This window comes from Taudactylus pleione, unplaced genomic scaffold (genome assembly GCF_031769625.1).
Source record: "Taudactylus pleione unplaced genomic scaffold, aTauple2 ptg000221l, whole genome shotgun sequence".
Taxonomy (NCBI): Eukaryota; Metazoa; Chordata; class Amphibia; order Anura; family Myobatrachidae; genus Taudactylus; species Taudactylus pleione.
In genome coordinates this window covers 369,349-657,706 of record NW_028284623.1, presented here as the reverse complement: position 1 = coordinate 657,706, position 288,358 = coordinate 369,349, and the positions used below count along the sequence as shown (strand labels likewise).

The window sequence follows — 288,358 nt, the reverse complement described above, 5'->3', positions numbered from 1 at the left end:
TTTTTCAGCTGTTTTCCTAAAACTGTTTCCTCAAACTCTTATTTTACTGTCTTCTCTCCGCTACTTTAGCCCATTCTCACATTCCAGTTCTACGCCCACTAGTTGTCTGACGTATTGCTACTGTAAGGTGATTCTCTTGCTTGCCAAAATTTCTAATACTCCCAAATATATATATATATATATATACTGTGTATGTTTTTTTTGTCTCACGCTAACGCGTTTTGCATCCCTAACTGTGTTGTGTGTTGTCATGGAGCAATTTGTGTTTGTTTGGTATAATCCCCACCAATAACAAGCTGCGAGTTCCCCCTCTGTCATCTATAATCCACGCGCCTCTGCCTTGTTGCTACTAATAATGTTGCTTTATAATGTGTTGAGTAACCTCAGATATGTGCGGGTCCTCGCCCGGCCTCAGGTCTGTAGTCTTAGTGTAAGCAATACTTAGTATTGGAAACATGAGATTGTCCAGTCTGGGAAGCCCTGTCACACAATGTCACACAGCGCGGTTTACATGGATGGAGAGACTAGACTTTAGCCGCACGGAGGCTTCACTGTAGAAGATTTATTATTCTGTCTCGGACAGAAATGAGAGAATTATCGCTGACCGTTCCTAGTTTGGCAGATTTGTAATAGACGGTACAAGGAGTAATGGGGACTGTGTGGGACTCATTTCTTCCCAGCAGGTAGTAACTGTGATGAGTGACTTGACTATCGGAGCGTTTCAGGGGGTGAGTGGGTCCTGATCCTATTCTATTGTAGCTCATCCCACCCCATCACCAGGGAAAGAACAGTTACCAATAGGGCAGGGGGTATTCACCACGCGGCCCTCCAGCATCCCAGCATTCCCTGCCACAGTTTTGATGTTAGGACATGCTAAAATTGTAGCAAGGCTGGGATGTGTAGTTCCACAGCAGCTGGAGGGTCACATGTTGAATATCCCTGCCATATGCCGGGTACACACGATGTCTAGTGAGTATGGCAGCGGCAAGACCCGGCGGGGGTGTCGGCACAGGCAATTGCAAACACACTTGCCCATGGCGGCAGCAACGGAGCGAAAGCGGAGTCCATGCTGCATTCGGCAACATGGCCCACGCCAATGATATCGGCTGTCAGGCCTGCATGCAGGTCCGTCAGAGGATGTCGTTGATGATGCCCAGGAGCGCCCATCGTCAACGACATAGTGGGTACACACTGGCCTAGTGTTCACTCTAGCTCCGGCGCGAGGCAGGGCGCCGGAGCTAGAGAGGGCGCGTCCGAGAAGGGGGCGTGGTCATCGAAAAGGGGGCGTGTCTATAAGACGCGTCCCCTCTTCGTCACTCTTGGGGTTGTGCCCGGCACTTACGGACACGCCGGGCAGCCCCCAAGCCCTGCAGACAGGGAGAATAGATGCCGACTGGGTCACCGCACATTTCTTTACCCGCGGGACACTGCGACCCACGGGTGAAGACAGTTCCCGCAGGCTGTTAGGGCAGGGCGCTTTTTGCCCTCCTTCTGGAGGGCAGGGCGCTTTTTACCTTCCAGAAAGAGGGCAGGGCGCCGCGCCCCGCTAAAACAGCCTAGCGGGAACGCTACTGGCCGATGTGAGGATATATCGGCCCGATCCGCTGGACATATCGCCTAGTGTGTACCCAGCTTCAGGGTCTTACTCTCCTAGATCAGATTCATTACAGCAGGGGGGGGAACCTTTTTTCTGATATATATAACATTATTTGCGGGCCTGGTGCAAGCCACGCCCCCTCCGTGTGATGTCACACAGGGGCGGGGCCACAATCGCCAGTGAATACAGCAATGCCTGGAGCTGTAACTGCAGTGGTGTGACCGTCTGATGCATCCTAAGGACACCCCAGGTGGCACTGCTGCATAGATTCTGGCTGCAGGGGGCTATTCAGGGCACTGTGATAGCCAGATGAGGCTAGCAGAGAACAGGCTCCGAGGGCCAGACCAAATGATTCCGGGGGCCTTATACGGCCCCCAGGCCTGGGGTTCCCCATCCCTGCATTAGAGGAATAAAGCAAAGACACACGGAGCTTCCTGGGAACCCCAGTCCTATCTTTTTCACCATCAGGGATTGGTTGCAATAAGCAGCATTTCCTGGGGCCTGTAAGGGGTCGTCCTGCTGTAATTCAGCTTCTGTATCATTTCAGTGTATATACTTAGTGCCAGGGACACCAGCTCTGTTCTACATCATTTTTCTAAAATCACCAAATCAGGAGGACTTAGACAGGTTTCATTATATATAATCGGGAAGACAATACCGTAGGTCAGACGCGCTCCTATCCACCAGGGCCTGCACAGACGTGATCCAGCTCTGAAACGGGACATACCATACCAATATCTTTCACCAAATACCAATTTCATTTGATTGACAGGTCGCGTAAAAAGGCGATCAGGTAATTGTCCAGGAATAATTTTTTATTTCAGTTGCCCTTAGATATGACTCTGATAAGCTTGAATCTGTGCTTTGCATACAATGTACGTACACAATTGCTCTGTTGTCATATCCAAGGGCAACAAAATGAACAAATCTGCCCGGATAATAATAACCTCTCTGAAGGTGAAGCTCTCGTCTGTGGCATTTGGTATTATTTATTTTCCCTTTACAATATAGGAGTGTGCTGAGGTTTTACAAGCATTTTGGGGGGTATTCAATTGTGGCTAATTGCCACGCAGGATTTAGTCAATTAGCAGGGATTACCCCGCGGGCGAGTCCTCGCAGTCGGACTAAACCACGCAGCTCATGGAGCTGTGATGAAAAAAGCCGCAAAATCGGGTTCGCGCAAGAAAAAAAACCAATTGATTTCACCGTTTGTGTGGAATTGGTGGGGTTCCGCGCCTGAATATTTAATTAAATAGCCTTTCCCCGAGCCGCGGGGATTTTTGTTGGCAAATAGTCGCGGGGTAAACCCCATGGCCAATTGAATATCCCTCTTTGTTTTCAGAAATGGAGAAATAATGTTTCACCTAGAATATTCCATTGTCAGTATATAGTTCTTGGAAGCTTGGACATTTTGTCATAATTCAAGAAAGAAATAATGAATCTTCCCACCTAGTTGGGTATAGTTTGTTATTAATCCGTGCGCCCCACGTCCTAGCACTGTACTCCCAGCCGAAGTTTCTCCACCGCGCAGTAAAAATAACCAGAGGATGGAAATATATCCGTCTGCCAAAAAGAGACCCAGGGAATTAAAGAATAGGATTATTTCATTGTGTAATTAAAAAGACAGATGTGACAAACTGGTTTTATCTGAAATTCCCAACTTGTCCCAGATCCCAGGACTGGATCACAGAAAGACGCTGATATGTCGGGACTTCACCACACTAGTGCCAGAAACACGCGCCTGCTCACAGGAGGCTGGTGCACCATTATCGGTGAACCCCTCAAATGTTATTATATGCCCGCCCCTGCTGGGACCCCAACTGATTCGGCAACTCCACCCAAATCACAACTTGATCTTCATGTTAAGGGCACTATACTGTATCTCCCTTCTGGGCTAATACATTGTTATAGACGAATCGAAACTGACTTTATGCAACAAGGCTGGAAGTATATTTCCATGTGTATATATTCTGTATAGTGCTCACATGTACAGCAAACACATTGTCTGTTCAGGGTCTATTCTTCCAAACTATCTACTTATGCTGCCCATCCACTAGGCAATTTTGACAGGCAATTATCGTACAATCGCTTGCAAATCGTCCGCAAATCACGAACTTTAAAGTCGGAAACGACCAGCGATGCGTGTGCACGCTGGTCGTTTCCGACATCAATCATCGGGCAAACATGCTGGTCAACCTGACGATAACGTCAGGATCAGCATGTTGCCAGATGATTGATGATGTCTGTGATAAGCCTGCACTGAATGAGAAGTCGTTCAGTGCAGGCTTATCACAGACATAGAAACGACAGCACGTTCACAATGTCGTAATCGTGCTGTTGTCTCTGAGATTTTCCCAAAGTATACGGAATAGTTGTATTGGAGATGCTAGAATCATATTATAATCCTTGCACTATTACAAGAAGCGTTTGTGAGGAGATTAGTATGAGGGAAAGATGACGTTAGGCCATTGTGTCGTTTGTCTGGCTCTGCGTTGAATGCACGTTGATTTCATGCTCTGATTTGTCTCCTAAATCTGCATGTTGAATAACTTGTGTCTCTCTCCTCTCATACAAACCAGCTCTGCTCCACGTCTCTCTCCTCTCATACAAACCAGCTCTGCTCCACGTCTCTCTCCTCTCCTCCAAACCAGCTCTGCTCCACGTCTCTCTCCTCTCCTGCAAACCAGCTCTGCTCCACATCTCTCTCCTCTCCTACAAACCAGCTCTGCTCCACGTCTCTCTCCTCTCCTACAAACCAGCTCTGCTCCACGTCTCTCTCCTCTCCTACAAACCAGCTCTGCTCCACGTCTCTCTCCTCTCCTCCAAACCAGCTCTGCTCCACGTCTCTCTCCACTCCTACAAACCAGCTCTGCTCCACGTCTCTCTCCACTCCTACAAACCAGCTCTGCTCCACGTCTCTCTCCTCTCCTACAAACCAGCTCTGCTCCACGTCTCTCTCCTCTCCTACAAACCAGCTCTGCTCCATGTCTCTCTCCTCTCCTACAAACCAGCTCTGCTCCACGTCTCTCTCCTCTCATACAAACCAGCTCTGCTCCACGTCTCTCTCCACTCCTACAAACCAGCTCTGCTCCACGTCTCTCTCCACTCCTACAAACCAGCTCTGCTCCACGTCTCTCTCCCCTCCTACAAACCAGCTCTGCTCCACGTCTCTCTCCCCTCCTACAAACCAGCTCTGCTCCACGTCTCTCTCCCCTCCTACAAACCAGCTCTGCTCCACGTCTCTCTCCTCTCCTACAAACCAGCTCTGCTCCATGTCTCTCTCCTCTCCTACAAACCAGCTCTGCTCCACGTCTCTCTCCTCTCCTACAAACCAGCTCTGCTCCACGTCTCTCTCCACTCCTACAAACCAGCTCTGCTCCATGTCTCTCTCCTCTCATACAAACCAGCTCTGCTCCACGTCTCTCTCCTCTCCTACAAACCAGCTCTGCTCCACGTCTCTCTCCTCTCCTACAAAACAGCTCTGCTCCACGTCTCTCTCCTCTCCTACAAAACAGCTCTGCTCCACGTCTCTCTCCTCTCCTACAAACCAGCTCTGCTCCACGTCTCTCTCATCTCCTGCAAACCAGCTCTGCTCCACGTCTCTCTCCTCTCCTGCAAACCAGCTCTGCTCCACGTCTCTCTCCTCTCCTGCAAACCAGCTCTGCTCCACGTCTCTCTCCTCTCCTGCAAACCAGCTCTGCTCCATGTCTCTCTCCTCTCCTACAAACCAGCTCTGCTCCACGTCACTCTCCTCTCCTACAAACCAGCTCTGCTCCACGTCTCTCTCCTGTCCTACAAACCAGCTCTGCTCCACGTCTCTCTCCTCTCCTCCAAACCAGCTCTGCTCCACGTCTCTCTCCACTCCTACAAACCAGCTCTGCTCCACGTCTCTCTCCACTCCTACAAACCAGCTCTGCTCCACGTCTCTCTCCTCTCCTACAAACCAGCTCTGCTCCACGTCTCTCTCCTCTCCTACAAACCAGCTCTGCTCCATGTCTCTCTCCTCTCCTACAAACCAGCTCTGCTCCACGTCTCTCTCCTCTCATACAAACCAGCTCTGCTCCACGTCTCTCTCCACTCCTACAAACCAGCTCTGCTCCACGTCTCTCTCCACTCCTACAAACCAGCTCTGCTCCACGTCTCTCTCCCCTCCTATAAACCAGCTCTGCTCCACGTCTCTCTCCCCTCCTACAAACCAGCTCTGCTCCACGTCTCTCTCCCCTCCTACAAACCAGCTCTGCTCCACGTCTCTCTCCTCTCCTACAAACCAGCTCTGCTCCATGTCTCTCTCCTCTCCTACAAACCAGCTCTGCTCCACGTCTCTCTCCTCTCCTACAAACCAGCTCTGCTCCACGTCTCTCTCCACTCCTACAAACCAGCTCTGCTCCATGTCTCTCTCCTCTCATACAAACCAGCTCTGCTCCACGTCTCTCTCCTCTCCTACAAACCAGCTCTGCTCCACGTCTCTCTCCTCTCCTACAAAACAGCTCTGCTCCACGTCTCTCTCCTCTCCTACAAAACAGCTCTGCTCCACGTCTCTCTCCTCTCCTACAAAACAGCTCTGCTCCACGTCTCTCTCATCTCCTGCAAACCAGCTCTGCTCCACGTCTCTCTCCTCTCCTGCAAACCAGCTCTGCTCCACGTCTCTCTCCTCTCCTGCAAACCAGCTCTGCTCCACGTCTCTCTCCTCTCCTGCAAACCAGCTCTGCTCCATGTCTCTCTCCTCTCCTACAAACCAGCTCTGCTCCACGTCACTCTCCTCTCCTACAAACCAGCTCTGCTCCACGTCTCTCTCCTGTCCTACAAACCAGCTCTGCTCCACGTCTCTCTCCTCTCATACAAACCAGCTCTGCTCCACGTCTCTCTGCTCTCATACAAACCAGCTCTGCTCCATGTCTCTCTCCTCCTACAAACCAGCTCTGCTCCACGTCTCTCTCCTCTCCTGCAAACCAGCTCTGCTCCACGTCTCTCTCCTCTCCTCCAAACCAGCTCTACTCCACGTCTCTCTCCTCTCCTACAAACCAGCTCTGCTCCACGTCTCTCTCCTCTCCTACAAACCAGCTCTGCTCCACGTCTCTCTCCTCTCCTACAAACCAGCTCTGCTCCATGTCTCTCTCCTCTCCTACAAACCAGCTCTGCTGCACGTCTCTCTCCTCTCCTACAAACCAGCTCTGCTCCACGTCTCTCTCCTCTCCTGCAAACCAGCTCTGCTCCATGTCTCTCTCCTCTCCTGCAAACCAGCTCTGCTCCACGTCTCTCTCCTCTCCTACAAACCAGCTCTGCTCCACGTCTCTCTCCTCTCCTACAAACCAGCTCTGCTCCACGTCTCTCTCCTCTCCTACAAACCAGCTCTGCTCCACGTCTCTCTCCTCTCCTACAAACCAGCTCTGCTCCACGTCTCTCTCCTCTCATACAAACCAGCTCTTCTCCACGTCTCTCTCCTCTCCTACAAACCAGCTCTGCTCCACGTCTCTCTCCTCTCCTACAAACCAGCTCTGCTCCACGTCTCTCTCGTTTCTTCTGTTTCAGACACCTCTCAGACGGATCCTTTTCCGCTCGTCTTCCTCTTGCTTTTGGAGCAGGCCATTGCTTAGGATGTTAAATCACGTACTTTACCAAATAAAGTGAATATTTTTCTATCCTGTGTTTCATTCTGACATGTATGTGTGATGCATACAGGAAAATGTGTTGATGGCATATGATCTGTAAAGGAGAATAAATGTATCCATTCATTAACTCCGCTGGTTTCATTTCTTTCATTTCTCTTTTTTTATTTTTGAGTCCCCAGACTCCTAATATTTTCCTAGCAAACAAAACAGAATAACACATTGTTTGTTTCTTTATGAGCGCCACCTATTCTGTTTGGGAAAAAAAATGTCCGAATATATTAGAGGATCAACAGAAGTGCTGATGGCGTCTAACGATCCCGTCAGCCAGTGTTCACACCACCTGTCCATCCTTTCCTACCAGAATGGGCCCCACACTGCACTGCGGCCTTTGGGCCTCATTCATTACGGAACAGAACTGCAAATGCAATAGCGATTACACACGCAGTCTCATCACCATCACAGCCTCACACACACTTACACAGGCTCTGACCTTACTCAGGAATTACTAACCTCATCACACACAGTGATTACACAAGACTGAGATACCATCAGTAACATGGAGTACCATCACAGCCTCACACACACTTACACAGGCTCTGACCTTACTCAGGAATTACTAACCTCATCACACGCAGTGATTACACAAGACTGAGAGACCATCAGTAACATGGAGTACCATCACATCCTCACACACACTTACACAGGCTCTGACCTTACTCAGGAATTACTAACCTCATCACACGCAGTGATTACACAAGACTGAGATGCCATCAGTAACATGGAGTACCATCACATCCTCACACACACTTACACAGGCTCTGAGCTTACTCAGGAATTACTAACCTCATCACACACAGTGATTACACAAGACTGAGATACCATCAGTAACATGGAGTACCATCACAGCCTCACACACACTTACACAGGCTCTGACCTTACTCAGGAATTATTAACCTCATCACACACAGTGATTACACAAGACTGAGAGACCATCAGTAACATGGAGTACCATCACAGCCTCACACACACTTACACAGGCTCTGACCTTACTCAGGAATTACTAACCTCATCACACGCAGTGATTACACAAGACTGAGAAACCATCAGTAACATGGAGTACCATGGCATTCTCACACACACTTACACTGGCTCTGACCTTACTCAGGAATTACTAACCTCATCACACACAGTGATTACACAAGACTGAGACACCATCAGTAACATGGAGTACCATCACATCCTCACACACACTTACACAGGCTCTGACCTTACTCAGGAATTACTAACCTCATCACACACAGTGACTACACAAGACTGAGAAACCATCAGTAACATGGAGTACCATCACAGCCTCACACACACTTACACAGGCTCTGACCTTACTCAGGAATTACTAACCTCATCACACAGTGATTACACAAGACTGAGACACCATCAGTAACATGGAGTACCATCACATCCTCACACACACTTACACAGGCTCTGACCTTACTCAGGAATTACTAACCTCATCACACACACTGATTACACAAGACTGAGACACCATCAGTAACATGGAGTACCATCACATCCTCACACACACTTACACAGCTCTGACCTTACTCAGCAATTACTAACCTCATCACACACAGTGATTACACAAGACTGAGATACCATCAGTAACATGGAGTACCATCACATCCTCACACACACTTACACAGGCTCTGACCTTACTCAGGAATTACTAACCTCATCACACACAGTGATTACACAAGACTGAGATACCATCAGTAACATGGAGTACCATCACAGCCTCACACACACACAGGCTCTGACCTTACTCAGGAATTACTAACCTCATCACACGCAGTGATTACACAAGACTGAGATACCATCAGTAACATGGAGTACCATCACAGCCTTACACACACTCGCACAGGCTCTGACCTTACTCAGGAATTACTAACCTCATCACACACACTGATTACACAAGACTGAGACACCATCAGTAACATGGAGTACCATCACAGCCTCACACACACTTACACAGGCTCTGACCTTACTCAGGAATTACTAACCTCATCACACACAGTGACTACACAAGACTGAGAGACCATCAGTAACATGGATTACCATCACATCCTCACACACACTTATACAGGCTATGACCTTACTCAGGAATTACTAACCTCATCACACACAGTGATTACACAAGACTGAGATACCATCAGTAACATGGAGTACCATCACAGCCTCACACACACTTACACAGGCTCTGACCTTACTCAGGAATTACTAACCTCATCACACACAATGATTACACAAGACTGAGAAACCATCAGTTACATGGAGTACCATCACAGCCTCACACACACTTACACAGGCTCTGACCTTACTCAGGAATTACTAACCTCATCACACGCAGTGATTACACAAGACTGAGATACCATCAGTAACATGGAGTACCATCACAGCCTCACACACACTTACACAGGCTCTGACCTTACTCAGGAATTACTAACCTCATCACACACAGTGATTACACAAGACTGAGATACCTTCAGTAACATGGAGTACCATCACATCCTCACACACACTTACACAGGCTCTGACCTTACTCAGGAATTACTAACCTCATCACACGCAGTGATTACACAAGACTGAGACACCATCAGTAACATGGAGTACCATCACAGCCTCACACACACTTACACAGGCTCTGACCTTACTCAGGAATTACTAACCTCATCACACACAGTGACTACACAAGACTGAGAGACCATCAATAACATGGAGTACCATCACATCCTCACACACACTTATACAGGCTATGACCTTACTCAGGAATTACTAACCTCATCACACACAGTGATTACACAAGACTGAGAGACCATCAGTAACATGGAGTACCATCACATCCTCACACACACTTACACAGGCTCTGACCTTACTCAGGAATTACTAACCTCATCACACACAGTGATTACACAAGACTGAGACACCATCAGTAACATGGAGTACCATCACAGCCTCACACACACTTACACAGGCTCTGACCTTACTCAGGAATTACTAACCTCATCTCACACAGTGATTACACAAGACTGAGATACCATCAGTAACATGGAGTACCATCACAGCCTCACACACACTTACACAGGCTCTGACCTTACTCAGGAATTACTAACCTCATCTCACACAGTGATTACACAAGACTGAGATACCATCAGTAACATGGAGTACCTTCACAGCCTCACACACACTTACACAGGCTCTGACCTTACTCAGGAATTACTAACCTCATCACACACAGTGACTACACAAGACTGAGAGACCATCAGTAACATGGAGTACCATCACATCCTCACACACACTTACACAGGCTCTGACCTTACTCAGGAATTACTAACCTCATCACACACAGTGATTACACAAGACTGAGAGACCATCAGTAACATGGAGTACCATCACAGCCTCACACACACTTACACAGGCTCTGACCTTACTCAGGTATTACTAACCTCATCACATGCAGTGATTACACAAGACTGAGATACCATCAGTAACATGGAGTACCATCACAGCCTCACACACACTTACACAGGCTCTGACCTTACTCAGTAATTACTAACCTCATCACACACAGTGACTACACAAGACTGAGAGACCATCAGTAACATGGAGTACCATCACATCCTCACACACACTTACACAGGCTCTGACCTTACTCAGGAATTACTAACCTCATCACACACAGTGATTACACAAGACTGAGACACCATCAGTAACATGGAGTACCATCACATCCTCACACACACTTACACAGGCTCTGACCTTACTCAGGAATTACTAACCTCATCACACACAGTGACTACACAAGACTGAGAAACCATCAGTAACATGGAGTACCATCACAGCCTCACACACACTTACACAGGCTCTGACCTTACTCAGGAATTACTAACCTCATCACACAGTGATTACACAAGACTGAGACACCATCAGTAACATGGAGTACCATCACATCCTCACACACACTTACACAGGCTCTGACCTTACTCAGGAATTACTAACCTCATCACACACACTGATTACACAAGACTGAGACACCATCAGTAACATGGAGTACCATCACATCCTCACACACACTTACACAGCTCTGACCTTACTCAGCAATTACTAACCTCATCACACACAGTGATTACACAAGACTGAGATACCATCAGTAACATGGAGTACCATCACATCCTCACACACACTTACACAGGCTCTGACCTTACTCAGGAATTACTAACCTCATCACACACAGTGATTACACAAGACTGAGATACCATCAGTAACATGGAGTACCATCACAGCCTCACACACACACAGGCTCTGACCTTACTCAGGAATTACTAACCTCATCACACGCAGTGATTACACAAGACTGAGATACCATCAGTAACATGGAGTACCATCACAGCCTTACACACACTCGCACAGGCTCTGACCTTACTCAGGAATTACTAACCTCATCACACACACTGATTACACAAGACTGAGACACCATCAGTAACATGGAGTACCATCACAGCCTCACACACACTTACACAGGCTCTGACCTTACTCAGGAATTACTAACCTCATCACACACAGTGACTACACAAGACTGAGAGACCATCAGTAACATGGATTACCATCACATCCTCACACACACTTATACAGGCTATGACCTTACTCAGGAATTACTAACCTCATCACACACAGTGATTACACAAGACTGAGATACCATCAGTAACATGGAGTACCATCACAGCCTCACACACACTTACACAGGCTCTGACCTTACTCAGGAATTACTAACCTCATCACACACAATGATTACACAAGACTGAGAAACCATCAGTTACATGGAGTACCATCACAGCCTCACACACACTTACACAGGCTCTGACCTTACTCAGGAATTACTAACCTCATCACACGCAGTGATTACACAAGACTGAGATACCATCAGTAACATGGAGTACCATCACAGCCTCACACACACTTACACAGGCTCTGACCTTACTCAGGAATTACTAACCTCATCACACACAGTGATTACACAAGACTGAGATACCTTCAGTAACATGGAGTACCATCACATCCTCACACACACTTACACAGGCTCTGACCTTACTCAGGAATTACTAACCTCATCACACGCAGTGATTACACAAGACTGAGACACCATCAGTAACATGGAGTACCATCACAGCCTCACACACACTTACACAGGCTCTGACCTTACTCAGGAATTACTAACCTCATCACACACAGTGACTACACAAGACTGAGAGACCATCAGTAACATGGAGTACCATCACATCCTCACACACACTTATACAGGCTATGACCTTACTCAGGAATTACTAACCTCATCACACCGTGATTACACAAGACTGAGAGACCATCAGTAACATGGAGTACCATCACATCCTCACACACACTTACACAGGCTCTGACCTTACTCAGGAATTACTAACCTCATCACACACAGTGATTACACAAGACTGAGATACCATCAGTAACATGGAGTACCATCACAGCCTCACACACACTTACACAGGCTCTGACCTTACTCAGGAATTACTAACCTCATCTCACACAGTGATTACACAAGACTGAGATACCATCAGTAACATGGAGTACCATCACAGCCTCACACACACTTACACAGGCTCTGACCTTACTCAGGAATTACTAACCTCATCTCACACAGTGATTACACAAGACTGAGATACCATCAGTAACATGGAGTACCATCACATCCTCACACACACTTACACAGGCTCTGACCTTACTCAGGAATTACTAACCTCATCACACACAGTGATTACACAAGACTGAGAGACCATCAGTAACATGGAGTACCATCACAGCCTCACACACACTTACACAGGCTCTGACCTTACTCAGGTATTACTAATCTCATCACATGCAGTGATTACACAAGACTGAGATACCATCAGTAACATGGAGTACCATCACAGCCTCACACACACTTACACAGGCTCTGACCTTACTCAGTAATTACTAACCTCATCACACACAGTGACTACACAAGACTGAGAGACCATCAGTAACATGGAGTACCATCACATCCTCACACACACTTACACAGGCTCTGACCTTACTCAGTAATTACTAACCTCATCACACACAGTGACTACACAAGACTGAGAGACCATCAGTAACATGGAGTACCATCACAGCCTCACACACACTTACACAGGCTCTGACCTTACTCAGGAATTACTAACCTCATCACACACAGTGACTACACAAGACTGAGAGACCATCAGTAACATGGAGTACCATCACATCCTCACACACACTTACACAGCTCTGACCTTACTCAGTAATTACTAACCTCATCACACACAGTGACTACACAAGACTGAGAGACCATCAGTAACATGGAGTACCATCACATCCTCACACACACTTACACAGCTCTGACCTTACTCAGTAATTACTAACCTCATCACACGCAGTGATTACACAAGACTGAGATGCCATCAGTAACATGGAGTACCATCACATCCTCACACACACTTACACAGGCTCTGATCTTACTCAGGAATTACTAACCTCATCACACACAGTGATTACACAAGACTGAGATACCATCAGTAACATGGAGTACCATCACAGCCTCACACACACTTACACAGGCTCTGACCTTACTCAGGAATTATTAACCTCATCACACACAGTGATTACACAAGACTGAGAAACCATCAGTAACATGGAGTACCATGGCATTCTCACACACGCTTACACAGGCTCTGACCTTACTCAGGAATTACTAACCTCATCACACACAGTGATTACACAAGACTGAGAAACCATCAGTAACATGGAGTACCATGGCATTCTCACACACGCTTACACAGGCTCTGACCTTACTCAGGAATTACTAACCTCATCACACACAGTGACTACACAAGACTGAGACACCATCAGTAACATGGAGTACCATCACATCCTCACACGCTTACACAGGCTCTGACCTTACTCAGGAATTACTAACCTCATCACACACAGTGACTACACAAGACTGAGACACCATCAGTAACATGGAGTACCATCACATCCTCACACGCTTACACAGGCTCTGACCTTACTCAGGAATTACTAACCTCATCACACGCAGTGATTACACAAGACTGAGATGCCATCAGTAACATGGAGTACCATCACATCCTCACACACACTTACACACGCTCTGATCTTACTCAGGAATTACTAACCTCATCACACACAGTGATTACACAAGACTGAGATACCATCAGTAACATGGAGTACCATCACAGCCTCACACACACTTACACAGGCTCTGACCTTACTCAGGAATTATTAACCTCATCACACACAGTGATTACACAAGACTGAGAAACCATCAGTAACATGGAGTACCATGGCATTCTCACACACGCTTACACAGGCTCTGACCTTACTCAGGAATTACTAACCTCATCACACACAGTGATTACACAAGACTGAGAAACCATCAGTAACATGGAGTACCATGGCATTCTCACACACGCTTACACAGGCTCTGACCTTACTCAGGAATTACTAACCTCATCACACACAGTGACTACACAAGACTGAGACACCATCAGTAACATGGAGTACCATCACATCCTCACACGCTTACACAGGCTCTGACCTTACTCAGGAATTACTAACCTCATCACACACACTGATTACACAAGACTGAGACACCATCAGTAATATGGAGTACCATCACAGCCTCACACACACTTACACAGGCTCTGACCTTACTCAGGAATTACTAACCTCATCACACACAGTGATTACACAAGACTGAGAAACCATCAGTAACATGGAGTACCATCACAGCCTCACACACACTTACACAGGCTCTGACCTTACTCAGGAATTACTAACCTCATCACACAGTGATTACACAAGACTGAGACACCATCAGTAACATGGAGTACCATCACATCCTCACACACACTTACACAGCTCTGACCTTACTCAGCAATTACTAACCTCATCACACACAGTGATTACACAAGACTGAGAAACCATCAGTAACATGGAGTACCATCACAGCCTCACACACACTTACACAGGCTCTGACCTTACTCAGGAATTACTAACCTCATCACACAGTGATTACACAAGACTGAGACACCATCAGTAACATGGAGTACCATCACATCCTCACACACACTTACACAGCTCTGACCTTACTCAGCAATTACTAACCTCATCACACACAGTGATTACACAAGACTGAGACACCATCAGTAACATGGAGTACCATCACATCCTCACACACACTTACACAGGCTCTGACCTTACTCAGGAATTGCTAACTTCCACACACGCTAGCAGGCCTCAGGCTGCGTAGGGCATCGCAGTGGATAATTTATGCACGCCCCTACAACACTGTTCAATACGCCTGTGTTCAGTCAAACCCACAAATACTCAATGATACAATGTACACATAACATTTCTTACATACAAAGTAATGGGCAGTTGAGTCTGTGTGATGTTTCCAGGTAGCGTTCAGAGTAGGACACCCATGTGAATAAAGGGATAACATGTTATAAGCCGCAGGGTTTCTCTGTCACCGTTGTACTTGTTTTCAGACCGTTCAGTTTTCTTATCCTCTAACATTAAAACGTTATATTGTTGGAGCAATGACAATATCTTTGGTTGCACATGGTGTAGCTCTATGGGGCAAAGGGTCGTGTGGCTGTGGACATAATGGGAAACGATGAGCTGAACTCAAGAAGTCATTGTGATTACGAAAGATGGAAACCGGAAGGAAACTGGTTTTATAATGAAGTGTAATAAGCTGCTAAACAGTCACAAAACACTGAGATGGAGTCTGTGAGCATCACATGAGATCAGGGTCTCATTATTGTCTTTAGTTACTTTTTTATTCTGCCTCCCTTTTCTCTTTTATTTGTTCTGACTACTTATGCTCATTTTGTCCATGTTTTTCTAGACATCGTGGCTTCTTCTAACCTGTCCACACTTGTCTTTGTTTCTGTGCTTCCATAACTTCTTCTCTTCAGACCTTTCTTGACCATAATGTGACCCTCTTTGCTTTTAGTTTTAGACCTTAATTTAGTTCTCTTCCTGGACTCTTCCAACCTCTGTTGAACAACAGACCCCGTGTAACTCTTGTTTCTACACCGCTGTCCTTACTTCTGCGTCATTCCAGATCCTCTACTCCCGGCCTCCTTCCCCAGTCATTGTCCTGCTCCTCACGACTCCTGCGTTCTCTCTCTCTCTCTCTCTCTCTCTCTGGGAGCCTCCTGCTCTTTTCTTTAGAATGGATTTGACTAAATACACCAAACGTTGTGCATCTGCCGTTCTATAATCCATTTAAAGCCGGAACATAACAATGACAGTACGTTATGACCATGATGGAAGAAGTAGCAGCATTGGGGGAAGGTAGTACACACCTGTATCTCCTCACATAATTATTGCTGTTCTTCTTTCATCTGTCTGTCCAGCCGTTCAGTTGTATGTCCGAGCCACAGCCAAGTCCGCAAAGTACCGCTCTCTTCGCGGTTTGTAGGTAGCCACTGAAACGTATTAGCAGAAGATAGAAATAGTACTGGGATTATGAGAAGGACCATATTCTGCAGCTCATTTACACTGTGATTTTTATTTGTCGTCTTTATGTGTATCTCTAAAATTAGTATTTTTTCATTTTATTAACCATATTTTCATCCCCGTCCCCCAATAATAAGCAGCCAGCAGGCCCTAGAGCCAATATTTAGTTGTAGGATCATTTTCTGTACGGGAAATAGGACTTCTTACTATTAATCTGCCTCTCACTTAAGACATGATATTTCCAGATGGAGGAGTTACACAATAACCTCTCTGAGATGTAAATGTATGATCACAGCAAACACTGCGTGTGATAATTCATCCCATTCTCCATCCCAGGCAGGAGGGAGAAATAACACTGTAAAAATCTTTCAACTCTTCAAATATTTATTGAGTTTCCTCAAAAGCGCAACAGGACCCAACCACCGCTGATCCACAGCTGGTACGTAGCATTCAGCCGCTGTGCTCTCCCTCAGTGGTATCCTCAGACCTTGTGTCCTCATCCCCTCAGGAGCAAAGTGTCAGTGGGTGTAAGAGGGCACTGCAGGATAAGCAGGAGATTAATAAATATTACAGCCTCATAGGGAGATTAATAGATCAAACGGGCAATGAGGAGCCTGCTGGGCCTGAGTGTAATACAGGCATTATCATATGACATGTAGAGAATTCTCAGCCAGAAGCTCCAGGACTGTATATTGTGGATTGTGCAGGGGCTCCATGCATTTTCTTAGGCTGACTAGTGGTTAATGCACTGAGCATCACACACCTTCCCCAGCCAATCACACGGGGGAATCTGCTGTTCAGTACAACCCAACACAATGGCTACATCTTCCTGTGTCCCTGTGCGCCGGCTACATGTTCCCGTGTCACTATGCGTCGGCTACATGTCCCCGTGTCCCTGTGCACCGGCTACATGTTCCCGTTTTACTGTGCGCTGGCTACATATTCTCGTGTCACTGTGCGCCGGCTAAATGTTCCAGTCTCACTGTGCGTCGGCTACATGTTCCCGTGTCACTGTGCGCCGGCTACATGTTCCCGTGTCACTGTGCGCCGGCTACATGTTCCCGTGTCACTGTGCGTCGGCTACATGATCCCGTGTCACTGTGCGCCGGCTACATGTTCCCGTGTCACTGTGCGTCGGCTACATGTTCCCGTGTCACTGTGCGCCGGCTACATGTTCCCGTGTCACTGTGCGCCGGCTACATGTTCCCGTGTCACTGTGCGTCGGCTACATGATCCCGTGTCACTGTGCGCCGGCTACATGTTCCCGTGTCACTGTGCGTCGGCTACATGTTCCCGTGTCACTGTGCGTCGGCTAAATGTTCCAGTGTCACTGTGCGTCGGCTACATGTTCCCGTGTCACTGTGTGCCGGCTACATGTTCCCGTGTCACTGTGCGTCGGCTACATGTTCCCGTGTCACTGTGCGTCGGCTACATGTTCCCATGTCACTGTGCGCCGGCTACATGTTCCCGTGTCACTAGGCGCCGGCTACATGTTCCCGTGTCACTGTGCGCCGGCTACATGTTCCCGTGTCACTATGCGCCGGCTACATGTTCCCGTGTCACTGCGCCGGCTACATGTTCCTGTGTCACTGTGCATCGGCTACATGTTCCCGTGTCACTATGCGTCAGCTACATGTTCCTGTGTAACTATGCTTCGGCTACATGTTCCCGTGTCACTGCGCCGGCTACATGTTCCTGTGTCACTGTGCATCGGCTACATGTTCCCGTGTCACTGTGCGTCGGCTACATGTTCCCGTGTCACTATGCGTCAGCTACATGTTCCCGTGTCACTGTACGCCGGCTACAAGTTCCCGTGTCACTATGTGTCGGCTACATGTTCCTGTGTCACTCTGTGCTGCAGTTTGTCCGCTGCTGCTGAAGAACACAAATTGCTCCATGATACATTTGTGACTGTTGTGACTATTTGCTGTGTTCAGTTTATCTGATACAGTATTTCTGCTCTCTGCTTCCAATGTTTCTGCTTTTCTGTCTGCCAGTAAATTCATGAAGCTCTTACTGACTTGCGTCCTAGCGGTAGATGGGCCGTTTCCTCCATCCCATGGTAGGTAATATGCTGTGTAATGAGATTTATAATAACAGACCGTTAAATATCTGTAAGTTCAGAAATGCGGGTGGCGGTCCCTCAGACAGGTGACCGCGGATGTTGTACGTACTTCAGCAAAGCGTAAGAGTAACTCATAGGGGGAAGGTACATTGGGAATATACCGGTCGCTGCTGAGACCCTACTATTCTTATTTTCACCGATTGTAAGTGACTGTATTGGACCACTTTGGTGTATGATATAAAGCAGGCTCTGATAGAGCCAAAAGCACTCCAGGGCTTGTGGCAGCGAGACCCTACCGCAGGGTCTCGTCGCAAGCGCGATGGTCGCGATGGTCTTGACCATCGCGACCATCATTTTGGCCGCTAGCTATAGCTGTGTGTGGTCACCCACAGCTATGCGAGCGTCCAAGAGGCCGCTCCAAAAAGGAGAAGGGACGGCCCTGATTCAGAGCGAGCGCTCTGTCAGAGCGTCCGGCTCTGAATCAGGGCCTATATTCTAAATTATATATTCATTATTGTAAAACAAATATTTTCCCTATAGAGCTATTTATATAGAATAAAGCAAACTCTCTATGATAGATGTTTTATTCACAACATAGGGCCTGATTCAGGGATGAACACATTGCTGATAATTGCACAGATTGAGCGATTGTTACCCTCTGTGTGTCTGGTGACCAGCTGTGTGTGTGGCAGCAGGAGAGCCCTCTGTGTGTCTGGTGACCGGCTGTGTGTGTGGCAGCAGGAGAGTCCTCTGTGTGTCTGGTGACCGGCTGTGTCTGTGGCAGCAGGAGAGTCCTCTGTGTGTCTGGTGACCGGCTGTGTCTGTGGCAGCAGGAGAGGCCTCTGTGTGTCTGGGGACCGGCTGTGTGTGTGGAAGCAGGAGAGCCCTCTGTGTGGCTGGTGACCGGCTGTGTGTGTGGCAGCAGGAGAGTCCTCTGTGTGTCTGGGGACCGGCTGTGTGTGCGGCAGCAGGAGAGCCCTCTGTGTGTCTGGTGACCGGCTGTGTGTGTGGCAGCAGGAGAGTCCTCTGTGTGTCTGGTGACCGGCTGTGTCTGTGGCAGCAGGAGAGTCCTCTGTGTGTCTGGTGACCGGCTGTGTCTGTGGCAGCAGGAGAGGCCTCTGTGTGTCTGGGGACCGGCTGTGTGTGTGGAAGCAGGAGAGCCCTCTGTGTGGCTGGTGACCGGCTGTGTGTGTGGCAGCAGGAGAGTCCTCTGTGTGTCTGGGGACCGGCTGTGTGTGCGGCAGCAGGAGAGTCCTCTGTGTGTCTGGGGACTGGCTGTGTGTGAGGCAGCAGGAGAGTCCTCTGTGTGTCTAGTGACCGCCTGTGTGTGCGGCAGCAGGAGAGGCCTCTGTGTGTCTGGTGACCGGCTGTGTGTGTGGTAGCAGGAGAGCCCTCTATGTGTCTAGTGACCGGCTGTGTCTGTGGCAGCAGGAGAGCCCTCTGTGTGTCTGGTGACCGGCTGTGTGTGTGGCAGCAGGAGAGCCATCTGTGTGTCTGGTGACCGGCTGTGTGTGTGGCATCAGGAGAGCCCTCTGTGTGTCTGGTGACCGGCTGTGTGTGTGGCAGTAGGAGTGGCCTCTGTGTGTCTGGTGACCGCTGTGTGTGTGGCAGCAGGAGAGCCCTCTGTGTGTCTGGTGACCGGCTGTGTGTGTGGCAGCCGGAGAGCGCTCTGTGTGTCTGGGGACCGGCTGTGTGTGTGGCAGCAGGAGAGCCCTCTTTGTGTCTGGTGACCGGCTGTGTGTGTGGCAGCAGGAGAGGCCTCTGTGTGTCTGGTGACCGGCTGTGTGTGTGGCAGCAGGAGAGCCCTCTGTGTGTCTGGTGACCGGCTGTGTGTGTGGCAGCAGGAGAACCCTCTTTGTGTCTGGGGACCGGCTGAGTGTGTGTCTGGTGACCGGCTGTGTGTGTGGCAGCAGGAGATCCCTCTTTGTGTCTGGGGACCGGCTGAGTGTGTGGCAGCAGGAGAGCCCTCTGTGTGTCTGGTGACTGCTGTGTGTGTGGCAGCAGGAGAGCCCTCTGTGTGTCTAGTGACCGGCTGTGTGTGTGGCAGCAGGAGAGCCCTCTGTGTGTCTGGTGACCGGCTGTGTGTGTGGCAGCAGGAGAGCCCTCTGTGTGTCTGGGTACCCGCTGTGTGTGTGTGTCTGGTGACCGGCTGTGTGTGTGGCAGCAAGAGAGCCCTCTGTGTGTCTGGGGACCGGCTGAGTGTGTGGCAGCAGGAGAGCCCTCTGTGTGTCTGGTGACCGGCTGTGTGTGTGGCAGCAGGAGAGCCCTCTGTGTGTCTAGTGACCAGCTGTGTGTGGCAGCAGGAGAGCCCTCTGTGTGTCTGAGGACCGGCTGTGACTGTGTCAGCAGGAGAGGCCTCTGTGTGTCTGGTGACCGGCTGTGTGTGTGGCAGCAGGAGAGCCCTCTGTGTGTCTGGTGACCGGCTGTGTGTGTGGCAGCAGGAGAGTCCTCTGTGTGTCTGGTGACCGGTTGTGTGTGTGGCAGCAGGAGAGCCCTCTGTGTGTCTGGTGACCGGCTGGGTATGTGGCAGCAGGAGAGCCCTCTGTGTGTCTGGTGACCGGCTGTGTGTGTGGCAGCAGGAGAGCGCTCTGCGTGTCTGATGACCGGCTGTGTGTGTGGCAGCAGAAGAGTCCTCTGTGTGTCTGGTGACCGGCTGTGTGTGTGGCAGCAGGAGAGCCCTCTGTGTGTCTGAGGACCGGCTGTGTGTGTGGCAGCAGGAGAGCCCTCTGTGTGTCTGAGGACCGGCTGTGTGTGTGGCAGCAGGAGAGGCCTCTGTGTGTCTGGTGACCGGCTGTGTGTGTGGCAGCAGGAGAGTCCTCTGTGTGTCTGGTGACCGGCTGTGTGTGTGGCAGCAGGAGAGTCCTCTGTGTGTCTGGTGACCGGCTGTGTGTGTGCGGCAGCAGGAGAGCCCTCTGTGTGTCTGGTGACCGGCTGTGTGTTTGGCATCAGGAGAGCCCTCTGTGTGTCTGGTGACTGGCTGTGTGTGAGGCAGCAGGAGATCCCTCTGTGTGTCTGGTGACCGGCTGTGTGTGTGGCAGCAGGAGAGGCCTCTGTGTGTCTGGTGACCGCTGTGTGTGAGGCAGTAGGAGAGCCCTCTGTGTGTCTGGGGACCGGCTGTGTGTGTGGCAGCAGGAGAGGCCTCTGTGTGTCTGGTGACCGGCTGTGTGTGTAGCAGCAGGAGAGCCCTCTGTGTGTCTAGCAGCAGGAGAGCCCTCTGTGTGTCTGGTGACCGGCTGTGTGTGTGGCAGCAGGAGAGCCCTCTGTGTGTCTGCTGACCGGCTGTGTGTGTGGCAGCAGGAGAGCGCTCAGCGTGTCTGATGACCGGCTGTGTGTGTGGCAGCAGAAGAGTCCTCTGTGTGTCTGGTGACCGGCTGTGTGTGTGGCAGCAGGAGAGCCCTCTGTGTGTCTGAGGACCGGCTGTGTGTGTGGCAGCAGGAGAGGCCTCTGTGTGTCTGAGGACCGGCTGTGTGTGTGGCAGCAGGAGAGGCCTCTGTGTGTCTGGGGACCGGCTGTGTGTGTGGCAGCAGGAGAGTCCTCTGTGTGTCTGGTGACCGGCTGTGTGTGTGCGGCAGCAGGAGAGCCCTCTGTGTGTCTGGTGACCGGCTGTGTGTGAGGCAGTAGGAGAGCCCTCTGTGTGTCTGGGGACCGGCTGTGTGTGTGGCAGCAGGAGAGGCCTCTGTGTGTCTGGTGGCCGGCTGTGTGTGTGGCAGCAGGAGAGCCCTCTGTGTGTCTGGCAGCAGGAGAGCCCTCTGTGTGTCTGGGGACCGGCTGTGTGTGTGGCAGCAAGAGAGCCCTCTGTGTGTCTGGGGACCGGCTGTGTGTGTGGCAGCAGGAGAGGCCTCTGTGTGTCTGGGGACCGGCTGTGACTGTGGCAGCAGGAGAGGCCTCTGTGTGTCTGGGGACCAGCTGTGTGTGTGGCAGCAGGAGAGTCCTCTGTGTGTCTGGTGACTGGCTGGGTATGTGGCAGCAGGAGAGCCCTCTGTGTGTCTGGTGACCGGCTGTGTGTGTGGCAGCAGGAGAGGCCTCTGTGTGTCTGGTGACCGGCTGTGTGTGTGGCAGCAGGAGAGCCCTCTGTGTGTTTGGGGACCGGTTGTGTGTGTGGCAGCAAGAGAGCCCTCTGTGTGTCTGGTGACCGGCTGTGTGTGTGGCAGCAGGAGAGGCCTCTGTGTGTCTGGGGACCGGCTGTGACTGTGGCAGCAGGAGAGGCCTCTGTGTGTCTGGGGACCGGCTGTGTGTGTGGCAGCAGGAGAGTCCTCTGTGTGTCTGGTGACCGGCTGTGTGTGTGGCAGTAGGAGAGGCCTCTGTGTGTCTGGTGACCGGCTGTGTGTGTGGCAGCAGGAGAGGCCTCTGTTTGTCTGGGGACCGGCTGTGTGTGTGGCAGCAGGAGACCCCTATGTGTGTCTGGTGACCGCTGTGTGTGTGGCAGCAGGAGAACCCTCTGTGTGTCTGGGGACCAGCTGTGCGTGTGGCAGCAGGAGACCCCTCTGTGTGTCTGGGGACCGGCTGTGTGTGTGGCAGCAGGAGAGTCCTCTGTGTGTCTGGGGACCGGCTGTGTGTGCGGCAGCAGGAGAGCCTTCTGTGTGTCTGGAGACCGGCTGTGTGTGTGGCAGCAGGAGACCCCTCTGTGTGTCTGGTGACCGCTGTGTGTGCAGCAGCAGGAGAACCCTCTGTGTGTCTGGGGACCAGCTGTGTGTGCGGCAGCAGGAGAGCCCTCTGTGTGTCTGGTGACCGGCTGTGTGTGTGGCAGCAGGAGAGTCCTCTGTGTGTCTGGGGACCGGCTGTGTGTGTGGCAGCAGGAGAGGCCTCTGTGTGTCTGGTGACCGGCTGTGTGTGTGGCAGCAGGAAAGCCCTCTGTGTGTCTGGGGACCGGCTGTGACTGTGTCAGCAGGAGAGGCCTCTGTGTGTCTGGTGACCGGCTGTGTGTGTGGCAGCAGGAGAGCCCTCTGTGTGTCTGGTGACCGGCTGTGTGTGTGGCAGCAGGAGAGTCCTCTGTGTGTCTGGTGACCGGCTGTGTGTGTGGCAGCAGGAGAGCCCTCTGTGTGTCTGGTGACCGGCTGGGTATGTGGCAGCAGGAGAGCCCTCTGTGTGTCTGGTGACCGGCTGTGTGTGTGGCAGCAGGAGAGTCCTCTGTGTGTCTTATGACCGGCTGTGTGTGTGGCAGCAGGAGAGTCCTCTGTGTGTCTTATGACCGGCTGTGTGTGTGGCAGCAGGAGAGTCCTCTGTGTGTCTGGTGACCGGCTGTGTGTGTGGCAGCAGGAGAGCCCTCTGTGTGTCTGGTGACCGGCTGTGTGTGTGGCAGCAGGAGAGTCCTCTGTGTGTCTGGTGACCGGCTGTGTGTGTGCGGCAGCAGGAGAGCCCTCTGTGTGTCTGGTGACCGGCTGTGTGTGAGGCAGTAGGAGAGCCCTCTGTGTGTCTGGGGACCGGCTGTGTGTGTGGCAGCAGGAGAGGCCTCTGTGTGTCTGGTGACCGGCTGTGTGTGTGGCAGCAGGAGAGCCCTCTGTGTGTCTGGCAGCAGGAGAGTCCTCTGTGTGTCTGGTGACCGGCTGTGTGTGTGGCAGTAGGAGAGGCCTCTGTGTGTCTGGTGACCGGCTGTGTGTGTGGCAGCAGGAGAGGCCTCTGTTTGTCTGGGGACCGGCTGTGTGTGTGGCAGCAGGAGACCCCTCTGTGTGTCTGGTGACCGCTGTGTGTGTGGCAGCAGGAGAACCCTCTGTGTGTCTGGGGACCAGCTGTGCGTGTGGCAGCAGGAGACCCCTCTGTGTGTCTGGGGACCGGCTGTGTGTGTGGCAGCAGGAGAGTCCTCTGTGTGTCTGGGGACCGGCTGTGTGTGCGGCAGCAGGAGAGCCTTCTGTGTGTCTGGAGACCGGCTGTGTGTGTGGCAGCAGGAGACCCCTCTGTGTGTCTGGTGACCGCTGTGTGTGCAGCAGCAGGAGAACCCTCTGTGTGTCTGGGGACCAGCTGTGTGTGCGGCAGCAGGAGAGCCCTCTGTGTGTCTGGTGACCGGCTGTGTGTGTGGCAGCAGGAGAGTCCTCTGTGTGTCTGGGGACCGGCTGTGTGTGTGGCAGCAGGAGAGGCCTCTGTGTGTCTGGTGACCGGCTGTGTGTGTGGCAGCAGGAAAGCCCTCTGTGTGTCTGGGGACCGGCTGTGACTGTGTCAGCAGGAGAGGCCTCTGTGTGTCTGGTGACCGGCTGTGTGTGTGGCAGCAGGAGAGCCCTCTGTGTGTCTGGTGACCGGCTGTGTGTGTGGCAGCAGGAGAGTCCTCTGTGTGTCTGGTGACCGGCTGTGTGTGTGGCAGCAGGAGAGCCCTCTGTGTGTCTGGTGACCGGCTGGGTATGTGGCAGCAGGAGAGCCCTCTGTGTGTCTGGTGACCGGCTGTGTGTGTGGCAGCAGGAGAGTCCTCTGTGTGTCTTATGACCGGCTGTGTGTGTGGCAGCAGGAGAGTCCTCTGTGTGTCTTATGACCGGCTGTGTGTGTGGCAGCAGGAGAGTCCTCTGTGTGTCTGGTGACCGGCTGTGTGTGTGGCAGCAGGAGAGCCCTCTGTGTGTCTGGTGACCGGCTGGGTATGTGGCAGCAGGAGAGCCCTCTGTGTGTCTGGTGACCGGCTGTGTGTGTGGCAGCAGGAGAGCCCTCTGTGTGTCTGGTGACCGGCTGTGTGTGTGGCAGCAGGAGACTCCTCTGTGTGTCTGGTGACCGGCTGTGTGTGTGGCAGCAGGAGAACCCTCTGTGTGTCTGAGGACCGGCTGTGTGTGTGGCAGCAGGAGACCCCTCTGTGTGTCTGAGGACCGCTGTGTGTGCGGCAGCAGGAGAGCCCTCTGTGTGTCTGGGGACTGGCTGTGTGTGTGCTAGCAGGAGAGTCCTCTGTGTGTCTGGGGACCGGCTGTGTGTCCAGCAGCAGGAGAGCCCTCTGTGTGTCTGGTGACCGGCTGTGTGTGTCTGAGGACCGGCTGTGTGTGTGGCAGCAGGAGAGCCCTCTGTGTGTCTGGTGACCGGCTGTGTGTGGGCAGCAGGAGAGGCCGCTGTGTGTCTGGTGACCGGCTGTGTGTGTGTCAGCAGGAGAGGCCTCTGTGTGTCTGGTGACTGCTGTGTGTGTGGCAGCAGGAGAGGCCTCTGTGTGTCTGAGGACCGGCTGTGTGTGTGGCAGCAGGAGAGCCCTCTGTGTGTCTGGGGACCGGCTGTGTGTGTGGCAGCAGGAGAGTCCTCTGTGTGTCTGGGGACCGGCTGTGTATGTGGCAGCAGGAGAGGCCTCTGTGTGTCTAGTAACCGGCTGTGTGTGTGTGTGGCAGCAGGAGAGGCCTCTGTGTGTCTGGGGACCGGCTGTGTGTGTGTGTGGCAGCAGGAGAGTCCTCTGTGTGTCTGGGGACCGGCTGTGTGTGTGGCAGCAGGAGAGCCCTCTGTGTGTCTGGTGACCGGCTGTGTGTGTGGCAGCAGGAGATTCGATTCCTCTGTGTGTATGGGGACCGGCTGTGTGTGTGGCAGCAGGAGAGCCCTCTGTGTGTCTGGTGACCGGCTGTGTGTGTGTGGCAGCAGGAGAGGCCTCTGTGTGTCTGGGGACCGGCTGTGTGTGTGGCAGCAGGAGAGCGCTATGTGTGTCTGGTGACCAGCTGTGTGTGTGTGGCAGCAGGAGAGGCCTCTGTGTGTCTGGGGACCGGCTGTGTGTGTGGCAGCAGGAGAGCCATCTGTGTCTTGTCTCCCTCTAAAAATCTAAACCTCTCAATCCTCATCTTTATCGGACAATGTTATATGTGTGCAGTGACCACATTTAGGGTCTGGCGGGGAAGAGAAGGTGAGAAACCCAATCTCCAGCCTCTGACGTGTTCTGCCGGCTGCCGTGTTCCCTCAGAGGGTCTGAAATAAGTACACGACCTTTCTGTTTTATAGCGCTGCTTATATAAGATCTGCCCTATAAAACAGATCTGATATACGGATCCCTGATGACAGCACAAGATGGACATAAACCCCTCCAGCATTAGATAGATCAGTGTATTTAACTGACTGTATCATGTGTAGAACATTGGGAGTAATTACTAAACCCGCTGTGAGTGGTAAATTCAGTATATGAGCTACTGGATCATTCTATAGATAATTACCTACAGAATAAGAACTGGTCAGATATGCACACTCGGGCCAGCTTGTCATCTCTGCATACCTCCCCTTATATTATTACCCCCGTCCCACAAATTTATAGAGCCAGCATGACCAATCCCTCTTACGCTAAATGTGACAATTATCTCTAAACAGGAAAAATTGGTCTCAAATATATAATCAGTTTAGAGGCTTATATGTGAGATAAGGGATTGTCTACCGGGGGGGATTAAGCCTTTTTTGTTTGGCGAGCAGTGGACTTCCTGTGAGTTATCCTTCTGAATGACCCATCAGGTAGAATTGCTAAAGGATAATAATAGTTTGCTACATTACATACCGTTCCAAAAACCACTTCTCTAGCCATGGTATGCAAACTTTACCAGTACATATACAGCCATGGTTTGCGGCTTCAGTGTTGTTAGACCTTTTTGTCAGAGGTTACTATGGTATACTGAGGTAACATTACATCATTACATAAGTGTCAGATGTTACTATGGTATACTGAGGTAACATTACATCATTACATAAGTGTCAGATGTTACTATGGTATACTGAGGTAACATTACAGCATTACATAAGTGTCAGATGTTACTATGGTATACTGAGGTAACATTATAGCATTACATAAGTGTCAGATGTTACTATGGTATACTGAGGTAACATTACAGCATTACATAAGTGTCAGATGTTACTATGGTATACTGAGGTAACATTACAGCATTACAAAAGTGTCAGATGTTACTATGGTATACTGAGGTAACATTACAGCATTACATAAGTGTCAGATGTTACTATGGTATACTGAGGTAACATTACAGCATTACATAAGTGTCAGATGTTACTATGGTATACTGAGGTAACTATACAGCATTACATAAGTGTCAGATGTTACTATGGTATACTGAGGTAACATTACAGCATTACAAAAGTGTCAGATGTTACTATGGTATACTGAGGTAACATTACAGCATTACATAAGTGTCAGATGTTACTATGGTATACTGAGGTAACATTACAGCATTACATAAGTGTCAGATGTTACTATGGTATACTGAGGTAACATTACAGCATTACATAAGTGTCAGATGTTACTATGGTATACTGAGGTAACATTACAGCATTACATAAGTGTCAGATGTTACTATGGTATACTGAGGTAACATTACAGCATTACATAAGTGTCAGATGTTACTATGGTATACTGAGGTAACATTACAGCATTACATAAGTGTCAGATGTTACTATGGTATACTGAGGTAACATTACAGCATTACATAAGTGTCAGATGTTACTATGGTATACTGAGGTAACATTACAACATTACATAAGTGTCAGATGTTACTATGGTATACTGAGGTAACATTACAGCATTACATAAGTGTCAGATGTTACTATGGTATACTGATGTAACATTACAGCATTACATAAGTGTCAGATGTTACTATGGTATACTGAAGTAACATAACAGGCATTTCATAAGTATCAAAGGCTTTTATTGACAATTACATTAAGTTTATGCAAAGAGTCAGTATTTGCAGTTTTGACCATTTTTTTTTCAAGACCTCTGCAATTCGCCCTGGTATGCTGTCAATCAACTTCTGGGCCACATAGTGGCTGATGGCCACCCATTCTTGCCTAATCAGTGCTTGGAGTTTATCAGTATTTGTGGGTTTTTGTTTGTCCACCCACCTCTTGAGGACTGACCACAAGTTCTCAATAGGATTAAGGTCTGGGGAGTTTCCTGGCCATGGACCCAAAATTTTGATGTTTTGTTCCCTGAGCCACTTAGTTATCACTTTTGCTTTATGGCAAGGTGCTCCATCATGCTGGAAAAGGCATTGTTCCTCACCAAACTGTTCTTGGATGGTTGGGAGAAGTTGCTCTTGGAGGATTTTCTGGTACCATTCAATTTCTTAGGCCAAATTGTGAGTTGTCCCACTCCCTTGGCTGAGAAGCCACCCCACACATGAATGGTCTCAGGATGCTTTACTGTTGGCATGACACAGGACTGATGGTAGCGCTCACCTTTTCTTCTTCGGACAAACGTTTTTCCAGATGCCCCAAACAATCTGAAAAGGGATTCATCAGACAAAATATCTTCACCCCAATCCTCAGCAGTCCCCTCTACCTTTTGCAGAATATCAGTCTGTCCCTGATTTTTTTCCTGGAGAGAATTGGCTTCTTTGCTGCCCTCCTTGACACCAGGCCACCTGCCTGCTGCTATTCCTGAGCAAGGTCTGCACTGGTGGTGCTCCGATCCCCCAGCTGAATCAACTTTAGGAGATGGTCCTGGTGCTTGCTAGACGTTCTTCGGTGCTCTGAAGCCTTCTTTACAACTATTTTACCTCTCTCCTTGAAGTTCTTGATGAATGGTTGATTTAGGTGCAATCTTACTAGCAGTAATATCCTTGCCTGTGAAGCCCCCTTTGTGCTAAGCAATGATGACTGCACGTGTTTCCTTGCAGGTAACCATGGTTAGCAGAGGAAGAACAATGATTTCAAGCTCCACCCTCCTTTTAAAGCTTCCAGTCTGTTATTCTAACTCAATCAGCATGACAGAGTGATCTCCAGCCTTGTCCTCGTCAACACTCTCACATGTGTTAACGAGAAAATCACTGACATGGTGTCAGCTGGTCCTTTTGTGGAAGGGCTGAAATGCAGTGGAAATGTTGTTTTTGTTATTATGGGCCTGATTCAGACCCACTCGCAAGCGGCTGTCCGCTCGCAAGTGGGTTGATGTTGTGCACTGCGCATGCGCACGACGGCGGGAGCTCCGTCGTGCGCATGTGCCAGACGCGACGAGCGAAGGATTTTCCTTCGCTCGCTGTGTCTGATCAAAGGGGGCGTGCTGTCGATGTTGATTCTCAGCACGCCCCCTTTGGTGGGCGTGCCGGGGGAGTGCCTCCCTGACGGAGGGCGGCCCTCATTCAGAGCGTGCGCTCTGCTCAGAGCGTACGTCTCTGAATGAGGGCCTATGTTCATTGTTATGGCAAAGAGGGACTTTGCAATTCATCTGATTACTCTTCATGACATCCGGGAGTATATGCAAATTGCCATCATAAACACTGAAGCAGCAGACTTTGGGAAAACCAATACTTGTGTTATTCTCAAAACTTTTGGCCATGGCTATACATATTACAAGATCTTGGTGTTTTATCAGCAGTGTGTATGTCAAGTAAATACTCATTGGAGGGAACTATTTTGTGGGCAAAGCCAGTATTTAGGAGAGCGAGGCTGGAGGCACACTGAAGTGATCTTTATGGTCAAAATATCATAAAACCTGGCAGAATTATTGATCCATACCAAGCAATAAATTTTCCGTAAAGTGTCTCTGAGATATACTGTAGGCGTAACCATGTTACACATTGTCTAATTTACATTTGCAGCAACTCTTGAACTGTTGGAACAAAATGTCTCTTACAGTTATACCCACATATATCTTTGCAATAACTGTTGATCAATACACGTCTGATATATTTTGCTCAAAACTAATTGCAAAAGTGAACATGGTAACCAAGTTTAAATTTAAAAGAACATAAGCTATAAAACATGTTATTCAAAACCAAAACAGAAAGGAATTTAACTTTTAGGAGGAGGTTCCTTTAGGAAAGTGATATAATAGAGTATCATTGGGATAAACAAGAATGGAGACATAAAGGCAGTAGGAAAATGATACTGGTAGAACTACAAGTCCCATTGTCCTTTGACACTAGAGAGTCCCAATATATTACAATTTACCTTTAACATTTTCAATATATTATAACTTAAATTGTGATGATCCCTGAAACTTATATTAGAATAGGTGTAGCCACCTGTGTTTCCTACTGGATCCCAGTCTAGGCAAATTTTCAAGGTATGCTGAGTCAGGGCTGGATTAAGGTTTGTTTAGGGCCCCTACTAGTTAAATTGACTAAATGATTAACTACCATCACCATAGATGTGTTGAACACACTGTAATGCCCCAGTTCACATTATGCCACAAACAGCCCCCAGTTCACATTATGCCACACAGAGCCCCCAGTTCACATTATGCACGCATACAGCTCCCAGTCCACATTATGCCACACACAGCCCACAGTTCATATTATGCCACACAGAGCCCCCAGTTCACATTATCCACACATACAGCTCCCAATCCACATTAAGCCACACACAGCCCACAGATCATATTATGCCACACAGCCCCCAGTTCACATTATGCCACACATAGCCCCCAGATCTTTTTATGCCACACAGAGTCCCCAGTTCACATTATGCCACACAGAGCCCCCAGTTCACATTCTAACTATTGTGGCATAATTTGTTGCAGTCTACATCCTGTCTCCCTCTTCCCATACGGGTCAGTCCATGCTGGTGATATATACGAGGGCTCCCCAGTGTGTTGGGCCCCTGGACGACCACCCCAGCTGCCCTATTGTTAATACCACTGCTAGGAGTTTAACTGAGCTAGAGCTGTGTGCATAGGGCCAGATTCAGAGATTTACACTAATGCAATCGCAGCTGCATTCTCTCATGGATCGCAGTTGCTAAAATATGAAAATTCTCCCAAAGTACAGGCCAGCATAGGGAGGCCCACTGCTGTCTCCTCATATCCGTACAGTGTAAGTACAGCCCAGCATAGGGACAGCCACTGCTGCCTCCTCATATCTGTACAGTGTAAGCACAGCCCAGCATAGGGAGGCCCACTGCTGTCTCCTCATATCCGTACAGTGGGGGTCATTCAGACCCGCTCGTGAGCGGCAGTACGCTCGCAAGAGGGTCGATGTTCCCCCACTGCGCATGCGCACGACGGAGGAAGCTCCGTCGTGCGCATGCGCGAGACCCGCCGAGCTACAGGCTCTCCCTCACTCCGGGTTTCGCACCAAAGGGGGCGTGCTGTCGATGTTGATTGACAGCGCGCCCCCTTTGGTGGGCGTGCCGGGGGCGTGCCTGCCAGACGGAGGCGTTCTCATCTCACTAGTGATGTCAGTGGGAGTGATTTTGGCTCTGATAGAGCCAAAATCACTCCAGGGCTTGCAGTAGCGAGACCCTACCGCATGGTCTACGTCGCAAACCTGATGGTCGCGATGTTCAAGACCATCTCGACCATCATCATGGACGCTCGCTATAGCTGTGGGTGGATGCTCCAAAAAAAGGTAGGAGGGCCCTGATTCAGAGCGAGCGCTCTGGTCAGAGCGTTCAGCTCTGAATCAGGCCCTGTGTAAGTACAGCCCAGCATAGGGACAGCCACTGCTGCCTTCTCATATCTGTACAGTGTAAGCACAGCCCAGTATAGGGAAGCCCACTGCTGCCTCATATCTGTACAGTGTAAGCACAGCCCAGCATAGGGACACCCACTACTGGCTTCTCATATCCGTACATTGTAAGCACAGCCCAGCATAGGGACGCCTTCTGCTGCCATCCCATATCCGTACAGTTTAAGCACAGGCCAGCATAGGGTTGCCCACTGCTGCCTTCTCATATCCGTACAGTGTAAGCCCAGCCCAGCATAGGTATGCCCACTGCTGCCTCCTCCGATCCGTATAGTGTAAGCACAACCCAGCATAGGGACGCCCACTGCTGCCTTCTCATATCCGTACAGTGTAAGCACAGCCCAGCATAGGGACGCCCACTGCTGCCTCATATCCGTACAGCGTAACCACAGCACAGCATAGGGACGCCCACTGCTGCCTTCTCATATCTGTACAGTGAAAGCACAGCCCAGCATAGGGACACCCACTGCTGCCTCCTCATATCCGTACAGCGTAAGCACAGCCCAGCATAGGAACACCCAATACTGGCTTCTCATATCCGTACAGTGTAAGCACAGCCCAGCATAGGGACACCCCCTGCTGCCTTCTCATATCCATACAGAGTAAGCACAGCCCAGCATAGGGACGCCCACTGCTGCCTCCTCATATCCATCCAGCGTAAGCACAGCCGAGCATAGGGACCCTTTCTGCTGCCACCCATATCCGTACAGTGTAAGCACAGCCCAGCATAGGGACGCCCACTGCTGCCTTCTCATATCTGTACATTGTAAGCACAGCCCAGCATAGGGACACCCACTGCTGCCTCCTCAAATCTGTACAGTGTAAGCACAGCCCAGCATAGGGACACCCACTGCTGCCTCCTCATATCCGTGTAAGCACAGCCCACCATAGGGACGCCCACTGCTGCCTTCTCATATCCGTACAGTGTAATCACAGCCAAGCATAAGGATGCCCACTGCTGCCTCCTCATATCCATACAATGTAAGCACAGCCCAGCATAGGGACACCCACTGCTGCCTTCGCATATCCGTACAGTGTAAGCACAGCCCAGCATAGGGACACCCACTGCTGCCTTCTCATATACATACAGTGTAATCACAGCCCAGCATAGGGACACCCACTGCTGCCTTCTCATATCCGTACAGTGTAATCACAGCCCAGCATAGGGACGCCCACTGCTGCCTTCTCATATCCGTACAGTGTAAGCACAGCCCAGCATAGGGACTCCCACTGCTGCCTCCTCATATCCGTATAGTGTCAGCACAGCCCAGCATAGGGAAGCCCCCTGCTGCCTCCTCATATCCGTGTAAGCACAGCCCACCATAGGGACGCCCACTGCTGCCTTCTCATATCCGTACAGTGTAAGCTCAGCCCAGCATAGGGACGCCCACTGCTGCCTTCCCATATCTGTACAGTGTAAGCATAACCCAGCATAGGGATGCCCACTGCTGCCTCCTCATATCTGTACAGTGTAAGCACAGCCCAGCAAAGGGACGCCCACTGCTGCCTTCTCATATCCGTACAGTGTAAGCACAGCCCAGCATAGGGACACCCACTGCTGCCTTCTCATATCTGTACAGTGTAATCACAGCCCAGCATAGGGACACCCACTGCTACATCCTCATATCTGTACAGTGTAAGCACAGCCCACTGTAGGGACGCCCACTGCTGCCTCCTCATAACCATACAGCGTAAGCACAGCCCAGCATAGGAATCCTTTCTGCCGCCACCCATATCCGTACAGTGTAAGCACAGCCCAGCATAGGGACGCCCCCTGCTGCTTCCTCATATCTGTACAGTGTAAGCACAGCCCAGCATAGGGACGCCCGCTGCTGCCTTCCCATATCTGTACAGTGTAAGCACAGCCCAGCATAGGGACACCCACTGCTGCCTCCTCATATCCGTACAGTGTAAGCACAGCCCAGCATAGGGACACCCACTGGTGCCTCCTCATAACCATACAGCGTAAGCACAGCCCAGCATAGGAATCCTTTCTGCCGCCACCCATATCCGTACAGTGTAATCACAGCCCAGCATAGGGACGCCCACTGCTGCCTCCTCATATCCGTACAGTGTAAGCACAGCCCAGCATAGGGACACCCACTGCTGCCTCCTCATAACCATACAGCGTAAGCACAGCCCAGAATAGGAATCCTTTCTGCCGCCACCCATATCCGTACAGTGTAAGCACAGCCCAGCATAGGGACGCCCTCTGCTGCCTCCTCATATCCATACAGCGTAAGCACAGCCCAGCATAGGAATCCTTTCTGCCGCCACCCATATCCGTACAGTGTAAGCACAGCCCTGTATAGGGACGCCCACTGCTGCCTTCTCATATCCATACAGTGTAATCACAGCCCAGCATAGGGACGCACACTGCTGCCTTCTCATATCTGTACAGTGTAAGCACAGCCCAGCATAGGGACGCCCACTGCTGTCTTCTCATATCCTTACAGTGTAAGCACAGCCCAGCATAGGGATGCCCACTGCTGCCGTCTCATATCCATACAGTGTAAGCACAGCCCAGCATAGGGATGCCCACTGCTGCCTTCTCATATCTGTACAGTGTAAGCACAGCCCAGCATAGGGACGCCCACTGCTGCCTCCTCATATCCATACAGTATAAGTACAGCCCAGCATAGGGACACCCACTGCTGCCTCCTCATATCCGTATAGTGTTAGCACAGCCCAGCATAGGGACACCCACTGCTGCCTCCTCATAACCATACAGCGTAAGCACAGCCCAGAATAGGAATCCTTTCTGCCGCCACCCATATCCGTACAGTGTAAGCACAGCCCAGCATAGGGACGCCCTCTGCTGCCTCCTCATATCCATACAGCGTAAGCACAGCCCAGCATAGGAATCCTTTCTGCCGCCACCCATATCCGTACAGTGTAAGCACAGCCCTGTATAGGGACGCCCACTGCTGCCTTCTCATATCCATACAGTGTAATCACAGCCCAGCATAGGGACGCACACTGCTGCCTTCTCATATCTGTACAGTGTAAGCACAGCCCAGCATAGGGACGCCCACTGCTGTCTTCTCATATCCTTACAGTGTAAGCACAGCCCAGCATAGGGATGCCCACTGCTGCCGTCTCATATCCATACAGTGTAAGCACAGCCCAGCATAGGGATGCCCACTGCTGCCTTCTCATATCTGTACAGTGTAAGCACAGCCCAGTATAGGGACACCCACTGCTGCCTCCTCATATCTGTACAGTGTAAGCACAGCCCAGCATAGGGACACCCACTGCTGCCTCCTCTTATCTGTACAGTGTAAGCACAGCCCACTATTGGGACGCCCAATGCTGCCTCCTCATATCCGTACAGTGTAAGCACAGCCCAGCATAGGGACGCCCACTGCTGCCTTCTCATATCTGTACAATGTGTTATGTTCTGGGTTGTTTGTGGACCCGGGGTGGTAGCAGGAGCAATCACAGAAGCGGGTTTAAAAATTAAACTTTGTTTTTTAATAAGTGCTTGAGAAGGCATAAAGTATGGCAGTAAATAAAAGTCCAGGTATATATAAACGTGCACTAAAGTTCTGTGGTGGGAGTAATGGGTTAATGTCCAAGTAGAAACAATTAGAACTGTCCAGGTGTGTAGGTAGTGAGACTGGAAAAATCCACCAGGTTTGCAGGTAGTGATGCAGGAAATAATAAGCCAGGTTTGCAGGTAGTGAACTAAAGGCAATGAGCAGGATGTCAGCAGGCTCAGGCACTCAGGTATGGGTAAGGGTGGTGGAGGAAGTGGGGTAGTCCAGCGGGAGCTAGGAGCTGACAGGCAGACTGGCAGACAGCGAATTCACAGGAACAGGATAAGCACAGAGAACTCCCTCTCAGCTAGGCTGAGATACACGTTGCACTGGCAAAGAAGGAAGGCACTGACCCTTCCTAAATACCCCATGCCGTGCTGTTACTGGCCGGAGGGAACATGTGACTCACCAGGATTGGCCAGCCGCATCACAAGACCAGAAGGCAAGATGGCGGCGCCCATGCCAAACGGAAAGGAGACGCCGCCAGGCCTTACCAGCGCAGAGTGACAACAGGCCCGCATAACAACGCGCGCAGCCAAAGCCCCCCGCCAGACACCAGCTCCGCCACCAGACAGCCCGCGCCACAATGACCTCACAGGTAACACCCGCCTAGCACCATGCTGAAATACCCTGGCCGTGACACAATGTAAGCTCACCCAGCATAGGGACGCCCACTGCTGCCTTCTCATATCCGTACAGTGTAAGCCCAGCCCAGCATAGATATGCCCACTGCTGCCTCCTCCTATCCGTACAGTGTAAGCACAGCCCAGCATAGGGACACCCACTGCTGCCTCCTCATATCCGTACAGTGTAAGCACAGCCCAGCTTTGGGACGCCCACTGCTGCCTTCTCATATCTGTACAGTGTAAGCACAGCCCAGTATAGGGAAGCCCACTGCTGCCTCCTCATATCTGTACAGTGTAAGCACAGCCCAGCATAGGGACACCCACTGCTGCCTTCTCATGTCCATACAGCGAAAGCACATCCCAGCATAGAGACGCCTTCTGCTGCCATCCCATATCCGTACAGTGTAAGCACAGCCCAGCATAGTGACGCCCACTGCTGTCTTCTCATATCCATACAGTGTAAGCACAGCCCAGCATAGGGATGCCCACTGCTGCCTCCTCATATCTGTACAGTGTAAGCACAGCCCAGCATAGGGACGCCCACTGCTGCCTCCTCATATCCATACAGTATAAGTACAGCCCAGCATAGGGACACCCACTGCTGCCTCCTCATATCCGTATAGTGTTAGCACATCCCAGCATAGGGACGCCCCCTGCTGCCTTCTCATTTCCATACATTGTAATCACAGCCCAGCATAGGGATGCCCACTGCTGCCGTCTCATATCCGTACAGTGTAAGCACAGCCCAGCATATGGACGCCCACTGCTCCCTCCTCCTGTCCGTACAGTGTAACCACAGCCCAGCATAGGGACACCCACTGCTGCCTCCTCATATCCGTGCAGTGTAAGCACAGCCCAGCATAGGAACGCCCCCTGCTGCCTTCTCATTTACATACATTGTAATCACAGCCCAGCATAGGGATGCCCACTGCTGCCTTCTCATATCCGTACAGTGTAAGCACAGCCCAGCATAGGGACGCCCACTGCTGCCTTCTCATATCCGTACAGTGTAATCACAGCCCAGCATAGGGACGCCCACTGCTGCCTTCTCATATCCGTACATTGTAAGCACAGCCCAGCATAGGGACGCCCATTGTTGCCTTCTCATATCCGTACAGTGTAAGCACAGCCCAGCATAGGGACGCCCAATGCTCCCTCCTCATATCCGTACAGCGTAACCACAGCACAGCATAGGGACTCCCACTGCTGCCTCCTCATATCCGTACAGCGTAACTACAGCACAGCATAGAGACTCCTACTGCTGCCTTCTCATATACGTACAGTGTAAGCACAGCCCAGCATAGGGACGCCCACTGCTGCCTCCTCATATCCGTACAGTGTAAGCACAGCCCAGCATAGGGACACCCACTGCTGCCTTCTCATATCTGTACAGTGTAAGCACAGCCCAGCATAGGGACGACCACTGCTGCTGCCTCATATCCGTACACTGGAAGCACAGCCCAGCATAGGGACACCCACTGCTGCCTTCTCATACCTGTAGAGTGTATGCACAGCCCAGCATAGGGACGACCACTGCTGCCTCCTCATATCCGTACAGTGTAATCACAGCCCAGCATAGGGACACCCACTGCTGCCTTCTCATATCCGTACAGTGTAAGCACAGCCCAGCATAGGGAGGCCCACTGCTGCCTTCTCATATCTGTACAGCGTAAGCACAGCCCAGCATAGGGACACCCACTGCTACCTCCTCATATCCGTACAGTGTAAGCACAGCCCAGCATAGGGACACCCACTGCTGCCTTCTCATATCTGTACAGTGTAAGCACAGCCCAGCATAGGGGCGCCCACTGCTGCCTTCTCATATCTGTACAGTGTAATCACAGCCCAGCATAGCGACGCCCACTGCTGCCTTCTCATATCCGTACAGTGTAAGCACAGCCCAGCATAGGGACGCCCACTGCTGCCTTCTCATATCCATATAGTGTAAGCACAGCCCAGCATAGGGACACCCACTGCTGCCTCCTCATATCTGTACAGTGTAAGCACAGCCCAGCATAGGGACACCCACTGCTGCCTCCTCATATCTGTACAGTGTAAGCACAGCCCAGCATAGGGACGTCCACTGCTACCTTCTCATATCCGTACAGTGTAACCACAGCCCAGCATAGGTATGTCCACTGCTGCCTCCTCCTATCCGTACAGTGTAAGCACAGCCCAGCATAGGGACACCCACTGCTGCCTTCTCATATCTGTACAACGTAAGCACAGCCCAGCATAGGGACACCCACTACTGGCTTCTCATATCCGTACAGTGTAAGCACAGCCCAGCATAGGGACACCCACTGCTGCCTACTCATATCCATACAGCGTAAGCACAGCCCAGCATAGGGACCACTTCTGCTGCCACCCATATCCGTACAGTGTCAGCAAAGCCCAGCATAGAGACGCCCACTGCTGTCTTCTCATATCCATACAGTGTAAGCACAGCCCAGCATAGGGACGCCAGCTGCTGCCTCCTCATATCTGTGCAGTGTAAGCACAGGCCAGCATAGGGTTGCCCACTGCTGCCTTCTCATATCTGTACAGTGTAAGCCCAGCCCAGCATAGATATGCCCACTGCTGCCTCCTCCTATCCGTATAGTGTAATCACAGCCCAGCATAGGGACACCCACTGCTGCCTCCTAATATACGTATAGTGTAAGCACAGCCCAGCATAAGGAAGCCCCCTGCTGCCTTCTCATTTCCATACATTGTAATCACAGCCCAGCATAGGGACGCCCACTGCTGCCTTCTCATATCCTTACAGTGTAAGCACAGCCCAGCATAGGGACGCCCACTGCTGCCTTCTCATATCCGTACAGTGTAATCACAGCCCAGCATAGGGACGCCCACTGCTACCTTCTCATATCCGTACAGTGTAAGCACAGCCCAGCATAGGGACTCCCACTGTTGCCTTCTCATATCCGTACAGTGTAAGCACAGCCCAACATAGGGAAGCCCAATACTGCCTCCTCATATCCGTACAGTGTAAGCACAGCCCAGCATAGGGACGCCCACTGTTGCCTTCTCATATCCGTACAGTGTAAGCACAGCCCAACATAGGGAAGCCCAATACTGCCTCCTCATATCCGTACAGCGTAACCACAGCACAGCATAGGAACTCCCACTGCTGCCTCCTCATTTCCTTACAGCGTAACCACAGCACAACATAGGGACTCCTACTGCTACCTTCTCATTTCCATACATTGTAATCACAGCCCAGCATAGGGATGCCCACTGCTGCCTTCTCATATCCGTACAGTATAAGCACAGCCCAGCATAGGGACGCCCACTGCTGCCTTCTCATATCCGTACAGTGTAATCACAGCCCAGCATAGGGACACCAACTGCTGCCTTCTCATATCCATACAGCGTAAGCACAGCCCAGCATAGGGACCACTTCTGCTGCCACCCATATCCGTACAGTGTCAGCACAGCCCAGCATAGGGACGCCCTCTGCTGTCTTCTCATATCCATACAGTGTAAGCACAGCCCAGCATAGGGACGCCAGCTGCTACCTCCTCATATCTGTACAGTGTAATCACAGCCCAGCATAGCGACGCCCACTGCTGCCTTCTCATATCCGTACAGTGTAAGCACAGCCCAGCATAGGGACGCCCACTGCTGCCTTCTCATATCCATATAGTGTAAGCACAGCCCAGCATAGGGACACCCACTGCTGCCTCCTCATATCTGTACAGTGTAAGCACAGCCCAGCATAGGGACACCCACTGCTGCCTCCTCATATCTGTACAGTGTAAGCACAGCCCAGCATAGGGACGCCCACTGCTACCTTCTCATATCCGTACAGTGTAACCACAGCCCAGCATAGGTATGTCCACTGATGCCTCCTCCTATCCGTACAGTGTAAGCACAGCCCAGCATAGGGACACCCACTGCTGCCTTCTCATATCTGTACAACGTAAGCACAGCCCAGCATAGGGACACCCACTACTGGCTTCTCATATCCGTACAGTGTAAGCACAGCTCAGCATAGGGACACCCACTGCTGCCTACTCATATCCATACAGCGTAAGCACAGCCCAGCATAGGGACCACTTCTGCTGCCACCCATATCCGTACAGTGTCAGCAAAGCCCAGCATAGGGACGCCCACTGCTGTCTTCTCATATCCATACAGTGTAAGCACAGCCCAGCATAGGGACGCCAGCTGCTGCCTCCTCATATCTGTACAGTGTAAGCACAGGCCAGCATAGGGTTGCCCACTGCTGCCTTCTCATATCTGTACAGTGTAAGCCCAGCCCAGCATAGATATGCCCACTGCTGCCTCCTCCTATCCGTATAGTGTAATCACAGCCCAGCATAGGGACACCCACTGCTGCCTCCTCATATCCGTATAGTGTAAGCACAGCCCAGCATAAGGAAGCCCCCTGCTGCCTTCTCATTTCCATACATTGTAATCACAGCCCAGCATAGGGACGCCCACTGCTGCCTTCTCATATCCTTACAGTGTAAGCACAGCCCAGCATAGGGACGCCCACTGCTGCCTTCTCATATCCGTACAGTGTAATCACAGCCCAGCATAGGGACGCCCACTGCTACCTTCTCATATCCGTACAGTGTAAGCACAGCCCAGCATAGGGACGCCTACTGTTGCCTTCTCATATCCGTACAGTGTAAGCACAGCCCAACATAGGGACGCCCAATACTGCCTCCTCATATCTGTACAGTGTAAGCACAGCCCAGCATAGGGACGCCCACTGTTGCCTTCTCATATCCGTACAGTGTAAACAGCCCAGCATAGGGAAGCCCACTACTGCCTCCTCATATCCGTACAGCGTAACCACAGCACAGCATAGGGACGCCCACTGCCGCCTCCTCATTTCCTTACAGCGTAACCACAGCACAACATAGGGACTCCTACTGCTACCTTCTCATTTCCATACATTGTAATCACAGCCCAGCATAGGGATGCCCACTGCTGCCTTCTCATATCCGTACAGTATAAGCACAGCCCAGCATAGGGACGCCCACTGCTGCCTTCTCATATCCGTACAGTGTAATCACAGCCCAGCATAGGGACGCCCACTGCTGCCTTCTCATATCCGTACATTGTAAGCACAGCCCAGCATAGGGACGCCCACTGTTGCCTTCTCATATCCGTACAGTGTAAGCACAGCCCAGCATAGGGACGCCCAATGCTCCCTCCTCATATCCGTACAGCGTACCCACAGCACAGCATAGGGACTCCCACTGCTGCCTCCTCATCCGTACAGCGTAACTACAGCACAGCATAGGGACTCCTACTGCTGCCTTCTCATATACGTACAGTGTAAGCACAGCCCAGCATAGGGACGCCCACTGCTGCCTCCTCATATCCGTACAGTGTAAGCACAGGCCAGCATAGGGACACCCACTGCTGCCTTCCCATATCTGCACAGTGTAAGCACAGCCCAGCATAGGGACGACCACTGCTGCCGCCTCATATCCGTACACTGTAAGCACAGCCCAGCATAGGGACACCCACTGCTGCCTTCTCATATCTGTAGAGTGTATGCACAGCCCAGCATAGGGACGACCACTGCTGCCTCCTCATATCCGTACAGTGTAATCACAGCCCAGCATAGGGACACCCACTGCTGCCTTCTCATATCCGTACAGTGTAAGCACAGCCCAGCATAGGGACGCCCACTGCTGCCTTCTCATATCCGTACAGTGTAAGCACAGCCCAGCATAGGGAGGCCCTCTGGTGCCTTCTCATATCTGTACAGCGTAAGCACAGCCCAGCATAGGGACACCCACTGCTACCTCCTCATATCCGTACAGTGTAAGCACAGCCCATCATAGCGACGCCCACTGCTGCCTTCTCATATCCGTACAGTGTAAGCACAGCGCAGCATAGGGACGCCCACTGCTGCCTTCTCCTATCCATATAGTGTAAGCACATCCAAGCATAGGGACACCCACTGCTGCCTCCTCATATCTGTACAGTGTAAGCACAGCCCAGCATAGGGACACCCACTGCTGCCTCCTCATATCTGCACAGTGTAAGCACAGCCCAGCATAGGTAAGTCCACTGCTGCCTCCTCCTATCCGTACAGTGTAAGCACAGCCCAGCATAGGGACACCCACTGCTGCCTTCTCATATCTGTACAACGTAAGCACTGCCCAGCATAGGGACACCCACTACTGGCTTCTCATATCCGTACAGTGTAAGCAAAGCCCAGCATAGGGACACCAACTGCTGCCTTCTCATATCCATACAGCGTAAGCACAGCCCAGCATAGGGACCACTTCTGCTGCCACCCATATCCGTACAGTGTCAGCACAGCCCAGCATAGGGACACCCTCTGCTGTCTTCTCATATCCATACAGTGTAAGCACAGCCCAGCATAGGGACGCCAGCTGCTACCTCATATCTGTACAGTGTAAGCCCAGCCCAGCATAGATATGCCCACTGCTGCCTCCTCCTATCCGTATAGTGTAATCACAGCCCAGCATAGGGACACCCACTGCTGCCTCCTAATATACGTATAGTGTAAGCACAGCCCAGCATAAGGAAGCCCCCTGCTGCCTTCTCATTTCCATACATTGTAATCACAGCCCAGCATAGGGACTCCCACTGCTGCCTTCTCATATCCTTACAGTGTAAGCACAGCCCAGCATAGGGACGCCCACTGCTGCCTTCTCATATCCGTACAGTGTAATCACAGCCCAGCATAGGGACGCCCACTGCTACCTTCTCATATCCGTACAGTGTAAGCACAGCCCAGCATAGGGACTCCCACTGTTGCCTTCTCATATCCGTACAGTGTAAGCACAGCCCAACATAGGGAAGCCCAATACTGCCTCCTCATATCCGTACAGTGTAAGCACAGCCCAGCATAGGGACGCCCACTGTTGCCTTCTCATATCCGTACAATGTAAACAGCCCAGCATAGGGAAGCCCACTACTGCCTCCTCATATCCGTACAGCGTAACCACAGCACAGCATAGGAACTCCCACTGCTGCCTCCTCAATTCCTTACAGCGTAACCACAGCACAACATAGGGACTCCTACTGCTACCTTCTCATTTCCATACATTGTAATCACAGCCCAGCATAGGGATGCCCACTGCTGCCTTCTCATATCCGTACAGTATAAGCACAGCCCAGCATAGGGACGCCCACTGCTGCCTTCTCATATCCGTACAGTGTAATCACAGCCCAGCATAGGGACACCCACTACTGGCTTCTCATATCCGTACAGTGTAAGCACAGCCCAGCATAGGGACACCAACTGCTGCCTTCTCATATCCATACAGCGTAAGCACAGCCCAGCATAGGGACCACTTCTGCTGCCACCCATATCCGTACAGTGTCAGCACAGCCCAGCATAGGGACGCCCTCTGCTGTCTTCTCATATCCATACAGTGTAAGCACAGCCCAGCATAGGGACTCCAGCTGCTACCTCCTCATATCTGTACAGTGTAATCACAGCCCAGCATAGCGACGCCCACTGCTGCCTTCTCATATCCGTACAGTGTAAGCACAGCCCAGCATAGGGACGCCCACTGCTGCCTTCTCATATCCATATAGTGTAAGCACAGCCCAGCATAGGGACACCCACTGCTGCCTCCTCATATCTGTACAGTGTAAGCACAGCCCAGCATAGGGACACCCACTGCTGCCTCCTCATATCTGTACAGTGTAAGCACAGCCCAGCATAGGGACGCCCACTGCTACCTTCTCATATCCGTACAGTGTAACCACAGCCCAGCATAGGTATGTCCACTGCTGCCTCCTCCTATCCGTACAGTGTAAGCACAGCCCAGCATAGGGACACCCACTGCTGCCTTCTCATATCTGTACAACGTAAGCACAGCCCAGCATAGGGACACCCACTACTGGCTTCTCATATCCGTACAGTGTAAGCACAGCTCAGCATAGGGACACCCACTGCTGCCTACTCATATCCATACAGCGTAAGCACAGCCCAGCATAGGGACCACTTCTGCTGCCACCCATATCCGTACAGTGTCAGCAAAGCCCAGCATAGGGACGCCCACTGCTGTCTTCTCATATCCATACAGTGTAAGCACAGCCCAGCATAGGGACGCCAGCTGCTGCCTCCTCATATCTGTACAGTGTAAGCACAGGCCAGCATAGGGTTGCCCACTGCTGCCTTCTCATATCTGTACAGTGTAAGCCCAGCCCAGCATAGATATGCCCACTGCTGCCTCCTCCTATCCGTATAGTGTAATCACAGCCCAGCATAGGGACACCCACTGCTGCCTCCTCATATCCGTATAGTGTAAGCACAGCCCAGCATAAGGAAGCCCCCTGCTGCCTTCTCATTTCCATACATTGTAATCACAGCCCAGCATAGGGACGCCCACTGCTGCCTTCTCATATCCTTACAGTGTAAGCACAGCCCAGCATAGGGACGCCCACTGCTGCCTTCTCATATCCGTACAGTGTAATCACAGCCCAGCATAGGGACGCCCACTGCTACCTTCTCATATCCGTACAGTGTAAGCACAGCCCAGCATAGGGACGCCTACTGTTGCCTTCTCATATCCGTACAGTGTAAGCACAGCCCAACATAGGGACGCCCAATACTGCCTCCTCATATCTGTACAGTGTAAGCACAGCCCAGCATAGGGACGCCCACTGTTGCCTTCTCATATCCGTACAGTGTAAACAGCCCAGCATAGGGAAGCCCACTACTGCCTCCTCATATCCGTACAGCGTAACCACAGCACAGCATAGGGACGCCCACTGCTGCCTCCTCATTTCCTTACAGCGTAACCACAGCACAACATAGGGACTCCTACTGCTACCTTCTCATTTCCATACATTGTAATCACAGCCCAGCATAGGGATGCCCACTGCTGCCTTCTCATATCCGTACAGTATAAGCACAGCCCAGCATAGGGACGCCCACTGCTGCCTTCTCATATCCGTACAGTGTAATCACAGCCCAGCATAGGGACGCCCACTGCTGCCTTCTCATATCCGTACATTGTAAGCACAGCCCAGCATAGGGACGCCCACTGTTGCCTTCTCATATCCGTACAGTGTAAGCACAGCCCAGCATAGGGACGCCCAATGCTCCCTCCTCATATCCGTACAGCGTACCCACAGCACAGCATAGGGACTCCCACTGCTGCCTCCTCATCCGTACAGCGTAACTACAGCACAGCATAGGGACTCCTACTGCTGCCTTCTCATATACGTACAGTGTAAGCACAGCCCAGCATAGGGACGCCCACTGCTGCCTCCTCATATCCGTACAGTGTAAGCACAGGCCAGCATAGGGACACCCACTGCTGCCTTCCCATATCTGCACAGTGTAAGCACAGCCCAGCATAGGGACGACCACTGCTGCCGCCTCATATCCGTACACTGTAAGCACAGCCCAGCATAGGGACACCCACTGCTGCCTTCTCATATCTGTAGAGTGTATGCACAGCCCAGCATAGGGACGACCACTGCTGCCTCCTCATATCCGTACAGTGTAATCACAGCCCAGCATAGGGACACCCACTGCTGCCTTCTCATATCCGTACAGTGTAAGCACAGCCCAGCATAGGGACGCCCACTGCTGCCTTCTCATATCCGTACAGTGTAAGCACAGCCCAGCATAGGGAGGCCCTCTGGTGCCTTCTCATATCTGTACAGCGTAAGCACAGCCCAGCATAGGGACACCCACTGCTACCTCCTCATATCCGTACAGTGTAAGCACAGCCCATCATAGCGACGCCCACTGCTGCCTTCTCATATCCGTACAGTGTAAGCACAGCGCAGCATAGGGACGCCCACTGCTGCCTTCTCCTATCCATATAGTGTAAGCACATCCAAGCATAGGGACACCCACTGCTGCCTCCTCATATCTGTACAGTGTAAGCACAGCCCAGCATAGGGACACCCACTGCTGCCTCCTCATATCTGCACAGTGTAAGCACAGCCCAGCATAGGTAAGTCCACTGCTGCCTCCTCCTATCCGTACAGTGTAAGCACAGCCCAGCATAGGGACACCCACTGCTGCCTTCTCATATCTGTACAACGTAAGCACTGCCCAGCATAGGGACACCCACTACTGGCTTCTCATATCCGTACAGTGTAAGCAAAGCCCAGCATAGGGACACCAACTGCTGCCTTCTCATATCCATACAGCGTAAGCACAGCCCAGCATAGGGACCACTTCTGCTGCCACCCATATCCGTACAGTGTCAGCACAGCCCAGCATAGGGACACCCTCTGCTGTCTTCTCATATCCATACAGTGTAAGCACAGCCCAGCATAGGGACGCCAGCTGCTACCTCATATCTGTACAGTGTAAGCCCAGCCCAGCATAGATATGCCCACTGCTGCCTCCTCCTATCCGTATAGTGTAATCACAGCCCAGCATAGGGACACCCACTGCTGCCTCCTAATATACGTATAGTGTAAGCACAGCCCAGCATAAGGAAGCCCCCTGCTGCCTTCTCATTTCCATACATTGTAATCACAGCCCAGCATAGGGACTCCCACTGCTGCCTTCTCATATCCTTACAGTGTAAGCACAGCCCAGCATAGGGACGCCCACTGCTGCCTTCTCATATCCGTACAGTGTAATCACAGCCCAGCATAGGGACGCCCACTGCTACCTTCTCATATCCGTACAGTGTAAGCACAGCCCAGCATAGGGACTCCCACTGTTGCCTTCTCATATCCGTACAGTGTAAGCACAGCCCAACATAGGGAAGCCCAATACTGCCTCCTCATATCCGTACAGTGTAAGCACAGCCCAGCATAGGGACGCCCACTGTTGCCTTCTCATATCCGTACAATGTAAACAGCCCAGCATAGGGAAGCCCACTACTGCCTCCTCATATCCGTACAGCGTAACCACAGCACAGCATAGGAACTCCCACTGCTGCCTCCTCAATTCCTTACAGCGTAACCACAGCACAACATAGGGACTCCTACTGCTACCTTCTCATTTCCATACATTGTAATCACAGCCCAGCATAGGGATGCCCACTGCTGCCTTCTCATATCCGTACAGTATAAGCACAGCCCAGCATAGGGACGCCCACTGCTGCCTTCTCATATCCGTACAGTGTAATCACAGCCCAGCATAGGGACACCCACTACTGGCTTCTCATATCCGTACAGTGTAAGCACAGCCCAGCATAGGGACACCAACTGCTGCCTTCTCATATCCATACAGCGTAAGCACAGCCCAGCATAGGGACCACTTCTGCTGCCACCCATATCCGTACAGTGTCAGCACAGCCCAGCATAGGGACGCCCTCTGCTGTCTTCTCATATCCATACAGTGTAAGCACAGCCCAGCATAGGGACGCCAGCTGCTACCTCCTCATATCTGTACAGTGTAATCACAGCCCAGCATAGCGACGCCCACTGCTGCCTTCTCATATCCGTACAGTGTAAGCACAGCCCAGCATAGGGACGCCCACTGCTGCCTTCTCATATCCATATAGTGTAAGCACAGCCCAGCATAGGGACACCCACTGCTGCCTCCTCATATCTGTACAGTGTAAGCACAGCCCAGCATAGGGACACCCACTGCTGCCTCCTCATATCTGTACAGTGTAAGCACAGCCCAGCATAGGGACGCCCACTGCTACCTTCTCATATCCGTACAGTGTAACCACAGCCCAGCATAGGTATGTCCACTGCTGCCTCCTCCTATCCGTACAGTGTAAGCACAGCCCAGCATAGGGACACCCACTGCTGCCTTCTCATATCTGTACAACGTAAGCACAGCCCAGCATAGGGACACCCACTACTGGCTTCTCATATCCGTACAGTGTAAGCACAGCTCAGCATAGGGACACCCACTGCTGCCTACTCATATCCATACAGCGTAAGCACAGCCCAGCATAGGGACCACTTCTGCTGCCACCCATATCCGTACAGTGTCAGCAAAGCCCAGCATAGGGACGCCCACTGCTGTCTTCTCATATCCATACAGTGTAAGCACAGCCCAGCATAGGGACGCCAGCTGCTGCCTCCTCATATCTGTACAGTGTAAGCACAGGCCAGCATAGGGTTGCCCACTGCTGCCTTCTCATATCTGTACAGTGTAAGCCCAGCCCAGCATAGATATGCCCACTGCTGCCTCCTCCTATCCGTATAGTGTAATCACAGCCCAGCATAGGGACACCCACTGCTGCCTCCTCATATCCGTATAGTGTAAGCACAGCCCAGCATAAGGAAGCCCCCTGCTGCCTTCTCATTTCCATACATTGTAATCACAGCCCAGCATAGGGACGCCCACTGCTGCCTTCTCATATCCTTACAGTGTAAGCACAGCCCAGCATAGGGACGCCCACTGCTGCCTTCTCATATCCGTACAGTGTAATCACAGCCCAGCATAGGGACGCCCACTGCTACCTTCTCATATCCGTACAGTGTAAGCACAGCCCAGCATAGGGACGCCTACTGTTGCCTTCTCATATCCGTACAGTGTAAGCACAGCCCAACATAGGGACGCCCAATACTGCCTCCTCATATCTGTACAGTGTAAGCACAGCCCAGCATAGGGACGCCCACTGTTGCCTTCTCATATCCGTACAGTGTAAACAGCCCAGCATAGGGAAGCCCACTACTGCCTCCTCATATCCGTACAGCGTAACCACAGCACAGCATAGGGACGCCCACTGCTGCCTCCTCATTTCCTTACAGCGTAACCACAGCACAACATAGGGACTCCTACTGCTACCTTCTCATTTCCATACATTGTAATCACAGCCCAGCATAGGGATGCCCACTGCTGCCTTCTCATATCCGTACAGTATAAGCACAGCCCAGCATAGGGACGCCCACTGCTGCCTTCTCATATCCGTACAGTGTAATCACAGCCCAGCATAGGGACGCCCACTGCTGCCTTCTCATATCCGTACATTGTAAGCACAGCCCAGCATAGGGACGCCCACTGTTGCCTTCTCATATCCGTACAGTGTAAGCACAGCCCAGCATAGGGACGCCCAATGCTCCCTCCTCATATCCGTACAGCGTACCCACAGCACAGCATAGGGACTCCCACTGCTGCCTCCTCATCCGTACAGCGTAACTACAGCACAGCATAGGGACTCCTACTGCTGCCTTCTCATATACGTACAGTGTAAGCACAGCCCAGCATAGGGACGCCCACTGCTGCCTCCTCATATCCGTACAGTGTAAGCACAGGCCAGCATAGGGACACCCACTGCTGCCTTCCCATATCTGCACAGTGTAAGCACAGCCCAGCATAGGGACGACCACTGCTGCCGCCTCATATCCGTACACTGTAAGCACAGCCCAGCATAGGGACACCCACTGCTGCCTTCTCATATCTGTAGAGTGTATGCACAGCCCAGCATAGGGACGACCACTGCTGCCTCCTCATATCCGTACAGTGTAATCACAGCCCAGCATAGGGACACCCACTGCTGCCTTCTCATATCCGTACAGTGTAAGCACAGCCCAGCATAGGGACGCCCACTGCTGCCTTCTCATATCCGTACAGTGTAAGCACAGCCCAGCATAGGGAGGCCCTCTGGTGCCTTCTCATATCTGTACAGCGTAAGCACAGCCCAGCATAGGGACACCCACTGCTACCTCCTCATATCCGTACAGTGTAAGCACAGCCCATCATAGCGACGCCCACTGCTGCCTTCTCATATCCGTACAGTGTAAGCACAGCGCAGCATAGGGACGCCCACTGCTGCCTTCTCCTATCCATATAGTGTAAGCACATCCAAGCATAGGGACACCCACTGCTGCCTCCTCATATCTGTACAGTGTAAGCACAGCCCAGCATAGGGACACCCACTGCTGCCTCCTCATATCTGCACAGTGTAAGCACAGCCCAGCATAGGTAAGTCCACTGCTGCCTCCTCCTATCCGTACAGTGTAAGCACAGCCCAGCATAGGGACACCCACTGCTGCCTTCTCATATCTGTACAACGTAAGCACTGCCCAGCATAGGGACACCCACTACTGGCTTCTCATATCCGTACAGTGTAAGCAAAGCCCAGCATAGGGACACCAACTGCTGCCTTCTCATATCCATACAGCGTAAGCACAGCCCAGCATAGGGACCACTTCTGCTGCCACCCATATCCGTACAGTGTCAGCACAGCCCAGCATAGGGACACCCTCTGCTGTCTTCTCATATCCATACAGTGTAAGCACAGCCCAGCATAGGGACGCCAGCTGCTACCTCCTCATATCTGTACAGTGTAAGCACAGGCCAGCATAGGGTTGCCCACTGCTGCCTTCTCATATCTGTACAGTGTAAGCCCAGCCCAGCATAGATATGCCCACTGCTGCCTCCTCCTATCCGTACAGTGTAAGCACAGCCCAGCATAGGGATGCCCACTGCTGCCGTCTCATATCCATACAGTGTAAGCACAGCCCAGCATAGGGACACCCACTGCTGCCTCATATCTGTACAGTGTAAGCACAGCCCAGCATAGGGACACCCACTGCTGCCTCCTCATCTGTACAGTGTAAGCACAGCCCAGCATAGGGACGCCCACTGCTACCTTCTCATATCCGTACAGTGTAACCACAGCCCAGCATAGGTATGTCCACTGCTGCCTCCTCCTATCCGTACAGTGTAAGCACAGACCAGCATAGGGACACCCACTGCTGCCTTCTCATATCTGTACAACGTAAGCACAGCCCAGCATAGGGACACCCACTACTGGCTTCTCATATCCGTACAGTGTAAGCACAGCCCAGCATAGGGACACCAACTGCTGCCTTCTCATATCCATACAGCGTAAGCACAGCCCAGCATAGGGACCACTTCTGCTGCCACCCATATCCGTACAGTGTCAGCACAGCCCAGCATAGGGACGCCCACTGCTGTCTTCTCATATCCATACAGTGTAAGCACAGCCCAGCATAGGGACGCCAGCTGCTACCTCCTCATATCTGTACAGTGTAAGCACAGGCCAACATAGGGTTGCCCACTGCTGCCTTCTCATATCTGTACAGTGTAAGCCCAGCCCAGCATAGATATGCCCACTGCTGCCTCCTCCTATCCGTACAGTGTAAGCACAGCCCAGCATAGGGACACCCACTGCTGCCTCCTCATATCCGTACAGTGTAAGCACAGCCCAGCATAAGGAAGCCCCCTGCTGCCTTCTCATTTCCATACATTGTAATCACAGCCCAGCATAGGGACGCCCACTGCTGCCTTCTCATATCCTTACAGTGTAAGCAGAGCACAGAATAGGGACGCCCACTGCTGCCTTCTCAAATCCGTACAGTGTAATCACAGCCCAGCATAGGGACGCCCACTGCTGCCTTCTCATATCCGTACAGTGTAAGCACAGCCCAGCATAGGGACGCCCACTGTTGCCTTCTCATATCCGTACAGTGTAACCACAGCACAGCATAGGGACGCCCACTGCTGCCTCATTTCCTTACAGCGTAACCACAGCACAACATAGGGACTCCTACTGCTGCCTTCTCATATATGTACAGTGTAAGCACAGCCCAGCATAGGGACGCCCACTGCTGCCTCCTCATATCCGTACAGTGTAAGCACAGCCCAGCATAGGGACGCCCACTTCTGCCTTCTCATATCAGTATAGGGTAAGTACAGCCCAGCATAGGGACGCCCACTGCTCCCTTCTCATATCCGTACAGAGTAAGCACAGCCCAGCTTTGCTACGCCCACTGCTGCCTTCTCATATCTGTACAGTGTAAGCACAGCCCAGTATAGGGAAGCCCACTGCTGCCTCCTCATATCTGTACAGTGTAAGCACAGCCCAGCATAGGGACACCCACTGCTGCCTTCTTATGTCCGTACAGCGTAAGCACATCCCAGCATAGAGACGCCTTCTGCTGCCATCCCATATCCGTACAGTGTAAGCACAGCCCAGCATAGTGACGCCCACTGCTGTCTTCTCATATCCATACAGTGTAAGCACAGCCCAGCATAGGGATGCCCACTGCTGCCTCCTCATATCTGTACAGTGTAAGCACAGCCCAGCATAGGGACGCCCACTGCTGCCTCCTCATATCCATACAGTATAAGTAGAGCCCAGCATAGGGACACCCACTGCTGCCTCCTCATATCCGTATAGTCTTAGCACATCCCAGCATAGGGACGCCCCCTGCTGCCTTCCCATATCCGTACAGTGTAAGCATAACCCAGAATAGGGACGCCCACTGCTGCCTCCTCATATCTGTACAGTGTAAGCACAGGCCAGCATAGGGACGCCCACTGCTGCCTCCTCATATCTGTACAGTGTAAGCACAGGCCAGCATAGGGACACCCACTGCTGCCTTCTTATATCCGAACAGCGTAAGCACAGACCCGCATAGGGATGCACACTGCTGCCCCCTCATATCTACAGTGTAAGCACAGCCCAGCATAGGGACGCCCACTACTGCCTCCTCATATCCGTACAGCGTAACCACAGCCCAGCATAGGGACGCCCACAACTGCCTCCTCATATCCGTACAGCGTAACCACAGCACAGCATAGTGACTCCTACTGCTGCCTTCTCATATACGTGCAGTGTAAGCACAGCCCAGCATAGGGACGCCCACTGCTGCCTCCTCTTATCCGTACACTGTAAGCACAGCCCAGCATAGGGACTTCCACTGCTTCCTTCTCATATCTGTACAGTGTAAGCACAGCCCAGTAAAGGGAAGCCACTACTACCTCCTCATATCTGTACAGTGTAAGCACAGCTCAGCATAGGGACGCCCACTGCTGCCTTCTCATATCCGTACAGTGTAAGCACAGCCTAGCATAGGGACGCCCACTGCTCCCTCCTCATATCCGTACAGTGCAAGCACTGCCCAGCATAGGGACGCCCCCTGCTGCCTTCTCATATCCGTACATTGTAATCACAGCCCAGCATAGGGACGCCCACTGCTCCCTTTTCATTTCTGTACAGTGTAAGCACAGCACAGCATAGGGACGCCCACTGCTGCCTTCTCATATCTGTACAGTGTAAGCACAGCCCAGCATAGGGACGCCCACTGCTCCCTTCTCATATCTGTACAGTGTAAGCACAGCCCAGCATAGGTATGCCCACTGCTGCCTCCTCCTATCCGTACAGTGTAAGCACAGCCCAGCATAGGGACACCCACTGCTGCCTTCTTATACCTGAACAGCGTAAGCACAGCCCCGCATAGGGATGTCCACTGCAGCCTCCTCATATCCGAACAGTTTAAGCACAGCCCAGCATAGGGACGCCCCCTGCTGCCTTCTCATATCCATACATTGTAATCACAGCCCAGCATAGGAACGCCCACTGCTGCCTTCTCATAGCCATACAGTGTAAGCACAGCCCAGCATAGGGATGCCCTCTGCTGCCTTCTCATATCCGTACAGTGTAATCACAGCCCAGCATAGAGACGCCCACTGCTGCCTTCTCATCCGTACAGTGTAAGCACAGCCCAGCATAGTGACACCCACTGCTGCCTTCTCATATCCATACAGTGTAAGCACAGCCCAGCATAGGCACCACTTCTGCTGCCACCCATATCCGTTCAGTGTAAGCACAGCCCAGCATAGGGACGCCCACTGCTGTCTTCTCATATCCATACAGTGTAAGCCAAGCCCAGCATAGGGACACCCACTGCTGCCTTCTCATATCCGTACAGTGTATGCCCAGCCCAGCATAGGTATGCCCACTGCTGCCTTCTCATATCCGTACAGTGTAAGCACAGCCCAGCATAGGGACACCCACTGCTGCCTCCTCATATCCGTACAGCGTAACCACAGCACAGCATAGGGACTCCTACTGCTGCCTTCTCATATACGTACAGTGTAAGCACAGCCCGGCATAGGGACGCCCACTGCTGCCTCCTCATATCCGTACACTGTAAGCACAGCCCAGCATAGGGACTTCCATTGCTGCCTTCTCATATCTGTACAGTGTAAGCACAGCCCAGCATAGGGACGCCCATCATATCAGTACATGGTAAGTACAGCCCAGCATAGGGACGCCCACTGCTGCCTTCTCATATCCGTACAGTGTAAGCACAGCCCAGCATAGTGACGCCCACTGCTGTCTTCTCATATCCATACAGTGTAAGCACAGCCCAGCATAGGGATGCCCACTGCTGCCTCGTCATATCTGTACAGTGTAAGCACAGCCCAGCATAGGGACGCCCACTGCTGCCTCCTCATATCCATACAGTATAAGTACAGCCCAGCATAGGGACACTCACTGCTGCCTTCTCATATCCGTACAGTGTAAGCATAACCCAGCATAGGGACGCCCACTGCTGCCTCCTCATATCTGTACAGTGTAAGCACAGCCCAGCATAGGGACACCCACTGCTACCTCCTCCTATCCGTACAGCGTATGCACAGACCCGCATAGGGATGCCCACTGCTGCCTCCTCATATCCGTACAGTGTAAGCACAGCCCAGCATAGGGACGTCCCCTGCTGCCTTCTCATATCCATACATTGTAATCACAGCCCAGCATAGGGACGCCCACTGCTCCCTTCTCACATCTGTACAGTGTAAGCACAGCCCAGCATAGGTATGCCCACTGCTGCCTCCTCATATCCATACAGTGTAGGCACAGCCCAGCATAGGGACACCCACTGCTGCCTTCTTATATCCGTACAGCGTAAGCACTGCCCAGCATAGGGATGCCCACTGCAGCCTCCTCATATCCGTACAGTGTAAGCACAGCCCAGCATAGTGACGCCCCCTGCTGCCTTCTCATATCCATACATTGTAATCACAGCCCAGCATAGGGACGCCCACTGCTGCCTTCTCATAGCCGTACAGTGTAAGCACAGCCCGGCATAGGGACGCCCACTGCTGCCTTTTCATATCCGTACAGTGTAAGCACAGACCAGCATAGGGACACCCACTGCTGCCTTCTCATCCGTACAGTGTAAGCACAGCCCTGTATAGGGACACCCACTGCTGCCTTCTCATATCCGTACAGAGTAAGCACAGCCCAGCTTAGGGACGCTCACTGCTGCCTTCTCATCCGTACAGTGTAAGCACAGCCCAGCATAGGGACGCCCACTGCTGCCTTCTCATATCTGTACAGTGTAAGCACAGCCCAGCATAGGGACACCCACTGCTGCCTTCTCATATCTGTACAGTGTAAGTACAGCCCAGCATAGGGACGCCCACTGCTGCCTCCTCGTATCCGTATAGTGTAATCATAGCCCAGCATAGGGACACCCACTGCTGCCTTCTCATATCCGTACAGAGTAAGCACAGCCCAGCATAGGGACGCTCACTGCTGCCTTCTCATCCGTACAGTGTAAGCACAGCCCAGCATAGGGACGCCCACTGCTGCCTTCTCATATCCGTACAGTGTAACCACAGCCCAGCATAGGTATGTCCACTGCTGCCTCCTCCTATCCGTACAGTGTAAGCACAGCCCAGCATAGGGACACCCACTACTGCCTTCTCATATCTGTAGAACGTAAGCACAGCCCAGCATAGGGACACCCACTACTGGCTTCTCATATCCGTACAGTGTAAGCACAGCCCAGCATAGGGACACCAACTGCTGCCTTCTCATATCCATACAGCGTAAGCACAGCCCAGCATAGGGACCACTTCTGCTTCCACCCATATCCGTACAGTGTCAGCACAGCCCAGCATAGGGACGCCCACTGCTGTCTTCTCATATCCATACAGTGTAAGCACAGCCCAGCATAGGGACGCCAGCTGCTACCTCCTCATATCTGTACAGTGTAAGCAGAGGCCAGCATAGGGTTGCCCACTGCTGCCTTCTCATATCTGTACAGTGTAAGCCCAGCCCAGCATAGATATGCCCACTGCTGCCTCCTCCTATCCGTACAGTGTAAGCACAGCCCAGCATAGGGACACCCACTGCTGCCTCCTCATATCCGTACAGTGTAAGCACAGCCCAGCATAAGGAAGCCCCCTGCTGCCTTCTCATTTCCATACATTGTAATCACAGCCCAGCATAGGGACGCCCACTGCTGCCTTCTCATATCCTTACAGTGTAAGCAGAGCACAGCATAGGGACGCCCACTGCTGCCTTCTCATATCCGTACAGTGTAATCACAGCTTAGCATAGGGACGCCCACTGCTGCCTTCTCATATCTGTACAGTGTAAGCACAGCCCAGCATAGGGACGCCCACTGCTGCCTTCTCATCCATATAGTGTAAGCACAGCCCAGCATAGGGACACCCACTACTGCCTCCTCATTTCCGTACAGCGTAACCACAGCACAGCATAGGGACGCCCACTGCTGCCTCCTCATTTCCTTACAGCGTAACCACAGCACAACATAGGGACTCCTACTGCTGCCTTCTCATATATGTACAGTGTAAGCACAGCCCAGCATAGGGACGCCCACTGCTGCCTCCTCATATCCGTACAGTGTAAGCACAGCCCAGCATAGGGACGCCCACTTCTGCCTTCTCATATCAGTATAGGGTAAGTACAGCCCAGCATAGGGACGCCCACTGCTGCCTTCTCATATCCGTACAGTGTAAGCACAGCCCAGCATAGGGACGCCCACTTCTGCCTTCTCATATCAGTATAGGGTAAGTACAGCCCAGCATAGGGACGCCCACTGCTGCCTTCTCATATCCGTACAGTGTAAGCACAGCCCAGCTTTGGGACGCCCACTGCTGCCTTCTCATATCTGTACAGTGTAAGCACAGCCCAGTATTGGGAAGCCCACTGCTGCCTCCTCATATCTGTACAGTGTAAGCACAGCCCAGCATAGGGACACCCACTGCTGCCTTCTCATGTCCGTACAGCGTAAGCACATCCCAGCATAGAGACGCCTTCTGCTGCCATCCCATATCCATACAGTGTAAGCACAACCCAGCATAGTGACGCCCACTGCTGTCTTCTCATATCCATACAGTGTAAGCACAGCCCAGCATAGGGACCACTTCTGCTGCCACCCATATCCGTACAGTGTCAGCACAGCCCAGCATAGGGACGCCCACTGCTGTCTTCTCATATCCATACAGTGTAAGCACAGCCCAGCATAGGGACGCCCACTGCTGTCTTCTCATATCCATACAGTGTAAGCACAGCCCAGCATAGGGACGCCAGCTGCTACCTCCTCATATCTGTACAGTGTAAGCACAAGCCAGCATAGGGTTGCCCACTGCTGCCTTCTCATATCTGTACAGTGTAAGCCCAGCCCAGCATAGATATGCCCACTGCTGCCTCCTCCTATCCGTACAGTGTAAGCACAGCCCAGCATAGGGACACCCACTGCTGCCTCCTCATATCCGTACAGTGTAAGCACAGCCCAGCATAAGGAAGCCCCCTGCTGCCTTCTCATTTACATACATTGTAATCACAGCCCAGCATAGGGACGCCCACTGCTGCCTTCTCATATCCTTACAGTGTAAGCAGAGCACAGAATAGGGACGCCCACTGCTGCCTTCTCAAATCCGTACAGTGTAATCACAGCCCAGCATAGGGACGCCCACTGCTGCCTTCTCATATCCGTACAGTGTAAGCACAGCCCAGCATAGGGACGCCCACTGTTGCCTTCTCATATCCGTACAGTGTAACCACAGCACAGCATAGGGACGCCCACTGCTGCCTCATTTCCTTACAGCGTAACCACAGCACAACATAGGGACTCCTACTGCTGCCTTCTCATATATGTACAGTGTAAGCACAGCCCAGCATAGGGACGCCCACTGCTGCCTCCTCATATCCGTACAGTGTAAGCACAGCCCAGCATAGGGACGCCCACTTCTGCCTTCTCATATCAGTATAGGGTAAGTACAGCCCAGCATAGGGACGCCCACTGCTCCCTTCTCATATCCGTACAGAGTAAGCACAGCCCAGCTTTGCTACGCCCACTGCTGCCTTCTCATATCTGTACAGTGTAAGCACAGCCCAGTATAGGGAAGCCCACTGCTGCCTCCTCATATCTGTACAGTGTAAGCACAGCCCAGCATAGGGACACCCACTGCTGCCTTCTCATGTCCGTACAGCGTAAGCACATCCCAGCATAGAGACGCCTTCTGCTGCCATCCCATATCCGTACAGTGTAAGCACAGCCCAGCATAGTGACGCCCACTGCTGTCTTCTCATATCCATACAGTGTAAGCACAGCCCAGCATAGGGATGCCCACTGCTGCCTCCTCATATCTGTACAGTGTAAGCACAGCCCAGCATAGGGACGCCCACTGCTGCCTCCTCATATCCATACAGTATAAGTAGAGCCCAGCATAGGGACACCCACTGCTGCCTCCTCATATCCGTATAGTCTTAGCACATCCCAGCATAGGGACGCCCCCTGCTGCCTTCCCATATCCGTACAGTGTAAGCATAACCCAGCATAGGGACGCCCACTGCTGCCTCCTCATATCTGTACAGTGTAAGCACAGGCCAGCATAGGGACGCCCACTGCTGCCTCCTCATATCTGTACAGTGTAAGCACAGGCCAGCATAGGGACACCCACTGCTGCCTTCTTATATCCGAACAGCGTAAGCACAGACCCGCATAGGGATGCACACTGCTGCCCCCTCATATCTACAGTGTAAGCACAGCCCAGCATAGGGACGCCCACTACTGCCTCCTCATATCCGTACAGCGTAACCACAGCCCAGCATAGGGACGCCCACTACTGCCTCCTCATATCCGTACAGCGTAACCACAGCACAGCATAGTGACTCCTACTGCTGCCTTCTCATATACGTGCAGTGTAAGCACAGCCCAGCATAGGGACGCCCACTGCTGCCTCCTCTTATCCGTACACTGTAAGCACAGCCCAGCATAGGGACTTCCACTGCTTCCTTCTCATATCTGTACAGTGTAAGCACAGCCCAGTAAAGGGAAGCCACTACTACCTCCTCATATCTGTACAGTGTAAGCACAGCTCAGCATAGGGACGCCCACTGCTGCCTTCTCATATCCGTACAGTGTAAGCACAGCCTAGCATAGGGACGCCCCCTGCTGCCTTCTCATATCCGTACATTGTAATCACAGCCCAGCATAGGGACGCCCACTGCTCCCTTTTCATTTCTGTACAGTGTAAGCACAGCACAGCATAGGGACGCCCACTGCTGCCTTCTCATATCTGTACAGTGTAAGCACAGCCCAGCATAGGGACGCCCACTGCTCCCTTCTCATATCTGTACAGTGTAAGCACAGCCCAGCATAGGTATGCCCACTGCTGCCTCCTCCTATCCGTACAGTGTAAGCACAGCCCAGCATAGGGACACCCACTGCTGCCTTCTTATACCTGAACAGCGTAAGCACAGCCCCGCATAGGGATGTCCACTGCAGCCTCCTCATATCCGAACAGTTTAAGCACAGCCCAGCATAGGGACGCCCCCTGCTGCCTTCTCATATCCATACATTGTAATCACAGCCCAGCATAGGAACGCCCACTGCTGCCTTCTCATAGCCATACAGTGTAAGCACAGCCCAGCATAGGGATGCCCTCTGCTGCCTTCTCATATCCGTACAGTGTAATCACAGCCCAGCATAGAGACGCCCACTACTGCCTTCTCATCCGTACAGTGTAAGCACAGCCCAGCATAGTGACACCCACTGCTGCCTTCTCATATCCATACAGTGTAAGCACAGCCCAGCATAGGCACCACTTCTGCTGCCACCCATATCCGTTCAGTGTAAGCCCAGCCCAGCATAGGTATGCCCACTGCTGCCTTCTCATATCCGTACAGTGTAAGCACAGCCCAGCATAGGGACACCCACTGCTGCCTTCTCATATCCGTACAGTGTAAGCCCAGCCCAGCATAGGTATGCCCACTTCTGTCTCCTCCTATCCGTACAGTGTAAGCAGAGCCCAGCATAGGGACACCCACTGCTGCCTCCTCATATCCGTACAGCGTAACCACAGCACAGCATAGGGACTCCTACTGCTGCCTTCTCATATACGTACAGTGTAAGCACAGCCCGGCATAGGGACGCCCACTGCTGCCTCCTCATATCCGTACACTGTAAGCACAGCCCAGCATAGGGACTTCCATTGCTGCCTTCTCATATCTGTACAGTGTAAGCACAGCCCAGCATAGGGACGCCCATCATATCAGTACATGGTAAGTACAGCCCAGCATAGGGACGCCCACTGCTGCCTTCTCATATCCGTACAGTGTAAGCACAGCCCAGCATAGTGACGCCCACTGCTGTCTTCTCATATCCATACAGTGTAAGCACAGCCCAGCATAGGGATGCCCACTGCTGCCTCGTCATATCTGTACAGTGTAAGCACAGCCCAGCATAGGGACGCCCACTGCTGCCTCCTCATATCCATACAGTATAAGTACAGCCCAGCATAGGGACACTCACTGCTGCCTTCTCATATCCGTACAGTGTAAGCATAACCCAGCATAGGGACGCCCACTGCTGCCTCCTCATATCTGTACAGTGTAAGCACAGCCCAGCATAGGGACACCCACTGCTACCTCCTCCTATCCGTACAGCGTATGCACAGACCCGCATAGGGATGCCCACTGTTGCCTCCTCATATCCGTACAGTGTAAGCACAGCCCAGCATAGGGACGTCCCCTGCTGCCTTCTCATATCCATACATTGTAATCACAGCCCAGCATAGGGACGCCCACTGCTCCCTTCTCACATCTGTACAGTGTAAGCACAGCCCAGCATAGGTATGCCCACTGCTGCCTCCTCATATCCATACAGTGTAGGCACAGCCCAGCATAGGGACACCCACTGCTGCCTTCTTATATCCGTACAGCGTAAGCACTGCCCAGCATAGGGATGCCCACTGCAGCCTCCTCATATCCGTACAGTGTAAGCACAGCCCAGCATAGTGACGCCCCCTGCTGCCTTCTCATATCCATACATTGTAATCACAGCCCAGCATAGGGACGCCCACTGCTGCCTTTTCATATCCGTACAGTGTAAGCACAGACCAGCATAGGGACACCCACTGCTGCCTTCTCATCCGTACAGTGTAAGCACAGCCCTGTATAGGGACACCCACTGCTGCCTTCTCATATCCGTACAGAGTAAGCACAGCCCAGCATAGGGACGCTCACTGCTGCCTTCTCATCCGTACAGTGTAAGCACAGCCCAGCATAGGGACGCCCACTGCTGCCTTCTCATATCTGTACTGTGTAAGCACAGCCCAGCATAGGGACACCCACTGCTGCCTTCTCATATCTGTACAGTGTAAGTACAGCCCAGCATAGGGACGCCCACTGCTGCCTCCTCGTATCCGTATAGTGTAATCATAGCCCAGCATAGGGACACCCACTGCTGCCTTCTCATATCTGTACAGTGTAAGCACAGCCCAGCATAGGGACGCCCACTGCTACCTTCTCATATCCGTACAGTGTAACCACAGCCCAGCATAGGTATGTCCACTGCTGCCTCCTCCTATCCGTACAGTGTAAGCACAGCCCAGCATAGGGACACCCACTACTGCCTTCTCATATCTGTAGAACGTAAGCACAGCCCAGCATAGGGACACCCACTACTGGCTTCTCATATCCGTACAGTGTAAGCACAGCCCAGCATAGGGACACCAACTGCTGCCTTCTCATATCCATACAGCGTAAGCACAGCCCAGCATAGGGACCACTTCTGCTTCCACCCATATCCGTACAGTGTCAGCACAGCCCAGCATAGGGACGCCCACTGCTGTCTTCTCATATCCATACAGTGTAAGCACAGCCCAGCATAGGGACGCCAGCTGCTACCTCCTCATATCTGTACAGTGTAAGCAGAGGCCAGCATAGGGTTGCCCACTGCTGCCTTCTCATATCTGTACAGTGTAAGCCCAGCCCAGCATAGATATGCCCACTGCTGCCTCCTCCTATCCGTACAGTGTAAGCACAGCCCAGCATACACACCCACTGCTGCCTCCTCATATCCGTACAGTGTAAGCACAGCCCAGCATAAGGAAGCCCCCTGCTGCCTTCTCATTTCCATACATTGTAATCACAGCCCAGCATAGGGACGCCCACTGCTGCCTTCTCATATCCTTACAGTGTAAGCAGAGCACAGCATAGGGACGCCCACTGCTGCCTTCTCATATCCGTACAGTGTAATCACAGCTTAGCATAGGGACGCCCACTGCTGCCTTCTCATATCTGTACAGTGTAAGCACAGCCCAGCATAGGGACGCCCACTGCTGCCTTCTCATATCCATATAGTGTAAGCACAGCCCAGCATAGGGACACCCACTACTGCCTCCTCATTTCCGTACAGCGTAACCACAGCACAGTATAGGGACGCCCACTGCTGCCTCCTCATTTCCTTACAGCGTAACCACAGCACAACATAGGGACTCCTACTGCTGCCTTCTCATATATGTACAGTGTAAGCACAGCCCAGCATAGGGACGCCCACTGCTGCCTCCTCATATCCGTACAGTGTAAGCACAGCCCAGCATAGGGACGCCCACTTCTGCCTTCTCATATCAGTATAGGGTAAGTACAGCCCAGCATAGGGACGCCCACTGCTGCCTTCTCATATCCGTACAGTGTAAGCACAGCCCAGCATAGGGACGCCCACTTCTGCCTTCTCATATCAGTATAGGGTAAGTACAGCCCAGCATAGGGACGCCCACTGCTGCCTTCTCATATCCGTACAGTGTAAGCACAGCCCAGCTTTGGGACGCCCACTGCTGCCTTCTCATATCTGTACAGTGTAAGCACAGCCCAGTATTGGGAAGCCCACTGCTGCCTCCTCATATCTGTACAGTGTAAGCACAGCCCAGCATAGGGACACCCACTGCTGCCTTCTCATGTCCGTACAGCGTAAGCACATCCCAGCATAGAGACGCCTTCTGCTGCCATCCCATATCCATACAGTGTAAGCACAACCCAGCATAGTGACGCCCACTGCTGTCTTCTCATATCCATACAGTGTAAGCACAGCCCAGCATAGGGATGCCCACTGCTGCCTCCTCATATCTGTACAGTGTAAGCACAGCCCAGCATAGGGACGCCCACTGCTGCCTCCTCATATCCATACAGTATAAGTACAGCCCAGCATAGGGACACCCACTGCTGCCTCCTCATATCCGTATAGTGTTAGCACATCCCAGCATAGGGACGCCCCCTGCTGCCTTCCCATATCCGTACAGTGTAAGCATAACCCAGCATAGGGACGCCCACTGCTGCCTCCTCATATCTGTACAGTGTAAGCACAGGCCAGCATAGGGATGCCCACTGCTGCCTCCTCATATCTGTACAGTGTAAGCACAGGCCAGCATAAGGACACCCACTGCTGCCTTCTTATATCCGAACAGCGTAAGCACATACACGCATAGGGATGCCCACTGCTGCCCCCTCATATCTGTACAGTGTAAGCACAGCCTAGCATAGGGACGCCCACTACTGCCTCCTCATATCCGTACAGCGTAACCACAGCCCAGCATAGGGACGCCCACTACTGCCTCCTCATATCCGTACAGCGTAACCACAGCACAGCATAGTGACTCCTACTGCTGCCTTCTCATATACGTGCAGTGTAAGCACAGCCCAGCATAGGGACGCCCACTGCTGCCTCCTCTTATCCGTACACTGTAAGCACAGCCCAGCATAGGGACTTCCACTGCTTCCTTCTCATATCTGTACAGTGTAAGCACAGCCCAGCTTAGGGACGCCCACTTCTGCCTTCTCATATCAGTACAGGGTAAGTACAGCCCAGCATAGGGACGCCCACTGCTGCCTTCTCTTATCCGTACAGTGTAAGCACAGCCCAGCATAGAGACACTAACTCCTGCCTTCTCATATCTGTACAGTGTAAGCACAGCCCAGTATAGGGAAGCCACTACTACCTCCTCATATCTGTACAGTGTAAGCACAGCCCAGCATAGGGACGCCCACTACTGCCTTCTCATATCCGTACAGTGTAAGCACAGCCTAGCATAGGGACGCCCACTGCTGCCTACTCATATCCGTATAGTGTAAGCACATCCCAGCATAGGGACGCCCCCTGCTGCCTCCTCATATCCATACATTGTAATCACAGCCCAGCATAGGGACGCCCACTGCTCCCTTCTCATATCCGTACAGTGTAAGCACAGCCCAGCATAGGGACGCCCCCTGCTGCCTTCTCATATCCATTCATTGTAATCACAGCCCAGCATAGTGACGCCCACTGGTGCCTCCTCATATCTGTACAGTGTAAGCACAACCCAGCATAGGGAGGCCAACTGGTGCCTCCTCATATCTATACAGTGTAAGCACAGCCCAGCATTGGTTTGCCCACTGCTGCCTTCTCATATCCGTACAGTGTAAGCACAGCCCAGCATAGGGACACCCACTGCTGCCTTCTCATATCCGTACAGTGTAAGCCCAGCCCAGCATAGGTATGCCCACTGCTGCCTCCTCATATCCGTACAGTGTAAGCACAGCCCAGCATAGGGAAGCCCCCTGCTGCCTTCTCATTTCCATACATTGTAATCACAGCCCAGCATAGGGACGCCCACTGCTGCCTTCTCATATCCTTACAGTGTAAACACAGCCCAGCATAGGTACGCCCACTGCTGCCTTCTCATATCCGTACAGTGTAATCACAGCCCAGTATAGGGACGCCCACTGCTGCCTTCTCATATCCATACATTGTAATCACAGCCCAGCATAGGGACGCCCACTGCTGCCTTCTCATAGCCATACAGTGTAACCACAGCACAGCATAGGGACTCCTACTGCTGCCTTCTCATATACGTACAGTGTAAGCACAGCCCGGCATAGGGACGCCCACTGCTTCCTCCTCATATCCGTACACTGTAAGCACAGCCCAGAATAGGGACTTCCATTGCTGCCTTCTCATATCTATACAGTGTAAGCACAGCCCAGCATAGGGACGCCCACTTCTGCCTTCTCATATCAGTACAGGGTAAGTACAGCCCAGCATAGGGACGCCCACTGCTGCCTTCTCATATCCGTACAGTGTAAGCACAGCCCAGCATAGGGACGCCCACTGCTGCCTTCTCATATCTGTACAGTGTAAGCACAGCCCAGTATAGGGAAGCCCACTGCTGCCTCCTCATATCTGTACAGTGTAAGCACAGCCCAGCATAGGCACACCCACTGCTGCCTTCTCATATCAGTACAGGGTAAGTACAGCCCAGCATAGGGACGCCCACTGCTGCCTCCTCATATCCCTACAGCGTAACCACAGCACAGCATAGGGACTCCTACTGCTGCCTTCTCATATACGTACAGTGTAAGCACAGCCCGGCATAGGGACGCCCACTGCTGCCTCCTCATATCCGTACACTGTAAGCACAGCCCAGCATAGGGACTTCCATTGCTGCCTTCTCATATCTGTACAGTGTAAGCACAGCCCAGCATAGGGACGCCCATTTCTGCCTTCTCATATCAGTACAGGGTAAGTACAGCCCAGCATAGGGACGCCCACTGCTGCCTTCTCATATCCGTACAGTGTAAGCACAGCCCAGCATAGGGATGCCCACTGCTGCCTTCTCATATCTGTACAGTGTAAGCACAGCCCAGTATAGGGAAGCCCACTGCTGCCTCCTCATATCTGTACAGTGTAAGCACAGCCCAGCATAGGCACACCCACTGCTGCCTTCTCATGTCCGTACAGCGTAAGCACATCCCAGCATAGAGACGCCTTCTGCTGCCATCCCATATCCATACAGTGTAAGCACAGCCCAGCATAGTGACGCCCACTGCTGTCTTCTCATATCCATACAGTGTAAGCACAGCCCAGCATAGGGATGCCCACTGCTGCCTCCTCATATCTGTACAGTGTAAGCACAGCCCAGCATAGGGACGCCCACTGCTGCCTCCTCATATCCATACAGTATAAGTACAGCCCAGCATAGGGACACTCACTGCTGCCTTCTCATATCCGTACAGTGTAAGCATAACCCAGCATAGGGACGCCCACTGCTGCCTCTTCATATCTGTACAGTGTAAGCATAGGCTAGCATAGGGTTGCCCAATGCTGCCATCTCATATCCGTACAGTGTAAGCACAAGCCAGCATAGGTATTCCCACTGCTACCTCCTCCTATCGGTACAGTGTAAGCACAGCCCAGCATAGGGACACCCACTGCTACCTCCTCCTATCCGTACAGCGTATGCACAGACCCGCATAGGGACGCCCACTGCTGCCTCCTCATATCCGTACATTGTAAGCACAGCCCAGCATAGGGACGTCCCCTGCTGCCTTCTCATATCCATACATTGTAATCACAGCCCAGCATAGGGACGCCCACTGCTCCCTTCTCACATCTGTACAGTGTAAGCACAGCCCAGCATAGGTATGCCCACTGCTGCCTCCTCCTATCCATACAGTGTAAGCACAGCCCAGTATAGGGACACCCACTGCTGCCTTCTTATATCCGTACAGCGTAAGCACTGCCCAGCATAGGGATGCCCACTGCAGCCTCCTCATATCCGTACAGTGTAAGCACAGCCCAGCATAGTGACGCCCCCTGCTGCCTTCTCATATCCATACATTGTAATCACAGCCCAGCATAGGGACGCCCACTGCTGCCTTCTCATAGCCGTACAGTGTAAGCACAGCCCATCATAGGGATGCCCACTGCTGCCTTCTCATATCCGTACAGTGTAAGCACAGCCCAGCATAGGGACGCCCTCTGCTGCCTTCTCATATCCGTACAGTGTAAGCACAGACCAGCATAGGGACACCCACTGCTGCCTTCTCATATCTGTACAGTGTAAGCACAGCCCAGTATAGGGACACCCACTGCTGCCTTCTCATATCCGTACAGAGTAAGCACAGCCCAGCATAGGGACGCTCACTGCTGCCTTCTCATATCCGTACAGTGTAAGCACAGCCCAGCATAGGGACACCCACTGCTGCCTTCTCATATCTGTACAGTGTAAGTACAGCCCAGCATAGGGACGCCCACTGCTGCCTCCTCATATCCGTATAGTGTAATCATAGCCCAGCATAGGGACACCTACTGCTGCCTTCTCATATCTGTACAGTGTAAGCACAGCCCAGCATAGGGACGCCCACTGCTACCTTCTCATATCCGTACAGTGTAACCACAGCCCAGCATAGGTATGTTCACTGCTGCCTCCTCCTATCCGTACAGTGTAAGCACAGCCCAGCATAGGGACACCCACTACTGCCTTCTCATATCTGTACAACGTAAGCACAGCCCAGCATAGGGACACCCACTACTGGCTTCTCATATCCGTACAGTGTAAGCACAGCCCAGCATAGGGACACCAACTGCTGCCTTCTCATATCCATACAGCGTAAGCACAGCCCAGCATAGGAACGCCCACTGCTGCCTTCTCATATCCTTACAGTGTAAGCAGAGCACAGCATAGGGACGCCCACTGCTACCTCCTCATATCTGTACAGTGTAAGCACAGGCCAGCATAGGGTTGCCCACTGCTGCCTTCTCAAATCTGTACAGTGTAAGCCCAGCCCAGCATAGATATGCCCACTGCTGCCTCCTCCTATCCGTACAGTGTAAGCACAGCCCAGCATAGGGATACCCACTGCTGCCTCCTCATATCCGTACAGTGTAAGCACAGCCCAGCATAAGGAAGCCCCCTGCTGCCTTCTCATTTCCATACATTGTAATCACAGCCCAGCATAGGAACGCCCACTGCTGCCTTCTCATATCCTTACAGTGTAAGCAGAGCACAGCATAGGGACGCCCACTGCTTCCTTCTCATATCCGTACAGTGTAATCACAGCCCAGCATAGGGACGCCCACTGCTGCCTTCTCATATCCGTACAGTGTAAGCACAGCCCAGCATAGGGACGCCCACTGTTGCCTTCTCATATCCGTACAGTGTAAGCACAGCCCAGCATAGGGACACCCACTACTGCCTCCTCATATCCGTACAGCGTAACCACAGCACAGCATAGGGACGCCCACTGCTGCCTCCTCATTTCCTTACAGCGTAACCACAGCACAACATAGGGACTCCTACTGCTGCCTTCTCATATATGTACAGTGTAAGCACAGCCCAGCATAGGGACGCCCACTGCTGCCTCCTCATATCCGTACAGAGTAAGCACAGCCCAGCATAGGAACGCCCACTTCTGCCTTCTCATATCAGTATAGGGTAAGTACAGCCCAGCATAGGGACGCCCACTGATGCCTTCCCATATCCGTACAGTGTAAGCACAGCCCAGCTTTGGGACGCCCACTGCTGCCTTCTCATATCTGTACAGTGTAAGCACAGCCCAGTATAGGGAAGCCCACTGCTGCCTCCTCATATCTGTACAGTGTAAGCACAGCCCAGCATAGGGACACCCACTGCTGCCTTCTCATGTCCGTACAGCGTAAGCACAGCCCAGCATAGGGATGCCCACTGCTGCCTCCTCATATCTGTACAGTGTAAGCACAGCCCAGCATAGGGACGCCCACTGCTGCCTCCTCATATCCATACAGTATAAGTACAGCCCAGCATAGGGACACCCACTGCTGCCTCCTCATATCCGTATAGTGTTAGCACATCCCAGCATAGGGACGCCCCCTGCTTCCTTCTCATATCCATACAGTGTAAGCACAGCCCAGCATAGGGATGCCCACTGCTGCCTCCTCATATCTGTACAGTGTAAGCACAGCCCAGCATAGGGACGCCCACTGCTGCCTCCTCATATCCATACAGTATAAGTACAGCCCAGCATAGGGACACCCACTGCTGCCTCCTCATATCCGTATAGTGTAAGCACATCCCAGCATAGGGACGCCCCCTGCTGCCTTCCCATATCCGTACAGTGTAAGCATAACCCAGCATAGGGACGCCCACTGCTGCCTCCTCATATCTGTACAGTGTAAGCACAGGCCAGCATAGGGACGCCCACTGCTGCCTCCTCATATCTGTACAGTGTAAGCACAGGCCAGCATAGGGACACCCACTGCTGCCTTCTTATATCCGAACAGCGTAAGCACATACCCGCATAGGGATGCCCACTGCTGCCCCCTCATATCTGTACAGTGTAAGCACAGCCCAGCATAGGGACGCCCACTACTGCCTCCTCATATCCGTACAGCGTAACCACAGCCCAGCATAGGGATGCCCACTACTGCCTCCTCATATCCGTACAGCGTAACCACAGCCCAGCATAGGGACTTCCACTGCTTCCTTCTCATATCTGTACAGTGTAAGCACAGCCCAGCTTAGGGACGCCCACTTCTGCCTTCTCATATCAGTACAGGGTAAGTACAGCCCAGCATAGGGACGCCCACTGCTGCCTTCTCATATCCGTACAGTGTAAGCACAGCCCAGCATAGAGACACTAACTCCTGCCTTCTCATATCTGTACAGTGTAAGCACAGCCCAGTATAGGGAAGCCACTACTACCTCCTCATATCTGTACAGTGTAAGCACAGCCCAGCATAGGGACGCCCACTGCTTCCTCCTCATATCCGTACAGTGTAAGCACAGCCCAGCATAAGGAAGCCCCCTGCTGCCTTCTCATTTCCATACATTGTAATCACAGCCCAGCATAGGAACGCCCACTGCTGCCTTCTCATATCCTTACAGTGTAAGCAGAGCACAGCATAGGGACGCCCACTGCTTCCTTCTCATATCCGTACAGTGTAATCACAGCCCAGCATAGGGACGCCCACTGCTGCCTTCTCATATCCGTACAGTGTAAGCACAGCCCAGCATAGGGACGCCCACTGTTGCCTTCTCATATCCGTACAGTGTAAGCACAGCCCAGCATAGGGACACCCACTACTGCCTCCTCATATCCGTACAGCGTAACCACAGCACAGCATAGGGACGCCCACTGCTGCCTCCTCATTTCCTTACAGCGTAACCACAGCACAACATAGGGACTCCTACTGCTGCCTTCTCATATATGTACAGTGTAAGCACAGCCCAGCATAGGGACGCCCACTGCTGCCTCCTCATATCCGTACAGAGTAAGCACAGCCCAGCATAGGAACGCCCACTTCTGCCTTCTCATATCAGTATAGGGTAAGTACAGCCCAGCATAGGGACGCCCACTGATGCCTTCCCATATCCGTACAGTGTAAGCACAGCCCAGCTTTGGGACGCCCACTGCTGCCTTCTCATATCTGTACAGTGTAAGCACAGCCCAGTATAGGGAAGCCCACTGCTGCCTCCTCATATCTGTACAGTGTAAGCACAGCCCAGCATAGGGACACCCACTGCTGCCTTCTCATGTCCGTACAGCGTAAGCACAGCCCAGCATAGGGATGCCCACTGCTGCCTCCTCATATCTGTACAGTGTAAGCACAGCCCAGCATAGGGACGCCCACTGCTGCCTCCTCATATCCATACAGTATAAGTACAGCCCAGCATAGGGACACCCACTGCTGCCTCCTCATATCCGTATAGTGTTAGCACATCCCAGCATAGGGACGCCCCCTGCTTCCTTCTCATATCCATACAGTGTAAGCACAGCCCAGCATAGGGATGCCCACTGCTGCCTCCTCATATCTGTACAGTGTAAGCACAGCCCAGCATAGGGACGCCCACTGCTGCCTCCTCATATCCATACAGTATAAGTACAGCCCAGCATAGGGACACCCACTGCTGCCTCCTCATATCCGTATAGTGTAAGCACATCCCAGCATAGGGACGCCCCCTGCTGCCTTCCCATATCCGTACAGTGTAAGCATAACCCAGCATAGGGACGCCCACTGCTGCCTCCTCATATCTGTACAGTGTAAGCACAGGCCAGCATAGGGACGCCCACTGCTGCCTCCTCATATCTGTACAGTGTAAGCACAGGCCAGCATAGGGACACCCACTGCTGCCTTCTTATATCCGAACAGCGTAAGCACATACCCGCATAGGGATGCCCACTGCTGCCCCCTCATATCTGTACAGTGTAAGCACAGCCCAGCATAGGGACGCCCACTACTGCCTCCTCATATCCGTACAGCGTAACCACAGCCCAGCATAGGGATGCCCACTACTGCCTCCTCATATCCGTACAGCGTAACCACAGCCCAGCATAGGGACTTCCACTGCTTCCTTCTCATATCTGTACAGTGTAAGCACAGCCCAGCTTAGGGACGCCCACTTCTGCCTTCTCATATCAGTACAGGGTAAGTACAGCCCAGCATAGGGACGCCCACTGCTGCCTTCTCATATCCGTACAGTGTAAGCACAGCCCAGCATAGAGACACTAACTCCTGCCTTCTCATATCTGTACAGTGTAAGCACAGCCCAGTATAGGGAAGCCACTACTACCTCCTCATATCTGTACAGTGTAAGCACAGCCCAGCATAGGGACGCCCACTACTGCCTTCTCATATCCGTACAGTGTAAGCACAGCCTAGCATAGGGACGCCCACTGCTGCCTACTCATATCCGTATAGTGTAAGCACATCCCAGCATAGGGACGCCCCCTGCTGCCTCCTCATATCCATACATTGTAATCACAGCCCAGCATAGGGACGCCCACTGCTCCCTCCTCATATCCGTACAGTGTAAGCACAGCCCAGCATAGGGACGCCCCCTGCTGCCTTCTCATATCCATTCATTGTAATCACAGCCCAGCATAGTGACGCCCACTGGTGCCTCCTCATATCTGTACAGTGTAAGCACAGCCCAGCATAGGGAGGCCAACTGGTGCCTCCTCATATCTGTACAGTGTAAGCACAGCCCAGCATTGGTTTGCCCACTGCTGCCTTCTCATATCCGTACAGTGTAAGCACAGCCCAGCATAGGGACACCCACTGCTGCCTTCTCATATCCGTACAGTGTAAGCCCAGCCCAGCATAGGTATGCCCACTGCTGCCTCCTCATATCCGTACAGTGTAAGCACAGCCCAGCATAGGGAAGCCCCCTGCTGCCTTCTCATTTCCATACATTGTAATCACAGCCCAGCATAGGGACGCCCACTGCTGCCTTCTCATATCCTTACAGTGTAAACACAGCCCAGCATAGGTACGCCCACTGCTGCCTTCTCATATCCGTACAGTGTAATCACAGCCCAGTATAGGGACGCCCACTGCTGCCTTCTCATATCCATACATTGTAATCACAGCCCAGCATAGGGACGCCCACTGCTGCCTTCTCATAGCCATACAGTGTAACCACAGCACAGCATAGGGACTCCTACTGCTGCCTTCTCATATACGTACAGTGTAAGCACAGCCCGGCATAGGGACGCCCACTGCTTCCTCCTCATATCCGTACACTGTAAGCACAGCCCAGAATAGGGACTTCCATTGCTGCCTTCTCATATCTGTACAGTGTAAGCACAGCCCAGCATAGGGACGCCCACTTCTGCCTTCTCATATCAGTACAGGGTAAGTACAGCCCAGCATAGGGACGCCCACTGCTGCCTTCTCATATCCGTACAGTGTAAGCACAGCCCAGCATAGGGACGCCCACTGCTGCCTTCTCATATCTGTACAGTGTAAGCACAGCCCAGTATAGGGAAGCCCACTGCTGCCTCCTCATATCTGTACAGTGTAAGCACAGCCCAGCATAGGCACACCCACTGCTGCCTTCTCATATCAGTACAGGGTAAGTACAGCCCAGCATAGGGACGCCCACTGCTGCCTCCTCATATCCCTACAGCGTAACCACAGCACAGCATAGGGACTCCTACTGCTGCCTTCTCATATACGTACAGTGTAAGCACAGCCCGGCATAGGGACGCCCACTGCTGCCTCCTCATATCCGTACACTGTAAGCACAGCCCAGCATAGGGACTTCCATTGCTGCCTTCTCATATCTGTACAGTGTAAGCACAGCCCAGCATAGGGACGCCCATTTCTGCCTTCTCATATCAGTACAGGGTAAGTACAGCCCAGCATAGGGACGCCCACTGCTGCCTTCTCATATCCGTACAGTGTAAGCACAGCCCAGCATAGGGATGCCCACTGCTGCCTTCTCATATCTGTACAGTGTAAGCACAGCCCAGTATAGGGAAGCCCACTGCTGCCTCCTCATATCTGTACAGTGTAAGCACAGCCCAGCATAGGCACACCCACTGCTGCCTTCTCATGTCCGTACAGCGTAAGCACATCCCAGCATAGAGACGCCTTCTGCTGCCATCCCATATCCATACAGTGTAAGCACAGCCCAGCATAGTGACGCCCACTGCTGTCTTCTCATATCCATACAGTGTAAGCACAGCCCAGCATAGGGATGCCCACTGCTGCCTCCTCATATCTGTACAGTGTAAGCACAGCCCAGCATAGGGACGCCCACTGCTGCCTCCTCATATCCATACAGTATAAGTACAGCCCAGCATAGGGACACTCACTGCTGCCTTCTCATATCCGTACAGTGTAAGCATAACCCAGCATAGGGACGCCCACTGCTGCCTCTTCATATCTGTACAGTGTAAGCATAGGCTAGCATAGGGTTGCCCAATGCTGCCATCTCATATCCGTACAGTGTAAGCACAAGCCAGCATAGGTATTCCCACTGCTACCTCCTCCTATCGGTACAGTGTAAGCACAGCCCAGCATAGGGACACCCACTGCTACCTCCTCCTATCCGTACAGCGTATGCACAGACCCGCATAGGGACGCCCACTGCTGCCTCCTCATATCCGTACATTGTAAGCACAGCCCAGCATAGGGACGTCCCCTGCTGCCTTCTCATATCCATACATTGTAATCACAGCCCAGCATAGGGACGCCCACTGCTCCCTTCTCACATCTGTACAGTGTAAGCACAGCCCAGCATAGGTATGCCCACTGCTGCCTCCTCCTATCCATACAGTGTAAGCACAGCCCAGTATAGGGACACCCACTGCTGCCTTCTTATATCCGTACAGCGTAAGCACTGCCCAGCATAGGGATGCCCACTGCAGCCTCCTCATATCCGTACAGTGTAAGCACAGCCCAGCATAGTGACGCCCCCTGCTGCCTTCTCATATCCATACATTGTAATCACAGCCCAGCATAGGGACGCCCACTGCTGCCTTCTCATAGCCGTACAGTGTAAGCACAGCCCATCATAGGGATGCCCACTGCTGCCTTCTCATATCCGTACAGTGTAAGCACAGCCCAGCATAGGGACGCCCTCTGCTGCCTTCTCATATCCGTACAGTGTAAGCACAGACCAGCATAGGGACACCCACTGCTGCCTTCTCATATCTGTACAGTGTAAGCACAGCCCAGTATAGGGACACCCACTGCTGCCTTCTCATATCCGTACAGAGTAAGCACAGCCCAGCATAGGGACGCTCACTGCTGCCTTCTCATATCCGTACAGTGTAAGCACAGCCCAGCATAGGGACACCCACTGCTGCCTTCTCATATCTGTACAGTGTAAGTACAGCCCAGCATAGGGACGCCCACTGCTGCCTCCTCATATCCGTATAGTGTAATCATAGCCCAGCATAGGGACACCTACTGCTTCCTTCTCATATCTGTACAGTGTAAGCACAGCCCAGCATAGGGACGCCCACTGCTACCTTCTCATATCCGTACAGTGTAACCACAGCCCAGCATAGGTATGTTCACTGCTGCCTCCTCCTATCCGTACAGTGTAAGCACAGCCCAGCATAGGGACACCCACTACTGCCTTCTCATATCTGTACAACGTAAGCACAGCCCAGCATAGGGACACCCACTACTGGCTTCTCATATCCGTACAGGGTAAGCACAGCCCAGCATAGGGACACCCACTACTGCCTTCTCATATCTGTACAACGTAAGCACAGCCCAGCATAGGGACACCCACTACTGGCTTCTCATATCCGTACAGGGTAAGCACAGCCCAGCATAGGGACACCAACTGCTGCCTTCTCATATCCATACAGCGTAAGCACAGCCCAGCATAGGGACCACTTCTGCTGCCACCCATATCCGTACAGTGTCAGCACAGCCCAGCATAGGGACGCCCATTGCTGTCTTCTCATATCCATACAGTGTAAGCACAGCCCAGCATAGGGACGCCAGCTGCTACCTCCTCATATCTGTACAGTGTAAGCACAGGCCAGCATAGGGTTGCCCACTGCTGCCTTCTCAAATCTGTACAGTGTAAGCCCAGCCCAGCATAGATAGGCCCACTGCTGCCTCCTCCTATCCGTACAGTGTAAGCACAGCCCAGCATAGGGATACCCACTGCTGCCTCCTCATATCCGTACAGTGTAAGCACAGCCCAGCATAAGGAAGCCCCCTGCTGCCTTCTCATTTCCATACATTGTAATCACAGCCCAGCATAGGAACGCCCACTGCTGCCTTCTCATATCCTTACAGTGTAAGCAGAGCACAGCATAGGGACGCCCACTGCTTCCTTCTCATATCCGTACAGTGTAATCACAGCCCAGCATAGGGACGCCCACTGCTGCCTTCTCATATCCGTACAGTGTAAGCACAGCCCAGCATAGGGACACCCACTGTTGCCTTCTCATATCCGTACAGTGTAAGCACAGCCCAGCATAGGGACACCCACTACTGCCTCCTCATATCCGTACAGCGTAACCACAGCACAGCATAGGGACGCCCACTGTTGCCTCCTCATTTCCTTACAGCGTAACCACAGCACAACATAGGGACTCCTACTGCTGCCTTCTCATATATGTACAGTGTAAGCACAGCCCAGCATAGGGACGCCCACTGCTGCCTCCTCATATCCGTACAGAGTAAGCACAGCCCAGCATAGGAACGCCCACTTCTGCCTTCTCATATCAGTATAGGGTAAGTACAGCCCAGCATAGGGACGCCCACTGATGCCTTCCCATATCCGTACAGTGTAAGCACAGCCCAGCTTTGGGACGCCCACTGCTGCCTTCTCATATCTGTACAGTGTAAGCACAGCCCAGTATAGGGAAGCCCACTGCTGCCTCCTCATATCTGTACAGTGTAAGCACAGCCCAGCATAGGGACACCCACTGCTGCCTTCTCATGTCCGTACAGCGTAAGCACAGCCCAGCATAGGGACGCCCACTGCTGCCTCCTCATATCCATACAGTATAAGTACAGCCCAGCATAGGGACACCCACTGCTGCCTCCTCATATCCGTATAGTGTTAGCACATCCCAGCATAGGGACGCCCCCTGCTTCCTTCTCATATCCATACAGTGTAAGCACAGCCCTGCATAGGGATGCCCACTGCTGCCTCCTCATATCTGTACAGTGTAAGCACAGCCCAGCATAGGGACGCCCACTGCTGCCTCCTCATATCCATACAGTATAAGTACAGCCCAGCATAGGGACACCCACTGCTGCCTCCTCATATCCGTATAGTGTAAGCACATCCCAGCATAGGGACGCCCCCTGCTGCCTTCCCATATCCGTACAGTGTAAGCATAACCCAGCATAGGGACGCCCACTGCTGCCTCCTCATATCTGTACAGTGTAAGCACAGGCCAGCATAGGGACGCCCACTGCTGCCTCCTCATATCTGTACAGTGTAAGCACAGGCCAGCATAGGGACACCCACTGCTGCCTTCTTATATCCGAACAGCGTAAGCACATACCCGCATAGGGATGCCCACTGCTGCCCCCTCATATCTGTACAGTGTAAGCACAGCCCAGCATAGGGACGCCCACTACTGCCTCCTCATATCCGTACAGCGTAACCACAGCCCAGCATAGGGATGTCCACTACTGCCTCCTCATATCCGTACAGCGTAACCACAGCCCAGCATAGGGACTTCCACTGCTTCCTTCTCATATCAGTACAGGGTAAGTACAGCCCAGCATAGGGACGCCCACTGCTGCCTTCTCATATCCGTACAGTGTAAGCACAGCCCAGCATAGAGACACTAACTCCTGCCTTCTCATATCTGTACAGTGTAAGCACAGCCCAGTATAGGGAAGCCACTACTACCTCCTCATATCTGTACAGTGTAAGCACAGCCCAGCATAGGGACACCCACTACTGCCTTCTCATATCCGTACAGTGTAAGCACAGCCTAGCATAGGGACGCCCACTGCTGCCTCCTCATATCCGTATAGTGTAAGCACATCCCAGCATAGGGACGGCCCCTGCTGCCTTCTCATATCCATACATTGTAATCACAGCCCAGCATAGGGACGCCCACTGCTCCCTCCTCATATCCGTACAGTGTAAGCACAGCCCAGCATAGGGACGCCCCCTGCTGCCTTCTCATATCCATACATTGTAATCACAGCCCAGCATAGGGACGCCCATTGCTCCCTTTTCATTTCTGTACAGTGTAAGCACAGCCCAGCATAGGGACGCCCACTGCTGACTTCTCATATCTGTACAGTGTAAGCACAGCCCAGCATAGGTTTGCCCACTGCTCCCTTCTCATATCTGTACAGTGTAAGCACAGCCCAGCATAGGGACTCCCACTGCTCCCTTCTCATATCTGTACAGTGTAAGCACAGCCCAGCATAGGTATGCCCACTGCTGCCTCCTCCTATCCGTACAGTGTAAGCACAGCCCAGCATAGGGACACCCACTGCTGTCTTCTTATATCCGAACAGCGTAAGCACAGCCCCGCATAGGGATGTCCACTGCAGCCTCCTCATATCCGAACAGTTTAAGCACAGCCCAGCATAGGGACGCCCCCTGCTGCCTTCTCATATCCATACATTGTAATCACAGCCCAGCATAGGGACGCCCACTGCTGCCTTCTCATAGCCATACAGTGTAAGCACAGCACACCATAGGGATGCCCTCTGCTGCCTTCTCATATCCGTACAGTGTATTCACAGCCCAGCATAGAGACGCCCACTGCTGCCTTCTCATCCGTACAGTGTAAGCACAGCCCAGCATAGTGACACCCACTGCTGCCTTCTCCTATCCATACAGCTTAAGCACAGCCCAGCATAGGGACCACTTCTGCTGCCACCCATATCCGTTCAGTGTAAGCACAGCCCAGCATAGGGACGCCCACTGCTGTCTTCTCATATCCATACAGTGTAAGCCAAGCCCAGCATAGGGACGCCAACTGGTGCCTCCTCATATCTGTACAGTGTAAGTACAGCCCAGCATAGGTTTGGCCACTGCTGCCTTCTCATATCCGTACAGTGTAAGCACAGCCCAGCATAGGGACACCCACTGCTGCCTTCTCATATCTGTACAGTGTAAGCCCAGCCCAGCATAGGTATGCCCACTGCTGCCTCCTCCTATCCGTACAGTGTAAGCACAGCCCAGCATAGGGACACCCACTGCTGCCTCCTCATATCCGTACAGTGTAAGCACAGCCCAGCATAGGGACGCCCACTGTTGCCTTCTCATATCCGTACAGTGTAAGCACAGCCCAGCATAGGGACGCCCACTACTGCCTCCTCATCCGTACAGCGTAACCACAGCACAGCATAGGGACGCCCACTGCTGCCTCCTCATTTCCTTACAGCGTAACCACAGCACAGCATAGGGACTCCTACTGCTACCTTTTCATTTCCATACATTGTAATCACAGCCCAGCATATGGATGCCCACTGCTGCCTTCTCATATCCGTACAGTGTAAGCACAGCCCAGCCTAGGGACGCCCACTGCTGCCTTCTCATATACGTACAGTGTAATCACAGCCCAGCATAGGGACGCCCACTGCTGCCTTCTCCTATCCGTACATTGTAAGCACAGCCCAGCATAGGGACACCCACTGCTGCCTTCTCATATCTGTAGAGTGTATGCACAGCCCAGCATAGGGACGACCACTGCTGCCTCCTCATATCCGTACAGTGTAATCACAGCCCAGCATAGGGACACCCACTGCTGCCTTCTCATATCCGTACAGTGTAAGCACAGCCCAGCATAGGGACTTCCACTGCTTCCTTCTCATATCTGTACAGTGTAAGCACAGCCCAGCTTAGGGACGCCCACTTCTGCCTTCTCATATCAGTACAGGGTAAGTACAGCCCAGCATAGTGACGCCCACTGCTGCCTTCTCATATCCGTACAGTGTAAGCACAGCCCAGCATAGGGACACTAACTCCTGCCTTCTCATATCTGTACAGTGTAAGCACAGCCCAGTATAGGGAAGCCACTACTACCTCCTCATATCTGTACAGTGTAAGCACAGCCCAGCATAGGGACACCAACTGCTGCCTTCTCATATCCATACAGCGTAAGCACAGCCCAGCATAGGGACACCCACTACTGCCTCCTCATATCCGTACAGCGTAACCACAGCACAGCATAGGGACGCCCACTGCTGCCTCCTCATTTCCTTACAGCGTAACCACAGCACAACATAGGGACTCCTACTGCTGCCTTCTCATATACGTACAGTGTAAGCACAGCCCGGCATAGGGACGCCCACTGCTGCCTCCTCATATCCGTACACTGTAAGCACAGCCCAGCATAGGGACTTCCATTGCTGCCTTCTCATATCTGTACAGTGTAAGCACAGCCCAGCATAGGGACGCCCATTTCTGCCTTCTCATATCAGTACAGGGTAAGTACAGCCCAGCATAGGGACGCCCACTGCTGCCTTCTCATATCCGTACAGTGTAAGCACAGCCCAGCATAGGGATGCCCACTGCTGCCTTCTCATATCTGTACAGTGTAAGCACAGCCCAGTATAGGGAAGCCCACTGCTGCCTCCTCATATCTGTACAGTGTAAGCACAGCCCAGCATAGGCACACCCACTGCTGCCTTCTCATGTCCGTACAGCGTAAGCACATCCCAGCATAGAGACGCCTTCTGCTGCCATCCCATATCCATACAGTGTAAGCACAGCCCAGCATAGTGACGCCCACTGCTGTCTTCTCATATCCATACAGTGTAAGCACAGCCCAGCATAGGGATGCCCACTGCTGCCTCCTCATATCTTTACAGTGTAAGCACAGCCCAGCATAGGGACGCCCACTGCTGCCTCCTCATATCCATACAGTATAAGTACAGCCCAGCATAGGGACACTCACTGCTGCCTTCTCATATCCGTACAGTGTAAGCATAACCCAGCATAGGGACGCCCACTGCTGCCTCTTCATATCTGTACAGTGTAAGCATAGGCTAGCATAGGGTTGCCCAATGCTGCCATCTCATATCCGTACAGTGTAAGCACAAGCCAGCATAGGTATTCCCACTGCTACCTCCTCCTATCGGTACAGTGTAAGCACAGCCCAGCATAGGGACACCCACTGCTACCTCCTCCTATCCGTACAGCGTATGCACAGACCCGCATAGGGACGCCCACTGCTGCCTCCTCATATCCGTACATTGTAAGCACAGCCCAGCATAGGGACGTCCCCTGCTGCCTTCTCATATCCATACATTGTAATCACAGCCCAGCATAGGGACGCCCACTGCTCCCTTCTCACATCTGTACAGTGTAAGCACAGCCCAGCATAGGTATGCCCACTGCTGCCTCCTCCTATCCATACAGTGTAAGCACAGCCCAGTATAGGGACACCCACTGCTGCCTTCTTATATCCGTACAGCGTAAGCACTGCCCAGCATAGGGATGCCCACTGCAGCCTCCTCATATCCGTACAGTGTAAGCACAGCCCAGCATAGTGACGCCCCCTGCTGCCTTCTCATATCCATACATTGTAATCACAGCCCAGCATAGGGACGCCCACTGCTGCCTTCTCATAGCCGTACAGTGTAAGCACAGCCCATCATAGGGATGCCCACTGCTGCCTTCTCATATCCGTACAGTGTAAGCACAGCCCAGCATAGGGACGCCCTCTGCTGCCTTCTCATATCCGTACAGTGTAAGCACAGACCAGCATAGGGACACCCACTGCTGCCTTCTCATATCTGTACAGTGTAAGCACAGCCCAGTATAGGGACACCCACTGCTGCCTTCTCATATCCGTACAGAGTAAGCACAGCCCAGCATAGGGACGCTCACTGCTGCCTTCTCATATCCGTACAGTGTAAGCACAGCCCAGCATAGGGACACCCACTGCTGCCTTCTCATATCTGTACAGTGTAAGTACAGCCCAGCATAGGGACGCCCACTGCTGCCTCCTCATATCCGTATAGTGTAATCATAGCCCAGCATAGGGACACCTACTGCTGCCTTCTCATATCCGTACAGTGTAACCACAGCCCAGCATAGGTATGTTCACTGCTGCCTCCTCCTATCCGTGCAGTGTAAGCACAGCCCAGCATAGGGACACCCACTACTGCCTTCTCATATCTGTACAACGTAAGCACAGCCCAGCATAGGGACACCCACTACTGGCTTCTCATATCCGTACAGTGTAAGCACAGCCCAGCATAGGGACACCAACTGCTGCCTTCTCATATCCATACAGCGTAAGCACAGCCCAGCATAGGGACCACTTCTGCTGCCACCCATATCCGTACAGTGTCAGCACAGCCCAGCATAGGGACGCCCATTGCTGTCTTCTCATATCCATACAGTGTAAGCACAGCCCAGCATAGGGACGCCAGCTGCTACCTCCTCATATCTGTACAGTGTAAGCACAGGCCAGCATAGGGTTGCCCACTGCTGCCTTCTCAAATCTGTACAGTGTAAGCCCAGCCCAGCATAGATATGCCCACTGCTGCCTCCTCCTATCCGTACAGTGTAAGCACAGCCCAGCATAGGGATACCCACTGCTGCCTCCTCATATCCGTACAGTGTAAGCACAGCCCAGCATAAGGAAGCCCCCTGCTGCCTTCTCATTTCCATACATTGTAATCACAGCCCAGCATAGGAACGCCCACTGCTGCCTTCTCATATCCTTACAGTGTAAGCAGAGCACAGCATAGGGACGCCCACTGCTTCCTTCTCATATCCGTACAGTGTAATCACAGCCCAGCATAGGGACGCCCACTGCTGCCTTCTCATATCCGTACAGTGTAAGCACAGCCCAGCATAGGGACGCCCACTGTTGCCTTCTCATATCCGTACAGTGTAAGCACAGCCCAGCATAGGGACACCCACTACTGCCTCCTCATATCCGTACAGTGTAAGCACAGCCCAGCATAGGGACGCCCACTGCTGCCTCCTCATATCCGTACAGAGTAAGCACAGCCCAGCATAGGAACGCCCACTTCTGCCTTCTCATATCAGTATAGGGTAAGTACAGCCCAGCATAGGGACGCCCACTGATGCCTTCCCATATCCGTACAGTGTAAGCACAGCCCAGCTTTGGGACGCCCACTGCTGCCTTCTCATATCTGTACAGTGTAAGCACAGCCCAGTATAGGGAAGCCCACTGCTGCCTCCTCATATCTGTACAGTGTAAGCACAGCCCAGCATAGGGACACCCACTGCTGCCTTCTCATGTCCGTACAGCGTAAGCACAGCCCAGCATAGGGATTCCCACTGCTGCCTCCTCATATCTGTACAGTGTAAGCACAGCCCAGCATAGGGACGCCCACTGCTGCCTCCTCATATCCATACAGTATAAGTACAGCCCAGCATAGGGACACCCACTGCTGCCTCCTCATATCCGTATAGTGTTAGCACATCCCAGCATAGGGACGCCCCCTGCTTCCTTCTCATATCCATAAAGTGTAAGCACAGCCCAGCATAGGGATGCCCACTGCTGCCTCCTCATATCTGTACAGTGTAAGCACAGCCCAGCATAGGGACGCCCACTGCTGCCTCCTCATATCCATACAGTATAAGTACAGCCCAGCATAGGGACACCCACTGCTGCCTCCTCATATCCGTATAGTGTAAGCACATCCCAGCATAGGGACGCCCCCTGCTGCCTTCCCATATCCGTACAGTGTAAGCATAACCCAGCATAGGGACGCCCACTGCTGCCTCCTCATATCTGTACAGTGTAAGCACAGGCCAGCATAGGGACGCCCACTGCTGCCTCCTCATATCTGTACAGTGTAAGCACAGGCCAGCATAGGGACACCCACTGCTGCCTTCTTATATCCGAACAGCGTAAGCACATACCCGCATAGGGATGCCCACTGCTGCCCCCTCATATCTGTACAGTGTAAGCACAGCCCAGCATAGGGACGCCCACTACTGCCTCCTCATATCCGTACAGCGTAACCACAGCCCAGCATAGGGATGCCCACTACTGCCTCCTCATATCCGTACAGCGTAACCACAGCCCAGCATAGGGACTTCCACTGCTTCCTTCTCATATCTGTACAGTGTAAGCACAGCCCAGCTTAGGGACGCCCACTTCTGCCTTCTCATATCAGTACAGGGTAAGTACAGCCCAGCATAGGGACGCCCACTGCTGCCTTCTCATATCCGTACAGTGTAAGCACAGCCCAGCATAGAGACACTAACTCCTGCCTACTCATATCTGTACAGTGTAAGCACAGCCCAGTATAGGGAAGCCACTACTACCTCCTCATATCTGTACAGTGTAAGCACAGCCCAGCATAGGGACACCCACTACTGCCTTCTCATATCCGTACAGTGTAAGCACAGCCTAGCATAGGGACGCCCACTGCTGCCTCCTCATATCCGTATAGTGTAAGCACATCCCAGCATAGGGACGGCCCCTGCTGCCTTCTCATATCCATACATTGTAATCACAGCCCAGCATAGGGACGCCCACTGCTCCCTCCTCATATCCGTACAGTGTAAGCACAGCCCAGCATAGGGACGCCCCCTGCTGCCTTCTCATATCCATACATTGTAATCACAGCCCAGCATAGGGACGCCCATTGCTCCCTTTTTATTTCTGTACAGTGTAAGCACAGCCCAGCATAGGGACGCCCACTGCTGACTTCTCATATCTGTACAGTGTAAGCACAGCCCAGCATAGGTTTGCCCACTGCTCCCTTCTCATATCTGTACAGTGTAAGCACAGCCCAGCATAGGGACTCCCACTGCTCCCTTCTCATATCTGTACAGTGTAAGCACAGCCCAGCATAGGTATGCCCACTGCTGCCTCCTCCTATCCGTACAGTGTAAGCACAGCCCAGCATAGGGACACCCACTGCTGTCTTCTTATATCCGAACAGCGTAAGCACAGCCCCGCATAGGGATGTCCACTGCAGCCTCCTCATATCCGAACAGTTTAAGCACAGCCCAGCATAGGGACGCCCCCTGCTGCCTTCTCATATCCATACATTGTAATCACAGCCCAGCATAGGGACGCCCACTGCTGCCTTCTCATAGCCATACAGTGTAAGCACAGCACACCATAGGGATGCCCTCTGCTGCCTTCTCATATCCGTACAGTGTATTCACAGCCCAGCATAGAGACGCCCACTGCTGCCTTCTCATCCGTACAGTGTAAGCACAGCCCAGCATAGTGACACCCACTGCTGCCTTCTCCTATCCATACAGCTTAAGCACAGCCCAGCATAGGGACCACTTCTGCTGCCACCCATATCCGTTCAGTGTAAGCACAGCCCAGCATAGGGACGCCCACTGCTGTCTTCTCATATCCATACAGTGTAAGCCAAGCCCAGCATAGGGACGCCAACTGGTGCCTCCTCATATCTGTACAGTGTAAGTACAGCCCAGCATAGGTTTGGCCACTGCTGCCTTCTCATATCCGTACAGTGTAAGCACAGCCCAGCATAGGGACACCCACTGCTGCCTTCTCATATCTGTACAGTGTAAGCCCAGCCCAGCATAGGTATGCCCACTGCTGCCTCCTCCTATCCGTACAGTGTAAGCACAGCCCAGCATAGGGACACCCACTGCTGCCTCCTCATATCCGTACAGTGTAAGCACAGCCCAGCATAGGGACGCCCACTGTTGCCTTCTCATATCCGTACAGTGTAAGCACAGCCCAGCATAGGGACGCCCACTACTGCCTCCTCATATCCGTACAGCGTAACCACAGCACAGCATAGGGAAGCCCACTGCTGCCTCCTCATTTCCTTACAGCGTAACCACAGCACAGCATAGGGACTCCTACTGCTACCTTTTCATTTCCATACATTGTAATCACAGCCCAGCATATGGATGCCCACTGCTGCCTTCTCATATCCGTACAGTGTAAGCACAGCCCAGCCTAGGGACGCCCACTGCTGCCTTCTCATATACGTACAGTGTAATCACAGCCCAGCATAGGGACGCCCACTGCTGCCTTCTCCTATCCGTACATTGTAAGCACAGCCCAGCATAGGGACACCCACTGCTGCCTTCTCATATCTGTAGAGTGTATGCACAGCCCAGCATAGGGACGACCACTGCTGCCTCCTCATATCCGTACAGTGTAATCACAGCCCAGCATAGGGACACCCACTGCTGCCTTCTCATATCCGTACAGTGTAAGCACAGCCCAGCATAGGGACTTCCACTGCTTCCTTCTCATATCTGTACAGTGTAAGCACAGCCCAGCTTAGGGACGCCCACTTCTGCCTTCTCATATCAGTACAGGGTAAGTACAGCCCAGCATAGTGACGCCCACTGCTGCCTTCTCATATCCGTACAGTGTAAGCACAGCCCAGCATAGGGACACTAACTCCTGCCTTCTCATATCTGTACAGTGTAAGCACAGCCCAGTATAGGGAAGCCACTACTACCTCCTCATATCTGTACAGTGTAAGCACAGCCCAGCATAGGGACACCAACTGCTGCCTTCTCATATCCATACAGCGTAAGCACAGCCCAGCATAGGGACACCCACTACTGCCTCCTCATATCCGTACAGCGTAACCACAGCACAGCATAGGGACGCCCACTGCTGCCGCCTCATTTCCTTACAGCGTAACCACAGCACAACATAGGGACTCCTACTGCTGCCTTCTCATATACGTACAGTGTAAGCACAGCCCAGCATTGGGACGCCCACTGCTGCCTCCTCATATCCGTACAGTGTAAACACAGCCCAGCATAGGGACGCCCACTTCTGCCTTCTCATATCAGTATAGCGTAAGTACAGCCCAGCATAGGGACGCCCACTGCTGCCTTCTCATATCTGTACAGTGTAAGCACAGCCCAGTATATGGAAGCCCACTGCTGCCTCCTCATATCTGTACAGTGTAAGCACAGCCCAGCATAGGGACACCCACTGCTGCCTTCTCATGTCCGTACAGCGTAAGCACATCCCAGCATAGAGACGCCTTCTGCTGCCATCCAATATCCGTACAGTGTAAGCACAGCCCAGCATAGTGACGCCCACTGCTGTCTTCTCATATCCATACAGTGTAAGCACAGCCCAGCATAGGGATGCCCACTGCTGCCTCCTCATATCTGTACAGTGTAAGCACAGCCCAGCATAGGGACGTCCACTGCTGCCTCCTCATATCCGTATAGTGTTAGCACATCCCAGCATAGGGACGCCCCCTGCTGCCTTCCCATATCCGTACAGTGTAAGCATAACCCAGCATTTGGACGCCCACTGCTGCCTCCTCATATCTGTACAGTGTAAGCACAGGCCAGCATAGGGACGCCCACTGCTGCCTCCTCATATCCGTACACTGTAAGTACAGCCCAGCTTAGTGACGCCCACTTCTGCCTTCTCATATCAGTACAGGGTAAGTACAGCCCAGCATAGGGACGCCCAGTGCTGCCTTCTCATATCCGTACAGTGTAAGCACAGCCCAGCATAGGGACGCCCACTTCTGCCTTCTCATATCAGTATAGGGTAAGTACAGCCCAGCATAGGGACGCCCACTGCTGCCTTCTCATATCCGTACAGTGTAAGCACAGCCCAGCTTTGGGATGCCCACTGCTGCCTTCTCATATCTGTACAGTGTAAGCACAGCCCAGTATAGGGAAGCCCACTGCTGCCTCCTCATATCTGTACAGTGTAAGCACAGCCCAGCATAGGGACACCCACTGCTGCCTTCTCATGTCCGTACAGCGTAAGCACATCCCAGCATAGAGACGCCTTCTGCTGCCATCCAATATCCGTACAGTGTAAGCACAGCCCAGCATAGTGACGCCCACTGCTGTCTTCTCATATCCATACAGTGTAAGCACAGCCCAGCATAGGGATGCCCACTGCTGCCTCCTCATATCTGTACAGTGTAAGCACAGCCCAGCATAGGGACGCCCACTGCTGCCTCCTCATATCAATACAGTATAAGTACAGCCCAGCATAGGGACACCCACTGCTGCCTCCTCATATCCGTATAGTGTTAGCACATCCCAGCATAGGGACGCCCCCTGCTGCCTTCCCATATCCGTACAGTGTAAGCATAACCCAGCATAGGGACGCACACTGCTGCCTCCTCATATCTGTACAGTGTAAGCACAGGCCAGCATAGGGACGCCCACTGCTGCCTCCTCATATCCGTACACTGTAAGCACAGCCCAGCATAGGGACTTCCACTGCTTCCTTCTCATATCTGTACAGTGTAAGCACAGCCCAGCTTAGTGACGCCCACTTCTGCCTTCTCATATCAGTACAGGGTAAGTACAGCCCAGCATAGGGACGCCCACTGCTGCCTTCTCATATCCGTACAGTGTAAGCACAGCCCAGCATAGGGACACTATCTCCTGCCTTCTCATATCTGTACAGTGTAAGCACAGCCCAGTATAGGGAAGCCACTACTACCTCCTCATATCTGTACAGTGTAAGCACAGCCCAGCATAGGGACGCCCACTACTGCCTTCTCATATCCGTACAGTGTAAGCACAGCCTAGCATAGGGACGCCCACTGCTGCCTCCTCATATCCGTATAGTGTAAGCACATCCCAGCATAGGGACGCCCCCTGCTGCCTTCTCATATCCATACATTGTAATCACAGCCCAGCATAGGGACGCCCACTGCTCCCTCCTCATATCCGTACAGTGTAAGCACAGCCCAGCATAGGGACGCCCCCTGCTGCCTTCTCATATTCATACATTGTAATCACAGCCCAGCATAGGGACGCCCACTGCTCCCTTTTCATTTCTGTACAGTGTAAGCACAGCCCAACATAGGGACGCCCACTGCTCCCTTCTCATATCTGTACAGTGTAAGCACAGCCCAGCATCGGTATGCCCACTGCTGCCTCCTCCTATCCGTACAGTGTAAGCACAGCCCAGCATAGGGACACCCACGGCTGCCTTCTTATATCCGAACAGCGTAAGCACAGCCCCGCATAGGGATGTCCACTGCAGCCTCCTCATATCCGAACAGTTTAAGCACAGCCCAGCATAGGGACGCCCCCTGCTGCCTTCTCATATCCTTACTTTGTAATCACAGCCCAGCATAGGGACGCCCACTGCTGCCTTCTCATAGCCATACAGCGTAAGCACAGCCCAGCATAGGGATGCCCACTGCTGCCTTCTCATATCAGTACAGTGTAAGCACAGCCCAGCATAGGGACGCACACTGCTGCCTTCTCATATCAGTACAGTGTAAGCACAGACCAGCATAGGGACACCCACTGCTGCCTTCTCATATCCGTACAGTGTAAGCACAGCCCAGTATAGGGACACCCACTGCTGCCTTCTCATATCCGTACAGAGTAAGCACAGCCCAGCATAGGGACGCTCACTGCTGCCTTCTCATATCCGTACAGTGTAAGCACAGCCCAGCGTAGGGATTCCCACTGCTGCCTTCTCATATCTGTACAGTGTAGCACAGCCCAGCATAGGGACACCCACTGCTGCCTTCTCATATCTGTACAGTGTAAGTACAGCCCAGCATAGGGACGCCCACTGCTGCCTCCTCATATCCGTATAGTGTAATCATAGCCCAGCATAGGGACACCCACTGCTGCCTTCTCATATCTGTACAGTGTAAGCACAGCCCAGCATAGGGACGCCCACTGCTACCTTCTCATATCCGTACAGTGTAACCACAGCCCAGCATAGGTATGTTCACTGCTGCCTCCTCCTATCCGTACAGTGTAAGCACAGCCCAGCATAGGGACACCCACTACTGCCTTCTCATATCTGTACAACGTAAGCACAGCCCAGCATAGGCTACCCACTACTGGCTTCTCATATCCGTACAGTGTAAGCACAGCCCAGCATAGGGACACCAACTGCTGTTTTCTCATATCCGTACAGTGTAAGCACAGCCCAGCATAGGGACGCCCACTGCTGTCTTCTCATATCCATACAGTGTAAGCACAGCCCAGCATAGGGACGCCAGCTGCTACCTCCTCATATCTGTACAGTGTAAGCACAGGCCAGCATAGGGTTGCCCACTGCTGCCTTTTCATATCTGTACAGTGTAAGCCCAGCCCAGCATAGATATGCCCACTGCTGCCTCCTCCTATCCGTACAGTGTAAGCACAGCCCAGCATAGGGACACCCACTGCTGCCTCCTCATATCCGTACAGTGTAAGCACAGCCCAGCATAAGGAAGCCCCCTGCTGCCTTCTCATTTCCATACATTGTAATCACAGCCCAGCATAGGAACGCCCACTGCTGCCTTCTCATATCCTTACAGTGTAAGCAGAGCACAGCATAGGGACGCCCACTGCTGCCTTCTCATATCCGTACAGTGTACTCACAGCCCAGCATAGGGACGCCCACTGCTGCCTTCTCATATCCGTACAGTGTAAGCACAGCCCAGCGTAGGGACTCCTACTGCTGCCTTCTCATATATGTACAGTGTAAGCACAGCCCAGCATAGGGACGCCCACTGCTGCCTCCTCATATCCGTACAGTGTAAGCACAGCCCAGCATAGGGACGCCCACTTCTGCCTTCTCATATCAGTATAGGGTATGTACAGCCCAGCATAGGGACGCCCACTGCTGCCTTCTCATATCCGTACAGTGTAAGCACAGCCCAGCTTTGGGACGCCCACTGCTGCCTTCTCATATCTGTACAGTGTAAGCACAGCCCAGCATAGGGACGCCCACTGCTGCCTCCTCATATCCATACAGTATAAGTACAGCCCAGTATAGGGAAGCCCACTGCTGCCTCCTCATATCTGTACAGTGTAAGCACAGCCCAGCATAGGGACACCCACTGCTGCCTTCTCATGTCCATACAGCGAAAGCACATCCCAGCATAGAGACGCCTTCTGCTGCCATCCCATATCCGTACAGTGTAAGCACAGCCCAGCATAGTGACGCCCACTGCTGTCTTCTCATATCCATACAGTGTAAGCACAGCCCAGCATAGGGATGCCCACTGCTGCCTCCTCATATCTGTACAGTGTAAGCACAGCCCAGCATAGGGACACCCACTGCTGCCTTCTCATGTCCATACAGCGAAAGCACATCCCAGCATAGAGACGCCTTCTGCTGCCATCCCATATCCGTACAGTGTAAGCACAGCCCAGCATAGTGACGCCCACTGCTGTCTTCTCATATCCATACAGTGTAAGCACAGCCCAGCATAGGGATGCCCACTGCTGCCTCCTCATATCTGTACAGTGTAAGCACAGCCCAGCATAGGGACGCCCACTGCTGCCTCCTCATATCCATACAGTATAAGTACAGCCCAGCATAGGGACACCCACTGCTGCCTCCTCATATCCGTATAGTGTTAGCACATCCCAGCATAGGGACGCCCCCTGCTGCCTTCTCATATCCATACAGTGTAAGCACAGCCCAGCATAGGGATGCCCACTGCTGCCTCCTCATATCTGTACAGTGTAAGCACAGCCCAGCATAGGGACGCCCACTGCTGCCTCCTCATATCCATACAGTATAAGTACAGCCCAGCATAGGGACACCCACTGCTGCCTCCTCATATCCGTATAGTGTTAGCACATCCCAGCATAGGGACGCCCCCTGCTGCCTTCCCATATCCGTACAGTGTAAGCATAACCCAGCATAGGGACGCCCACTGCTGCCTCCTCATATCTGTACAGTGTAAGCACAGGCCAGCATAGGGACGCCCACTGCTGCCTCCTCATATCTGTACAGTGTAAGCACAGGCCAGCATAGGGACACCCACTGCTGCCTTCTTATATCCGAACAGCATAAGCACATACCCGCATAGGGATGCCCACTGCTGCCCCCTCATATCTGTACAGTGTAAGCACAGCCCAGCATAGGGACGCCCACTACTGCCTCCTCATATCCGTACAGCGTAACCACAGCCCAGCATAGGGACGCCCACTACTGCCTCCTCATATCCGTACAGCGTAACCACAGCACAGCATAGTGACTCCTACTGCTGCCTTCTCATATACGTGCAGTGTAAGCACAGCCCAGCATAGGGACGCCCACTGCTGCCTCCTCTTATCCGTACACTGTAAGCACAGCCCAGCATAGGGACTTCCACTGCTTCCTTCTCATATCTGTACAGTGTAAGCACAGCCCAGCTTAGGGACGCCCACTTCTGCCTTCTCATATCAGTACAGGGTAAGTACAGCCCAGCATAGGGACGCCCACTGCTGCCTTCTCATATCCGTACAGTGTAAGCACAGCCCAGCATAGAGACACTAACTCCTGCCTTCTCATATCTTTACAGTGTAAGCACAGCCCAGTATAGGGAAGCCACTACTACCTCCTCATATCTGTACAGTGTAAGCACAGCCCAGCATAGGGACGCCCCCTGCTGCCTTCTCATATCCATACATTGTAATCACAGCCCAGCATAGGGACGCCCACTGCTCCCTCCTCATATTCGTACAGTGTAAGCACAGCCCAGCATAGGGACGCCCCCTGCTGCCTCCTCATATCCGTACAGTGTAAGCACAGCCCAGCATAGGGACGCCCACTTCTGCCTTCTCATATCAGTATAGGGTAAGTACAGCCCAGCATAGGGACGCCCACTGCTGCCTTCTCATATCCGTACAGTGTAAGCACAGCCCAGCTTTGGGACCCCCACTGCTGCCTTCTCATATCTGTACAGTGTAAGCACAGCCCAGTATAGGGAAGCCCACTGCTGCCTCCTCATATCTGTACAGTGTAAGCACAGCCCAGCATAGGGACACCCACTGCTGCCTTCTCATGTCCGTACAGCGTAAGCACATCCCAGCATAGAGACGCCTTCTGCTGCCATCCCATATCCGTACAGTGTAAGCACAGCCCAGCATAGTGACGCCCACTGCTGTCTTCTCATATCCATACAGTGTAAGCACAGCCCAGCATAGGGATGCCCACTGCTGCCTCCTCATATCTGTACAGTGTAAGCACAGCCCAGCATAGGGACGCCCACTGCTGCCTCCTCATATCCATACAGTATAAGTACAGCCCAGCATAGGGACACCCACTGCTGCCTCCTCATATCCGTATAGTGTTAGCACATCCCAGCATAGGGACGCCCCCTGCTGCCTTCTCATATCCATACAGTGTAAGCACAGCCCAGCATAGGGATGCCCACTGCTGCCTCCTCATATCTGTACAGTGTAAGCACAGCCCAGCATAGGGACGCCCACTGCTGCCTCCTCATATCCATACAGTATAAGTACAGCCCAGCATAGGGACACCCACTGCTGCCTCCTCATATCCGTATAGTGTTAGCACATCCCAGCATAGGGACGCCCCCTGCTGCCTTCCCATATCCGTACAGTGTAAGCATAACCCAGCATAGGGACGCCCACTGCTGCCTCCTCATATCTGTACAGTGTAAGCACAGGCCAGCATAGGGACGCCCACTGCTGCCTCCTCATATCTGTACAGTGTAAGCACAGGCCAGCATAGGGACACCCACTGCTGCGTTCTTATATCCGAACAGCATAAGCACATACCCGCATAGGGATGCCCACTGCTGCCCCCTCATATCTGTACAGTGTAAGCACAGCCCAGCATAGGGACGCCCACTACTGCCTCCTCATATCCGTACAGCGTAACCACAGCCCAGCATAGGGATGCCCACTACTGCCTCCTCATATCCGTACAGCGTAACCACAGCACAGCATAGTGACTCCTACTGCTGCCTTCTCATATACGTGCAGTGTAAGCACAGCCCAGCATAGGGACGCCCACTGCTGCCTCCTCTTATCCGTACACTGTAAGCACAGCCCAGCATAGGGACTTCCACTGCTTCCTTCTCATATCTGTACAGTGTAAGCACAGCCCAGCTTAGGGACGCCCACTTCTGCCTTCTCATATCAGTACAGGGTAAGTACAGCCCAGCATAGGGACGCCCACTGCTGCCTTCTCATATCCGTACAGTGTAAGCACAGCCCAGCATAGAGACACTAACTCCTGCCTTCTCATATCTGTACAGTGTAAGCACAGCCCAGTATAGGGAAGCCACTACTACCTCCTCATATCTGTACAGTGTAAGCACAGCCCAGCATAGGGACGCCCACTACTGCCTTCTCATATCCGTACAGTGTAAGCACAGCCTAGCATAGGCACGCCCACTGCTGCCTCCTCATATCCGTATAGTGTAAGCACATCCCAGCATAGGGACGCCCCCTGCTGCCTTCTCATATCCATACATTGTAATCACAGCCCAGCATAGGGACGCCCACTGCTCCCTCCTCATATCCGTACAGTGTAAGCACAGCCCAGCATAGGGACGCCCCCTGCTGCCTTCTCATATCCATACATTGTAATCACAGCCCAGCATAGGGACGCCCACTGCTCCCTTTTCATTTCTGTACAGTGTAAGCACAGCCCAGCATAGGGACGCCCACTGCTGCCTTCTCATATCTGTACAGTGTAAGCACAGCCCAGCATAGGGACGCCCACTGCTCCCTTCTCATATCTGTACAGTGTAAGCACAGCCCAGCATAGGGACTCCCACTGCTCCCTTCTCATATCTGTACAGTGTAAGCACAGCCCAGCATAGGTATGCCCACTGCTGCCTCCTCCTATCCGTACAGTGTAAGCACAGCCCAGCATAGGGACACCCACTGCTGTCTTCTTATATCCGAACAGCGTAAGCACAGCCCCGCATAGGGATGTCCACTGCAGCCTCCTCATATCCGAACAGTTTAAGCACAGCCCAGCATAGGGACGCCCCCTGCTGCCTTCTCATATCCATACATTGTAATCACAGCCCAGCATAGGGACGCCCACTGCTGCCTTCTCATAGCCATACAGTGTAAGCACAGCCCAGCATAGGGATGCCCTCTGCTGCCTTCTCATATCCGTACAGTGTAATCACAGCCCAGCATAGAGACGCCCACTGCTGCCTTCTCATCCGTACAGTGTAAGCACAGCCCAGCATAGTGACACCCACTGCTGCCTTCTCATATCCATACAGCGTAAGCACAGCCCAGCATAGGGACCACTTCTGCTGCCACCCATATCCGTTCAGTGTAAGCACAGCCCAGCATAGGGACGCCCACTGCTGTCTTCTCATATCCATACAGTGTAAGCCAAGCCCAGCATAGGGACGCCAACTGGTGCCTCCTCATATCTGTACAGTGTAAGTACAGCCCAGCATAGGTTTGCCCACTGCTGCCTTCTCATATCCGTGCAGTGTAAGCACAGCCCAGCATAGGGACACCCACTGCTGCCTTCTCATATCCGTACAGTGTAAGCCCAGCCCAGCATAGGTATGCCCACTGCTGCCTCCTCCTATCCGTACAGTGTAAGCACAGCCCAGCATAGGGACACCCACTGCTGCCTCCTCATATCCGTACAGTGTAAGCACAGCCCAGCATAGGGACGCCCACTGTTGCCTTCTCATATCCGTACAGTGTAAGCACAGCCCAGCATAGGGATGCCCACTGCTGCCTTCTCATATCCGTACAGTGTAAGCACAGCCCAGCCTAGGGACGCCCACTGCTGCCTTCTCATATCCGTACAGGGTAATCACAGCCCAGCATAGGGACGCCCACTGCTGCCTTCTCATATCCGTACATTGTAAGCACAGCCCAGCATAGGGACACCCACTGCTGCCTTCTCATATCTGTAGAGTGTATGCACAGCCCAGCATAGGGACGACCACTGCTGCCTCCTCATATCCGTACAGTGTAATCACAGCCCAGCATAGGGACACCCACTGCTGCCTTCTCATATCCGTACAGTGTAAGCACAACCCAGCATAGGGACTTCCACTGCTTCCTTCTCATATCTGTACAGTGTAAGCACAGCCCAGCTTAGGGACGCCCACTTCTGCCTTCTCATATCAGTACAGGGTAAGTACAGCCCAGCATAGTGACGCCCACTGCTGCCTTCTCATATCCGTACAGTGTAAGCACAGCCCAGCATAGGGACACTAACTCCTGCCTTCTCATATCTGTACAGTGTAAGCACAGCCCAGTATAGGGAAGCCACTACTACCTCCTCATATCTGTACAGTGTAAGCACAGCCCAGCATAGGGACACCAACTGCTGCCTTCTCATATCCATACAGCGTAAGCACAGCCCAGCATAGGGACACCCACTACTGCCTCCTCATATCCGTACAGCGTAACCACAGCACAGCATAGGGACGCCCACTGCTGCCTCCTCATTTCCTTACAGCGTAACCACAGCACAACATAGGGACTCCTACTGCTGCCTTCTCATATATGTACAGTGTAAGCACAGCCCAGCATAGGGACGCCCACTGCTGCCTCCTCATATCCGTACAGTGTAAACACAGCCCAGCATAGGGACGCCCACTTCTGCCTTCTCATATCAGTATAGGGTAAGTACAGCCCAGCATAGGGACGCCCACTGCTGCCTTCTCATATCCGTACAGTGTAAGCACAGCCCAGCTTTGGGACGCCCACTGCTGCCTTCTCATATCTGTACAGTGTAAGCACAGCCCAGTATAGGGAAGCCCACTGCTGCCTCCTCATATCTGTACAGTGTAAGCACAGCCCAGCATAGGGACACCCACTGCTGCCTTCTCATGTCCGTACAGCATAAGCACATCCCAGCATAGAGACGCCTTCTGCTGCCATCCCATATCCGTACAGTGTAAGCACAGCCCAGCATAGTGACGCCCACTGCTGTCTTCTCATATCCATACAGTGTAAGCACAGCCCAGCATAGGGATGCCCACTGCTGCCTCCTCATATCTGTACAGTGTAAGCACAGCCCAGCATAGGGACGCCCACTGCTGCCTCCTCATATCAATACAGTATAAGTACAGCCCAGCATAGGGACACCCACTGCTGCCTCCTCATATCCGTATAGTGTTAGCACATCCCAGCATAGGGACGCCCCCTGCTGCCTTCCCATATCCGTACAGTGTAAGCATAACCCAGCATAGGGACGCCCACTGCTGCCTCCTCATATCTGTACAGTGTAAGCACAGGCCAGCATAGGGACGCCCACTGCTGCCTCCTCATATCCGTACACTGTAAGCACAGCCCAGCATAGGGACTTCCACTGCTTCCTTCTCATATCTGTACAGTGTAAGCACAGCCCAGCTTAGGGACGCCCACTTCTGCCTTCTCATATCAGTACAGGGTAAGTACAGCCCAGCATAGGGACGCCCACTGCTGCCTTCTCATATCCGTACAGTGTAAGCACAGCCCAGCATAGGGACACTAACTCCTGCCTTCTCATATCTGTACAGTGTAAGCACAGCCCAGTATAGGGAAGCCACTACTACCTCCTCATATCTGTACACTGTAAGCAGAGCCCAGCATAGGGACACCCACTACTGCCTTCTCATATCCGTACAGTGTAAGCACAGCCTAGCATAGGGACGCCCACTGCTGCCTCCTCATATCCGTATAGTGTAAGCACATCCCAGCATAGGGACGCCCCCTGCTGCCTTCTCATATCCATACATTGTAATCACAGCCCAGCATAGGGACGCCCACTGCTCCCTCCTCATATCCGTACAGTGTAAGCACAGCCCAGCATAGGGACGCCCCCTGCTGCCTTCTCATATCCATACATTGTAATCACAGCCCAGCATAGGGACGCCCACTGCTCCCTTTTCATTTCTGTACAGTGTAAGCACAGCCCAGCATAGGGACGCCCACTGCTGCCTTCTCATATCTGTACAGTGTAAGCACAGCCCAGCATAGGGACGCCCACTGCTCCCTTCTCATATCTGTACAGTGTAAGCACAGCCCAGCATCGGTATGCCCACTGCTGCCTCCTCCTATCCGTACAGTGTAAGCACAGCCCAGCATAGGGACGCCCACTGCTGCCTCCTCCTATCCGTACAGTGTAAGCACAGCCCAGCATAGGGACACCCACTGCTGCCTTCTTATATCCGAACAGCGTAAGCACAGCCCCGCATAGGGATGTCCACTGCAGCCTCCTCATATCCGAACAGTTTAAGCACAGCCCAGCATAGGGACGCCCCCTGCTGCCTTCTCATATCCATACTTTGTAATCACAGCCCAGCATAGGGACGCCCACTGCTGCCTTCTCATAGCCATACAGTATAAGCACAGCCCAGCATAGGGATGCCCTCTGCTGTCTTCTCATATCCGTACAGTGTAATCACAGCCCAGCATAGAGACGCCCACTGCTGCCTTCTCATCCGTACAGTGTAAGCACAGCCCAGCATAGTGACACCCACTGCTACCTTCTCATATCCATACAGCGTAAGCACAGCCCAGGATAGGGACCACTTCTGCTGCCACCCATATCCGTTCAGTGTCAGCACAGCCCAGCATAGGGACGCCCACTGCTGTCTTCTCATATCCATACAGTGTAAGCCAAGCCCAGCATAGGGACGCCAACTGGTGCCTCCTCATATCTGTACAGTGTAAGCACAGCTCAGCATAGGTTTGCCCACTGCTGCCTTCTCATATCAGTACAGTGTAAGCACAGCCCAGCATAGGGACGCCCACTGCTGCCTTCTCATATCCGTACAGTGTAAGCCCAGCCCAGCATAGGTATGCCCACTGCTGCCTCCTCCTATCCGTACAGTGTAAGCACAGCCCAGCATAGGGACACCCTCTGCTGCCTCCTCATATCCGTACAGTGTAAGCACAGCCCAGCATAGGGAAGCCCCCTGCTGCCTTCTCATTTCCATACATTGTAATCACAGCCCAGCATAGGGACGCCCACTGCTGCCTTCTCATATCCTTACAGTGTAAACACAGCCCAGCATAGGGACGCCCACTGCTGCCTTCTCATATCCGTACAGTGTAATCACAGCCCAGTATAGGGACGCCCACTGCTGCCTTCTCATATCCATACATTGTAATCACAGCCCAGCATAGGGACGCCCACTGCTGCCTTCTCATAGCCACACAGTGTAACCACAGCACAGCATAGGGACTCCTACTGCTGCCTTCTCATATACGTACAGTGTAAGCACAGCCCGGCATAGGGACGCCCACTGCTGCCTTCTCATATCTGTACAGTGTAAGCACAGCCCAGCATAGGGACGCCCACTGGTGCCTTCTCATATCCGTACAGTGTAATCACAGCTCAGCATAGGGACACCCACTGCTGCCTTCTCATATCTGTACAGTGTAAGCACAGCCCAGCATAGGGACGCCCACTTCTGCCTTCTCATATCAGTACAGGGTAAGTACAGCCCAGCATAGGGACGCCCACTGCTGCCTTCTAATATCCGTACAGTGTAAGCACAGCCCAGCATAGGGACGCCCACTGCTGCCTTCTCATAGCTGTACAGTGTAAGCACAGCCCAGTATAGGGAAGCCCACTGCTGCCTCCTCATATCTGTACAGTGTAAGCACAGCCCAGCATAGGCACACCCACTGCTGCCTTCTCATGTCCGTACAGCGTAAGCACATCCCAGCATAGAGACGCCTTCTGCTGCCATCCCATATCCATACAGTTTAAGCACAGCCCTGCATAGTGACGCTCACTGCTGCCTTCTCATATCCGTACAGTGTAAGCCCAGCCCAGCATAGGTATGCCCACTGCTGCCTCCTCCTATCCGTACAGTGTAAGCACAGCCCAGCATAGGGACACCCTCTGCTGCCTCCTCATATCCGTACAGTGTAAGCACAGCCCAGCATAGGGAAGCCCCCTGCTGCCTTTTCATTTCTGTACAGTGTAATCACAGCCCAGCATAGGGACGCCCACTGCTCCCTTTTCATTTCTGTACAGTGTAAGCACAGCCCAACATAGGGACGCCCACTGCTCCCTTCTCATATCTGTACAGTGTAAGCACAGCCCAGCATCGGTATGCCCACTGCTGCCTCCTCCTATCCGTACAGTGTAAGCACAGCCCAGCATAGGGACACCCACTGCTGCCTTCTTATATCCGAACAGCGTAAGCACAGCCCCGCATAGGGATGTCCACTGCAGCCTCCTCATATCCGAACAGTTTAAGCACAGCCCAGCATAGGGACGCCCCCTGCTGCCTTCTCATATCCTTACTTTGTAATCACAGCCCAGCATAGGGACGCCCACTGCTGCCTTCTCATAGCCATACAGCGTAAGCACAGCCCAGCATAGGGATGCCCACTGCTGCCTTCTCATATCAGTACAGTGTAAGCACAGCCCAGCATAGGGACGCACACTGCTGCCTTCTCATATCAGTACAGTGTAAGCACAGCCCAGCATAGGGACACTAACTCCTGCCTTCTCATATCTGTACAGTGTAAGCACAGCCCAGTATAGGGAAGCCACTACTACCTCCTCATATCTGTACAGTGTAAGCACAGCCCAGCATAGGGACACCAACTGCTGCCTTCTCATATCCATACAGCGTAAGCACAGCCCAGCATAGGGACACCCACTACTGCCTCCTCATATCCGTACAGCGTAACCACAGCACAGCATAGGGACGCCCACTGCTGCCGCCTCATTTCCTTACAGCGTAACCACAGCACAACATAGGGACTCCTACTGCTGCCTTCTCATATACGTACAGTGTAAGCACAGCCCAGCATTGGGACGCCCACTGCTGCCTCCTCATATCCGTACAGTGTAAACACAGCCCAGCATAGGGACGCCCACTTCTGCCTTCTCATATCAGTATAGCGTAAGTACAGCCCAGCATAGGGACGCCCACTGCTGCCTTCTCATATCTGTACAGTGTAAGCACAGCCCAGTATATGGAAGCCCACTGCTGCCTCCTCATATCTGTACAGTGTAAGCACAGCCCAGCATAGGGACACCCACTGCTGCCTTCTCATGTCCGTACAGCGTAAGCACATCCCAGCATAGAGACGCCTTCTGCTGCCATCCAATATCCGTACAGTATAAGCACAGCCCAGCATAGTGACGCCCACTGCTGTCTTCTCATATCCATACAGTGTAAGCACAGCCCAGCATAGGGATGCCCACTGCTGCCTCCTCATATCCGTATAGTGTTAGCACATCCCAGCATAGGGACGCCCCCTGCTGCCTTCCCATATCCGTACAGTGTAAGCATAACCCAGCATAGGGACGCCCACTGCTGCCTCCTCATATCTGTACAGTGTAACCACAGCACAGCATAGGGACGCCCACTGCTGCCGCCTCATTTCCTTACAGCGTAACCACAGCACAACATAGGGACTCCTACTGCTGCCTTCTCATATACGTACAGTGTAAGCACAGCCCAGCATTGGGACGCCCACTGCTGCCTCCTCATATCCGTACAGTGTAAACACAGCCCAGCATAGGGACGCCCACTTCTGCCTTCTCATATCAGTATAGCGTAAGTACAGCCCAGCATAGGGACGCCCACTGCTGCCTTCTCATATCTGTACAGTGTAAGCACAGCCCAGTATATGGAAGCCCACTGCTGCCTCCTCATATCTGTACAGTGTAAGCACAGCCCAGCATAGGGACACCCACTGCTGCCTTCTCATGTCCGTACAGCGTAAGCACATCCCAGCATAGAGACGCCTTCTGCTGCCATCCAATATCCGTACAGTGTAAGCACAGCCCAGCATAGTGACGCCCACTGCTGTCTTCTCATATCCATACAGTGTAAGCACAGCCCAGCATAGGGATGCCCACTGCTGCCTCCTCATATCCGTATAGTGTTAGCACATCCCAGCATAGGGACGCCCCCTGCTGCCTTCCCATATCCGTACAGTGTAAGCATAACCCAGCATAGGGACGCCCACTGCTGCCTCCTCATATCTGTACAGTGTAAGCACAGGCCAGCATAGGGACGCCCACTGCTGCCTCCTCATATCCGTACACTGTAAGCACAGCCCAGCATAGGGACTTCCACTGCTTCCTTCTCATATCTGTACAGTGTAAGCACAGCCCAGCTTAGTGACGCCCACTTCTGCCTTCTCATATCAGTACAGGGTAAGTACAGCCCAGCATAGGGACGCCCAGTGCTGCCTTCTCATATCCGTACAGTGTAAGCACAGCCCAGCATAGGGACGCCCACTTCTGCCTTCTCATATCAGTATAGGGTAAGTACAGCCCAGCATAGGGACGCCCACTGCTGCCTTCTCATATCCGTACAGTGTAAGCACAGCCCAGCTTTGGGATGCCCACTGCTCCCTTCTCATATCTGTACAGTGTAAGCACAGCCCAGTATAGGGAAGCCCACTGCTGCCTCCTCATATCTGTACAGTGTAAGCACAGCCCAGCATAGGGACACCCACTGCTGCCTTCTCATGTCCGTACAGCGTAAGCACATCCCAGCATAGAGACGCCTTCTGCTGCCATCCAATATCCGTACAGTGTAAGCACAGCCCAGCATAGTGACGCCCACTGCTGTCTTCTCATATCCATACAGTGTAAGCACAGCCCAGCATAGGGATGCCCACTGCTGCCTCCTCATATCTGTACAGTGTAAGCACAGCCCAGCATTGGGACGCCCACTGCTGCCTCCTCATATCAATACAGTATAAGTACAGCCCAGCATAGGGACACCCACTGCTGCCTCCTCATATCCGTATAGTGTTAGCACATCCCAGCATAGGGACGCCCCCTGCTGCCTTCCCATATCCGTACAGTGTAAGCATAACCCAGCATAGGGACGCACACTGCTGCCTCCTCATATCTGTACAGAGTAAGCACAGGCCAGCATAGGGACGCCCACTGCTGCCTCCTCATATCCGTACACTGTAAGCACAGCCCAGCATAGGGACTTCCACTGCTTCCTTCTCATATCTGTACAGTGTAAGCACAGCCCAGCTTAGTGACGCCCACTTCTGCCTTCTCATATCAGTACAGGGTAAGTACAGCCCAGCATAGGGACGCCCACTGCTGCCTTCTCATATCCGTACAGTGTAAGCACAGCCCAGCATAGGGACACTATCTCCTGCCTTCTCATATCTGTACAGTGTAAGCACAGCCCAGTATAGGGAAGCCACTACTACCTCCTCATATCTGTACAGTGTAAGCACAGCCCAGCATAGGGACGCCCACTACTGCCTTCTCATATCCGTACAGTGTAAGCACAGCCTAGCATAGGGACGCCCACTGCTGCCTCCTCATATCCGTATAGTGTAAGCACATCCCAGCATAGGGACGCCCCCTGCTGCCTTCTCATATCCATACATTGTAATCACAGCCCAGCATAGGGACGCCCACTGCTCCCTCCTCATATCCGTACAGTGTAAGCACAGCCCAGCATAGGGACGCCCCCTGCTGCCTTCTCATATTCATACATTGTAATCACAGCCCAGCATAGGGACGCCCACTGCTCCCTTTTCATTTCTGTACAGTGTAAGCACAGCCCAACATAGGGACGCCCACTGCTCCCTTCTCATATCTGTACAGTGTAAGCACAGCCCAGCATCGGTATGCCCACTGCTGCCTCCTCCTATCCGTACAGTGTAAGCACAGCCCAGCATAGGGACACCCACTGCTGCCTTCTTATATCCGAACAGCGTAAGCACAGCCCCGCATAGGGATGTCCACTGCAGCCTCCTCATATCCGAACAGTTTAAGCACAGCCCAGCATAGGGACGCCCCCTGCTGCCTTCTCATATCCTTACTTTGTAATCACAGCCCAGCATAGGGACGCCCACTGCTGCCTTCTCATAGCCATACAGCGTAAGCACAGCCCAGCATAGGGATGCCCACTGCTGCCTTCTCATATCAGTACAGTGTAAGCACAGCCCAGCATAGGGACGCACACTGCTGCCTTCTCATATCAGTACAGTGTAAGCACAGACCAGCATAGGGACACCCACTGCTGCCTTCTCATATCCGTACAGTGTAAGCACAGCCCAGTATAGGGACACCCACTGCTGCCTTCTCATATCCGTACAGAGTAAGCACAGCCCAGCATAGGGACGCTCACTGCTGCCTTCTCATATCCGTACAGTGTAAGCACAGCCCAGCGTAGGGATTCCCACTGCTGCCTTCTCATATCTGTACAGTGTAGCACAGCCCAGCATAGGGACACCCACTGCTGCCTTCTCATATCTGTACAGTGTAAGTACAGCCCAGCATAGGGACGCCCACTGCTGCCTCCTCATATCCGTATAGTGTAATCATAGCCCAGCATAGGGACACCCACTGCTGCCTTCTCATATCTGTACAGTGTAAGCACAGCCCAGCATAGGGACGCCCACTGCTACCTTCTCATATCCGTACAGTGTAACCACAGCCCAGCATAGGTATGTTCACTGCTGCCTCCTCCTATCCGTACAGTGTAAGCACAGCCCAGCATAGGGACACCCACTACTGCCTTCTCATATCTGTACAACGTAAGCACAGCCCAGCATAGGCTACCCACTACTGGCTTCTCATATCCGTACAGTGTAAGCACAGCCCAGCATAGGGACACCAACTGCTGTTTTCTCATATCCGTACAGTGTAAGCACAGCCCAGCATAGGGACGCCCACTGCTGTCTTCTCATATCCATACAGTGTAAGCACAGCCCAGCATAGGGACGCCAGCTGCTACCTCCTCATATCTGTACAGTGTAAGCACAGGCCAGCATAGGGTTGCCCACTGCTGCCTTCTCAAATCTGTACAGTGTAAGCCCAGCCCAGCATAGATATGCCCACTGCTGCCTCCTCCTATCCGTACAGTGTAAGCACAGCCCAGCATAGGGACACCCACTGCTGCCTCCTCATATCCGTACAGTGTAAGCACAGCCCAGCATAAGGAAGCCCCCTGCTGCCTTCTCATTTCCATACATTGTAATCACAGCCCAGCATAGGAACGCCCACTGCTGCCTTCTCATATCCTTACAGTGTAAGCAGAGCACAGCATAGGGACGCCCACTGCTGCCTTCTCATATCCGTACAGTGTACTCACAGCCCAGCATAGGGACGCCCACTGCTGCCTTCTCATATCCGTACAGTGTAAGCACAGCCCAGCGTAGGGACTCCTACTGCTGCCTTCTCATATATGTACAGTGTAAGCACAGCCCAGCATAGGGACGCCCACTGCTGCCTCCTCATATCCGTACAGTGTAAGCACAGCCCAGCATAGGGACGCCCACTTCTGCCTTCTCATATCAGTATAGGGTATGTACAGCCCAGCATAGGGACGCCCACTGCTGCCTTCTCATATCCGTACAGTGTAAGCACAGCCCAGCTTTGGGACGCCCACTGCTGCCTTCTCATATCTGTACAGTGTAAGCACAGCCCAGTATAGGGAAGCCCACTGCTGCCTCCTCATATCTGTACAGTGTAAGCACAGCCCAGCATAGGGACACCCACTGCTGCCTTCTCATGTCCATACAGCGAAAGCACATCCCAGCATAGAGACGCCTTCTGCTGCCATCCCATATCCGTACAGTGTAAGCACAGCCCAGCATAGTGACGCCCACTGCTGTCTTCTCATATCCATACAGTGTAAGCACAGCCCAGCATAGGGATGCCCACTGCTGCCTCCTCATATCTGTACAGTGTAAGCACAGCCCAGCATAGGGACGCCCACTGCTGCCTCCTCATATCCATACAGTATAAGTACAGCCCAGCATAGGGACACCCACTGCTGCCTCCTCATATCCGTATAGTGTTAGCACATCCCAGCATAGGGACGCCCCCTGCTGCCTTCTCATATCCATACAGTGTAAGCACAGCCCAGCATAGGGATGCCCACTGCTGCCTCCTCATATCCGTATAGTGTTAGCACATCCCAGCATAGGGACGCCCCCTGCTGCCTTCCCATATCCGTACAGTGTAAGCATAACCCAGCATAGGGACGCCCACTGCTGCCTCCTCATATCTGTACAGTGTAAGCACAGGCCAGCATAGGGACGCCCACTGCTGCCTCCTCATATCTGTACAGTGTAAGCACAGGCCAGCATAGGGACACCCACTGCTGCCTTCTTATATCCGAACAGCATAAGCACATACCCGCATAGGGATGCCCACTGCTGCCCCCTCATATCTGTACAGTGTAAGCACAGCCCAGCATAGGGACGCCCACTACTGCCTCCTCATATCCGTACAGCGTAACCACAGCCCAGCATAGGGACGCCCACTACTGCCTCCTCATATCCGTACAGCGTAACCACAGCACAGCATAGTGACTCCTACTGCTGCCTTCTCATATACGTGCAGTGTAAGCACAGCCCAGCATAGGGACGCCCACTGCTGCCTCCTCTTATCCGTACACTGTAAGCACAGCCCAGCATAGGGACTTCCACTGCTTCCTTCTCATATCTGTACAGTGTAAGCACAGCCCAGCTTAGGGACGCCCACTTCTGCCTTCTCATATCAGTACAGGGTAAGTACAGCCCAGCATAGGGACGCCCACTGCTGCCTTCTCATATCCGTACAGTGTAAGCACAGCCCAGCATAGAGACACTAACTCCTGCCTTCTCATATCTGTACAGTGTAAGCACAGCCCAGTATAGGGAAGCCACTACTACCTCCTCATATCTGTACAGTGTAAGCACAGCCCAGCATAGGGACGCCCACTACTGCCTTCTCATATCCGTACAGTGTAAGCACAGCCTAGCATAGGCACGCCCACTGCTGCCTCCTCATATCCGTATAGTGTAAGCACATCCCAGCATAGGGACGCCCCCTGCTGCCTTCTCATATCCATACATTGTAATCACAGCCCAGCATAGGGACGCCCACTGCTCCCTCCTCATATTCGTACAGTGTAAGCACAGCCCAGCATAGGGACGCCCCCTGCTGGCTCCTCATATCCGTACAGTGTAAGCACAGCCCAGCATAGGGACGCCCACTTCTGCCTTCTCATATCAGTATAGGGTAAGTACAGCCCAGCATAGGGACGCCCACTGCTGCCTTCTCATATCCGTACAGTGTAAGCACAGCCCAGCTTTGGGACGCCCACTGCTGCCTTCTCATATTTGTACAGTGTAAGCACAGCCCAGTATAGGGAAGCCCACTGCTGCCTCCTCATATCTGTACAGTGTAAGCACAGCCCAGCATAGGGACACCCACTGCTGCCTTCTCATGTCCGTACAGCGTAAGCACATCCCAGCATAGAGACGCCTTCTGCTGCCATCCCATATCCGTACAGTGTAAGCACAGCCCAGCATAGTGACGCCCACTGCTGTCTTCTCATATCCATACAGTGTAAGCACAGCCCAGCATAGGGATGCCCACTGCTGCCTCCTCATATCTGTACAGTGTAAGCACAGCCCAGCATAGGGACGCCCACTGCTGCCTCCTCATATCCATACAGTATAAGTACAGCCCAGCATAGGGACACCCACTGCTGCCTCCTCATATCCGTATAGTGTTAGCACATCCCAGCATAGGGACGCCCCCTGCTGCCTTCTCATATCCATACAGTGTAAGCACAGCCCAGCATAGGGATGCCCACTGCTGCCTCCTCATATCTGTACAGTGTAAGCACAGCCCAGCATAGGGACGCCCACTGCTGCCTCCTCATATCCATACAGTATAAGTACAGCCCAGCATAGGGACACCCACTGCTGCCTCCTCATATCCGTATAGTGTTAGCACATCCCAGCATAGGGACGCCCCCTGCTGCCTTCCCATATCCGTACAGTGTAAGCATAACCCAGCATAGGGACGCCCACTGCTGCCTCCTCATATCTGTACAGTGTAAGCACAGGCCAGCATAGGGACGCCCACTGCTGCCTCCTCATATCTGTACAGTGTAAGCACAGGCCAGCATAGGGACACCCACTGCTGCCTTCTTATATCCGAACAGCATAAGCACATACCCGCATAGGGATGCCCACTGCTGCCCCCTCATATCTGTACAGTGTAAGCACAGCCCAGCATAGGGACGCCCACTACTGCCTCCTCATATCCGTACAGCGTAACCACAGCCCAGCATAGGGATGCCCACTACTGCCTCCTCATATCCGTACAGCGTAACCACAGCACAGCATAGTGACTCCTACTGCTGCCTTCTCATATACGTGCAGTGTAAGCACAGCCCAGCATAGGGACGCCCACTGCTGCCTCCTCTTATCCGTACAATGTAAGCACAGCCCAGCATAGGGACTTCCACTGCTTCCTTCTCATATCTGTACAGTGTAAGCACAGCCCAGCTTAGGGACGCCCACTTCTGCCTTCTCATATCAGTACAGGGTAAGTACAGCCCAGCATAGGGACGCCCACTGCTGCCTTCTCATATCCGTACAGTGTAAGCACAGCCCAGCATAGAGACACTAACTCCTGCCTTCTCATATCTGTACAGTGTAAGCACAGCCCAGTATAGGGAAGCCACTACTACCTCCTCATATCTGTACAGTGTAAGCACAGCCCAGCATAGGGACGCCCACTACTGCCTTCTCATATCCGTACAGTGTAAGCACAGCCTAGCATAGGCACACCCACTGCTGCCTCCTCATATCCGTATAGTGTAAGCACATCCCAGCATAGGGACGCCCCCTGCTGCCTTCTCATATCCATACATTGTAATCACAGCCCAGCATAGGGACGCCCACTGCTCCCTCCTCATATCCGTACAGTGTAAGCACAGCCCAGCATAGGGACGCCCCCTGCTGCCTTCTCATATCCATACATTGTAATCACAGCCCAGCATAGGGACGCCCACTGCTCCCTTTTCATTTCTGTACAGTGTAAGCACAGCCCAGCATAGGGACGCCCACTGCTGCCTTCTCATATCTGTACAGTGTAAGCACAGCCCAGCATAGGGACGCCCACTGCTCCCTTCTCATATCTGTACAGTGTAAGCACAGCCCAGCATAGGGACTCCCACTGCTCCCTTCTCATATCTGTACAGTGTAAGCACAGCCCAACATAGGTATGCCCACTGCTGCCTCCTCCTATCCGTACAGTGTAAGCACAGCCCAGCATAGGGACACCCACTGCTGTCTTCTTATATCCGAACAGCGTAAGCACAGCCCCGCATAGGGATGTCCACTGCAGCCTCCTCATATCCGAACAGTTTAAGCACAGCCCAGCATAGGGACGCCCCCTGCTGCCTTCTCATATCCATACATTGTAATCACAGCCCAGCATAGGGACGCCCACTGCTGCCTTCTCATAGCCATACAGTGTAAGCACAGCCCAGCATAGGGATGCCCTCTGCTGCCTTCTCATATCCGTACAGTGTAATCACAGCCCAGCATAGAGACGCCCACTGCTGCCTTCTCATCCGTACAGTGTAAGCACAGCCCAGCATAGTGACACCCACTGCTGCCTTCTCATATCCATACAGCGTAAGCACAGCCCAGCATAGGGACCACTTCTGCTGCCACCCATATCCGTTCAGTGTAAGCACAGCCCAGCATAGGGACGCCCACTGCTGTCTTCTCATATCCATACAGTGTAAGCCAAGCCCAGCATAGGGACGCCAACTGGTGCCTCCTCATATCTGTACAGTGTAAGTACAGCCCAGCATAGGTTTGCCCACTGCTGCCTTCTCATATCCGTGCAGTGTAAGCACAGCCCAGCATAGGGACACCCACTGCTGCCTTCTCATATCCGTACAGTGTAAGCCCAGCCCAGCATAGGTATGCCCACTGCTGCCTCCTCCTATCCGTACAGTGTAAGCACAGCCCAGCATAGGGACACCCACTGCTGCCTCCTCATATCCGTACAGTGTAAGCACAGCCCAGCATAGGGACGCCCACTGTTGCCTTCTCATATCCGTACAGTGTAAGCACAGCCCAGCATAGGGACGCCCACTACTGCCTCCTCATATCCGTACAGCGTAACCACAGCACAGCATAGGGACGCCCACTGCTGCCTCCTCATTTCCTTACAGCGTAACCACAGCACAACATAGGGACTCCTACTGCTACATTCTCATTTCCATACATTGTAATCACAGCTCAGCATAGGGATGCCCACTGCTGCCTTCTCATATCCGTACAGTGTAAGCACAGCCCAGCCTAGGGACACCCACTGCTGCCTTCTCATATCCGTACAGTGTAATCACAGCCCAGCATAGGGACGCCCACTGCTGCCTTCTCATATCCGTACATTGTAAGCACAGCCCAGCATAGGGACACCCACTGCTGCCTTCTCATATCTGTAGAGTGTATGCACAGCCCAGCATAGGGACGACCACTGCTGCCTCCTCATATCCGTACAGTGTAATCACAGCCCAGCATAGGGACACCCACTGCTGCCTTCTCATATCCGTACAGTGTAAGCACAGCCCAGCATAGGGACTTCCACTGCTTCCTTCTCATATCTGTACAGTGTAAGCACAGCCCAGCTTAGGGACGCCCACTTCTGCCTTCTCATATCAGTACAGGGTAAGTACAGCCCAGCATAGTGACGCCCACTGCTGCCTTCTCATATCCGTACAGTGTAAGCACAGCCCAGCATAGGGACACTAACTCCTGCCTTCTCATATCTGTACAGTGTAAGCACAGCCCAGTATAGGGAAGCCACTACTACCTCCTCATATCTGTACAGTGTAAGCACAGCCCAGCATAGGGACACCAACTGCTGCCTTCTCATATCCATACAGCGTAAGCACAGCCCAGCATAGGGACACCCACTACTGCCTCCTCATATCCGTACAGCGTAACCACAGCACAGCATAGGGACGCCCACTGCTGCCTCCTCATTTCCTTACAGCGTAACCACAGCACAACATAGGGACTCCTACTGCTGCCTTCTCATATATGTACAGTGTAAGCACAGCCCAGCATAGGGACGCCCACTGCTGCCTCCTCATATCCGTACAGTGTAAACACAGCCCAGCATAGGGACGCCCACTTCTGCCTTCTCATATCAGTATAGGGTAAGTACAGCCCAGCATAGGGACGCCCACTGCTGCCTTCTCATATCCGTACAGTGTAAGCACAGCCCAGCTTTGGGACGCCCACTGCTGCCTTCTCATATCTGTACAGTGTAAGCACAGCCCAGTATAGGGAAGCCCACTGCTGCCTCCTCATATCTGTACAGTGTAAGCACAGCCCAGCATAGGGACACCCACTGCTGCCTTCTCATGTCCGTACAGCATAAGCACATCCCAGCATAGAGACGCCTTCTGCTGCCATCCCATATCCGTACAGTGTAAGCACAGCCCAGCATAGTGACTCCCACTGCTGTCTTCTCATATCCATACAGTGTAAGCACAGCCCAGCATAGGGATGCCCACTGCTGCCTCCTCATATCTGTACAGTGTAAGCACAGCCCAGCATAGGGACGCCCACTGCTGCCTCCTCATATCAATACAGTATAAGTACAGCCCAGCATAGGGACACCCACTGCTGCCTCCTCATATCCGTATAGTGTTAGCACATCCCAGCATAGGGACGCCCCCTGCTGCCTTCCCATATCCGTACAGTGTAAGCATAACCCAGCATAGGGACGCCCACTGCTGCCTCCTCATATCTGTACAGTGTAAGCACAGGCCAGCATAGGGACGCCCACTGCTGCCTCCTCATATCCGTACACTGTAAGCACAGCCCAGCATAGGGACTTCCACTGCTTCCTTCTCATATCTGTACAGTGTAAGCACAGCCCAGCTTAGGGACGCCCACTTCTGCCTTCTCATATCAGTACAGGGTAAGTACAGCCCAGCATAGGGACGCCCACTGCTGCCTTCTCATATCCGTACAGTGTAAGCACAGCCCAGCATAGGGACACTAACTCCTGCCTTCTCATATCTGTACAGTGTAAGCACAGCCCAGTATAGGGAAGCCACTACTACCTCCTCATATCTGTACACTGTAAGCACAGCCCAGCATAGGGACACCCACTACTGCCTTCTCATATCCGTACAGTGTAAGCACAGCCTAGCATAGGGACGCCCACTGCTGCCTCCTCATATCCGTATAGTGTAAGCACATCCCAGCATAGGGACGCCCCCTGCTGCCTTCTCATATCCATACATTGTAATCACAGCCCAGCATAGGGACGCCCACTGCTCCCTCCTCATATCCGTACAGTGTAAGCACAGCCCAGCATAGGGACGCCCCCTGCTGCCTTCTCATATCCATACATTGTAATCACAGCCCAGCATAGGGACGCCCACTGCTCCCTTTTCATTTCTGTACAGTGTAAGCACAGCCCAGCATAGGGACGCCCACTGCTGCCTTCTCATATCTGTACAGTGTAAGCACAGCCCAGCATAGGGACGCCCACTGCTCCCTTCTCATATCTGTACAGTGTAAGCACAGCCCAGCATCGGTATGCCCACTGCTGCCTCCTCCTATCCGTACAGTGTAAGCACAGCCCAGCATAGGGACACCCACTGCTGCCTTCTTATATCCGAACAGCGTAAGCACAGCCCCGCATAGGGATGTCCACTGCAGCCTCCTCATATCCGAACAGTTTAAGCACAGCCCAGCATAGGGACGCCCCCTGCTGCCTTCTCATATCCATACTTTGTAATCACAGCCCAGCATAGGGACGCCCACTGCTGCCTTCTCATAGCCATACAGTATAAGCACAGCCCAGCATAGGGATGCCCTCTGCTGTCTTCTCATATCCGTACAGTGTAATCACAGCCCAGCATAGAGACGCCCACTGCTGCCTTCTCATCCGTACAGTGTAAGCACAGCCCAGCATAGTGACACCCACTGCTACCTTCTCATATCCATACAGCGTAAGCACAGCCCAGGATAGGGACCACTTCTGCTGCCACCCATATCCGTTCAGTGTCAGCACAGCCCAGCATAGGGACGCCCACTGCTGTCTTCTCATATCCATACAGTGTAAGCCAAGCCCAGCATAGGGACGCCAACTGGTGCCTCCTCATATCTGTACAGTGTAAGCACAGCTCAGCATAGGTTTGCCCACTGCTGCCTTCTCATATCAGTACAGTGTAAGCACAGCCCAGCATAGGGACGCCCACTGCTGCCTTCTCATATCCGTACAGTGTAAGCCCAGCCCAGCATAGGTATGCCCACTGCTGCCTCCTCCTATCCGTACAGTGTAAGCACAGCCCAGCATAGGGACACCCTCTGCTGCCTCCTCATATCCGTACAGTGTAAGCACAGCCCAGCATAGGGAAGCCCCCTGCTGCCTTCTCATTTCCATACATTGTAATCACAGCCCAGCATAGGGACGCCCACTGCTGCCTTCTCATATCCTTACAGTGTAAACACAGCCCAGCATAGGGACGCCCACTGCTGCCTTCTCATATCCGTACAGTGTAATCACAGCCCAGTATAGGGACGCCCACTGCTGCCTTCTCATATCCATACATTGTAATCACAGCCCAGCATAGGGACGCCCACTGCTGCCTTCTCATAGCCACACAGTGTAACCACAGCACAGCATAGGGACTCCTACTGCTGCCTTCTCATATACGTACAGTGTAAGCACAGCCCGGCATAGGGACGCCCACTGCTGCCTTCTCATATCTGTACAGTGTAAGCACAGCCCAGCATAGGGACGCCCACTGGTGCCTTCTCATATCCGTACAGTGTAATCACAGCTCAGCATAGGGACACCCACTGCTGCCTTCTCATATCTGTACAGTGTAAGCACAGCCCAGCATAGGGACGCCCACTTCTGCCTTCTCATATCAGTACAGGGTAAGTACAGCCCAGCATAGGGACGCCCACTGCTGCCTTCTAATATCTGTACAGTGTAAGCACAGCCCAGCATAGGGACGCCCACTGCTGCCTTCTCATAGCTGTACAGTGTAAGCACAGCCCAGTATAGGGAAGCCCACTGCTGCCTCCTCATATCTGTACAGTGTAAGCACAGCCCAGCATAGGCACACCCACTGCTGCCTTCTCATGCCCGTACAGCGTAAGCACATCCCAGCATAGAGACGCCTTCTGCTGCCATCCCATATCCATACAGTGTAAGCACAGCCCAGCATAGTGACGCTCACTGCTGCCTCCTCCTATCCGTACAGTGTAAGCACAGCCCAGCATAGGGACACCCTCTGCTGCCTCCTCATATCCGTACAGTGTAAGCACAGCCCAGCATAGGGAAGCCCCCTGCTGCCTTTTCATTTCTGTACAGTGTAATCACAGCCCAGCATAGGGACGCCCACTGCTCCCTTTTCATTTCTGTACAGTGTAAGCACAGCCCAACATAGGGACGCCCACTGCTCCCTTCTCATATCTGTACAGTGTAAGCACAGCCCATCATCGGTATGCCCACTGCTGCCTCCTCCTATCCGTACAGTGTAAGCACAGCCCAGCATAGGGACACCCACTGCTGCCTTCTTATATCCGAACAGCGTAAGCACAGCCCCGCATAGGGATGTCCACTGCAGCCTCCTCATATCCGAACAGTTTAAGCACAGCCCAGCATAGGGATGCCCCCTGCTGCCTTCTCATATCCTTACTTTGTAATCACAGCCCAGCATAGGGACGCCCACTGCTGCCTTCTCATAGCCATACAGCGTAAGCACAGCCCAGCATAGGGATGCCCACTGCTGCCTTCTCATATCAGTACAGTGTAAGCACAGCCCAGCATAGGGACGCACACTGCTGCCTTCTCATATCAGTACAGTGTAAGCACAGACCAGCATAGGGACACCCACTGCTGCCTTCTCATATCCGTACAGTGTAAGCACAGCCCAGTATAGGGACACCCACTGCTGCCTTCTCATATCCGTACAGAGTAAGCACAGCCCAGCATAGGGACGCTCACTGCTGCCTTCTCATATCCGTACAGTGTAAGCACAGCCCAGCGTAGGGATTCCCACTGCTGCCTTCTCATATCTGTACAGTGTAGCACAGCCCAGCATAGGGACACCCACTGCTGCCTTCTCATATCTGTACAGTGTAAGTACAGCCCAGCATAGGGACGCCCACTGCTGCCTCCTCATATCCGTATAGTGTAATCATAGCCCAGCATAGGGACACCCACTGCTTCCTTCTCATATCTGTACAGTGTAAGCACAGCCCAGCATAGGGACGCCCACTGCTACCTTCTCATATCCGTACAGTGTAACCACAGCCCAGCATAGGTATGTTCACTGCTGCCTCCTCCTATCCGTACAGTGTAAGCACAGCCCAGCATAGGGACACCCACTACTGCCTTCTCATATCTGTACAACGTAAGCACAGCCCAGCATAGGCTACCCACTACTGGCTTCTCATATCCGTACAGTGTAAGCACAGCCCAGCATAGGGACACCAACTGCTGTTTTCTCATATCTGTACAGTGTAAGCACAGCCCAGCATAGGGACGCCCACTGCTGTCTTCTCATATCCATACAGTGTAAGCACAGCCCAGCATAGGGACGCCAGCTGCTACCTCCTCATATCTGTACAGTGTAAGCACAGGCCAGCATACGGTTGCCCACTGCTGCCTTCTCAAATCTGTACAGTGTAAGCCCAGCCCAGCATAGATATGCCCACTGCTGCCTCCTCCTATCCGTACAGTGTAAGCACAGCCCAGCATAGGGACACCCACTGCTGCCTCCTCATATCCGTACAGTGTAAGCACAGCCCAGCATAAGGAAGCCCCCTGCTGCCTTCTCATTTCCATACATTGTAATCACAGCCCAGCATAGGAACGCCCACTGCTGCCTTCTCATATCCTTACAGTGTAAGCAGAGCACAGCATAGGGACGCCCACTGCTGCCTTCTCATATCCGTACAGTGTACTCACAGCCCAGCATAGGGACGCCCACTGCTGCCTTCTCATATCCGTACAGTGTAAGCACAGCCCAGCGTAGGGACTCCTACTGCTGCCTTCTCATATATGTACAGTGTAAGCACAGCCCAGCATAGGGACGCCCACTGCTGCCTCCTCATATCCGTACAGTGTAAGCACAGCCCAGCATAGGGACGCCCACTTCTGCCTTCTCATATCAGTATAGGGTATGTACAGCCCAGCATAGGGACGCCCACTGCTGCCTTCTCATATCCGTACAGTGTAAGCACAGCCCAGCTTTGGGACGCCCACTGCTGCCTTCTCATATCTGTACAGTGTAAGCACAGCCCAGTATAGGGAAGCCCACTGCTGCCTCCTCATATCTGTACAGTGTAAGCACAGCCCAGCATAGGGACACCCACTGCTGCCTTCTCATGTCCATACAGCGAAAGCACATCCCAGCATAGAGACGCCTTCTGCTGCCATCCCATATCCGTACAGTGTAAGCACAGCCCAGCATAGTGACGCCCACTGCTGTCTTCTCATATCCATACAGTGTAAGCACAGCCCAGCATAGGGATGCCCACTGCTGCCTCCTCATATCTGTACAGTGTAAGCACAGCCCAGCATAGGGACGCCCACTGCTGCCTCCTCATATCCATACAGTATAAGTACAGCCCAGCATAGGGACACCCACTGCTGCCTCCTCATATCCGTATAGTGTTAGCACATCCCAGCATAGGGACGCCCCCTGCTGCCTTCTCATATCCATACAGTGTAAGCACAGCCCAGCATAGGGATGCCCACTGCTGCCTCCTCATATCTGTACAGTGTAAGCACAGCCCAGCATAGGGACGCCCACTGCTGCCTCCTCATATCCATACAGTATAAGTACAGCCCAGCATAGGGACACCCACTGCTGCCTCCTCATATCCGTATAGTGTTAGTACATCCCAGCATAGGGACGCCCCCTGCTGCCTTCCCATATCCGTACAGTGTAAGCATAACCCAGCATAGGGACGCCCACTGCTGCCTCCTCATATCTGTACAGTGTAAGCACAGGCCAGCATAGGGACGCCCACTGCTGCCTCCTCATATCTGTACAGTGTAAGCACAGGCCAGCATAGGGACACCCACTGCTGCCTTCTTATATCCGAACAGCATAAGCACATACCCGCATAGGGATGCCCACTGCTGCCCCCTCATATCTGTACAGTGTAAGCACAGCCCAGCATAGGGACGCCCACTACTGCCTCCTCATATCCGTACAGCGTAACCACAGCCCAGCATAGGGACGCCCACTACTGCCTCCTCATATCCGTACAGCGTAACCACAGCACAGCATAGTGACTCCTACTGCTGCCTTCTCATATACGTACAGTGTAAGCACAGCCCAGCATAGGGACGCCCACTGCTGCCTCCTCTTATCCGTACACTGTAAGCACAGCCCAGCATAGGGACTTCCACTGCATCCTTCTCATATCTGTACAGTGTAAGCACAGCCCAGCTTAGGGACGCCCACTTCTGCCTTCTCATATCAGTACAGGGTAAGTACAGCCCAGCATAGGGACGCCCACTGCTGCCTTCTCATATCCGTACAGTGTAAGCACAGCCCAGCATAGAGACACTAACTCCTGCCTTCTCATATCTGTACAGTGTAAGCACAGCCCAGTATAGGGAAGCCACTACTACCTCCTCATATCTGTACAGTGTAAGCACAGCCCAGCATAGGGACGCCCACTACTGCCTTCTCATATCCGTACAGTGTATGCACAGCCTAGCATAGGCACGCCCACTGCTGCCTCCTCATATCCGTATAGTGTAAGCACATCCCAGCATAGGGACGCCCCCTGCTGCCTTCTCATATCCATACATTGTAATCACAGCCCAGCATAGGGACGCCCACTGCTCCCTCCTCATATTCGTACAGTGTAAGCACAGCCCAGCATAGGGACGCCCCCTGCTGCCTCCTCATATCCGTACAGTGTAAGCACAGCCCAGCATAGGGACGCCCACTTCTGCCTTCTCATATCAGTATAGGGTAAGTACAGCCCAGCATAGGGACGCCCACTGCTGCCTTCTCATATCCGTACAGTGTAAGCACAGCCCAGCTTTGGGACGCCCACTGCTGCCTTCTCATATCTGTACAGTGTAAGCACAGCCCAGTATAGGGAAGCCCACTGCTGCCTCCTCATATCTGTACAGTGTAAGCACAGCCCAGCATAGGGACACCCACTGCTGCCTTCTCATGTCCGTACAGCGTAAGCACATCCCAGCATAGAGACGCCTTCTGCTGCCATCCCATATCCGTACAGTGTAAGCACAGCCCAGCATAGTGACGCCCACTGCTGTCTTCTCATATCCATACAGTGTAAGCACAGCCCAGCATAGGGATGCCCACTGCTGCCTCCTCATATCTGTACAGTGTAAGCACAGCCCAGCATAGGGACGCCCACTGCTGCCTCCTCATATCCATACAGTATAAGTACAGCCCAGCATAGGGACACCCACTGCTGCCTCCTCATATCCGTATAGTGTTAGCACATCCCAGCATAGGGACGCCCCCTGCTGCCTTCTCATATCCATACAGTGTAAGCACAGCCCAGCATAGGGATGCCCACTGCTGCCTCCTCATATCTGTACAGTGTAAGCACAGCCCAGCATAGGGACGCCCACTGCTGCCTCCTCATATCCATACAGTATAAGTACAGCCCAGCATAGGGACACCCACTGCTGCCTCCTCATATCCGTATAGTGTTAGCACATCCCAGCATAGGGACGCCCCCTGCTGCCTTCCCATATCCGTACAGTGTAAGCATAACCCAGCATAGGGACGCCCACTGCTGCCTCCTCATATCTGTACAGTGTAAGCACAGGCCAGCATAGGGACGCCCACTGCTGCCTCCTCATATCTGTACAGTGTAAGCACAGGCCAGCATAGGGACACCCACTGCTGCCTTCTTATATCCGAACAGCATAAGCACATACCCGCATAGGGATGCCCACTGCTGCCCCCTCATATCTGTACAGTGTAAGCACAGCCCAGCATAGGGACGCCCACTACTGCCTCCTCATATCCGTACAGCGTAACCACAGCCCAGCATAGGGATGCCCACTACTGCCTCCTCATATCCGTACAGCGTAACCACAGCACAGCATAGTGAATCATACTGCTGCCTTCTCATATACGTGCAGTGTAAGCACAGCCCAGCATAGGGACGCCCACTGCTGCCTCCTCTTATCCGTACACTGTAAGCACAGCCCAGCATAGGGACTTCCACTGCTTCCTTCTCATATCTGTACAGTGTAAGCACAGCCCAGCTTAGGGACGCCCACTTCTGCCTTCTCATATCAGTACAGGGTAAGTACAGCCCAGCATAGGGACGCCCACTGCTGCCTTCTCATATCCGTACAGTGTAAGCACAGCCCAGCATAGAGACACTAACTCCTGCCTTCTCATATCTGTACAGTGTAAGCACAGCCCAGTATAGGGAAGCCACTACTACCTCCTCATATCTGTACAGTGTAAGCACAGCCCAGCATAGGGACGCCCACTACTGCCTTCTCATATTCGTACAGTGTAAGCACAGCCTAGCATAGGCACGCCCACTGCTGCCTCCTCATATCCGTATAGTGTAAGCACATCCCAGCATAGGGACGCCCCCTGCTGCCTTCTCATATCCATACATTGTAATCACAGCCCAGCATAGGGACGCCCACTGCTCCCTCCTCATATCCGTACAGTGTAAGCACAGCCCAGCATAGGGACGCCCCCTGCTGCCTTCTCATATCCATACATTGTAATCACAGCCCAGCATAGGGACGCCCACTGCTCCCTTTTCATTTCTGTACAGTGTAAGCACAGCCCAGCATAGGGACGCCCACTGCTGCCTTCTCATATCTGTACAGTGTAAGCACAGCCCAGCATAGGGACGCCCACTGCTCCCTTCTCATATCTGTACAGTGTAAGCACAGCCCAGCATAGGGACTCCCACTGCAGCCTCCTCATATCCGAACAGTTTAAGCACAGCCCAGCATAGGGACGCCCCCTGCTGCCTTCTCATATCCATACATTGTAATCACAGCCCAGCATAGGGACGCCCACTGCTGCCTTCTCATAGCCATACAGTGTAAGCACAGCCCAGCATAGGGATGCCCTCTGCTGCCTTCTCATATCCGTACAGTGTAATCACAGCCCAGCATAGAGACGCCCACTGCTGCCTTCTCATCCGTACAGTGTAAGCACAGCCCAGCATAGTGACACCCACTGCTGCCTTCTCATATCCATACAGCGTAAGCACAGCCCAGCATAGAGACCACTTCTGCTGCCACCCATATCCGTTCAGTGTAAGCACAGCCCAGCATAGGGACGCCCACTGCTGTCTTCTCATATCCATACAGTGTAAGCCAAGCCCAGCATAGGGACGCCAACTGGTGCCTCCTCATATCTGTACAGTGTAAGTACAGCCCAGCATAGGTTTGCCCACTGCTGCCTTCTCATATCCGTGCAGTGTAAGCACAGCCCAGCATAGGGACACCCACTGCTGCCTTCTCATATCCGTACAGTGTAAGCCCAGCCCAGCATAGGTATGCCCACTGCTGCCTCCTCCTATCCGTACAGTGTAAGCACAGCCCAGCATAGGGACACCCACTGCTGCCTCCTCATATCCGTACAGTGTAAGCACAGCCCAGCATAGGGACGCCCACTGTTGCCTTCTCATATCCGTACAGTGTAAGCACAGCCCAGCATAGGGACGCCCACTACTGCCTCCTCATATCCGTACAGCGTAACCACAGCACAGCATAGGGACGCCCACTGCTGCCTCCTCATTTCCTTACAGCGTAACCACAGCACAACATAGGGACTCCTACTGCTACATTCTCATTTCCATACATTGTAATCACAGCCCAGCATAGGGATGCCCACTGCTGCCTTCTCATATCCGTACAGTGTAAGCACAGCCCAGCCTAGGGACGCCCACTGCTGCCTTCTCATATCCGTACAGTGTAATCACAGCCCAGCATAGGGACGCCCACTGCTGCCTTCTCATATCCGTACATTGTAAGCACAGCCCAGCATAGGGACACCCACTGCTGCCTTCTCATATCTGTAGAGTGTATGCACAGCCCAGCATAGGGACGACCACTGCTGCCTCCTCATATCCGTACAGTGTAATCACAGCCCAGCATAGGGACACCCACTGCTGCCTTCTCATATCCGTACAGTGTAAGCACAGCCCAGCATAGGGACTTCCACTGCTTCCTTCTCATATCTGTACAGTGTAAGCACAGCCCAGCTTAGGGACGCCCACTTCTGCCTTCTCATATCAGTACAGGGTAAGTACAGCCCAGCATAGTGACGCCCACTGCTGCCTTCTCATATCCGTACAGTGTAAGCACAGCCCAGCATAGGGACACTAACTCCTGCCTTCTCATATCTGTACAGTGTAAGCACAGCCCAGTATAGGGAAGCCACTACTACCTCCTCATATCTGTACAGTGTAAGCACAGCCCAGCATAGGGACACCAACTGCTGCCTTCTCATATCCATACAGCGTAAGCACAGCCCAGCATAGGGACACCCACTACTGCCTCCTCATATCCGTACAGCGTAACCACAGCACAGCATAGGGACGCCCACTGCTGCCTCCTCATTTCCTTACAGCGTAACCACAGCACAACATAGGGACTCCTACTGCTGCCTTCTCATATATGTACAGTGTAAGCACAGCCCAGCATAGGGACGCCCACTGCTGCCTCCTCATATCCGTACAGTGTAAACACAGCCCAGCATAGGGACGCCCACTTCTGCCTTCTCATATCAGTATAGGGTAAGTACAGCCCAGCATAGGGACGCCCACTGCTGCCTTCTCATATCCGTACAGTGTAAGCACAGCCCAGCTTTGGGACGCCCACTGCTGCCTTCTCATATCTGTACAGTGTAAGCACAGCCCAGTATAGGGAAGCCCACTGCTGCCTCCTCATATCTGTACAGTGTAAGCACAGCCCAGCATAGGGACACCCACTGCTGCCTTCTCATGTCCGTACAGCATAAGCACATCCCAGCATAGAGACGCCTTCTGCTGCCATCCCATATCCATACAGTGTAAGCACAGCCCAGCATAGTGACGCCCACTGCTGTCTTCTCATATCCATACAGTGTAAACACAGCCCAGCATAGGGATGCCCACTGCTGCCTCCTCATATCTGTACAGTGTAAGCACAGCCCAGCATAGGGACGCCCACTGCTGCCTCCTCATATCAATACAGTATAAGTACAACCCAGCATAGGGACACCCACTGCTGCCTCCTCATATCCGTATAGTGTTAGCACATCCCAGCATAGGGACGCCCCCTGCTGCCTTCCCATATCCGTACAGTGTAAGCATAACCCAGCATAGGGACGCCCACTGCTGCCTCCTCATATCTGTACAGTGTAAGCACAGGCCAGCATAGGGACGCCCACTGCTGCCTCCTCATATCCGTACACTGTAAGCACAGCCCAGCATAGGGACTTCCACTGCTTCCTTCTCATATCTGTACAGTGTAAGCACAGCCCAGCTTAGGGACGCCCACTTCTGCCTTCTCATATCAGTACAGGGTAAGTACAGCCCAGCATAGGGACGCCCACTGCTGCCTTCTCATATCCGTACAGTGTAAGCACAGCCCAGCATAGGGACACTAACTCCTGCCTTCTCATATCTGTACAGTGTAAGCACAGCCCAGTATAGGGAAGCCACTACTACCTCCTCATATCTGTACACTGTAAGCACAGCCCAGCATAGGGACACCCACTACTGCCTTCTCATATCCGTACAGTGTAAGCACAGCCTAGCATAGGGACGCCCACTGCTGCCTCCTCATATCCGTATAGTGTAAGCACATCCCAGCATAGGGACGCCCCCTGCTGCCTTCTCATATCCATACATTGTAATCACAGCCCAGCATAGGGACGCCCACTGCTCCCTCCTCATATCCGTACAGTGTAAGCACAGCCCAGCATAGGGACGCCCCCTGCTGCCTTCTCATATCCATACATTGTAATCACAGCCCAGCATAGGGACGCCCACTGCTCCCTTTTCATTTCTGTACAGTGTAAGCACAGCCCAGCATAGGGACGCCCACTGCTGCCTTCTCATATCTGTACAGTGTAAGCACAGCCCAGCATAGGGACGCCCACTGCTCCCTTCTCATATCTGTACAGTGTAAGCACAGCCCAGCATCAGTATGCCCACTGCTGCCTCCTCCTATCCGTACAGTGTAAGCACAGCCCAGCATAGGGACGCCCACTGCTGCCTCCTCCTATCCGTACAGTGTAAGCACAGCCCAGCATAGGGACACCCACTGCTGCCTTCTTATATCCGAACAGCGTAAGCACAGCCCCGCATAGGGATGTCCACTGCATCCTCCTCATATCCGAACAGTTTAAGCACAGCCCAGCATAGGGATGCCCTCTGCTGTCTTCTCATATCCGTACAGTGTAATCACAGCCCAGCATAGAGACGCCCACTGCTGCCTTCTCATCCGTACAGTGTAAGCACAGCCCAGCATAGTGACACCCACTGCTACCTTCTCATATCCATACAGCGTAAGCACAGCCCAGGATAGGGACCACTTCTGCTGCCACCCATATCCGTTCAGTGTCAGCACAGCCCAGCATAGGGACGCCCACTGCTGTCTTCTCATATCCATACAGTGTAAGCCAAGCCCAGCATAGGGACGCCAACTGGTGCCTCCTCATATCTGTACAGTGTAAGCACAGCTCAGCATAGGTTTGCCCACTGCTGCCTTCTCATATCAGTACAGTGTAAGCACAGCCCAGCATAGGGACGCCCACTGCTGCCTTCTCATATCCGTACAGTGTAAGCCCAGCCCAGCATAGGTATGCCCACTGCTGCCTCCTCCTATCCGTACAGTGTAAGCACAGCCCAGCATAGGGACACCCTCTGCTGCCTCCTCATATCCGTACAGTGTAAGCACAGCCCAGCATAGGGAAGCCCCCTGCTGCCTTCTCATTTCCATACATTGTAATCACAGCCCAGCATAGGGACGCCCACTGCTGCCTTCTCATATCCTTACAGTGTAAACACAGCCCAGCATAGGGACGCCCACTGCTGCCTTCTCATATCCGTACAGTGTAATCACAGCCCAGTTTAGGGACGCCCACTGCTGCCTTCTCATATCCATACATTGTAATCACAGCCCAGCATAGGGACGCCCACTGCTGCCTTCTCATAGCCACACAGTGTAACCACAGCACAGCATAGGGACTCCTACTGCTGCCTTCTCATATACGTACAGTGTAAGCACAGCCCGGCATAGGGACGCCCACTGCTGCCTTCTCATATCTGTACAGTGTAAGCACAGCCCAGCATAGGGACGCCCACTGGTGCCTTCTCATATCCGTACAGTGTAATCACAGCTCAGCATAGGGACACCCACTGCTGCCTTCTCATATCTGTACAGTGTAAGCACAGCCCAGCATAGGGACGCCCACTTCTGCCTTCTCATATCAGTACAGGGTAAGTACAGCCCAGCATAGGGACGCCCACTGCTGCCTTCTAATATCCGTACAGTGTAAGCACAGCCCAGCATAGGGACGCCCACTGCTGCCTTCTCATAGCTGTACAGTGTAAGCACAGCCCAGTATAGGGAAGCCCACTGCTGCCTCCTCATATCTGTACAGTGTAAGCACAGCCCAGCATAGGCACACCCACTGCTGCCTTCTCATGTCCGTACAGCGTAAGCACATCCCAGCATAGAGACGCCTTCTGCTGCCATCCCATATCCATACAGTGTAAGCACAGCCCAGCATAGTGACGCTCACTGCTGCCTTCTCATATCCGTACAGTGTAAGCCCAGCCCAGCATAGGTATGCCCACTGCTGCCTCCTCCTATCCGTACAGTGTAAGCACAGCCCAGCATAGGGACACCCTCTGCTGCCTCCTCATATCCGTACAGTGTAAGCACAGCCCAGCATAGGGAAGCCCCCTGCTGCCTTCTCATTTCCATACATTGTAATCACAGCCCTGCATAGGGACGCCCACTGCTGCCTTCTCATATCCTTACAGTGTAAACACAGCCCAGCATAGGGATGCCCACTGCTGCCTTCTCATATCCGTACAGTGTAATCCCAGCCCAGTATAGGGACGCCCACTGCTGCCTTCTCATATCCATACATTGTAATCACAGCCCAGCATAGGGACGCCCACTGCTGCCTTCTCATAGCCATACAGTGTAACCACAGCACAGCATAGGGACTCCTACTGCTGCCTTCTCATATACGTACAGTGCAAGCACAGCCCGGCATAGGGACGCCCACTGCTGCCTTCTCATATCTGTACAGTGTAAGCACAGCCCAGCATAGGGACGCCCACTTCTGCCTTCTCATATCAGTACAGGGTAAGTACAGCCCAGCATAGGGACGCCCACTGCTGCCTTCTAATATCCGTACAGTGTAAGCACAGCCCAGCATAGGGACGCCCACTGCTGCCTTCTCATATCTGTACAGTGTAAGCACAGCCCAGTATAGGGACACCCACTGCTGCCTCCTCATATCTGTACAGTGTAAGCACAGCCCAGCATAGGCACACCCACTGCTGCCTTCTCATGTCCGTACAGCGTAAGCACATCCCAGCATAGAGACGCCTTCTGCTGCCATCCCATATCCATACAGTGTAAGCACAGCCCAGCATAGTGACGCCCACTGCTGTCTTCTCATATCCATACAGTGTAAGCACAGCCCAGCATAGGGATGCCCACTGCTGCCTCCTCATATCTGTACAGTGTAAGCACAGCCCAGCATAGGGACGCCCACTGCTGCCTCCTCATATCCATACAGTATAAGTACAGCCCAGCATAGGGACACTCACTGCTGCCTTCTCATATCCGTACAGTGTAAGCATAACCCAGCATAGGGACGCCCACTGCTGCCTCCTCATATCTGTACAGTGTAAGCATAGGCCAGCATAGGGTTGCCCAATGCTGCCTTCTCATATCCATACTTTGTAATCACAGCCCAGCATAGGGACGCCCACTGCTGCCTTCTCATATCCTTACAGTGTAAACACAGCCCAGCATAGGGACGCCCACTGCTGCCTTCTCATATCCGTACAGTGTAATCACAGCCCAGTATAGGGACGCCCACTGCTGCCTTCTCATATCCATACATTGTAATCACAGCCCAGCATAGGGACGCCCACTGCTGCCTTCTCATAGCCACACAGTGTAACCACAGCACAGCATAGGGACTCCTACTGCTGCCTTCTCATATACGTACAGTGTAAGCACAGCCCGGCATAGGGACGCCCACTGCTGCCTTCTCATATCTGTACAGTGTAAGCACAGCCCAGCATAGGGACACCCACTGCTGCCTCCTCATATCTGTACAGTGTAAGCACAGCCCAGCATAGGGACGCCCACTGCTGCCTTCTCATATCTGTACAGTGTAAGCACAGCCCAGTATAGGGAAGCCCACTGCTGCCTCCTCATATCTGTACAGTGTAAGCACAGCCCAGCATAGGCACACCCACTGCTGCCTTCTCATGTCCGTACAGCGTAAGCACATCCCAGCATAGAGACGCCTTCTGCTGCCATCCCATATCCATACAGTGTAAGCACAGCCCAGCATAGTGACGCTCACTGCTGCCTTCTCATATCCGTACAGTGTAAGCCCAGCCCAGCATAGGTATGCCCACTGCTGCCTCCTCCTATCCGTACAGTGTAAGCACAGCCCAGCATAGGGACACCCTCTGCTGCCTCCTCATATCCGTACAGTGTAAGCACAGCCCAGCATAGGGAAGCCCCCTGCTTCCTTCTCATTTCCATACATTGTAATCACAGCCCTGCATAGGGACGCCCACTGCTGCCTTCTCATATCCTTACAGTGTAAACACAGCCCAGCATAGGGATGCCCACTGCTGCCTTCTCATATCCGTACAGTGTAATCACAGCCCAGTATAGGGACGCCCACTGCTGCCTTCTCATATCCATACATTGTAATCACAGCCCAGCATAGGGACGCCCACTGCTGCCTTCTCATAGCCATACAGTGTAACCACAGCACAGCATAGGGACTCCTACTGCTGCCTTCTCATATACGTACAGTGCAAGCACAGCCCGGCATAGGGACGCCCACTGCTGCCTTCTCATATCTGTACAGTGTAAGCACAGCCCAGCATAGGGACGCCCACTTCTGCCTTCTCATATCAGTACAGGGTAAGTACAGCCCAGCATAGGGACGCCCACTGCTGCCTTCTAATATCCGTACAGTGTAAGCACAGCCCAGCATAGGGACGCCCACTGCTGCCTTCTCATATCTGTACAGTGTAAGCACAGCCCAGTATAGGGACACCCACTGCTGCCTCCTCATATCTGTACAGTGTAAGCACAGCCCAGCATAGGCACACCCACTGCTGCCTTCTCATGTCCGTACAGCGTAAGCACATCCCAGCATAGAGACGCCTTCTGCTGCCATCCCATATCCATACAGTGTAAGCACAGCCCAGCATAGTGACGCCCACTGCTGTCTTCTCATATCCATACAGTGTAAGCACAGCCCAGCATAGGGATGCCCACTGCTGCCTCCTCATATCTGTACAGTGTAAGCACAGCCCAGCATAGGGACGCCCACTGCTGCCTCCTCATATCCATACAGTATAAGTACAGCCCAGCATAGGGACACTCACTGCTGCCTTCTCATATCCGTACAGTGTAAGCATAACCCAGCATAGGGACGCCCACTGCTGCCTCCTCATATCTGTACAGTGTAAGCATAGGCCAGCATAGGGTTGCCCAATGCTGCCATCTCATATCCGTACAGTGTAAGCACAAGCCAGCATAGGTATTCCCACTGCTACCTCCTCCTATCGGTACAGTGTAAGCACAGCCCAGCATAGGGACACCCACTGCTACCTCCTCCTATCCGTACAGCGTATGCACAGACCCGCATAGGGATGCCCACTGCTGCCTCCTTATATCCGTACAGTGTAAGCACAGCCCAGCATAGGGACGTCCCCTGCTGCCTTCTCATATCCATACATTGTAATCACAGCCCAGCATAGGGACGCCCACTGCTCCCTTCTCACATCTGTACAGTGTAAGCACAGCCCAGCATAGGTATGCCCACTGCTGCCTCCTCCTATCCGTACAGTGTAAGCACAGCCCAGCATAGGGACACCCACTGCTGCCTTCTTATATCCGTACAGCGTAAGCACAGCCCAGCATAGGGATGCCCACTGCAGCCTCCTCATATCCGTACAGTGTAAGCACAGCCCAGCATAGTAACGCCCCTTGCTGCCTTCTCATATCCATACATTGTAATCACAGCCCAGCATAGGGACGCCCACTACTGCCTTCTCATAGCCGTACAGTGTAAGCACAGCCCAGCATAGGGATGCCCACTGCTGCCTTCTCATATCCGTACAGTGTAAGCACAGCCCAGCATAGGGACGCCCACTGCTGCCTTCTCATATCCGTACAGTGTAAGCACAGACCAGCATAGGGACACCCACTGCTGCCTTCTCATATCCGTACAGTGTAAGCACAGCCCAGTATAGGGACACCCACTGCTGCCTTCTCATATCCGTACAGAGTAAGCACAGCCCAGCATAGGGACGCTCACTGCTGCCTTCTCATATCCGTACAGTGTAAGCACAGACCAGCATAGGGACACCCACTGCTGCCTTCTCATATCTGTACAGTGTAAGCACAGCCCAGTATAGGGACACCCACTGCTGCTTTCTCATATCCGTATAGAGTAAGCACAGCCCAGCATAGGGACGCCTTCTGCTGCCTTCTCATATCCGTACAGTGTAAGCACAGCCCAGCATAGGGACACCCACTGCTGCCTTCTCATATCTGTACAGTGTAAGCACAGCCCAGCATAGGGACGCCCACTGCTGCCTTCTCATATCTGTACAGTGTAAGCACAGCCCAGCATAGGGACACCCACTGCTGCCTTCTCATATCTGTACTGTGTAAGTACAGCCCAGCATAGGGACGCCCACTGCTGCCTCCTCATATCCGTATAGTGTAATCATAGCCCAGCATAGGGACACCCACTGCTGCCTTCTCATATCTGTACAGTGTAAGCACAGCCCAGCATAGGGACACCCACTGCTGCCTCCTCATATCTGTACAGTGTAAGCACAGCCCAGCATAGGGACGCCCCCTGCTGCCTTCCCATATCCGTACAGTGTAAGCACAACCCAGCATAGGGACGCCCACTGCTGCCTTCTCATATCCATACAGTGTAAGCACAGCCCAGCATAGGGACTCCCACTGCTGCATTCTCATATCCGTACAGTGTAAGCACAGCCCAGGATAGGGACACCCACTGCTGCCTTCTCATATCCGTACAGTGTAAGCACAGCCCAGCATAGGGAGACTAACTGCTGCCTTCTCATATCCGTACAGCGTAATTACAGCCCAGCATAGGGACGCCCACTGCTGCCTTCTCATATCCGTACAGTGTAAGCACAGACCAGCATAGGGACACTAACTGTTGCCTTCTCATATCCGTACAGCGTAATTACAGCCCAGCCTAGGGACGCCCACTGCTGCCTCCTCATATCCGTACAGCGTAATTACAGCCCAGCATAGGGACGCCCACTGCTGGCATCTCATATCCATCTGACAACGTACAGCAGCGCATACGTCGTTAACAGCAATGCACATCGGGAGTCAAATCTGACCAGTCGCAAACACTGCCGCTCTCATGGCACGCAGAGAGCTCTAATACGCAGAAGGCGATTTATGCTTGCCCAAGATACAGCTTTTAAATGGTCAGACACGCCTGTTTTTTTCTAACCACCCCCGTTTCCACTATTCTTGTGTATAAGAGTAATCACCATGCAGTCGATGTGCTTGCGCAGTGCAGCGTTCTCACATGCAGAATAGCAAACATTCACTCGTTCTGCAAAAATATCTGCATTGCGTCTCTGAGTCAGACCCATAACTGAAACAAAGTAACAGCGCTAATGGATTGAGAGATATTTTAAATAAATGTATATCATATACACATGGCTGGTTCAAAATGAACACAATTTAATAGGAACGTATAAAAACATGAATATAAAAGCTAAAATGTGCAATATTGCAATAGGGATTGGCCCCACAACACTATAATGAGTCACTGACTTCAGTATCAAGTGAATAGCCGGTGAAAGTCCCAGTAAGAGGAGTACATTACCAAGTGGGTACTGTAGCAGAAAGTCCTTGCATACAAAGTAAGTACTTTAACTTGGATAAGCTGTTGCCATATAGCGGTTGACTCCAAATTCCTGGTCCGGAAAATTGAATAAGTGTCCTCCATAACATGAATTACACTTCGGGCCTTGTGACCGCGCCGCTCTCAGGACTTTAGCACTCAATGTATATAAATTACACGGACATACTTCCCTATGTAGTGTGCGAGGCTTCCAGCTAACGACAAAAGGTCTCCCTGCGTGTGCAGCCTCTTGGTCTCCCTGCTTGTGCAGCCTCTAGGTCTCCCTGCGTGTGCAGCCTCTAGGTCTCCCTGCGTGTGCAGCCTCTAGGTCTCAATGCGTGTGCAGCCTCTTGGTCTCCCTGCGTGTGCAGCCTCTAGGTCTCAATGCGTGTGCAGCCTCTTGGTCTCCCTGCGTGTGCAGCCTCTAGGTCTCCCTGCTTGTGCAGCCTCTTGGTCTCCCTGCTTGTGCAGCCTCTAGGTCTCCCTGCGTATGCCGCCTCTAGGTCTCCCTGCGTGTGCAGCCTCTAGGTCTCCCTGCGTGTGCAGCCTCTAGGTCTCCCTGCGTGTGCAGCCTCTAAGTCTCCCTGCGTGTGCAGCCTCTAGGTCTCCCTGCGTGTGCAGCCTCTAGGTCTCCCTGCGTGTGCAGCCTCTAGGTCTCCCTGCGTGTGCAGCCTCTAGGTCTCCCTGCGTGTGCAGCCTCTAGGTCTCCCTGCTTGTGCACTGTTTACAGTCATGTCATGGAGACAAGTGCCTGGATACTGTGGGTATATAATGTGTCAGGAAGGAACCAGTGGAACCAGTTTGTGTTCCATTGTGCGTCGTACTATAAACAGTCACTGAGAAGTGTCTTAGAGAGCGTATGACGTACAGCTGGCGCCATCTACAGGCCTGGCACAGGATGTGAGTGTAATTACAGAGCAATATTGTGACAAATGTAATAGGATGAGAGGTTATCAGTGACCTCTCACACTGGCCACGTTATATCTGCAGAATAGGAAAACACCTGGATGAGAGGTTAGCAGTGGCCTCTCACACTGGTCACGTTATATCTGCAGAATGGGAAAACACCTGGATGAGAGGTTATCAGTGACCTCTCACACTGGCCACGTTATATCTGCAGAATAGGAAAACACCTGGATGAGAGGTTAGCAGTGACCTCTCACACTGGTCACGTTATATCTGCAGAATGGGAAAACACCTGGATGACAGGTTAGCAGTGACCTCTCACACTGGCCACGTTATATCTGCAGAATGGGAAAACATCTGGATGAGAGGTTAAATCGTGAGTTTTTTTGAGTCTGAAAACCTGCGAGTTTGCTCTGTTGCTTTGTTCTCGGACTTTGGTCCTGATTCAGCGAGGAACGCAGTTGCTTATACGCAATCGGACGTTTGTTGTCTTCTGCGCATGCCTATGTATCCTAGTGTGTGTTCGCCAACTAGCCACTGCGATCTCAGAAGATACGCAGACCCATGGCAGAGTGAATGACATGAAGTGTCAGGTGGTCGGGCGAATGCAGGCGTGCCAGTTCGTTGGGACGGCGTTGCAGGGGCGTGCATAAATTATCCGCTGCGATACCAGGCGCAGTCTGAGGCCTCATAGCGTGCGCTGAAGTTAGCAATTCCTGAGTGAGGTCTGACCTGCCTTACCTGTGCGTATGGGTCCGATGTTACCGATTGTTTAGCTATGTTGCCCAAGTATACGGATGTGAGTAAGGGGAAGTGGGCGTCCTTATGTCAGGCTGTGATCGCAATGCGAATGCACACATTTACATATCAGCGCTGATATTAGCACCTGCGCTGCGTGCGTATAAGCAGAATGTCGATCTCTCCTAAATCTGGCTATTAAATTGGCCGAGCTTCTAAACTCTCTCCCTATTACATTTGGCCCATTGTTTGATTATCATACAATACTTTTTTGTATAGAATAGCTAGATTTTAAATTAATTATGCCAAAAAGCATTAAAATTATATATTTTACACATCTGAAATATTCATTTTAATTAAACTTCACTTTTCAATATGGTCGTCGTCCAGAATATACTTATTATAAGTTTGGGATTTTGAAATAATTTATTAATATATCAACTTACACATGAGCAAATTGCAAACTCCTATAAGCTATTAATACATCTAATTTGGAGGCACTGAGACGCCATATCACTTCTCCGCTATTTATACATACTGCAAAGACGCTATTTATACATACTGCAAAGGCGCTATTTATACATACTGCAAAGACGCTATTTATACATACTGCAAAGGCACGCATTACATGAATGGGGCCCTGTGTGACAACTGTACAGCAGTTATTGTGCTGCAGATGCCCCAGGATCTCTTTGTATAATAATGTGTGTAACTGGGAGCGTTACCTGTGCAGCGCCCGTGGAGTCATTAATATCTCGCTGCTTAGATGTGACGGATGCTTTTCTGAATCTCAGTCATTCCCAGTATTTTGTTTTGATGAAATAGGAGAGGCAGAAGGTCCGCGCTGTGACCGTACAGACCCTGCCCAGCACGTGGAGCATAAATGATTACCGCTTTCTTGTCTGTCATTAGGTCCTTGGGAGGAATGCCCTGTGCCTTCTCTTGGCGTGGAAGATGCAAATGTGTCTTAGTAAACAGCATCCCTGGATTAACACCAAGCTCCTCAGAGCCACAGAGCGGACCTCCTGGGGATATTAGCTGGACGTGCTGACACCTCGTCCTTATTTAGAAATGTCAGCCCTATTGATTGCCCTATATTCCGTTCCCTCTGGTGCTAATCTAGTATCAGAATTGGTGCTGGTTACACACATATGCCACGAGCAAAACTGACCCCCCTGAGAATTGCTTCAGGTAACATTCAGTGTCTCATTTGGATACTAGAGTTAAACTCTATTTTAGGCAATACTGAATCCCAATAACAGAGTAACACAATTATATGGTAACAGACTGAAAGTGACCAGTATATGTCACAGCACATCGAGGCCCGGAGCTCCCAGGGCTGCTGCAGTCCCACTGCGGGCAGGTGCCCACCGGCACCCACCGCTGTAATCTTCCCTGCTGGCCAGCAGTTTCCCCGTCTGCTGCAGAGACCGCAGGCGGCTCAGTGTACCAGCGGCTCTCTCTCCCTGCTGCTGCTGTGTACCAGCGGCTCTCTCTCCCTGCTGCTGCTGTGTACCAGCGGCTCTCTCTCCCTGCTGCTGCTGTGTACCAGCGTCTCTTTCTCCCTGCTGCTGCTGTGTACCAGCAGCTCTCTCTCCCTGCTGCTGCTGTGTACCAGCGGCTCTCTCTCCCTGCTGCTGCTGTGTACCTGCAGCTCTCTCTCCTTGCTGCTGCTGTGTACCAGCGGCTCTCTCTCCTTGCTGCTGCTGTGTCCTAGTGGCTGTCTCTCCTTGCTGCTGCTGTGTACCAGCGGCTCTCTCTCCCTGCTGCTGCTGTGTACCAGTGGCTCTCTCTCCTTGCTGCTGCTGTGTACCAGTGTCTCTCTCCTTGCTGCTGCTGTGTACCAGCGTCTCTCTCTCCCTGCAGCTGTGTACCAGCGTCTCTCTCTCCCTGCTGCTGCTGTGTACCAGTGGCTTTCTCTCCTTGCTGCTGCTGTGTACCTGCAGCTCTCTCCCTGCTGCTGCTGTGTACCAGTGGCTCTCTCCTTGCTGCTGCTGTGTACCAGCGTCTCTCTCTCCCTGCAGCTGTGTACCAGCGTCTCTCTCTCCCTGCTGCTGCTGTGTACCAGTGGCTTTCTCTCCTTGCTGCTGCTGTGTACCTGCAGCTCTCTCCCTGCTGCTGCTGCTGTGTACCAATGGCTCTCTCCTTGCTGCTGCTGTGTACCAGCGTCTCTCTCTACCTGCTGCTGCTTTGTACCAGTGGCTTTCTCTCCTTGCTGCTGCTGTGCACCAGCAGCTCTCTCCCTGCTGCTGCTGTGTACCTGCATCTCTCTCTCCCTGCTGCTGTGTACCAGTGGTTCTCCCTGCTGCTGCTGTATACCAGTGGATCTCTCTCCTTGCTGCTGCTGTGTACCAGTGGCTTTCTCTCCTTGCTGCTGCTGTGTACCAGCAACTCTCTCTCCTTACTGCTGCTGTGTACCAGTGGCTTTCTCTCTTTGCTGCTGCTGTGTACCAGCAACTCTCTCTCCTTGCTGCTGCTGCTGTATACCAGTGGCTCTCTCCCTGCTGCTGCTGTGTACCAGCGGCTCTCTCTTCCTGGTGCTGCTGTGTACCAGTGGCTTTCTCTCCTTGCTGCTGCTGTCTACCAGCAGTTCTCTCCCTGCTGCTGTTGCGTACCAGCGGCTCTCTCCTTCCTGGTGCTGTGTACCAGCGTCTCTCTCTCCCTGCTGCTGTGCACCAGTGTCTCTCTCTCCCTGCTGCTGTGCACCAGTGTCTCTCCTTGCCGCTGTGTACCAGCAGTTCTCTCCCTGTTTTGCAGCTGTGTACCAGTGGCTCTCTCCTTGCTGCTGTACCAGTGTGTCTCTCTCCCTGCTGCTGTGTACCAGCGGCTCTCTCTCCTTGCTGCTGCTGTGTACCAGTGGCTTTCTCTCCTTGCTGCTGTGTACCAGCAGCTCTCTCGCTGTTGCAGCTGTGTACCAGTGTCTCTCTCCCTGCTGCTGTGTACCAGCGGCTCTCTCTCCCTGCTGCTGCTGTGTACCAGCGGCTCTCTGTTCTTGCTGCTGCTGTGTACCAGTGTCTCTCTCTCCTTGCTGCTGCTGTGTACCAGCAGCTCTCTCTCCCTGCAGCTGCGCAGCTCTCTCTCCCTGTTACAGCTGTGTACCAGCGGCTCTCTCTCCCTGCTGCTGCTGTGTACCTGCGTGTCTCTCTCCTTGCTGCTGCTGCTGTGTACCAGCGGCTCTCTCTCCCTGCTGCTGTGTACCAGCGGCTCTCTCTCCCTGTTGCTGTGTACCAGCGGCTCTCTCTCCCTGCTGCTGCTGTGTACCTGTGTCTCTCTCTCCTTGCTGCTGCTGTGTACCAGCGGCTCTCTCTCCTTGCTGCTGCTGTGTACCAGCGGCTCTCTCTCCTTCCTGCTACTGTGTACCAGCGTCTCTCTCCCTGCTGCTGCTGTGTACCAGTGGCTCTCTCTCCCTTCTGCTTCTGTGTACCAGCTGCTCTCTCTCCTTGCTGCTGCTGTATATCAGCGGCTCTCTCTCCCTGCTGCTGGTGTGTACCAACGGCTCTCTCTCCCTGCTGCTGCTGTGTACTAGCGGCTCTCGGTGATGTGTGCCAGCTGCTCCCTCTCCCTGCTGCTGCTGTGTACCAGCGGCTCCCTCTCCCTGCTGCTGTTGTGTACCAGCGGCTCTCTACTTGCTGCTGCTGTGTACCAGTGTCTCTCTCTCCCTGCTGCTGTGTACCAGCGGCTTTCTCTCCTTGCTGCTGTGTACCAGCGGCTCTCTCCCTGTTGCAGCTGTGTACCAGTGGCTCTCTCCTTGCTGCTGCTGTGTACCAGTTTGTCTCTCTCCCTGCTGCTATGTACCAGCGTCTCTCTCTCCTTGCTGCTGCTGTGTACCAGTGGCTCTCTCTCCTTGCTGCTGCTGTGTACCAGTGTCTCTCTCCTTGCTGCTGCTGTGTACCAACAGCTCTCTCTCCCTGCTGCTGCTGTGTACTAGCGGCTCTCGGTGATGTGTACCAGTGGCTCCCTCTCCCTGCTGCTGCTGTGTACCAGCGGCTCCCTCTCCCTGCTGCTGCTGTGTACCAGCAGCTTTCTCTCCCTGCTGGTGATGTGTTCAGGCCTCTGCAGATCCCGTAGGGGTGCACTTGCCGCTCTGCTTGTATTTTAAAGGCATATGCGTAATTTTGAGTCTCCACCCTATATGAGAGTATCTGGTCACTGCTCAATGCCAGAGTATTAGGCTCCAAACCTACAGTAGCTCCAGCGTTTGCCCCCAGTGCAAGTTATTGTGATTCCTGGTTCTGAGCTTGGCTATTCTATTAGACCTGATTCTTAGCCCCTGGTGCTGCTTCTTGTGATTCAAGGTGTTGACTTCGGCTTTTCCTTTGAACTGATTTGCCGGCTCCCTTGCACCACATAACCTGCCTGGTTCTAACCCATTCTGACGGTTATGCTCTGGCGGTTATGCGGTTTGTCCCAGCAACCAGCCCTTGCTTGACTTCAGTTCTTTCATACCACCATCCCATACTGTCACGCTTGTGTTTGTTTGTGGAACTGGGGTCGGGTAGATGTCTGTCTGAGTACTGGGAGGAGTATATGCATAGCTGGCAGGCCTGAGTAGACCTCTGTACATGTGAATAGATGCTTTCCTCATCCGGCATTGAACCCAGGTCTCGGCAGAGAGATGCCGGATCATACCCACCAGACCACCAGGGACATCAGTGTTGTAGATGGTATGATATGTGTAGCAGTATAGTAACCACTTGACCACCAGGGATGTCGGTGGTGTGGATGGTATGATGTATGTAGCAGGGAAGAGTGTAGCAGTAGAGTAACCACTAGACCACCAGGGATGTCGGTGTTGTGGATGGTATGATGTATGTAGCAGGGAAGAGTGTAGCAGTAGAGTAACCACTAGACCACCAGGGATGTCGGTGTTGTGGAGGGTATGATGTATGTAGCAGGGAAGAGTGTAGCAGTATAATAACCACTAGACCACCAGGGATGTCGGTGTTGTGGATGGTATGATGTATGTAGCAGGGAAGAGTGTAGCAGTAGAGTAACCACCTGGGATGTCGGTGGTGTGGATGGTATGATGTATGTAGCAGGGAAGAGTGTAGCAGTAGAGTAACCACTAGACCACCAGGGATGTCGGTGTTGTGGATGGTATGATGTATGTAGCAGGGAAGAGTGTAGCAGTAGAGTAACCACTAGACCACCAGGGATGTCGGTGTTGTGGATGGTATGATGTATGTAGCAGGGAAGAGTGTAGCAGTAGAGTAACCACCAGGGATGTCGGTGGTGTGGATGGTATGATGTATGTAGCAGGGAAGAGTGTAGCAGTAGAGTAACCACTAGACCACCAGGGATGTCTGTGTTGTGGATGGTATGATGTATGTAGCAGGGAAGAGTGTAGCAGTAGAGTAACCACTAGACCACCAGGGATGTCGGTGGTGTGGATAATATGATGTATGTAGCAGGGAAGAGTGTAGCAGTAGAGTAACCAGTAGACCACCAGGGATGTCGGTGTTGTGGATGGTATGATGTATGTAGCAGGGAAGAGTGTAGCAGTAGAGTAACCACTAGACCACCAGGGATGTCGGTGTTGTGGATGGTATGATGTATGTAGCAGGGAATAGTTTAGCAGTACAGTAACTAGGCTGATTTGGGTGGTTACATGATAATAATAAGACACTCTTCTTACTTGGTTCTGTAGTCCAGGACACCTGAGTGGCAGATCTTGGCAGAAGGATTTACCAGGCTTGGACTGAGTTTTGTCTGTAGTCTGGAAGCACTCTAATGATGACAGGACTGGATACAGACCGAAATGGAACCAGGAACAGCTGATATACCTGAGCAGACAGGTGGAGGCTTTGCACAGGTGTAGCACACATTCAGCACTCTGGAACAAGCTGGGGTTACCCGTGCAACTTGAGATGCTGATTACACAGGAGTAGAATGACATAGAAAGTTGGTGCAGTAAAAACAAACAGAAACGCACCATCAGGATAACAAATTAATGTAACCGGAGCACAGTTGAGCTTCACTCAGTAGGGACAGAGCAGACATTGTACTGGCAATGACTGAGAGCCAGAAGCTGTAATATATACCCCGGGATTAGCCAGGATTGGATGAGCAGCGTCAGATGGTCCAGACTGGTTAGGGATTGGCCGGATCGATCAGGTGATCGGGACAGCAGTACTACGGGGCTGGCTGGCTGTGGGCTGCGGGCTAGCAGGCCGGAAACGATGAAGCGTGCATCTCACTAGGATGACAGTGGTTGCATGAACCAAGCCCAGGGACACATACACATACATTGGAACCCAGACTGAAATCCACGACCTATGTATCGGCGCGAGCGAAGTCCAAATTCCCTTGCGGGGGTCCGTGGTGGAAGCCACCAATAAATTAGACTCCGCGTCTCCATTCTGGGTGTATGTACAAAAGAGGATGCCTTATTATCATTTTCAAATGAAGTATCCTTGATGCTGAATAAAAGCAGAGTCCTTGTGGCCTTCCTGGATTCCGGTGCGAATGGGACGTTTATCACAGCCAGTAAAGTGAAGGCGCTCGGAATTCTTACCGTGCTTCTTCGCTCTTCTCTCTGGATAATCATAGTAGATGAAAACAAGATTCCCACTGCCACCGTTCATCATCAGACCTTGTGTCTGACCATACAGGTTGGTGCTCTTCATAGGGGGCTTATTTCCTTCTATGTACATTCTACAGCTGAGAGCCCGATATTGGGTCTTCCCTGGCTGCATTACATGCTCCCACTCTGCATTGGAAAAAACACAGATCCTGACTTGGGGATCTCGCTGTCCTCAGGGGTGTTTGTGAGCAATAACCCCTCCACATGGGTCATCCAAGGTGCTACCATCTCTCACGTCGACTCTTTGCCTTTGTCTCATGACCAGTTTTACAGTGATGTATCTAACAATAGAGCTGCTGCAAAAGCAACACACTCTGGGGCATATTCATTTGGCACGAAGTTTAGCGGGGTAAAAACCTTGCGCCCCTCATGCCCAATTTTGGATTACCGCGGATATTTGCGCTCCCTATACCTGTGGTATCCATTGGAAAAAAAAAGTGGTCACAGTGTTTTTAGCTCTGAAAACCCTGCGGCACGTAAAAATAAAAAAATTCACACTTACGTGCCTGGGCGTCTCCAGTAGTCTCTGCTGCTCCCGGTGGCCCTCCATTTTTTCATTAGGAAGGGGGCTGCTGGGAGGCTCCAGGGGCTTGTGAGAGGAGCCAGGGGCTGCTGGTAGATGTAGTTCTTCCAGCACCCGTTAAGGAAGGGGGGCATACTCACACTGGGTGGGCGCACACACCAGGGGTCACACACACACTGCATACTCACCGCTGCTACAGGAGACCAAGTCACGACGCTGGATGCAGAAGATAGCTTTTCGGAAGATGAGTAATTAAGGACTAATTAGGGTAATTGGAAACCTCCTATTGCTTAATTAGTCCTTGGGGGGGTGCCACCGAGGTCTCAAAGCAAGTCCTAAAATTAATGATTATAGGAAAAATCTGACTTGCTCTGGAGGTGCCAAAAAAAAACTCCCGGCACTCAATAGAAAAAAAAATCTGCACCTAATTGAATAGCAAAAAACCCGCATCTGCAGGAAAAACTTCGCAGGTGCAGGATTTTTGCTATTATCGCTCCCAATTGAATATGCCCCTCTGAATCCAACTTGCTTTGTCTTAGTGGTCAATAAAGTCAAAATTCTTCCGGGGAAAACGTTGGTGACACCAGAGCTTCTTCCAAAATTGCTTCAGTGGGCACATGCATCTTGCTTCTGCGGCCATGCAGGTGTGACAAGAAGACTCTGGATTTACTGTTGGTGGTCATCTGTTTGTCAAGACTTGATGGACTTTTTGGTATTGTGATGTTAAGGACTTTGTGGCATTGTGATATTAAGGACTTTGTGGCAGCTCAGCATAAGTTCACACCTCAAGCCCCTACAGGTCCGTTACACCCACTGCCAGTTCCTGACCACCCATGGGCCCATATCTACATGGACTTTATTACGAATCCTCCTACCTACAGGATTTTAATATGGTCTGGGTCGTGGTGGACAGGTTCTCCAAGGCTGCCCACTTTGGTCCGTTAGAGGACTTACCTTACCCAAAGCTGACGGAAGCATTCATAAAAGAGATCTTTAAGCTGCACATGTTCCCCTAGAACATAATTTCTGACCAGGGGTTCAGTTTACCTTTAAATTCTGGAGAGCGATTTGTAAGTGCATCAATGTTAACTTGAGCTTCTCCTCTGCATACCACCCTCAGAGCAAACTGAACGGTTATACAACAGTCTACATCTCTGCCAACCTGGACGCCTGGGTTTCCTTGTTACTATGGGCTGATTTTGTCCATAATAACCTCTTCCACGAAGCCTCAGGGCACTCACCATTTTACATTCAAAATGGATTCCATATTTTCTTACCTGAACTGTTCTCCTGCCAGTCAGTATCCCTTCCGGCAGTCTGGATACAGTCAAACATCTTCTCAAGATCTGGAGTGAGGTGAAGAGGAACCTGGGCAAAGCTTCTATACAGTAAAAGTTCTTTTGCGATAAGAAAAGAAGGAAGACTCCCTTCTTGAAGCCAGGTGATAGGGTTTGGCTGTCAACTAGGCATCTGTGGCTAAAGGTTCCCACCATGAAGCTTGTCCCCAGGTATATTGGTCCTTTTCAGATTCTACACACAATTAAACTGGTGGCATTCCGACTGAAAATCCCATGCTCCCTCAGAATACCTAACGTGTTCCATGTTTCTCTCCTTAAACTCCTAGTTCTTAACCAATACTCAAAGTCCTGTAGCCCTCCTTCTAACATTCCAGTAGACCACCTGGAAGAGCTCAAGGTCAAAATAAGTCCTGGATTCCAGAATTTCCAGATGATCTATTCAGAATTTGATGAATCGGAAGGACTTCAGCCCGGAAGAGAGATGCTGCATAAAATCCTCTGATGTCAATGCCCCTCAGCTCCTTCACAAACTTCATCGAAAATGTATCCAAAAATCTTTTGTTGGATGTATGGTGCCCACCCCTAGAGGGGAGGGTATTGTCACAGCGCGCTAAGGCCTGGTACTCTCTTGCTGGGTACAGTGATGCTGGTCTCCCTGGGCTGCTGCAGTCCTCCTGCAGGCAGGTGTCTGCCGGCACCAGCCGCAGCAGTCTTCCCACCCTGCTGGCTGGCGGTTTCTCCCTGTCTGCTGCGTGGATCACAGGCAGCTCTCACTCCTTTCTGCTGCTGTGTACCAATAATAAGGGCTCAGGCAATACTCAGGTCATGTCAAAATCTGGGTCTGGTAACAGGTTATCCAGCAATAAGGGCACAGGCAATACTCAGATCATGTAACAATCTAGATCTGATAACAGGTACAATAAGGGCACAGGCAATTCTCAGGTCATGTCAACAGGTTACCCAACAATAAGGGCAAAGGCAATACTCAAGTCATGTAACAATCAGAGTCTGGTATCAGGTTATACAACAATCAGTGCACAGGCGATACTCAGGTCTTGTAACAATCTGGGTCTGGCAATGGTTTTTCAACAATAAGGGCACAGGCAATACTCAGTTATAGTAACTGTCGAGGTCCTGCTGCCAGTCAGGTCCTAGTTCTTGGTCTGTTGCCTGATATCCATTCCTAGCTCTGTTGCCAAATTGCTGGTCCTGTTGCTAGTCCTGGTCCTGTTGCCACATTGCCAGTCCTGGTTCCTGGTCAAGTTGCCAGATGTCCAGTCAGGTCCCTGTATTGGGCCTGAGATATCCAGTCCTGGTCATGTTGTTGTCCTTTTACCAATTTGCCAGTCATTGTCTTGTTGCTAAATTGCCAATCCTGGGCCGATTGCTAGTGGTGGGCCTATCCAGATTGTCAGTCAGGTCCTGCTGCAGATTGCTGGTCCTGATTCTGTTGCCAGATTACCGATCCTCTTTCTGTAGCCAGATAGCCTGTCCTGGGCTCCTTTTCAGTTTGCCAATCCTCGTCCATTTACCAGATATCCAGTCCTGGTCCTATTGCCAGTCATTGTAAGGATACTGGATTTCAACCTCTATACGCACCTACCTATACCTTCTAAACCCTGCCTATAAACCTCTAAAATTGACGCTTTTTACGTACGCAGTCATACAGTAAAATATAGACTTTAGACCTTGAACATGTGTTTCCAAAGTAAAAGTATTATTCAACCAAAGTACAGATAATACACGCTGTGATCTAAGTACAATTTAGCGCAAAGAAATGATACAGACCCAAGATACAGTCATACATACGCAAGCGCTCTGGGACCAGATTCCGGCATCAGCAAGAGACCTCCGTCAATCAGCAATCAGCAGAATAGACTAGAAACCCAGGGTCAGAGCACACATATTTATACCCCCCAGAAATAGACAACACAATAGAGGAGTTTGTTGCTGATCCCATTGGTTCCCAGTGCAGGTGCATTTGTTACAGGGCATTTAACAGGTTGATTCAAATGGCCACAGTCCAGCCTCCAACAGCTGGTTGCCTTCGTTTTCCCACCTCATGCAAATCTAGACTGTTGGTTTTACAAAGTACATTTTGGTTCTTTATGTCTTTACGGTCCTTAAGTTGCGAACGCATGTTCCAATATTCACACCGATGATACCGGAAAGCTGTGGATAAAGTGCGGATCAGTATAATATCAAACATGGCTTACTTATCACGTATTAAACCTTAGATACCAAAATAGTCTTTATTTCACAGCATTTGTAATAAATGAATAAAACTTGAATCTTTTACTTTATAGCTATGGAACCTTTTGTGTAAGTGTGCATTATGTAAGTATTAGGGATATGGGAAAAGACGCTAGTTAGGTTTATCTGATTTGGGGCAGATGTGCACGCATGCAACTAATAAACAGCGTTCGCATACAGGATATTGTGCATTCGCTACTGTGCGTAATGTGCGGTGTTTATGCATGAGATTCTATTTATGATGGATTTAACATATATATATATCTATATACACACACATCTCGTTCCTTACTAACTGTTTCAAACTGCAATGCAAATGTGTTATGGGCAGTGAGCTTCACTTCTCAAACAAGGTGGAGACCCCCAGCTGTGTTGGTGCCAGCCTGTCTGAAAAAGAGCACATTTCTTACCATTGTTCATTCACTCAAATTCAAGTGTCTGGGCAATATTACAATTGCCATAGCTACACCTGTCCACATGTGAGGTCTCTCCCTTTACATGCAAAAACACTCACAGTTCCTGGTGTATTGTCTATTCTATTTACTTTTCTCAGGAGGCTGTTTTTCTAGTTGTTTTGGTATTTCTCTATGCAAGGTTGTCCTCAGAATGCCTGTCATGGCTTCTAAAAAGATTATCAAAAACATTGCCATCTGTACTTAGCTCGTGAGTTGTAACTTAAAATGGCACTGGTCGCAAAATGGCGTCTTGCAGATTCTTGTTTCTAAAATGGAGTCTAGCTACCATTCGCAAGATGGCGTCGCACACGCTAATTTTTACGCTGCTTCCGTCTCAGCCACTAATCCAGCTTCGACAGTCCACCCTTTGATAGCGAACAACATGCTATCACATCCTGATGTTAAAATTTATTTTAGGCATACACACATATATTACTTAATGTTATTAGGGGATGGCACAAGGTGGTTCTTAATTCATCAATAATGTGTCTCTAGGAGGGGACATAAAACTACCATTATACGCACACCACGGACTTTGGGAGATCATGTGAAAGATGTGGGGATGCACCAGTCCTATAAAGGAAGTTTTGATGGGGAATTAGGGACTTATATTATTTGAGGTGTTTTTAAAATAACATTTTGATAATACTTTTTATGCACATCTAAATATAATACATTATATGATGGTATTTCTAGATCAGGGTTGTAATGCAGTTCTACATTTACCTCAGTATTCATATGGGTACTACTAACCACCATCATAATTTCGCTCTTCCGATTTACTTTATTTTTACATTTTCCACACTTCAACACATTAGAAACACACTTGACACATATGCAAATTACTATGATGAGAACCAATATAAGGATCAGGAGTTTACCTATGCTTGCGCTCATTTCCTGGACCCACTCCCCTAGACCTGAGAACCACTTCACGGCGTTCAACCATGACACCCATTCCTCTACCTTTTCCTCTGGTTCTTCCGAAATTCCCATTTTAGCTGCAGAATTTCATCCATCTTCCGGTCTATCACCTCCTTGGGGTCACTGGTGTTATTAGTAATATATGTGCAGCACTTTACTCCAAGCTGGGTGGCCAAAGTTACGCAATACCCTCCAGTGACAGCTGTTAAATAATTTAGCACTAGTCTGTGTTGCACCATTTCTTTCTTGTACGCTTGCAATTCCCTACCTGTATACCTGAAGGTGTCATCATACATCTCGGTGATATTATCTATCAATTTAGCAAGATCTTGGATCTATCTAAATTTTTGTGTACCCCGAGCGATCCTGGTGGGATCCAATGTGACTAAAACTTGAAAGCCAGTTGTCTCACTAATTAACTGAGTGGCTTTATGCACGTCACCAGGTATCATATTTCTTTGGTCTCTGTGTTCATACTGTGTGTAAAGGTATGGTGATGGTGTGTTTTTATGAATACCAAGCATTTCACCATGTGTAAGGGTCATAATTTCTGGAAGCAGTCTTCCCAAATTACATAACAATTACTTTACTAAGATTGGTCAGACACTCCCCTTATTTGGCATAGCACTCCTCCTCCTGACTCCACTCCATCAGCACTGCCATCAGCTCCCATCTCCTCTATCAGTCCTCCATCACAGAAACTGGGTATCCCCAAACAGATCATCACGAGAGAAACTCTGGAAGAAAGAACTAGGATGACCACAGCAGACCACTCCATTGCTGGAAGCACTGATCTACACATTTCTTTAGCTCAGGTATCTCACCACACCTTTTAACCCTCCCGGAACAGGCTCGCAATCGACAGGTTCACGTTATCTGCCTCGACTCCGCCCCGTATCGCTACCGGTTGGTTGACCTTTCTACAGTGAGTGGAATGGACCCAGGTATCTCTCTCGGCCACCTTCAGTAACACCTGATTCGGACCTTCCCGACGATCAGTCAAACAACCTGAGCTAAAAAAAAATTCGGATCATAACAAATTCCCCAGGTTTGACATCATGACAGTTTGCATCAGACATGTTGGAAAAATAACATTTTTAATTTCAGTTGTTCTTACTCATCTTCGTGAGACACTGCACAGTAACCTCATTATCATATATTCACATGAGGCTGCCTGTTAAACAGTATCTCAAAGGGGGACAGGTAGATAGATGGTCTGGGATGATCTTGATATTAATACCCATCACCTTACACAGGTTATAAAAGACATTACTTGTGAAATGAGTATCCCTCCTATGTTCAATTATTCTAGGGATACTGTATTTGTACACAAATTCCTGCAATTTAAATTCTGTTATCAATATCTACTGCTCTAAATATTGCCTGGGCCCCTGGGTTGGACAGTATTCCGAGTATTTGACCTTAGCCGGGCATGGCTGCCGTTTGTCCTTAGCGACCTTGGCCCTCATTCAGAGCCGTACGCTCTGAGCAGAGCGCACGCTCTGAATGAGGGCCGGCCTCCATGAAAATGGAGCGTCCTCCTGGACGCTCGTATAGCTGTGGGTCACCACCCACAGGCTATACGAGCGTGCATTTTGATGGCCGCGATGGTCGTGACCATCGCGACCATCGAAATTGCGAGCCGGAGCCTGCGGTTGAGGTTTTCAACCGCAAGCTCCGGAGTGATTTTGGCTCTATCAGAGCCAAAATCACTCCCACTGACATCACTAGTGATGTCAGTGGGCCGGCTTCTGACGGGAGGCGTTCCCGTGGGAACGCCCCCGTCAGGGAGGCACGCCCCCGGCACGCCTACCAAAGGGGGCGTGCTGTCAATCAACATCGACAGCACGCCCCCTTTGATCAGACACAACGAGCGAAGGACTTTCCTTCGCTCGTCGCGTCTGGCGCATGCGCACGACGGAGCTCCCTCCGTTGTGCGCATGCTCAGTCCATAACATCGACCCACTTGCGAGCGGACAGCCGCTCGCGAGTGGGTCTGAATCAGGCCCCTTGTGTCCTGTGTGTGAGAGATAAAGCAGAACAGTTTAATATCATTTAAACATGACCTAAATACTGACAGTCAGGGTGTTAGGGCACAGGGAAGAAAGCAGAACAGAGATTGGGTATCAGTTACATCAATTACCATTACCAGTTTTTTCCTAGTGCTTCCCGTCAACCTGCCTATCTGCAGATCACAAGTATGACCCGACTCCTAGCGTTGGCTCCCACTCTCCCATAAAGCATTAACGGCCACAATTGGAGCTGGTGCCTGTTGGACATTTGCTGGTCTCTGTGCATATCCTTTATGGGGATATCCAGGTACTCCCTGGTTTAGGGGTCCTACCCTATTTGCAGCTCTTACTTATGTGTCCTGGCTGGTTGCAATTAAAACACTTTCGTGGGAAGGATTGTTGTGTGAGTTGAGCAGGAGAGAAAGGTGGTGGGTATGGGTAAGGATATTGAGGAAAAGGATATTGTGGGAGGTATGGAGCTTGTGGGGTAGTATTGGACTTGTGGTTGTGTAGGATAAGTGGGATAAGGCTGTGTTTGCTGTGGTGTAGGATTAGTGAGGGCGTATAACTGTTCAGGTGTAGGTGTGTGTGTAGATGCAAGTGTGTCTGCTGGCTGTGATGTTACCGTCATTCCTTCCAGAGCTTGAATACTGACAGCCATTAGTTTCTCGCTCTGGGTCTCTCTCTTCTATGAGATGTTTTTATCATGCTCTATGGCGGACTCTATGAGGTTATCTATTGTGACTTCCCTCCAGCCAGGCTGTGAGGTCTGAACCCAGGTTTTTAGGTTCTCTTTAAGGCCATCCATGAGTATGGTGACAATCATTCCCCTGTGGTGAATGCTATCTTTAATATCCTCTAACCCAGTGTACTGGGTGATAGCCTGCAGAGCCCGGTCACAATAATCTGCAGATTCACTCTCCTTTTGCTTTATGGTGAAAATTTTGTTCCAGTTAACTACTACTGGAAAATATACACCCAATTGAGTTATAATACGGGTAATGTTACCTTGGTTTACTTGGTCTGTTAAGGGAACGTCACCATCCAATACACAATCCGTGATAAATTTTGTCACGTCGATATTGCGTGGTAGACAGGCCCTTAACACCACCCGCCAATCTTTATTGGTGGGCTCATGAGAAATACCCAAATTTCTCAAAAATCTTTGACATTTGGCTAATTCCTTCTTGGGATCGGGGAAATCATTTATGATGGAATTTAGCTCTGCTCTTGTCCAAGGACAATGCATTACCACATCCCTTGTAGGTACAACTCCGTTCGCGTCCGCATTTCCATTCGGAACAGTGATTGTCCGAATGGGATGCAGACCGACCACAGTGCTACCTTTGACCTTATTACCTGGCTGGGGGTTTAGTCTGTTGCTGCAATGTATAGATTTAACAACTTCCTCCACGGGCGCAGAGGAGTTTAACACTTCCCGTGCTGTTACAGATGGATATGGTGGCACCACTTGAGCTTGTCGTGGTGGAGCATCTAACATGTGTACAGCATGGGAAACGGCAGACATGACAATAAGCTCATCATCCACAACATAAACATTTTCTTTATGGTTACTTAAGAGAGGGTACAAGTTGCCTGTTACATTTTTATGAGTTTTTTTCATGATTGTATCTGCACCTCCATCCACATAAGGTGGCGGTGGTGCGCGTGAACTACTGGCAATACCTTCCGCAATGCTACCTTGCCACACGTGCACGCCATTTTGCGGCTCGTACGCATTGCAATCCAGCGCCTTGGGTGTATTTGCTGGCAATGCGCTCGCAACGCTAGTTTGTGTCGCTTGCACATTTTTAAGCCACGCATCCCCTTCATGCTGCCACAATTTTAAACATTCATAATATTTTACTTTTTTCTCTCGAGAACGCATCAGACTGATGTGATCCCGGACATTATCTAATACATCTTTATCAAAACTACCTATTCTGGGAAACGGTCTAACACGTCTTCATCGTTATTTTAAACCATACGTCACAATACCTTATTGCATAAGTACCGTACTTAGTATGCATAATACGACGGGCCGATCCAAGCGGCGCTTCCATTAGCAGCACATCATTGTCTAACATTTCTATTGTTTTCGTGGCTCCCATCTTGGGACAACTCCTACGTTTTTCAATACAAATTTAAACTGTTGAAAGACAATTAAGATACTTTCATTTACCTGCGGACGCCTTTGAAAAAGTGTGTATCCGCAAACCCTATGGAGGACTTCTAGACACTTCCACTCACCTACGGAAGTAAAGGCCGATTCCGCTCAGCAATCCCTTTTTGACTACCTTTCAACTGTAGGGGGCAGCAAAGTACCCTTTGTGTTCCAGTTGATTTCGTCCACCCTCCCACCAGCTCACAATCATAAGCTAACCAAAATTATGTGGTTCAATTATAGTGTTCAAGGGCGCCGTGATAACAGTGCTGATACACTAGGGGCGCCGTGATAACAATGCTGATACACTAGGGGTGCCGTGATAACAGTGCTGATACACTAGGGGCGCCGTGATAACAGTGCTGATACACTAGGGGTGCCGTGATAACAGTGCTGATACACTAGGGGTGCCGTGATAACAGTGCTGATACACTAGGGGGGCCGTGATAACAGTGCTGATACACTAGGGGGGCCGTGATAACAGTGCTGATACACTAGGGGCGCCGTGATAACAGTGCTGATACACTAGGGGCGCCGTGATAACAGTGCTGATACACTAGGGGCGCCGTGATAACAGTGCTGATACACTAGGGGTGTCGTGATAACAGTGCTGATACACTAGGGGTGCCGTGATAACAGTGCTGATACACTAGGGGTGCCGTGATAACAGTGCTGATACACTAGTGGCGCCGTGATAACAGTGCTGATACACTAGGGGTGCCGTGATAACAGTGCTGATACACTGGGGGCGCCGTGATAACACTGCTGATACACTAGGGGCGCCGTGATAACACTGCTGATACACTAGGGGCGCCGTGATAACACTGCTGATACACTAGGGGTGCCGTGATAACACTGCTGATACACTAGGGGTGCAGTGATAACAGTGCTGATACACTAGGGGTGCCGTGATAACACTGCTGATACACTAGGGGTGCCGTGATAACACTGCTGATACACTAGGGTGCCATGATAACAATGCTGATACACTAGGGGTGCAGTGATAACAGTGCTGATACACTAGGGGTGCAGTGATAACAGTGCTGATACACTAGGGGTGCCGTGATAACACTGCTGATACACTAGGGGTGCCGTGATAACACTGCTGATACACTAGGGTGCCGTGATAACAGTGCTGATACACTGGGTTATGACATTGGCTCACGTTGCACCTCTTTGAGTCCTTGCTAAGCTTGGGATCTATATCATCAGCCTCTGTTGTGTTTCCATATTTCGGACCCTGTTGTATATTTGTGTCTCTTGGGAGCGACGACTAATTTCCTAGATGACAGCTCACTACAAACATGCGGACATGTACACACGCAGGGACTGTATTCCCCACACACAATAACTTGTGTCCTTGTAAGGGAAAATAAACCACACGTAAAAATAAATTAATCTATTTTAATCTCTCTCCTGGCAGAGGCCCTTGCCAGCTCTCTTATGGTAAAATGCTGCGATAAATGACATGAACCTTTTGGGTGCACTTATTTCTGATAATCTCCAATGTGTTTTATTGTCTGTTACTCCCGGCCCTGGCCCGGCAACGCTTTGTAAGCAGCGCACATAGCCGAATCGGATTATATAGCTGCATTGCAAAACCTGCATAAATTCGAAACATTTTAAATAGTGATTTTTTTTTCCTTTCAATCTCGATTTGATCTTTGCTGTATGATAAAGTACAGAGCAGGTTTCAGGCCTTTCATCACCCGGATAATCCAAACAGCGTCACCTTTGCTCAGCCTATAGCAATACGGCCCCTGTCTAGCTGTCGGCATGTCAGTATAGTATCCTGGGATACCTGTATAGGTAATGTAGATCCTCATACTACAGGTGTGATCTCAGGGGGTCATTCAGACCTGCTCGCGAGCGCAGGATGCTCTCAAGCGGGTCGATGGTGCCCTACTGCGCATGCGCACGACGGAGGGAGCTCCGTCGTGCGCATGCGCGAGACCCGGCTAGCGACGGGATAGCCGTCACTCCGGGTCTCGCACCAAAGGGGGCCTGCTGTCGATGTTGATTGACAGCACGCCCCCTTTGGTGGGCGTGCCGGAGGCGTGGCTGCCAGACGGAGGCGTTCCCATGGGATCGCCTACCGTCTGAAGCCGGCCCCACTGACATCAGTAGTGATGTCAGTGGGAGTGATTTTGGCTCTGATAGAGCCAAAATCACTCCAGGGCTTGCGGCAGTGAGACCCTACCGCAGGGTCTCCGTCGCAAGCCCGATGGTCGCGATGGTCTTGACCATCGCGACCATCATCTTGGACGCTCGCTATAGCTGTGGGTGGTCACCCACAGCTATGCGAGCGTCCAAGAGGCCGCTCCATTTTCATGTAGGAGGGCCCTGATTCAGAGCGAGCGCTGTAGCTCCTCGGGAGCACTTGTGAGTTCTGGGCTCTATAGTGTGATGTATAGGAGCCATAGGTCACCTTGCTCTCTGTAAGTGTCAGGCACATGGTTAGCACAGAAAAGCAATCTGTCTACATCACCCGAAGTCTGCATCCATGAGTGCTAAGCCATTTAGCCTGGGCGCACATGCAGAACAATTATATTTTATACATTTATGAAGTCATTACCAATTATTATTATTTGTTACAGGTGCTTAAAGTGGGCCTGTGTGAAGTTGTGTGTATAAGACAATTCCTATGGGTGTAATGACTATAGTAAGAAGATGCCTAAATCTGGGTGTCTTTGCCAGAAATAGGGCTCCCCCTGTAGAAACAATTTCACCAGTGATGGCTTCCACATGCCAAGCTCCTCTATTTTATCTGAATCTGATGTTGGAAGGGTGAGGCTGGGCATCCAGCGCAGAGCGCATATACTGTATGACTTACCAATGCACGGGATGCACACCCACCAGAGCAGTGCGCATATACTGTATGACTTACCAATGCACGGGATGCACACCCACCAGCTCAGTGCGCATATACTGTATGCCTTACCAATGCACGGGATGTACACCCACCAGCGCAGTGCGCATATACTGTATGCCTTACCAATGCACGGGATGCACACCCACCAGCGCAGTGCGCATATACTGTATGCCTTACCAATGCACGGGATGCACACCCACCAGCGCAGTGCGCATATACTGTATGCCTTACCAATACACGGGATGCACACCCACCAGCGCAGTGCGCATATACTGTATGCCTTACCAATGCACGGGATGCACACCCACCAGCGCAGTGCGCATATACTGTATGCCTTACCAATGCACGGGATGCACACCCACCAGAGCAGTGCGCATATACTGTATGCCTTACCAATGCACGGGATGCACACCCACCAGCGCAGTGCGCATATACTGTATGCCTTACCAATGCACGGGATGCACACCCACCAGCGCAGTGCGCATATACTGTATGCCTTACCAATGCACGGGATGCACACCCACCAGCGCAGTGCGCATATACTGTATGACTTACCAATGCACAGGATGCACACCCACCAGAGCAGTGCACATATACTGTATGCCTTACCAATGCACGGGATGCACACCCACCAGAGCAGTGCGCATATACTGTATGACTTACCAATGCACGGGATGAACACCCACCAGTGCAGTGCGCATATACTGTATGCCTTACCAATGCACGGGATGCACAACCACCAGCGCAGTGCGCATATACTGTATGCCTTACCAATGCACGGGATGCACACCCACCAGCGCAGTGCGCATATACTGTATGCCTTAGCAATGCACGGGATGCACACCCACCAGAGCAGTGCGCATATACTGTATGCCTTACCAATGCACGGGATGCACACCCACCAGCGCAGTGCGCATATACTGTATGCCTTACCAATGCACGGGATGCACACCCACCAGCGCAGTGCGCATATACTGTATGCCTTACCAATGCACGGGATGCACACCCACCAGCGCAGTGCGCATATACTGTATGCCTTACCAATACACGGGATGCACACCCACCAGCGCAGTGCGCATATACTGTATGCCTTACCAATGCACGGGATGCACACCCACCAGAGCAGTGCGCATATACTGTATGCCTTACCAATGCACGGGATGCACACCCACCAGAGCAGAGCGCATATACTGTATGCCTTACCAATGCACGGGATGCACACCCACCAGCACAGTGCGCATATACTGTATGCCTTACCAATGCACGGGATGCACACCCATCAGCGCAGTGCGCATATACTGTATGCCTTACCAATGCACGGGATGCACACCCACCAGCGCAGTGCGCATATACTGTATGACTTACCAATGCACGGGATGCACACCCACCAGAGCAGTGCGCATATACTGTATGACTTACCAATGCACGGGATGCACACCCACCAGCGCAGTGCGCATATACTGTATGACTTACCAATGCACGGGATGCACACCCACCAGAGCAGAGCGCATATACTGTATGCCTTACCAATGCACGGGATGCACACCCACCAGCGCAGTGCGCATATACTGTATGACTTACCAATGCACGGGATGCACACCCACCAGCGCAGTGCGCATATACTGTATGACTTACCAATGCACGGGATGCACACCCACCAGCGCAGTGCGCATATACTGTAAGACTTACCAATGCACGGGATGCACACCCACCAGAGCAGTGCGCATATACTGTATGCCTTACCAATGCACGGGATGCACACCCACCAGAGCAGTGCGCATATACTGTATGCCTTACCAATGCACGGGATGCACACCCACCAGAGCAGTGCGCATATACTGTATGACTTACCAATGCACGGGATGCACACCCACCAGCACAGTGCGCATATACTGTATGACTTACCAATGCACGGGATGCACACCCACCAGCGCAGTGCGCATATACTGTATGACTTACCAATGCACGGGATGCACACCCACCAGCGCAGTGCGCATATACTGTATGCCTTACCAATGCACGGGATGCACACCCACCAGAGCAGTGCGCATATGCTGTATGACTTACCAATGCACGGGATGCACACCCACCAGAGCAGTGCGCATATGCTGTATGACTTACCAATGCACGGGATGCACACCCACCAGCGCAGTGCGCATATACTGTATGACTTACCAATGTACGGGATGCACACCCACCAGCGCAGTGCGCATATACTGTATGACTTACCAATGCACGGGATGCACACCCACCAGAGCAGAGCGCATATACTGTATGCCTTTATAATGCACGGGATGCACACCCACCAGCGCAGTGCGCATATACTGTATTCCTTACCAATGCACGGGATGCACACCCACCAGAGCAGTGCTCATATACTGTATGCCTTACCAATGCACGGGATGCACACCCATCAGCGCAGAGCGCATATACTGTATGCCTTACCAATGCACGGGATGCACACCCATCAGCGCAGAGCGCATATACTGTATGCCTTACCAATGCACGGGATGCACACCCACCAGCGCAGTGCGCATATACTGTATGCCTTACCAATGCACGGGATGCATACCCACCAGAGCAGTGCGCATATACTGTATGCCTTACCAATGCACGGGATGCACACCAACCAGCGCAGTGCGCATATACTGTATGCCTTACCAATGCACGGGATGCACACCCACCAGCGCAGTGCGCATATACTGTATGCCTTACCAATGCACGGGATGCACACCCACCAGCGCAGTGCGCATATACTGTATGCCTTACCAATGCACGGGATGCACACCCACCAGCGCAGTGCGCATATACTGTATGCCTTACCAATGCACGGGATGCACACCCATCAGCGCAGTGCGCATATACTGTATGCCTTACCAATGCACGGGATGCACACCCACCAGCGCAGTGCGCATATACTGTATGACTTACCAATGCACGGGATGCACACCCACCAGAGCAGTGCGCATATACTGTATGACTTACCAATGCACGGGATGCACACCCACCAGAGCAGTGCGCATATACTGTATGACTAACCAATGCACGGGATGCACACCCACCAGCACAGTGCGCATATACTGTATGCCTTACCAATGCACGGGATGCACACCCACCAGCGCAGTGCGCATATACTGTATGACTTACCAATGCACGGGATGCACACCCACCAGAGCAGTGCGCATATACTGTATGACTTACCAATGCACGGGATGCACACCCACCAGAGCAGTGCGCATATACTGTTTGACTTACCAATGCACGGGATGCACACCAACCAGCGCAGAGCGCATATACTGTATGCCTTACCAATGCACGGGATGCACACCCACCAGCACAGTGCGCATATACTGTATGCCTTACCAATGCACGGGATGCACACCCACCAGCGCAGTGCGCATATACTGTATGCCTTACCAATGCACGGGATGCACACCCACCAGCGCAGTGCGCATATACTGTATGACTTACCAATGCACGGGATGCACACCCACCAGAGCAGTGCGCATATACTGTATGACTTACCAATGCACGGGATGCACACCCACCAGAGCAGTGCGCATATACTGTTTGACTTACCAATGCACAGGATGCACACCCACCAGAGCAGTGCGCATATACTGTATGACTTACCAATGCACGGGATGCACACCCACCTGCACAGTTCGCATATACTGTATGACTTACCAATGCACGGGATGCACACCCACCAGAGCAGAGCTCATATACTTTATGACTTACCAATGCACGGGATGCACACCCACCAGAGCAGAGCTCATATACTGTATGACTTACCAATGCACGGGATGCACACCCACCAGCACAGTGCGCATATACTGTATGCCTTACCAATGCACGGGATGCACACCCACCAGCGCAGAGCGCATATACTGTATGCCTTACCAATGCACGGGATGCACACCCACCAGCACAGTGCGCATATACTGTATGCCTTACCAATGCACGGGATGCACACCCACCAGAGCAGAGCTCATATACTGTATGACTTACCAGTGCACGGGATGCATACCCATCAGCGCAGTGCGCATATACTGTATGACTTACCAATGCATGGGATGCACACCCACCAGCGCAGTGCGCATATACTGTATGACTTACCAATGCACGGGATGCACACCCACCAGAGCAGAGCGCATATACTGTATGGCTTACCAATGCACGGGATGCACACCCACCAGCACAGTGCGCATATACTGTATGCCTTACCAATGCACGGGATGCACACCCACCAGCGCAGTGCGCATATACTGTATGCCTTACCAATGCACGGGATGCACACCCACCAGCGCAGTGCGCATATACTGTATGACTTACCAATGCACGGGATGCACACCCACCAGAGCAGTGCGCATATACTGTATGACTTACCAATGCACGGGATGCACACCCACCAGAGCAGTGCGCATATACTGTTTGACTTACCAATGCACAGGATGCACACCCACCAGAGCAGTGCGCATATACTGTATGACTTACCAATGCACGGGATGCACACCCACCTGCACAGTTCGCATATACTGTATGACTTACCAATGCACGGGATGCACACCCACCAGAGCAGAGCTCATATACTTTATGACTTACCAATGCACGGGATGCACACCCACCAGAGCAGAGCTCATATACTGTATGACTTACCAATGCACGGGATGCACACCCACCAGCACAGTGCGCATATACTGTATGCCTTACCAATGCACGGGATGCACACCCACCAGCGCAGAGCGCATATACTGTATGCCTTACCAATGCACGGGATGCACACCCACCAGCACAGTGCGCATATACTGTATGCCTTACCAATGCACGGGATGCACACCCACCAGAGCAGAGCTCATATACTGTATGACTTACCAGTGCACGGGATGCATACCCATCAGCGCAGTGCGCATATACTGTATGACTTACCAATGCATGGGATGCACACCCACCAGCGCAGTGCGCATATACTGTATGACTTACCAATGCACGGGATGCACACCCACCAGAGCAGAGCGCATATACTGTATGGCTTACCAATGCACGGGATGCACACCCACCAGAGCAGTGCGCATATACTGTATGACTTACCAATGCACGGGATGCACACCCACCAGCGCAGTGCGCATAAACTGTATGACTTACCAATGCACGGGGTGCACACCCACCGGAGCAGTGCGCATATACTGTATGACTTACCAATGCACGGGATGCACACCCACCAGCGCAGTGCGCATATACTGTATGCCTTACCAATGCACTGGATGCACACCCACCAGCACAGTGCGCATATACTGTATGCCTTACCAATGCACGGGATGCACACCCACCAGAGCAGTGCGCATATACTGTATGCCTTACCAATGCACGGGATGCACACCCACCAGCGCAGTGCGCATATACTGTATGACTTACCAATGCACGGGATGCACACCCACCAGCGCAGTGCGCATATACTGTATGACTTACCAATGCACGGGATGCACACCCACCAGAGCAGTGCGCATATACTGTATGACTTACCAATGTACAGGATGCACACCCACCAGCGCAGTGCGCATATACTGTATGACTTACCAATGCACGGGATGCACACCCCCCAGCACAGTGCGCATATACTGTATGACTTACCAATGCACGGGATGCACACCCACCAGAGCAGTGCGCATATGCTGTATGACTTACCAATGCACGGGATGCACACCCACCAGCGCAGTGCGCATATACTGTATGACTTACCAATGTACAGGATGCACACCCACCAGCGCAGTGCGCATATACTGTATGACTTACCAATGCACGGGATGCACACCCACCAGAGCAGTGCGCATATACTGTATGCCTTTCCAATGCACGGGATGCACTCCCACCAGAGCAGTGCGCATATACTGTATGACTTACCAATGTACAGGATGCACACCCACCAGAGCAGTGCGCATATACTGTATGACTTACCAATGCACGGGATGCACACCCACCAGCACAGTGCGTATATACTGTATGACTTATCAATGCACGGGATGCACACCCACCAGCGCAGTGCGCATATACTGTATGCCTTACCAATGCACGGGATGCACACCCACCAGCACAGTGCGCATATACTGTATGACTTACCAATGCACGGGATGCACACCCACCAGCGCAGTGCGCATATACTGTATTTCTTACCAATGCACGGGATGCACACCCACCAGCGCAGTGCGCATATACTGTGTGACTTACCAATGCACGGGATGCACACCCACCAGCGCAGTGCGCATATACTGTATGACTTACCAATGCACGGGATGCACACCCACCAGAGCAGTGCGCATATACTGTATGACTTACCAATGCACGGGATGCACACCCACCAGAGCAGTGCGCATATACTGTATGACTTACCAATGCACGGGATGCACACCAACCAGCGCAGTGCGCATATACTGTATGACTTACCAATGCACGGGATGCACACCCACCAGCAAGCATTTAATTATTAATAGTGGTGGCTGCAGTAATATAAGGGTCTGATTAACAATGGGGTGGATAGAGCTACAGCGCCAGGCAGTGCCGTAGCAAGGCTTTTATGCACCATGTGCTGGCCTCGCCCCTTTCAAAATTATGTAATTGCGCCATGCATAGGAGATGTGTAGTAGGGTAATCTGGGGTGGTATGTAATGATGGTGATGTTTAGTAAGGGTAATCCGGGGCTGTGTGTTCTGGATCTGTGTGGTATCAGGGCCTGATTCAGTAAGGATCGCTGATGTGTTCCTGGGTCCTCTCTGTCCTGGATCTGTGTGGTATCAGGGCCTGATTCAGTAAGGATCGCTGATGTGTTCCTGGTCCTCTAAGTCCTGGATCTGTGTGGTATCGGGGCCTGATTCAGCAAGGATAGCTGATGTGTTCCTGGGTCCTCTGTGTTCTGGATCTGTGTGGTATCAGGGCCTGATTCAGCAAGGATTGCTGATGTGTTCCTGGGTCCTCTCTGTCCTGGATCTGTGTGGTATCAGGGCCTGATTCAGTAAGGATCGCTGATGTGTTCCTGAGTCCTCTCTGTCCTGGATCTGTGTGGTCTCAGGGCCTGATTCAGCAAGGATCGCTGATGTGCTCCTGGGTCCTCTCTGTCCTGGATCAGTGTGGTATCAGGGCCTGATTCAGCAAGGATCGCTGATGTTTTCCTGGGTCCTCTCTGTCCTGGATCTGTGTGGTCTAAGGGCCTGATTCAGCAAGGATCGCTGATGTGTTCCTGGGTCCTCTCTGTCCTGGATCTGTGTGGTATCAGGGCCTGATTCAGCAAGGATCGCTGATGTGTTCCTGGGTCCTCTGTGTCTGGGATCTGTGTGGTATCAGGGCCTGATTCAGCAAGGATCGCTGATGTGTTCCTGGTTCCTCTCTGTCCTGGATCTGTGTGGTATCAGGGCCTGATTCAGCAAGGATCGCTGATGTCTTCCTGGGTCCTCTCTGTCCTGGATCTGTGTGGTATCAGGGCCAGATTCAGCAAGGATTGCTGATGTGTTCCTGGGTCCTCTCTGTCCTAGATCTGTGTGGTCTCAGGCTCTGATTCAGTAAGGATCGCTGATGTGTTCCTGGGTCCTCTCTGTCCTGGATCTGTGTGGTATCAGGGCCTGATTCAGCAAGGATCGCTGATGTGTTCCTGGGTCCTCTCTGTCCTGGATCTGTGTGGTATCAGGGCCTGATTCAGCAAGGATCGCTGATGTGTTCCTGGGTCATCTCTGTCCTGGATCTTTGTGGTATCAGGGCCTGATTCAGCAAGGATCGCTGATGTGTTCCTGGGTCCTCTGTGTCCTGGATCTGTGTGGTCTCAGGGCCTGATTCAGCAAGGATCGCTGATGTGTTCCTGGGTCCTCTCTGTCCTGGATCTGTGTGGTATCAGGGCCTGATTCAGCAAGGATCGCTGATGTGTTCCTGGGTCCTCTCTGTCCTGGATCTGTGTGGTATCAGGGCCTGATTCAGTAAGGATCGCTGATGTCTTCCTGGGTCCTCTCTGTCCTGGATCTGTGTGGTCTCAGGGCCAGATTAAGCATGGATCGCTGATGTGTTCCTGTGTCCTCTGTGTCCTGGATCTGTGTGGTCTCAGGGCCTGATTCAGTAAGGATCGCTGATGTGTTCCTGGGTCCTCTCTGTCCTGGATCTGTGTGGTATCGGGGCCTGATTCAGCAAGGATCGCTGATGTGTTCCTGGGTCCTCTCTGTCCTCGATCTGTGTGGTATCAGGGCCTGATTTAGCAAGGATCGCTGATGTGTTCCTGGGTCCTCTCTGTCCTGGATCTGTGTGGTCTCAGGGCCAGATTAAGCATGGATCGCTGATGTGTTCCTGTGTCCTCTGTGTCCTGGATCTGTGTGGTCTCAGGGCCTGATTCAGTAAGGATCGCTGATGTGTTCCTGGGTCCTCTCTGTCCTGGATCTGTGTGGTCTAAGGACCTGATTCAGCAATGATCGCTGATGTCTTCCTGGGTCCTCTCTGTCCTGGATATGTGTGGTATCAGGGCCTGATTCAGCAAGGATCGCTGATGTGTTCCTGGGTCCTCTCTGTCCTGGATCTGTGTGGTATCAGGGCCTGATTCAGTAAGGATCGCTGATGTGTTCCTGGGTCCTCTCTGTCCTGGATCTGTGTGTTATCAGGGCCTGATTCAGTAAGGATCGCTGATGTGTTCCTGGGTCCTCTCTGTCCTGGATCTGTGTGGTATCAGGGCCTGATTCAGCAAGGATCGCTGATGTCTTCCTGGGTCCTCTCTGTCCTGGATCTGTGTGGTATCAGGGCCTGATTCAGTAAGGATCGCTGATGTGTTCCTGGGTCCTCTCTGACCTGGATCTGTGTGGTATCAGGGCCTGATTGAGCAAGGATCGCTGATGTGTTCCTGGGTCATCTCTGTCCTGGATCTGTGTGGTATCAGGGCCTGATTCAGCAAGGATCGCTGATGTGTTCCTGGGTCCTCTCTGTCCTGGATCTGTGTGGTATCAGGGCCAGATTCAGCAAGGATTGCTGATGTGTTCCTGGGTCCTCTCTGTCCTAGATCTGTGTGGTCTCAGGCTCTGATTCAGTAAGGATCGCTGATGTGTTCCTGGGTCCTCTCTGTCCTGGATCTGTGTGGTATCAGGGCCTGATACAGCAAGGATCGCTGATGTGTTCCTGGGTCCTCTGTGTCCTGGATCTGTGTGGTCTCAGGCTCTGATTCAGTAAGGATCGCTGATGTGTTCCTGGGTCCTCTCTGTCCTGGATCTGTGTGGTATCAGGGCCTGATTCAGCAAGGATCGCTGATGTGTTCCTGAGTCCTCTCTGTCCTGGATCTGTGTGGTATCAGGGCCTGATTCAGCAAGGATCGCTGATGTGTTCCTGGGTCCTCTCTGTCCTGGATCTGTGTGGTATCAGGGCCTGATTCAGCAAGGATCGCTGATGTGTTCCTGGGTCATCTCTGTCCTGGATCTGTGTGGTATCAGGGCCTGATTCAGCAAGGATCGCTGATGTGTTCCTGGGTCCTCTGTGTCCTGGATCTTTGTGGTATCAGGGCCTGATTCAGCAAGGATCGCTGATGTGTTCCTGGGTCCTCTGTGTCCTGGATCTGTGTGGTATCAGGGCCTGATTCAGCAAGGATCGCTGATGTGTTCCTGGGTCCTCTGTGTCCTGGATCTGTGTGGTCTCAGGGCCTGATTCAGCAAGGATCGCTGATGTGTTCCTGGGTCCTCTCTGTCCTGGATCTGAGTGGTATCAGGGCCTGATTCAGCAAGGATCGCTGATGTGTTCCTGGGTCCTGTCTGTCCTGGATCTGTGTGGTATCAGGGCCTGATTCAGTAAGGATCGCTGATGTGTTCCTGGGTCCTCTCTGTCCTGGATCTGTGTGGTATCAGGGCCTGATTTAGCAAGGATCGCTGATGTGTTCCTGGGTCCTCTCTGTCCTGGATCTGTGTGGTATAAGGGCCTGATTCGGCAAGGATCGCTGATGTGTTCCTGGGTCCTCTCTGTCCTGGATCTGTGTGGTATCAGGGCCTGATTGAGCAAGGATCGCTGATGTGTTCCTGGGTCCTCTCTGTCCTGGATCTGTGTGGTATCAGGGCCTGATTCAGCAAGGATCGCTGATGTGTTCCTGGGTCCTCTCTGTCCTGGATCTGTGTGGTCTTAGGGCCAGATTAAGCATGGATCGCTGATGTGTTCCTGTGTCCTCTGTGTCCTGGATCTGTGTGGTCTCAGGGCCTGATTCAGTAAGGATCGCTGATGTGTTCCTGGGTCCTCTCTGTCCTGGATCTGCGTGGTATCGGGGCCTGATTCAGCAAGGATCGCTGGTGTGTTCCTGGGTCCTCTCTGTCCTTGATCTGTGTGGTCTAAGGGCCTGATTCAGCAAGGATCGCTGATGTCTTCCTGGGTCCTCTCTGTCTTGGATATGTGTGGTATCAGGGCCTGATTCAGCAAGGATCGCTGATGTGTTCCTGGGTCCTCTCTGTCCTGGATCTGTGTGGTATCAGGGCCTGATTCAGTAAGGATCGCTGATGTGTTCCTGGGTCCTCTCTGTCCTGGATCTGTGTGGTATCAGGGCCTGATTCAGCAAGGATCTCTGATGTGTTCCTGGGTCCTCTCTGTCCTGGATCTGTGTGGTATCAGGGCCTGATTCAGCAAGGATCGCTGATGTCTTCCTGGGTCCTCTCTGTCCTGGATCTGTGTGGTATCAGGGCCTGATTCAGTAAGGATCGCTGATGTGTTCCTGGGTCCTCTCTGTCCTGTAGCTGTGTGGTATCAAGGCCTGATTCAGTAAGGATCGCTGATGTGTTCCTGGGTCCTCTCTGTCCTGGATCTGTGTGGTCTAAGGGCCTGATTGAGCAAGGATCGCTGATGTGTTCCTGGGTCCTCTCTGTCCTGGATCTGTGTGGTATCAGGGCCTGATTCAGTAAGGATCGCTGATGTGTTCCTGCGTCCTCTCTGTCCTGGATCTGTGTGGTATCAGGGCCTGATTCAGTAAGGATCGCTGATGTGTTCCTGGGTCCTCTTTGTCCTGGATCTGTGTGGTCTCAAGGCCTGATTCAGTAAGGATCGCTGATGTGTTCCTGGGTCCTCTCTGTCCTGGATCTGTGTGGTATCAGGGCCTAATTGAGCAAGGATCGCTGATGTGTTCCTGGGTCCTCTCTGTCCTGGATCTGTGTGGTATCAGGGACTGATTCAGCAAGGATCGCTGATGTGTTCCTGGGTCCTCTGTGTCCTGGATCTGTGTGGTATCAGGGCCTGATTCAGCAAGGATCGCTGTTGTGTTCCTGGGTCCTCTGTGTCTTGGATCTGTGTGGTATCAGGGCCTGATTTAGCAAGAATCACTGATGTGTTCCTGGGTCCTCTCTGTCCTGGATCTGTGTGGTATCAGGGCCTGATTCAGCAAGGATCGCTGATGTGTTCCTGGGTCCTCTCTGTCCTGGAAATGTGTGGTATCAGGGCCTGATTCAGCAAGGATCGCTGATGTGTTCCTGGGTCCTCTCTGTCCTGGATCTGTGTGGTCTAAGGGCCTGATTCAGCAAGGATCGCTGATGTGTTCCTGGGTCCTCTCTGTCCTGGATCTGTGTGGTATCAGGGCCTGATTCAGCAAGGATCGCTGATGTGTTCCTGGGTCCTCTCTGTCCTGGATCCGTGTGGTATCAGGGCTAGATTCATCAAGGATCGCTGATGTGTTCCTGGGTCCTCTCTGTCCTGGATCTGTGTGGTATCAGGGCCTGATTCAGCAAGGATCGCTGATGTGTTCCTGGGTCCTCTCTGTCCTGGATCTGTGTGGTCTAAGGGCCTGATTCAGCAAGGATCGCTGATGTGTTCCTGGGTCCTCTCTGTCCTGGATCTGTGTGGTATCAGGGCCTGATTCAGCAAGGATCGCTGATGTGTTCCTGGGTCCTCTCTGTCCTGGATCTGTGTGGTATCAGGGCCTGATTCAGTAAGGATCGCTGATGTGTTCCTGGGTCCTCTTTGTCCTGGATCTGTGTGGTATCAGGGCCAGATTCAGCAAGGATTGCTGATGTGTTCCTGGGTCGTCTCTGTCCTGGATCTGTGTGGTCTAAGGGCCTGATTCAGCAAGGATCGCTGATGTCTTCCTGGGTCCTCTCTGTCCTGGATATGTGTGGTATCAGGGCCTGATTCAGCAAGGATCGCTGATGTGTTCCTGGGTCCTCTCTGTCCTGGATCTGTGTGGTATCAGGGCCTGATTCAGCAAGGATCGCTGATGTGTTCCTGGGTCCTCTCTGTCCTGGATCTGTGTGGTCTAAGGGCCTGATTCAGCAAGGATTGCTGATGTGTTCCTGGGTCCTCTCTGTCCTGGATCCGTGTGGTATCAGGGCCAGATTCAGCAAGGATTGCTGATGTGTTCCTGGGTCCTCTCTGTCCTGGATCTGTGTGGTCTAAGGGCCTGATTCAGCAAGGATCGCTGATGTGTTCCTGGGTCCTCTCTGTCCTGGATCTGTGTGGTATCAGGGCCTGATTCAGCATATGCCGTCACAGGGGCTTAATTATGCACGCCCCTGTGACGGCGTTGAAATGTACTGGCACGCCTGCATTTCGCCTACCACCCCTCGTCTTCTCCCAAAAACGGTACTTCCTGTCAATCACTCTGCGATATGTCTGTGTTGTCACTGCGATCGCAGTTCCGATCGCAGTGGCTGTTTCGCGCACTGCGATGCTTACGCATGTGCAGAACTCAACAATCGACCAGATGCGTGCGTTTTTGCACTTGCGATCCTTGCTGAATCAGGCCTCTAGTCCAGAACCATTGTCCCACGCACTTATATTGCTGGCTCTGCCGACAGTGAATGACATATCCGATAGACGCTGGAATAGCGCCACCTAGTGGTCATTATTAAATATCATGTTCAGTGCACCAGAATAACAAAATCATATCTCAGACATGTTACTCGCTCTTAGGGCCTAATTCTGAGTCTGATGTAGTTGCAGTCATCCTTGCGTCTTTTGCCGCTGTACCGTCTGTAACTTTAAGCTACTGCTGCAAAAAAGCCCTTCCCTGCTGTACATCTCTGGGCGCAGTCACTGTCAGCAACACGCCCATAAGACGTAACAGTTCTGTGCCTGTGATTAGCCCCCGTTCCCTCCCAGTCGCTGCGCAGGAACACCCATCTTACATTTTTAGTACCGTTCATATAAATCTAATCTGAGACTCTGGACCTCATTCAGAGTCAGTCGTTGCGGCCGCACGGTCGTACGCCACCGATGTTCGCTATACTGCGCATGCGTACAGTTCGCAATGCGCGTGCGCAAACTAGCCGCTACGATCAGAAATTTCTCTCTCCTTGAACACAGCCAGGTCAGTAGTTTGAGTGACAGATTGAGGCATTTGTGGGTGGTAACAGGGGAAAGTGCTTGAAAACGGGGGCATAATTAACAAAGTAGCGTCATGGCACATGTGACATGGGAGGTTTTTACACTGACATGATCGTAGAGCTTAAGAGAGGGTATGGTCAACCTTAAGCTCTACGACCAGTGCCGATGTTTCCCGATGGTCTCGATTAATCCTTATATGCCCGGAGATGACGTGCAATGCGTACGAGAAGGGGGCGTATTTTTTTGTCTTCCGACCGCTTCCTCCCCTTGGTCGGCCAGATAACGATCCGAACTTAGGGACGCAACTTGCGAGGGAATCATTTGCATATACGGCCCCTTTTCACGTACGACCGTGCGGCCGCTTCGACCGACTCTGAATGGGGTCCTCTGTCCCTGATTCACAGCTGGACTTAACTCACTGTGGTGCTGAGTCTTTGGATGCAGCAGAGATGCGAAGATATGCTAATGGCGCAGGAGGCGTTTGAGGACAAAAGACGCCCACTACCGGCATCGCAGATCCAAGTGCTGTGTCCGAAGCGCACAGCATTGGATCACTATCGCGAGCATCGGTCCTGAAATCGGCCATCAGAGCTGCTGTAGGAAACAGACTCCTCCTTGCTGCATCTGCGATCCCAGCACTGCGACCGTCGTCGCGGGCTGGTTCACCATCATAGCCATGGTTGCTGCTTTGATCAGGCTGAGGGAGGTGAATCTTCCGGCAGCTGGACCCGGAATCTGCATCCAGACCCTGGCCTCGTTCCTATCGGGAATGGTGACCAACCACGCCCCCCTCTTCGCCCCCCAAATGCTGCAGCATGTCAATCATGATGCGGCTTGGGGGGGGAGGGTCTGCAACTGTGATTGCAGGACCCGTTCTGCATTCGCAGACCCAGATTCATCGGAGATGTGTGTTAACCATCATGTTAGCGTACATGTCTGAAGCAGCCCCAAAATCGGGATTCATTTGCAGTGCAACTCAGATGTATGCGCACACGAAAATCATTGGTCCACTTCGTCCTACATCACCACTGTATCACACTTAGAATCAGCCCCTTCTTCACAGGAGAACACACAGGAAGATTAACTCTGCGCATAGAGGGCCTAATTCAGACCCGCTTGCGAACGCTGAGCGCTCGCAAGCGGGTCGTTGTTGGCCAAGTGCGCATGCGCACGACGGAGGCGGCTCCGTCATGCGCATGCGCGAGACCCGAATAACGACGGCCAAGCCGTCGTTATGGGTCTCGCACCAAAGGGGGCGTACTGTTGATGGTGATTGACAGCACGCCCCCTTTTGGTGGGCGTGCCGGGGGCGTGGCTGCCCAGACTGAGGCTTTCCCATGGGAACGCCTACCGTCTGGGGCCGGCCCCACTGACATCACTAGTGATGTCAGTGGGAGTGCGTTTGGCTCTGATAGAGCCGAAAGCACTCCAGGGCTTGCGGCAATGAGACCCTACTTTAAGGGTCTCGTCGCAAGCCCGATGGTCTTGACCATCGCGACCATCATTTTGGCCGCTCGCTATAGCTGTGGGTGGAGGCCGCTCTTAAATTCAGAGGGATGGCCCTGATTCAGAGCGAGCGCGCTGTCAGAGCGTCCGGCTCTGAATCAGGGCCAGAGTACCATGCACGTAGGAACGTCCATATGTATCTTTTCTGTACTTTACAAAGCGTTAAAGCTTCTGAACGCTGCAAACAATATTGATATGAGAGTGAAGTAGGGATGGCCGCCGATCCTACGGAACCTATGGAGAAGCTTTTTCCATTTCACGCCGGGACAGTGATGGTCGCAGCCGTCGCATGCTCCTTTCTGATGGCTACTGATGTCATTGCTGCTGCGTACACCAGGAGGGAGAAGCTCTGCGTCCTTAGCAGCGATCAATTGCACATGCGTCATGTTCAGCTGCTCGCTGTGCGCGCTCACTGGCATACTATTCACAGAGCATGATAAGATGGTGGCAAGGTTGATGCTAGATCCTATGTGGCTAAAGGACCTCTGTGACGTATCAACCACGTGAGCGCTGCAGGAGGCTGGACCGCTCCTGTGTTACCATCCACTAGGGCATAGAGGGGGAATAAATATTTGTGGCGAGTGTAGCGAGCCACCGTGCCCGAATCGTGGTGAGCGGCCACTTTTGGCCCCCCGTTCTCATACTTGCCCCTCCCCCTTTCAGCACCTGTCATGTGGATGTGAGTCACAGGTCCCCTGCAGCCCCCTAGTCTAGTCATAACCATGGTGGCAATGCCGCTACCATTTCATATCCCCCTTCCTATGGCCATCCCTACAGGTGATTGTGTGCGCAGGTCCCCTTCCGATGGCCAGCCCTACAGGTGAGTGTGTGCGCAGGTTCCCCTTCCGATGGCCAGCCCTACAGGTGAGTGTGTGCGCAGGTATATATCTTTTGGACTATCCAGTTCAGAAGTGCATAGAACATGTGTTAGATGCGTAAGATGTGCGCCTCGGTGTACAAGGCGGAAAGACACCCATCAGCGTATTATTGGTTGATTGAACAATTTGATTTCTTTCTTTACATTTTTCGGGTGGATCTCCAGATGAACCGACTTCACCTAAGAAATCCCGGAGTGATTCCGCCTTCAGGGTTTTCAAAAGGAGAAATTCATCTGTATCCACAGAGTGGAAATCAGTCCGGATTGGCCCAGAGGAAGAGACCGTGGAGAATAATCTGCTGGCGGTCCGCGTTATGGTGCTGAGCGACGAGAGCAGGTGACGTCCTGTTAAGGGAAACTAATTTCAGAATTAGGGCCTGATTCAGTACGGATAGAAACTGCGAATGCAATAGTGATTACGCACGCAGTCTCACCGCGATCGGTTGGGTATGAAATACCGGTTCAAATCCCGACCCCGGAAGTCTGACTATTGAAGATCTCTACGGAGGCTAGTAAGTACCCTATTCCTCCCCTCTTACCCCCTTACCCTAACCCTCCCTTAGTGGTGCCTACCCCTAACCTCCCTGGGGGGTGCGTAACCCTAACCTGCCCCTGGTGGTGCCTAACCCTAACCTCCCCCTGGTGGTGCCTTACCCCCCTCCCCGCAGCCTAACCATCCCCTGGGGGGTGCCTAACCCCCCCATCCCCGGCTAATGTGCGGATATTTACCCGGATCCTTCATTCAGGATTCCGGCGGTCGCGATGCCGACACCGATATCCTGATCCCCTTCGGGATATCGGCATCTGCATTTTGCCAGGCAATGGTATTCCGGCGTCCGTATTTCGACTACCGGCATCCCATCCGCCGGCATATAAACTACATCACCAACATTCGGCTAGTCTGAGTTACGCTGGGTACGCACCTGACGACTTGTCATTGCACTGATTTTACATCCAATGACCCTTGAGGCCAGAACATACGATATTGAGCGTACACAGGGCCTGATTCAGCAAGGATCACTATTCTGCTAATACGCACGCAGCGCAGTTACTAATATCAGCGCTGATATGTAAATGTTTGCATTCACATTGTGATCACAGCCCAACATCGGACCCATACGCACAGATAGGGCCTCACTCAGGAATTGCTAACTTCAGCGCACGCTATGAGTCCTCAGGCTGCATATGGCCATGAAGTGGATAATTTATGCACGCCCCTGAAACAGCGTTGAAACGCACTGGCCCGTCTTCATTCAACCAACCCCCCCCCGTCCCCCGTCGCCACCCACAAACAGCACTTCCTGTCAATCACTCTGCTTTGAATCTGCGTAGCCTCTGCAAACGCAGTACCCATCACAATTGCTAGTACTGCACTGCGATGCATGCGCAATGCTAATTAATTGACCGATTGCGTGCATATTGGCAACTGCGTTCCTTGCTGAATCAGGCCCACACTGTCCAATATGCCAATATTGCATATGACCGAACCGTATATTGTATTGTTTGATCGTATATGATTTATTGCTTCTCCGGTACACGTTACAACGATCACTGGCAACATATGACATCAAAATTGGCCAAATCGGACCAACATATCGTCTGGTCGTCCAGTTTGCCGTACACACTACACAATTGTCACCTAATCATATGCAATAGCTTCCGGTTGACCGTTCAGTATGGCTGACTGGAAGAAGTGACATACGACCCTTGGGAACGCGCTATTGTCCATACACACTAGCTGATATACGCGATATGTCGTGCCGATACGGCAAATCATGCCGATATCGGCCAAGTGTTTGGCCGGCCTAACATTGTAGAGAGAGACCTGAGAGGGATGAGGAAGAGAGGGTGGGAGGTGGGGACATGGAGGATGGGACTGTGATCATGGGGGATAATGATGATGATGGGGGGCGGGAGGTGGGGACATGGACGATGGGACTGTGATCATGAGGGATAATGATGATGATGATGGGGGGGCGGGAGGTGGAGACAAGGAGGATGGGACTGTGATCATGGGGGATAATGATGATGACGGGGGGCGGGAGGTGGGGACATGGAGGATGGGACTGTGATCATGGGGGATAATGATGATGATGGGGGGCGGGAGGTGGAGACAAGGAGGATGGGACTGTGATCATGGGGGATAATGATGATGATGGGGAGACTGGAGGTGGGGACATAGAGGATGGAACTGTGATTATGGGGGATAATGATGATGACGGGGGGCGGGAGGTGGGGACATGGAGGATGGGACTGTGATCATGGGGGATAATGATGACAGGCGGGTGGGAGGTGGGGACATGGAGGATGGGACTGTGATCATGAGGGATAATGATGATGATGGGGGTGGGAGGTGGAGACAAGGAGGATGGGACTGTGATCATGAGGGTTAATGATGATGATGGGGGGCGGGAGATGGAGACAAGGAGGATGGGACTGTGATCATGGGGGATAATGATGATGATGGGGGGGCGGGAGGTGAACAAGGAGGATGGGACTGTGATCATGGGGGATAAAGATGATGATGGGGAGACCGGAGGTGGGGACATGGAGGATGGGACTGTGATCATGGGGGATAATAATGATGATGGGGAGACTGGAGGTGGGGACTTGGAGGATGGGACTGTGATCATGGGGGATAATGATGATGACGGGGGCGGGAGGTGGGAAAATGGAGGATGGGACTGTGATCATGGGGGATAATGATGATGAGGGGGCAGGAGGTGGGGACATGGAGGATGAGACTGTGATCATGGGGGATAATGATGATGATGGGGTGGCGGGAGGTGGAGACAAGGAGGATGGGACTGTGATCATGGGGGATAATGATGATGGGGGGCGGGAGGTGGAGACAAGGAGGATGGGACTGTGATCATGGGGGATAAAGATGATGATGGGGAGACCGGAGGTGGGGACATGGAGGATGGGACTGTGATCATGGGGGATAATGATGATGAGGGGGCGGGAGGTGGGGACGTGGAGGATGGGACTGATCATGGGGGATAATGATGATGAGGGGGCAGGAGGTGGGGACATGGAGGAGGGGACTGTGATCAAGGGGGATAATGATGATGAAGGGGTGGGAGGTGGAGATAAGGAGGATGGGACTGTGATCATGGGGGATAAAGATGATGGGGGGGCGGGAGGTGGAGACAAGGAGGATGGGACTGTGATTATGGGGGATAAAGATGATGGGGGGCGGGAGGAGGGAAAATGGAGGATGGGACTGTGATCATGGGGGATAATGATGATGGGGGGGCGGGAGGTGGGGACATGGAGGATGGGACTGTGATCATGGGGGATAATGATGATGACGGGGGGGAGGTGGGAAAATGGAGGATGGGACTGTGATCATGGGGGATAATGATGATGAGGGGGCAGGAGGTGGGGACATGGAGGATGAGACTGTGATCATGGGGGATAATGATGAGGGGGCAGGAGGTGGGGACATGGAGGATGAGACTGTGATCATGGGGGATAATGATGATGATGGGGGGGCGGGAGGTGGGGACTGTGATCATAGGGGATAATGATGATGATGGAGGGCAGGAGGTGGAGACAAGGAGGATGGGACTGTGATCATGGGGGATAAAGATGATGATGGGGAGACGTGAGGTGGGGACATGGAGAATGGGACTGTGATCATTGGGCATAATGATGATGATGGGGGGGGCGGAAGGTGGAGACAAGGAGGATGGGACTGTGACCATGGGGGATAATGATGAATTTGGGGGGTCATGAGGTGGAGATAAGGAGGATGGGACTGTGATCATGTGGGATAATGATGATGGGGGGTGCGAGGTGGGGACATGGAGGATGGGACTGTGATCATGGGGATAATGATGATGATGAGAAGGTGGGAGGTGGGGACATGGAGGATGGGACTCTGGGCCTGATTCAGACACGCTCGCGAGCGCTGAGCGCTCGCAAGCGGGTCGATGTTGGCCCAGTGCGCATGCGCACGACGGAGCCGGCTCCGTCGTGTGCATGCACAAGACCCGGATAGCAACGGGCAAACCGTCGCTCCGGGTCTCGCAACAAAGGGGGCGTGCTGTCGATGTTGAGTGACAGCACGCCCCCTTTGGTCCCCCATGGGAACGCCTACCATCTGGGGCCAGCCCCACTGACATCACAAGTGATGTCAGTGGGAGTGCTTTCAGCTCTATTAGAGCCAGAAGCTTTCTGGGGCTTGCGGCCACGAGACCATACCACAAGGGTTTCGTCGCAAGCCCGATGGTCGCGATGGTTTGACAATCGCGACCATCATCCTGGCCGCTCGCTATAGCTGTAGATGGTCACCCACAGCTATGCGAGCGGCCAGGAGGCCACACCAAAAAAATAAAAAAACGCCCAGATTCAGAGCGATCGCTCTTGCAGAGCGTCCGTCTCTGAATCAGGGCCAGTGGGTGCTGCTATATCCACACACGCTGTAGTGGGTTGGGGCGGGACAGTAATGGGCATCATATACAGATGTGTCCACAACATCTATCCTCCATGCGCTACAAGTCGCTTTAAACATAACGCGTGAGTGCTGTGCGACTCGGTAGCACTGAGCATCTTTCCGTGCGGATTTTTACTGTTGAATGCATCTTGTTCGCAGAGCAAATAGAACACACAAACTTCTGCTGATTAAAATGATATGCGGCATGCCTATATTGTGTGTGCGGTGTATCTGCATGCCTATATTGTGTGTGCGGTGTATCTGCATGCCTATATTGTGTGTGCGGTGTATCTGCATGCCTATATTGTGTGTGCGGTGTATCTGCATGCCTATATTGTGTGTGCGGTGTATCTGCATGCAAGATGCTACAGTTTCATTTGCTGTGACTAGTGCTGTTTAACGCGCAAGGACATAAGAAGTATGTGGACTCGTCTGTACAAAGACCCATCCTGGGCAGGGCCTCGGGAATATTTGGCTGTCACAAGGTCATAGTTCTGCTCACAAAATGTATGTCCACACATCCACGTGTTCTGTAACAACTTTACATGTGATGTTTCAGCTCAGACATGGAGTATGTTCCAGAGGAGAATCATGGGAGGATCAGGCCCTGGAGGCTGTCATCCCGGAAAAAGGAGAGACAGTCGGTTGACAGCGATGTCCGCGGAGGTCCGGGTAATCCAGCTACAGCTGTAGAAGGTAAGGAGTCTGTGATAATGGATCTGACATGAATAATAGGGATGGATAAGTGCAGGACCAGACTTGCTAAGGTGTAATATAAGCCGGTGAAATGCGTCCATGCTTTTCTAAGCTCTCGTACTATAAAATCCTAATTGGGATAGAGTCAGAGATCCACACATCAGCTGTAACACTGGGCTTCTCCCTTTGTGTCAGAATACATTAAGCTCCCAGAGACACCGTGATCATGTGATCACTCAGAGCCAATGTCCTGAAAGCTGGCAGGTGGATGATGTCACGGAATGTGTCTCAGGGGAGCACTGTGCGCCTGTCAGCATTTGGGCATATTCACTCTCTTATTAATACTTGGAAATAGAGAAGATGGCTGACCTCAGGTATGTATAGGTGATAGGTCTCCTGTAAGTTATATCTGTCACTTACACACATTAGCAGCAGCCATCTTGTTGTTGGAAGCAGCCTAGTTATTTACTGGGAACTGGTGACATACCTCCCAGGCAAAGAGGGACACAGTATCCCCACCCCAATACCGGCAGGGAAATCTCGACAAACATATAAAAATGGGTATTTGGGATTTGTATACCAACTATATCTCTAATCAGAATGAATAGATATGGGAACACGACCACCAGCAATGCAGCAGGGTTCCTCGGTGTCCACACAGTCTCCAGCATAGTTCAGCAGAGGTGGAATATATTGAGTGCAACCGAGATGGAACTATGGACCTGATTTAGACCCGCTCGCTAAGAAGCGTTCGCTCGTAGCTGGCTGATATTTGCAATCTGCTCATACGTATGCACCGCAATGCGCGTGTGCGAACCACTGCGACAGATCGGGAAGCGCTCGCTCGCCCAGCATTGACAGCCCGGCTGATTGAGTGACAGGAGAGGCCGTTTGTGGTAGGTAACAGGGGCAGGCCACTAGAAACGGGGGAGTGAAGGTCTGAACGCAGGCGTGCCTGAGCGTCTCAACGCCGTTTCAGAGGTATGCATAATTAACAAGCAGCGTCATAGTACACGTCACCTGGCTGTATTTCACACTGAAGTGATCGCAGTGCAGGGTATAGTCAACCTCAAGCGCTGCGATCGCATCCGATGGTGCTCGATGTACCGATGTTTTCATGCACTTCCAGGAGATGACGTGCGCAAGTGGGTGCCTGGTTCATACCAGGAGGGAAAGCTGGGTTATTCCACAATGGAGTCAAGAGGGGTGAGAGGAGCAAAGATGATAGATTAGAGTACAGAGATCCCATATAGACAGTGTGTAGTGAATGTGACATAGCAGGAGGGCGATTCTAGGGTAAACACCACAGGAGACTGTAAGGAGAATGCACTAAGAGAGTGGCAGCTTCCGTTGCTTGGGAGGAGTGTGCCATAAAACACATGGCGTCAGCTGGGCAGCACGATCGTACTTATGAGATCCGGGACCCCTATACCTCCAGCGGTGCAATGTGTTTGTAATAAGCGGTTTTCACTCAAGGGGGGGGGGCTTTCCTGCCCATATAAAGTGGGAGATCTCTGTTTGAAGGATTTTGGTGGGGATGTGAATGGGAAGTGTCTGCCATAGGTATAATAGGTGAGGTAGTATTTGGTAGGGATGTGAATGGGAAGTGTCTGCCATAGGTATAATAGGTGAGGTAGTATTTGGTAGGGATGTGAATGGGAAGTGTCTGCCATAGGTATAATAGGTGAGGTAGTATTTGGTAGGGATGTGAATGGGAAGTGTCTGCCATAGGTATAATAGATGAGGTAGTATTTGGTAGGGATGTGAATGGGAAGTGTCTGCCATAGGTATAATAGGTGAGGTAGTATTTGGTAGGGATGTGAATGGGAAGTGTCTGCCATAGGTATAATAGGTGAGGTAGTATTTGGTAGGGATGTGAATGGGAAGGGTCTGCCATAGGTATAATAGGTGAGGTAGTATTTGGTAGGGATGTGAATGGGAAGTGTCTGCCATAGGTATAATAGGTGAGGTAGTATTTGGTAGGGATGTGAATGGGAAGTGTCTGCCATAGGTATAATAGGTGAGGTAGTATTTGGTAGGGATGTGAATGGGAAGGGTCTGCCATAGGTATAATAGGTGAGGTAGTATTTGGTAGGGATGTGAATGGGAAGTGTCTGCCATAGGTATAATAGGTGAGGTAGTATTTGGTAGGGATGTGAATGGGAAGTGCCTGCCATAGGTATAATAGGTGAGGTAGTAGTTGGTAGGGATGTGAATGGGAAGGGTCTGCCATAGGTATAATAGGTGAGGTAGTATTTGGTAGGGATGTGAATGGGAAGTGCCTGCCATAGGTATAATAGGTGAGGTAGTATTTGGTAGGGATGTGTATGGGAAGTGCCTGCCATAGGTATAATAGGTGAGGTAGTATTTGGTAGGGATGTGAATGGGAAGGGTCTGCCATAGGTATAATAGGTGAGGTAGTATTTGGTAGGGATGTGAATGGGAAGTGCCTGCCATAGGTATAATAGGTGAGGTAGTATTTGGTAGGGATGTGAATGGGAAGGGTCTGCCATAGGTATAATAGGTGAGGTAGTATTTGGTAGGGATGTGAATGGGAAGTGCCTGCCATAGGTATAATAATTGAGGTAGTATTTGGTAGGGATGTGTATGGGAAGTGCCTGCCATAGGTATAATAGGTGAGGTAGTATTTGGTAGGGATGTGTATGGGAAGTGTCTGCCATAGGTATAATAGGTGAGGTAGTATTTGGTAGGGATGTGAATGGGAAGTGCCTGCCATAGGTATAATAGGCGAGGTAGTATTTGGTAGGGATGTGAATGGGAAGTGTCTGCCATAGGTATAATAGGCGAGGAAGTATTTGTTAGGGATGTGAATGGGAAGTGTCTGCCATAGGTATAATAGGTGAGGTAGTATTTGGTAGGGATGTGAATGGGAAGTGTCTGCCATAGGTATAATAGGTGAGGTAGTATTTGGTAGGGATGTGAATGGGAAGTGTCTGCCATAGGTATAATAGGTGAGGTAGTATTTGGTAGGGATGTGTATGGGAAGTGTCTGCCATTGGTATATTAGGTGAGGTAGTATTTGGTAGGGATGTGAATGGGAAGTGTCTGCCATAGGTATAATAGGCGAGGTAGTATTTGGTAGGGATGTGAATGGGAAGTGTCTGCCATAGGTATAATAGGTGAGGTAGTATTTGGTAGGGATGTGAATGGGAAGTGTCTGCCATAGGTATAATAGGTGAGGTAGTATTTGGTAGGGATGTGAATGGGAAGTGTCTGCCATAGGTATAATAGGCGAGGTAGTATTTGGTAGGGATGTGAATGGGAAGTGCCTGCCATAGGTATAATAGGTGAGGTAGTATTTGGTAGGGATGTGAATGGGAAGGGTCTGCCATAGGTTAAATAGATGAGGTAGTATTTGGTAGGGATGTGAATGGGAAGTGTCTGCCATAGGTATAATAGGTGAGGTAGTATTTGGTAGGTATGTGAATGGGAAGTGTCTGCCATAGGTATAATAGGTGAGGTAGTATTTGGTAGGGATGTGAATGGGAAGTGTCTGCCATAGGTATAATAGGTGAGGTAGTATTTGGTAGGGATGTGAATGTATAATAGGTGAGGTAGTATTTGGTAGGGATGTGAATGGGAAGTGCCTGCCATAGATATAATAGGTGAGGTAGTATTTGGTAGGGATGTGTATGGGAAGTGTCTGCCATAGGCATAATAGGTGAGGTAGTATTTGGTAGGGATGTGAATGGCAAGTGTCTGCCATAGGTATAATAGGTGAGGTAGTATTTGGTAGGGATGTGAATGGGAAGGGTCTGCCATAGGTATAATAGGTGAGGTAGTATTTGGTAGGGATGTGTATGGGAAGTGTCTGCCATAGGTATAATAGGCGAGGTAGTATTTGGTAGGGATGTGAATGGGAAGTGTCTGCCATAGGTATAATAGGCGAGGTAGTATTTGGTAGGGATGTGAATGGGAAGTGCCTGCCATAGGTATAATAGGTGAGGTAGTATTTGGTAGGGATGTGAATGGGAAGGGTCTGCCATAGGTTAAATAGATGAGGTAGTATTTGGTAGGGATGTGAATGGGAAGTGTCTGCCATAGGTATAATAGGTGAGGTAGTATTTGGTAGGGATGTGAATGTATAATAGGTGAGGTAGTATTTGGTAGGGATGTGAATGGGAAGTGCCTGCCATAGATATAATAGGTGAGGTAGTATTTGGTAGGGATGTGTATGGGAAGTGTCTGCCATAGGCATAATAGGTGAGGTAGTATTTGGTAGGGATGTGAATGGCAAGTGTCTGCCATAGGTATAATAGGTGAGGTAGTATTTGGTAGGGATGTGAATGGGAAGGGTCTGCCATAGGTATAATAGGTGAGGTAGTATTTGGTAGGGATGTGTATGGGAAGTGTCTGCCATAGGTATAGTAGGTGAGGTAGTATTTGGTAGGGATGTGTATGGGAAGTGTCTGTCATAGGTATAATAGGTGAGGTAGTATCTTACCTGCAGCCATGCCACCAATACAAGATGAGAGCAGTTTGTTCCGAGCACAGAGTGCTGATGTGATGGAGGAGAGCAATCTCGGGAAGTGTAGAGGTTGGGATATGATTTGGTAGATTCCTAAGTATTTATTTAAGTTTATGATTAGAGATTTTAAATCATTTGAGGCTCAGTCAGAGTTTGTGCCTCATGCCTCAGTGATGTAACGATTCCTAGGACATTGATTGGGAGCACTCTCATGTATGTATGTCCAATTTACTCTGTCACTTTGGGTTAATATGACTAAATGGGAATATTATTCTTGGTGAAACGCGCTGTGTGTTGCTGGGAATAGTTTTGCCATTATGCCACAATGAGAAGTGGCAGCGTGCAGTGTACTCCCCCAGGAGGTGATCCGGGCAACAGTTGTCACTGATTATATGACGCTCTCTCCCTCGTCCATTTCAGCTCTTGTTCGCACCAGCAACCTTCCGTCCGTCACGTCAAATCGACCCCAGAGATGGAGAAGGAAAATACAGTCAAGTAAGGAGGCGCAGCCTATATCTGGTATTCTCTATCACGTGTCACTGACATCTTGCAGATTTACCAATAACCATAATACTATAGCTAGACCATACATTGGAGGACCCATCCCTGGCCGGCTATTTCCTATATGCTGTATGTAATAACTCATTGTGCAGCTTTACCAATAACTATAATACTATAGCTAAACCATACATTGGAGGACCCATCCCCGGCCGGCTATTTCCCATATGCTGTATGTAATATCTCATTGTGCAGCTTTACCAATAACCATAATACTATAGCTAGACCATACATTGGAGGACCCATCCCTGGCCTGCTATTTCCTATATGCTGTATGTAATATCTCATTGTGCAGCTTTACCAATAACCATAATACTATAGCTAGACCATACATTGGAGGACCCGGCCAGCTATTTCCTATATGCTGTATGTAATAACTCATTGTGCAGCTTTACCAATAACCATAATACTATAGCTAGACCATACATTGGAGGACCCATCCCTGGCCGGCTATTTCCTATATGCTGTATGTAATAACTCATTGTGCAGCTTTACCAATAACCATAATACTATAGCTAGCCCATACATTGGAGGACCCATCCCCGGCCGGCTATTTCCCATATGCTGTATGTAATATCTCATTGTGCAGCTTTACCAATAACCATAATACTATAGCTAGACCATACATTGGAGGACCCGGCCGGCTATTTCCTATATGCTGTATGTAATAACTCATTGTGCAGCTTTACCAATAACCATAATACTATAGCTAGACCATACATTGGAGGACCCATCCCTGGCCGGCTATTTCCCATATGCTGTATGTAATAACTCATTGTGCAGCTTTACCAATAACCATAATACTATAGCTAGACCATACATTGGAGGACCCATCCCTGGCCGGCTATTTCCCATATGCTGTATGTAATAACTCATTGTGCAGCTTTACCAATAACTATAATACTATAGCTAGACCATACATTGGAGGACTCGGCCAGCTATTTCCTATATGCTGTATGTAATAACTCATTGTGCAGCTTTACCAATAACCATAATACTATAGCTAGACCATACATTGGCGGACCCATCCCTGGCCAGCTATTTCCCATATGCTGTATGTAATAACTCATTGTGCAGCTTTACCAATAACCATAATATTATAGCTAGACCATACATTGGAGGACCCATCCCTGGCCGGCTATTTCCCATATGTTGTATGTAATAACTCATTATGCAGCTTTACCAATAACCATAATACTATAGCTAGACCATACATTGGTGGACCCATCCCCGGCCGGCTATTTCCCATATGCTGTATGTAATAACTCATTGTGCAGCTTTACCAATAACCATAATACTATAGCTAGCCCATACATTGGAGGACCCATCCCTGGCCGGCTATTTCCCATATGCTGTATGTAATAACTCATTGTGCAACTTTACCAATAACCATAATACTATAGCTAGACCATACATTGGAGGACCCATCCCTGGCCGGCTATTTTCTATATGCTGTATGTAATAACTCATTGTGCAGCTTTACCAATAACCATAATACTATAGCTAGACCATACATTGGAGGACCCATCCCTGGCCGGCTATTTCCCATATGCTGTATGTAATAACTCATTGTGCAGCTTTACCAATAACCATAATACTATAGCTAGACCATACATTGGAGGACCCATCCCTGGCCGGCTATTTTCTATATGCTGTATGTAATAACTCATTGTGCAGCTTTACCAATAACCATAATACTATAGCTAGACCATACATTGGAGGACCCATCCCTGGCCGGCTATTTCCCATATGCTGTATGTAATAACTCATTGTGCAGCTTTACCAATAACTATAATACTATAGCTAGCCCATACATTGGAGGACCCATCCCTGGCCGGCTATTTCCTATGTGCTGTATGTAATAACTCATTGTGCAGCTTTACCAATAACCATAATACTATAGCTAGACCATACATTGGAGGACCCATCCCTAGCCGGCTATTTCCCATATGCTGTATGTAATAACTCATTGTGCAGCTTTACCAATAACCATAATACTATAACTAAACCATACATTGGAGGACCCATCCCTGGCCGGCTATTTCCCATATGCTGTATGTAATAACTCATTGTGCAGCTTTACCAATAACCATAATACTATAGCTAGACCATACATTGGAGGACCCATCCCTAGCCGGCTATTTCCCATATTCTGTATGTAATAACTCATTGTGCAGCTTTACCAATAACCATAATACTATAACTAGACCATACATTGGAGGACCCATCCCTGGCCGGCTATTTCCCATATGCTGTATGTAATAACTCATTGTGCAGCTTTACCAATAACTATAATACTATAGCTAGACCATACATTAGAGGACCCATCCCTGGCCGGCTATTTCCTATATGCTGTATGTAATAACTCATTGTGCAGCTTTACCAATAACCATAATACTATAGCTAGACCATACATTGGAGGACCCATCCCTGGCCGGCTATTTCCCATATGCTGTATGTAATAACTCATTGTGCAGCTTTACCAATAACTATAATACTATAGCTAGACCATACATTGGAGGACCCATCCCTAGCCGGCTATTTCCCATATGCTGTATGTAATAACTCATTGTGCAGCTTTACCAATAACTATAATACTATAGCTAGACCATACATTGGAGGACCCATCCCTGGCCGGCTATTTCCCATATGCTGTATGTAATAACTCATTGTGCAGCTTTACCAATAACCATAATACTATAGCTAGACCATACATTGGAGGACCCATCCCTGGCCGGCTATTTCCCATATGCTGTATGTAATAACTCATTGTGCAGCTTTACCAATAACTATAATACTATAGCTAGACCATACATTGGAGGACCCATCCCTGGACGGCTATTTCCCATATGCTGTATGTAATAACTCATTGTGCAGCTTTACCAATAACCATAATACTATAGCTAGCCCATACATTGGAGGACCCATCCCTGGCCGGCTATTTCCCATATGCTGTATGTAATAACTCATTGTGCAGCTTTACCAATAACCATAATACTATAGCTAGACCATACATTGGAGGACCCATCCCTAGCCGGCTATTTCCCATATGCTGTATGTAATAACTCATTGTGCAGCTTTACCAATAACCATAATACTATAACTAAACCATACATTGGAGGACCCATCCCTGGCCGGCTATTTCCCATATGCTGTATGTAATAACTCATTGTGCAGCTTTACCAATAACCATAATACTATAGCTAGACCATACATTGGAGGACCCATCCCTAGCCGGCTATTTCCCATATTCTGTATGTAATAACTCATTGTGCAGCTTTACCAATAACCATAATACTATAACTAGACCATACATTGGAGGACCCATCCCTGGCCGGCTATTTCCCATATGCTGTATGTAATAACTCATTGTGCAGCTTTACCAATAACTATAATACTATAGCTAGACCATACATTAGAGGACCCATCCCTGGCCGGCTATTTCCTATATGCTGTATGTAATAACTCATTGTGCAGCTTTACCAATAACCATAATACTATAGCTAGACCATACATTGGAGGACCCATCCCTGGCCGGCTATTTCCCATATGCTGTATGTAATAACTCATTGTGCAGCTTTACCAATAACTATAATACTATAGCTAGACCATACATTGGAGGACCCATCCCTAGCCGGCTATTTCCCATATGCTGTATGTAATAACTCATTGTGCAGCTTTACCAATAACTATAATACTATAGCTAGACCATACATTGGAGGACCCATCCCTGGCCGGCTATTTCCCATATGCTGTATGTAATAACTCATTGTGCAGCTTTACCAATAACCATAATACTATAGCTAGACCATACATTGGAGGACCCATCCCTGGCCGGCTATTTCCCATATGCTGTATGTAATAACTCATTGTGCAGCTTTACCAATAACTATAATACTATAGCTAGACCATACATTGGAGGACCCATCCCTGGCCGGCTATTTCCCATATGCTGTATGTAATAACTCATTGTGCAGCTTTACCAATAACCATAATACTATAGCTAGCCCATACATTGGAGGACCCTTCCCTGGCCGGCTATTTCCCATATGCTGTATGTTATAACTCATTGTGCAGCTTTACCAATAACTATAATACTATAGCTAGCCCATACATTGGAGGACCCATCCCTGGCCGGCTATTTCCCATAAACTGTATGTAATAACTCATTGTGCAGCTTTACCAATAACCATAATACTATAGCTAGACCATACATTGGAGGACCCATCCCTGGCCGGCTATTTCCTATATGCTGTATGTAATAACTCATTGTGCAGCTTTACCAATAACTATAATACTATAGCTAGACCATACATTGGAGGACCCATCCCTGGCCGGCTATTTCATATATGCTGTATGTAATAACTCATTGTGCAGCTTTACCAATAACCATAATACTATAGCTAAACCATAGATTGGAGGACCCATCCCTGGCCGGCTATTTCCCATATGCTGTATGTAATAACTCATTGTGCAGCTTTACCAATAACCATAATACTATAGCTAGACCATACATTGGAGGACCCATCCCTGGCCGGCTATTTCCCATATGCTGTATGTAATAACTCATTGTGCAGCTTTACCAATAACCATAATACTATAGCTAGACCATACATTGGGGTACCCATCCCTGGCCGGCTATTTCCTATATGCTGTATGTAATAACTCATTGTGCAGCTTTACCAATAACTATAATACTATAGCTAGACCATACATTGGAGGACCCGGCCAGCTATTTCCTATATGCTGTATGTAATAACTCATTGTGCAGCTTTACCAATAACCATAATACTATAGCTAGACCATACATTGGAGGACCCATCCCTGGCCGGCTATTTCCCATATGCTGTATGTAATAACTCATTGTGCAGCTTTACCAATAACCATAATACTATAGCTAGACCATACATTGGAGGACCCATCCCTGGCCGGCTATTTCCTATATGCTGTATGTAATAACTCATTGTGCAGCTTTACCAATAACCATAATACTTTAGCTAGACCATACATTGGAGGACCCATCCCTGGCCGGCTATTTCCCATATGCTGTATGTAATAACTCATTGTGCAGCTTTACCAATAACCATAATACTATAGCTAGACCATACATTGGAGGACCCATCCCTGGCCGGCTATTTCCCATATGCTGTATGTAATAACTCATTGTGCAGCTTTACCAATAACTATAATACTATAGCTAGACCATACATTGGAGGACCCATCCCTGGCCGGCTATTTCCCATATGCTGTATGTAATAACTCATTGTGCAGCTTTACCAATAACTATAATACTATAGCTAGACCATACATTGGAGGACCCATCCCTGGCCTGCTATTTCCCATATGCTGTATGTAATAACTCATTGTGCAGCTTTACCAATAACCATAATACTATAGCTAGCCCATACATTGGAGGACCCATCCCTAGCCGGCTATTTCCTATATGCTGTATGTAATAACTCATTGTGCAGCTTTACCAATAACTATAATACTATAGCTAGACCATACATTGGTGGACCCATCCCCGGCCGGCTATTTCCCATATGCTGTATGTAATAACTCATTGTGCAGCTTTACCAATAACCATAATACTATAACTAGACCATACATTGGAGGACCCATCCCTGGCCGGCTATTTCCCATATGCTGTATGCAATAACTCATTGTGCAGCTTTACCAATAACCATAATACTATAGCTAGACCATACATTGGAGGACCCATCCCTGGCCGGCTATTTCCTATATGCTGTATGTAATAACTCATTGTGAAGCTTTACCAATAACCATAATACTATAGCTAGACCATACATTGGAGGACCCATCCCTGGCCGGCTATTTCCCATATGCTGTATGTAATAACTCATTGTGCAGCTTTACCAATAAGCATAATACTATATCTAGACCATACATTGGAGGACCCATCCCTGGCCGGCTATTTCCTATATGCTGTATGTAATATCTCATTGTGCAGCTTTACCAATAACCATAATACTATAGCTAGACCATACATTGGAGGACCCATCCCTGGCCGGCTATTTCCCATATGCTGTATGTAATAACTCATTGTGCAGCTTTACCAATAACCATAATACTATAGCTAGACCATACATTGGAGGACCCATCCCTGGCCGGCTATTTCCCATATGCTGTATGTAATAACTCATTGTGCAGCTTTACCAATAACTATAATACTATAGCTAGACCATACATTGGAGGACCCATCCCTGGCCGGCTATTTCCCATATGCTGTATGTAATAACTCATTGTGCAGCTTTACCAATAACCATAATACTATAACTAGACCATACATTGGAGGACTCATCCCTGGCCGGCTATTTCCCATATGCTGTATGCAATAACTCATTGTGCAGCTTTACCAATAACCATAATACTATAGCTAGACCATACATTGGAGGACCCATCCCTGGCCGGCTATTTCCTATATGCTGTATGTAATAACTCATTGTGCAGCTTTACCAATAACCATAATACTATAGCTAGACCATACATTGGAGGACCCATCCCTGGCCGGCTATTTCCCATATGCTGTATGTAATAACTCATTGTGCAGCTTTACCAATAACCATAATACTATAGCTAGACCATACATTGGAGGACCCGGCCGGCTATTTCCCATATGCTGTATGTAATAACTAGGGGTGTGCACCGGCCACTTTTCGTGTTTTGTGTTTTGGTTTTGGATCTGGATCTTTCTTCGTGTTTTGGATCTGGATTGGTTTTGCCAAAACCACCCTTCCGTGTTTTGGGTTCTGGGTTTTGTGTTTTGGATCTGTATTTTTTTGAAAAAAAGCATAAAAACAGCTAAAATCACAGAATTTGTAGGTTTTTCTGCTCCTATGCTATTATTAACCTCAATAACCTTAATTTCCACTAATTTCCAGTCTATTCTGAACACCTCACACCTCACAATAGTGTTTTTATGTCCAAAAGGTTGCACCGAGGTAGCTGGATGACTATGCTAAGCGACACGAGTGGGCGGCACAAACACGTGACCCATCTAGGAGTGACACTGCAGTGGCAGGCAGGATGGCAGTTAGAAAAACTAGGCCCCAAACTGTACATAATGCAAAGAAAAAAAGAGGTGCAAGATGGAATTGTCCTTGGGCCCTCCCACCCACCCTTATGTTGTATAAACAGGACATGCACACTTTAACAAATCAATCATTTCAGCGCCAGGGTCTGCCACACAACTGTGGCTGAAATGATTGGTTCGTTTGGGCCCCCACAAAACAAGCTGGCAATTAATGTGTCCCTGCACAAACTGGCTCTACGGAGGCAAGATGTCATCCTCATCCTCCTCATCCACCGATTCCTCACCCTCTTCAGTGTGTACATCCTCATCCTCACAAAGTATTAACTCGTCCCCACTTGAATCCACCACCACAGGTCCCTCTGTACCTTCTGGAGGCTGGTCTCCCTGGAAGAGCTGATAATTCATTTTGATGAACATCATCTTCTCCACATTCTGTGGAAGCAACCTCCTACGCCTTTCGCTGACAAGGTTCCCGGCTGCACTAAACACTCTTTCGGAGTACACACTGGAGGGGGGGCAACTCAGGTAAAATAGAGCCAGTTTGTACAGGGGCCTCCAAATTGCCTCTTTTTCCTGCCAGTACAGGTATGGACTGTCTGACATGCCTACTTGGATGCTGTCACCGATGTAATCCTCCACCATTCTGTCAATGGTGACAGTATCATATGCAGTGACAGTAGACATGTCAGAAATTGTTGCCAGGTCCTTCAGTCCGGACCAGATGTCCAAACTTGGTCCTGCCTGCCCTGCGTCACCGCCAGCGGGTTGCTTAGGATACCTAAGTTTTTTCCTGGCAGCCCCAGTTGCGGGAGAAAATGAAGAAGGAGCCGTTGACGTGTCACGTTCCGCTTCAGCTGACAGTGTGTTCACCAGCAGGTCTTTGCACCTCTGCAGGCTTGTGTCGGCCGGAAAGAGAGACACCACATAGGCTTTAAACCTAGGATCGAGCACGGTGGCCAAAATGTAGTGGTCTGATTTCAACAGATTGACCACCCTGGAATCCTGGCAAAGCGAATGAAGGGCTTCATCCACAAGTCCCACATGCCGAGCGGAATCGCTCCGTCTTAGCTCCTCCTTCACTTTCTCCAGCTGCTTCTGCAAAAGCCTGATGAGGGGAATGACCTGACTCAAGCTGGCAGTGTCTGAACTGACTTCACGTGTGGCAAGTTCGAAGGGCTGAAGAACCTTGCACAACACGGAAATCATTCTCCACTGCGCTTGAGTCAGGTGCATACCCCCTCCTTTGCCTATGTCATAGGTGGATGTATAGGCTTGTATGGCCTTTTGCTGCTCCTCCATCCTCTGAAGCATATAGAGGGTTGAGTTCCACCGCGTCACAACCTCTTGCTTCAGGTGATGGCGGGGCAGGTTCAAGAGTGTTTGCTGGCGCTCCAGTCTTCGGCACGCAGTCGCTGAATGGCGAAAGTGGCCAGAAATTTTTCGGGCCACCCAAAGCGTCTCCTGCACGCCCCTGTCGCTTTTCAGAAAATTCTGCACCACCAAGTTTATTGTGTGAGCAAAACATGGGACGTGCTGGAATTTGCCCAGATGTAATGCCCGCACAATATTGGTGGCGTTGTCAGATATCACAAATCCCCAGGAGAGTCTAAGTGGGGTAAGCCACTGGGCGATGATTTCCCTCAGTTTCTCTAAGAGGTTGTCGGCGGTGTGCCTCTTACTGAAACCGGTGATACACAGCGTAGCCTGCCTTGTAACGAGCTGGCGTTTCTGAGATGCTGCTACTGGTGACGCTGCTGCTGTTGCTGCGTAAGGTGATACATCTACCCAGTGGGCTGTCACAGTCATATAGTCCTTAGTCTGCCCTGTTCCACTTGTCCACATGTCCGTGGTTAAGTGGACATTGTGTACAACGGCATTTTTCAGGACACTGAGGACACTTTTTCTGACGTTTCTGTACAGTCTCGGTATCGCCTGCCTAGTGAAGTGGAATCTAGACGGGATTTGGAACCGGGGACACACTACCTCCATCAATTGTCTAAATCCCACTGCACTAATGGCGGATACCGGACGCACGTCTAACACCAACATAGCAGTCAAGGCCTCAGTTATACGTTTTGCTTCAGGATGACTGCTGTCGTACTTCATCCTCCTCGCTAAGGACTGTTGGAGGGTCAATTGTTTAGTAAAAGTAGTGGTGTTCCTACTTCCTCTCTGGGATGATGAACGACTCCCAGCAGCAGCAGCAACAGCAGCAGCGGCAGCAGTAGGCGTAGCAATGCAGGATCCTCCGGAGGAATCCCGGATAGGAGAGTCAGTCATGCCAGTGATATGGCCTGCAGGACTACTTCCGATCCTGACTAAGGAGGAAATTGACGAGGAGGGAGTTGACGGTGTGGTTTGCAGGCGCTTGGATACAACAGGACAACGGGATTTAGGTGTCCCTGGACTGCTTACGGTCTGAGCCAAAGTTTCTGAACTTGACAGTAACTTTTTATGAACGCGCTGCAGGTGCCGTATAAGGGAGGATGTTCCTAGGTGGTTGACGTCCCTACCCCTACTTATTTCACCTTTACATATGGTACATATGGCAAGACAGTTGTTGTCCGGATTTGGATAGAAATATTGCCAGACCAAAGAGGTGGAATGTTTGGTCTTCTGCCCAGGCATGACCGTGATGGGCTTTTTCATCCCACGGACAACAACTGTCTCCCCCGGAGCCTGATTTAAACAAACCACATCACCATCAGAATCCTCCTCGCCAACTTCCTCCTCAGCGCCAGCTACACCAGTATCCTCATCCTGTTGTACTTCAACAGTGACATCTTCAATTTGCATATCAGCAAGTGGACTGTGGGTGCTCCTTTCAGCACTTGCAGGGGGCGTGCAAATGGTGGAAAGAGCCACCTCTTCCCGTCCAGTGCTGGGAAGGTCAGGCATCGCAACCACCACCACACTTGGACTCTCTTTGGGGATTTGTGATATCTTCTTAGAAAGCACAGTTCTTCGCTGTGCTTTTGCCAGCTTAACTCTTTTGATTTTTTTAGTGGGAGGAGTGCTTCCATCGTCATGTGAAGCTGAACCACTAGTCATGAACATACTAGGGATCGACCTTAGCCGTTCCTTGCCACTCCGTGTCGTAAATGGCATATTGGCAAGTTTACGTTTCTCTTCAGCTGATTTAAATGTCTTTTTCAAGGTCATTTTCCTGAACTTTGCCATTTGGGATTGTATGTGCCCTCTACTATGACATTGGGCATCGGCCTTGGCAGACGACGTTGATGGCATGTTATCGTCTATGTCATGACTAGTGGCAGCAGCTTCAGCACTAGGAGGAAGTGGTTCTTGATCTTTCTCTATTTTATTTTTATCGGAGAAAGTTTGGTCCTCCATTTATGTTATATCGATTTGATATATACGTGCGGCTAAACACAGAAAATAAATTTTTTTTTGGTTCGGACTGGAGTGTACTTTGTGGGTTACAGCACCCTTTAACGGTCAAGCCAGCCGGCCCTTTACTTATGACACAGGCGCACTCTTGGCACTACTTTGTTGATGCACGTGCGGCTACTGCGCACACAATTCACAAACACAGAAAATAATTTTTTTTTGGTTTGGACTGGAGTGTACTTTGGGGGTTACAGCACCCTTTAACGGTCAAGCCAGCCGGCCCTTTACTTATGACACAGGCGCACGCTTGGCACTACTTTGTTGATGCACGTGCGGCTACTGCGCACACAATTCACAAACACAGAAAATAATTTTTTTTTGGTTTGGACTGGAGTGTACTTTCGGGGGTTACAGCACCCTTAACGGTCAAGCCAGCCGGCCCTTTACTTATGACACAGGCGCACGCTTGGCACTACTTTGTTGATGCACGTGCGGCTACTGCGCACACAATTCACAAACACAGAAAATAATTTTTTTTTGGTTTGGACTGGAGTGTACTTTCGGGGGTTACAGCACCCTTTAACGGTCAAGCCAGCCGGCCCTTTACTTATGACACAGGCGCACGCTTGGCACTACTTTGTTGATGCACGTGCGGCTACTGCGCACACAATTCACAAACACAGAAAATAATTTTTTTTTAGGTTTGGACTGGAGTGTACTTTCGGGGGTTACAGCACCCTTAACGGTCAAGCCAGCCGGCCCTTTACTTATGACACAGGCGCACGCTTGGCACTACTTTGTTGATGCACGTGCGGCTACTGCGCACACAATTCACAAACACAGAAAATAATTTTTTTTTTGGTTTGGACTGGAGTGTACTTTCGGGGGTTACAGCACCCTTAACGGTCAAGCCAGCCGGCCCTTTACTTATGACACAGGCGCACGCTTGGCACTACTTTGTTGATGCACGTGCGGCTACTGCGCACACAATTCACAAACACAGAAAATAATTTTTTTTTTGGTTTGGACTGGAGTGTACTTTCGGGGGTTACAGCACCCTTAACGGTCAAGCCAGCCGGCCCTTTACTTATGACACAGGCGCACGCTTGACACTACTTTGTTGATGCACGTGCGGCTACTGCGCACACAATTCACAAACACAGAAAATAATTTTTTTTTGGTTTGGACTGGAGTGTACTTTCAGGGGTTACAGCACCCTTTAACGGTCAAGCCAGCCGGCCCTTTACTTATGACACAGGCGCACGCTTGGCACTACTTTGTTGATGCACGTGCGGCTACTGCGCACACAATTCACAAACACAGAAAATAATTTTTTTTTGGTTTGGACTGGAGTGTACTTTCGGGGGTTACAGCACCCTTTAACGGTCAAGCCAGCCGGCCCTTTACTTATGACACAGGCGCACTCTTGGCACTACTTTGTTGATGCACGTGCGGCTACTGCGCACACAATTCACAAACACAGAAAATAATTTTTTTTTAGGTTTGGACTGGAGTGTACTTTCGGGGGTTACAGCACCCTTAACGGTCAAGCCAGCCGGCCCTTTACTTATGACACAGGCGCACGCTTGGCACTACTTTGTTGATGCACGTGCGGCTACTGCGCACACAATTCACAAACACAGAAAATAATTTTTTTTTGGTTTGGACTGGAGTGTACTTTCGGGGGTTACAGCACCCTTTAACGGTCAAGCCAGCCGGCCCTTTACTTATGACACAGGCGCACGCTTGGCACTACTTTGTTGATGCACGTGCGGCTACTGCGCACACAATTCACAAACACAGAAAATAATTTTTTTTTAGGTTTGGACTGGAGTGTACTTTCGGGGGTTACAGCACCCTTAACGGTCAAGCCAGCCGGCCCTTTACTTATGACACAGGCGCACGCTTGGCACTACTTTGTTGATGCACGTGCGGCTACTGCGCACACAATTCACAAACACAGAAAATAATTTTTTTTTAGGTTTGGACTGGAGTGTACTTTCGGGGGTTACAGCACCCTTAACGGTCAAGCCAGCCGGCCCTTTACTTATGACACAGGCGCACGCTTGGCACTACTTTGTTGATGCACGTGCGGCTACTGCGCACACAATTCACAAACACAGAAAATAATTTTTTTTTGGTTTGGACTGGAGTGTACTTTCGGGGGTTACAGCACCCTTTAACGGTCAAGCCAGCCGGCCCTTTACTTATGACACAGGCGCACGCTTGGCACTACTTTGTTGATGCACGTGCGGCTACTGCGCACACAATTCACAAACACAGAAAATAATTTTTTTTTAGGTTTGGACTGGAGTGTACTTTCGGGGGTTACAGCACCCTTAACGGTCAAGCCAGCCGGCCCTTTACTTATGACACAGGCGCACGCTTGGCACTACTTTGTTGATGCACGTGCGGCTACTGCGCACACAATTCACAAACACAGAAAATAATTTTTTTTTTGGTTTGGACTGGAGTGTACTTTCGGGGGTTACAGCACCCTTAACGGTCAAGCCAGCCGGCCCTTTACTTATGACACAGGCGCACGCTTGGCACTACTTTGTTGATGCACGTGCGGCTACTGCGCACACAATTCACAAACACAGAAAATATATTATTTTTTTAGCACTTGGGGGGAGCACCCCTGATGGACAGAGCACCCCCTGGACAACACTACAGCACCCCTTTAGGACTGGGACACTGCACAGGACTTTGGAGTGGACACAGCCCCTATGGAGAACTGACTGCACAACACAGTCCAGCCAGCCCCTATGGACTTTGAAGTAGTGGACACAGCCCCTATTAACAACAGCAGCACAGCACAACACAGCCAGCCCCTATGGACTTTGAAGTAGTGGACAACAGCAGCACTACACTACACTACACTACACAGCACTAACTCCCACCCTCCCTCTTCACTGTCCACAGCCGAGTGAGAAAATGGCGCCGACGCGGGTACCTTATATAGGATCCAAAACCCGCGAGACTCGGAAGGCGGGATGATGACGTTTTGCCTCGATGTCAGATCCGAGTCAGGCGGGAAAAGTCGAGCCTGACTCGGATCGGACTCGGATCGGGGGGGCTCGGGGGGGTTCGGATTTCAGAAATCCGAACCCGCTCACCCCTAGTAATAACTCATTGTGCAGCTTTACCAATAACCATAATACTATATCTAGACCATACATTGGAGGACCCATCCCTGGCCGGCTATTTCCCATATGCTGTATGTAATATCTCATTGTGCAGCTTTACCTATAACCATAATACTATAGCTAGACCATACATTGGAGGACCCGGCCGGCTATTTCCCATATGCTGTATGTAATAACTCATTGTGCAGCTTTACCAATAACCATAATACTATAGCTAGACCATACGTTGGAGGACCCATCCCTGGCCGGCTATTTCCCATATGCTGTATGTAATAACTCATTGTGCAGCTTTACCAATAACTATAATACTATAGCTAGCCCATACATTGGAGGACCCATTCCTGGCCGGCTGTTTCCCATATGCTGTATGTAATAACTCATTGTGCAGCTTTACCTATAACCATAATACTATAGCTAGACCATACATTGGAGGACCCGGCCGGCTATTTCCCATATGCTGTATGTAATAACTCATTGTGCAGCTTTACCAATAACCATAATACTATAGCTAGACCATACGTTGGAGGACCCATCCCTGGCCGGCTATTTCCCATATGCTGTATGTAATAACTCATTGTGCAGCTTTACCAATAACTATAATACTATAGCTAGCCCATACATTGGAGGACCCATTCCTGGCCGGCTGTTTCCCATATGCTGTATGTAATAACTCATTGTGCAGCTTTACCAATAACCATAATACTATAGCTAGACCATACATTGGAGGACCCATCCCTGGCCGGCTATTTCCTATATGCTGTATGTAATAACTCATTGTGCAGCTTTACCAATAACCATAATACTATAGCTAGACCATACATTGGAGGACCCATCCCTGGCCGGCTATTTCCCATATGCTGTATGTAATAACTCATTGTGCAGCTTTACCAATAACTATAATACTATAGCTAGACCATACATTGGAGGACCCGGCCAGCTATTTCCCATATGCTGTATGTAATAACTCATTGTGCAGCTTTACCAATAACCATAATACTATAGCTAGACCATACATTGGAGGACCCATCCCTGGCCGGCTATTTCCCATATGCTGTATGTAATATCTCATTGTGCAGCTTTACCAATAACCATAATACTATAGCTAGACCATACATTGGAGGACCCGGCCAGCTATTTCCCATATGCTGTATGTAATAACTCATTGTGCAGCTTTACCAATAACCATAATACTATAGCTAGACCATACTTTGGAGGACCCATCCCTGGCCGGCTATTTCCCATATGCTGTATGTAATAACTCATTGTGCAGCTTTACCAATAACTATAATACTATAGCTAGACCATACATTGGAGGACCCATCCCTGGCCGGCTATTTCCCATATGCTGTATGTAATAACTCATTGTGCAGCTTTACCAATAACCTTAATACTATAGCTAGACCATACATTGGAGGACCCATCCCTAGCCGGCTATTTCCCATATGCTGTATGTAATAACTCATTGTGCAGCTAAAACATATCTAACTCGCCAAGTTTATCATAGAAAACTGGAGACTTTGTCATCCTCTATACTCCAGGTAACAGAAAGATTGTTAGTAGCTCCTTGTATATCAGCTGCTTACATATACTAATGTATTGTGTTGTTATGTTGCTCTGAAGCCCCGGGCTGGCTGTGGTGAAGCAGTAGTGTACAAAGTGCCGCTGTACCCAGGGCCGTTCTCCCCGACTGCGTGGCGATGAGTAACCAAACGCTGGTGGGCCAAGAGAGTCGGACCCCAGCGCAGAGACATTACGGAGCGCCGCCATCACAGGCTCGGCGCTCAGGCAGCGACATGGTGTGTTAACCTCCGGAGCAGCATGAGGGGGAGCTCGCCACTCAGCGACAGACATTGACTGTGGCAATGGAGAACGTTAACCCCCTGTATGGCAAACCTGGGAAAGGTAGTCACATATCCCCAGCAATGGAGGAAGAGATCCCAGCGCTGGGGAATGGCAAGAAAGAACGCCCAAAGTTTAGCACTGGGCACAGTATATAACATATAGAGATATATATGTATAAAATGTATTTAGGGTTTAAATGTACAGGTATACTGCATATTAAGTAATATTGTACTTACCTATAACCTGGGGCCTAGGGGGGTGTGGAGCCCACCTTGGGCTGCTGGTTTCCCCAGTCCCCCTCCCAGGAAAGCGGGATGTCCTGCCATGCAGCCTTCTGCATCAGAGCGGTATGAGGAGATGCAGGGAGAGCTGGCTGTCAGGCCCCGGTATGGCTTCTCCTCAGTTTTATGTTCAGTAGTCGGGGGGTTGGGGTGAGGAGAAGGCAATATATACGTCTTCCTCATAGGCTACTCACAGATGCTGGCGAGACCTACTCCAGGGCGCGGAGTCTAATCCACTGGATGGTATTCCCCAGTGACCCCTCCAAGCGGGATTGGGGTTTCGCTGCACCAAGTGAACAGGTCGCAGCCCCTGGAGTAGGTATCTGAGAGTAGCAAGACAACAAGGACAAGACCACAAATGTACTGGAGGATAACTAGAAGAACTAGCAAGATGGGGAAGTTGCCAATAGCGATGGGGACAACTCTGGAACTCCACATAATGTTTGCCATGGATACTGCACTGGGGAACCAGATGCTGCATGGTAAGTAGTACTGCGTGGTACATCCAGTCGCTGACCATGGGTATCCAGACGCTAAGTAGCGACGGGTAACAGCTTGATGATTTTGATAATATGTAAAGGGTGACTGGGTCTCCAGACGCAGTAGAGTGATGGATGACAGCTTAGAGTGGACCAGATGCTGTATAGTGATGGATGACAGCCTCGAGTGGACCAGATGCTGTATAGTGATGGATGACAGCTTAGAGTGAACCAGATGCTGTATAGCGATGGATGACAGCTTGGAGTGAACCAGATGCTGTATAGCGATGGATGACAGCCTCGAGTGGACCAGATGCTGTATAGCGATGGATGGCAGCTTAGAGTGGACCAGATGCTGTATAGTGATGGATGACAGCTTAGAGTGAACCAGATGCTGTATAGTGATGGATGACAGCCTCGAGTGGACCAGATGCTGTATAGCGATGGATGACAGCCTAGAGTGGACCAGATGCTGTAGAGTGATGGATGACAGCTTAGAGTGAACCAGATACTATATAGTGATGGATGACAGCCTAGAGTGGACCAGATGCTGTATAGCGATGGATGACAGCCTAGAGTGGACCAGATGCTGTATAGCGATGGATGACAGCCTAGAGTGGACCAGATGCTGTATAGCGATGAATGACAGCCTAGAGTGGACCAGATGCTGTATAGTGATGGATGACAGCTTGGAGTGAACCAGACGCTGTATAGTGATGGATGACAGCCTCAAGTGGACCAGATGCTGTATAGCGATGGATGACAGCCTCGAGTGGACCAGATGCTGTATAGCGATGGATGACAGCCTAGAGTGGACCAGATGCTGTATAGCGATGGATGACAGCCTCGAGTGGACCAGATGCTGTATAGCGATGGATGACAGCTAATTGTTTTATTGGAGCTCCAAGAGCTCCCGCTCTGTGGTCAGGAGACTGCTACTTAGGGATTGTGTAGCTAAAACATATCTAACTCGCCAACTTTATCATAGCTTCATTTTAGACTGTCATTCTCTATACTCCGGATAACAGAGAGATATTGCTCTTTGTAATTAGCTGTTTTAGTAGCTATGCAACCCAAATTTGGTTAGAGAGGGTGACAAGATCCCCCAGCAGAATTCTGGAAGTAAAGTCTTGGAGGGAACCAATTCTTTCTCCAGAGTTGCAGGTACCTGGTATATGGTTACCTGCCCAGGTGGTCTCAGGCACAGGGGAGTAACCACTCCCCATCGTCCATTAGGGACAATGTTAAATGCGTGCATGTACAGTATATGCACACGACATGCACTTAGCGTGATTGGTTAAGGAACCGAGGCGGAATTACCACCTGTGCTATTGTTTGTTAGAACTGGATAAAAAGAAGGTCTGCGTGTTCTGATTGTGTGTCCTCGGACCTTCCAGAGAGGAATGTACTTCTGTGACCAGCGCTGTAACTAGCACTCTGGCCACCCGGTGCCAGCCCCGCCCCTTTGTGCATGACGTCGCATATAGGGGGTGGAGCCCCGCCGGCAGCCGGAACCCCAGCAGCAGTGCATAGAAAGTCTTCAAGCAAACAGGGCATGGTGTCTGCCTCTAGCATATAACGGACACTACAGGCAGGCACTGCTACATTCATTCTGGCTGCAGGGTGCCTGCCTCTAGCATATAACGGACACTACAGGCAGGCACTGCTACATTCATTCTGGCTGCAGGGTGCCTGCCTCTAGCATATAACGGACACTACAGGCAGGCACTGCTACATTCATTCTGGCTGCAGGGTGTCTGCCTCTAGCATATAACGGACACTACAGGCAGGCACTGCTACATTCATTCTGGCTGCAGGGTGCCTGCCTCTAGCATATAACGGACACTACAGGCAGGCACTGCTACATTCATTCTGGCTGCAGGGTGCCTGCCTCTAGCATATAACGGACACCACAGGCAGGCACTGCTACATTCATTCTGGCTGCAGGGTGCCTGCCTCTAGCATATAACGGACACTACAGGCAGGCACTGCTACATTCATTCTGGCTGCAGGGTGCCTGCCTCTAGCATATAACGGACACTACAGGCAGGCACTGCTACATTCATTCTGGCTGCAGGGTGTCTGCCTCTAGCATATAACGGACACTACAGGCAGGCACTGCTACATTCATTCTGGCTGCAGGGTGCCTGCCTCTAGCATATAACGGACACTACAGGCAGGCACTGCTACATTCATTCTGGCTGCAGGGTGCCTGCCTCTAGCATATAACGGACACCACAGGCAGGCACTGCTACATTCATTCTGGCTGCAGGGTGTCTGCCTCTAGCATATAACGGACACTACAGGCAGGCACTGCTACATTCATTCTGGCTGCAGGGTGTCTGCCTCTAGCACCTAACGGACACTACAGGCAGGCACTGCTACATTCATTCTGGCTGCCGGGTGTCTGCCTCTAGCACCTAACGGACACTACAGGCAGGCACTGCTACATTCATTCTGGCTGCAGGGTGCCTGCCTCTAGCATATAACGGACACTACAGGCAGGCACTGCTACATTCATTCTGGCTGCAGGGTGCCTGCCTCTAGCATATAACGGACACTACAGGCAGGCACTGCTACATTCATTCTGGCTGCAGGGTGTCTGCCTCTAGCATATAACGGACACTACAGGCAGGCACTGCTACATTCATTCTGGCTGCAGGGTGTCTGCCTCTAGCACCTAACGGACACTACAGGCAGGCACTGCTACATTCATTCTGGCTGCCGGGTGTCTGCCTCTAGCACCTAACGGACACTACAGGCAGGCACTGCTACATTCATTCTGGCTGCAGGGTGCCTGCCTCTAGCATATAACGGACACTACAGGCAGGCACTGCTACATTCATTCTGGCTGCAGGGTGCCTGCCTCTAGCATATAACGGACACTACAGGCAGGCACTGCTACATTCATTCTGGCTGCAGGGTGCCTGCCTCTAGCATATAACGGACACTACAGGCAGGCACTGCTACATTCATTCTGGCTGCAGGGTGCCTGCCTCTAGCATATAACGGACACTACAGGCAGGCACTGCTACATTCATTCTGGCTGCAGGGTGTCTGCCTCTAGCATATAACGGACACTACAGGCAGGCACTGCTACATTCATTCTGGCTGCAGGGTGCCTGCCTCTAGCATATAACGGACACTACAGGCAGGCACTGCTACATTCATTCTGGCTGCAGGGTGCCTGCCTCTAGCATATAACGGACACTACAGGCAGGCACTGCTACATTCATTCTGGCTGCCGGGTGTCTGCCTCTAGCATATAACGGACACTACAGGCAGGCACTGCTACATTCATTCAGCTGTCCTTACCTGAGCCTGAGGCCATGTCGGCCTACATTCAGGAAAATCTTCAAAAAGGATTCATTCGACCATCCTCCTCGCCAGCCTGTGCAGGGTTCTTCTTCGTGGCCAAAAAAGATGGAGGTCTGCGTCCCTGCATCGATTACCGGGGCTTAAATGACATAACTATCAAAAATTGTTATGCGATACCCCTCATCTCGGAATTGTTCGATCGTGTAAAGGGTGCCACGATATTCACCAAATTAGATCTACGAGGGGCCTATAACCTCATCAGGATCTGGGCCGGAGACGATTGGAAAACCGCATTTAATACCCGAGACGGTCATTTTGAATATTTGGTGGTGCCCTTTGGTCTCTGCAATGCCCCTGCTGTTTTCCAAAACTTTGTGAATGAGATTTTTCAGGACTTACTTTATGGTAGTATATTTAGATGACATCCTAATATTCTCCTCTAGTATTGACAAACACCGGGCTCAAGTCAAGGAGGTCCTGACTCGTCTACGCAAGAATCATCTGTACTGTAAGGCAGAGAAATGCTTGTTTGAGGTACAGACCGTTCCATTCCTTGGCTACATTCTCTCGGGTCCTGGCCTTGAGATGGATCCTAAGAAAGTACAGACTATTCTGGACTGGTCTCGCCCCAATTCGCTGAAGGCGGTACAAAGATTCCTGGGGTTCGCGAATTACTACCGGAAATTCATCAAGAGGTTTTCCACCCTTACGGAACCCATTTCCTCTTTAACTCGAAAAGGGGCGACCCCATCGCAATGGCCTCCGGAGGCTGAAACTGCCTTTCAAATCCTGAAGCAAGCCTTTATTTCGGCTCTGGTGCTGAGACAACCGGACGTTAACAGCCCGTTCTTTCTAGAAGTAGACGTGTCCTCTGAAGCTGTGGGTGCAGTACTCTCTCAGAAATTCGAGGATAACAAATTCCATCCTTTTTTTCTCGAAGAAGTTTTCTCTAGCCGAGAGAAATTGCCCCATTGGGGAGCAGGAATTGTTGCCAATTAAATTGGCCTTTGAGGAATGGCGGTATCTTCTCAAAGGGGCCATGTTCCCCATCACTGTTTATACAGATCATCGAGACCTATTGTATATGAAAAACATCCAGTGCCTAAGTCCTCGTCTGGCTCGTTGGGCAATTTTCTTTTCCCGTTTCAATTTTACTTCTTATCGTCCTGGTTCACTCAACCAAAAGGCGGATGCTCTCTTCCGTTCCTTCTCCTCTGAAACATCCACTGAACATATTAAAGAAACTCCAGTTCTGGAATCCAAAGTATTCGCCAATACCTGCATTCAACCCCCTCCTCGGAGAACCTTTGTGACACCGGATCTACGCAAACAACTATTGAATTGGGCTCATGCCTCTCTCTTTTCCGGACACACAGGTATCCGTAAAACCCTGGAATTCCTACAACGTCATATTGGTGGTCCGCCATGAAGTCCGAAATAACAGAGTATGTTTCCTCATGCCCACAGTGTGCTCAACATAAAATATCCAGGCAGGCTCCAGCCGGTATCCTACTGTCTCTCTCTGTACCGCTTCGCCCCTGGACACACCTATCCATGGACTTTGTAACTGACTTACCTATATCCAACGGGTTCACCACCATCTGGGTAGTGGTGGATCGGTTCTCGAAAATGGTACACTATATTCCTCTGAAGAAACTTCCCTCCGCTCCAGAGCTAGCTCAATTATTTGTCGTCAACATCTTCCGTCTACATGGTTTTCCGACTGAGATTGTCTCAGATCGCGGGGTACAGTTCGTGGCAAAATTCTGGAGGGCCCTCTGTTCCATCTTTCAAGTTAAATTAAAATTTTCCACGGCCTATCACCCCCAGTCTAATGGTTCCACGGAGAGGGTCAATCAGGACCTGGAGACTTTTCTACGAATCCATATGTCCTCGTCTCAAGATAACTGGGCGGACACTCTACCCTGGGCAGAGTTTGCTCACAATAGTTCGTACCATTCGTCCACAGGTCGTACTCCATTCTTCACAGTTTTTGGCCTGCATCCCAGAGTACCAGAATTTAAAGAATTGCCTATGTTTGATGTACCAGCAGTGACCTCTAAACTACAGAATTTTTTGCAAATATGGTCTCAAGTCCATTCCGCTCTACGAAAAACCTCAGACCGTTACAAAGTTGGAGCCGATAGGAAGAGAAGAGCGGTGCCCAGCCTAAAGGAGGGCGACCTTGTCTGGCTTTGTACCCGTAATCTTCGCCTCAAGATTCCGTCCATGAAGTTTGCCCCTCGCGTCATTGGTCCGTTTCCTATCACTCAAGTGATTAACCCAGTGGCCTACAAACTAAAGCTTCCACCCTACCTCAGAGTACCAAATTCCTTTCACATTTCCTTGTTGAAACCTCTTGTCCTAAACCGCTTCCGGAAAATTCCTCCATGCTCCCCTAAAGTCTGCACTGAGCGAGATGTACAATTTGAAGTCAAGCAGATCTTGGACTCTCGTTTTCGCTATGGTCAACTTCAGTACCTGTTGGATTGGAGAGGTTATGGGCCAGAAGTACGACAGAGGATGTCCATGCTCCTCGATTAGTACGTCAGTTCCATACGAAGAATCCTGAAAAACCCAAGAGGAGGCCTCTCATAAAGGGGGGGGGGACTGTCACGATTCGGGCTGTCAGGCTGCCAGGATTGCAACTCTTACCTCGCCGGGCGCTCTGGCGTGGTCCCTTCGGCGGTGGAGCAGGGTCCTGGAGAGCGGCGCTGGGCACAGGGGGTCTCCACAGACTAAGGGGGCTCATCTGGAGGGAGGTGTGAGCAAGTGAAACTGACAGTGCAGAGACTACTGGGCGCGGCCATGTTGGATTTTGGTCAATCAGGTTTTGGAGCCAATCAGATCACAGCTGTCCTGGGAGTGTTTTGCAGCCAATCCTCCACTACCTGAGGGTACTAAAGGGCTGTCAAGAGGTCCTTTAGTTGCCAGTGCAACGTCTGTCACAGCATAGCTGTGAGCTAGTTCCTGTGCTCCCTTGCTCCATACTTTCTGCAGTTCCAGAGTGTCTCAGTGTTACCACCTCATAGCTCTGTACCTCGCCTGCCTCTGCGTTCCAGCCTGCCACCTGTAACCGCTGCCCGCTGCGGACCAACCGACCCCGGTCGCTGAGTATAGTCCGCATTCCTTCAGCGACACCTCGCCCTCCGTGTACCCACTCACCTCATGAGTCATACTCTGTTAAGACCAGCTGCCTTCCAGTATCAACAAACAAGCCTCCATTCCGCATCCGACTCCACTCCGGGTCCAAGCCCACGCCATACCGTGACACAAGGCAGCCTAAATAAGCATATCCGGTGCACATCACAAAGGATGGAGCCAGGAGCAATGTCTGTGCATGGTGTTGGGATTGCTACAGGCTGTTTACCGTTTCTCACCTACGAAATAATGCATCAGACTGATGGTGGTTTTATAATGTATTATATTTGTTTTGCACTTTTCATGCATTTATTAATATGCAAAATATTTATAAAGCAGAAAAGTGGAATGGGCGCTCAGTATAACCTAACCACAAGTCTAGGTATAGCGTATATACCCCTCATTGTAAATTCCTGAGTGTACAGATCATCAAGGCCCCCATATAGATTCTGCTGGTCCTGCTGTGTGTGTGCAGTACCACTCACAACCTGTGGAGGGAGCTCTGCCCCTTCCAGATAATGAAATATCCTGAATTTCCAAAACAGAAAGTCTGTGAGCGATTCTCGCTGCTAAAAGAATTTGAAAAATGTTGCATGAAATAATTTTCCCTCACCCAGAAAAGGAGGTCAGGTCCGAGGGGCTACAGATGTGTTCATGAGAGTTTCTGTGCAGCATCTCCCAGTAATGTGTCTCCAAGACTGTACAGTAATCCCAGGGAAGCTCCCTGACCCGAGAGGCAGACAGGACACAGTCCCTGTGACAGCGAGGAGATGGCCTCAGATCGGTCACTAAGGGGTAGATGTGAGAGGCTGCGGCTCTGAGATCGGCCAGCTGACCCGTGCTTTAATGTAGCAATCTATTATTAGACAAGACCAGGCTGATTATGCCTATTAACAGACTGATACTGTATTTATTTATTATTACTTTATAACATGGGGAAGTCTCGCACGGGACTCACCGATGTCTCAAAGCTGCAGCCTATCACATTCACATTTAAGTCTTTAGTTTTTTTACACAGTAAGATAATTTCTTAGCACAGATATATATATATATATATATATATATATATAGTTATGGGACCATATATTGCCACTTGCATGTATTATAGCTATGTATGTATTATATCTATGTATGTATTTCCAGCATTGCCTCTTCTCATTGGGAAAAGACCATCTAACACTCCTACAGAGGGTTTGCCCGACGCCCTGAGCTCGCCGGATGATGAGGTAAGTTATCACTATCACTTAGACAGAGAGGGCCTCATTCTGAGTTGCGGGGCTGCTCACGCATCTTTAAGTACTTACCAGCGATGCTGACATTTCGATAAGTGAGCGGCAGCAGGGCGTACCCAATGTAAGAGAAACATTCCATGGGTGTGTTGCGGGCGTGTAGTCACAATTGCGTCCTATGTAAGCACAGGGCACGCCCAATTCAGGGTGTATCTCCTGCACACAGCATGGGGAAGATGGCGGATGCTCTCGCAGATGGCGGGCTGGGGGCGGTGCGATTGCATAGATGCCTCTGACCCCGAATACGGTGGCATTAGCATTCCATTCGCAGCGGGCGTCCAGGATTGTGTTTGCCTCCTGTGCAGAATATTGTGCATGAGGACTGTGTCCCAGTGTATTTGTTGTTCTCTGTCTCCTTCTCACATTTACATCACAGTTACTGAAAACCCAACAAGCTTCCTAAAGGGAACGCGGCAGCAGTCACAGCACAGAGCCCATCTCCAGCTGCTGCACAATATCAGCCATTCCAGAAGATGGAACAAGGGCGTCTGTACTTCCGGAATTGGTGCAAATAGCAACGTATTGCAGGGACACATTTTTGCACGGTTGGAAATGACCCCTGTTATGTTTCTCTGAAATGGGCGAATTGGCAAATGGAAAATGTTCTGTCTATTCCCAATCCTATTACTGTGAAGTTGCATGATATTGTTAGCTCCTATGCTCATACTAATACATAAACGTTTATGTCATACAGGTGTTCAACAAAGATACTTCTGAACATTTCAGAGACTCTCATGTTCCAAATATGAGTGAGAAGGTTTACGAGGAGGAATATCAGGGGATACCGTCATATGTTCCTCATCACAAGGCTCTTCTGGGCAACGGTACAGCCCCAAACCTTGGTGAACACGGGTCATCCAATGCTCTACATCCAAGTTCATACCACCATTACACATACAACAGATCTGGTCTTGGTGGAGGCAGAGATGCGGACCTCGCCCAAGATCCTCTGTCGGAGCATCTCAGCGATAGCAGCGATGTGTTTGAGAAAGAGGAGAGAACAGATGAACGGAATAAGCTGCCACAACTTGACCAAAACAGACCTCAAAACTCAACACTTAAGAAGTTGGTTCTGTCGGAGGAGGAAAAATCCAAACTTCTAGACTGGAGCTCTGCAAATCCTCGGCCAGCAGCCAGGGACACGCGTGAGCAAGCCACTTTTCGTGTCAGTAATGATCCAGGAGGGGAGCCAGAGAGCAGAAGCAGATCGACATTTACCATCTTGTCCAATGCAATAAAGCGATCTTTTAATCGCTCTGTGAGTTCTTCGTCAGAAAGCCCAAGACACATTTCACCTGCTAAAACCAAGCCGATGGCGCCGACTGGCTATTTTCATTTTCCTGGTTCATTTTTCAGAAGAAGCCAGAGTAATTCAGAAGGTCAGACCAACCCCAATGATACTGAAATGAAGTCTTTGCCCAACCACTTGTCCTCATCTGGCAATAATTTCAAGGTCCCCAATGATGGGGCTCTCAGGAATGTTGGACCTTTATCCTCCCAGAACATGAAGCAAGATTCTTCTAAAGTAGAAGACATGCCAAAGATGTTAGAAAAGTTCACCATAAGGGAGAATCATCAAAGTAGTACGAATTCCGATTTGCCTTTCAGGAATAGAAGAAACTCTATATTTTCCTCTCTGCGACTAATAAGCAAAGCCCCCGAGAACCCAGCGAATGCGCCATCAAATGACACGTGGTATGTTCCCTGGAACCTTAGGAAGAAAGCCAATGAGAAAGAATTGGGAGAGGGGGCTCACACAAGTTCCTTAGGTGCTCTGAAACTTCCACCTGTGGCCCAACCAGGTAAGACAATAGGTAGAAAGCACATGACAGATTACTGATGGTGTGTAGAGGACCCAATCACAGTTATACCAAGGGTCCAGACATTTCCAGCTATTCCCCTTTATCTGCCCCATTAATGCCTCATTCCACAGTCATAAAAATAATTGTAAAAGAGATTCTCCTTTCCCTGAATTGTGGTAGATGTCCCAGACGGAGATCAAGCCAGAGCAGAACATTAATATGGGACCACCTCCTGTTGCGTCATTACATCGCTTCAACCTGCAGATCAGAGTGGTAGCTATTGGGGCTGGGACATGGGAGCAGGAGAACATTGCTGGGTGGAAGAAACATAAGGTTTACTACGGTTTGGGAATGGTGGATGTCCGGGCGGCGCCCAGTAGGATACCCTTACTCCTGCAGCCTAAGGAGAGAACCCCATAAAATTGCTGGAGGAAGGCAGAGCAGCCATCTTGGTTATAACATGATAAGATGTGTCCCTTACTCCCCTAACAGGAGCTATACAGTGTTCTGGGACTGTCCTGATAATGTCTCAGCTTTGACCACTATACTGATGGAGCTTTTACTCACACCGGGCGTGATGCATGACGTTGATTATGCCGGTATGCATGAAAACCACCACAAAGGAACATTCTGTAAGAGCGGCCCTTTGCGAATGAGCGACTTCCTGGTCTATGAACGGTGATGCAGAATGGTGCACGCGCCGCAGGGGGTGCTGGGAGGGATCCGATTGGAACCCTCTCACAGCACTCTCCGAGTAGAGGCCCATAGGCTTCTATAGGGTAACGCCATCAGAAGATGGCGTGACCCACCGCATCCAAGTGATGCACTCAAACCTGCATTCTCAAAGGTTCAGGCGCATTTCTCAAGTAGCTGCATCTGTAAATACATAGTACATATTTATTTATTAGTGGCATAAAAAAACATACAACTACTGTCCTGGATAAACAAATCGCATAACGATTTGCTCTGGTGCAGACAATAACTGACAAAAAAAGTTGCAAAAATGATTCAAAATAAAATGTAAAATGAAATAAATGTAAAGCAGTATCGCATAGTAAATAGGACATAATAATTGATATACCTAAATCTAAAGCATAAAAAAAGATATAAACTTCTGTTAAGTTGCAACGCGTTTCACAGCATCCAGCCGTTTCTTGAGGCAATGAAATGTTCAATTGTCGTCTGAGGAAGTGGCCGGAGACAAGTCCCAGGACATGGTATAGCTCCTGTTAGGCACAGTCTGGTCACGGTGTAGCTCCTGTTTGGCACAGTCTGGTCACGGTAAAGCTCCTGTTAGGCACAGTCTGGACACCGTATAGCTCCTGGTAGGCACAGTCTGGACACGGTATAACTCCTGCTAGGCACAGTCTGGTCACTGTATTGCTCCTGTTAGGCACAGTCTGGTCACTGTATTGCTCCTGTTAGGCACAGTCTGGAAACGGTATAGCTCCTGCTAGGCACATTCTGGTCACGGTATAGCGCCTGTTAGGCACAGTCTGGACACGGTATAGCTCTTGTTAGGCACAGTCTGGTCACAGTATAGCTCTTGTTAGGCACAGTCTGGTCACAGTATAGCTCCTGTTAGGCACAGTCTGGTCACGGTGTAGCTCCTGTTTGGCACAGTCTGGTCACGGTAAAGCTCCTGTTAGGCACAGTCTGGACACGGTATAGCTCCTGGTAGGCACAGTCTGGACACGGTATAGCTCCTGCTAGGCACAGTCTGGTCACTGTATTGCTCCTGTTAGGCACAGTCTGGTCACTGTATTGCTCCTGTTAGGCACAGTCTGGAAACGGTATAGCTCCTGCTAGGCACATTCTGGTCACGGTATAGCGCCTGTTAGGCACAGTCTGGACACGGTATAGCTCTTGTTAGGCACAGTCTGGTCACGGTATAGCTCTTATTAGGCACAGTCTTGACACGTTATAGCTCCTGTTAGGCACAGTCTGGTCACGGTATAGCTCCTGTTAGGCACAGTCTGGTCACGGTATAGCTCTTGTTAGGCACAGTCTGGTCACAGTATAGCTCCTGTTAGGCACAGTCTGGACACGGTATAGCTCCTGGTAGGCACAGTCTGGACACGGTATAGCTCCTGTTAGGCACTGCCTGGACACGGTATATCTCCTGTTAGGCACAGTCTGGTCACGGTATATCTCCTGTTAGGCACAGTCTGGTCACGGTATAGCTCCTGTTAGGCACAGTCTGGTCACGGTATAGCTCCTGTTAGGCACAGTCTGGTCACGGTATAGCTCCTGTTAGGCACAATCTGGTCACGGTATAGCTCTTGTTAGGCACAGTCTGGTCACGGTATAGCTCTTGTTAGGCACAGTCTGGTCACAGTATAGCTCCTGTTAGGCACAGTCTGGTCACGGTATAGCTCCTGTTAGGCACAGTCTGGTCACGGTATAGCTCCTGTTAGGCACAATCTGGTCACGGTATAGCTCTTGTTAGGCACAGTCTGGTCACGGTATAGCTCTTGTTAGGCACAGTCTGGTCACAGTATAGCTCCTGTTAGGCACAGTCTGGTCACAGTATAGCTCCTGTTAGGCACAGTCTGGACACGGTATAGCTCCTGCTAGGGACAGTCTGGACACGGTATAGCTCCTGTTAGGCACTGCCTGGACACGGTATATCTCCTGTTAGGCACAGTCTGGTCACGGTATATCTCCTGTTAGGCACAGTCTGGTCACGGTATAGCTCCTGTTAGGCACAATCTGGTCACGGTATAGCTCCTGTTAGGCACAGTCTGGTCACGGTATAGCTCTTGTTAGGCACAGTCTGGTCACGGTATAGCTCCTGTTAGGCACAGTCTGTATATAACCAAGATTGTAGTATACCCTCTTCCGGCGCTGGAGAATTGGTTGTCAACCAGAAATTGTGGGGCCCGGACTAAAAAAATAGGCAGGCCCTCTCCACGGGGGATGAGCCAAAGGTGGTCAGAATTGTGGACAATGTGGGTGAAGCTAAACTGTGGGGGGAGGAGACATCAATTGGTGCATAAACCAGTTTAAAAATTCTCAAAGTTTGGGCTGGAGAAGGAAGGATGGACATGGGGCACAGGGAAGGCTGGACTGGGGGGGGGGCACAGGGCAGGGAATGCTGGACCTTAATAGGGGGGCACAGGGCAGGAAAGGCTGGCTGGACTGAGGGGGGCAGGGAAGGGAACTCTAGCTGTACTGGGGGACGGGCACAGGGACTGGGGAGGGCAGGGAAGGCTGGTTGGATTGGGAGGCACAGGGCGGGGAAGGCTGGCTGGATTAGGGGGGCACAGAAAGGGGAAGGCTGGCTGGATTAGAGGGGGCACAGGGAAGGCTGGCTGTACTAGGTGGGGGCACAGGGCAAGGAAGGCTGGCTGGAGTGGGAGGAGGGTGCAGGGAAGGCTAGCTGCGCTAGGTGGAGGGGGATAGGGACTATGTACCTACCTTGTTTCTTCAGCGGGCCCGGAGAGAGCAGGGGCCCCAAGCGGCAGCGGTGCAGATATGTACTGGCAGCCAGATAGAAGCAAATACGGTGCCAGCTGCAAGCCAGTCACAGCTCGCGGAACGGCAGCGAATCAGAAATGGTTGCTGGCACCATATTTGAAATTTCGCCGGTGGCGCTGTTTCTCCTCGACTGCGCTGTTTCTCCCCGGCTGGTCCCCCCGCTCTCTCCAGGCCCAGCAGTCTCCCCTCTCTCTCCAGGCCCCGCAGTCCCCCCGCTCTCTCCAGGCCCAGCAGTCCCCCCGCTCTCTCCGGCCCAGCAGTCCCCCCGCTCTCTCCGGCCCAGCAGTCCCCCCGCTCTCTTCGGGCCCAGCAGTCCCCCCGCTCTCTCCGGGCCCAGCAGTCCCCCCGCTCTCTCTGGGCCCAGCAGTCTCCGCGCTCTCTCCGGGCCCAGCAGTCTCCGCTCTCTCCCCGGGCCCAGCAGTCCCCCCGCTCTCTCCGGGCCCAGCATTCTCCCCGCTCTCTCCGGGCCCAGCAGTCTCCCCGCTCTCTCCGGGCCCAGCAGTCCCCCCGCTCTCTCCGGGCCCAGCAGTCCCCCCGCTCTCTCCGGGCCCAGCAGTCCCCCCGCTCTCTCCGGGCCCAGCAGTCCCCCCGCTCTCTCCGGGCCCAGCAGTCCCCCCGCTCTCTCCGGGCCCAGCAGTCTCCCCGCTCTCTCCGGGCCCAGCAGTCTCCCCGCTCTCTCCGGGCCCAGCAGTCCCCCCGCTCTCTCCGGGCCCAGCAGTCCCCCCGCTCTCTCCGGGCCCAGCAGTCCCCCCGCTCTCTGCGGGCCCAGCAGTCTCCCCGCTCTCTCCGGGCCCAGCAGTCTCCCCGCTCTCTCCGGGCCCAGCAGTCTCCCCGCTCTCTCCGGGCCCAGCAGTCCCCCCGCTCTCTCCGGGCCCAGCAGTCCCCCCGCTCTCTGCGGGCCCAGCAGTCCCCCCGCTCTCTCCGGGCCCAGCAGTCTCCCCGCTCTCTCCGGGCCCAGCAGTCTCCCCGCTCTCTCCGGGCCCAGCAGTCCCCCCTTCCTCTGATGGAGGCCCTGGCTGGAGATGTTCCTTTTCTTACTACAATTTGGGCCCCGGCTGGAGGTATAGTGAAGCAATTTGAGTCGTAGGAGAAACACGCTATATAAATAAACTTATTACTTACAAGAGTAGCCCGGTATCTTCATCTGTGAGCTGCGTGCTGTAGATACACAGTATAAATACGAAGAGAAAGAAATGAGTCAGGGGTCGGGCGCCATGACAGTGGAAGCGATCAGGATAATATTCTGTAGATGGTGATTTTTAGCATTCTCAAACAGTTTTTACAACCTCACATTGGATTCATTATAATGACAGAGGGCAGAATATACATCAGTATGACCTAACAAAGATGGCAGATTATTCCCTGACTATCACTGAGAGCTGAGCAGCGTCCAACCAGCGATAACGTCTGTCCCTGCACAGGGAACGGGGGACAAGTAATGAGCGATACATCAGGTGTTCATACAAATTACCATGTCCCCCCCCCCTCTTACTGCTGCCATTGTATAAGGGGGTGTATTTACACATGAGAAGTATGGATGCTACACACATCTGTCACCCCCTATATTACATTACACTTCTTTATTACTCTGAACAAATACGGTTCATCATCTATCTGATATCACCAAAACATATTGCAGTAACGAGTCAGGGTGAGGTTCTGTCCTGGGCGCCTCTGACCAGCTGCAGAAATCCATTGGCGTGGAGGAAAAGGCTGTGTTATCACCCGTAAAAAAAAGAGGAATCGACACCCTAAATGCGCCTTTTCCAAACTCATTTGCATAATAATATTCACAAATTTTTATATTTTTTTTACATTTCTGGGAAAGTGCCAGAAATAAAGATATTTCTAAGAAAGTTTGGTAATTATTTATTCTTATTTGTGTACTGTATCTGCAGAATTGCAGGTCAGCAACACGAGCGCTGTATTGTGACATCACACTTCTGCGCTATTGTATTGCTCTTCCTTCGTGTGCTTTGGCTGTCCCTCACTTACACCGTTATCTCCTCCCCACTACCTACGCAGCACCCAACCCTTGGGCATTACTAGTAATTACTAACACAGCGTTGTGTATAAACCTTTTCCATGTCCTGCAGTGGTCTGTACCGTAAGTCACTTTGTTCTCGTTCTGTTCATACTATTTATGTACCTTATAAGGTGCTGCAGACCCCTTGTGGCGCTATATATATATATATATATATATACATACAGTCAGGTGCATAAATATTGGGACATTGACAGAATTTTCATATTTTGGCCTCTAGTCACCACCACAATGGCTTTGAAATGAAACAAACAAGATGTGCTTCACCTGCAGACTTTCAGATTTAATTTGAGGGTAATTACATCCAAATCAGGTGAACGGTGTAGGAATTACAACGCTTTCTATATGTGCCTCCCACTTTTTAAGGGGCCAAAAGTAATGGGACTATCAACTCAAAAGCTATTTCATGGACAGGTGTGGGCTATTCCCTCGTTATCTCATTATCAATTAAGCAGGTAAAAGGTCTGGAGTTGATTCTAGGTGTGACATTTGCATTTGGAATCTGTTGCTGTCGACTCTCAATATGGGATCCAAACAGCTGTCACTATCAGTGAAGCCATCATTAGGCTGAAAAATCAAAACAAACCCATCAGAAAGAGATAGCAAAAACATTAGGTGTGGCCAAATCAACTGTTTGGAACATTCTTAAAAAAAGAAAGAACGCACCGGAGAGCTCAGCCACACCAAAACACCAAAAGACCCGGAAGACCACGGAAAACAACTGTGGTGGATGACAGAAGAATTATTTCCCTGGTGAAGAAAAACCCCTTCACAACAGTTGGCCATATCAAAAACACTCTCCAGGAGGTAGGTGTATATGTGTCAAAGTCAACAATCAAGAGAAGACTTCACAAGAGTGAATATAGAGGGTTCACCACAAGATGTAAACCATTGGTGAGCCACAAAAACAGGAAGACCAGATTAGAGTTTGCCAAACAACATCTGAAAAAGCCATTACAGTTCTGGAACAACATCCTATGGACAGATGAGACAAAGATCAACTTGTACCAGAGTGATGGGAAGAGAAGAAAAGGAAAGGAACTGCTCATGATCCAAAACATACCACCTCATCAGTGAAGCATGGTGGTGGTAGTGTCATGGCGTGGGCATGTATGGCTGCCAATGGAACTGGTTCCCTTGTATTTATTGATGATGTGACTGCTGACAAAAGCAGCAGAATGAATTCTGAAATGTTTCGGGCAATATTATAAGCTCATATTCAGTCAAATGCTTCAGAACTCATTGGACGGTGCTTCACAGTGCAGATGGACAATGACCCGAAGCATACTGCAAAAGCAACCAAAGAGTTTTTTAAGGATAAAAAGTGGAATGTTATGCAATGGTCAAGTCAATCCCCTGACCTGAATCAGATTGAGCATGCATTTCACTTGATGAAGACAAAACTGAAGGGAAAATGCCCCAAGAACAAGCAGGAACTGAAGACATTTGCAGTAGAGGCCTGGCAGAGCATCACCAGGGATGAAACCCAGCGTCTGGTGATGTATATGCGTTCCAGACTTCAGGCTGTAATTGCCTGCAAAGGATTTGCAACAAAGTATTAAAAAGTGAAAGTTAGATTTGGGATTGTTTAGTTTGTCCCATTACTTTTGGCCCCTTAAAAAGTGGGAGGCGCATATAGAAGCCGTTGTAATTCCTACACCGTTCACCTGATTTAGATGTAATTACCCTCAAATTAAATCTGAAAGTCTGCAGGTAAATCACATCTTGTTTGTTTCATTTCAAAGCCATTGTGGTGGTGAATAGAGGCCAAAATAAGAAAATTCTGTCACTGTCCCAATATTTATGCACCTGACTGTACATATATATATATATTTATTTATTAACAGTTTCTTATATAGCGCAGCATATTCCGTTGCGCTTTACAATTGTAAACATTAATAGAACAAAACTGGGTAATAATAACAGACAAATTTTTGGTCAGAAGGCCCTGCTCGCAAGCTTACAATGTATAGGATATATATATAAAAAAGGATAATAATAATAGTGCCTGCGTGAATAAAAATGGCGGCTCCCTGGGATGAATCTGATTGGAGAATTGCCAGCTAATGGTGCTAAGTGCCCACATCCATATACACATGTCCATACTGTGGGATGAGCTTCAGGATGATGAATTGCCCCCTTGGAGATGCTCACCCCGTTTAGCTGAAGGTCTCCTTCCCCTGCAAAATTAGTCCTCAAAGGTCATTAAGATAAAAGAGCAATAATAATGGAAAGTTGCAGTTATTATGGGACAGCCATATTGGCGAGACCGGTGACTTTCCATTTGGGCTTGTACGTCCCAGCACAGAAGACGCTTCTGATAGGTACAAAGTATACACCCAGCAGTAGCTATATACAGATGTGTCCTGCTACATTTCTGCGCCATACACCATGTAGTGCGCGGTGCTCCCTGCCGTGCCGCTGCTTGACGTTCTAAGTCGCATCATGCTGCAGTAAATGTAACGTACTGAAGCGCTGGAAAAGCCGCAGCGTGTGATACAACTTTCTGTCCACCAGATGTCACTTTTCCTAAACTGCACTGCACATGCGTCATATAGCTACTGTAGTGCCGCCTGCGGATTGGCTGATGGAACCTGTCATTGGTTAGACCTTACAGTAGTACTGAACTGCGTTATTCCATCAATCCAGAGCTGCAGGTGTTAGTGTAATAAAGGATTAACAAATGACATCGTCCCTTTCTGGGCCTCAAACCCGAGGGGCCGGCTGTGGAAAGCGCCCACCTTACTCGCCCACGCAAGCCAGCCATAGCAGCTGTTACACCTATTGTGTATGTCATGTCTAGTGTGCGTCTTTACACCAAGTACAATACAATGTCAGTAGTGGATTAGAGTCTAATGCAGCTGTGTGTCATAACATAGAGCTGAAGGGAGGGGGAAAGTGCGGAGCAATGCATAACGTTAAATATTGAACCTGAAATTGTCTCTCTTTATGAAAAGCTGCCCGTGCGTCTTTACACCACCTACCGAGTGTATGCAGTACGGATGGCCCACAGTGAGTACTATATAGTACAATGTCTATAGCAGTAAATGGCAGCTGGGTGGCATAACATAGAAATGAAAGGTGGTGGCAAGTCCGAAGCAATGTATTAAGTTGTGCAGAGTAACCTTAAGAATATTGAACTTGAATTGCTCTGTCGTTATGAAATGTTGCCCGTGCGTCCTCACACCAACGCAGATATATGTTCTTTTAAAACACAGGACTCACACACCAAATGATTTAATCCTGTACTGTAGATTACATAAAAAATACTGATTTACAAAATGACATCGTCCCTTCCCAGGTCTCAAACCCGAGGGGCCAGATGTGGAAAGCGTTTACATTACCCACTCGGCCAAGCAAGTCAGCCATAGCAGCTGTTACACCTACTGCGTGCGTCTTTACAGCATTGTGTACATTATAATGTCAGTAGCAGTTTATAGTTTAAATGCAGCTGGGTGTCATAATATGGAGATGACGGGATGAATAATGTGTGGAACAATAAATAAAGTTGAACAGAGTACAGTACTTTAAGAGTATTGAACCTGAAATGATCTCTCTTTATGAAAAGCTGCCCGTGCATCTCTAATCCAGGCGTCTTTACACCACTTACCAACAGTATACCATACGGACGGCCTGTAATGAGTACAATACAATGTATATAATGTCACCAAATAATTTAATCCTTTAATCCTGTATTGTAGATAAAAAAAAATGAAAATACTGATTCACAAAATGACATTGGACCTCATTCAGACCCGGTCACAAGCGCTGAGCACTCGCAACCGGGTCAATGTTTAGGCCCTGCGCACGCGCAGCGGCCGCACTGCGCATGCGCAAGCCCCGAAGCGAGAGAGAATTTCTCTCGCTCCGGAGCTCACTACAAAAGGGGCGGCTTTCAATGTTGATTGACAGCTCGCCCCGTTTAGTAGGCGGGGAGGGGGGTGGTTTCACAAACTGAGGCATTCCTTAAGGAACACATGCCGTTTTGTGGGTGGCTGCACTGACATCAGCAGTGATGTCAGTGGGGAGCTTCCTGCTCGATCAGAGCAGGAAGCTCCCTGGGGCTTGCGGTTTGCCAAGACCCAACCTTAGGGTCTTGTCGCAAGCCCTGATGAGACCATCGTTACCATCGTTAGCGACCAGGAGGCCGCACTTGAAAAGTCAAGCGGTCGCCCACATTCAGAGCGAGTGCCCGCTTCTTGCGACTGCCTCTGAATGAGGGCCATTGTCCCTTTCCAGGCCTCGAACCCATGGGGCCGGCTGTGGAAAGCGCTCACCTTACTTACTCGGCCACGCAAGCCAGCTATAGCAGCTGTTACACCTGTTGTGTATATCATGTTAAGCGTGTGAGCTGGGCGGCATTACCTAGAGATGAAAGGAGGGGGAAAGTGCGGAACAATACATAAAGTTGAGCAGAGTACTTTAAGAGTATTGTCTTACTTTCTTCTTCGGGTTCCATGGGGTCCACAGCCATTACGTTGGGTATGAATCCCGGTCAAAAACAGTTGACACAAACGAGCTCTCTGCTCCCAGGATGCATCGGGTTTCCTCCTCATATACCCCACCCCCTGCCTCAGGTAGCCAGTTCTTCCTGTTTGGTGTGTTCACCACATAGACAGTGGGACTGCTGGAGCAGTCCTGCAGATGAGTACAAAAAAAAAAAAGAGAGTTTTACTCTCTATCTCAGCGGGTGGTCTGAGCTGTCCTGGAAGCAGTATCGCGCCTGATTGGAGGCGCACTGGCCACGCGCTGCAACTACCTCCTCCGGCGCTGCACCGCTAGCCTCGGCAGGTCCTTGGCAGGGGATTCGGCAGGGGCTTTCTGGACCGCAACCGGATCAAGGGGATGGCAGGTAAGCAGGTGGTCGCGGCGGCCGCTGACGCCGGGACCACGTGGCGGTCCGGCCTCCGGCGGTGAGACTGGCCAGAGGTGCGCTGCAGTCAGGAGGCATACGGCTTGTTCTCCTAGCCTAGACCGCCGGGATTTGATGTTCCTGACCAGCCGGGGCTTGTGGCGGCGGCCAGGTCAGTTTACCGGGCAGGTCCAAGCAGCATAGGGGAGGTACGCTTCCCTGGCGGCCCCTCCCCCAATCCACACGCTAGTTCAGTCCTCTGGCGCAGTGATTGTGGATTGCTCCTCCCAGCCTCCATATAGGGCAGCCAGAGTGTATGTCAGTTGCTCTCTGAATGCTGCTCCTGCAGGACGCTGGGCAGTCTCCCTGTATACCTTGCCTACTGCTGGTCTAGGCCTTTACAGGGCTCTATCCTACCTAAGCTCAGGCTGATTGTGGTAGTGAGAGCTTATATGCATATGGCTGGCAGAGTATTTATGCATGACATGTGATTGTTGTTTATGGATTCTGTTTCTTCTGTAAAAGAACTGTAATTCCTGTATACTGTCACTGTCTCTCCCCTTCCCTTGCTACGGGTGTGTGGCTTGAGAGAAGAAAGCAGCAGATATACGCTCAGAACCAGCGGCATAGTGTTATGTCTGAGGAGTCTGAGGGTCAGGTGGCGGGAGCCCATTGCTGATATCCTGTATAGCCTGCAAGACAGGATTGTCCCCACAGGACTTTCTACAAAATGGGCTTTGTGGGAACTGTTTCAGACAGCCACCACACCAATTAAGTTTGCCTATTACAGGCCCTGAGCCTCCTTGGGCATCATTTTCTCAGGTTATGGCTCAGGTGGCGGAACGGCTGGCTGCCCCGGTACCACCGGTTTGGGGTTTGCCTCAGCAGATGCATCCTATGCCCATGATGTGGCCGCCTTGGATGGACCCTGGTGCTGGTAAGGTTATGGCATCATCCTCGGGGGGTTTTCAGCCTCAGGCTGTCAAGCCAAAGCAGCCTAAATCTAGGCGCCATATACCGCCTTACATGGGTGAGTACTCGAGTGCCTCCTCCGAGGAGGAACAGGCACAGGACTTTTCGCAGGAGTCTAGCTCCGAGGAGGGTGATGATCATTTCCCAGGAGCCGATGTCCCTTTTCTGATAAGGGCTGTAAAATCGGTGTTAAATATCGAGGAAGGGGATCTGCCGCTTAGGAAAGCCCCCCTGTTCAAGCGGCAAAAAGTGGTTAAGGCAGAATTCCCAAAGTCTGAACATTTATCAGAACTTATGGAGGAAGCCTGGGTCCGTCCGAATAAGATATGCCATTCTTCTAAAAGAATGGAGCTTCTATATCCTTTTCCAGCAGAGGACTGTGCCAAGTGGGAGAATCCACCATCAGTTGATGCGCATGTGGCACAGCTGATTAAACGTACCACTTTGCTAATCCCAGCAGTTTCACTGAAGGAAACCACGGATGGGAGACTGGAGTCTTGTCTCAAATCAATTTTTTCGCTGGCAGGAACGGCCACCCGTCCAGCTATGGCCACTGCCTGGGTAGCAAGAGCTATTGAGGAGTGGGCCAAAACTCTAACGGAGTCTTTACCAGATGCCTCTAAGGAGCAACTGGATATGATCTCCTTTATTAGAGAAGGGGCCTCTTATTTGGGTGATGCCGCCTTGGATGCAGGGATCCTTTCCTCTAAAGTTTCAGCTGAGTCCGTGGTGGCACGTAGGATCCTCTGGTTGAAGGATTGGAGGGCAGATGTCGGGTCCAAAAAGGCCCCTAGAATTCCTTCCATTCACAGGAGGTGTGCTCTTTGGTCCAGAACTGGACAAAATTGTATCCTCCATGGCAGCCTCAAAGACGGCAGGTTTACCATCAGCAACTTCGTCTAAATTGAGGAGGGCGTCCTTTCGGGGGTTTCGGCCGCAGGGCAAGGCCAAAGGTCAGCCCTCAGCGAGATTTCCACCAAGAAAGGCAGGACCCAGGAAGCCCTGGCAGAACAAACGTCCAGGATCTAGGGTCCAGGATAAACCATTGGCCTGATGGGACGGGCCTCCCCCTGGGGGATCCCAGGGTGGGGGGCCGACTGCTTCGGTTCTCAGAGCCCTGGCACCTCACGGCGGAGGATGCCTGGGTCTGGGGAGTTTCCCGAGGCTACGTTTTGGAGGACTCCTCCTCAAAGGTTCTTTTGCGTAAACCCGCATGTGGGTTCAGAAAGAGCTTTGGCCCTTCAGAAGGCTATTCTTGCCTTACTAGCATCAGAAGTAGTGATTCCGGTGCCAGAGAACCAGTTCCGAGATGGGTTTTACTCCATTCTGTTCTTGGTTCTGAAACCGAATGGGTCATACCGGCCTATTCTAAATCTGAGAGAGCTCAACAAATTTGTTCGAACCCCTGGGTTCAGGATGGAAACATTGCGATCGATTGTGTTGGCAATGGAACAGGGGGACTATATGGTGTCCCTAGACATACAAGATGCCAACCTTCACATCCCAATCACACAGGCTCATCAAAAATGTCTTCGTTTTGCAGTAGGGGAGGAACATTTTCAGTTCCAGGCCCTGCCGTTTGGCCTGTCCACAGCCCCTCGGTTATTCACCAAGGTGATGGCAGTGATGATGGCATGCCTCAGGCGCCAAGGCGTCAGGATTTTGCCTTACTTGGATGACCTCCTGTTGCTGGGGCAGTCCCCACAGCAGGTACAGGATCATTTGAGGCTGACAGTATCATGTCTGTACAGTCACGGCTGGATCATAAACTGGCAAAAGTCGTCACCCTGTCCGGTACAACAGATGTGTCATTTGGGAGCAAGATTGGACTCCGTGGTGCAGAGAATATATCTGCCGGAGGAGAAGATCCTTGCTCTACAATCACGAATACGCAGGTTGCTTCACAACAGGCAAATATCCGTTCTAGTAGCCATGCAGGTCCTGGGGTCGATGGTGGCCACCTTCAGGATGGTGGAATACACTCAATTCCACTCCAGACCACTGCAGCAATTCATTCTGTCTCGCTGGAACAAGGATCATTGCACGATCAGGTCCCAGCTGCTGCATCTCTCTCCAGAGGTACGGTTGTCCCTGACCTGGCGGTTGCAGACAAAGCATCTCAGGCAGGGTCGCCCCTTTTGGGTGTCGGATTGGACATTAGTCAAAACCGACACCAGTCTTCAAGGTTGGGGGGCGATGACGGGGTCACACACTTTCCAAGGAAAGTGGTCAGTGATGGAAAGCCGGCTACCGATAAATATCCTGGAACTAAGAGCTATATTCAAAGCTTTAGTGCAGGCTCAGGAAATCTTAAAGGGCAGGTCGGTGCAGATACAGTCGGACAATCGCACCGCGGTCGCCTACCTAAATCATCAAGGGGGCACGAGGAGTCGGGCTGCCTTGGCAGAGGTATCAAGAATCCTGGTATGGGCAGAGACTCATCTGCCCATGATATCTGCCGTATTCATTCCAGGAATCCTGAATTTTCTCAGTCGGCAAGTGATAAATGCAGGGGAATGGGCCCTACATCCACAGGTTTTTCGGAACCTTGTGGACAGGTGGGGTCTACCAGAAATAGATCTGATGGCATCAAGAAGGAACAACAAGGTGTCACGGCCAGGGTATTTCAGCATGGCGCTAGGCGGGTGTTACCTGTGAGGTCATTGTGGCGCGGGCTGTCTGGTGGCGGAGCTGGTGTCTGGCGGGGGGCTTTGGCTGCGCGCGTTGTTGTGCGGGCCTGTTGTCACTCTGCGCTGGTAAGGCCTGGCGGCATCCCCGTTCCATTTGGCATGGGCGCCGCCATCTTGCCTTCTGGCCATGTGATGCGGCTGGCCAATCCTGGTGAGTCACATGTTCCCTCCGGCCAGTAACAGCACGGCATGGGGTATTTAGGAAGGGTCAGTGCCTTCCTTCTTTGCCAGTGCAACGTGTATCTCAGCCTAGCTGAGAGGGAGTTCTCTGTGCTTTCCTGTTCCTGTGAATTCGCTGTCTTCCAGTCTGCCTGTCAGCTCCTAGCTCCCACTGGACTACCCCGCTTCCTCCATCACCCTTGCCCATACCTGAGTGCCTGAGCCTGCTGACATCCTGCGCTTCAGTTCACTTCCTGCAAACCTGGCTTGTTTATTTTCAGTTCACTATCTGCAAACCTGGCTTGTTTATTTTCAGTTCACTATCTGCACACCTGGATAGCTCTAATTGTTTCTACTTGGACATTAACCCTTTTGCTCCCACCAAAGAACTCTTGTGCACATTTATATATTCCTGGACTTTTATTTACTGCCACTTTATATGTCTACTCAAGCACTTATTAAAGATCCTAGTTTTATTTTCAAATTTGCTTCTGTGATCGCTCCTGCTACCACCCCGGGTCCACAAACAACCCAGAACATAACACAAGGTTCCCAGGTACGGATCCTGGGCAAGAGATCCGAGAGCCGAGTTTGTAGACGCACTTACAGTAAAGTGGCGTTACAAGCTGGTATATCTGTTTCCCCCGTTTGCTCTTGTGCCCAGAGTGGTCAGAAAGATCAAACAAGGGGGCAGCACCGTCATATTAATAGCTCCGGCATGGCCGAGACGGCACTGGTTCACAGATCTATGTTGTCTCTCCATAGACACTCCATGGCCTCATCCATTGAGACCGGATCTGTTGCTACAGGGTCCCTGCTGGTATCCGGATCTTCATCGGCTATCGCTGATGGCATGGCTCTTGAGGCCTCCGTCTTGAGGAAAAAGGGGTTTTCCGAGTCTGTTATACGGACGATGCTGAAGGCACGGAAACCATCCTCAGCCCGTATATACTATAGGGTTTGGCATACTTTCTTTCAGTGGTGTGAACTGAAAGGGTATGATCCACATAAATTCCTGATATCCAGAGTGCTTGATTTTCTTCAAAGCGATCTGGAAAAAGGGCTACGCCTGGCCTCTTTAAGGGTACAGGGGTCAGCTCTTTCAGTCTGGTTCCAACATAAAATTGCTCTGAGACCGGATATAAAGACCTTTTTTCAGGGGGCGTTTTCAGCCTCCCTTTGTTTCCCCGGTTGTTCCGTGGGACTTGACTCTAGTTCTGAAGGTTTTACAGGCTCCTCCGTTCGAGCCTTTAAATTCAATAGACATCAAGTGGCTAACAGCAAAGACGGTATTCCTCCTTGCTATGGCATCTGCATCTAGAGTCGGATTTAGCCGCGCTTTCCGTCCGTGAGCCGTTCTGGATATTTCATCAAGATAGAGCAGTGCTACATACTAGGGAGAGTTACCTTCCGAAAGTGGTGTCTAAATTTCATATTAATGAAGAAATAGTAGTTCCAGCATTTCAGGGCACAAGTCTCTCACAAGGTGAGGCTTCCCTGGATGTGGTCCGTGCGTTGAGAATTTATGTTAAACACACAAGCAAATGGAGGAAGTCCGATTCACTTTTTGTGCTTTATGGTTGTCATAAGCGTGGCTGGCCAGCCAATAAACAGACACTGGCCAGGTGGATTCGCATGGCAATTTCATTGGCTTATACACAGGCTGGTATGCGTGTGCCGGATTCAGTGACGGCACATTCTACTAGGGCGGTAGGTCCATCAATGGTTGGCCCGCCGGGGTGCTTCTGCTGAGCAATTATGTAAAGCAGCCACATGGTCTTCCATCCACACCTTCGTCAAATTTTATGCCTTTGACACTTTTGCCTCTCAGGATGCCTCCTTTGGGCGTAGGATTCTCCTCTCTTCCGAGAGTCAGGAGCGTCCCCGCCCGTAGGGTTAGTGTTGTGGGATATCCCCAACGTAATGGCTGTGGACCCCATGGACCCCGAAGAAGAAAATAAGAGTTATGGTATAACATACCTTTGTTAACTCTTTTTCTTCGAGGTCCCTGGGGTCCACAGGACAACCCACCCAGACGCACCTGTAGTTCTGGGGGAGGTTTTCCGTAGTTTCTTCTCTTCAGAGTCTGGACTCGTGAGTATGGGTCTTTTCTTTCTTACCCTTTGTTTGTCTCTGCCTGCTTGAGCTTGGTAACGAACTGGCTACCTGAGGCAGGAGGTGGGGTATATGAGGAGGAAACCCGGTGCATCCTTGGAGCAGAGAGCTCGTTTGTATTAACTGTTTGGTGACCGGGATTCATACCCAACGTAATGGCTGTGGACCCCATGGACCCTGAAGAAAAAGAGTTAACAAAGGTATGTTATACCATAACTCTTATTTTTATGTAAAACTGCCCGTGTGTCTTTACACCATGTAGCGACAATATACAGTATGAACAGCCTGTAATGACTACAATACATTGTCTATAGCGGTTTAGAGTAAAATGCAGCTGGGTGGCATAATATAGAAAAGAAAGGTGGTGGCAAGCAATGTATTAAGTTTGACAGAGTACCTTAATGATATTGAACTTGAATTGCTCTGTGTTTATGAAATGTTGCCCGTGCGTCTTCACACCAACGCAGATATGGATTCTTATAAAACACAGGACTCACACACCAAATGATTTAATCATTTATTTAAACCTGTATAGTAGATTACAAGAAAAAAAAAATACTGATTTACAAAATCATATTGTCCCTTTCCGGGCCTCGGGCGCTGGCTGTGGAAAACGCTCACCTTACCCCCACGCGAGCCAGCCATAGCAGCCATTACACCTGTTGTGCATCTTTACACCAAGTAACGTGTACAATACGATGTCTATAGCGGCGTAGAGTCTAATGCAGCTGGGTAGCATAACATAGAGATGAAGGGATGTGAAAAGTGCGGATCATTGCATAAGGTTGAGCAGAGTACTTTAAGAATATTGAACCTGAAATGCTCTTTCTATGAAAAATTGCCCGTGTGTTTATAGGCCAGGCATTTACACCATGTAGCGACAGTATACAGTATGGACGGCCCGTAATGAGTATAATGTCTATAGCGGCTTAGTCTGGACACAAAGGGATCATTTCAAGCACCTGGAGGAGTGTCCATTTACACTGCCTGAACGTGATTGGCCAGCCTCTCATGGATCAGCGTCTACTGCTAAAGTATTGTATTCAGTACTGTAGTTTTCATCCGTGGAGCATCTGCCACCCAGCGGTTAAACTGCGTACTGCATGGCGTGTAGTCTATCATACAGTACGCCACGCCATAATGCATACTGACATGCCGCGGCAGGCAAGCCAGAATGCCGCACTATGAGCAAAGATGTAGCAGGACACATCGGTAGGAGCATTTATGCCACATGTGGGACACCGCAGGGCCATGCTTTTAACGTTTTATAAATGATGTGGAATTGTTATTTTCAGTACAGCGTTCCTGTAAAGGCACGGATGGTAACATATTTTTGTTTTGGACTTTGGCAGGCTGATGGCTCGCATTAGCTGGCGTGTCGTCCCATTCTTGCGCCCCCCTTCTCCAATTAGTCTCTCATTGCACCGATGGCGCAGCGAGGGCCACATTGTCACAGTGTTTGCGAGATGATCATAGCTGCAGCGCTGGTCAGTGTCAGGAAAGGATCTCGGGGAGTTGTGCTAAACGAGTCTTAGCCGTTTTGCTCAGCTGCCAGGGATAGATTCCAATTGCTACACTAAGTGCTTTTAAAACAATATGCAGCGGCCTTACCCTCTAGACCTACTGTTTTGTGTCTATCACTTACTCCAGCGAGCCAAGGGGCAGCACCATTGAATAATATTGTTCCCGTGGTAAAAGAGATAAAGTGTTTGGTAAGTGCTCCTATGGTAACTGAATATGTTAAACAGCTAAATACATTTATTTCTAGTTGGCGAGGCAGTGATAGAATGCTGTGTACATATTCTACCCTTTACAGCTGTACTACAAGTCCCACAAAGTCTTGCCAGCAATTGCATTACACCATTTCATTTCACAGCCTGATTACATATACTGTCCGGGGATCTGGCTCACTAGGCTGAGACTTGTAGTTCACAAACGAACATATCAAGCTGACAATTGTGGCCGCATAATAATGTTAGAAATGTAATCAGGAACAAGATCAGTGTCCTCCCCAGGCTGTTGTCTGTGGGTGCATCGCCTGGCGCTTTCTCCCGCCAACCCCCGCTGTGGAACGCTGGCCTCTGAAGTGACCGGAGGCTAAAGAAGCCTCCGATTGCTTCAGAGGCAAGCGTACCCAGTGATGCAGTGCACGGGGGATGTCATGACGTCACCCGCGATGTGAGGAGCCTGCCCCGCGCGCCTCCTGGATCTACTTAGATCTAGTCAGAGCGAGGCAGCGGGAGCGTGAGTGGCGAGCAAGTAAAGGTAAGTTCTGCCCTGTGGTGCTGCACTCCCCTGTGACACTGCTGCCTGTCTTCTGTGCTGAGCTTGCCTGTCTGTGTCTGCTCTGATCACATTCAGCCAGGCTGCAAGCCTCCCGCTCACCGTCATTTTCTGTTCCCGTTTTCTGGTTCCGCTGCTGTCATTTGCTAGGCCTATTCCTAGGCTTAGTGGTGCCCCTGGGGACTTGGTTTACTGGCCCCTGCTACTGTCTCCTATGCATCTCACTGCCTCTGCGATCTTTAAACACTACATAAGGGACACAAAGCCTGCGGGCACTGCATAAGGGGCCAGCCTGGGGGCACTGCATAAGGAGCCAGCCTGGGGGCACTGCATAAGGGGCCAGCCTGGGGGCACTGCATAAGGGGCCAGCCTGGGGGCACTGCATAAGGGGTACTAAGCCTGGGGGCACTGCATAAGGGGCCAGCCTGGGGGCACTGCATAAGGGACACTAAGCCTGGGGGTACTGCATAAGGGACACTAAGCCTGGGGGTACTGCATAAGGGACACTAAGCCTGGGGGTACTGCATAAGGGACACTAAGCCTGCGGGCACTGCATAAGGGACACTAAGCCTGGGGGCACTGCATAAGGGACACTATTTAAGCCTGGGGGCACTGCATAAGGGGCACTAAGCCTGGGGGCACTGCATAAGGGACACTAAGCCTGGGGGCATTGCATAAGGGACACTAAGCCTGGGGGCACTGCATAAGGGACACTAAGCCTGGGGACACTGCATAAGGGACACTAAGCCTGGGGGCACTACATAAGGGACACTAAGCCTGGGGACACTGCATAAGGGACACTAAGCCTGGGGACACTGCATAAGGGACACTAAGCCTGGGGACACTGCATAAGGGACACTAAGCCTGGGGGCACTGCATAAGGGACACTAAGCCTGGGGGCACTGCATAAGGGACACTATTTAAGCCTGGGGGCACTGCATAAGGGACACTAAGCCTGGGGGCACTGCATAAGGGACACTATTTAAGCCTGGGGGCACTGCATAAGGGACCCTAAGCCTGGGGGCACTGCATAAGGAACACTAAGCCTGGGGGTACTGCATAAGGGACACTAAGCCTGGGGGCACTGCATAAGGAACACTAAGCCTGGGGGCACTGCATAAGGAACACTAAGCCTGGGGGCACTGCATAAGGGACACTAAGCCTGGGGGCACTGCATAAGGGACACTAAGCCTGGGGGCACTGCATAAGGGACACTAAGCCTGGGGGCACTGCATAAGGGACACTAAGCCTGGGGGCACTGCATAAGGGACACTAAGCCTGGGGGCACTGCATAAGGGACTCTAAGCCTGGGGGCACTGCATAAGGGACACTAAGCCTGGGGGCACTGCATAAGGGACACTAAGCCTGGGGGCACTGCATAAGGGACACTAAGCCTGCGGGCACTGCATAAGGGACACTAAGCCTGGGGGCACTGCATAAGGGACACTATTTAAGCCTGGGGGCACTGCATAAGGGGCACTAAGCCTGGGGGCACTGCATAAGGGACACTAAGCCTGGAGGTACTGCATAAGGGACACTAAGCCTGGGGGCGCTGCATAAGGGACACTAAGCCTGGGGGCGCTGCAAAAGGGACACTAAGCCTGGGGGCACTGCATAAGGGACACTAAGCCTGGGGGCACTGCATAAGGGACCCTAAGCCTGGGGGCACTGCATAAGGGACACTATTTAAGCCTGGGGGCACTGCATAAGGGACACTAAGCCTGGGGGCACTGCATAAGGGACACTAAGCCTGGGGGCACTGCATAAGGGACACTAAGCCTGGGGGCACTGACTGCATAAGGGACACTAAGCCTGGGGGCACTGCATAAGGGACACTAAGCCTGGGGGCACTGCATAAGGGGCACTAAGCCTGGGGACACTGCATAAGGGGCACTAAGCCTGGGGGTACTGCATAAGGGACACTAAGCCTGGGGGCACTGCATAAGGGACACTAAGCCTGGGGGCACTGCATAAGGGACACTAAGCCTGGGGGCACTGCATAAGGGACACTAAGCCTGGGGGCACTGCATAAGGGACACTAAGCCTGGGGGCACTGCATAAGGGACTCTAAGCCTGGGGGCACTGCATAAGGGACACTAAGCCTGGGGGCACTGCATAAGGGACACTAAGCCTGGGGGCACTGCATAAGGGACACTAAGCCTGCGGGCACTGCATAAGGGACACTAAGCCTGGGGGCACTGCATAAGGGACACTATTTAAGCCTGGGGGCACTGCATAAGGGACACTATTTAAGCCTGGGGGCACTGCATAAGGGACACTAAGCCTGGGGGTACTGCATAAGGAACACTAAGCCTGGGGGCGCTGCATAAGGGACACTATTTAAGCCTGGGGGTGCTGCAAAAGGGACACTAAGCCTGGGGGCACTGCATAAGGGACACTAAGCCTGGGGGCACTGCATAAGGGACACTAAGCCTGGGGGCACTGCATAAGGGACACTAAGCCTGGGGGCACTGCATAAGGGACACTAAGCCTGGGGGCACTGCATAAGGGACACTAAGCCTGGGGATACTGCATAAGGGACACTAAGCCTGCGGGCACTGCATAAGGGACACTAAGCCTGGGGGCACTGCATAAGGGACACTAAGCCTGGGGGCACTGCATAAGGGACACTAAGCCTGGGGGCACTGCATAAGGGGCCAGCCTGGGGGCACTGCATAAGGGACACTAAGCCTGGGGGCACTGCATAAGGAACACTAAGCCTGGGGGCACTGCATAAGGGGCACTAAGCCTGGGGGCACTGCATAAGGGGCACTAAGCCTGGGGGCACTGCATAAGGAACACTAAGCCTGGGGGCACTGCATAAGGGACACTAAACCTGGGGGCACTGCATAAGGGACACTAAGCCTGGGGGCACTGCATAAGGGACACTAAGCCTGGGGGCACTGCATAAGGGACACTAAGCCTGGGGGCACTGCATAAGGGACACTAAGCCTGGGGGCACTGCATAAGGGACTCTAAGCCTGGGGGCACTGCATAAGGGACACTAAGCCTGGGGGCACTGCATAAGGGACACTAAGCCTGGGGGCACTGCATAAGGGACACTAAGCCTGCGGGCACTGCATAAGGGACACTAAGCCTGGGGGCACTGCATAAGGGACACTATTTAAGCCTGGGGGCACTGCATAAGGGGCACTAAGCCTGGGGGCACTGCATAAGGGACACTAAGCCTGGGGGCACTGCATAAGGGACACTATTTAAGCCTGGGGGCACTGCATAAGGGGCACTAAGCCTGGGGGCACTGCATAAGGGACACTAAGCCTGGGGGCACTGCATAAGGGACACTAAGCCTGGGGGCGCTGCATAAGGGACACTATTTAAGCCTGGGGGCGCTGCAAAAGGGACACTAAGCCTGGGGGCACTGCATAAGGGACACTAAGCCTGGGGGCACTGCATAAGGGACACTAAGCCTGGGGACACTGCATAAGGGACACTAAGCCTGGGGGCACTGCATAAGGGACACTAAGCCTGGGGATACTGCATAAGGGACACTAAGCCTGCGGGCACTGCATAAGGGACACTAAGCCTGGGGGCACTGCATAAGGGACACTAAGCCTGGGGGCACTGCATAAGGGACACTAAGCCTGGGGGCACTGCATAAGGGGCCAGCCTGGGGGCACTGCATAAGGGACACTAAGCCTGGGGGCACTGCATAAGGAACACTAAGCCTGGGGGCACTGCATAAGGGACACTAAGCCTGGGGGCACTGCATAAGGGACACTAAGCCTGGGGGCACTGCATAAGGCACACTAAGCCTGGGGGTACAGCATAAGGGACACTAAGCCTGGGGGTACTGCATAAGGGACACTAAGCCTGGGGGCACTGTATAAGGGACACTATTTAAGCCTGGGGGCACTGCATAAGGGACACTAAGCCTGGGGGCACTGCATAAGGGACACAGCCTGGGCGCACTGCATAAGGGACACTAAGCCCGGGGGCACTGCATAAGGGACACTAAGCCTGGGGGCGCTGCATAAGGGACACTAAGCCTGGGGGCACTGTATAAGGGACACTAAGCCTGGGGGTAGTGCATAAGGGACACTAAGCCTGAGGGCACTGCATAAGGGACACTAAGCCTGGGGGCACTGTATAAGGGACACTAAGCCTGGGGGCACTGCATAAGGGACACTAAGCCTGGGGGCACTGCATAAGGGACACTATTTAAGCCTGGGGGCACTGTATGAGGGGCCAGTCTGGGGGCACTGCATAAGGGACACTAAGCCTGGGGGCACTGCATAAGGGACACTAAGCCTGGGGGCACTGCATAAGGGACACTAAGCCTGGGGGCACTGCATAAGGGACACTAAGCCTGGGGGCACTGCATAAGGGACACTAAGCCTGGGGGCACTGCATAAGGAACACTAAGCCTGGGGGCACTGCATAAGGGACACTAAGCCTGGGGGCACTGCATAAGGGACACTATTTAAGCCTGGGGGCACTGTATGAGGGGCCAGTCTGGGGGCACTACTTAAGCCTGGGGACACTGCATAAGGGTAAAGCAAAACTACAGGGGGCAATGCATAAAAAACTACAAGGGGCACTGAATAATGGGTACTTTGGACTGAGAGCCAGTGGGGGAGCAGCCTGAGACCTGTTGGCCTGGAATGGTAAGGGAGATACCCCTTTTCCCTGCGCGTGCATAATTGCGAAGGCCCCCACCCGGCTACTTTTTGATGCCACCCGGCTGGAAAAAATTTCAGGGGAGAACACTGCAGATGTTTCGGTCACACAGTCCCTGCGCCAGGGCGAGACGCTGATGTCTCCCACCTGAGCTGTGGTTGGTGTACTGCAGATGCACTGTATATATTCTATGAAGTATACAGGATGCACTTTTATAGTTATAAAGGGTTCAGATTATTCTGCGGTTTGTGGAGCGTTAATAGTGACAGGAACCTGATTACTGCAGGAAGATAGAATGGTTGCTAGGAAACGTGTTCCCCGGGACCCTGAGTTACGCTCCTTGTTGATCATTTGTTTGGGTGTGTTATAGACCGGTCATGCTGATATGATTATCCCATGTACTGCCGAGGACATGTATGATGTGAGTAAGATGGAAGTTTGATACATCTTCCCCAAAGTCCCCGGTCTCCCTGTATCTCCGCACACATAGGTGCCCTTGCAGCTTACAGAAGCATTACCCAGAGAGAGACCCACGTGGCGCTAGATGATGGCACCAGAAAGGAGACAGATGAGAGGCAGTCTGCGGTGACCGTCATTAGATAGGTGCAGCGTTTGCGTTATAATCGTTTCTCAGGACACTTTGCCATGTTCTCCTCATGTAACATGAGATTTGGTAATGGCGGATCTGGGAGCTTTATCCATGACATCCTATTTACTGGATTTGATGATGACATGTTTGTTTTTCATATTAAATCCAAATAACATAAACTTATATTATCTAAACATAAAGAATGTATGGTACGGTCTGCTTCTAACGTGCAGAAAAATAGGGATTTTAGCAGGGACATTTCTGTGGGAAAATCCTTAAACTCTGGCACTGTAAATTACAGAGCGTCTGCAGATATGAGAGTACACGGGAGGAGGGGTAGTGTGTAGACTCACCTGTGGCACCGAAACCCAGACCTGGCGATTGTGTTCGCCAACCTCAGCCGGAAGCCGAAGCACTGAAAGGGGCGGTCAGTGGCACCTGGACATAATAATTGTGAGGTGTCACCTCCAACTGTACCAAGTGCAGGGACGTGCAGTCAGGTGAGGCAGCGCCTCCCCTGTCATACTCTCTCCCCTATCATACTCCCTGTCATGCTCCAGAGTTTTGATATCAAAACTGTGTCTTTATACATGTGTGCCTCCCCAGCCACTGACCTCACCGCACGTCACTGACCAAGTCCCATTATATAAGGGGGTGGTTTGGGATAAATCCTGGATTATCATTAGTCTACAGAATCCAGATTAAAGGGTCCTCACAAAGATACTTCAATTTAGACCGCCATAAACATGTATTGCCTTATTCTCTCATACCTCCCGACTGTCCTGATCTCAGTGGGCCAGTCCCAGATATCACACCCCGAAAGAGGCGGAGTTTACCTGCAATTTAATTGTGATCCTATTTACTATTGTAGTTGACAGTCGATTATTCCTTACACGTGTCAGATAATGTTATCTGATTTGTCCCTCCGCCATTTTATTGAGTGTTCTCCTCTGCGCTCTGATATTTGGATCCATGGCTCAGCGATGTGATTACACGATGACGTAAGAACGCAGTGCTGGCATTTGTCTTTAATTGGAGCAAATGAAGGAAATATTTATGGTGATAAAACCGTGATCTCTGCGCCCTTTTGCCGCTGTCACACATTGTGCTTTGAACAACGGCCGAGGCGATATGACACCAGCGTACACTGAGCAGATGTCATGCAGTTACATGGGTGCCAGACACATCCAGACACAGGAGGGTAATTAGCTTAAGAGCTGGCAGAGACCATTATGTTTTTTCCTTCGTGCATTGAATCACCAGAGCAATGGCAAGTGTTGCACAATCACTTATACAAAATGGCAAACTAGAAACATCCATTTTTAATTACCAATAATGTCTTAGAGTGCATTCACAGACTGCCATCCCGACTAATTGCTGCTTACAGGTCTGACTGATCCAGCACATCATCACCAACGTTACTGAGAGAGAGAATGGGAGCTGTCAGGAAAAAGCCTGAGGGAGTGGACAAAAGCCAGACATAAAATAGCCTCCAGGTCTAGGACCATACAGGAGTCCCCACCAGGTGCCATCATGTCCCAAACTCACTGCTCACTTTTATTTTATTCCTTTATGTTACAGAAATGAAAGACATGGGAGCGCCAGGGTCTGAGAATTACAGCAGCTCTTCTGATGAAGATTTCACGTATAAACGCTCTTTGTCGTATAAGGTAATTAAAGCATAGAAATGACTGTCTAATGGGATAAGCTGAGTGGCCGCTTTCATTTATCAGGTCTGCCTCTAGGTGCATATATTACGGTGGCTGGGCCACAATTACAGGGAATTATGGGTAGAGAGCTGCAGATGATCAGCTTTTTACCTCAGTGACAGCAGCCTTTAATTCTCTGAACTAATGTGGCCACATTTTTACATATATGGCTTTAGCATTCAAAATGGCTGCTTACACTGTGTACAGGTGAAGGGCCCCCTTAAAAAACCTACTGTAGCTTATTTTGCTGCAGTATTCTGGTGAAAGTGAGATATTGATTTATTGGAGGACGTTTATAGAACTGTGGGCCTGATTCAGAGCCGGACACTCCTTCAGAGCGCTCGCTCTGAATCAGGGCCCTCCCTCTCTTTTTTTAGAGCGGCCTCCTGGCCGCTCGCATAGCTGTGGGTGACCACCCACAGCTATAGCAAGAGGCCAAAAAGATGGACCCTTGTGGTAGGGTCTCGTCTGCCGCAAGCCCAGGAGTGCTTTTGGCTCTATCAGAGCCAAAAGCACTACCACTGATATCACTTGTGATGTCAATGGGGCCGGCCCCAGATGGTAGGCGTTCCCATGGAACACCTCCGTCTGGCCAGCCACGCGCCCGGCACGCCCACCAAAGGGGGCATGCTGTCACTCACCATCGACAGCACGCCCCCTTTGTAGCGAGACCCATAGCGACGGCTTGCCCGTTGCTATCCGGGTCTCGCGCAAGCGTACGACGGAGCCGGGTTCGTCGTACGCATGCGCACTGGCCCAACATCGACCCGCTTGCGAGCGCTCAGCGCTCGCGAGCGGGTCTGAATCTGGCCCTGTGTACGCTCCAACTGCGCCAATTTAGTAACGTTGCCCCACCTGCACAGTTGTCATCCACTTTGTCCTGGCCGTGGGAGAGTTGGGTGGTATAACCAGATTAAGGCTGCTCTGCGTGTTGACACGCCTCTTGTGATGGGCGCCGCCTCACCCTAAGGGCAAAATTTCCTAAGCAGCGGGTTCTACAACCCGGCAGTTTGATGACAGGTTCTAAATGACAGCCCTGTTCTATTTTATTCTAAAATGTGTTTTGATGGCGGTTTTGCAGTGGTTTTGGCCTTAGTAAATCTGCAGATAGCAAAACAGCCACCAAACCGCCGCTTAGTACATTTTTCCCTAGGACTCGATTAGAGAAGATGAAAAGTTGGGAAGTACGGTATGAAACTGGTTAGACAAAAATGTGCTGTAACGCTTAGCAACCACTTGCCTACTTTTTGGACTTTCCCTCCAGCACCTTTGTTCCAATATTAAATGTTGCTATATGTGGCCGTTATTTCCACTGTTGGTTTTACCAGTAACACTCTGCTGTCCGATAATTTATTTTATTTATTAGCAGTTATTAATATAGTAATATAACATCAGTCCCTGCCGCAGTGGAGCTTACACTCTATGGGCCTGATTCAGACCCACTCGCGAGCGGCTGTCCGCTCGCAAGTGGGTCGATGTTATGGACTGAGCATGCGCACGACGGAGGGAGGGTCTGAATCAGGCCCAAAGTTCTTTACTGCTTTGAGTAAAGAACTTTGGGCCTGATTCAGACCCGGTCGCAAGCGCTGAGCGCTTGCAACCGGGTTGATGTTTGCCCACTCCGTTGTGCGCATGGACGAGACCCGGCTAGCGACGGGTGCTCCGGGTTTCGCTCCAAAGGGGGCGAGCTGTCGATGGTGATTGACAGCTCGCCCCATTTGGTAGGCGTGGCCGGGGGGTGGCATCACAAACGGAGGCGTTCCCAAGCGAACGCCTACCTTTTGTGGGCGGCCCCATTGACATCACCAGTGATGTCAGTGGGAGAGCTTCTGTCTCTATTAGAGCCAGAAGCTCTCTGGGACTTGCGGCCATGAGACCCTACCACAAGGGTCTCGTCGCAAGCCCGATGGTCGCGATGGTCTTGACCATCGCGACCACCTTCCTGGTCGCTCACTATATCTTTGGGTGGTCACCCTCAGCTATGCGAGTGGCCAAGAGGCCGCACAATAAAAAAAAAAATAACGCCCAGATTCAGAGCGAGCGCTCTTTCAGAGCGTCCGGCTCTGAATCAGGGTCTTTATGCATGCAGAGCATGCCTTGTTTTCCAGATAAGTAATGTCAGACACTTTTATTGCGCGTCGACTTTTAACCCTTGAAACATCTTGCGTCTTCCTGACATTTACATAACCCTTGGATGTGGGATTACGCTGTGGAAATATGGCGTTAAAGGGTCACAGCGTGTGATTTTCAAACTCCAATTTATTTCTAACCTTGGTGCTTGTTAGAAACTATTTACCAAGCGCACAATTAAACTTTTCTGCTGAAAGAACGAGGCCTTGTCAGACAACACCGCGCAGATTCTAAGGGAAGAGTTGAAAGGAAACTATTAATTCACCTGTGCAAAGCGGTTAATGCGGCTGTGACAGTTACGGCGCTGAGGGGAGGCGACGGAGCGCACATTTTGTTTCTGCGGAATACAATTGTTTTCCTTGTACCTATTGTGATCCTTCAAGGATGCCTTCACAAATAAGGTTATAATGTTCTAATCCATGTTATTCCATCAGTCCAGTGTTAGCACACATTGTCATAGACAGATAGAGGCTGGTGTCCTTGCAGACTGCTTATACCATATAAGGGTGTAAGACCCACAGTATACCAGGCTGCAAACTCTCATTTCACATTCATTGTAATAACCCAGATGTCTGTATAGTTTCCAGGTGCATGGCAATGTGTCCGATACACTGGGATGGAACAATGATTTCTAGTTTTACAGCTGATCACATACATGGAAACTAGAAGAACGCATTTTCTAGAAGGTTGCTCTTGGCAATAAGCGTGGCAGCTCGTAAAACAATACTGCAGGAATGGATCTCGACTTCTTCCCCATCTTTTGTAATATTTAAGACAAAATGATTGAACATCTTTTGAATGGATTGGGTGGAGGTAGTCTTAGAAAAGGAAACTAAAGTAGAGACATTTTTTGATATGTGGGCGTCATATACAGTATATCTACGTTATCTCAGTTATGCCACCTCAAATTTATTATAGTGTGAAAGATACATCTTGGTTTATACTTCAGACCATCGGTAATGATCCCCCAACTGATATCAATTCTATCACTACCTAATGTGTTTATACAGGACGCAAGAGGGGATCTGGTTCCTCCTGGGGGTGGGGGGGGGGATCGAGAGAGAGGTTCTATTTATTTATTTTTGGGGGTTGTTTCTTTCTTTCCTTTTAGTTTATATTTGTTTTTGGTTGTATTTGTCAGACGTTGAAAGTCTCATATATTATTTGGAGCACTGTATTGATTTATATATATAAAGATGCATGCTGTGACTTCACGAAAAGTACTATCACGAAGCATTTGTCTGAATATTATAGTTCTCTAGTGATTGGGATGTTAATATTTTATGTTCATAATGATAATATTCTGTGTATGTATTGTGTCCCGTGTAACTACATACTTTTCGTGAGACTTATTTTGTCTTTTTATTTGTGAATATCTGCAATGTCTCAATAAGAATTGTTTGAAAAAACAAAACACATTTTCTTCTTTAGGGTCCATAGGGCTCCACAGGGAGACAATGGGGTGTAGGTGGTGGATAGGAGGACTGGATACCAAACAGTTAAGCTCCTGCTATCCCAGGATGCTTCGGTCCTTCCCCCCTATACCCCGCCCACAGCCTGAGGCAATCAGTTTGTCTTGGTGTCCGGCAGGAGCTGGGTCACTGTTATAACAGTGGGGCTGCTTTAAGCTTTATTTTATTTTATTTCTTTTAGCTTCAAGACAGAAAAGCAGCAGGAGACAGTCCTTCATCTGTGCTGCTGCTCCATCATCCCTTCGCGGTGCTGCAACTCCAGCACTCAGCTTGTTACTTTCGGTGGGACACCGGGGTCCTTGCTAGCGGGCTCCTCGGGCGGTCCCCAGACTGCAGCCGGGTCACAGGGCGACAGATAAGGCGGGTTGTTGCTTGCAGCATACCGTGTCTAGCGCAGTCATACCTTCGGTCTCTGGAGACAGACTGTGGGTGCTGATGTGGACACCGGTCCGTCCGGGACTCCGCTAGACCACCAGGGCTAACATTACTGGCGCAAGAGGCAAGGGAACCGGTGGTTAATGTCAGCTTAGGGGAGGTCAGCTTCCTGTTTCTGCGGCCCCTCCCCCAGCTTAGAGCGCCATTCCACCGCGGTCTTGCCGCCTCTGAGCTGCTCCTCCTCCCCCCGCCCCCTCAGAGACCTCTGGCGGCCATTTTATAAACAGCAGCCACAGCTCTCTCCAGGAACGCTGGGTCCAGTCTCCTCACATACCTCTCCTAGGAGCCAGGTAATGTCGCGCTGTAACCTACCAGCCACTGCGGTCTGAGTAGTTGATGTTAGTGCCCATTGCAGTTATATTTATATTCTGCATTATATGTGACGTATGCTAGCGCTGCTGTCTGTGTTTAACTCTCTCTGCTGTCAGCGTATGACTTTCCATTTTCTTTCACAATAACCCTGGAATACCGGTGTATAGGGGGTTCCCTGTACTTCACATTTACTTGTATTTGTGAAGGCTGTCACATACTGTGTGGTTACACGCTGCTCAGTACCATATTGTGTGCTGTGCTATCCTGCAGCTATGTCTAGCAAAGGTAAGGGTAACAAGCAGGCTGCTGAACAGGGGCGTAACTAGAACTTTTTGGACCCCATAGCAACATTTTTAAGGGGGCCCCCTAACTTAGGTCTTACACAATAACCACAGTAGTTCCCCTAAAACATTAAATGCCCACTGTAATGGTGCCCCTTATGCAATGCCCACTATAATGGTGCCCCTTACTCAGTGCCCCCAGTAGTGAGCCCCCTGTAGTTGCCCCCAGTAATGAGCCCCCTATAATGCCCCCAGTAGTGAGCCCCCAGTAGCTGCCCCCAGTAGTGACCCCCTGTAATGCCCCCAGTAGCGAGATCCCAGTAGTTGCCCCCAGTAGTGAGATTCCCAGTAGTTGCCCCCAGTAGTGATCCCCCTGTAATGCCCCCAGTAGTGAGCCCCCTGTAGCTGCCCCCAGTAGTGAGCCCCCAGTAGCGAGCCCCCTGTAATGCCCCCAGTAGCGAGATCCCAGTAGCTGCCCCCTGTAGCTGCCTCCAGTAGTGAGCCCCCTGTAATGCCCCCAGTAGTGACCCCCTGTAGCTGCCCCCAGTAGTGAGCCCCCAGTAGCTGCCCCCTGTAGCTGCCTCCAGTAGTGAGCCCCATGTAGCTGCCCCCAGTAGTGAGCCCCCTGTACCTGCCTCCAGTAGTGAGTCCCCTGTAGCTGCCCCCAGTAGTGAGATCCCAGTAGCTGCCCCCTGTAGTCGCACACACACAAAAAAAAAAAACACTTACCTTTATCCCCGCTCCTGTGAAGCCGCCGTCCGCCCCGGCGCCCGCTCCTCGGCACTATCGGAGTGACGTCATGACGTCACTCCCATAGTGCACTGCAGGACCTGGAAGACGGAGTAAGCTCCGTCCTCCGGCTGCCTCCGGGGGTTTGAATAGGAGCCGGGCGTCGCTGGTAACACAATCTCAGCGGGCGCGTGGCATATGGAGGGTGCAGGGGGTGCGATCGCTGGGCCGGGCCCCGTAGCAACCGCACCCCCTGCACCCTCCATAGTTACGCCACTGCTGCTGCACCTATACTGCTCTCTTGCAGGTCCTGTTCAGCAGGCTTAACCCAGGAGGATTTAATTCAGGATGGGCTATGTGCAACTTGTTATAATACACCAGGCCAACCGGCCCCTCCAGCCCCTGCTCAGGAACCCCCCTGGGCTTCTCACAGGTGTCAGCTACAATTGCAGAAAGCCTAGCAGTCCCAGCAGTAATTCCTCCTATAGTTACCACAACAGGTACAGGCGATACCTGTACCTCCTATGCCTCCTCCATGGGTAGACCTGCTTTCTACCTCAGTTTAGCGGCTACTTCTACAGCTTTTCAACAATTGTTGGAAAGTGAGAGACCCTTACCCAGTAATACTACTAAGCGTACTGTGCTATCCTCACTGTCTACACAGCTCTCAGATTCTGAGGTGTCATCTGGGGAGTCAGAAGACGCAGATCTCTCTCACTGAGTCCCCCTCAGACAGAAAGTGGTTTTACCGGAATTTCCTCACTCTGATCCGCTTTCTGAGCTCATGAGCAAAGCATGGAATAAGCCAAGTAAAAGGTTTCAGCCCCCAAATGCCCTGGTTTCTTTTACCCTATTCCAGCAGCTGATTGCACTGAATGGGAAGCTCCCCCTGTAGATTCCCATATGACGCGTTTAGTTACAAGCTCTACTTTACCTAATCCTACAGCATCCTCCCTAAAGAACACGACAGATAGGAAAATTGAAGCTTGCCTCAAATCTGTATGTTCTCTTACAGGAGCTATTACTCGTCCAGCAATGGCCACTGCCTGGGTGGCAAAAGGCACTGAGAGCTGGGCAGATGCTCTAGAGCAGTGGTTCTCAAACTCGGTCCTCAGGACCCCACACAGTTCACTTTTTGTAGGTCACCCAGCAGGTGCACAGGTGTATTCATTACTCACTGACGCATTTTAAAAGATCTACAGGTGCAGCTAACTATTTCACTAGTAATTATGTGAGGAGACCTGCAAAACATGCACTGTTTGGGGTCCTGAGGACCGAGTTTGAGAACCTGTGCTATAGAGGACACATTTCACTCTGATGCCTCCAGGGAACAGCTGTCCTATATCTCGGACAACAGGGATGCAGCCTCCTATTTGGGAGAAGCGACTTTGGATACTGGTCTCCTGGATTCCAAGGCATCTGCTACTTGGTATCCCGCCATATCATCTAACTTCATTCATGAAAGGCCGACATGGACTCTTAAGAAGGCCTTGGAATCACTGACTTACATTGGGGAGATTTCTCCCTGCTGAAATTCCAGCACTAATCAGCATCTAATTCTCCTGTGTATATGTTAGCACCTGTTTCTGTACTGAAACTCCAGCACTAATAAGTTTCTATTCTTCTTTGTATATGTCAACACCTGTCTTTGTGCTGAGACTCCAGTTTAACAACTCCTGCAACAGTATGCGTACTCAGCACAACAGCTGTGTAGTGATTCCAAGTGACTTTCCTATGTCTGCATCTGAATCACCAGCGTGTGCACTCAGTACCCTATCCTGCATCTGGATCCCAAGTGCCCCCAGTACCCTATCCGGCGTCTGGATCCCAAGTGCCCCCAGTACCCTATCCTGCTTCTGGATTCCAAGTGCCCTCAGTATCCTGTCCTGGACACTCAATACACACTCTCTAGTCTTCGTGATATTTCCCAGTTCACCTCTGCGTCTACATTCCCTGTGTTTCTCAGAGCAAGTCTGCATCTGGAACCCCAGTATTTCATTTAGTTCTCCACGTCTTCATCTCCAGTGTTACCCAGAACAAGGCTGCATCTGGATCTCCGGTGTTTCAAAGTACATTCTGTATCTAGGCTTACTATATCTTTTCCATTGCAAATCAGCCTTAGGACCTCCCGTGTTTCCAAGAGCAAACCAGTGTCTGGATAATTTCCAGTATCTTCCAGTACCTTCTAATTTCTAGTGTTTCCCAGTGTGCTTACATTTCTAGTGTTTCCAGTACTATCTTATTCTAGTATTGTTTCCTGGTCTTCCTGCTACTCCCAGGTACCTGTCCTGAGGGCAGCGACCTGCTCACTTGGTGCGGCGAAACCCAAATCCCAATAGGAGGGGTCACTGGTGAAGACCACCAAGTGGGTTAGACTCTGGGCAGGTCTAGTAAAACCTGGGTTTGGCCGTCAGAGGAAGACTTAATCACTGTCATTCTCTCAGTTGTTTCCTAGCCACCCCAACCCCCCAAACTTTTAGTCCTCTATTGAGGAATTCCCTGAGCCGATTGTGACACCTCCACTCCATTGTCTTAGCTATGGTACCTGGGAACTTTATGGCATCTCTGGACATTCAGGATTCTTATCTACATGTACCTATAGCGCCCTCCCATTAGAGGTATCTCCAGTTTGCTGACCTACAGCTACATTTCCAATTTCAGGCACTGCCGTTTGGGCTTTCTACAGCTCTGCAGGTCTTTACCAAGATCATGGCAGTTCTGGCAGTCCACCTGCGTCGTCAGGGAATCAGACTACTCCCATACTTGGACGACCTCTTGCTCTCCAGAGGTTCTTCACCGCCATCTTCAAGTAACCATTGCCTTTCTACAGAGGCAAGGCTGGTTGATCAGCTTTAAAAAGTCTTCCCTGACCCTTTTACAAAGGATGGTACATCTGGGAGCTCTTCTGGATTCTCAGACTCAGAGAATTTTCCTGACAGCAGACAAGATCTCCGCACTGCAGCAACAAGTGCGCAAGTTACTCCACAGTCGCCGAGTGTCAATTCCACTTAAATAAAGGTCGCCCCTTTTGGATCCTGGAATGGGTACTCATCACCGTGGACGCAAGCCTCCGTGGGTGGGGCACAGTGATCGGCCAGCACTCCTTCCAAGGACGCTGGACACCAGCCGAGGAGATCTTACCAATCAACGTCCTAGAAGTCCTAGCCATCTACAGAGCCCTCACTCTGGCTCAGGATATTCTTCAGGGCAGGCCAGTACCAATACAGTCCGACAATGCCACAGCGGTGGCCTACCTCAATCACCAGGGAGGCACTCGAAGTCGTGGCCTCACAACACAACCACAAGCTTCCAGTGTATGGGTCCAGCACAAGGAACCTCGAAGCAGCCTTCGTGGATGCCTTGTCAGTGAAGTGGACCTTCCATATGGTGTACCTCTTCCAACCAGTCTCCCTTCTTCCTCAGGTCCTTCAGCAGTTCAAGCAAGAAGGGGGCATGGTCCTGTTGGTAGCTCCGGCTTGGCCCAGACACCATTGGTTACTTCGATCTTCAAAGTCTCTCCAGAGATGCTCCTCTCCAACTTCCTCAACTGCTGGACCTGTTGTCTCAGGGTCCCTGTCTACATGTGGATCTGGCCTGTCTGTCTGACGGTGTGGCTCTTGAGACATCCCTCCTAAGGTCCAAAGGGTTTTCTTGCTCCGCGGGCCAGACCATGCTCAGAACGCGTAAGCCGGCCTCTGCCCGGATCTATCACTGGGTGTGGCATACATACTTCCAGTGTTGTGCTATCAGAAGCTATGACCCTCAGGTTTTTCGGGTTTCTCGGATCCTTGCCTTCTTTCAAGCTGAATTGGATCTCGGACTCCGCCTGGCCTCTCTGAAGGTGCACGTCTTTGCTCTGTCCATCTGGTTCCATCGCAGAATTGCTCCACTCGGCAGGTGAGGTCTCATTGGATGTGGTCCGTGCTCTGAGGATCTATGTGGACAGTAAGTGTTCCATCAGGAAAACGGATTCCCTCTTTGTCCTATAGAAGGGCTGGCCAGCTAATAAACAGACTCTATCTAGATGGCTTCACATGACTATCTCACAGGCTTACTCCCAGGCTGGTCTTCCTGTGCCGGTTACTATCTCTGCTCATTCTACTCGCTCTGTGGGTCCCTCGTGGGCAGCCCTCCGTGGCACATCTGCGGAACAACTGTGCAAGGCGGCCACGTGGTCTTCTGTCCACAGCTTTCTTAGGTTCTATGCCTTTGATACATTTGCCTGTCAGGATGCTTCATTTGGACGCCGCAGAGCTCACTATCGGCCTTTGTACTTGTCATGATCAGATACCCGGCTGTACCCCTTGTTGTGAGGCCCCCACGAGCTCACTATCAGTGTCTGTATTTATCATTATTATTATTATTAACAGTTTCTTATATAGCGCAGCATATTCCGTTGCGCTTTACAATTGGAAACATTGATAGAACAAAACAGGGTAATAACAGACAGACATAGAGGTAAGAGGGCCCTGCTTGCAAGCTTACAATCTATAGGGAAACAGGCATTGATACACAAGGATAGGTGCTATATATATTGCAATTTGGTCTGGCCAGAATGCAGAGTTTCTTGGTGGCTGCTTGATCCAGTCACACAGGAATGTCGGCAAAATGTCAGGATGATGTGAGAGAAAGACGATGTGTGAGGTTATGTGAGGACTGTGAGAGGGGATGTGATAAGACATGGAAGCTATGAAGGTTATGTGGTCGGTTCTGGAATCTGATAAGCTTGTCTGAAGAGGTGAGTTTTCAGGGAACGCTTGAAGGATTGAAGAGTAGAGGTAAGTCCTATTGTGTGTGGTAAGGCATTCCATAGAGTGGGTGCAGCCCGAAGTAAGTCCTGTAACCATAAATGGGAGCAAGTAACGCGCGGGGATGAGAGACGCAGATCTTGTGCTGAGCGGAGAGGTCGGGTTGGGAGATATTTTGAGATGAGTGAAGAGATGTATGTTGGTGTAATTCGGTTAATGGCCTTATGTGTAAGTAACAGTATTTTGTATTGAATACGGTAGAAAACCGGCAACCAATGGAGGGACTGACAGAGCGGGGCAGCAGACGATGAACGTTTGGCAAGGAAGATAAGCCTCACAGCTGCATTAATAATGGATTGTAATGGCGATGGCCTGTTTTTGGGAAGACCAGTAAGGAGACTATTGCAATAGTCAGTGCGGGAAATAATGAGTGCATGGATTAGAGTATTTGCAGTATCTTGCGTGAGATATGGTCAAATTTTGTATATGTTTTTTAGATGTATGTAACATGATTTTGAGACAGATTGAATGTGGGGAACAAAGGACAGTTCAGAGTCAAGGATGACACCAAGGCAGCGAGCTTGTGGGGTGGGGTGGATTGTTGAGTTATCAACAGTTATAAAGAGATCAGATTGGTAACTGTTATTGGTCGGTGGAAATATAATTAATTCTGTTTTAGAAATATTAAGTTTCAGGTAGCGAGGTGACATCCAAGATGAAATGGCAGAAAGACATTCAGTGACACGGACCAATATAGATGGTGATAAATCTGGAGAGGATAGGTAGATTTGAGTATCATCCGCATACAGATGGTACTGAAATCCAAAAGAGTGGATTAGTTTGCCAAGAGAGGTGGTATAGATTGAGAATAGCAAAGGACCTAAGACAGAGCCTTGTGGTACTCCAACTGATAGAGGTAGCGAAGAGGAGGCAGAATCAGAAAAACGAACAGAAAAAGAGCGACCAGATAGGTAGGAAGAGAACCAAGAAAGAGCTGTGTCCTTAAGACCTAGGGATTGTAATGTTTGTACGAGAAGAGAGTGGTCAACAGTGTCAAAAGCAGCAGAGAGATCTAGAAGAATTAGGAGTGAGTAATGGCCTTCAGCCTTGGCAGTGACCAAATCATTTACTACCTTAGTCAGTGCTGTCTCTGTGGAGTGCTGGGAATGAAAGCCAGACTGAAGTGGGTCCAATAAGTTGTGGGTGTAAAGAAAGTGTGTGAGGCGGGTGTAGACAAGTCTCTCCAGTAGCTTGGATGGGCATGGGAGCTGGGAGATAGGACGGTAATTTGAGAGAGTGTTAGGGTCAGAATTTTGTTTTTTCAGAATGGGAGTAATCACTGCATGCTTGAACAGTGATGGAAAGTTGCCAGTAGAGAGAGAGAGATTACAGATTTTAGTTAGGGTTGGGATGAGCACATGAGACAGAGCTTTACTAATTTGTGAGGGTATAGGATCTAGAGGAGAGGTAATAGAGTAGGAGGATGAGAAGAGTGTAGATACTTCATCTTCATTTGTGGGGTAAAATGAAGAGAATGTGCCAGAGGGTTCAGGTAGGGAATTGAGTAGGTCACTAGCTGAGGAAGAGAATAACATTTCATTTTGAATATTATCAATCTTGTCCTTGAAATAGGAGGCAAGATCTTGTGCACAGATAGTAGCAGGTGGTTTGGGTGAGGGAGGGGTAAGAAGCAGTTTAAATGTAATAAAAAGTCGCTTGGGGTTAGAGGCTTGAGCAGAGATAAGAGATTGGAAATACGTTTGTTTGGCAGTGTCCAGAGCAGTACGATAAGAGTTGTAGATAGACTTATATGTGAGGAAGTCACTTGGAGTGCGAGACTTTCGCCACTGACGTTCTACTTTACCTGAGAGTTTTTGTAGATGCCTTGTTAAGTTAGAATGCCACGGTTGACGTCTAAGTCTACGCGGAGTGTGATGGGTAGCTGGAGCTACTTCATCGAGGGCTTTTACTAGGATCTGGTTTAGGTATGATGCAGCAGTCTCAGGAGAAGTGAGTGCAGATATTGGTGAGAGTCATTGTTGTAGAGAGGTAGATAGTTGTTGAAAGTTATTTGCATTAATATTTCTGTGGGTTTTAGGAGGTAAATGTGAGTGACGGTACCTCTGGGAGAACTGTGAATGTGACAGATTGGGAGAGTAATATTCCTACCCCACCTCCTTTACAATTACTAGGCCTGGATGTGTGTGAGAAGTGTAGGTTACCATGTGAAAGTGCAGCAGGGGAGACAGTGTCTGATTGTGTTAGCCATGTTTCTGTTATTGCCAGAAGGTTGAGGTTAGTTGAAATAAAGAGGTCGTGGATGGATGTTAGCTTATTGCAGACAGCGTGCATTCCATAAAGCACATGTTAGTGACTTGGATGGTGAAGGTAGGCACGCAATGTTTATGAGGTTAGCTGGATTTATAGCTCGTTGTGGGTGTGGCATGTGGGTCGGGCCTGGATTTGGAGATATGTCAGCAGCTAATAGAAGCAGCAGGAGAGAGATATAAATATATTTGTGGGATTTGTATGACAGATTTTTATGGCCAGAGGTTGTGGATGTTATTGTCAATGTGTATAGATAAGTTAAAAGCTCATATGTGTTTGTAAGAGAAGAGGAAAGTACTGAGGCAGCAATATGTACAAAAGGATGAGCTGCAGGGAGAGTAAAGGATGTAGTAGCCTTAGAGAGGATTCCATGGAGTGAGATTATAAAAAGAAGTTTCTGATACATTTTTTCAAAACACTAAAAAATGTACAACACACAAACTACTGGTAAGGAATGATACTGTAATTACCTTGTCGTAGATGTTGTTCAACTGTTTGTTAACTGTTATATAAATTACACTTTGTGTTATAACACACTTAGGGCCTGATTCAGACCCACTCGCGAGCGGCTGTCCGCTCGCAAGTGGGTCGATGTTCTGGACTGAGCATGCGCACGACGGAGGGAGCTCCGTCGTGCGCATGCGCCAGACGCGACGAGCGAAGGAAAGTCCTTCGCTCGTTGTGTCTGATCAAAGGGGGCGTGCTGTCGATGTTGATTGACAGCACGCCCCCTTTGGTAGGCGTGCCGGGGGCGTGCCTCCCTGACGGGGGCGTTCCCACGGGAACGCCTCCCGTCAGAAGCCGGCCCACTGACATCACTAGTGATGTCAGTGGGAGTGATTTTGGCTCTGATAGAGCCAAAATCACTCCGGAGCTTGCGGTTGAAAACCTCAACCGCAGGCTCCGGCACGCAGATTCGATGGTCGCAATGGTCACGACCATCGCGCCCATCAAAATGCACGCTCGTATAGCCTGTGGGTGGTGACCCACAGCTATACGAGCGTCCAGGAGGACGCTCCATTTTCATGGAGGGCGGCCCTCATTCAGAGCGTGCGCTCTGCTCAGAGCGTACGGCTCTGAATGAGGGCCTTAGTGCTTAGAATACACGGCTGCCATCGTCATCCACAGCTGCCTCTATACTGATTCTAAACTTAAAGTAAGTCTGATTGAGACATGCTACAGCTGAGCACAAATGTTCACTAATCAATGAAGAAATTTGGCACTGGGTTTGTGTAAACACAAGCAGTATCCTACCATAAACTAGGCATCACTGAGCAACACCCCCCACCCAGGTAATACAAAATACATTCAAGTCATTACATCTAAATCTTTGCAAACAGAATTAAATTCCATTATGCAGAAATGTAAGACATACTTTTTAAAATCCAAACAGCTGATCTGAGTGATTGCAAAGCACTAGTTAGAATGCTCAGATACCCGGCTGTACCCCTTATTGTGATGTCATGATAACCCTAATGCATATGTTGACATTTATAATGTTAACATTTTACCCATGTCGACGTCATAACTGCTGACGTTCTAGTTTTGGCATTGTGAATGGCTGCGTGTTATCTATATCTGCTTCCAGGCTGTACATTTCAGGCTATTAGTAACAGTCCCAGACTCCCCGTATGTACAGGATGTATGTAAGCTGTGTCGCTGGGTAACTAGCACTTACACCAAACATTACACTGTCTCCCATTATGTCAGAGCACCCGGGCTTCCAAACATAGGAGAAAGCTGGAGAGAGAGGCCAGACTGAAGGCTAAACAGGAGGAGCTGAAGAGGCTACACAAGGCTCAGGTGAGTCAGATATTCGCTGCTTCTCCTGTGCCAGCATTTGCAGCATAGTGCCAGGGATGCCTACATCACGGCACAACCTCGGGGCAGGGGATGTGCTACTGTGCCGTTCCTCTGCTTACACGATAATAAAATAGAGTCGGTCCATGATAAACCTGAGGGTATTACAGAGGAGATGCCAGGCCATTAATGCCCACCACAGAGTATATCACAGCCGCACCGCGCACACCTTAGTGAATACGGACCTGACAGAGGCTTTTTTGTTATACCTGTTGCTGTGTTTTTTGTTTTTTTTTATGACAAATCGCCAGAACCTGCCAGAAAATCAGCTGCTTTAATCGCTAGAATGTCAGAAAGTGAAATGACAATAAGGAAATAGACTTTTCTATTATGGAGAGACTAAGCGCTTGGGGTTAAATCTCTGATGTGTTTTCTATAAAGAGAAAAAAAAGAATTTATCCCATAACTTTGACCTCGACCAGAAATTCTGCTCGGTACCAGTCATATAATGGGATAATAAAACCGGTTTCCAGGGCGGCCTTGGTGAGACCTGCATTGTTCCCCAAGGACTCCGAGTCCTAACGTGGTTACACTAGAATAAAGCCGGTATGAGAACTACAGATGTGTCCACACACATCTTACTTCCTAGTGCGCTAAACAGCCTCCCGAGTCGCGACATGCGTGCCTTGACTCATTAGCACAGAGCGTCTTTTCATGCGACTTTTTGTCTTCAAATGCTTCTTATTCACGGGATGCACGAGCAGCTTATGGTGATTAAAATGATATGCAGCATTCCTATATTCTGTGTGTGTGACTGCGGGTATATCTGCATGCCTATATTCTGTGTGTGTGACTGCTGGTGTATCTGTATTCCTATATTCTGTGTGTGTGACTGCGGGTGTATCTGCATGCCTATATTCTGTGTGTGTGACTGCGGGTGTATCTGCATGCAAAATGCTACATTACAGTGTCACAGCTGCTGACACTGTAACATAGCATTTCATATGCAGATACACCCGCAGTCACACACACAGAATATAGGCATGCAGATACACCCGCAGTCACACACACAGAATATAGGAATACAGATACACCCGCAGTCACACACACAGAATATAGGCATGCAGATACACCCGCAGTCACACACAGAATATAAGCATGCAGATACACCCGCAGTCACACACACAGAATATAGACATGCAGATACACCCGCAGTCACACACAGAATATAGACATGCAGATACACCCGCAGTCACACACAGAATATAGGAATGCTGCATATCATTTTAATCACAATAAGCTGCTCGTGCATCCCGTGAATAAGAAGCATTTGAAGACAAAAAGTTGCATGAAAAGACGCTCTGCGCTGTCGAGTCACAAAGGCGCTCACGTATTATATTCAACACAACTTGTAGCGCACGGAGGTAAGATATATGTGGACACTTCTGTATCTCTGCAAGACCCGAGCGGCAGAGGTGGCGTTACTGCAGTTCTGTATGTGGCAGAGAGACACTAAGTACACACAGTCACACAATAAGGGTGGCGTTACTGCAATTCTGTATGTGGCAGAGAGACACTAAGTACACACAGTCACACAATAAGGATGGAGTTACTGCAGTTCTGTATGTGGCAGAGAGACACTAAGTACACACAGTCACACAATAAGGGTGGCGTTACTGCAGTTCTGTATGTGGCAGAGAGACACTAAGTACACACAGTCACACAATATGGGTGGAGTTACTGCAATTCTGTATGTGGCAGAGACATTAAGTACACACAGTCACACAATATGGGTGGAGTTACTGCAGTTCTGTATGTGGCAGAGAGACACTAAGTACACACAGTCACACAATAAGGGTGGCATTACTGCAGTTCTGTATGTGGCAGAGAGACACTAAGTGCACACAGTCACACAATAAGGGTGGAGTTACTGCAGTTCTGTATGTGGCAGAGAGACACTAAGTACACACAGTCACACAATAAGGATGGAGTTACTGCAGTTCTGTATGTGGCAGAGAGACACTAAGTACACACAGTCACACAATAAGAATGGAGTTACTGCAGTTTTGTATGTGGCAGAGAGACACTAAGTACACACAGTCACACAATAAGGGTGGAGTTACTGCAGTTCTGTATGTGGCAGAGAGACACTAAGTACACACAGTCACACAATAAGGATGGAGTTACTGCAGTTCTGTATGTGGCAGAGAGACACTAAGTACACACAGTCACACAATAAGGGTGGCGTTACTGCAGTTCTGTATGTGGCAGAGAGACACTAAGTACACACAGTCACACAATAAGGGTGGCGTTACTGCAGTTCTGTATGTGGCAGAGAGACACTAAGTGCACACAGTCACACAATAAGGGTGGAGTTACTGCAGTTCTGTATGTGGCAGAGAGACACTAAGTACACACAGTCACACAATAAGGATGGAGTTACTGCAGTTCTGTATGTGGCAGAGAGACACTAAGTGCACACAGTCACACAATAAGGGTGGAGTTACTGCAGTTCTGTATGCGGCAGAGAGACACTAAGTACACACAGTCTCACAATATGGGTGGAGTTACTGCAATTCTGTATGTGGCAGAGACATTAAATACACACAGTCACACAATATGGGTGGAGTTACTGCAGTTCTGTATGTGGCAGAGAGACACTAAGTACACACAGTCACACAATATGGGTGGAGTTACTGCAGTTCTGTATATGGCAGAGAGACACTAAGTACACACAGTCACACAATAAGGGTGGAGTTACTGCAGTTCTGTATGTGGCAGAGAGACACTAAGTACACACAGTCACACAATATGGGTGGAGTTACTGCAATTCTGTATGTGGCAGAGACATTAAGTACACACAGTCACACAATATGGGTGGAGTTACTGCAGTTCTGTATGTGGCAGAGAGACACTAAGTACACACAGTCACACAATATGGGTGGAGTTACTGCAGTTCTGTATGTGGCAGAGAGACACTAAGTACACACAGTCACACAATAAGGATGGAGTTACTGCAGTTCTGTATGTGGCAGAGAGACACTAAGTACACACAGTCACACAATAAGGGTGGAATTACTGCAGTTCTGTATGTGGCAGAGAGACACTAAGTACACACAGTCACACAATAAGGGTGGCGTTACTGCAGTTCTGTATGTGGCAGAGAGACACTAAGTGCACACAGTCACACAATAAGGGTGGAGTTACTGCAGTTCTGTATGTGGCAGAGAGACACTAAGTACACACAGTCACACAATAAGGGTGGAGTTACTGCAGTTCTGTATGTGGCAGAGAGACACTAAGTACACACAGTCACACAATAAGGAGTTACTGCAGTTCTGTATGTGGCAGAGAGACACTAAGTACACACAGTCACACAATAAGGATGGAGTTACTGCAGTTCTGTATGTGGCAGAGAAACACTAAGTACACACAGTCACACAATAAGGGTGGAGTTACTGCAGTTCTGTATGTGGCAGAGAAACACTAAGGGCCTGATTAAGAGGTGCTCGCTCTGAATCAGGGCGGATTTTTTTTTTTTTAAATCCACCTCCAGGCCGCTCGCATAGCTGTGGGTGACAGCTTCTGCGGGCGGTCTGGCGCGATCATTGGGCTTGCGACTAGAACCTTGTGGTAGGGTCTCATCCACCGCAAGCCCCAAGGAAATTTCTGCTCTAATAGAGCAGGAAGTTCACTACTGACATCACGAGTGATGTCAATAGGGCCGCCCACAAATTACAGGCATTCCTTCGGGAACGCCTCCGTTTGTGCAGCCACCCCCGCCCCCTCCCTGCCTACAAAATAAGGAAGGATGGAAAGGAAGACTGAAATGAAGGAAGGAAGAATGGAAAAAAAAACTGGAAGGCAGTAAAGAATGCGGAAAGGAAAGAAGGCCGGAAGGAAATTAGGCAGTAGGGACAGAAGAATGAGACAGAATCGGGCGTTATGACTACTACGCTAGTTGGCATAGTGTATCTTACATGATGTCACTTTGCGCATGCTCAGGCTGGGTGGGCGGAATAGGGTGGGTGCAAGAGCCTGTTGTAAACCAGATGCATGACCTACTGCAGCCGACCGGAACGCATCTCCAGCTCTGCATATGGATGGAATTGCGTTATTTTTGCATGCAACTTTTTGAGTCTACAACAACTTCAGTATCTCATTCACTTAGGGCTTGGTTTAGGGATGTACGCTGTTAGAATCGCGGCTATGTCTGTGGACACAACAGCAATGCTGACATATGATGATGCCGCAGGAAGCATCAGAGGACAAAAGTCCCCCTTGACGGCATCGCAGATCCATGTGCTTCGTTCAATGCATCACCATCGCAACCATTGTTCGCGGTTTTGACCATCTGAGTGAGCTTAAGGCTGCTCAGAATAGCCGACGCAGACACTGGAGCTCATTCAGACCCGCTCGCTAGCAAGCGGCCTCTCGTTGCAGACGATGTTCGCTAATGTGCGCATGCGTGTAGTTCGCAGTGCGCGTGTGCAAGCTAGTACAGGTGATCAGAATGTGCTCACTCGCCCTGCAATGACAGCCCAGTGGAATGAGTGACAGCAGAAGCCGTTTGTGGGTGGTAACAGGGGCAGGCCAATAGTAACGGGGGAGTGGAGTTGCGGACGCAGGCGTGCCAGAGTGTTTTCACGCCGTTTCTGAGGCGTGCATAATTAACAGGCAGCGTCATAGTACACGTCACCTTGTTGATTTTTACACTGAAGTGCTCACAGTGTTTGCGGTAGGGTACTGTCAACCGTAAGCGCTGCGGTCAAATTCGATGGAACCCAATGTACCAAGGGTTGTATATACTTCCTGTAGATGACGTGCGCTAGTGGGCGGCTAAAGACAGGCTGGTGGGCATCTATAAACGCAAAGTGATCGCTCACCCAGACATAGTGGGCGTGCTTCTGCCTTGTCGTGCGAACGGCTGCCTTGACGTCACTTAGCTGAATTTCCATACGCTGGGAGCGAGCGGCCGCATATAGCGAGCGGGTCTGAATGAGCTCCACTGTCCTCGGCAATCCCAGAAAACGGGGGTGACACGCCCCCATTTTCGGCAATACTGACCGTTGCCGCTCATTCTCCGCCCACAAAACCTTGCAGCATGTCAGTCATACTGTAGCATAGGATGCGCAGATCTCCAATAATCGGAATTGTATGTAACCCAATGTGTTTGCGTAGAAATCATAATCAGGCCTTTCGCCCCCCGCTTACTGCCATGTTATTTCTGTGCTAGAGGAAACACACAGATCTTCTACTCTTACCAAACAGTGTATGATACAATCATGGCTGATATCTCGTATTTGCTGAATAGACTTCTCTGAAGGTTCAGGATGTACAGTATTGTGTTACAGGGAATTGTCACAGTGTAGCTCAGGGTCTAACTCTCTGTATAGTAACATTGTAACACGCCATTCTTTCCTTAGACAATACAGCGCCAGCTTCAGGAGACTGAAGAGAAGCAGCGAGCACTTGAGATACAAGGTGTCAAACTTGAAAAGGCTCTGCGAGGAGAAGCAGGTAAACACGTTTTATGTGCTCTGCACCGTAGCATTGTGCCCCTTCTAGAAGCTCACGTTGAATGTACAGTAAACTTAAGAAAGGAGAAAATATTATTGTAAGATGCTAGAATGTGGGTGAGCAGAGGGGTCACTGGCTAATAATCTGCCTGAGAAATGGTGATTGTTACCGTCCGTGACTCCTCAACTCGCCCATATTATAGGATCTTACACACTAAGGGCATGCGCACGTCGGAGCCGGCTCCGACGTGCGCATGCGCAAGACCCGGCTAGCGACGGCCGCTCCGTCGCTCCGGGTCTCGCACCAAAGGGGCGAGCTATCGATGTTGATTGACAGCTCGCCCCGTTTGGAAAGCAGTGATGTCAGTGGGGAGCTTCCTGCTCGATCAGAGCAGGAAGCTCCCTGGGTCTTGCGAGTGCCGAGACCCAACCTTAGGGTCTCATCGCAAGCCCCGATGGTCGCGATGGTCCTGACCATCGCGACCATCACCCTGGTCGGTCGCTAAGCTGTGGGTGGTAACCAACAGCTTAGCTAGCGACCAGGAGGCCGCACTTCAAGATGCAAGCGGCCGCCCTCAATCAGAGCAACCGCTTGCATCTAACGACTGCCTCTGAATGAGACCCTAAATCTCTTCTATGGGTATTATGTTCAGGTCACATACAATGAATAATATTCCTGACGGGAAATAAATACAAGTAGCAATGACAGATATTTAGTCATTATTTTGTCATCATTTTACATTTGTTGTAACACCTGCCCCAGTGGACCTTACACTCTATGGCCCTCATTCAGAGCCGCTCGTTAGCGGCAGTACGCTCGTTCCGAGCGATGTTTGCACAACTGCGCATGCGTACGCTTTTCAGTACGCATGCGCGAACCAGTCAGTGCGGCCGAAAATCCTTTGTACGCTATATAGCGAGTGCCTGCTATTTTGAGTGACAGAATGAGGCGTATGTGGGTGGTAACAGGGGAAGGTGCTTGAAAATGGGGAGTGGAGATCCGAACGCAGGCGTGCTTAAAGGTCAAAGCGGGCGTTTTATGGGTGTGTATATTTAAAACAGCAGCGTCATTGACCACGTCACTGGGTTATTTTATAGCCAGAACTGCACGCAAATTTGTGGTAGCAAACACCAACCACAAGAATAGCGAGCAGTTCATACGCTGGTCGATGTACTCGATTAATCTAATAAATAGCGGACATGACGTAGGATGCGTGCGGCCAGGGGGCGTTTTTATCAAATAAACGAGCGTATGTTTTGCTCGTTCGTTCAGACTTAGAGGTGTGAACAGACTGCAATGTGCGTACGGATCATTTGAATAGCCACCCCTTGTTTTTAAACGAACGACCGCAAATAGCGTCCGGCTCTGAATGAGGGCCTATATTCCCTATCACATACACACTAGGGTTAATTTGTGTTAATTTGTGTTGGGAGCCAAGTAACCTACCAGTATATGTTTGGAGTGGCATAGCGTTGGGATAATCCCAGGCGTTTTTTCGGTCACCCGACGAGAGAAGCCGAGTTACTCAGGAGAGGAGTTAGTGCCGGTCAGGAGAACGCGCAGGACTCCCCTACAACGTTACCGTAAGCGACATGAGGAAGGCGCTCCGGCGCTGGGAGCAGTACTGAGCCAGGAGGGGCCAGATGGGCAGGAGCACCCTATGGCCTATATGAGCAGGAAACTGTTACAGCGGGCGGTGGGGTATGCCACGACTGAGAAGGAGTGTTTGGCCATTGTTTGGGCTGTGAAGAAGCTCCAGCCCTATTTGTATGGCCGACATTTCACTGTGGTGACTGATCACAATCCTTTAAAGTGGCTGCAACACACCACGGGGGAGAATGACAGACTGTTGCGGTGGAGCCTTGCACTTCAGATTTATCTTATTATCCACAAGCAAGGCTCACAGCACCGCGGATGGACTGTCTCATCAGGAGGAGCATGAACCCCACGGGAACTCTCGGTAACCCCAAAGGACTGCTGGACCAAGAGCCAAATCGTTGGGACATGGCCCCTGGTGGCCATGGTGGATAGGGGGGCTGGGGGGGTGACCAGGTCCCAGAGCCAGCAACTCCCGCCCCCCTCCTCGTGGTTAATGGCGGCCACGGCACTGAAGGGGTTAACCCGGGCAGCGCCGCCATCTTCAAACTGTAGTAGGCACTAGGCGCCATGTTTTAAATGTAGTAACGGCGCTAGGCACCGGGTGTTCTTAAAAAATGTGTTTTTAATGCTGCTGCGGACGAAACTTCTCTGTGGACACGGTAGCACTGTGTTTTAACCCCTCGGTGCGCGACGCCGTGGGGGCAGGAGGAAGGAGCCTGCTAAGGACTCCACGCTGGGGACCGGGAGCTTGTTTCTCCCGGCGCCCCAGTTACACAGCAAGGCTGTGAGCCAAGCTCCCAGCACTCCAGGGCAGCAGGAAGGCTAGCCGGCTCCCTGCATGGCGCTGGTTAACCCCCGGTGCGCGGCACCAGGGACACTGTGCGCTGCCGCTGGGGGCCCGGGAGCCTAGCTCCCGGCGCCCCAGCTCCACAACACGACATGGTCGGCAGTTAACCCTTGGTGCGTTGCACCGAGGAGAGAACTGCGATAGCTGCACGCTGGGGGTCAGGAGCGCTGGCTCCCGATACCCCAGTACAGAGGAGAGGCCGGCTCCCAGTGCAGTGTGTGTGCACGCTGGGGGACCGGAAGAGCCAGCTCCCCACACCCAGCGCTGTGAGCAGGCAACAGGGGAGAGCCCCAGCAGTCCAGGGCTAGAGCTGAGTGCTGGGCAGTGTAAAATGTATGTAATAAATGTATTTATAATGACCTGTGCAGCACTGAGCCAGGACAGGAGCTCCTCCAACCAATACTGGACAACTTGGGACCGATGACACGGTGCATTATCCTGCTACAATATTACATTGTTACGGGGATACATGAAGTCCATGAAGGGCTGCAAATGGTCATTAAGCAATGCAGTGTAACGGCTACCGGTCATTGACGTGTTCAGGTGTGCCAGTGGACACAACCCATGCCACGTAACACTCCCCACACCATTATAAAACCACCATCAGCCTGCACTATGCCCTTTTGACAACTGGGATCCATGGAGTCATGGGGTCTGTGCCACACCTGAACCCTACTATCAGCCCAGAACAACACATGTTGCCAGTCCTCCGGGGTCCAATTAGTGATGTCACGAGCCCAGGTGAGGCGCTGTGTCCGGTGTAGTGGTGGTAACAGGGGCACTCTGGTGGGTCTTCTGCTCCCATATCCCAGGAAAGCTGAAGAACTGTGACCTGCTGGATATGTGTCTGGTACCTCCCGCACTGACTGCTGGATATGTGTCTGTACCTCCTGCACTGACTGCTGGATATGTGTCTGTACCTCCTGTACTGACTGCTGGATATGTGTCTGTACCTCCCGCACTGACTGCTGGATATGTGTCTGTACCTCCTGCACTGACTGCTGGATATGTGTCTGTACCTCCTGCACTGACTGCTGGATATGTGTCTGTACCTCCCACACTGACTGCTGGATATGTGTCTGTACCTCCTGCACTGACTGCTGGATATGTGTCTGTACCTCCTGCACTGACTGCTGGATATGTGTCTGTACCTCCTGTACTGACTGCTGGATATGTGTCTGTACCTCCCGCACTGACTGCTGGATATGGGTCTGTACCTCCTGCACTGACTGCAGGATATGTGTCTGTACCTCCTGCACTGACTGCTGGATATGTGTCTGTACCTCCTGCACTGACTGCTGGATATGTGTCTGTACCTCCCGCACTGACTGCTGGATATGTGTCTGTACCTCCTGCACTGACTGCTGGATATGTGTCTGGTACCTCCTGCACTGACTGCCGGATATGTGTCTGTACCTCCTGCACTGACTGCTGGATATGTGTCTGTACCTCCTGCACTGACTGCTGGATACACGTCTGAACCTCCCGCACTGACTGCTTGATATGTGTCTGTACCTCCCGCACTGACTGCTGGATATGGGTCTGTACCTCCTGCACTGACTGCTGGATATGGGTCTGTACCTCCTGCACTGACTGCTGGATACACGTCTGTACCTCCTGCACTGACTGCTGGATACACGTCTGTACCTCCCGCACTGACTGCTGGATATGGGTCTGTACCTCCCGCACTGACTGCTGGATATGTCTCTGTACCTCCCGCACTGACTGCTGGATATGTGTCTGTACCTCCCGCACTGACTGCTGGATGTGTGTCTGTACCTCCTGCACTGACTGCTCGATATGTGTCTGTACCTCCCGCACTGACTGCTGGATATGGGTCTGTACCTCCTGCACTGACTGCTGGATATGCGTCTGTACCTCCTGCACTGACTGCTGGATATGCGTCTGTACCTCCTGCACTGACTGCCGGATATGTGTCTGTACCTCCTGCACTGACTGCCGGATACGCGTCTGTACCTCCTGCACTGACCTGCCGGATATGTGTCTGTACCTCCTGCACTGACTGCTGGATACGCGTCTGGTACCTCCTGCACTGACTGCTGGATATGGGTCTGTACCTCCCGCACTGACTGCTGGATATGGGTCTGTACCTCCCGCACTGACTGCTGGATATGTGTCTGTACCTCCCGCACTGACTGCTGACTGCTGGATATGGGTCTGTACCTCCCGCACTGACTGCTGGATATGTGTCTGTACCTCCCGCACTGACTGCTGGATATGGGTCTGTACCTCCCGCACTGACTGCCAAATATGTGTCTGTACCTCCCGCACTGACTGCTGGATATGTGTCTGTACCTCCCGCACTGACTGCTGGATATGCGTCTGTACCTCCCGCACTGACTGCTGGATATGTGTCTGTACCTCCCGCACTGACTGCTGGATATGCGTCTGTACCTCCCGCACTGACTGCTGAATATGTGTCTGTACCTCCCGCACTGACTGCTGGATATGTGTCTGTACCTCCCGCACTGACTGCTGGATATGTGTCTGTACCTCCCGCACTGACTGCTGGATATGTGTCTGTACCTCCCGCACTGACTGCTGGATGTGTGTCTGTACCTCCTGCACTGACTGCTGGATGTGTGTCTGTACCTCCCGCACTGACTGCTGGATATGGGTCTGTACCTCCCGCACTGACTGCTGGATATGTCTCTGTACCTCCCGCACTGACTGCTGGATACGCATCTGGTACCTCCTGCACTGACCTGCCGGATATGGGTCTGTACCTCCTGCACTGACTGCTGAATACGCGTCTGGTACCTCCTGCACTGACTGCTGGATATGTGTCTGTACCTCCTGCACTGACTGCTGGATATGTGTCTGTACCTCCTGCACTGACTGCTGGATATGCGTCTGTTACCTCCTGCACTGACTGCTGGATATGTGTCTGTGCCTCCTGCACTGACTGCTGGATATGTGTCTGTACCTCCTGCACTGACTGCTGGATATGTGTCTGTGCCTCCTGCACTGACTGCTGGATATGTGTCTGTACCTCCTGCACTGACTGCTGGATATGGGTCTGTACCTCCCGCACTGACTGCAGGATATGTGTCAGTACCTCCCGCACTGACTGCCGGATATGTGTCTGTACCTTCCGCACTGACTGCCGGATATGTGTCTGTACCTCCCGCACTGACTGCCGGATATGTGTCCGTACCTCCTCACTGGCTGCCGGATATGTGTCTGTACCTCCCTTACTGACTGCCGGATATGCGTCTGTACCTCCCGCACTGACTGCTGGATATGGGTCTGTACCTCCCGCACTGACTGCTGGATATGTGTCTGTACCTCCTGCACTGACTGCTGGATATGTGTCTGTACCTTCTGCACTGACTGCTGGATATGCGTCTGTGCCTCCTGCACTGACTGCTGGATATGTGTCTGTGCCTCCTGCACGGACTGCTGGATATGTGTCTGTGCCTCCTGCACTGACTGCTGGATATGTGTCTGTGCCTCCTGCACTGACTGCAGGATATGTGTCTGTGCCTCCTGCACTGACTGCAGGATATGTGTCTGTACCTCCTGCACTGACTGCTGGATATGTGTCTGTACCTCCTGCACTGACTGCTGGATATGTGTCTGTACCTCCTGCACTGACTGCGTGTCTGTACCTCCTGAACTGACTGTTGGATGTGTGTCTGTACCTCCTGCACTGACTGCTGGATATGTGTCTGTACCTCCTGCACTGACTTCTGGATATGGGTCTGTACCTCCTGCACTGACTGCAGGATATGTGTCTTTGCCTCCCGCACTGACTGCTGGATATGTGTCTGTACCTCCCGCACTGACTGCTGGATATGTGTCTGTACCTCCCGCACTGACTGCTGGATGTGGGTCTGTACCTCCTGCACTGACTGCTGGAAACACGTCTGTACCTCCCGCACGGACTGCTGGATATGTGTCTGTACCTCCTCACTGACTGCCGGATATGTGTCTGTACCTCCTCACTGACTGCCGGATATGTGTCTGTACCTCCCGTACTGACTGCCGGATACGCGTCTGTACCTCCCGTACTGACTGCCGGATATGCGTCTGTACCTCCCGCTCTGACTGCCGGATATGTGTCTGTACCTCCCGCACTGACTGCCGGATATGTGTCTGTACCTCCCGCACTGACTGCTGGATATGTGTCTGTACCTCCCGCACTGACTGCTGGATATGTGTCTGTACCTCCTGCACTGACTGCTGGATATGTGTCTGTGCCTCCTGCACTGACTGCTGGATATGTGTCTGTGCCTCCTGCACTGACTGCTGGATATGTGTCTGTACCTCCTGCACTGACTGCTGGATATGTGTCTGTGCCTCCTGCACTGACTGCTGGATATGTGTCTGTACCTCCTGCACTGACTGCTGGATATGTGTCTGTACCTCCTGCACTGACTGCTGGATATGTGTCTGTACCTCCCGTACTGACTGCTCGATATGTGTCTGTACCTCCCGCACTGACTGCTGGATATGTGTCTGTACCTCCCGCACTGACTGCTGGATATGTGTCTGTACCTCCCGCACTGACTGCTGGATATGTGTCTGTACCTCCCGCACTGACTGCTGGATATGTGTCTGTACCTCCCGCACTGACTGCTGGATATGTGTCTGTACCTCCTGCACTGACTGCTGGATATGTGTCTGTACCTCCTGCACTGACTGCTGGATATGTGTCTGTACCTCCTGCACTGACTGCTGGATATGTGTCTCTAGTGTTCTCCCCAGAATTTTTATCCATCCGGGTGGTTTCAAGAAGTAGCCGGGTGGGGCCTTCGCAATAATAAAATGATTTAAACCCTGACCCTATAATGATTTAAATTGAAATATCATTTTATACATTAATTCTCCTCTTCTTATTAGAGGCCCAGTCGTCTGACTTTGAAAAAGCTGCAAAGTCTGTAGGACCTGGTTCTATTTATACAGCTCCCAGATACTGTCCCCACTTGCCGGCTCCCAAAGTGCCGGGTGGTGCACCCGCAAAATACAGCCTGGGGAGATCACTGGTCTGGTACCTCCTGCATTGTATGTGGATGTGATTTGAGTCAGTGTCACTTGTTACCACGTTCAATCCTGGACAGTCGCCGCTGGTCACGATCATTTAGCACCTGTGGTCGGCCACTGCGCTGTCCACGGTGGGTGATAATGGCTGCCATGAGGTATTCCCAGTACACACGTGACAACGTAGAGCGAGGAATGTTGACAGTCCTCTCACCGTTTGGAAATGTCCCATCCGTCTGGCACCCACTATCATGCCCTATTTGAGCTCCAATAGTTGATGTCGTCTAGCCCTGAGCAGCCTAGCCGGTATACAACTGACTCACATCTCCTTGCCATGAGCATCCTAGCCGGTGTACAACTGACTCACATCTCCTTGCCATGAGCAGCCTAGCCGGTGTACAACTGACTCACATCTCCTTGCCATGAGCAGCCTAGCCGGTGTACAACTGACTCACATCTCCTTGCCATGAGCAGCCTAGCCGGTGTACAACTGACTCACATCTCCTTGCCATGAGCAGCCTAGCCAGTGTACAACTGACTCACATCTCCTTGCCATGAGCAGCCTAGCCGGTGTACAACTGACTCACATCTCCTTGCCATGAGCAGCCTAGCCGGTGTACAACTGACTCACAAGATGTCAAAGTACAAGTGATGCAGGTCTGGGCATTTCCAAGATGTCACAGTACGGTGATGCCACCTACCATTACCTTTACATACTGCTATCCCATGACATTTGGCACCTCAGTGCGATGAATCTGGTTCTCTGGGTACACCAGGCTCAGTTGATCAGTTGTTTTTACGACCGGTCGGAGAGCGATAATCAGCACACACGGCAATGGCTGGTTTATGATATTGTGTATTCATTTCAGTTACTTTTTACCAGAGTGCTATAAAATTGTATCTGCACCCCCACCTGCTGGATATTCTGCCCAGCAATAAGATCAGCATGAGGCAGGAAACATTCACTATTTGGTCCTGGATGTGCATGCAGTCCTGTCCTTCAGATGGCTTCTCAGACATTGCTAGCGAGTAAGTGAAAGTTTCTAAACTGTTTGTAAGTCATATAAATAACAATGAAATAGGTTCATGAATAACATTTAGCACAAAATGGTACAAGATGGCTGCCGATAATACAGGATAGAGTTACCATTAAACATACAGAAGATAATGTTTACTCTATGAAGTGTAATCCTATTCTTACTACAGGCTGTGTGACATCCGTGCTCAGTATATACTGTGAGCAATCTCCTCTTTCTTCATTGTCATTTTATTTACAAATAACAACAATAATTATCTGCATTTACATGTTGGTAACACTTATCTCAGCTTTGTATGTAGCCGTGTGCATTATATGTGACATAACCTCCTAGCTTCCTAATGATGAGGGATGCAATACCCTCAGCTGCTGTACAAAGATATTTACAATGAGACCCTGGTGTATCATAAATATGGAGAATCATGTACTAATTAAATTACAGATATTGGTCACCTCTGGGCTCGTTGTGTCAATGTCCATTTATGTCGTCAGCGCAATAATGTTATCTATACTCACAATGATCTTCTGACATTACTAATGATTATTCTACTTCTGGGCAATTAGCTTATGCGATAATTATGCGTCACTATACGTAATGCAATATACTGTAGATATCTAGCTATCACTGTTGTTATATATACATACACATGAGTTGTGGCTATTATATAATGAGACTGTACTTGTAAAAAAAGAAACCATACTTTGTGCGTTAAAAGGGAGTGGGGGAACATTGACCTTGGACTATCCAAAAATGGTTTTGCAAGTGTCCCCCCTCACACAGATCATTTGCTCTCACATAGTGTTCGAAGAAGTTGTTTTTTGCCTATGCATCATAAAAATGCTTAGTTCAATTGTAGTGAATAAAATGCCCACCGAATCTTACCGTATGCTAATTGAAGCTTACGCAGCAGATTGTAGTCACGTACACGTGTGTTTGAGTGGCACAAAAGATTTAGTGATGGTTGTGAGGCTGTCGAAGAGGATGATCATCCCGGAAGGCCTTGCACATCAAAAACAAATGAAAATGTTGACAAAATTGAGAAAACTCTTCTATTTGACCGTCGACTCATCATCAATGATGAATTAACATTACTACAAAAATGTTCTAGCAACTTTTCAGGAAAGAATCAGAAGAAAGGGACCAGAGTTGTGGAAAAATGGTTTCAACTTCCATCAGGACAACGCAGCAGCCCACACATCTCTCTCTGTGATGCAGTTTTTGGCCGAGAAACAGATAGCAGTGCTAGAACACCCTCCATACTCGCCAGGCCTAGTGACTTCTGTCTTTTCCCTTAAGTCATAGTGACTTCTGTCTTTTCCCCGAAGTCATAGTGACTTCTGTCTTTTCCCCGAAGTCATAGTGACTTCTGTCATTTCCCCGAAGTCATAGTGACTTCTGTCTTTTCCCCGAAGTCATAGTGACTTCTGTCATTTCCCCGAAGTCATAGTGACTTCTGTCTTTTCCCCGAAGTCATAGTGACTTCTGTCGTTTCCCCGAAGTCATAGTGACTTCTGTCGTTTCCCCGAAGTCATAGTGACTTCTGTCTTTTCCCCGAAGTCATAGTGACTTCTGTCTTTTCCCCGAAGTCATAGTGACTTCTGTCTTTTCCCTTAAGTCATAGTGACTTCTGTCTTTTCCCTGAAGTCATACTGACTTCTGTCTTTTCCCTGAAGACATAGTGACTTCTGTGCCTGATTCAGACCCGCTCGCGAGCACAGGACGCTCGCAAGCGGGTCGATGGTGCCCCACTGCGCATGCGCACGACGGAGGGAGCTCCGTCGTGCGCATGCGCGAGACCCGGCTAGCGACGGGATAGCCGTCGCTCCGGGTCTCGCACCAAAGGGGGCGTGCTGTCGATGTTGATTGACAGCACGCCCCCTTTGGTGGGCGTGCCAGGGGCGTGGCTGCCAGACAGAGGCGTTCCCATCAGAACGCCTACTGTCTGAAGCCGGCCCCACTGACATCAGTAGTGATGTCAGTGGGAGTGATTTTGGCTCTGATAGAGCCAAAATCACTCCAGGGCTTGCGGCAGCGAGACCCTACCGCAGGGTCTCCGTCGCAAGCCCGATGGTCGCGATGGTCTTGACCATCGCGACCATCATCTTGGACGCTCGCTATAGCTGTGGGTGGTCACCCACAGCTATGCGAGCGTCCAAGAGGCCGCTCCATTTTCATGTAGGAGGGCCCTGATTCAGAGCGAGCGCTCTGGTCAGAGCGTCCGTCTCTGAATCAGGCCCTGAGTTACATGCAGAGCAGCGTTGTAGCTCCTCGGGAGCACTTGTGAGTTCTGGGCTCTATAGTGTGATGTATAGGAGCCATAGGTCACCTTGCTCTCTGTAAGTGTCAGGCACACGGTTAGCACAGAAAAGCAATCTGTCTACATCACCCGAAGTCTGCATCCATGAGTGCTAAGCCATTTAGCCTGGGCGCAAATGCAGAACAATTATATTTTATACATTTATGAAGTCATTACCAATTATTATTATTTGTTACAGGTGCTTAAAGTGGGCCTGTGTGAAGTTGTGTGTATAAGACAATTCCTATGGGTGTAATGACTATAGTAAGAAGATGCCTAAATCTGGGTGTCTTTGCCAGAAATAGGGCTCCCCCTGTATAAAAAATTTCACCAGTGATGGGTTCCACATGCCAAGATCCTCTATATTGTATCTGAATCTGATGTTGGAAGGGTGAGGCTGGGCATCCAGCGCAGAGCGCATATACTGTATGACTTACCAATGGACGGTCCCCACATCCCCGATATACAGGCTCAGTGGCGGTGTAGTGCAGCTTCTCTTCTTCCTTCACCTGTACCCCGTCCCCACATCCCTGATACACAGGCTCAGTGGCGGTGTAGTGCAGCTTCTCTTCTTCCTCCACCTTTACCCCGTCCCCACATCCCCGATATACAGGCTCAGTGGCGGTGTAGTGCAGCTTCTCTTCTTCCTCCACCTGTACCCCGTCCCCACATCCCCGATATACAGGCTCAGTGGCGGTGTAGTGCAGCTTCTCTTCTTCCTCCACCTGTACCCCGTCCCCACATCCTCGATATACAGGCTCAGTGGCGGTGTAGTGCAGCTTCTCTTCTTCCTCCACCTGTACCCCGTCCCCACATCCCCGATATACAGGCTCAGTGGCGGTGTAGTGCAGCTTCTCTTCTTCCTCCACCTGTACCCCGTCCCCACATCCTCGATATACAGGCTCAGTGGCGGTGTAGTGCAGCTTCTCTTCTTCCTCCACCTGTACCCCGTCCCCACATCCCCGATATACAGGCTCAGTGGCGGTGTAGTGCAGATTCTCTTCTTCACCTGTACCCCGTCCCCACATCCCCGATACACAGGCTCAGTGGTGGTGTAGTGCAGATTCTCTTCTTCACCTGTACCCCGTCCCCACATCCCCGATATACAGGCTCAGTGGCGGTGTAGTGCAGCTTCTCTTCTTCCTCCACCTGTACCCCGTCCCCACATCCTCGATATACAGGCTCAGTGGCGGTGTAGTGCAGCTTCTCTTCTTCCTCCACCTGTACCCCGTCCCCACATCCCCGATATACAGGCTCAGTGGCGGTGTAGTGCAGATTCTCTTCTTCACCTGTACCCCGTCCCCACATCCCCGATACACAGGCTCAGTGGTGGTGTAGTGCAGATTCTCTTCTTCACCTGTACCCCGTCCCCACATCCCCGATATACAGGCTCAGTGGCGGTGTAGTGCAGCTTCTCTTCTTCCTCCACCTGTACCCCGTCCCCACATCCTCGATATACAGGCTCAGTGGCGGTGTAGTGCAGCTTCTCTTCTTCCTCCACCTGTACCCCGTCCCCACATCCCCGATATACAGGCTCAGTGGCGGTGTAGTGCAGATTCTCTTCTTCACCTGTACCCCGTCCCCACATCCCCGATACACAGGCTCAGTGGTGGTGTAGTGCAGATTCTCTTCTTTACCTGTACCCCGTCCCCACATCCCCGATATACAGGCTCAGTGGCGGTGTAGTGCAGATTCTCTTCTTCACCTGTACCCCGTCCCCACATCCCCGATATACAGGCTCAGTGGCGGTGTAGTGCAGCTTCACACTGTCATACATGGTGCTATATTTTTGTACCACACTTTCTTATTCCCATGATAAATATTTAGGGAGATTTATACATTTCGTAGAGCTAAAGATAAGCTTCGGGTCTGGCCATCACTAATAAGATAGGTAGTAAATAATTTATTACAGTATACAGTACTGAGTTATTGCGCTGGCTGGAAGCATCACATACTGTTCAATATGAATTGTTACATTATGCCAAGTATTTGTGAATAATAGTGTGGACGGGAGACTTGGGACGGGGGCAGTGATGGTAAAAGGGACACCTGGGTCACAGGGGAAGTGATGGCAATTCTGGGGCAGAATACAACATATTCTCATGGCGGAGAGAGGATATTCCTGCAACAACTGGTAATAAATGATATAGTGTGAAAGATTAGAACAACGGTCCTTCATGTTTAATTCCATAAATTCTAATTCCATTATTCCACATGAAGACAAATCAAAAATCAATAAAATCTAAACTCAATAATATGTGACTCACTTATATCATAATCAGCCATGAAACTAAGTATAATGATACAACGCCTGATAACAGTCAGCCGAGAATACATTGCCTAGCCTTGGCCAGCCGGGGGGTACCTTGGGGTGTGGTGATATATAAATAAATATATATATATATATATACATATATATATATATATATATATATATATATATATATATACTGTATATAATAAAATGATGAGATCTCTTATTTCCACCTTTTGCCAGTGTTATTACCTTTAATCCCTTTTTATGCTCGGGTAAGTATTTCCTTAAATCTTATTCTTTCTGCTTTTATCCTGGTGTCTATATTATGTGGTTATATTAAATATTTGAAATAGTTATTTGGTTTCCATGTATCATTCTGGTGGAAGCGTAATTCGCAGCCACTATAATCAGGCGAATGATTTACTGTCCCCTCCTGACATAGATCACACTAATGCCATTTGCAACATTAAACTCTCATTGCTGCGTCCCCGCGCTGATTGCTGGGCGGCTGACAAGATGCAGATCAAGCGACTAATTGTGAAATGTGTCTTTCCAGGCAGACAGAAATGACATTACTATTCCCAATAAATGAATGTAATATCTATTAACTAGGCAATTAACCAATTAGGCCTGACATTTTTATTTTTTAGTGTCCACGTTGGATAGTTGTGACTCGGAACACGGAAGTGTTAGATGGTTTTACTGCCCCTGTACTAATCCTGCACAGAGCGACGGACTTTCTGTGCTGATTGTTACCGTTCTTGTGAGATACAAAAAAGTGGGAGTTATTAAGAACAGTAATTGTCCAAGCCGGACAGTTACCCAAGGGGGAAGGGTTAGGTTTAGGCTGTGGGGGTGGGAGGGGGGAAGGGTTAGGTTTAGGCTGTGGGGGCGGGAGGGGGGAAGGGTTAGGTTTAGGCTGTGGGGGTGGGAGGGGGAAGGGTTAGGTTTAGGCTGTGGGGGTGGGAGGGGGAAGGGTTAGGTTTAGGCTGTGGGGGTGGGAGGGGGGTAGGGTTAGGTTTAGGCTGTGGGGGCGGGAGGAGGGAAGGGTTAGGTTTAGGCTGTGGGGGCGGGAGGGGGGAAGGGTTAGGTTTAGGCTGTGGGGGTGGGAGGGGGAAGGGTTAGGTTTAGGCTGTGGGGGTGGGAGGGGGAAGGGTTAGGTTTAGGCTGTGGGGGTGGGAGGGGGAAGGGTTAGGTTTAGGCTGTGGGGGTGGGAGGGGGAAGGGTTAGGTTTAGGCTGTGGGGGTGGGAGGGGGGAAGGGTTAGGTTTAGGCTGTGGGGGTGGGAGGGGGAAGGGTTAGGTTTAGGCTGTGGGGGTGGGAGGGGGAAGGGTTAGGTTTAGGCTGTGGGGGTGGGAGGGGGGTAGGGTTAGGTTTAGGCTGTGGGGGTGGGAGGGGGGAAGGGTTAGGTTTAGGCTGTGGGGGCGGGAGGGGGGAAGGGTTAGGTTTAGGCTGTGGGGGTGGGAGGGGGAAGGGTTAGGTTTAGGCTGTGGGGGTGGGAGGGGGAAGGGTTAGGTTTAGGCTGTGGGGGTGGGAGGGGGAAGGGTTAGGTTTAGGCTGTGGGGGTGGGAGGGGGAAGGGTTAGGTTTAGGCTGTGGGGGTGGGAGGGGGAAGGGTTAGGTTTAGGCTGTGGGGGTGGGAGGGGGGAAGGGTTAGGTTTAGGCTGTGGGGGTGGGAGGGGGAAGGGTTAGGTTTAGGCTGTGGGGGCGGGAGGGGGGAAGGGTTAGGTTTAGGCTGTGGGGGTGGGAGGGGGGAAGGGTTAGGTTTAGGCTGTGGGGGCGGGAGGGGGAAGGGTTAGGTTTAGGCTGTGGGGGCGGGAGGGGGGAAGGGTTAGGTTTAGGCTGTGGGGGTGGGAGGGGGAAGGGTTAGGTTTAGGCTGTGGGGGCGGGAGGGGGGGGGAGAGGTTTAGGCTGTGGGGGTGGGAGGGGGGAAGGGTTAGGTTTAGGCTGTGGGGGTGGGAGGGGGAAGGGTTAGGTTTAGGCTGTGGGGGCGGGAGGGGGGAAGGGTTAGGTTTAGGCTGTGGGGGTGGGAGGGGGGAAGGGTTAGGTTTAGGCTGTGGGGGTGGGAGGGGGAAGGGTTAGGTTTAGGCTGTGGGGGCGGGAGGGGGGAAGGGTTAGGTTTAGGCTGTGGGGGTGGGAGGGGGGTAGGGTTAGGTTTAGGCTGTAGGGGTGGGAGGGGGTAGGTTTAGATTTAGGCAGCGGGGGGGGAGAGGTTTAGGCTGCGGTGTTGGGGGGGGTTAGGTTTAGACTGCGGGGAAGGGGGAAAGGTTAGGTTTAGGCTGGGAGGGCGGTGAAGGGTTTAGGCTGGGAGGGGGGGGAGGGTTAGGTTTAGGCTGGGAGTGGGGGGGAGGGTTAGGTTTAGGCTGGGAGGGGGGAGGGTTAGGTTTATTGTGCGGTGGGCGTGGGTTAGGTTTAGTCTGTGGGGGGGGGGGAGTTAGGTTTAGGGGTGGGGTAAGGTTAGGATACTTGCCGGCGAGTGTTGGTATCCTAACCCTGTCAGGATGCCGGCATCCCATACCCAACTTATATTTATAGGGGCCTATTCATTATACAGCCTCGATTGGCCCCCAATAATTAAGCATGTAACTCGCCGTGATTCTAATATACCAGAGCAATTCTGTATTAGGAGAGGAAGCTGGTCCCGCCAGTCCTGCCACTGTCACCGCTAAGTACTAGCAGCGGAAGTTGCACTGCTGGGTGACCTGAGCCAACACCTGCACTGTCTGAGGGGGTCTGTCATCAAGTTTCCCATAGTAAGGAGAGGGGCTCTGACATCACTATTCCCATAGTAAGGAGAGGGGGCTCTGACATCACGTTTCCCATAGTAAGGAGAGGGGCTCTGACATCACGTTTCCCATAGTAAGGAGAGGGGGCTCTGACATCACTATTCCTATAGTAAGGAGAGGGGGCTCTGACATCACTATTCCCATAGTAAGGAGAGGGGGCTCTGACATCACGTTTCCCATAGTAAGGAGAGGGGCTCTGACATCACGTTTCCCATAGTAAGGAGAGGGGCTCTGACATCACGTTTCCCATAGTAAGGAGAGGGGCTCTGACATCACGTTTCCCATAGTAAGGAGAGGGGGCTCTGACATCACGTTTCCCATAGTAAGGAGAGGGGCTCTGACATCACGTTTCCCATAGTAAGGAGAGGGGCTCTGACATCACGTTTCCCATAGTAAGGAGAGGGGGCTCTGACATCACTTCCCATAGTAAGGAGAGGGGCTCTGACATCACTTTTCCCATAGTAAGGAGAGGGGCTCTGACATCACTTTTCCCATAGTAAGGAGAGGGGCTCTGACATCACGTTTCCCATAGTAAGGAGAGGGGCTCTGACATCACGTTTCCCATAGTAAGGAGAGGGGGCTCTGACATCACGTTTCCCATAGTAAGGAGAGGGGGCTCTGACATCACTTTTCCCATAGTAAGGAGAGGGGCTCTGACATCACGTTTCCCATAGTAAGGAGAGGGGGCTCTGACATCACTTCCCATAGTAAGGAGAGGGGGCTCTGACATCACGTTTCCCATAGTAAGGAGAGGGGGCTCTGACATCACATTTGCCATAGTAAGGAGAGGGGGCTCTGACATCACTTCCCATAGTAAGGAGAGGGGCTCTGACATCACTTTTCCCATAGTAAGGAGAGGGGCTCTGACATCACTTTTCCCATAGTAAGGAGAGGGGCTCTGACATCACGTTTCCCATAGTAAGGAGAGGGGCTCTGACATCACGTTTCCCATAGTAAGGAGAGGGGGCTCTGACATCACGTTTCCCATAGTAAGGAGAGGGGGCTCTGACATCACTTTTCCCATAGTAAGGAGAGGGGCTCTGACATCACGTTTCCCATAGTAAGGAGAGGGGGCTCTGACATCACTTCCCATAGTAAGGAGAGGGGGCTCTGACATCACGTTTCCCATAGTAAGGAGAGGGGGCTCTGACATCACATTTGCCATAGTAAGGAGAGGGGGCTCTGACATCACTTCCCATAGTAAGGAGAGGGGCTCTGACATCACGTTTCCCATAGTAAGGAGAGGGGCTCTGACATCACTTTTCCCATAGTAAGGAGAGGGGGCTCTGACATCACTTTTCCCATAGTAAGGAGAGGGGGCTCTGACATCACTTCCCATAGTAAGGAAAGGGGGCTCTGACATCACTTCCCATAGTAAGGAGAGGGGCTCTGACATCACTTTTCCCATAGTAAGGAGAGGGGGCTCTGACATCACGTTTCCCATAGTAAGGAGAGGGGCTCTGACATCACGATTCCCATAGTAAGGAGAGGGGCTCTGACATCACGTTTCCCATAGTAAGGAGAGGGGGCTCTGACATCACGTTTCCCATAGTAAGGAGAGGGGGCTCTGACATCACTTTCCCCATAGTAAGGAGAGGGGGCTCTGACATCACGTTTCCCATAGTAAGGAGAGGGGGCTCTGACATCACATTTGCCATAGTAAGGAGAGGGGGCTCTGACATCACTTCCCATAGTAAGGAGAGGGGCTCTGACATCACGTTTCCCATAGTAAGGAGAGGGGCTCTGACATCACTTTTCCCATAGTAAGGAGAGGGGGCTCTGACATCACTTTTCCCATAGTAAGGAGAGGGGGCTCTGACATCACTTCCCATAGTAAGGAAAGGGGGCTCTGACATCACTTCCCATAGTAAGGAGAGGGGCTCTGACATCACTTTTCCCATAGTAAGGAGAGGGGGCTCTGACATCACGTTTCCCATAGTAAGGAGAGGGGCTCTGACATCACGATTCCCATAGTAAGGAGAGGGGCTCTGACATCACGTTTCCCATAGTAAGGAGAGGGGGCTCTGACATCACGTTTCCCATAGTAAGGAGAGGGGGCTCTGACATCACTTTCCCCATAGTAAGGAGAGGGGCTCTGACATCACGTTTCCCATAGTAAGAAGAGGGGCTCTCATCACTTCCCATAGTAAGGAGAGGGGGCTCTGACATCACGTTTCCTATAGTAAGGAGAGAGGGGTCTGACATCACGTTTCCCATAGTAAGGAGAGGGGCTCTGACATCACGTTTCCCATAGTAAGGAGAGGGGGCTCTGACATCACGTTTCCCATAATAAGGAGAGGGGGCTCGGACATCACTTTTCCTATAATAAGGAGAGGGGCTCTGACATCACGTTTCCCATAGTAAGGAGAGGGGCTCTGACATCACGTTTCCCATAGTAAGGAGAGGGGTTCTGACATCACTATTCCCATAGTAAGGAGAGGGGCTCTGACATCACGTTTCCCATAGTAAGGAGAGGGGCTCTGACATCACGTTTCCCATAGTAAGGAGAGGGGCTCTGACATCACGATTCCTATAGTAAGGAGAGGGGTTCTGACATCACGTTTCCCATAGTAAGGAGAGGGGGCTCTGACATCACGTTTCCCATAGTAAGGAGAGGGGCTCTGACATCACTTTTCCCATAGTAAGGAGAGGGGCTCTGACATTACGTTTCCCATAGTAAGGAGGGGGGCTCTGACATCACGTTTCCCATAGTAAGGAGAGGGGCTCTGACATCACGATTCCCATAGTAAGGAGAGGGGCTCTGACATCACGATTCCCATAGTAAGGAGAGGGGGCTCTGACATCACGTTTCCCATAGTAAGGAGAGGGGGCTCTGACATCACGTTTCCCATAGTAAGGAGAGGGGCTCTGACATCACGATTCCCATAGTAAGGAGAGAGGGGCTCTGACATCACTTTGCCCATAGTAAGGAGAGGGGGCTCTGACATCACGTTTCCCATAGTAAGGAGAGGGGGCTCTGACATCACTTCCCATAGTAAGGAGAGGGGGCTCTGACATCACGTTTCCCATAGTAAGGAGAGGGGTTCTGACATCACTATTCCCATAGTAAGGAGGGGGGCTCTGACATCACGTTTCCCATAGTAAGGAGAGGGGCTCTGACATCACGATTCCTATAGTAAGGAGAGGGGTTCTGACATCACGTTTCCCATAGTAAGGAGAGGGGGCTCTGACATCACGTTTCCCATAGTAAGGAGAGGGGCTCTGACATCACGATTCCTATAGTAAGGAGAGGGGTTCTGACATCACGTTTCTCATAGTAAGGAGAGGGGGCTCTGACATCACGTTTCCCATAGTAAGGAGAGGGGCTCTGACATCACTTTTCCCATAGTAAGGAGAGGGGGCTATGACATCACGTTTCCCATAGTAAGGAGAGGAGGCTCTGACATCACGTTTCCTATAGTAAGGAGAGGGGGCTCTGACATCACGTTTCCCATAGTAAGGAGAGGGGGCTCTGACATCACGTTTCCCATAGTAAGGAGAGGGGCTCTGACATCACTTTTCCCATAGTAAGGAGAGTGGCTCTGACATCACGTTTCCCATAGTAAGGAGAGGGGCTCTGACATCACGTTTCCCATAGTAAGGAGAGGGGGCTCTGAGATCACGTTTCCCATAGTAAGGAGAGAGGGGTCTGACATCACGTTTCCCATAGTAAGGAGAGGGGACTCTGACATCACGTTTCCCATAGTAAGGAGGGGGGCTCTGACATCACTTTTCCCATAGTAAGGAGAGGGGGCTCTGACATCACTTTTCCCATAGTAAGGAGAGGGGCTCTGACATCACGTTTCCCATAGTAAGGAGAGGGTCTCTGACATCACTTTTCCCATAGTAAGGAGAGGGGGCTCTGACATCACGTTTCCCATAGTAAGGAGAGGGGCTCTGACATCACGTTTCCCATAGTAAGGAGAGGGGCTCTGACATCACGTTTCCCATATTAAGGAGAGGGGCTCTGGGAATGGGTATCTGAGAATATCCTCCGCTCTAGCAAACAAAGAGCTGGTGACGGGGAGATCACATCGGGCGACTAATGATGAATGGGATGAATGACATGTAATAGCGCCCTTTGTTGAATAGGCCCCATAGACACTCTTCATGCTGCCAGCAGCTGCACATGCCATAGGGGAGGTCTGTCCTGTACACACGTGGCACCGAGCATTCATGGCTACTGCTGTGTGTACAAACCTTTCATATTACAGATGGTTCTAATGCTTCGTACACACAGCACACGGAAGCAGCGCTAGATAAAGCCTATACCTTGTACAGTGCTCTGAGTACATGCAGGAATGGGGGTGTGCTGGGTATAGGAGCCCATACCTCCCTTAGGCAGCCGCAGCCACTATCCAAAGCGTCTCCATCCCAGGTCACAGCCAGCTCTCAGGCAAGATGGAGAAAGAGAGAGTGAGTGTATGTGGGAGTGTGTGTGTGTGTATATATATGTGTGTGTGTGTAATATATACAGTCAGGTGCATAAATATTGGGACATTGACAGAATTTTGATATTTTGGCCTCTATTCACCACCACAATGGCTTTGAAATGAAACAAACAAGATGGGATTTACCTGCAGACTTTCAGATTTAATTTGAGGGTAATTACATCCACATCAGGGGAACGGTGTAGGAATTACAACGCTTTCTATATGTGCCTCCCACTTTTTAAGGGGCCAAAAGTAATGGGACAAACTAAACAATCCCAAATCTAACTTTCACTTTTTACTACTTTGTTGCAAATCCTTTGCAGGCAATTACAGCCTGAAGTCTGGAACGCATAGACATCACCAGACGCTGGGTTTCATCCCTGGTGATGCTCTGCCAGGCCTCTACTGCAAATGTCTTCAGTTCCTGCTTGTTTTGGGGGCATTTTCCCTTCAGTTTTGCCTTCATCAAGTGAAATGCATGCTCAATCGGATTCAGGTCAGGGGATTGACTTGGCCATTGCATAACATTCCACTTTTTAGCCTTAAAAAACTATTTGGTTGCTTTTGCAGTATGCTTCGGGTCATTCTCCATCTGCACTGTGAAGCGCCGTCCAATGAGTTCTGAAGCATTTGACTGAATATGAGCATATAATATTGCCCGAAACACTTCAGAATTCATTCTGCTGCTTTTGTCAGCAGTCACATCATCAATAAATACAAGGGAACCAGTTCCATTGGCAGCCATACATGCCCACGCCATGACACTAAAACCCACCATGCTTCACTGATGAGGTGGTATGTTTTGGATCATGAGCAGTTCCTTTCCTTCTCCATACTCTTCTCTTCCCATCACTCTGGTAGAAGTTGATCTTTGTCTCATCTGTCCATAGGATGTTGTTCCAGAACTGTAATGGCTTTTTTAGATGTTGTTTGGCAAACTCTAATCTGGTCTTCCTGTTTTTGTGGCTCACCAATGGTTTACATCTTGTGGCGAACCCTCTATATTCACTCTTGTGAAGTCTTCTCTTGATTGTTGACTTTGACACATATACACCTACCTCCTGGAGAGTGTTCTTGATTTGGCCAACTGTTGTGAAGGGGATTTTCTTCACCAGGGAAATAATTCTTCTGTCATCCACCACAGTTGTTTTCCGTGGTCTTCCGGGTCTTTTGGTGTTGCTGAGCTCTCCGGTGCGTTCTTTCTTTTTAAGAATGTTCCAAACAGTTGATTTGGCCACACCTAATGTTTTTGCTATCTCTCTGATGGGTTTGTTTTGATTTTTCAGCCTAATGATGGCTTCACTGATAGTGACAGCTCTTTGGATCTCATATTGAGATTTGACAGCAACTGATTCCAAATGCAAATGTCACACCTAGAATCAACTCCAGACCTTTTACCTGCTTAATTGATAATGAAATAACGAGGGAATAGCCCACACCTGTCCATGAAATAGCTTTTGAGTTTATAGTCCCATTACTTTTGGCCCCTTAAAAAGTGGGAGGCACATATAGAAACCGTTGTAATTCCTACACCGTTCCCTTGATTTGGATGTAATTACCCTCAAATGAAATCTGAAAGTCTGCAGGTAAATCACATCTTGTTTGTTTCATTTCAAAGCCATTGTGGTGGTGACTAGAGGCCAAAATCTGAAAATTCTGTCAATGTCCCAATATTTATACACCTGACTGTATGTGTGTTGTTTGTGTGTGTGAGTGTGTATGTGTATGTATGTGAGTGTGTATGTATGTATGTGCGTGTGCTTTGGGAAGGAGAGGTGTTGCCTTTGCCCCAGGTGTAGGGGGGGAGGGTATTTCCTGTACACAGCTATGGATCTAGGGTACATGCTCATGAAGGCTTTATTTCGGCTCTTTAGCTGTGTATGAGTGCACACCCTAAAACAGACAATAGAGGTAACAACATTGATATTAACGTTACAGGGTCGGATCTCCCATATCCCAAATTCTGCTATCCGAAATATTAAAAAAACTGGAATATTTTGGATCTGCCGTGACCGCCAGCGTGGGAGTGCCTTTGCAGACACTCTCTCACCGGCTCCTTCTCCTCTACAGCGCCGGATGCAGCCGGAACCCCCCCCCCATCCAACCGCAGGCCCTCCCACACCATGCCGGTGTGCATGCCGCAGGACCTCCCCGCACTCTCGCCACGGACTCCGCTGGACTCTTCCGCACCCCCAGTGTGGACGCCGCCATATCCCTGCAACACAAGCCGGACCCCACCTTAGACAACGCCGGACCCACGCACTTCTGCCTACGCCGCCAGACCCCCAGGTATTGAAATTACCAAAAATAATACGAAATCCAAAATGCTCCTGGTCTGGAGACTCGGCCTGTATTATTATTATTATTATTATTATTATTATGTATATAGAAGAGAGAGTGTTATTAGTAACTGCAGAAGCCCGGGACGTGCAGATACAGCTGCTTTATGGTGACCGCGCACTGTACAGAAATACGTACATTCCTGCAACAAAAGTTTACATACCCCTAATCTAAATTAGGCCCTAAATAACTTTATCCACACGGAGCTATAGTTCACAACTGAAATGTTATTATTAAATTGTGTATCTTCCTGTTATTCATCCTTAAAGATGTTGCTCCAGGATTCCGGCTTTGTGGCTTTCTTGCGCTGGAACATAACGGGGATGGGTGTTACTGTATATTTCCATTAGCCACCGGAAGGGTTAAATCTCCTCTTATGACTGTCATGTATAAAGGGCTGGGGGCTCACTCATTGTCCGATGCTTATTAGATCAGCCCGGCTTCATCTCTTGTGATACATTTCAAATTGCTCTGTAGGTAATGTTAAGATAATTAGAAAATGATCACAGCTGAGAATAACTAAACGGGAGCAGAGGCTCCTCAGTGACATTTATGCAGCACAGCATTAATAATTCTGCCAGCGAGCAATGAATAGACCATTGTTGTGAGCGATATCCGTATAGCGGGGAGGGAATTAGCTGAAAACAGACGTGGGTGAGAGAAAACACAGGGAACTTCTGAGGATGAGCCTTTCAAAAAAGCACTAATTAAGGGCGAATATCTCAGAACCATCTATGAGCGCTATCTATCCTGACGAGACAAATACATTTATTTTTTATATGGAATTTTGTTGATGAAATTATTTTCTTTGCATTAATTATCACACGATGACACAAAACATCGCACATACAAGGAATACACTGTCCAGTCTCCAATGTCCAAATATTCCGAAATACAGAATCTTTTCACCATGGCTGAGATAGTGACACATTTGCTTTTTGATGGTTCAATGTACAAAAAATTTGTGTAAGACAGTAGTTTATTAACACTATTGTATAATATTATCTGCAGACTGTGTGTATAAGGTGTATATAATGAGCTGCAGACTGTGTGTGTGTGTATAAGGTGTATAGAATGAGCTGCAGGCTGTGTGTGTGTATAAGGTGTATAGAATGAGCTGCAGGCTGTGTGTGTATAAGGTGTATAGAATGACCTGCAGGCTGTGTGTGTGTATAAGGTGTATATAATGAGCTGCAGACTGTGTGTGTGTGTATAAGGTGTATAGAATGACCTGCAGGCTGTGTGTGTATAAGGTGTATAGAATGAGCTGCAGGCTGTGTGTGTATAAGGTGTATAGAATGACCTGCAGGCTGTGTGTGTATAAGGTGTATAGAATGAGCTGCAGGCTGTGTGTGTATAAGGTGTATATAATGACCTGCAGGCTGTGTGTGTGTATAAGGTGTATAGAATGAGCTGCAGGCTGTGTGTGTGTATAAGGTGTATAGAATGAGCTGCAGGCTGTGTGTGTATAAGGTGTATAGAATGAGCTGCAGGCTGTGTGTGTATAAGGTGTATATAATGACCTGTTGGCTGTGTATAAGGTGTATAGAATGACCTGCTGGCTGTGTATAAGGTGTATAGAATGACCTGCTGGCTGTGTATAAGGTGTATAGAATGACCTGCTGGCTGTGTATAAGGTGTATAGAATGACCTGCTGGCTGTGTATAAGGTGTATATAATGACCTCCTGGCTGTGTATAAGGTGTATATAATGACCTGCAGGCTGTGTGTGTGTATAAGGTGTATATAATGACCTGCTGGCTGTGTATAAGGTGTATATAATGACCTGCAGGCTGTGTGTATAAGGTGTATATAATGACCTGCTGGCTGTGTATAAGGTGTATATAATGACCTGCTGGCTGTGTATAAGGTGTATATAATGACCTCCTGGCTGTGTATAAGGTGTATATAATGACCTGCTGGCTGTGTATAAGGTGTATAGAATGACCTGTTGGCTGTGTATAAGGTGTATAGAATGACCTGCTGGCTGTGTATAAGGTGTATAGAATGACCTGCTGGCTGTGTATAAGGTGTATAGAATGACCTGCTGGCTGTGTATAAGGTGTATATAATGACCTCCTGGCTGTGTATAAGGTGTATAGAATGACCTGCTGGCTGTGTATAAGGTGTATAGAATGACCTGCTGGCTGTGTATAAGGTGTATAGAATGACCTGCTGGCTGTGTATAAGGTGTATAGAATGACCTGCTGGCTGTGTATAAGGTGTATATAATGACCTCCTGGCTGTGTATAAGGTGTATATAATGACCTCCTGGCTGTGTATAAGGTGTATATAATGACCTGCTGGCTGTGTATAAGGTGTATATAATGACCTCCTGGCTGTGTATAAGGTGTATATAATGACCTGCTGGCTGTGTATAAGGTGTATATAATGACCTGCTGGCTGTGTATAAGGTGTATATAATGACCTGCAGGCTGTTTGTATAAGGTGTATATAATGACCTGCAGGCTGTTTGTATAAGGTGTATATAATGACCTGCTGGCTGTGTATAAGGTGTATATAATGACCTGCTGGCTGTGTATAAGGTGTATATAACACATAAATGCATTCTGTGTATAGATTTAGGTCCCATTCCCAAGATATCTCATTATGGTATGCACATATTCCAAAATACGGAATATTCCGTTATCCAAAATACCCCTGGTCCCGAGCATTTTGAAATGGGAGACTCAACCTGTATTTCCAATTGGAGGCAGGAAAGGGCGATGATGGTCAGCGTTCTTGAAAACAAGGATGTGACAGTCCCACTTTCAAGGTGTGCCGAGTCCAGTGTGCAGATTTCCTGGCCCTGGCACAGTGTAATCACCGACCATCCTGCGTAACCTCATGGTTACTGAGATGGGCGATGTTTTTGATCCGATGCTGCATTTTCAGACACATTGGGAACACAGAAGCTGGCAGGAGGCGTCTATTTACACCAGACGGCGCCAGTAGCAGTTACATAGTTACACACAGCAGCTGAGTAGAGCTTTGCCGGTTAGAGCGTCACATTTGTAGGCGTTATTGTAAAATGCCATTATCCCAGCACGTTAATTCCGGGACCACTTCAATGCTTAGTGTATTCAGCACACTGGACTTTAATGTACGTTTACTTGTGATAACTTTTAGGGCTTAATAATGGCCTGTATGAGAAATGAGAGGGAATAGACAGAAGGAGAAAGCTTGGTTGGGATAAAGGGCCTGATTCAGAGCCGCTCGCTGTTTGCGAGACGAGCGCTCGCTCTGAATAAGGGCGGGGTTTTGTTGTTTTTATTTTCGGGCCTCCAGGCCGCTCGCTAAGCTGTGGGTGACCACTCACAGCTTTGCGAGCTGCCTGGTGATGGTCGCGATTATCACGACCATCGGGCTTGCGAGGAGACCCTGTGGTAAGGTCTCAGCTCTCGCAAGCCCGAGTGGACTTCCTGCTCTAATAGAGCAGGAAGTACACTAATGACATCGACAGCCGCCCCGTGTTGTAGCGAGACTCGTTGCGACGGAGTTGCCATTGCAGTACTTGTCTTGCGCATGCGCGCGCCGGAGGCAGCGCATGCGCAGTCGGGGACCATCTACTGGACCATTTTCAGAGCAAATAAATGATGAGATTTGGAGTGTACACTAGTAATATATCCTTCCAATTCTCACGATGATCTGTCCTAAGACCGGCACAAAAGGGATGTGTATAAATCACCATTCAGCAGACGTGTCGGACAGATGATCAGAAATGCGCACACACTACAACATGTACGCCATATCGGCTCATCGTTCTGCAGACCAGTCACATCCAATCTCCCAGTCTGACTGGTTTTGGAACAATAATCAGCCCCTGGTGCTGCGTAATCATCAAACACAAAGTAACACGATATTTCCTGGCTAAAAATAAAAAATATATTTTATTTTTTGGAAATTTATGTTACTGAATCTTATTTATCCACGATGTTTCTTTTATATAGGTCATTGTGTAGAGAAGTGAGAATAACCTACTCTGACCACATTGTATATTATTTGTACCATTAAATAATGATTGCTTCCCATTGCCGCATGCGGCGGTAACCGCCAGGAGGAGAGACATAAACATACAGCCGCATTCTAAACAGTTTATCATGGCCATAACCATATCATGCAAAGCGAATGTAATAATCTAACCTGCACTGTTCTCATTCATTTCCCTAACAGATTCAGGCGCACGGGATAAGACGCGGCTTCTCCACGAGTGCTACCAGCTTGCCCAGGAAAAGAGTAAATTGAATCGTTACGAATCAGAGCTGCAGTCCGTGTAAGTTTCATGGCGTCCGTCATTAGTATGCACAGCACATCATTAGGGGGGACACGAGGAGGACAGGAAATGTGCCCGTCTATTCATTTTGGTGATAGTCACAGGTATACATTGTCTCCCCGCCGCATGCAGATCTTATTACTGCCATAAATTGCTTGGTATTACATCTGGCATAGACTGTTCTCGTTAGCACAGGGAGGACGCGTTGTGTCTCTGCGCCTCACCCTGCCATGCCGTAATCTGTTGCTGAGAATAATAAATACAGAAGCCCCTTATGTAAGTTTATTTATTTTATGTATTTTAGACTACAAAACAGTTTTCCAATCTCCAGCCAAGTTAATGTGACAGGAACATTGTCATGTAATATTGCCAGATCCCAATGTAAGTGTATGGAGCTGTACATAACATTACTGCGCGCTGGGTGGGTGATTGCACGTGGCTTATTGCTTTTGTGATTATACACTACAAATACCGTGTTACATGACTCCTGGTTCTTGGTTTTATTCTGAAAATCATCCGACTGCAGAACATGTATAGTAACACTCAGGTGTACAGTAATATTCAGGTGTGCAGTAACATTCAGGTATACAGTAATATTCAGGTGTACAGTAACATTCAAGTATACAGTAACATTCAGGTGTACAGTAACATTCAGGTGTACAGGAACACTCAGGTGTACAGGAACACTCAGGTGTACAGTAACACTCAGGTGTACAGTAACATTCAGTATACAGGAACACTCAAGTGTACAGTAACATTCAGGTGTACAGTAACATTCAGGTATACAGGAACACTCAGGTGTAAAGTAACATTCAGGTATACAGGAACACTCAGGTGTACAGTAATATTCAGGTGTGCAGTAACATTCAGGTATACAGTAATATTCAGGTGTACAGTAACATTCAAGTATACAGTAACACTCAGGTGTACAGTAACATTCAGGTATACAGGAACACTCAGGTGTACAGTAACATTCAGGTGTACAGTAACATTCAGGTATACAGGAACACTCAGGTGTACAGTAACATTCAGTATACAGGAACACTCAAGTGTACAGTAACATTCAGGTGTACAGTAACATTCAGGTATACAGGAACACTCAGGTATACAGGAACACTCAGGTGTAAAGTAACACTCAGGTGTAAAGTAACACTCAGGTGTACAGTAACACTCAGGTGTACAGTAACACTCAGGTGTACAGTAACACTCAGGTGTACAGTAACACTCAGGTGTACAGGAACACTCAGGTGTACAGGAACATTCAGGTATACAGGAACACTCAGGTGTACAGTAACATTCAGTATACAGGAACACTCAGGTGTACAGTAACATTCAGGTGTACAGTAACATTCAGGTGTACAGGAACACTCAGGTGTACAGTAACATTCAGGTATACAGGAACAAACAGGTGTAAAGTAACATTCAGGTATACAGGAACATTCAGGTGTAAAGTAACACTCAGGTGTACAGTACCATTCAGGTGTACAGTACCATTCAGGTGTACAGTACCATTCAGGTATACAGTAACATTCAGGTGTACAGTAACATTCAGGTGTACAGTAACATTAAAGTGTACAGTAACACTCAGGTATACAGTAACACTCAGGTATACAGTAACATTAAAGTGTACAGTAACATTCAGGTGTACAGGAACACTCAGGTGTACAGTAACATTAAAGTGTACAGGAACACTCAGGTGTACAGTAACATTAAAGTGTACAGTAACATTCAGGTATACAGTAAGTGCAGATACAGTGCAAGTTACTATAAGGGGGAGATTTACTAAAGTGAGAGTTTTAAAAATGAAGATGTTGCCCATAACAACCAATCAGATTCTACTTAACATTAAACTAGCACCTTCTAGAGCAGGGGTGGGCAATAAGCGGCCCTCCAGCTGCTGTTGAACTACAAATCTCAGCATGCCTTGCAACAGTTTTAGCATGGCCAAATAGCAAAACCGTGGCAGGGCATGCTGGGATGTGTAGTTTTACAACATCTGGGGGGCCGCTTACTGCCCAGCCCTAGTCAAGAAGATAATTGCTAGAATCTGATTGGTTGCTATGGGCAACATCTCCACTTCTAAAAAAACTCCTAAGGGCCGGATTCTATTAGAGGCGAAAAGCCGCAATCGGCGACAAGTTTTCGCCTGTTTCCGAAGTATCACTTTATTCAATTCCAAAATGTTGTCGCCTAGGTGATAACTCCATAGGCAAAAGCAGGCGAGAAAGTTTCTCCAAAAAAGGCAGGAGAAAAGATAGGCAACGTCCATATTATGGGGTACAAATGTTGGGACCTGGACATCCCCCCTAATGACTAATTTGCAAAAATAATTTATAAATGGTCTTAATTCACCCCAAAAAAGACATGTTGAAAAGTGTTAGAAAATGGGTCTAAAGTACTGGGACAGGTATTTTGGTGTGCTGTATGGATGGGGCAGGTATTTTGGGGTGCTGTATGGATGGGGCAGGTATTTTGGGGTGCTGTATGGATGGGGCAGGTATTTGGGGGGGCTGTATGGATGGGGCAGGTATTTTGGGGGGCTGTATGGATGGGACAGGTATTTTGGGGAACTGTATGGATGGGACAGGTATTTTGGGGTACTGTACGGATGGGGCAGGTATTTTGGGGGCTGTGTGGATGGTGCAGGTGTTTGGGGTGCTGTATGGATGGGGCAGGTATTTTGGGGTGCTGTATGGATGGGGCAGGTGTTTGGGGGGCTATATGGATGGGGCAGGTGTTTAGGGTGCTGTATGGATGGGACAGGTATTTTGGGGTACTGTTTGGATGGGGCAGGTATTTTGGGGGTTGTATGGATGGTGCAGTTTGGGGGGCTGTATGGATGGTGTAGGTGTTTGGGGTGCTGTATGGATGGGACAGGTATTTTGAGGGGCTGTATGGATGGGACAGGTATTCTGGGGTGCTGTATGAATGGTGCAGGTGTTTGGGGGTCTGTATAGATGGGACAGGTATTTTGGGGTGCTGTATAGAGGGTGCAGGTGTTTGGGGGGCTGTATAGATGGGACAGGTATTTTGGGGGGCTGTATGGATGGGACAGGTATTTTGAGGACTGTATGGATGGGACAGGTATTTTGGGGGGCTGTATGGATGGGGCAGGTATTTTGGGGGGCTGTATGGATGGGGCAGGTATTTTGGGGGGCTGTATGAATGGGGCAGGTATTTTGGGGTGCTGTATGGATGGGGCATGTATTTTGGAGTGCTGTATGGATGGGGCAGGTGTTTTGGGGTGCTGTATGGATGGGGCGGGTATTTTGGGGTGCTGTATGGATGGGCAGGTATTTTGGGGGGCTGTATGAATGGGGCAGGTATTTTGGGGTTCTGTATGGATGGGGCATGTATTTTGGAGTGCTGTATGCTTTCCATCATTTTACCACACTTATGCAAATATGCATATAACAGCCCTTTGACTCAATTTAAGTACCCTAATTACTTTTATTAGGGTTGTTAATACATTTCTATATTGATTCCCTGGGTGAGTTAAGGTGCATACACACACAATGATTTTTTGAACGATTATCGATAACGATATCGTTCAATCGTTGTAAAAATTGTTCACTTTCTGAGTTAAAACGATGAATGATTATCGTTCATGCGCATTCACGTTTGTAGTTCAGTCAGACTGACCAACTCAACAATTTTTAGTAAGGGAATATGGAAAAATCATTTGTAGTTCAAAAAAATCGTTCATTACATTTAGTAAATGAACGATTTTAGCAAATGATTTTCATTCATTTTTCCCTTGAAAAAATGAACGAAAATCGTTTACTAAAATCACTCATTTACTAAATCGTTGTGTGTGTATACAGCTTTAGGCTTTATTGGGGGTACAGTGATATCCCCCCCAAAAAACAGACCTTTTTGCCAGTTCCGCTATTTGCTGCATTCACCAATATTAATTTTTGCCTGTTTTACAACTGAATAAGGCGAAAAGCTGGTGGGCGCATTGAGTAAGCAGGCGAAAACTTTGCCTCAAAACACACGAATGAGGTGAAAACATAGCGCTTTTCATGGATCTCGGCTTTTTGCGGCTAATTGAATCCGGCCCTGTGTCTGCAAAGAGTATGAACACATTGGTCTATATATCATCCCATCAGTGTATCATCCCATCATTGCATCATCCCACCAATGTATCATCCCATCAATGTATCATCCCACCAATGTATCATCCCACCAATGTATCATCCCATCAATGCATCCCATTATTGCATCATCCCATCAATGTTTCATCCCATTATTGCATCATCCCATCAGTGTATAATCCCATCAATGTATCATCCCATCATTGAATCATCCCATCAATGTATCATTCCATCAATGTATCATCCTATCACTGTATCATCCCATCACTGTATCATCCCATCATTGTATCATCCCATCGTTGCATCATCCCATCATTGTATCATCCCATCATTGTATCATCCCATCATTGTATCATCCCATCGATGCATCATCCCATCATTGTATCATCCCATCATTGTATCATCCCATCAATGCATCATCCCATCATTGTATCATCCCATCAGTGTATCATCCCATCAGTGTATCATCCCATCAGTGTATCATCCCATCAGTGTATCATCCCATCAGTGTATCATCCCATCATTGTATCATCCTTTCATTGCATCATCCCATCATTGTACCATCCCATCATTGCATCATCCCACCAATGTATCATCTCCTCATTGTATCATCCCATCATGTATCATCCCATCAATATATCATCCCATCATTGTATCATTCCATCTTTATATCAACCCATTAATGTATCGTTCCATCATTATATCAACCCATTAATGTATCATCCCATCAATGTATCTTCTCCTCATTGTATCATCCCATCAATGTATCATCCCATCAATATATCATCCCATCATTGTATCATTCCATCTTTATATCAACCCATTAATGTATCGTTCCATCATTATATCAACCCATTAATGTATCATCCCATCAATGTTTCATCCCATCATTGTATCATCCCACCAATGTATCGTCCCATCATTGTATTGTTCCATCATTATATCAGCCCATTAATGTATCATTCCATCATTATTTCAACCCATTAATTTATCGTCCCATCATTGTATCATCCCATCATTGTATCATCTTATCAATGTATCATCCCATCATTGTATCGTCCCATCAATGCATCATCCCATCATTGTATCATCCCATCAGTGTATCATCCCATCAGTGCATCATCCCATCAATGTATCGTCCCATCATGGTATCGTTCCATAATTGTATCGTCCCATCAGTGTATCATCCCATCAGTGTATCATCCCATCATTGTATCGTCCCATCATTGCATCGTCCCATCATTGCATCGTCCCATCATTGCATCGTCCCATCATTGCATCGTCCCATCATTGCATCGTCCCATCATTGCATCGTCCCATCATTGCATCGTCCCATCATTGCATCGTCCCATCATTGCATCGTCCCATCATTGTATCATCCCATCAGTGCATCATCCCACCAATGTATCATCCCACCAATGTATCATCCCACCAATGTATCATCCCACCAATGTATCGTCCCACCAATGTATCGTCCCACCAATGTATCGTCCCATCATGGTATCGTCCGATCATTGTATTGTCCCATCAATTTATCGTCCCATCATTGTATTGTCTCATCAATGTATCGTCCCATCAATGTATCATCCCATCAATGTATCGTCCCATCATGGTATCGTCCCATCAGTGTATCATCCCATCATTGTATCGTCCTATTAATGTATCATCCCATCATTGTATCATCCCATCATTGTATCATCCTATCAATGTATCATCCCATCAATGTATCATCCCATCATTGTATCGTCTCATCAATGTATCGTCCCATCATTGTATCGTCCCATCAATTTATCGTCCCATCATTGTATCGTCCCATCATTGTATCGTCCCATCATTGTATCGTCCCATCATTGTATCGTCCCATCATTGTATCGTCCCATCATTGTATCGTCCCATCATTGTATCGTCCCATCATTGTATCGTCCCATCATTGCATCGTCCCATCATTGCATCGTCCCATCATTGTATAGTCCCATTAATGTATCGTCCCATTGTATCGTCCCATCATTGTATCGTCCCATCAAACGCTCTGCCAAGACCCAATGACCTTGATACTCTGCTCATCCCACAGAGCCAAAGATCTGGATCTGGAGGACCAGCAGGGGCGGCTAGAGCAGAAACTGCGAGAGAAGATGATGAATGACCGTAAGTTACATGTACATGCATTATTGTTACTTTTACATGTATTATTGTTACATTTTTTAGCTGCAGAATAGCTCATGATAAATAGATAAGTATATATCACATTGTCACGGCTGCCGACACTTGAGAGAGGCAGGCCTACTAGGCACAATAAACTGGGGTGGTCTTAGGAATGACCTTTCCATGAAACTCGGTAGTACAGGATAAAAGTAAAATATAATTTATTCACAAAAGAATTCTAATCAGTAAGGTCTCATATAAAGTCTCAAGCAGCACAGAGGTTCATATATGCAATAATAAGTATAGGAGAGAATCCCCAAATATATATGCAGTCTTTAACACAGAAGAACTAACGTGGTAGAGAACCCTGAGTCCAGTATGAGGCTAACACCTCAGGATGGCATTGAGGACCTTGGCCAGGGTAGAACCTTGTAGTAATGGAAATCCAGAGCAGAGCGGGCCCTGCAGAATAATATAGTTCCGGGACAGGGCCGAGACCTGCGGTGCAGTGAGAGATGAAGCAAACTTGAGCCTTGTGGTATAATGAAGACGGAGCAGGGTTGAACCCTGTAAGGCGATAAAATTCCAGAACAGAATTGAGCCCTGCAATGTGGCTAGAGTACGGAGCGGAGTTGAGCCCCGTGATGCGGAGAAAACTATAGCAGGGTTGAGCCCTGTGGTGCGGCTAGGGTTCGGAGCGGGGTTGAGCCCCATGATACAGAGAAGATTGTAGCAGGGTTGAGCCCTGAGATCCATCATAACCTCCAGTCTGGAGTATCCAGACCTCAAGTATAATATTTATACCCCTCTAGTGGGTATAGTATATGGCAGAGGTTCCTAAACTGGGGCCACGGGGCACTTGCAGGGGTGCTATGGTCTGGTGGTCCAGGACCACATAAAATTTTCTTCTTCCTCCACTAGGGGGCACATGGATGACACCGGGTATAGCCTGGAGAGGAGAGTCTGGGCTCCGAATAGTTAATGAATTTATCCACAATCCCAGGCTCCTCTCCTCCATACCCTGCCCCCAGCCAAAGGCCATCAGTTTGAGTTTGGTGTCAGCAGGAGCTGGGCACCATTTTCAGGGGGGGGGGGGGGGGGGGTCTGTGTTAGAAGATTCCCGCTTTGTTTTATTTATTTATTTAATTTTATTTTATTTAAACTTTAGTTTTTTTTACTAAGAGTGGACAGTGTAAGGCGTCCTATCGGATGTGCCCACTGCCGCTCCAGCGCCGGTGGCCACAGCAATGGCGACTGGGTCAGTGACTTCAGCCAACAGAATCTCCAGAACACCCATAGCCGCAAGCTGCAGCCGGCGCTCACCGGGGACACAGGTAAGACGGCTCCCTGCATGCAGGTTCGTGGCTCTTACTGACGCAGCAGGAGACTTCCCACTAGATCACCATGGATTGTTTTTTGGAACAGGGGTTGCTTAATAGCAGCGGCGGCCATATCCCTGGGGTTATACCAGACGGGGGAGGCGGGCACTTCCCTGTAGCCACTCCCCCAACCCTGGGGCGCTCTTTCCCTCCGCGGCCAGTAATCCTCAGGCACATCCTCTCCTGCTAGATGCTGGGCGGCCATTTTAGCACATTGCCTGCCTCAGCGTTGGAGAGAGAAGCAGAGCTGCAGTCTCCTCTCAGAGTCCGCTCCGCTCACTAGAGTCATCGCTCCTTCCTGCTACTAAAGGCTGGTTTGTTGAGCTTCTGAGCCCACTTCCTGCATTGAGTGGTCTGCGTGTGTGTAAGTAAGTGCACTTTTCCTGTGTCCCTGTACCTGCTGTGGTTACTGGTCACTGGGGGAACATCCCTGGCACAGGTGAGTACAGTATGTGTGTGTATGTATGTATATATATAGATATATATATATATATATACTGACACTACCTAAAGATATTTTGCTTTACACCTCACTTATTTTGGTGTGTACTAAGGAGGTAGGCGCTATAGTATTGCGCACTTGTGCTTGGGCATCAAGGCTAACTATGGTAATTTCACAGTTTGTATACCACATGACCGTTACAGCACCACCAGTCCCTGTACCACAGCTTCCCATGGCAGAGCCACCCTGGTTGCAGACTTTTGCACACTCAGTATAGCGGTTGGCTCAGATGTCCACGTCCTTTCAGCAAATGTTTGATAAGGATAGGGCTCCTAGAAGTAGGCCTGCTCTATGCGAAGGCTCCACTCTGTTATCAAGCGGAGGTTCGGATTCAGAGATGTCATCAGAGGGCAAGGCTAGTGCTTCCATTACCGCAAATGTGGAGACGTCTTCTGTCCCAGACGAGGCTATGTCCCCAGTAGAAGTAGAGCAGTAAAATCTATTCAACTAGTGGAGGACGCGGAGCAAACTCCTAGATCCAAGGCACCTGTTTTTAAGAGACAGATAAAGACAGTGACTAAAGCTGTTGGCCGCTGGGCAGACGCTTTGGAGGAAGGACTTAACTCTGGTGTGCAGAGAGGTGACTTGGTTACTATGGTTGCACACGTTAGAGAAGCGGCTTCTTATCTCTCCGAAGCAGCTATAGATTCAGGAATTTTAACTTCTAAAGTTTTAGCTTCTGCAGTTGAGGCCAGAGGAACCCTCTAGCTGCGCATCTGGAAGGCGGACATGAAATCCAAGAAGGCCCTAGAAGCCCTTCCTTATTCAGGTGATGTTCTGTTCAGTCCAGAATTGGACAACATAGTGGCCACTTTGGCAGCATCTAAATCTGCTTTCTTGCCATCTGTCACTACCCCGAGACCTAAGGCTTCAGTATCTCGTTCCTTTCATCCACAGGGCCAAAGCCAGAGGTCAGCTATTTCCCAGAAGCCAGGGTTCGGCCTCTATGAGCTCCAAGCCCAGAGGTAAGCAACCCTGGTCCACTAGACATCCAGCAGACAAGCCTGCCACATGATGGGGCGGGCCTCCTCCTGGGGACCTCGGCGTGCGAGGACGGCTTTTTCTCTTTTTGGCAGTGTGGATGCAGACAACTACAGACGCTTTGGTCAGAAATGTCGTATCTCAGGGCTACGCTCTCACTTTTTGCCAGCGTCCGCTTTCCAGGTTCTTTTCCACCGGCCTTCCTACACAGCCAGAAAAGGCAGAAGATCTCGAGGCTTCTAATCATGTCCTCATGGTCTCAGGGGTCGTCATTCCTGTTCCCCTGCCCCAGAGAGGGTTAGGCTTTTACGCCAATCTATTTCTGTTTCAGAAGCCGGACGGCTCTTTTCGACACATTCTCAATTTGAAACACCTGAATTAATTTCTCCAGATTGCCAAATTCCACATGGAGTCCCTAAGGTCCATCATTCTAGAGTTGGAACCTGGTAACTTTATGGCATCATTGGATATCCAGGATGCTTATTTACATATACCTATATGAACATGTTACCATCACTTCCTCAGGTCTGCAGTACAATCATTATCAGTTTCAGGTGTTGCCCTTTGGTCTGCCCACAGCCCCTTGTGTGTTCACGAAGGTCATGGCTGTAATGGCTGCACCTCATCGTCGCAGGGGCGTCAGAATTAGACCATACCTGGATGACTTACTTCTATTGGCCCAGTCTCCAACAGTTCTCATAGATCATATTTATTTGACACTGGAGGTTCTACAGTCCCACAGCTGAATAATGAATTGGACGAAATCCACACTATCTCCGTCCCAGGAGATGCTCCACCTCGGAGCCTTGTTGGATTCCAGAGCTCAGATAATCCTTCTCCTTCCGGACAACATCTTGACCTGACAAGCCATAATATGCACCTTTGTCAGTCAGCGTTGGGTGTCCATACACTCGTGCATGCAGATTCTGGGGTCATTAGGTTCAACGTTCAACATGGTAGAGTACGGTCAATTCCAACCCGGCCTCTCCAAAGAGTCATTCTAAAGCGATATATCAAGTATCGCCCGAATCTCAAGGCTCAGACTCTCATTCTTCCCCTACTGTGGTGGCTCCAGCACTCACATCTGGACAAAGGTCGCCCCTTTTGGATCCAGGTCTGGGCCCTACTTACCACCGATGCAAGCCTTCAGGGGCCTTTCAGGGCCATTGGACACGTCAGGAGAGCCAGCTTTCCATCAACATCCTGGAACTGTGCCGTGTACAGGGCTCTGTTTCAGGCACAGCACCTCCTTCAGGAACGTCCGGTGAAGATATTGTTTCACAATGCAACTACGGTGGCCTACATAAACCACCAGGGCAGCACTTGCAGTCAGGGAGCCTTGCAGGAAGTCAGCCGAATTCTTCGTTGGGCGAAACGTCATCTTCCAGCACTGAACGCAAGTTCACTGCTGATTGCAAATTCCTGGTTATTGGGAATCTGCACGAGTGTGCAGAATGGATCCTGTGTAGTCACTCACAAACCCTTGAATGCTTCTGTCTGACTGATAGGCAGAGGCATTTAAGGGGCGATGCGGGGGCTGCCACCGTTTCCGGAAACGGGGTCATATACACCCTGTTTTCTGGGAGTGGCTAGCCAAGTATCTGCATTGATCAAAGCAGTGTCCTGGGCTCGCAAGCAGGCCAGCTAAGGCTTGCTCAGCTGGACGGAGGCCCGGTGCCGTCCACCATCGCAACCATCGATAACGGATGGTCGTGATGGTGATCCCAGTCTGCAACCTCCGTCGCAGTGCTGGGATTGCAAATGCAACAGGGGGTATCATACGCCTCCTGCTGTATTTGCATAATCGCAAGGATCGCAATTGCAAAGCTGCTTGCGTGCAGGTTTGCAATTGCGATCCTTGCTGAATCAGGCTCAATGTTCGCTGTCTTCATCACAGTTGTTCAGAATTGGGAAGTGGGCTTCCTAAGTCGTCAGGACATCCATGCAGGCAAGTGGGCGCTGCATCCAGATGTCTTCCAGCTACTGGTCCGTTGTTAGGCCTGCCGGACATCGACATGATGGCGTCTCGTTACAACCATCTGCTTCCAAGATATTGCTCCTGGACCAGGGATCCAGAAGCTCTCTTGGTAGATACACTAGCGGTTCCTTGGACCTTCCCTCTGATTTATGTCTTCCCTCCGATCTCAATGATTCCTCAGATTCCTGTAAGTTCAAGCTGGAAAGAGGCACTCAGATCCTGGTGTCTCCAGATTGGCCTCAGCACGTGTGGTACATAGATCTCCTGGGCCTCTCCATATACGCCCCTCTGCATCTTCCCTTGAGGCTGGATCTTCTGTCTTGGTCCATGTTTTCATCCGGATCTGACCCGTCTCGCTTTGACGGGGTGGCTCTTGAGACATCCATCCTAAGAGTAGGGTCATTCAGACCATGCTGCAGGCTACGAAGCCTTCTTTGGCACGTATTTATCACCGGGTTTAGCGGACCTATTTTTTCTTGGTGTGTGACTTGGGGTCTTGACCCCAGGTCTTTCCGCTTTCTCCATCTCCTTTCCTTTCTGCAGATAGGTCTAGATTTGGGCCTCCGGATCTTGTCCTTGAAGGTCCAGGTTTCAGCCTTGTCTGGTCTCTTTCAAAAGCAGATGGCTCTGCTGCAATAAGTGCCAACCAGGGAGCTCTCCGTGTTCCGCCACCGTTTGTGTCTCCTGTGGCTCCCTAGGACCTGTCTTTAGTTCTCCAAGCTCTCCAGTCGGCTCCATTTGAGCTATTACAGACGATGGACTTGCGCTGGCTCACGTGGAAAAATGTTTTTCTGCTGGCCATTGCATCGGCCTGGAGGGTGTCGGGTTTTGAGCTCCATATCTTATCACTTCCCGTTCCTTGTTTTCCATTCAAAAAGGCTTTGCTGCGGACTTGCCTGGGCTACCTTCCCAAGGTGGTATCCCGCTTCCACATTAATCAGGAGATTGTGGTACCTGTGTTACAGATGGCAGATTCTTCTCAGACAGAAACTTCCTTGTATATGGTAAGGGCTCTCCTGCTTTACATCAAGAGGACGTCTCATGTGACGTTTGTCTGTTTGTCTCATGTGACGTTCATAAGAGGGGCTGGCCGGCTACTAAGTAGACCTTGGCCTGCTGGCTCCTCTTTACCATTCGCCAAGCTTATTCCTTGGTGAACCTTTCTACCCCTGCCGGGGTGATTCCCCATTCCACCATGTCAGTGGGGACTTCCTGGGCAGCACACTGTGGAGCTTCTACAGAACAGCTCATATCTTTATCAGGTTTAATGCTTTTATACTTTTGCGTCCTCGGACGCCACCATTGGGCATTCTGTGCTCACTGCAGCTCAGGAGCGTCCCCGCTCATAAGAGATAGCTTTGTGACGTCCCAGTGTCATTCATGTGTGCCCCCTAGCGGAGGAAGAAGAAACGGAGACTTATGTTCTTACCTGTTAAGTCTTTTTCTTCAACTCCATAGGGGGCACAGGGCGCCCATCCTGAAGCACCTGTCTGCCGGGGGGTGTTTCCTTGGTGATGGGTCCGGCTGTACTTTCCATGGTTTTGTAAGTATGCTGTATGTATGCCGCCCTTCCTTCATTCTCCTTTGCCTCATTCCTGACGTCGGCTTGCAAACTAAACTGATGGCCTCTGGCTGGGGACAGGGTATAGAGGAGAGGAGTCTGGGCTTGTCAGTAATTTAATTAAATATTTGGTGCCCATAATCTCCTCTCCAGGCTGCACCCAGTGTCATACCTGTGCCCCCTATGGAGTCAAAGAAAAAGACTAAACAGGTAAGAACATAAGTCTTCTTATTTATGGTCCATATGATAGGCAAAACTAGGGCTAGTGGCTGCCAATCATGCAATATGTGGTCACACAGAAGCGCTGTCCACCACCAAGTAACTGACCCTAAGGGTGACACTTAAGCACAAGTTACTTTATTATTGCTGACTTTTTCAATGAGAAACTTTTGGCCTAGAGGTGGATAAAATACTGCTACTCTAGGATGCTGTAATTCCAGAGAGTTTGATATCCCCTGGTATATGGGATAGCACACTCCCTGCTGTATATTATACAATTATTAGGAGGCATTGAGGTGTTCTGTGACCGTATGAAAGGTCTGAGGTGATGTCTAATATCTAGAACAATGTTCAACAGGTGAAGTAATATTCCTTATAATATACTGGTTCATCTCATAAACATTAAAGTGATGACATCAGATCTCACCAATGTACAAGTGATGACATCAGAACTCAGCAGTTTATAACAGATGACAGCAGATCTCACCAATGTGTAAGTGATGACATCAGAACTCAGCAGTTTATAATAATGACATCAGATCTCACCAATGTACAAGTGATGACTTTCTGGTTATACAGATATTATTTACATCAATGTATACATTTATTCTATTATTCACTTGTGTATAATAAATGTTATTTATGACCTTAGTTAGCTGTTTCCCATGTTGGACGCTTCATATAGTGAGACACTTACATTAGCCGTGCCTGGCAGACTTTGCCAATAAGCAGCAGCCACCGCTGGGGAACTCAGGGCGAGTGCAGGTGATAACAGTGAGTGACAATGTAATGAGACCCTCTGGGCGGATACAGTGCAGGGCTGTGGGGACTACACTGTTAGGGCCGTATGTAATAGCCAGAGAGATGCAGGCGGGGGCGCCATTCTGGTTTAAAACCATCCTGATTTTGCCCTTTTAAATTATAGCCGCTTTAGAAATAGGGACAGACCCGCTGTAATGGCACCAGCGCCTGCGTATTGTAGGCTCTTGTATAAGGCCCCTAGTCTGCTAAGGTAGGGTTTAGAGAGTCTGATGATTTTCCCCACAGTGCAGTCACAGTATTATGCAGACCATTGTTATGCAGACCATTGTTATGCAGACCATTGTTATGCAGACCATTGTTATGCAGACCATTGTTATGCAGACCATTGTTATGCAGACCATTACTCAGACATATGATTTATCTCCTAGCGGCACTGAAAAACGAGGAGGATATCGCAGAGGAGGCGGCCATACTCGCCGAGATGATGAGAGTCATCGAACACAGGGATCAGCTTGTGACTCGCATCGAGGAACAAAGACTCCAAGAGACCTCGGAACATAGAGACCTGGGGGATATTTCTCTGCCCCTGGACTGCCAGCTGAGAATGGGCGTAATAAACAACCTGAGGATTATTTAATTATAAAAACACTTTCATTGGAAGTCGTGCAAACATGACGCAACCTTTATGCATTTTAATGCAAAACGTGACAGTGTTTTATTTAAGTAACCAAACAATACTCCTGTGACATTGTGCGCCTGGGTCATGACCCGGATTGAAGAGGTAACAATGTACCAGTGCCGGTATGGTCGCCCAGACCCGGGTGTTGTCATCTGGCCCATCTCCACTCCACAAAGTACATGTCACTTCTCTATTCATTCATTTACAGTATTCAGGAGGAGAACTTAATGCGTTCATTACTAATATCCAGCACAAAGATCAAGGAAACTCTAGGAGCAATGACACAGGACTCAGTAATGGTCCTAGAGGAATAAATAATGTTTATACTAAGTATACACTGTACAGGTATAGTATATGTGTACATTATACGCTGTACAGGTGTATATATATATATATATATACACACACTACGCACAGCCTGTGCAGCTGGGATCTGTAACTTGTACACTGTAAGGGGGTATATATATATTTATATAGAGACACTACACACAACCCGTGCAGCTGGGATTTGTACCTTGTACGCTGTACAGGTGTGTGTGTGTGTGTGTGTGTGTATATATGTATATATATATATATATATATATATACATACACATAAACACTAGGCACAGTCCATGCGCTGATTTCATGACGATATGCCTAGTGTCCCATTTACTAAGCTGAATTATGAAGCAGAGCTGCACGAGGTCGCTGATGTATTTAAACATTTTGCGGAACAGTCAGATTACGTTACAGAGGAGGCTTATATGGTATACGTAGAGGTTGTTGGAAGTTAGGAGAATTCTTCCAGGGTTTTTATATTTTTTATAGATCCTGACACTAAGGGGTAAATTTACTAAGATTCGAGTCTGATCCAGTTTTTTTTTTTTTTTTTTCGATTTGCATCGTCGCAACTCGGGTGATTTTTCCGTTTTTAAACTGGCAAATTTACTAAGAAGTGAGTTTAGCTGAAAGTGAGTTTTCCGATGGTGAAGCAGATGGAGATTTCTCCC

The 288,358-nt window shown here is 50.5% G+C and overlaps 1 protein-coding gene and 1 long non-coding RNA gene across 2 annotated transcripts in view; both read left to right on the top strand.

Annotated features, from left to right (window-relative positions):
• The window catches only part of LOC148517327 (uncharacterized), a 6,666-nt gene extending 2,406 nt beyond the window's left edge, over positions 1–4,260 (top strand). Inside the window, exons 2-3 of the long non-coding RNA XR_015879302.1 lie at positions 70–127; positions 4,177–4,260. This is a non-coding gene — a long non-coding RNA (uncharacterized LOC148517327). The remainder of the gene's footprint in view (positions 1–69; positions 128–4,176) is intronic.
• A 160,609-nt stretch (positions 4,261–164,869) lies between these two features.
• Positions 164,870–287,691, top strand: LOC148517326 (F-actin-monooxygenase MICAL2-like). The gene is made up of 12 exons (XM_088478837.1): positions 164,870–164,967; positions 165,176–165,361; positions 170,025–170,161; positions 175,071–175,145; positions 198,964–199,046; positions 199,804–200,911; positions 226,315–226,403; positions 240,588–240,680; positions 246,104–246,197; positions 272,967–273,066; positions 279,235–279,308; positions 287,116–287,691. Exons 1-12 carry the CDS (start codon positions 164,870–164,872, stop codon positions 287,322–287,324), a joined length of 2,346 nt encoding a protein of 781 aa, XP_088334963.1. The 3' UTR covers positions 287,325–287,691.
• Positions 287,692–288,358: the final 667 nt, after the last annotated feature.

What these genes read in the sequence shown, in the direction of transcription:
- LOC148517326 (XM_088478837.1), top strand. Translation starts at nt 164,870, where the DNA reads ATGGTGGCAATGCCGCTACCATTTCATATCCCCCTTCCTATGGCCATC. An exon ending in GAGAAGGAAAATACAGTCAA is followed by an intron (nt 175,146 to 198,963) that starts GTAAGGAGGCGC and finishes ATGTATTTCCAG; the next exon opens with CATTGCCTCTTCTCATTGGG. An exon ending in AGAGAAGATGATGAATGACC is followed by an intron (nt 279,309 to 287,115) that starts GTAAGTTACATG and finishes TTTATCTCCTAG; the next exon opens with CGGCACTGAAAAACGAGGAG.